The sequence below is a fragment of the Acomys minous genome, assembly GCF_964271855.1.
Source record: "Acomys minous genome assembly, chromosome: 14".
NCBI lineage: Eukaryota > Metazoa > Chordata > Mammalia > Rodentia > Muridae > Acomys > Acomys minous.
The window spans coordinates 22,737,958-22,960,786 of record NC_140496.1 but is presented as its reverse complement, the minus strand read 5'-3'; the positions used below and the strand labels follow the sequence as shown (position 1 = coordinate 22,960,786).

Sequence of the window (222,829 nt, the reverse complement as noted above, 5' to 3'; positions counted from 1 at the left end):
TCGAGGTCATCTTCAGCCACACAGAATTTGAGTCCAGCCTTGATGACATCAGATCCCATCTCAAAAATAACACAGCAGAAAGAAAAACGTGGCTTGTTTCTTCTCCATCTCCAGAGAGTCTGTCTTCTCCCCCCACAGATATCAGAGCACCACACCCCGCCCCATGCTTACATCTATCTAGGTCAGTCACATCCTTCCATCCTCCTCAGTCTCCTGAACACATCCCAACCCCCCACCTCTCTCTCTCTCTCTCTCTCTCTCTCTCTCTCTCTCTCTCTCTCTCTCTGTGTGTGTGTGTGTGTGTGTGTGTGTGTGTGTGTGTGTGTTACTGTGCCCATGTGAAAGTCAGAATACAACTTTCAACCCCCTCTGTGTGGGCTCCAGGAATCAACATAGGCCATCAGTCCTAGAAACACGCACCTCCATCCGCTGAGCTACTTCTTCAGTCTCCTACTTTCTTTTCTAAAATTTTGGCTTAATTTCCTATTTATGTGTACGTATATGTGTGTGGCCGTCCGTGGAAGGCAGAGGAAGATGTCAGGTCTCCTGGAGCCTGAGTTACAAGTGGTTGTGAGCCACCTGACTGGGGTGCTGGTACCTGAACTCAAGTCCTCTAGAAGAGCAGCAAGTGTTCATGTGGTCTATTAAGCCATCTCCCCAGTCCCCACACTTCCACTTTCTGTTTTCATGAACTTCACTCTCGTAGGCACCTTATAGTTATAGAAGAGACTCATGTTTTTGTTCTTTTATGCCTAGAATAATGCCTGTGAGTCCGTCCATATTGTTGAATATGACAACTTTGTTCTGTTTTATAGCTGAAAACTATGTGTGTGTGTGTGTGTGTGTGTGTGTTGGTTTTTTTAGACAGAGTCTCTCTGTGTAGCCTTGGCTGTCCTGGACTCGCTTTGTAGATCAGGCTGGCCTCGAACTCACAGCGATCCACCAGCCTCTGCCTCCCGATTACTGGGATTAAAGGAGTGCACCACTACGCCCAGCTAGTATTTTTTTTTTAAATCCATTATATACTTGAGTTGTTCAAAAGAGGAAAAAAGAGATGAGTTCTTTCCACCTCTTGGTTATTGTGACTAAGGCAGCCACACATCCTTCTGTAATGTGTGTGACACAAACTAGACTGACAGATTCTCTGAAGAAGGCTCCTTCATTGATTCAATTCAGACCCCCCCCCCACACACACACACACTTTTTTTTTTAAAAGGAAGCCAGACTTTTGAAGGTTCTGTGTTTATTTCAACTGTGTCCAATTTTAGCAAGAGCCCTGCCAAGTCAATTTAACCAGAGACCCACCCCGGACTCAATAGCTGATCACTCTCTATAACTAATGGAGTCCCTCGTCCTACACATCCTCCAGGTGATGTCTGAGCACCTGGGCCTGTCCTCTGCCAAACTCATTAGGTAAGTGGGGCTGGAGAGATGGCTCAGCCTTGAGAAGCACTGGCTGCTCTGCCGGAGCACCCAAGTGTGGTTCCCAGCAACCCATCTCCGCCTCTAGTTCCGGGGGATGTAATGCCCTCTTCTGGCCTCTCCAAGTAGTGCACAGACACATGCAGGCAATAACACCCATACACTTAAAATACACTAAAAAAATTTTTAAAGAATTATTAGATACCTTTAGCCAGAACCTCTAGTGCTTCTTGTTAGTAATTTGTTTCACCCACTGACCACACTGCTCTTTACTATAAATTCTCACTTACCTATGCTATATTGGGATTTGAGCCAAATTTCTCTTTGCCCCACTGCAAAATCCCATTGCAAAGGTCCTGTGTTTATTTCAATGACCTTGAATGAAGTCTGCCAGCCTTCCCTGGGCTTTATTATTTTTTTTATCTATTCTACTTTTAAAAGTTTTTTTTTTTAGCTTTTGTATGTGTATGAATGTTTTATTTGCATGTATGTACACCATGTGTGACTTCAGAGGTCAGAAGATGGCATTGGATCCCTGAAACTGGAATTACAGATGGTTGGAGCCACCATGTTGGTGCTGGGGATTGAACCTGGGTTCTCTGCAAGAGCAAAACTTGTTCTTAACCATTGAACCATCTCTTCAGCCCCTATTAGTTAGCCTGTTCTTTGGATAGGATCTCATATTGGAGTCCAAGTTAACCTAGAACTCACTAGGTAGCTGAGTTTCTCCTTGAAGTTTGTTTGTTTGTTTGTTTGTTTGTTTTAGATTTATTTATTTGCTATATATACAGTGTTTCCCCTGCCTGTACATCTGCATGCCAGAAGAGGGCACCAGATTTCATTATTGATGGTTGTAAGCCACCATGTGGTTTCTGGGAATTGAATTCAGGTCCTTTAAAAGGGCCGGGGCGGGGTGGTACATGCCTTTAATCCCAGCACTCACTGTGAGTTCGAGGCCAGCCTGGTCTACAAGGTGAGTCCGGGCCAGCCAAGGCTACACAGAAAGACCCTGTCTCGGAAAAAGAAAAAAAAAAGAAAAGAAAAAGAAAAAAGAAAGAAAGAAAAGAAAGAGCAGTCCGTGCTCTTAACCTCTGAGCCATCTCTCACGTTCTGGCCTTGAACTTTTAACAATCCTCCTACCTCCAATGTGCTGAGATCACTCACGTGAGTCACCACAAGCGACCTGATTTCCCTTTAACATCCCTCTTTAGGCATGTTCACCCATGCCTAAGGAAGGCTATTTATTTATCCTCCAAATTAGAGAAAGTACTACTAAGCAGAAATAAGAGCTCAGACTCCAGCACGGCCATGGCTGACAGAATAATAAAGGACTCCGGGAAACCCTAGGACCTTCGACCTCCCCTGGGTCCCACCATAGAATTCCAATGGGCAACCTGGAAGGGAGCCAGGTGGACGGCTGGCTCCATACCCTCTCTATCCATCCAAGAAAGTGCTATCTTCAGCCAGCTCCTTCCCAGACCGCAGACCCTGCCTTTGACCGCTTCCCATCCCTTTATCTTCGCCTGCCAACCCCGCAGTGACGGTGAACTCTTCACAGAGACAAAGCGCACTTGCACTTGTTCCCTAACGCCCACCTTGGGCCTGGAACCTGGCTTCTGGCTTCCGACTCCGGAAGCCGCGCCCCCTTCTTTTCCGACACTTCTACACCCGAAGCAGCAATAAATGGCTAAGAAGGCTGGGAAAGGGCCAATTACTGCCGGAGGACAAGGCTCTGCCACTGTTCCTGCTGACCACAGCTGACTCCACGCCCTAGGCTCCTGCTACCCGGAGCGGGTCTCAGGCCTCCCTTGCACACCGACAGCGCCAGCAGCCTGGGAGCTCCGGGGACCAGCCATCTGGCCTCATGCCAACTGCAGTGATGGATCTGGTTGCTGGCTCCTGTCCAGAGACCATGCGGACTCTGGGGCGCCTGGGCTTGGAACCCTGCAGCAGCTGGTGGCAGGGCAAGAGAGGATTGGAGCCCGCTGTGAGGAGTCCTGAGTCTCCCGGGCGTGTGCCTCGAAGCCAGTCATAAATTCACCCTGCAGCAACCAGAAGGTTGAGACGATACAACCCCAATCTTAGGACTGCCACTGAGGCACTTGGTGACTCTGGATTCTAGCTTTCTTGGGGACGCTCGTCATTTCTCTGGTTGTGGGTTAGCAGTGCCCAAAACAATGGGTTCTTGTTCTCGCCCCTGCTGCAGTCAAGTAGGCAGTATGGAGCTCAAGGCCCTCAACACTTCTATGCTCCCCTAGCTCCCTGCCCTGAACACAAAGCATGTACCTATATATAGGTTCCGGGAGAGTCCAACAGGATCAGACTTTGCCTCCAGGGAATGGCAGGGTGTATGGGCTGAGGCCCCAGGGGTTTTGGCTTCGACCTTAACCTTGGGGAAAGGCCTGAGATGGGGAGAGCATCAGGTGAAAAGGAGCTGGAAGGAGCAGCGGGGACCGATGGAGAGCACCAAACGCTCCACGGTCCTTCTAACACGATGTTCCCAGCTGCTGCTGGACACACTGGGGGCCCTAGAGCGATGGGCCTAGTGCCTAGGACGGACAACGGTTGGAGCTGAACGTTCCGAAAGAAGCAAGCGGAATGGATGTAGGAAGAGGGGCCAGTTGCGTTGGCTAGAAAGACTCTTGCTGTGCCATGCTTCTCTCTCCCTATCAGTGCTACAAGGGCCTGGCCTGGAGGAGTTGAGGCCTGGATGCCCCGGCCTTTTCTATGGCCACATTCCTCTCAGAGTGGCCCTCAGCGGGGGAAGATCCCAGTGCCTGTCCTGTGTTCAGTGATCTCTCTCAGGCCTAGTGGGTCCAGACGGAGTTTCTCTGGCTGCCCTGGAACTCTCTTTGTAGACCAGGCTGCCCTCTAACTCACAGTGATCCACCTGCCTCTGCCTCCAGAGTGCTGGGATTAAAAGCATGTGCCACCACCACACCTAGCAGGACAGCTCTTCCTGTGTATCCTATGTGCTGGTGCCATTACCTGCGTAGAGAAGGATCAATGCCTGTGAGAAACTGGGAGTGGAGACTGATGAGTGAAGGCGGGCAGTGACAGTGAGACCACCTGGGGCACTTAATCGAGCGAGAGCAAATTAACGGGTGGAAAATGAGCAAAGAAATGGACAGATAAAAGGACAATGAAATGATTGGCCAAGAATATCAGAGAGTGAAGGAAAGAAACAGACGTTGGTAAACACACAGCCACACAGGCAGATTGACAGAGAATCAGGGCAGTGCCGCGGACAACCCACGCTGGGAGAGAACAGTGCCTTGGCACGTGGAAGGTGGCAGCAGCAGATCGGATTCTTATCCTGGATGGCCACAGACAGCATCTGGATGTGGGGGAGGCCAGAATTGGTCATCTGGAAGGCTGTGGAAGCACAGAAGAAACCACCTGACTTGGGTGGGTTAAGGAGTCTAAGAGGGCTTTCGAGTTTAAAAGGATTAGTAAAGAAAAGTGGAGGAGCCGGACATGAGATAGGAGGGACGGGTGAAGGCACACTGACTTTCCAGAAAGATCTCGGAGGTTACATAACATGCAGAAGAACTGGACTAGGAGAGAGATGACCAGAGGAGGTTGGTACAGATGGTGAGTTAACTCTTCATAGACCGAAGCTAGTGAAGGGACACTGGCAAGCCCAGCCTGGCAAATGCGGCTCTGCCAGGCCCGGCCCTTCCCTCTGCCTTGCAAATCAAAAACAAAAACAAAAACAAAAACAAATACCTGTTAGATTACATTCCTAAAGCTGGCCCTCAAAGTCTAGTCCCTTATTTGGCCTCCTCCTCCTCCTCCTCCTCCTCCTCCTCCTCCTCCTCCTCCTACAACCGACTACCAAGGTCCAACTATCAAAGTATTGAAGTCCAGCACTCCAAAGCCCCCTTCAGCTCACCTAATTACCATCCTCAATTAAAATTAAACACCCCATCCTAACCCATCGTTTTCCCCTTTACTTTAATAAACTTCCCTCCATGCCAGATTGGTCTCCTCTCTACCCACAGGTAGTTCTTTGCCCTCTGGGACAAAAACCAATGTCTCCTTTCCCTTGTCTCCTTCCCCTTCTCCCTCGTCCTCTATCTCCCGTCTTTGTCTCTTATTCTCTGACCTCTGTCCTTCTGGGGCCAATAAATCTCCTTTGTGCTGAGAACTTGGTGTTGGGGGGTCCTAAGCCAAAAACCAATCTCCTAGAGCTGGCATATTCACAGAGTAGATGGCTAGACCTTGAGAACATTTGAGGGAAACAAGAGTTGAAGCCTCCTCTCAGGCTCACTACTTTCCCAAAGCATTGTGGGTAATGGCAAGGGGTCAGCTTTGACCAACTCCAAGCCCTCCATACAGGATGGCCCCTGAGGCACTGCATCCAGAGGTCTCTCAGACAGCCTAGCCTAGAAACCCTTATGACCCTCCTCTGGATTAGAAACTTCATCTCATACCCAGTAGGCCCAGGGAAGGGCCCCAGGAGAGAGTCCAGTCAGACCCATATGCTGCCTACCCTCCCCCAGGGAAAACTACCCAAAACTAGACTCTATCTCCTATACGAGCTTTGTGGTCAAAAGGACTTGAACTTGGCATTTGTTTGGGGAGCCATAAGGTTGGGGGTGTGGGTCTATTTAAGCCCTGAAAGCACTCTAAGTTTAGATGACTCGGTAGAGCATGATTCCCCATGACTCTTAGGCAGAATCTGGGAACACTGTGTTCTTGTCTGGGCCTGACCTTGATCCATCTTCAGGTAGGCCTCTTGCCTCACGCCCACAGTCTGCTTCTCCTCCTCTGTAAATGGGAACAGCCCCTGTGGTAGAACAAGACTCTGGCCTAAGCTTCTTCCGGCTAGTGTTACAGAGTGTTTTCACTCCCAGTCCTTCCAGTCATAAGACCTGGGAGATAAACATGATGGTGACCTCACCAAGTAGCTATGAGTATTATCGATCTTGCTCCTTTCGATGGGTGCCAGGGGTAGGGGGTGAGGGGGCTAATGGCGGGAGAAGGGCTTTCAGCAAATTAGTCCTAGCGGCAGGAGAATCTATCAACATGGCAGCGACGCACACGGTTGATTCATGGCCCCTGCCTAAGGAACAGCTCTGCTAGCCCTGGGGGAAAGGCTAATGCTGCCTCCAGAGCCTCCCAAAACATCAGGCTCAGGAGCCCAAAACCTTGTTGCAGGAGCTTTCAAAACCTGGTCGAGTCACCACCATGGATTTGCCCCTCCCAAGTCTCAGGGATCTCAAGCTGGGTTCAAACTCACTATGCACTCTCACCTTCTGAATGTTGGGATTACAGGGATGTGCAGCCATGCCCAGGCTCCAAGACAATCTTTGATTAAAAAAAAGAAAAGAAAAGAAAGAAAACAAGAGCCGGGTATAGTGGTACATACCTTTTTTTTTTTTTTTTTTGTGGTACATACCTTTAATCCCAGTACTTGGGAGGCAAAGGCAGGAGAATCTCCAAGTTCAAAGCCAACCTGGTCCCTAGAGTGAGTTCCAGGACAACCAGGGCTACACAGAGAAACTCTCTCAAAAAAAATCAAATTAATAATAATAATAATAATAATAATAATAATAATAATAATAATAATAATAAAGAATTTTTCTAGTGCCATGATAAGATCTTGAGGTGTATTTATGAAGTGGCTTCCCCACGGCATGTTCTTGGGAGGAGTCTAATGTAGACCACACTTGGGTGAAGGAGAAGAGAAAGCTCTAGACCGGGGGTTCTCAACCTTCCTAACACTGCGATGCTTTAACACAGTTCCTCATGTTGTGCTGACCTCCAATCATAAAAGTATTTTTGCTGCTACTTTATAATTGTCATTTTTCTGTTATGAATCATAATGTAAATGTTTTTAGAGATAGAGGCTTGTCAAAGGGTCATGGCCCACAGATTGAGAACTGCTGCACCAGATGAAGCTTTTTGGCTTTTCGAGACAAGGTTTCTCTGTGTAGCCTTGGTTGTCCTGGAACTCAACTCTGTAGACCAGGCTGGCCTCGAACTCACAGAGATCTGCCTGCCTCTGCCTCTCAAGTGCTTGGATTAAAGGTGTGCCCCACCACCGCCCGACTCAAATGAAGCTTTTTTGAGAATGAGCCCTTGTCACTGTCACAGTGTGCAGCGTCAAGAAACTCTCTCTTGCAGGATAGAATCAACACTTTCAGATGCTACAAGGCATGCTGGGAACTCCCCTGGGACAGAGGGTAGAGAGATGAAACTAGCATAAGGTGGAAGTAGAGAAGCTATTGAAGAAGAGGACGAATAAAGGGAAGAGAGGCCAAGCAGACAAGACACGAGGCAGGACAGAACAGAACAGAGCTCAGCTCCTTGGCTACTACACCCACAAAAGTCCCCTTGAAGAAGACAACTGGTATCTGCTTTATCCATTCCTCTTCTTTGTGTTCCTAAGAGGGTGTCAGGCTGCTGAGGGGGCTATGGCTTGGCAATTTCTTTCTATTTATAAGACAACATTACAGTATGATGGGAGCCACGGCTGCCTGATTGGTGCGGCTGGGAAACTTGGGAAAGAATCCAAGAAGAGGACAAAGTGTCAAGGTGTGGTCGTCAGACATATAAAAGAAAAGGAGGTAGAAAAAGGTGCATTTGGATTTCAGAGTCAATAATGAGCCAGAAGTGAGTGTTAAATTATTCAACCTCCTTTATTGATCCATTGATCTCTATTTGCAGGTCTTGGTTTATTCTTGGTTGGCATTTCCTGTGTCTGAAGACACTGAAAACAGAGGAGGGAATAGATTTTGAGACTCCAAAAGAGACAGCAGGGAAAAGACATGGTGGCACACACCTTATCACCCAGTACTTGGTGATGTGACGATAACATGTGAGGGTCATGCGTTTGAGGACAGCCTGAGCTACGTGTTTGTTTGTACAGTGTTAGTATGCTGTTGAGACAAGGTCTCACTACTTAGCACTGGCTGGCCTGTTAACTCATGGTTTCCGCCAGACTGGCCTCAAACTCACAGAGATCCTCCTGCCTCTGCCTTCCTCTCTCCCTCTACCTCCCGAGTGTTTGGATTAAAGGCTTGTGCCACCATGCCTGCCCAGTAATAGTGAGATCTTATCTGAAGCCGACGCAAAGGAGATGGGGATGAAGAAGTGGAAGAGGTAATGCCACAGAGCAATTTAGCTATGTAATATGCACCAGGAGTCCACGACACCTATATGTTTGCACCTAGTAGCTCTACCTCTGAAAACTGGTACCAAAAAAAAAAAAAAAAAAAACCCAAAAACAAAAACACTATCCAAAGCTGGGCGTCGTGACGCATGCTTTTAATCCCAGCACTCTGGAGGCAGAGGCAGGTGGATCCCTGTGAATAAGGGTCAGCCTTGTCTACAAAAAGAGTCCAGGACAGCCAGGGCTTGATATACAGAGAAGCCCTGTCTCTAAAAACAAAGCAAAGCAAAAAACAAAACAAAACAAAACAAAAAACATTATTCTAAACTTTTAGGAGAAAGTCCATGCATTACAAACTTCATAGCAGCCTTATCTGTAATAATGAGTAACAGGAAATGACCTAAATGTCCAACAATAAGGGCTTGGAACAGTGGATCAAGAAGATGCCACTAAGCCAGGAATGGTGGCGCACGCCTTTAATCCCAGCACTCGGGAGGCAGAGGCAGGCAGATCGCTGTGAGTTCGAGGCCAGCCTGGTGTACAAAGCAAGTCCAGGATAGCCAAGGCTACACAGAGAAACCCTGTCTCAAAAAACAAAAAAAAAAAGATGCCACTAAAAACATTAAGTGGGGCTGGAAAGATGGCTCAGCAATTAAGAGCACTAGGCTCTTCCAAAGGACCCAGATTCAATTCCCAGCACCCACATGGCAGCTCACAACTGTAATTCCAGCTCCAGAGATCCAGCCCCATCACACAGAAACACATGCAGGAAAAACAACAATGCCAATAAACTAATTTTTTAAAAAAGATTAATAAAAAAGAATATTAAGTGAGATCATAGAAAAATATTCATACTGTAGGCTTAGAGTGATGCCCCTAACAGAGTACTCCAAATTGCATATATAGAATGTCAGAGCTGTGTAGAAAAGTGTGTGGCTGGAACAAGGCCAAAGGAAATACAGTAAGAGATTAGCAATTGTTTGTTGTTATCGTGGTGCTGGTTTCTTGAGCTATTTTTGGTGGTGGTGGCTTTATGGGGTGGGGGTGAGGGTCTCACATTGTTGTCCACCCTGGCCTTGAACCTCTGGGACTACATTCGAGCACTCTCCCAACCTCAGTCTTTGGGGTATCTTGGTCTGTAGCAATGGTAAGTTGACAGGACACTTTTATTTCCTCTAACTCCTAATTATTATTTTTTTTTTTTTTTACAAAAAGAAGTGTACATTTTAAAATAATTTCCTTCAAAGTCTTAGCTCTGTATGGTAGTAGTATAAAAACAAATTAGCAGTGAGCCAAATTCTTACAGGGTCAGGAGAATTGCTGTGAATGGGGGGGTACGCCTAGGGATGTACCTTAGTAGAGTGTGTGCCTAGCATGGACAAGGCCCTGGGTTCAGTCCCCAGCATTGCAAAGATAAAAACAAAAACGAAACTGCCACAACGCCCTCATACCACAGCAAGCATGCTCCCCACTCACCCAAAATAAATAAAATGTAACGGAAGATTTTTAAAAAATAAAAATAAGAGGGTTGGGAGCGGGTGCTCAGTCACTTTGTAGGAGACAGAAGCCCCTAAACTCATATTTAAAGAAGGATGAGCTTTCCCTGCAGAGAAGAGGGAGGAAAGCCACGCCAGAGGCGTGTGGGAAACATGAGCAGGCCAGTGTGGATTGCAGGGTGCCATGGGGAGAAACAAGAGAAGGAGCTGGAAAGGAAAGGAAAGATTGCCTGGGGTCTGGAATGCTATGCTGAAGGCCTTTGTCTTTCTGCCAGAAGAAGTAGAAAAGAAAAAGAAAAAGAAAAAGAAACCAGGAGACTTGGGGGAGGGGTCTTAAGCAGGAGCATGGTGTGGTTCAAGTCCATGGCCCGTATTCCCTAGCCTCCTGTCTAGTCTGTTTCCCATCACTTGCTCCAAGTTGGTGGGGGAGGGGGAGGAGGCATCAATGCAGCCCCATAAGGTCAGCCAGGCCTTTTGACCCTAGCCAGGACCTATTCCCACCACATCAGGCTCCCTCTCCATCCTCAGGCAACCAGACAAACCCCTGCGCCCGCCTATGACAAAGAGGCTCATTTGGAGCCTGGGCAAGATTTGCAAACGTCAACCTTGTAATTACAAGGATGAAATCATCTGGTTCCTTTTAAGCAAAAGGGTTTATTGATCCCAACACTGAAGAAATGCTATTCTGGGTAAATTTGCTCCTCTTTCCTTTCCCTATGGCTGGGCTGAGCCAGTGGGGGAGGGTGGCAAAGAAAACTAAAAGGGGAGGACACCTCTGGGACAAAAGAGAAACTCTGTAGAGCCTAGGGGTGAATTTTATGGAATGTGAGTTCTACATTTAAAAAAAAAAAAGTGAAGGGCCCAGGAAACTGCTTTGTTCAGGCAGATGACACATTTGTCCTGGATACTGGGCCATCTCCTTCTAAAACCTAGAGCTAGGTGGAGCCAGGACATTAGGCATGGTGCCAGCTACCAACGTCCCTTCCTTCCCCTCAAGTCTCATTTGTTTCAGGACAGTACAATGTTTCCTCAGTAACTGAAGGGAAACTGTTTCCTTAGGGAAGAAGAAGACTAAAGGCTCAGAAACCGGGAAAGTCAGACTTGTGTGGCTCTGACACCAGACGCAGATAAGGCAGTCGCCTTCCTGCTGGAGTTGGGAGTCGGGGAGGCGAGATGGCTAGGCCTTGACTTCCCAAGACAGGGAAGGGCAAACAGCTGGGTCCAGGGGCAGGAATGAGTAACCCTCAAACACAAGAGCTGCACCCTCCTACAGAGGCCTACAACAGGACCCATTATTCAACAGTTAAGGAACCTCCAGGACATGGCGGGTACACCAATAAGAGAGGTACAACTACAGCTTCCTGCGAATTCGCAGCTCAGTAAGAGATACAGACAGGACTTTCGGGGTCTCTATCAACTCAATAATCAATACAGGCATTGCTACCAGCAGAGGACGGCTACGGCCATTTTGGAATTGGGGATTTGGCTCAGTGGTAGAGTGTTTGCCTAGCAAGTGCATGACCCTAAGTGTGGACTCCAGCAACAGTGTGGGGCATGCACACACACAACAAATCCTTTTAGGTGTAGTGGCACATACCTGCTTCACCCCTTTTTTAAAAAATGTGGGTTCTAAGGATCCTAGCCCAGGTCTTCATGCTTAGATGGCCTCTACTGATTAAGCTATCTCCCCAGGATCCCTAGTGTATATTTTATATTCACCCACTGAAGATCGGACTTGGGCAGGGAGGGGTCCCAGGAAATGACTACCCAGACAGACAGGTAGGTGAAACCCTCAGAGGAGGCCCTGGGCTAGTTGAATGCTTAGAACTGGACAGTTCTAGGTAACAAAACCTCAGAGAAATTGCTAGTATTTGGACAAAATAATGAGGAGAAAGGGGGGCTCTAAGCAGCGCAAAGACACTACCAAGTTGCCGCCCGTGGACCTTCTAGAACTGGGTCTGAGCAGACTTCACAGGGCTGACTCTGAATCAGTCTGTACCCAGCCAGACTGCTGCCCGAGCTGTTAGGAGTACAGGCCTAAATGTGCCTCATTTGGATGAAAATTGCCTTTATAAATTTCTTTTAATCCCATTTTAAAAATAAGCACACACACACACACACACACACACACACACACACACACACACACAAATTAAAACAACAACAACAAAAGGCATACAGAGGTCAGCTGAGGAGAGCTTCTCCAGTCAACAGCTTGTTCCCCAGGAGTGTTTTCCCGGCCAGGCCGCCCGGATGCCAGACCATGCTGGCTGTGGGTTACCCTGTGGCCTGGAGTTGCCGAAGGCTGCACTGATTCTGGGCAGGTTTTTTGCCATCTATTTCCCTAAGGACGCTGTTCCCCATGCCCACTCAGATGACAGTTAAAGTGCTCTGGCTTGTTCTGCATTGCCTGCACCAACACCAACTATCTAGGTCCAGATCCCTTGACCTTGGTACTATCTGTCGTCTCAGGGCACTACAAAGATCGATTTTTCTTCCTATTTTTTTCTTTTCTTCCTTTTTTTTTTTTTTCTGTTTTCCTGTGGAGCAGGCCAAGCTGGCCTGGGGCCTGACCTCCCTTGCCTTGGTCTTCTAAGTGCTAGTCTAGTATTACAGGACAGGATCATCCTTCCCAGTTTCAACTTTGATTACCAATAGAAGAAACAATTACTGCTAGAGACAGAAGCCAAGATGAGCTGCAAGTGAGTGGGCCCTCCCGAACTCATTGCAGAGCAACGGCGCTTTCATGAGGGTCACTTTTCAGAAGCTGACATGGAAAGCAATACAAACGTCTGCCTAAACAGAACGTGGTAGCGCTGACCGGTGTCATATGGGCTACAGTTATTCACCCTTCCACCTCCACCATGAGGGCCAGCGGCAAAGACGCCAGCAGTGAGCATCTCCACAACTCTGCAGACAATTCTCGTTGACTGGGAAACCTCGTCATCTCTTCTTGCTTAACAATGACTGCGCTGCTCTACGCACACAGATTCTCTCAGCTGGACTGGAAGTCTTGAGGGTGACGCAGCAGACACGATAAAGGAGCCTACTCCTGGGACTGATTTGGGTCTGTCTTGGGTGAAATGAAGGCTGCCCCACTCACCTTCTAACCTGTGTTACAGATATTTAAAGCTAATTTTGTCACTATTTTGCCTGTGGAAAATTTCTTATCAGTCTGACCAAAATATTTATGTATTAATAAAAGTGGGATATTTTGGGGCTAGAAAAGTGGCACTTGTTTGATAGAATGATTGCCTAGCATGCACAGTCCCTGCTAGGGTCAGATCCCGACAACAACATAAGCCAAGTGTAATGGCTCCTGCCTGCAGTCCCAGCATGGAGGAGATAGGATAGAAGCAGGAGAATGCGAGGTCTTTTTTTTCTTTTTTCTTTCTTTCTTTTTTTTTTTAAACTACATAATGAGTCTGGGGCCAGCCTGGGCTACATGAGAGGTCATCTTAAAAATAAATCAATAAGGGGCTGGAGAGATAGCTCAGTAGCTAAGAGCACTGGCTGATCGTCCAGAGGACCTGGGTTCAGTTCCCAGCACCCACATGGCAGCCCACAACTGTCTGTAACTCCAAGTGTAGGGGATCTGACACCTTCACACAGACATACATGCAGACAAAACACCAATGCACATAAATGAATAAATAAATATTGAGGCCTTTGCCAGATATAGTCGATACAGATTGTTCAATGGACCTCTAACACACTTCCATTCACTCCCTCTTTGAAGGAAAAATGGTTTTTCCTTTTCTTGCAATTCATCAGATTGTCTCTGATGCTGCCAATCCCAGGCCTTCAGCTCCTAATGTATGGGCATATAATGTAAACTGGGGGTGGGGACAGTAAACAGATAGATTATGTTAGCCCATCTATCTGGACATAATGAATTTAGAGAGGGGATGCTATGTGAATCCAGAACTAGCAATCAAAATCTTTCACTGAAACTTTCAAAAAGTTGAAGAATGGCTGATGCTGTCCTTTGCCAGGAAATGGATGCCACCTAAGAGAGCCTTTAAGAGTTAAGCAGTGAGCCAGGCATGGTGGCACACGCCTATAATCCCAGCACTTGGGAGGCAGAGGCAGACAGATTGCTGTGAGTTCGAGGCCAGCCTGGTGAGTTCCAGGACAGCCAAGGCTACACAGAGAAACCCTGTCTCAAAAACCCAAAAAAAAAGAAGAAAAAGAAAAAAGAGAAAAGAATTAAGCTGTGTAGAGAAAGGAGAAGCAGAAGTGAGAACTTACACGTCTGTGTGATGTTCATTTGTCCCTGTCTTTGATTTGATGACTGGAAATAAACGACCTCTTTTAGTTTTAAGGTCACTGGACTAGAGTGTCTGTGCCTTGCTGCCAAGAGCGCTTAGCAAGTTAAAAATCAGTTGCTTTGTGAAAGCCTGAGAACATGAGTTCGATTCCTAAAACCGAAGTAAAAGTGGTGAGAGAGAAGTGACCGACTCCACAAAGTTATTCCCTGAACTATACGCGGAAGCTACGGCACGTGTGCCCACATGTACATCATGTGCATGCGTGCGCATACAAACACTAAAAAAATGAGGCTGGGGGGGCGGGGCGGTGGCACACACCTTTGATCCCAATACTTGGGAGGCAGAGGTAGACAACTCTCTGAGTTCCAGGCCAGCCTGGTCTACAGAGTGAGTTCCAGGACAGCTAGAGCTACACAGAGCGACTCTGTCTTAAAAAAAAAAAAAAGGCAAAAATAAATAAACAAATAAATAGAGGCCTGAGTGGGAGATTGTAAAATAGCTGAAGACTCATCACTAGCAGTTGCTGACATGTCCAACTGTACCCTTTCTATTCGGGTACACATATCCGTTCTCCAGGCTTGGGGTGGGGTGGGGCCGTGCCTGTCCCAAGAAGGAGCTGATCCCCTATCTGCTAATGGAAGGTGTATGTCTTTCAAAAACTATCAACCTACAGGACCTCCTTCCTTTTTTGTTTTTTCTTTTCTTTTTTTTAGCACGGGTCCTGGGATCAAGAAATCTTCTTGCCTCAGTGGCTGAAGCGGCTGGGGCTATAGTACATGTGGTCTACAAATCTGACTGCTAAGAAAACTTTGACCATGAATTCTGGGAATACAGCTCGGTGGGAGAGCTCGTGCTGAGGTGAAGCCCTGAGTCTGACCTACTCAGAGACTGTGGTGGTTTGAATGAGAAACGTCCCCCCAATAGGCTTCGATGTTTGAATCCCCCCAGTGGGGGCCCTGCTTGGGTAGGTTTAGGAGGTGTAGCCTTGCTGGAGGAAGTATGCCCCTTGGGCTATCTTTGATGTTTCAAAGCTACTGGCATTCCTACATCTTATTCTGATTCATGTTTTGGTTTGGTTTGGTTTGGTTTTGGTTTTGGTTTTTCCGAGACAGAGTTTCTCTGTGTAGTCTTGGCTATCCTATCGGCTTTGTAGACTAGGCTGGCCTCGAACTCAGAGGCCCACCTGTCTCTGCCTCCAGAACGCCCAGATTACAGGCATATACTGCACCTGGCTTGCTTTTGATTTAGGATGTGAGCCCTCAGCTTCCTGGTCCTGACACCCTATCATCATGGATACACCCTCGGGTGTGATGAACTCAAATAAAATCTTCTATAACTTGCCTTGGACATGGTGTTTTATTACAGTAGTAGAAAAGTAACACACACACATGTAACAACGACGATGACGATGACAAGAAACTCTTGGCTTTGTGCAAGCAACTCTCCAGAGTTCAGTTAAGACGACCAATCCTCAGGTGGGTGTGGTGACGCAGGCCTTTAATCCCAGCATTTGGGAGGCAGAGGCATGTGGATCGCTGTGTGTTTGAGGCTAGCCTGGTCTACAAAGCCAGAACAGCCAAGGCTACACAGAAAAACCCTGTCTCAAAAAAATAAAAATAAAAAAAGACCAACCCTCCTAGTTTGTCAGGGACTACGCAGCTTCTAGGAGCTGGGGAAAGGACAGTCATTGCTAAAACAAGGACAGTCTCTGGCAAACTAGGACAGTTGCTTACCCAAGTTTAGCTGCTTATCTCTGAGACTGGGCTGGATTGGCAGCGAAATTCTGCCAAAATCTGTATTGAAGCAAGCATTGCCAAATGACCTCAGTGACTTTAGGTGTATCCTCACACTGCTTAGCATCTGGCTGGCTGCTCTCAGAGTTGGCACCTATCTGCCATCGTCGTCGAATTGAACTTTTAACAAACTGGGATTTTAAGGATGGGGATTTATCTAGGATCAGCTTTAGATGAAGCTCTGTTGCAAACTGGGAGTCGGATTTCCTTCTGCTCTGGCAAGTTCTCTAGAACTTGCAGGTCTTGGTTTGTTTTGTTTTTTTGTTTTTTTCCATATTTGATTGCACATTTGGGGAAAAATATGGGCTGGCAACGAGTTATATATAATTTAGATAGTTTTTCTTTAAGTGGTGTGCTAGGTCTACATAAACATTCTCCTACTAACGCTATGAATTTATGAGTGTGCATTTTGGAAATTACCAATCTGAGGCTCGCTGGTCTGGTACTTGTCTCAACCTTGTCTGCAGACAGAAAGCTATACGGACCGGGAGGGGATCCTAAGGCCCACCTGGCTGCAACAGTCACCACCTTTCCACCATGATTTGGCTAGATGTCCTCTTCCACCTTTCAGTGCACAATCCACACCCCTCCCTGTCAGTGCGGAGTATGCAAAGTCCTCAAGGGCTAAGGTTTCCTCGAATTCAAGTGGCCCAGCTGGGGTTACTCTGCGTGGCTGGCTGGGGAGCCACGAAGTTCTAGATAGCCCAGACTGAGCAGAGAAAAAGGTCTGCGGGGCCGCTCCTTGTTGCTAAGGGAGGGGCGGATCCCTTTCTTAGGCGGTAGTTCGCAGAGAAGTCTTGCGGACCAGCCGGGGGAAGGAGATCTGGCTGCGGAAGGAGCCTGGTTTCACTGCAACCCAGGCGCCCGGCATTTGCCGGCGGGTGGCGCATGCGCGGCGCAGGCCGTGGAGTTGTGAATGGTGCGTCTTGTTTGCTAGAGTTTGAGGCGGGCGGGCGCGCGAGAAGGAGGGGTGGGGCCGGCGGGAAGGGGGAGCAAGGGGGGGGGGAACGAGAGAGCCACGGGGGGGTGGACGGGCGGGCGGCGAGAGGAAGTGGCGGCAGCGGCCGGGGGAGGCTAGAGCTGTGTCTGCGCGGGCGGCAGGCAACGGCTGAGGCGGGCGGCGGCAGCGTGGGTTGGGCTCGGGCAGACGGCCGCACCTCAAGACTCCCCCGGAGCGGGAGCCCACGCGGGCGGGCTCCTGAAACAAAGAGAAGCGGGAGTCCGGACGCCGCGGGGTGGGCGGTCAGCCGGTCAGCACCAGAGCCCGCCAGCGGGTTGCCCGCGCTAGCCCGGAGCGCGGTCGGCCGGCGGGGCCTGAAGGGCGGGAAGATGCCGCGCGTCGTACCGGACCAGAGGAGCAAGTTCGAGAACGAGGAGTTCTTCAGGAAGCTGAGCCGCGAGTGTGAGGTGAGGCTGGGTGGGAGGCGCGGAGGCCTCGGCGCTCCCCCCCCCCACCCCCAGAGCGGGCCCGGGCGGCGGAGAAAAGTTTGAGCGGCTTGCTTCCCGGGAAGCCCGCGGCGGCGCGCCGGCGGAGGGGGCAATCTCGCCCCGGCCGGCCGCGGTCCGCCCGCAGACTCTGCTTGTCCTTATCGGAGCCGCGGGGGAGCGGGCGGGCCGGCGGGCGGGAGGGCGCCGCCGCGGATTTGACTCCTGATTTCGGGCCGCCTTCTGCCTTTGCAGATTAAGTACACGGGTTTCAGGGACCGGCCCCACGAGGAGCGCCAGACACGCTTCCAGAACGCCTGCCGCGACGGCCGCTCGGAGATCGTAAGTCGGCGGCGGGGGCCCCAGGGGGTGTGTGCGGGGAAGGCCGCGCGGTGCGGGGGGGGGGGGGCACCCGGGCGCGCGCCAGTCACTTGTTGCGCGCGGCCCCGGGCGGGTTCCGGACGGCGCCGCGGATGCTGCGGCTCCCGGAACTGAGCAGCGGGCGCAGTCTCACTTCCTAGTCCCGGATTCGAAAGGCACGGGGAGGGAAAAAAAAAAAAAAAAAAAAAAGGCAGACGCTTGGCGGACACACGCGCGTTCTCCTCGGTCGCCCGAGATGGTTTGTGTTTCCCAGTTGCCGGCTTGCCTCTCGGAGTGGAGGTCAAACCCGAGCCAGGCAACGGGTATGGTCTAGGATGTGACCTCCATCAGGGACCGGAGTGTTTGAAGGAGGAATACACCCCCTTTTGCGAAAAGAATCATTTAAGTGGTCAGCGATAGGTTTGTTTCTGAGAAGCGAGATTGGCAAATCTATAGGAGAAGCTATCTCCCAGCACAGCGGAGAGTAAATCTATTCCACTTATCTTTCGGGGGGGGGGGGGGGGGAGAGGGCCCCAAAGGATGGACCATTTTCTTTCCTTAGAATGTTAGGAATCTGAAAAGGTTCCTTTTTCTAACCTAAATACGGCTGTCTTTGTGTTGGAGTTCCTAAAGAATTGCCTGGTTCTCCATAAACTAAGCCCGTAGTTGATCTAGAGGCTCCTCTTTTATATTTGAAGCTTACTATTTACTCATCAAACCCTGAGTTGAAAAATATCAAAGTGACTTAGTTCCTCACTTGCCTGTTGACCTCTCAGAGGTGTTGGTAGGAAGCAACAAAGGGCAGACACTGTTGGAAAGAGGTGCATGTGTTTTAAGTGGAAGCACTATGCGATGGAATCCTAATAGCCATTTGTTCAGTGATAGCCCTGTTGCCTTAGCCCAAACTTGAAGCAAAGGTACAATTTTAAAACAGGTTAACAGTACAGGACTATTGAGTGTATTCCCTGCCCAGTCAAAAATTTTTTATTGAGATGTAATTCATATACCATGAACTCAACTCTTGTCACTGAAATTAGATTTTTAAAAAGTGTGTTTATTTTTATTTTATGTACATTGGTGTTTTGACTGAAAGTATGTCTGCGTGGGGTTATCAGATCCCCTGGAACAGGAGTTACAGACGGCCGTGAGCTGCCATATGAGGAATTAGATCCGGGTCCTCTGGAGGAGCAACCAGTGCTTTTAACCCCCAAGCCATCTCTCCAGTCCCACTTAATTTATTTTTAAATGTCATTTAATATTTAAAATTAAAGCGGTTGGAATTGAATTGATAGTGAAAAAACACTAATTAAATATATCAAGTGCTATAGGATATCTGACCATTAAGGTATTTCATGAAAGAGAGCCTACCACTTTTTCAACCCATATTTCAACTGGTTTCTTGAGTAATTGTGATAGTCACACAATTCAAAAAGCATGAGAAATGCTATTTAGTTTTAGCCTTGGATGGCAGAAGAAAATCCTTCAGGAGTTGGCCCAATGGCATCCTTTGCCTGCATTTCAGTAGCAAAGGGTGGATGGTACACTTGATAGCAGATTTCTTCTGTGTTATGTATGTTAAGTATAAAAGATGAGATACAATTTAAGTTACTGTTTTTTAAAGCTGAGTTGATTTTTTTTTCTTTTCCAGTTTTTCAGGGTTTCTCTGTGTAACAGCACTGGCTGTCCTCCTGGACTCACTTTGTAGACCAGGCTGGCCTTAAACTCATAGAGGTCCACCTGCCTCTGCCTCCTGAGTGCTGGGATTAAAGGTGTGTGACACCACGTCGGGGCAAGTTGATTTTTTTTTTTTAATGCAGTGATGCATAGTCAGTAGGATGGGTGGATTGATTTGTCTGTTTATTTATTTATTTATGCTATCAGAGTTTGGTGTGTGTAGTTACAGATTGCGCATATAATGCACAGTATGTCTAAACAGCTGTATTTAATATTTTTGTGATACAGCAGTATTATATAGCTTGCTGTATTTGTCATAAATTTTTTTTTAGAATGAATTAGACGTTCTGGGCCATCTTCTAAATATTTGATACTACAAATTTTATTTTTCTGTGGGTTTTTTGTTGTTGTTGTTTTTTGGTTTTTTTGTTTTTGTTTTTGTTTTTTTTTTGTTTTTGTTTTTTAAGAAAAGGTTGTATGTAACCTAGGATGAATTTACATTCCACCTGCTTGGGCCTCCCAAGTCTTAGGAATTACATGTGTTTGCCATACCTGGTACAGCATGCCTAACTCCTTACAAATTTTAATAAGCATTGTTTGTTTTCTGAACTTTTTCATAAGTTAAGAAAGGTTTATCGGGTCTGGACATGGTGGCCCACAACTTTAATCCCAGCATTCGGGAGGCAAAGGCAGTTGGATTTCTGTGAGTTCTAAGCCAGCCTGGTCTACAAAGTGAGTCCAGGACAGTCAGGTCTATCACACAGAGAAATCCTGTCTCAAAAAAACAAAACAAAAAAGCAAAAGAAAAGTTTTTTGAGTTGGGTATGGTGGCAAATGCCATTAATCCCAACATTCATAGGCAGCAGAGGCAGGTGAACAAGTTTGAGGCCAGCTTGGTCAGTATGTGAATTTCAGGACAGCCAAAGCTACACAGAGACTCTGTCTCAAAAAAAAAAAAAAAAAGAAAGAAAGAAAGAAAGAAAAGAAAAAAGATTTGCATTTATGATAGTATATATTTTTTATTTTTCCTTTTACTTTTTATTTATTGTGTGTGAGGGCACATATGATAGTTAGAGAACAGCAGTTCGCTCCTACCATGTAGATCCCAAGGATTGAACTCAAGTTGTCCATCTTGGCAGCAAGCATCTTCACCCATTGAACCACCTCACCAATCCTCCCCACACCCCATTTTCTTCTTCTCTTCCCAAACTGGCTTGGAAATGGGTGTCTTATTTTATTTTATTGAAACAATACTTTATAGCTAAGGCTGGCCTTGTATGTGCAGCAGTCCTCCTGTCTCAGTCTCCTGCGTGTTGAGATCACAGGTGTGAGCCACCATGCCTGGTCATGTGTCTTAGCCTTGGCTGTCTTGGACTCGCTTTGCAGACCAGGCTGGCCTCTAGTTTACAGAGATCCACCTGCCGCTGCCTCCCAAGTGCTGGGATTACAGGCCTGCGCCACCACACCTGGCTTAAAGAATGTGTTCTTACTCCATACTCTTAATCTTTTTTGAAATTATAGTTAGATTTCTTCCTTCCCTTTTTTCCCTCCAAGCCTTTCCACATGCCCCTCCCCACTCTACTCCAAATTTACAGCCTCTTTTTGTTTTCATTGTATTCATCTGTGTGTATACATATATATTTCTAAATACATAGGTGTTTCTAAATGTAACCTGTACAGTCCATATGGTGTTGCTTGTATATATGTTCTCAGGACTATTGGGCACTGGACAGTCAGTGTGCTTTTCTCTAGGGAAGACCACCTCTCCTACTCCCAGCTTACCTCAGTTTCCCTCAGTTCTTTGTATAGGGTTGAGTCCTACTGGGCTTTACCCCCTCCACTTAGGCATGTCCAGTTTATCCTTATTCAGTTCCTGTTTGGGTGGTGATTTGGTGAGAGTTTATGATGTTTGGCAGTCATGTTGGTGAGACTTGATGGGCGTGGCTTCCGATACTACTAGGGAGGAATCTCATAATAAAATTCCCTGATCCTCTGCTTCTTACAATCTTTCTACCCCTCTTCCTTAATGTTCCCTGAGCCTTTGGTGCAGGAGTGTTTTATAGTATTGGGGCTGGGCTCCACAATAAGTGGTTTTGGTTTTGGTTTTTAACATTTTTTTTATTTAGGAGGCAGTATGCATGCCGTGATGAGTGGGTCAGAGGATGGTAACTTAGAGAAATTGGTTCTTCCCTTCACCATGTAGGTCCCAGGGTTTGAATTTATGCTGTCAGGGCCGCTGTAAGTACCTTTTACCTTCTCATTGGCCCTTTGTTGAGTAATTTAACTATTTGTATTTGGGAAGGAATTTTACATTTCCTTCTCTTTCTGGTTTTTACCTTGTAATTGTTACCTATTCTCCCCACCTGGGTACTAAGAATTGAACACTAGGTCTTTAGCATACTAGTCAATATTGCATTTTAAACTTTGAGAGAGGGTCTTACTAAGTTGATTTGAACTTGTGATCTTTTTGCCCTTTTTTAGATTTTTTTTGTTTTGTTTTTAGAGGGAGGGTTTCTCTGCAGTCCTGTACTTGCTTTGTAGCCTAGGCTAGCCTTGAACTCAGAGGTCACCATGCCTGGTCATCAATTCTTAGAGTAAGAATGTTGAAAATATCTTTATTAATAATACAGCAAGAAATAATTTTGAAAAAAAATGACTTGTCCGAGTTATAATTCTGTGAGAAAGTATTTTAAGACAGGTTTTCACTTTGTAACAGGCTGGCCTCAAACTTCTAATGCTCCTATCTTTAATATACTACAATTTTTTTTAACTTTTTCATTTTCTCGCTAATATATACTTTTAATCCTGAAATTTGACTGATAAGTGTGTTGGGGTTCTAAAGCAGTATGTGCCTTTTTACTGCGTTCAGAGTTTTCCTAACCCTTTCATATGTGTAGCTATTCCGTTAGAGAGATGCCCTATCTGGTGTTTTGCCGGGTCTAACGATGAACATCTTTGATCCTAGATCTCAGGAGACAGGCAGGTCAATATAAATTTCAGGCCAGCCTGTTCTTCATGGTGAGTTCCAGGCTAACCAGGACTACATAGTGAGACCCTATCTCAAAAAAAACAAAAAGAAAAGAAAAGAAAGAAAAAGATGGGGTTGCAGTACTTGCTTATCAGTTTTGCCACTTTTTTTTCCTCATGAGAATAATTTTTAGATAGTTGGCATATAGAAACTTTCCTTTTTTAGATAATACATTTTTTGTATACATACACACACACACACACACACACACACACACACACACGGCAGGCGCACGTGCACATGGGCACTCTGATGGTGTGCTTCTGGGGCTCAGAGGACAATTTAGCTGCAGCCGGTTTTCTTACCACCGTGTGATACTGAAACCCAGTTGTCACGGTTGTGCAGCAGCACCTTCATCCCCCGAACCACCTCCCGGGCCCCTTTCTTGTGTTTTGAGACAGATCTTCTGCAACATGGGCTAACCTTGGAACTTGTGATTGCCCTGCCTCTGCTGTTGGAGTGCGGTAATTATAGGTGTAAGTAACACCCGCCTTAGGAACTGTCTGAGGTTGCCATTCAAACAGGATGTGAAGTAATAGGATCTGCAGTCTTGGTGCCGAGCTGAGAGATTGAAGGATTTACCTCTTCACAGCTGTCAACAAACATTCCTCATGGGCTGGACTTAACCTACTAACTCCCTGCTCTGAAAACATTGTTATCTAAGGCTAAACAAGTTGGCTCTCAGTAGTTTCTCTTCGGCTGCGTGTATAGGCTTTGTGCCTGTAGTCTCACTACTGGAGAAACTGAGTGAAAAAGATTACTTAGGCCCTGGAGTTTGAAGGCATTCTGTGCAAAATAGCCAGATATGGTCTGCGAAGACTAGCTTAGCATGACAGCTCATGCTTGTCTCAGGGCTTGGGTACGTGACACCGGAAGACTGCCTTGAGTTTGAACAGCCTGGCCACATTTTCTGTGTCAGAGGGATTATGTTTCTCTTACATTATTCAGCACACGTTTAGTGCTTATTGGTACTTTTCTAAATAGCTTAATAAATAAGGAAGCTGAGGTATGCCTTAGGTCATACAGCCTAGGCAGATTTCCTTTTGCAATTTTGGTTTTCATGGAGGATGGATTGGACAGGCCTCATGTACCGCGGTATGGTTTTAAACTTCATATGTAACCAAGTATGAGCTTGAATTCATGAGTCCCCCTTTCATTTGAACTTGCGCTGGTGGGGCTTTTAATAGGTAAAACTTACCCACTTGAGAAATTGAGCACTTAGACTGATGAATTTCACCTACAGAGTAAAAAATTGGAGGTAGTGGGAAAAGGGTTAGGTTAAGGCTAATTTGGGCTGAGTATTGAAACCCCCTTCTTTGAAGCTGTTAATCCTTGGAGGAGAGGCCGATGGGTAAATGTATCACCTAATGACTTTGAGTATCCCCTGATTTTGAGCCCCTTGCTTTCAAATGAAAATTATGTTTGAGCTGGGCGTGGTGGTGCATGCCTTTAATCCTAGCACTCGGGAGGCAGAGGCAGGAGGATCATTGTGAGTTCGAGGCTAGCCTGGTCTACAAAGTGAGTTCAGGATAGCCAAGGCTACACAGAGAAACCCTGTCTCAGAAGAAGAAGAAGAAGAAGAAGAAGAAGAAGAAGAAGAAGAAGAAGAAGAAGAAGAAGAAGAAGAAGAAGAAGAAGAAAAGAAAAAAAATTAGGTTTCAAAAGAGTTGCAATTTCATTAGCAAAGTAAAACTATGCTTCCAGCAAAGAGGAGTTCATACCTAGATGACTTTAAAACTTTCTTTAGGTATATGGGTATTTTGCCTTCATGTGTGTCTGTGCCTGTTTATGATCAGCCTGGTGCCCAGAGGCCAAAAAGGGGCATTGGACCACATAGAACTGAGGTTACAGATGATTGCGCGCCTCCACGTGGGTGTTGAGAATCGAACTCTGGTCCTCTGGACAAGTAGTCAATGTTCTTAAGAGCTGAGCTATCTCTCCAGCCCCTAGTATGTATTGGACTTTGTTTGTTTGATTCCCCTTGTTTTTTTCAAGACAGATCTCATCGTGTAGCTCTAGCTGTCCTGGAACTCATAGAAATCTGCCTGCTTCTGCCTCCCAAGTGCTGGGATTAAAGGCGTGTTCTACTACGCACACTGAAAATGTTTGTTGGTTTTCTTAAAATGCAATTTTTATTTATATCTTTGGAAATCTGTCTTGGAAAGGAGAATAATGGTATTTCTGATTTTTTTTTTTTAATGTGAAGAAGTAAGAGTTAAATTACTCAGAGGTGACATAAAATGACATTTTTGGAACTTACTTTAAATTGTCCTGTGTATTGAACTATACCAGCTAACTTTTTTTTTTTTTAAGTGAGACAAGTTCTTACTATGTAGCCCTATCTATCTTGGAACTTACTATATAGACCAAACTGGCCTTGAACTCATAGAGATGCCTCTGTCTCCTGAGTGCTAATCAAAGATGTATGATACCTGGCCTCAGAATATTTTTATCATGGGCTTTGGAACTCAGGCTTAAAAATGTATTTAAATACTGCATTGGTTTGTTTGTTTTAAGCACATCACACATTGTTACATGTTTTCTTGAGCCAGAGAATCAAGAAAAATTAAAATAGCTTACATATACAACTTTAAATTATATTATGCTTTAAAACTCAAAACCATGAGTGGTTTGCACATTTGAAAATAAAGTTTAAGCGCAAGGATAGTTTTTGTTAGACAAGAGCAATTTGAGTTCCTAACGTCAGCAAAAAAATGACCTGAAAGAAAGTATTGATTCCATGTCTGATTTTATATTTGAGCAGCCAATGGCAAATGTCCTTAAAATGGAATCAGATGTTTGTAACTTAATACTTAAGAAAAATGATGAGTGCATGGTTTTTACTTTTAAGTATTCTTGGTGCTGCCTGGCTTAAGACATAAACTGATGTAAAAATAAATGACTGCCTGCATAATTTATGTAATGTCCTGCTTCTGATCCTGTTTGTATTGATTTTTCTAAAAGGCTTTTGTGGCCACAGGAACCAATCTGTCTCTCCAGTTTTTTCCGGCCAGCTGGCAGGGAGAACAGCGACAAACACCTAGCCGGGAATATGTCGACTTAGAAAGAGAAGCAGGCAAGGTAGGAAATGTTTCCTGTTTTGTTTTTTGTTTTATTTCAAGTATTGTGTATTGCTTTGTTACTGTCTGATTATTTGCATTTTAATAAGGAGATTATTAGTCTGACTACCAGATTTGTTTTTATGTTAAAAGAATGTAAAATGATTTTAGTGATTTTTTTTTATAACATTTGATTCCTAATTTCATATATATATATATATAATTATCATGAGAAGTTCTAATTTATAGAAAGGTAAGCGCCTACATTTAACATTTAAAATCTAATTTCTTTAAAAGTTAGCAAGAAATTTTTTGTGTCTACTGAAATGGTATAGTCCTATGAAAATTAGGGGCGAGATGACTGTTTAAATTTTTTTTTAAGTTTCTAAATTTAAAAATAAATTATAGGTAGCTTGTTAATGTAGCAAATTTTGATTTTAAGAAAATTTCTACTTGAAAATAATATTTTCCATTTATTTTAAGGGAAAGTTTCTGGAAATTCAAATAAATGTCTTATAATTTTTATGTTAGAAGTTAAGGTTAAAGTTATGAAAATATAGGTAGAAATGTTTACACTGATAACTATTAAAAATCTGTGTGTTATATTACTTGATAAAAATGTAATGGTATTTTAGATTGATTGATCTTTGATCAAGGAGTCAGAGTGATGGCATGAGCATATATTATGTGACTGTATGAGGCTTTCAAAAAGTATTTTTTTTAAAAGTCCAGTTGATTTCATGAACAAAAATTGAAGAACTTTTATAACAGTTGTATACTCTACATATTTCTATTTCCTCCATAGATGGTTTTGTTGGAGTTTGGGGGTTTTTATTTGTTTGTTTTCCTGGGGTGTTTTTGTTTTTATTTTGAGACATGGTCTCTTGTAACCGTCACCAACCTAGAATTCTTAATCCTCCTGAAGCCACCTTGGACTGCTGGGTTACGGGTGTGTGTTACTACACCCAGCTTGTGATAGGTTACCATTTTTGTTTCTAGCAACTTGATAAATTATTTTTCTAAGTGTCATCATAGCTAGCATAAACTTTTTAGTTATTTGCCTTTGGGGTGGCAGATTTTGCCTCTTTAGTTTGTGGGGAGCTCCTGGACTGTTTAGTTCCAAGTCAGCCTGAGCTACAGTGAGACCCTATCTCAAAACGAACAGTGCTGGTGAGATGGCTCAGGAGGTAAGGATGTGTGCCTGGCAACCTTGACCTGAGTTCGACCTCAGAACCCATGTGAGAAACACAGTACTGTGGCTGTTGGCCACAGCTTCAGCGTTCCTACTACAAGGTGAGACGTAGAGCCCAGAGGATCTACCAGAAGCTAGTAAAGTATCCCAGTCGCAAAAATAGCAGGAGAGACCCTGGCACCTAAAGACGTTGTCTTCTAGTGTTCAGACACATCTGTACACCCTACCACACACAGATAATAAAATAACTCTTAAAAAAATTAAAAAACAGCAACCAAAAAGAAATAGCAGCATATATGCACTAATTAAAATGTATCTGTTTCGGGGCTTGTAGAGTTAGCTCAGTGGTTAAGAGCACTGGCTGCTCTTCCAGAGGACCCTGGTTCAATGCCCAATACCCACGTGGCAGCTCACAACTGTCTATATCTCCTGTTCCCTCACACAGATGTACATGCAGTTAAGTGACCAATGTACATAAGTTTAAAATAAATTATCTTTAATTTATTTAAGTACAATGAAGATTTTGTCTGTTTAGTTCTGTGACGTCGATCTTTTATAGGTAACCAGCTAGTCTTTAGGTTGAAAAGGAGAAAGGCTGCAGAGTTTTTAAAAAGTGAGTAATAGTTACATAATTTACTTTTTCAAATATTAATTTGTTTAATTGGAAAATGAAAAATAGTATTCATAATATATGTTTCAATTTCAGTAGCAAATAATAAAACTGATGCAAGATATCAGGAAATTTACATTGTATTAATATTGGTTTTAAAAGTTTGTTTTTTAAAAAGAGATGGAATTTTCAGTTTTTCAGGCTAACTTTCTCTGTTGCAGCTATTCACCTTTGTAGTTGTAGTGTCAAAAGAGCTACATACTGCAGATAAATAAGTGAGTGGTGCTATATTCCAAGAATCTGGTAATGCTAGCCAAAATGAGTATCTTTCTTTCATATGATGAAATTGTGTTTATGTAGAGATGACAGGTCATCAACCAAAAGAAATGAAGAAAACAAAGACATCCTCCTAGCATATTGCTACATGCTGCTAAGATAAAATACTCCAGCTGGTTTTTAAAAAAGAACACTAACCTAGGTTCTCTCATCCATCACACTTAGACTGTGGAGGTGTCTTTCTCCCTTTTTAGGCTTTGTTGTTGTTCTCCTTAGACTTTCTGTCTTCATAGGCCTTGGGTGGACTACCGAAAAAACAACTGGGCGAGCTTTTCCCAAATGCTAATTATTTGCCAGTGTTGATTCTTTTTTTTTTAATTTTTTTAAAGATTTATTTATTTATTATATATACAGTGCTCTGCCTGCATGTACCCCTGCAGGCCCAAGGGGGGCATCAGATCACATTACAGATGGCTGTGAGCCACCATGGGGTTGCTGGGAGTTGGACTCAGGTGCTCTTAACCTCTGCGCCATCTCTCTCTTCAAACCCCCCCCCCCCCCCCCCCCCCGTGTTAATTCTTTTGTTGTTGCTTATTTGTTTTGTTTTTCGAGACAGGGTTTCTCTGTGTAGCCTTGACTATCCTGGACTCGCTTTATAGACTAGGCTGGCCTCGAACTCATAGAGATCGGCCTGCCTCTGCCTCCCGAGTGCTGGGGTTCTTTTTATCAGATATCAAATGAGTATCATCGCATATTTTTTGCACCTTGTTTGAACTCCTGATCCTCCTGCCTGTACCACCCAAGTGCTGAGATTGTAGGTACGTGAATCGCATTGCTTCAACCTTGCTGTCTCCCAAGCATAAGTGACCAGGAAAATTTGTAATTTTAAATAGGTGGTTGGTAAAGAAGCTGATAATTTGAGCAGACACTTAGAGAAGATTAGGAAATGGTGTGCTGTGCAGGCATCTAGGTGGAAATGTTCTAGACAATGAAAAACCATTGTAAAGGATCCAGAGTCGGAGCAGGCGCTGCGTACTATACAAACAACAAACAGGCTGGTATGGCTAGATTAGCCCAAAACAGGAATAGAAGATGAGATAAGAGAAATAAAACAAAGAGCTGGTTATTGTGACCATGGTAGACTGTATGGTGTTTGTTTGTTTGTTTGTTTGAGACAAAGTTTCTCTGTAGCCCTGGTTGTCTTGGAACTCACTTTTTAGACCAGGCTGGCCTCAAACTCAGAGATCTGCCTGCCTCTGCCTCCTGCGTGAGGGGATTAAAGGGTGTGTGCATCACTGTAGTCTGGCTGGCTTTTTATTTGTGTATATACATGTATGTATATGCATATGGAGGTCAGAAGATAACTTGTGGGAATATGTTCTTCTCAGTGTCAGTCCTAGGAATTGAATTTTAGTTATCAAGTTTGGCAGTAAGTGTTTTTACCCACTGAGCCGTCTTACCTACTCAAAGAGGCTGTTCTTCTTTGGGAGCAAGCGAGGGTTATTGTTTTTTGGTTTTGTTTTTCAAGACGGTTTCTCTGTGTAGCCTTGGCTATCCTGGACTCACTTTGTATACTAGGCTGGCCTGAACTCAGAGATCTGCCTGTCTCTGAGTGCTGGGATTAAAAAGGTAGACCACTGTGCCCAGCTTTCTTATTTTTTTATTTCCCCTGGTTTATTTGTTCTAATTTTATTTTGTTTAGTTTTTAAAGTTAGGGTCTCACATAGCTCAGACTGATCTTGACATTGACATGTAGTTGAGTCTGGCCTTGAACTTGTGATATTCTTCCCTCACCTCCAGCATACTGGATAAAATGTGGGAGTCATTGCACCTGGCTTGGCATGGATTTTCACTCTGAGTGAGATGAAGAGTGGTTTCAGGATTCCTCACAGATGAATGATATGGTTTGTGTTAGGTTTTCACAGGCTCACTCTGCATTCTAGGTTGATAATATACTTCAAGGGCCAAAGTGAAGTAGGAAAACCAGTTTGGCCATTGAAGTAGCCTCAGCCAGGCAGCAGTGGTGTAGTGAGAGGCGAGTGTGCTCTGAAATAAAACCATCTGGATTTGTTTGTGGCTTGGATGTAGTGGGTGGGAGAGAGTACTAACACCAACTCCACCTCTTCGGCTAGAACAACTGGAAATATGGGTGCCATCATCTAAGATGGGAAAGGCTGTGGATGAGTAAGGAGCAGGTTTGCTCAGTTTAGGACATGTGGGTTCGTTGTGGTTGCTTGTTTTTGTAGCTTCTGTTTCCTTACTGCATACCCTGAACTAACAAACGGCTTTTTAAAATGACTCTTCATCTGTTTATCTCAAGAGTTCAATGACCTTTGAAAAAGATCGAATTTATTGAAATGTAGGTTAAATATAATAAAATGCACTTAGTTTAATGGCATAATTTCACTTTAACAAATGTATATGTACATATAAATGCCTTTATGGCTAAGGTAATGTTTTCATGTTCCTTTACACAAATCTGGGGTTGTTGTAGCTGTGTGGTTCTGGGTCAGGGTCCCTCTTGAGGTTACATTCCAACTGTTAGATAAGGCTGGACAGTCTGAAGACTTGTCTAAGCTCACATGACTTTTATTTCTAGGCACGTGTGCTTCTCTATACAGAGGAAATGAATGAAGTCGCCATGCTTTTTATTACCATTTCTCCTGGTCGTTTGTGTCTCATTTGGTTTATTAGCAGCTAGTCACTAAGTCTAGGCCACACGCAACAGAGAAGGGGATTATTACACTTGGGTATGAGTACTGGGATAATGGGGTCATTGGCCATGTTTGAGCCCAGCCACAATAATAATTCTTAAATTTAGTGAATTTATAACAACTTACAATGTTAATAAATAAGAAACAAATAATAAATATTTTATTCAAAACAGTAGTTTTGTGATTTCAGAAAAGAGGCTTTTTTATTCATTCTTTTGTTTATGTGGTAGCAGAGGTATTTTCACCTAGGCCTCTATTGGCGCAGGTCTATAATCCCACCTTCTCAGGAAGCTGAATGGGAGGATCAAAAAAAGTTCAAGGCTTTCTGTTCTATAGAGTGAGTTCAAGGCCAGCCTGGGCAACTTAGAGAGCCCTTGTCTCAAAATAAAAGGCTTAAGAGGGCTGGTTATGTAGATCAGTTGTCAGCAATCAGCTCTTGCCTTGTACTTGTGAGCCCTAGGTTCCAACCCCCCACTCAGTTTGTTCCTTAAACTGCGGCTCTTTTGTTTTCATGTGTCACTCCAAGTGTCTTTAATAAGGAAGGTCTTTTAGCAGACTATTACTAACAAATAGGTACTTTGTATAAGATGAAGTTTGAGCATAGTATTTTATAGTCTTGTTTTGAAGTACTTGAAACTTTTGAAGGAAGATAGGACTTATATAGCTCTGGCTGCCTGGAACTCATTATATGAACCAGGATGTTTTGACTGCTTATAGGTCTTTTCACCCTCTGTGTGCCTGGTGCCTGGGAAGGAGGCCAGAAGAGAGCATTGGAATCCTAGGGGCTAGAGTTACAGAAGATTATGAATTGTCACATGGGTGCTGGCAATTGAACCTGGTCCTCTGGAAGAACAGCCACTATTCTTAACTACTGACCCATTTCTCCAGCCCCACTTGAAACAGCTGTCTAGTTGGACTGTCTGCATTTGACATGTCCTTGTTTTTGTTTGTTTTAGATAGTACAGGCCATGGAATCCAGAGCCTGCCTCACACGGGTTACTCGAGTTGTCTACCACTGAGTTCTTGTGTTCCCAGCCTTTAAACTTGGCTCTTAGAGTCATAAGCATAGTGGGAAGGTCGAGTCAAAGCTGATCACAACTGTTGCTTATTCCTAAGTGGTAAGCAGAATATTCTCAATAGTGAGGATTAAATGAAGTGCCAGAATATATGAAGAGTATGTTTTGAAATTTGAATTATTTGTTGGTTTTGAGACTGGTCTCCTGTAGCACAGGCCAGCTTTGAACTGACGTTTCTTCGGCTTCTATCTCCTAAGTGTGTAACAGTATGCTCAACACTAAAAATGCATCTTCAGTTGTAAACCCCTATCCAAGGTTAGGCTATTGGGTGTTTTTGTCAGGTAAGATTGTAACTGAATCATAGAGTTAGTGCTGTAGCCTGGCTTGGGTAAGTTCATTTCAGGTAGGTGTACAGTGCTGTTGGAACACTTCATCTTTCCAAGTAGTCCATCCTGTGCTGGCAACAAAGATGTTTTTCATTCTTCTTTAAGCTGCTTTCTTGTATTTAGCTATCAGATGACAGCTAGGAAAATGCAACTTATCATAACTTAAATCATTCCTGAATTGAAATTTTATAGACTCAGCTTAATTCCTTTGCTCTTTCCTCTTAGGACCTATTTCTAATTATATTTTATTTTAGATGAATACAAGTGATTTTGGTTGACCATAATTAATAGTCTTGAGTGGTCACAGTTTTTTTTTCCATGTAATCTGTGTTTCATAAAGCTTCATTGGGATTTTGATTGAATGACTATATATGGTAATTGTATGGTCTAGTTAGTCTAAAGAGTATGAAAATGATTTCAAAAAATGAACTTTATTGTTTGCTATTCATTGGCCCCCTTTTCCTCCTAATAGAACTTGTATATTCTATTCCTGTCCTGGCCTCAGGAAGAAAGAGGTCAAACTCTTCTCTAAAAAAGTAATTTTAGGGCCAAGCATGGTCCTACTTTTTAAAATCAGGGTCTCGCTCTGTACCTCTAGCTGTCCTAGATCTCAGTAAGTAGACCAGGCTGGCCTCCAACTCACAGAGATCTGTCTGCCACTGCCTCCCAGGTGCCAGGATAAAAGGTATGCACCACCATGCCTGCTACAAAGTGTCTGTCTGTCTCACTGAGTGCAGTTTGTGGGCATAGGTTCTCTTTCTTCCACCGTTCTAGGGATTGTACTTAGATTGCCAGGCTTAGCAGCCATTGCTCTTACTGCTGAGTCATCTCTCCAGCCCTAGACTAATATTTTCAACTTAAAAAGACATGACTGTGGAAAAGGACTGTTGTTCTCAGATATCTTCTTAGAGGAGGGTGAGCTGGATGGAATCAAGGATGCATTCTGCGGCACGTGTTTAAGAGCCCTTAGGGCAGTGACTGATGGGTGACGTGTCTGCCATACAGCACTGCTGTGCCTGCCCACTTTTCTGAGTGGACATAACAAGCTTTTCACTTAGGAAAAATACAGTGAAATCAAGTAAAAAATAATTGTGTAGAAAGTACTAGTGACATGTTAGTACAATCTTTAATTCTGTAGAAAGGTATACATATCTCATGTTGGTGGTGGTGTGTGCGTGTTGTTTTGTTTTTTTGAACCACAGTCATTATGTAGCTCAGGCTGGTATTGTACTAGCCAAGAAGCACAGGATGACCCTTCTGATCTTTCTACCTTCTCCAAAGTGCTGGGATTTTAGGTGTGAGCCACTATGTCCAGCTCTCATGTAGTCGTAACAGAAATCTGAGGTTAGTTAAACTCTTTTTCCCCTTTTTTTGAGATAGGTTTTTACTGTGTGACTCAGGCTGATCTCAAACTCAATCCTATCTCAGTCTTAAGTCCTAAGATTACAGTTTTTTGCCCTGTGCCCAGCCACAGGCTAATTGATTGGCTATTTTTAAATGTATGTACATACAAGCTTCAAAATTATTTTCTAGTTTTCCATTTTATGATTTGTCATTTGAACTACGTGAAATGGGTTTATACATTGCATTAGATCACTGTGAGAAGCTGTTTTCTCCTACATACAACCCGGTTGTTACTCAGAGGCTAATGTGAATGAGTAACTGTAGTGATTATCTGACAGTGGCTGACACTGCACTTATGAACAGAGAGGACCATGTGCCTAAAGGAGGATGAATCAGAAGCCTTTTAATGGAATCTGTTAAGTAGTCTACAGAAATGGTTACAGCTGGGCACAAGGTACATATTTCATCAGTGGAATCTTTTTTTTTCCTGGGTGCTTCTGGCCAGCCTAGAATTACAGCTAGCTTGTCTGATGATTCACTAGTTTGTGGGTAGAACAACTGTTCATTGTCTGGGTGGGGGAGGGGGAGATAGCTCTTTGCCTTAGAAAAAAGTTGCCATGTAGAGCATTGCTGGAAATGTGCCTGCAAGCAGTGTTTCTTGGTGGTCTGGGTTCCATACACTTTACTTCCTTTAACTTGTCTAATTTTTACTACAGGAGATGTTTTCATCGATGGTTATAAAATGTGAGGAATCTGGTGCTAAGTGAAAAAAAGTAGTTTGAAGGACAGGCATTGTAAGTGGTACACACTTATTATCCTAGCATTTAGGAAATTAAAACAAGGAGACTTGTGAGTTTAAGGCAAAGCTGAACTACATAGTGAGAACCTATCTGAAAAACAAAAACCTCAAATAAACAACAGCATTTTTAAAAAAGTAAGTAGTTTGAAATGACTAGTACAAGAAAGCTAAGAACATTTTTTTCTTGCTCTTTTATTAATAAGTAAATATTTATTCTGGGGCCTAGAGAGATGACTGACTCGGTGGTTAAGAGTACCAGCAACTCTTCCAGAGGACCCTGGTTCAATTCCCAGCACCCACAGGGCAGCTCAGTACCATCCATAGCTCCAGTTTCAGCAGATCCAATGGATGTACTCTTCTGGCCTTTGGGTACCAGGAAAGATAAATGTAGTATATAGACATGTGTGGGCCAAACACCCATATACATAAAATAATTTCTTAAAAATGTAAGTATTCAGGCTAAGGGATAATGATTGTTTTCTTTTAATGTTTTCCTGGTATTTCAGTTTATAGACTAGACTGAAACATTTTGAATATTACCAGTTTATTTCTTTGTATGGTTGGTTGGTTTTTTAAAGGTAGAGTTTCTTTGTGTAGCCCTGACTGTCCTGGAACTCAAGTAGACCAGGCTGGCCTCAAACTCAGCCTCCAAGCACTTGGATTAAAGATGTGCACTGCCATTCCCTGCTTATCAGCTTATTATAGAGAAGTGAAATACTCTTTCCAATTAAAAGGGGTATTTTTGTTTGTTTTGTTTTGAAAAATGAACTCTTTCCTCTTGTCAGTAGCTTTGGTTTTTGTGCCTATTGATGCACTTATCTCAGAATTATCTTTAGAATAACTCAGAATAGCTAGAGTAGCATGGAAATTCAGTCATAACTTTCCTACTTTCAGTTTGTCTCACCTTAGCTCCCTCAGTCCTAGAAGTGCTCTTTCCTCAAATGGGATCATCATGAAAGAGGAAAGATGGCTGAGCTGTAAATGCCACTGCTGCTTCCATATCGATTACTCTTAGAATAGGCATCCTTAGAATAGACCCACAAAGAAGGAAATACTGTACAAGTTAATAAGTGAGAAATTTATGGGTTTTCCTCATACCCTTCTTCTGACACTTAAGTTTACTGATTTATTTTTATTAGCTATTTAAGAGGGCTGCAGTTAAGGGACTCGGCGATATGGTGCACACCTGTAATCCCAGCACTCTGGGAGGCAGAGGCAGGCGAATCACAGTGAGTTGGAGGCCCAGCCTGTCTACAAAGTGAGTCCAGGACAGCAGGAGTACACAGAGAAATCCTTTCCATTTCCCCACCCCCAAAAAGTTTGAGGTTAGGGATCTTGCATTGCAGTCATATTTACTTTCTCTCTCTCCTTCTCCCTTCATCCCTCCCCTCTCCCTCCCTCCCTACTCTCTGCCCATTTATTACAAAGACCTTGGAGTCTGTCTATGAAGGAGGATTAGCAGTTTTTACATTATATTGAATACTTTTTTTTTCTTCACATATCTCTTTAAGAATCTAATGAAAGGAATAATATTCTTTTGAGAAAAGCACCTGGATTCAAAAGTAAATTATTATTCAGATTTTTTTGGTTTTTTGTTTTTTGTTTTTTGTTTTTTTTTTGGTTTTTCGAGACAGGGTCTCTCTGTGTAGCCTTGGCCGTCCTGGACTCACTTTGTAGACCAGGCTGGCCTCGAACTCACAGCGATCCGCCTACCTCTGCCTCCCAAGTGCTGGGATTAAAAGAGTGCTATTATTCAGAATTTTACAAAGCTTCTAGCCTTACTAAAATGTACCTATAAATGCAAACCTCCTTAAGGGTTTTCTGAACCCTAATCCCTGAACTTGGGAGACAGACAGGTGGATCTCTGAGTTTGAGCCCAGCCTGATCTACATACAAGTTCCAGCCCAGCCAGGGGCTTCATAGTGAGACCCTGTCTCAGTAAAATAATCTTCTGTTATCTAGGTATGGTAGGTAGAAAGCTATGGTCTGTGAACTTTATATGCTGAGACAGGAAACTTGAATTTGAAGCTAGCCTGACCACTAGCAAGTAGTGTCGAGCCTGAATAATTAGACCTTGTCTGAAAAAAATCAAAGGGGCAATATTTATGACAAAAACTTTGTTGCTGTAAATAAAAGTATTACTAAAAACTTGAGTGACCTCAGGTCCTCTAACATTGAGATATATATTACAGTCAACAAAAGGGAGTGCCAACCTATGATAAAATGAGTTCTCATGTGCTTGGCTTACTGTTCATAGTCGGCTCTGCATTGTTTCCTTCTGCCCGCGTTGAAAAGTTGAACTTCTATCTGGACTACCTCCCATCCAAAATCCCAAAATACTTGCTAAGGATCTGGGCTTTTGTGTTTTGTTTTGTTTTGTTTTCCATGTGGAACTTCAGAGCTCCTCTGGGCCACATGGCTCTTTTCTATCCACAATGATCCTTCCTCCTTCCTCCTCCAGTATCTTCTGCTTCTTCCCAAGATCCTCTCTGTCCCAAAAGCCCTTGAACCTTTACTGCGCCTGCCTTCCTCCCGCCCTGCCTAGGGATCCAGGTGTCATATTTCTTGATTAGTCACACAGGGAGGCCAGGTTCAATGACAACACTTGGGACGCGTGACAGTCTGCAGCAAGAATCTCGTGGGGCAGGCAACCAACAAACGCAAAGCAGCAGACCATACCGCAACACTCCATTCCTCACTGCTCCCCATCTCCTATGTGTTCCTCAGGGATCACTCTTCTCTTTCTCCGCATTTGAACCCATAGCGTTAGTGGCCACCATATTTATTATATCAGCCCAGATCTTTTAGAAAACTGAAATCTTATATTTCCTTTCTATCTCTTTAGACTTGTTATGGGTAATTTAGTAATTTTGTCCTTTTCCTGGCTTATTTCCACTTTGTATGATTTTTGGGGTTCATCTGTGTTATAGGAACAGTACTCAAATTTTTATTTTGTTGTTTGAGTTTTTGTTTTGTTGGTGGTTGCAGTATTAAGGTTTTCTGTTTGGAGGCAGTCACCCTGTGTAGTGCAGGCTGACCCTGACTTCACACTGGCTCTTCTACTTGAGCCTTCTAAGTGCTGGCATTAGAGGCATTGCCATCACTATGTCCAGCACACATTCCTTCTAATGACCAAATAATATCCCCTTATACTAATAATGCAGTTGGATGATACAAGCATATTTTTATTGAACTTCTTTGCTGGCTTGAATGATGGGAAATTTGAAGCTATGGGTTGAAAATAAAGTGTTTTGTATAATTTGGATTAATTATGACACCAAAAATATTGGTGTTAGATCATGAGTTAAATTCTCTTAAAGCACTATCATCTGTTTTAAAAGGAGGCTTTAGTCACTTTTAAACCTGTGAGGTCTCATTCTGTAGTATTTAACTTTTAGAATGATAAACTGTTTGCTTCATGTGGTAGCTACATCTATTTACCAGTTTTTAAGGCTTTGTGGATTCCATTTTCTATAACATAATTTTTTCCAGGACAAATGACCTTCATTTTGAGACATATAATAACCTTTCTTTTCAAAATTTGAAATAAGGCATCATTTTCAGTGAAATAAATAAATGTCTTTGTGTTTAAATGACATTATTAAATTAACATTACAAAATACCAGCTGTTAAGAGACAACAGTATATTTTCTTCAGACTTTGAGGCCTGCTATTCATGAATATATAAAAGCACTAAATATTTACTTTGAAGATTACAAATAAAACTGTTTATTTCAGTGTGAACATTAAATAAATCACCAGGATCATCAGATGTTATTTTAAATTAGGAGTCCAGACATTATTCTTCATAATGAATGTATCCATTTTCTAAAGCCATTTAGGGATTTCCCAAAACAGATCAATGGTGGTCTGCTTTTCATGAAAGATTTATAAAGAAGTAAAAGACAAACTTAAAAAAATGAATTTCACAAAGAAAATATTTTTGCCTGTGGATGTTAGTATGAATAAGCTAAAAAATTATAGAATCTGCAATTTAAAAAGATATAAACCATTTGTGAAGAACACAAATATGATTTAAAAGTAGTGTGAGGTAGACCCTTTCTCAGCTTTTACATGAGAAAAGTTACCTATGATTTGTACCAGAATTTAATATAATTCAGGCTTTGATAGTGAATTGTTACACTCTGTACCATGTGCTATAAGGAGCAAAATCTTCATTGGAAGTTTGGTAAGTCAAGTTCTCTTGAATAAAGTGTAGAGGGATGTTGTTCTTAGGATTCTCTGGGGTGTGGAGCAGGTGGTCAGCATTGTCACTTGACTAAAGGTGCACATGGGTGGACTAAATGTGGCTGGACTTGATGGTACATAGGTGTGATTACCAGTACACAGAAGATAAAGTAGGATCAGGAGTTCAAGGCCACTCTCAGCTACATAGAGTTCGTGGCCAACCATATTTCATGAGACTTTGTCTTAAAAAGGGATAAACAAATAAATAATGAATTTATAATGTGGAAAGGAATGAGTACTTATCAGAACAAAAGGAAATATGTGGTTAAACGGTTTTGTAACTATAACTGTAGACTATTTCCCTTGTTCCAATGGGAGGAGAAATAGACCCTTATGTTTTAAGAGAGTTTTCTTTCTTTTATAAGTAGAAATTGGTTCAACATCTTTTATTGAAACCTTTCTTTAAAAAAAAAAAAAAGTAAGGGTTCTTAGCATAAGGAGAAAAACATACATATACATAATAAGTCCTGTAAATTTTGTTGCAGGTACCCAGGGATTAATTTTCCTATCTTTTTTTTTTTTTTTTTAGTTTTTTGTTTGTTTGTTTGTTTGTTATTTGAGGTAGGGTTTCTCTGTGTAGCCTTGGCTGTCCTGGACTTGCTTTGTAGACTAGGCTGGCCTTGAACTCACAGCAATCCACCTGCCTCTGCTTCTCAAGTGCTGGGATTAAAGGCGTGTACCACCACGGCCTGGCCTCCTATCTTTTATAAATAAACTGACAGTTTTTATTAAACAAGAATTCCAAACCGTTTCTTAGGAGACTGCTAAATTGAGTATGGGAGCAGGGGAGAATGATATTTCCAGCTTTTCTGTTAAAATGAGAAACTTTCCTACCACTTTTCTGTCATGAAAGTAATAAAATTGCCAATTTTAGCTCATAAAGCACTAGATTTGTCCAGTGACAACATATTTTGTGTTCACAGATAAAAATCTCACTTCTGAAGATCTGTTTGATTACTTGAGTTTCTAATATTCACTGAAGATCCACTTCTTCTGAATTTTAAATATTTTACTCATGGCAGTGAATGATTTAAATTTATGCTGACTTTTATTCAGAAGTGTTAAGTGAGGTAGAGAAGATATAAAGAAAAAAAATTATTACCAGCCAGGTATGGTGGACACAAGCCTACAATCCCAGTACTTGAGAGGCAGTGGCAGGAGGAGCATCAGTTCAAGACCAGACTGGGCCCCGTGAATTTCTGTCTCAGAAAGAGAGGAAGGAAGAGAGAAAGGGCAGGGACCAGCCAGCCTTTAATTAATTATTATTTTTATTTTAATTATTTAGCAGTTGACATATCAAGCACATCATTTTCCCATTCCCTTCTCCCTCCTTAGCCTGTTTGTTTGTTTGTTTGTTTTGGATTTTGTTGTTTTAGACTGGATTTCTCTGTAGCCCCAGGCTAGCCTGGAACTCGAGTAGACCCACCTACCTTTGCCTCCCAAGCTAGGACTAAAGACATGTGCCACCACACTTGGTGGGTATTGTGGCTCAGACTGGAAGCGTGGCATTGAAAGTGGAAGAACAATGATGTTGAGTTCAAAGCCATTTTGAGATCCATAGCAATTAGACATCAGAACCTACAAGATTGATACATTTCTCTCTTGGTTCATACCCATGCCATAATGCAAGATATCTGTCTTATGATAGCATTAGCAGCCATTCTTAACATTTGAATACTTATTCTGGAGAAAAGTCAGCCAACCTTAGGCTTTGGGTTTGTTGTTGTTGTTGTTGTTGTTGTTGTTGTTGTTGTTGTTGTTGTTGTTTTGGAGGGGGGTTGGTAGTTTGGTTGGTTGGTTGTGGTTGTTCAAGATAGGGTTTCTCTCGAGGCCAGTCTAGTCTCAAAGAAAAGAAGAAGGAGAAGAAGAAGAAGAAGAAGAAATAATCTCAGTTTGGAAATACAACCAAAGTGACTTTTGCTCTAATGTTATTTACTTGAAAATTATTAGTGACTGTATTGATTATCTTTAGAGAAGAAAATAGAAAACTAAAGTTCAAGTCACCTCAATGTGAAAGGAGATTGGAATTTTCTGATAGTGCTAAAGGTTTATAGGATAGTTTTTAGCTCAGCACATTTGAAATAAAATTTATTGATACCTTTTTAAACTTAAGGCATAAAGTATAGTACGTGTTTTACATTTTTCAGTGACTTACAATGCTACAGCTTCCCAGAGTATTCTTGTGGATATTTCTCCAACATACAACTGTTTATAACTGTAGTCCTATGGAATCTAATGCCCTCTTCTGTTGGGCAGATGAATATATAGGAAAAAAAAAAATCTGGGACTGGAGAGATGGCTCAGCAGTTAAGAGCACTGGCTGTTCTTCTAGAGGTCCTGAGTTCAATTCCCAACAACCACATGGTGGCTCACAACCATCTATACTGGGATCTGATGCCCTCTTCTGACATGCAGGTGCACATGTAGATAGAGCACTAATATGCATAACATAAATAAATCTTTTATTTTAAAGGTGTGTGTGTGTGTGTAATATCCTAAGGGGAAAATTCACCTCTGATTGCTTTTTATTGGTTTTCACCAGTCTATTTTGTTTTTTTAGGTGTACTTGAAGGCTCCCATGATTCTGAATGGAGTATGTGTTATTTGGAAGGGCTGGATTGATCTCCACAGATTGGATGGTATGGGTTGCCTGGAATTTGATGAGGAGCGAGCCCAGGTAGGGTGACTTCAGGCTTTGCTGGGGACAGTCCTTTTATTTTACCCCTCTATTCTTGTCTTTGAGGAACTATTACCTCATCTTTAGAGTAGTATGTTTAGGTTTGTGAGATGATTTAGCAAATAAAAGGCACCTGCTGCCATGCCTGGTGATCTGAGTTTGATTCCCAGGATCTACATGGTGGAGAGAACCAAGACCTATAAATTGTCCTTTGACTTCCACATACATGCTATATAACTGGTGTGTGCCCATACACATATACACACCCACAAAATAAACAACATGTAATGAAAACAAATTCCCACCTCAAAAAACAGAGGTTCTTTGAACCACCCTGGCTGTCCTAGAACTCTCTCTGTAGACCAGGCTAACCTGGAACTCAAGATCTATCTGCCTCTGCTGGGATCAAAGGCGTGTGCCACCACTGCCCAGCCTTAATATTTTAAGTTTATTGGTATTTGTGTGTGTGTGTGTGTGTGTGTGTGTGTGTGTGTGTGTGTGTGTGAGAGAGAGAGAGAGAGAGAGAGAGAGAGAGAGAGAGAGAGAGAGAGAGTGACAAAACCCCTGGAATTTGAGTTATAGACAGGTGTGAGTTTGTGTGTGGGTGCCAGCAACTGAACTGGGACCTCTAGAAGAGCAACCAGTGCTATTACACTGAGCCATCTCTCCAGATCCTTAATAAAATATTTTTAAAGAGTAAAGAGCAGTAGTTAGGCTTATTATTGCTGTGATGAAACACCATGACCCAAAATTGGGAAGAAAAGGATTTATTTGCCACCACCTACAGTGGGCTGGGCCCTCCACCAGCATCATAAAGTAGGGAAATGTCCTAAAGGTTTGCCTACAACCTGATCCTGTGGAGGCATTTTCTTAATCGAGGCACCCTCCTCCCTGATATTTTAGCTTATGTCAAGTTGACACAAAACCAGCCAGCACGAGGAGTACGCTCATATAATGAATGATCTTGAAAGTATTGAGGACTACATCCTGGTCCTAATTTTGGGAGTCTTTCCTTCAGTGGAAATCTGGTTAATCATTGGCTTACCCATGGTTGGCTAATGGTAAATCAAAAGTCCAGTAAATGATTCTGTTCAATATTTTTTCTCTTTTTTTTTAGAACCACTATAGGGGAGAGGGAAAGAAACAATAGAAAAAGCACACTATTTAAGCATGTCTTCATATAGACTCTGGAAAAACACATGACCAAGGAGACTAAAATTTTGCAAATTCCTGTAACCATTGCCTAAGGCTGGATAAAGTTATTTGTCCCTAGCCATTAGTCTCCTGTCATGGGTGAATAGGTAATGTTATAAGCAGGTAGTGCCCCCAGAAGGGAGATGCTAAAGGCCAGGATGGCATTGGTGATTGCCCATTACCTTTCCTATTTTACCAATTTGCCAGGAGTAAGAATTCTGTTCACCATATGTACATCTCACTTGTCACCAGAAAAGATCATGACAGAAACTGGAACTAGGAAATAGAACTACCAAGTCTTTCCTGACTCATTTTTCTATAGTAATTAGTATGCTTTTCAGTCGTTTCATGGGGAAAGTTTGTGCCTATTTCTTTGTACACAGTGTATCAGTAACTTTCTTAGGGAGTTAGGTCACAGCTCATGTACACTCTCATTTTTATCCTCGTAATTCCTCTGTTGTACATAATCACAGTTGATACCTTTTTAAAATACATTTTATTAATTTATTCCTATTACATCTCAATTGTTATCCTACACAATTGACAACCTTATGTTGGTTTGTTAATTAGGTTTATTTGCCACTGACCCCAGCAGCTATATGATTAAAAACAACAACAGCAAAACAATATTACCTCATGTTGTATTAATGGCACAAGCACAAAAGCCTGCCCATAATAAAGGCTAAGTAAATAGTTGTGAAATAAATGGAAAAGTGAGTAAGGACCAGCGAGATAGCATAGGGTAAAATCATTGTCACCAGCCTTTGACCTCAGTTTGAGCACAAGCCCCACAAAATGGGAGGAAAGAACCAACCCCTGCAGGTTGTTATTTCACCTTTACTTATAAGCTGCAATATGTGCACACACACTAAGTGTAATAAAAATTTCTGAGAAAAACAAAAGAGTAAGTAAGCTGGAGAGGTGGCTCAGTGGGTTAAGAGCACTGTCTGTCCTTCCAGAAGTCCTAAGTTCAATTCCCAGCAACCAAATCCTGACTCAAAACCATCTGTTATATGATCTGATACCCTCTTCTGGCATGCAGGTGTATATGCAGATGGAGCACGGGTATATATTAAATAAATAAATCTTTTTTAAAAAGGAATGAATAATGAGCAGAACGGATGGCTACCTCGTCATCAGCACCTTTGTCCCATTGATAATTCACTAGAAACAGAATGCTCTTAGGAATGGACAGCATTCTTTTCTAGGTAGCTCAGGCTTATATAGAATATTCTGAAAGTAGCCAGGTGTGGTGGCTCATGCCTTAATCCTAGCACTTGGGAGGCAGAGGCAGGTGGATCTTTGTGAGTTTGAGGCCAGCCTGGTCTACAGAGTGAGTCCAGGACAGCCAAGGCTACACAGAGAAACCCTGTCTCGAAAAAACAAGAAGGAGAAGAAGAAGATGATGATGATGATGATTCTGAAAGTATAGTAGATACCAGCAATTATGTTTAGTTAGGTGTCTGACTTATATGTCCATAAGTGCTTGTAAATTAATAGCACTTAATGTTAAGCATTTTTTGGTGTGTTGTCTTATTTAATTTTAACAAAGGTGTGAAATATTACTATGCCTATACTTTATATTAATTTACTGAGGTTTAGAGAAATTAAATATCTTGCCTTGGGTCCTAACACTAATTGGTACATCATAAAAATGTGTTTTGGAGGCTGGAGAGGTGGCTCAGCAGTTAAGAGGACTGGTACAACTGAGTATTACTATACCAGGGCAGTCTAGTGACCTCTTTTCCCTCTACAAGCACCAGGTGCTCAAGTAGTGCACAGATACACATGTTTCAAAAAAAACAAAAACAAAACCACCTCACACACACAAGACTTTAGGAAAGAAAAAAAAAATGTGCCTGCCTGTCCCTAGGTGCTAGAGATTGGACCTGGAGCCTTGTGTGTGCTAGGCAAATGCTCTGCCATCACGCTCCATCTCCAGCTCCAAGTGTGGGAATCTGATCATGTCTTTAAGTTACAGGCACGGCAAATAGAAATTATAAATGTTGATCTTTCTGCCATGTCTTCACGCTGTTACACCATGGTGCACGTGAATGTCCTGACAGATGCTGAGAAGAGATACGAGTGCCAGTTCCTCATTAGGCCATGTTCTAAGTCTTCATTGGTTCTTAACTTGATGTTAAAGTTTGTTTATATCGGATAACTTGAAACCATTGATAATCACAGAGCTGTGAGCCTCACAGCAGATTGAACAAGTGTAGAGTGATCAGTGCTAGATTCGATATGCAATCTTGATCTGCAAAAGAGCAAGGAAAATGGCAGAACAATCTGCTCCCATCCAGTCAGTTTGGCTTCATTGTACTGACCTCAGCTGGCATCATGGACCATGAAGAAGCAAGCTGAAAACACACAGGAGGGAAAATCTAGGGATTCTTTTTCTAGAGATGTAAAACACATAAATAGAAAGCCTCTGTGGATTGTGAAAAAATAAATATTAGTATTGTTAACAGTGTCATGATTTATTGCACACAGCAAGATATCTAGCATAGTCAGGCCTGGTATAACATTTATTATATTAGTAGAGGCCCAGTTCTTTTTCATGTTTCTGCTGCTGCTAGCCTATGGCTCTATTTAGTTGCCAGATGGCCGCTAAGTCTCTGATCATTGTGTCAGTTCCCAGAAGAATAAGAATAAAATTTCTGCCGGGCATGGTGCTGCACGCCTTTAATCCCAGCACTCGGGAGGCAGAGGCAGGCGGATCGCTGTGCGTTCGAGGCCAGCCTGGACTACAAAGTGAGTGCAGGACAGTCAAGGCTACACAGAGAAACCCTGTCTCAAAAAACCAAAACCAAAACAAACAAAAAAAAAAGAATGAAATTTCTCTTATATAGCCTTCTTGGAAACCTCATTAGGTGGCTTGTGCTATACCTCCTTGGCAAAAATAAGTTATATGGCCAACCTTTGTGCTGTTCTAGGGAAGTGAATATTGATGACTTTTTTGGTATTGTTATGGATCTTTTAGTTTCTGCAAATACACCATCAAATGTGTAAGCACATCCTAACGTTACGAGTCATGCAATCACATCTTATTTTAGACGCACATGGATGGCATAGAGGGCAATAACAGAATGGAACAGGAGCAGTCTTTGGGAGACTTACAGTAATCTGGCTAGGGGCTCTTTGGGTTCCAAATTAGAAAAATTTTTATGAAAACCTTCGTTTTCGATTCCAAAAATATAGGAAGCATATAGGTAGTATGCTGAAGTAGTTTGCGGAAGTAAGAAAGACGGTTACAAGTCAAAGGTAGTCATAGAGTCCTGTTAGAATGTGATGGCACATGTAGGTAATCCCAGCACTGGAGAGGCTAACGGAGGAGTATATTTCAGACCCCCCCAAAGTGTAATGAGACCCTAACTCCAAAATGAAATAAAAATACCTCTGAAATTAGTTAGGGGTGGGAGAATTAGTATTGATGTTTTAAGAATTACTCTTCAGTTAGTTTCCTTCCCCAGAATCCCCAATTTTAATTTTTTTACATAAGTCAAAATTAAAATAATTATTTCATGTACCCTGACAGCAGGAAGATGCTTTAGCACAGCAGGCCTTCGAAGAGGCTCGAAGAAGAACTCGTGAGTTTGAGGATAGAGACCGGTCTCACCGGGAGGAAATGGAGGTGAGAGTTTCACAGCTGCTGGCAGTAACTGGTTAGTACTTTCCCAAACTCTCAGGCTGTGTTTGCGATGTTTGTGCATGTTGTTCTTTTAATTGTTTGATTTTGGTTTTTTATTTTTAAAAATTGTATATTCATGCTTGAATTTATTGTATGAAATTGATGTTTTTTAAAACTAATGCTAATTTTAAGGTCGTGTGTGGATTTCTCATTTACTAAGTTTCACAAAAGAACCTTTTTTAAAATTTGTGATTCAAATATCTTTATTCTGCCTCTTATTGACTCCACTTTCTAGGTACTGGAATTGCAGGTGTATGCCATAACGTACTTACTTGTAAAATGTGCCTCTTGTTAATACAGAACATTGTTAAAACATTATTTAAAACACTACTAAAGGGCTGGAGAGATGGCTCAGTGTTGAAAGTTAGGCTTACAACCAAAAATATAAAACATTATTAAAATCCTTAGAGCCAAATACTGTTTTCTACTTTTCTATGAATATTTACCTTGATTTTGAAAGTTACAAAGGTGGGTTTCTTTGTTTAATTTTCTTGTGATGCTGGGTATTTAAACCAGCCTGAGGCCAGCTATACAAATGCCTTATCACATGTATAGCTCTGTGAATGATCATCTTGAAACAGGATAGTCTTTGTCATTTGTGTAATCCTTTAGAACATGGCTTAATATTTTCAAAATACCTTAAGAATGGAGTTATGAGGATTAATACATATTTAGGGACTGAACAGATAGCTTGGTGGTTAAGAGCACTTGCTGCTCTTGAAGACTATTCAGGTCTGAGTTCCAGCACCCACATGGCAGCTCGTGGCTGTCTGTAACTCTAGTTCTGGAGGGCCCAGTGCCCTTTCTAATCTTAGGCACACAAACATATGCACAGGCAAAGCATTCAGCTGATACATAAACATAAAATAATTTTTTACATTTATTATGAAGTAAAATACAGATATATCTATATAAAAGAATATGTAGTCTGATGAATTTCTGTAAATCAAATACCCTTATAACTACTTTCAAGATAACAAAATGAAACATTGATTTTTATGCTAATATCCTCTATATACATGACTATAACCTCACTCTCCTCAAAAGTAATCATTACCTCAATTTTTTCCCCCAAGACAGGGTTTCTCTGTGTAGCCTTGACTGTCCTGGACTCAGTTTGTAGACCAGGCTGGCCTCGAACTCACAGTGACCTGCCTACCTCTGCCTCCTGAGTGCTGGGATTAAAGGTGTGCGCCTCCATGCCCAGCTCATTACCTCAGTTTTTATAGTAACTACTTCCTTCTCTTTCTGTGTAGTATTAGTATCCATGAGTTTAGTCTGATTCCTCATTTAAATAGACTTAGTTGAAAAAGTTAGTAATTAACAAATATATTCTTGGAGGATACAAATTCTTTCTCCCTCTGCCTTCTCCCCACTCACTCTTCAAGTGCTGGAGCCCAAGCTCACAGCCTGTCCTTTGTGGTTCTGTGCCCCAGCCCAGGAAATGCAAACTTGACAAAAGCCAGTAAAGCTGACCCAGTGGTAATAGGTTATCAATGCGATCACACAAGGTTATCAGTTCATATCACTCAAGTTGTTCACGGCCCCCACTAACTACCAAATTTGACTGGCTTTGGGGGTTGGGAGAGGGAGGAGTGAGAGAAATGGCCTAGTCTTTAAGAACACTGGCTGTTCTGCAGAGGACCTGAGTTCAATTCCCAGAACCCACATGGCAGTTCACAACTGCCTGTACCTCCAGTTCTAGGGGGTCCAACACCCTTTTTCTGACCTCCGTGGATTTTTGCACACATGCGGTGCACAGGCACACACTCAGGTGTATACACACACGCGCGCACGCGTACACACACATATATATGTATATATAGTTTTTAAAAGAAAGAGTAAAGCAAATTGGGGTTACCAATAACTACCTAAATGTCTCAGGGGTCTTGGTGGCCCTCCTGTAATCCCAACAACTGAGGAACAGATGGGGTTTGGAGCAAGCTGGCTAGTTAGAAAAGCCAAATCAGTGAACTACAGGCTTGTCACCAGACTCAGCTTCAGAAATACGGAAAATCATCAAGAAAGATAACTGATGTCAACAACTGGTTTCCATATGTATGCATGTATATATGCCCATATAGCCTAACACACAAATGTGCACAGCATGTCTATGCACATGCACACACAAAGTATTAAAAATATAGTTATATCAACTAGAGTAATTTCTTGGCCTTGAAGATGAGTACTATGAAGCTGAGCTTATGATGCTGAGCATGATAGAACACACCTGTGGTCCCAGAGCTCCGGACCTGAAACAAGAAGATGGCTCCAATTCCAGACCAGTTAGGGCTGTATAGCAAAACTCTTGTTTCAAACGAGAAAGAGAAAGGGAGGGGAAGAAAGAGGGAAGGGAGAGAGGCAGGGAAAGAAGAAAGAAGGAAGGGGAGTAAAAGAGGGACTGGACAGTTGGTTCAGTGGTTAAAAGCACTGGCTGCTCTTCCCGAGGGCTTGGGTTCAGTTTCCATGACTCATGTGACAGCTACAGCCATCTGTAACCCTGAGACCATCAAGCACATACATGCATGCAAAACACCCATACACATAAAATAAAGTCAGCCTTGTTACTCATAGTAGTCAAATTTGTAAACACAAAGTGGAGTGATGGTTGCTAGGGAGATGGGAGAGCACCCTTTTTTTGGTTTGGTTTTGGTTTTTCAAGACAGTGTTTCTCTGTGTAGCTTGGCTGTCCTGGACTCGTTTTGTAGACCAGGCTGGCCTTGAACTCACATGGATCCGACTGCCTCTGCATGCACCACCACGCCACGCCCAGCTTGAGAGTAGCTGTTTTAATGGATATATAGTTTAAGTTTTGTAAAATAACAAGTTCTAGAGATTTGTTGCATGTCAATATAAATATACTTAGACACTGCTGATATTCATGAAAATGCTTAAGATACTGTACATTTTAACACAATTTAATTTTGTTCTTTTTTAACAAGCTATATGCTTTTTTATTATTTATTTAATTTTTTAATTTTATGTACATTGCTATGACAGTGTCCTTGGACGGTGATACCTTGGAACTGGAATTACAGATAGTTGTGAGCTGTCATGTGGATACTAGGAACTGACCTCGGGTCCTTTAGAGTAGCGACAGTATTCCTAATCACTAAGCTGTATGTTTTTTGTTTTTTTGTTTTTATTTTTGTTTTTGTTTTTGTTTTTTGTTTTGGTTTTGGTTTTTCGAGACAGGGTCTCTCTGTGTTAGCCTTGGCTGTCTTGGACTCACTTTGTAGACCAGGCTGGCCTCGAACTCACAGTGATCCGCCCGCCTCTGCCTCCCTAGTGCTGGGGTTAAAGGTGTGCGCCACCACGCCCGGCTGAGAAAGTGTATGTGTTGTCCACAAAAAGACAGTAGTAAAAGCGCAGGCTCTGACTCTGACTCTGCCGCCGGCTTGGTTACCTGAGATAATGTACTTCACCTTTATGATGAGTTTTCTCATCATGGTCATTGTGGGGACTAAATGGGCAAATTACATGCGAAAGAACTTGTAGAGCATGTGACATTGAGTAGATATCAACTGTTGTTATTTCCTTTTCTGTGGTATTGTGGTCAATCTATTTTAGAATAAATTTTAAAATCTAATATGAAGCCTATTCAGTGGTTACTCTGTGAGGTAAAGTAAGACTTGGATGTCTTTTAATGATTGATAGATTACTTTGTCAGTGGGTTAATTTACTTAAAGGACTGATTAAGTAAATGAGTCTATCCCTAGAAATTTTAGCTAGGAGAGTATAGAAGAACAAAGATAGGCATATACATATATTACATGCATACACACACACAAATATGTGTGTGTGTGTATCTTAATACCTTGCATCTTTTACCATTTTTCTTGTTGTACTCGGTGAAATGTACTTTGCTACCCATTCGACGGGGTGCAGCTTAAGTTATGTCAGGTCGTTCTCAGGCCTTTTTTTGTTTTGTTTTGTTTTTTGTTTTTTGTTTTAGTTTTTTGGGTTTTATTTTGGCTTTTGGGGGGATTTTGTTTGCTCATTTGGTGGTGATGGTGGTGGTGGTTTTTTGAGACAGAGTTTCTCTGTGTAATAGCCCTGGCTGTCCTGGAACTCTCTTTGCACATTGGGCTGGCCTTGAACTCACAGCGATCTGCCTGCCTCTGCCTCCCGAGTGCTGGGATTAAAGGCCACCACACCAGGCTTCTCAAGTATTCTTTGTTTGTTTTTTGTTTTTCAAGACAGGGTTTCTCTGTGTAGCCTCAGTTGTCCTGGGCTCACTTTGTAGACCAAGCTGGCCTCGAACTCACAGCGATCCACCTGCCTCTGCCTCCCAAGTGCTGGGATTAAAGGCGTGTGCCACCACGCCCGGCTCTTCTCAAGTATTCTTAATCACTTTCTGCTTTGTAGTTTCTATAGCCTTAATTTCTTCCTCCCTTCTTTTCTCTTTTTGTCTCCCTCTGACTTTTACCACTTTCCTCCTCCTGTGCCCCTCTACCCTTATTTTCCCTGTTTGTGGTTTGTTTGCTTTGGAGTTTTGTTTGTTTTTGAAACTAGGTCTCATCTAGCACAGGCTCACCAGGAACTCACTGTATAACTGGATTATTGATCCTCCTGACTCCGGCTTCCAAGTGCTGGGAGTAGAAGCATGAGCTGCCACTCCCAGCTACCGCTTTCTGCAACTGTATGTTGAAATGTCTATACATCTATCTGTCCTCCCCTTTCTTGAGATGCCATAAAATGAAACTCTTATTCTTTGTGTCCACTGAGTTATCTACCATGTTCTTACATGGTGTTTACTTGGTAAATGAGTATCTTCCAAACAACAGTTCTAACCTACCTGTCTGAGAGCTAGGAGTTTTTGTTTTTGTTTTGTTTTGTTTCAAGACAGGGTATCTCTGTAGTCCTAGCTGTCTTGGAATTTACTATGTAGACCAGGCTGACCTCAAACTCAAAGAGCTCCACCTGCCTCTGCCTCCCAAGTGCTGGGAGTATAGAAGGGCACCATCACTCCTGGCTTCTGCAAAGATTTTGTTGATTTGTGTTAATTGGCTAATTGTGTTGTACTGGACTCTTCAGTAGGTACTGGAGGCACATACCTTTGCACACTTCTCAGTCTGGCAGAAAGTGATATAAAAAAGGAAATTGCAATATCACTTACCTTACATAAAAGCAGTTCAAAGGAAAATGGTGGCAGTGTAGAAAGCAGAGCATTTAACTGAGCTCTGCTTGGGAACTTCACAGAACACACTTGGAAGGATTCAAAAGAAGACTGTGCTTGCCAAGTGGACAGACTTGGGGAGGTTTTCTTGTGCAAAGGAATGAACGAGTACTGGAGCTTGTCAGGCCAGAGAGCGTACGTGGTCAGTCTTTCTGCAGTAAATAAATATACTTGAAGAAATAGCTAAGAATTAGTGGAACAGTCATTCAAGAAGCTTTTATATATCTCTTGGGTTCAATTATTAGTTAAAATGTTTTATTTGTGACAGGCCTTACCGTGTTGCCCTGACTAGCCTAGACCCTCTTGCCAGAGAATCTCCTAGTGCTGAGATTAAATGTGTGCAGCTGTACCCAACACAGATTGTCTCTTTTAAATACTTAGATACTTTTTCTAATTTACAGTGTTGTCACTTGAAAACATTTGGCTGTGAACAAAAGTAGAACCTGTTGACAGAGGTGCCAAGTAATTTGTCAGATAGACTATTCCATTAGCCAGTCAGCGATTGAGAGCTTGGGCTTTGTAGTCAGGCCCAATTCACATTCTTGTTCAATTACTTGCCAGTCTCTCTGAAGCCCCAGTTTTATCACAGAAATTGTGAGAATTCAATGAGAAACACTTAGAAAGCACTTAAATAAGGTTCCCAGCCCATGTGTGCCAACAGAACTAACAACTCTAAAGTGCCTCCTTAGTGCTAATATCTCTGCCCGGTACTGGCTCCAGCTAATTGAATTGTTTGGCTAATGGAGCATCCTTTCAGTTCTCTAATGTACATTGGGCACTAAAGCATTACAACCTAGAAGATAGAGAAAATGATTAGATTTTCATCAATGATTTAAGATCCTCCAGTCCAGCAGTTCCTCAGTCTGTGGATCACAACCCCTTTGAGGGTCAAACGACCTTTCCACAGGGTCATATATCAGACATCCTGCACATCAGATATTTGCATTACAATTCATAACTGTAGCAAAATTACAGTAATGTAGCAACGAGAGTAATTTTATGGTTGAGGGTCACCACAACATGAGGAACTGTATTAAAAGATTCAGCATTAAGAACCACTGCTCTAGTCACTTATGTCAATAATTTGAAGTATTAGTTCTCTTAGTGAGCTGTCATCTAAAAATAACGGGCTGGAATCTGCCTCCAGAGTACACGCTGGCAACTGAAGAGGGCTTTGTGGTCGTGTGTTTTGTGTGCTTTGTGTGTATATATTCTGCCTTTGTCCCACATATTCTTGTCTTACAAGAGCACTTCCTAAAAGCTTGCTTTCTTGTTGTTTACCTCTTTTTAAAAAATAATGCTATAATTCCTATAATTTAAATATCTTTGGGTATGTGTGTGGTTGCCCATTCAGGAGGCAAAAGACAAGTAGATGGATCTCTGCAGTTTGAGACCAACTTAATCCGCATAGCAAGTTCCAGGGCTACATAATGTGGCCCTGTCTCAAAACACACATACACACAATCAAATATCTTCAGGATTTAAACATCATCTAATTCTTTATTATAACAATTTGTAAAAATAAAATTCCCAGAAAAATTAATTGGTGTGCTCTCTGAAATAGTTTGCTAGCAGAAGAAAGTGCAAGAAATTAAGCCATAGTTTTCCAACCAGGGCACTACACAAATACAGTCTAGTAGTAAGAAATACAGATGCTTAAGCTGAAAAGCAAAATCTGCCAGAGGACATTAGAAATCATTTTCCCTGGAATAGAACAGGCTGAGGCAGAAAAGAATAATATTGATTCTAGTGGGTGGTCCTGATGAATGACTGGAAATGAGGGCCAGGGAACAGTGGCAGCTCGTGGGTGGCACTGGGTAATAACTTCGGAAGCCTGAGATGTTTGGCAGCACTAAAGTTTAGGGATGTCCCCACTGTTTGAATAACCTCTGAAATCTCTAGCCTTGCCATACTAAAGTTGTAGTGATACTGCTCATGAACATTTCATATGTATGTAAAGTTCTGTAGTGGGAAGCAGAACTTCAAGTGGCTGGTGTCTTAAGGCTTTTCAGTTTTCACTGTCTTAATATGAAATTTTGTGCATGCAATTCCATATGTATGCTCCCTGCTTGCCATCTATAAGATGCTGAGTTTTCTTTTCTTTCTTTTTTTGGTTTTTTGTTTGTTTGGGGGTTTTTTTGGTCTTTCGAGACAGGGTCTCTCTGTGTTATCCTTGGCCGTCCCAGACTTGCTTTGTAGACCAGGCTGGCCTTGAACTCACAGAGATCCACCTGCTTCTGCCTCTCAAGTGCTGGGATTAAAGGCGAGCGCCACCATGCCCTGCAAGATGCTGAATTTTCTTATGGTTGGGTTTTGCATTTCTTTTTTCTGTCTTTTCAGGAAGAGGCTTTTCACTTGTACAGTATTTTGCCTACCTTTAAATTGATTTGACAGATGATAATGAACTGGTTAAAAAAAAAATGCTTATTTTAGCCAGGTGTGGTGGTCTATGCCTTTAATTTCAGCACTCAGTACGCAGAGGCAGTGGATCACTGTGAGTTTGAGGCCAGGTTGGTCTACAAAGAGAGTTCCAGGACTATACAGAGAAACTCTATGTCTAAAAAAAAAAAAGCAAAAGCTAATTTTAATAGCCTTAACCAGATATTGTTAAATTGTCTTAAAATAAAATGGGATACAAACTTATGTCTAATATCTTATCCTGTAGGTATTTAGCTGGGCATGGTGGTGCACACCTTTAAACCCAGCACTCAGGAGGCAGAGGCAGGTGTATCTCTGTGAGTTCAAGGCCAGCCTGGTCTACAAAGTGAGTCTTGGACAACCAAGGATACACAGAGAAACCTTGTCTCGAAAAAACCAAAAAATTAAAAATTAAAAAAAGTTAAATATATTTGTTTGAACATAGTTCTCTAGAAGGTTACATAGGAAACTGAAACTGGAAACTAGTAGAAACCAGATCTGGGGAATGGGTGCCAAAATAGAGAGCTATTGGGGCTGGAGAGATGGTTGAGCATTGAAGATCACAGACCAGTCGCTCTTGAAGAGCACTCAGATCCAGTTCCCGACAACCTCCAGGTCCAAGGTATCTGACATGTTCTTCTGGCCTCCATGGTACCTGCACATACATGCATACCCACACACATACACATCAGTAAGTCATAGAGAGCTTGAAAAAGATGGCACAGCAATTAAGAGTGCTAACTGTTCTGGTAGAGTTTGATTCTCAGCACCTACATTAGCTGCTCATGTGAACTGCCCCTAACTGCAGAGCCGTTGGGACCTGATGCCTCTGACCTTCCTGAACACCTGCATTAGTATACAAAGACACACAGATGCACATAATTTTAAATTAAATTTTTTTTCTAATTGGAGGGTTTATCTTTGACTGTATAGCTTTAGTATTTTATAAGTCTAGTAATACATGCATCTGTTCCATATTTAAGAAAGAAAATTTCATCTTAGCGGTCTGGAGAGATGACTCAGCAGTTAAGAATATTTACTGCTCTTGAAGAGGACTAGAGTTTTGGTTTGGTTTGGTTTTGGTTTTTCAAGACAGGGGCTCTCTGTGTAGCCGTGGCTGTCCTGGACTTGCTTAATAGAGCAAGCTAGTCTTGAACTCACAGCGATCCACCTGCCTCTTCCTCCCAAATGCTGGGATTAAAGGCATGCACCACCACCGCCCGGCTAACCTTTCTTTTTAAAATTTAAAAAAAAAAAAAAAAAAAAGTATTTCGAGAAACCCTGTCTCAAAAAAACAAAACAAAAGCAAAAGAAAAACAAAAAATAAAAAAGAAAGGTTATAGACCTTTTTTAAAAAAAGAAATAGAAAAATTATCCTAGTGTAAGACAGAATAATGAAATCAGAAGATTCTTTGATTTGTGTTTTATATGTGCTGGCATATAAACTTTGTTTTGCTGAGTTGGCGGTAGCACTATTGTTGTCCAAGCTGGTCTCAAACATTTGATCCTCCTACTTTAGCCTCCCAAACGCTGGCCTTCCAGGCACTGGCCACCACACTAGTAGCTCTAGTCAAAGCAAGAGTGGGAATTAATGGTCTCTCTCTGGGGTTCCTGGAGTATTTTTAATGGAACTTGGGTGTAGATTACGTAGGGACCTTGGGTATGTAGAATGAGCATACTTTGCAAGCAACTTAAAAAAGAAAGTGTTCAGTTGGCCTTAGGGTTTCAGAGCAAAGGCATAGTTGCAGGGACAGCTGAGAGCTTGATCAGAGAGTAGGAGGCAGAGAGGGCCAGCTCTAAATGGCAGGAACCTTAAAGCCTGTCCCCAGTGACATACTTTCTCCAGCAAGGCCACACCTCCTGATTCAAACAGTATTAACCTGATTTTAATGCTAGCTCTGTCTCTAGTTGCTGTTTCACTGACAGTTCAAAAGTTGCTTGTTCTTCTTGAGCCTTAGTGTCTGGCGCTTTGAATGGCTGTTAAATGGTATCTAGTATTTCATTTACAGTGTATCTGTAATGCCAGTTAAATGGGCTTGTTCTATTTTAGACAGAAACACAAAGATACTTTGCCAGACTGCTTTAGATGTTGGCCTTTTTGGTGGTAGTAATGGTGTGTCAGTTGCCAAACAACAACAACAAAATTTAACTTTGCCTGGTCCTCTAGCTGCAGCAGTAGCAGTTTCCTAGGCTGGCATGGTGCCTGGAAGTGTTTGATTTTGAGTTGGGGAAGTGCTTCTTGTCTATCTTGTCGCAGTTCAGGTACTGTGTATTGCTGCAGACTCCCTTAGTTTGTCCTCTTGACCTAAGCTAATAGAACACTGTTGGCACCTAATCTGGCAACAAATCACTACAACAGATTTTTCTCTAGCATTGACTTAAAAAAAGTCTCCGTCTGGTTAAGTTACAGAATACTTGCAAATAGCTATTTTTAATATCATGGAATGATTTAATTACTGATTAGTCTACCTTTTAAAGTTTAATTCTCAGCAAATCAGGAGAATTTCTATTAGAACTCACTCAGGAATAAAACAAGTAAAAATTTTATATGGTTTTGGACTTGTTATGCACAGTGTTGGAGCTTATATATTCTAAGCTAAAAGAATGACTCAGCCTCTATCTTAAATTCCCTAATAATTGCATTTTCAGCACATTTAGCTTTGTACAGAATACTCAATTTTTTGTGTAAGAAAAAAATTAGCATCTGTGTTTGTGTGTTTGTAATATGGCAGTCAGAGGATAACTTGAAGGAGTTCGTTCCCTATGTGTTCCATGTGGGCTCCAGAGGTTGAACTTAGGCTTGTTGACAAGCGCCTTTCTGGACTGAGCCGTCTCTCTGACCTACCTTTTAACCTTTTTAATGAGTTATGAGGGAAATGCATCAATTCAGGACTTAAAATTTTTGCTTTTTATCTCTGAGCCTTAGCAATACGAAGAAATAACATGGCTAGAAATACTGTGTTTTAATTTTTTCTACACTCACTTGCCCTGTGAGTGTCTAGGCATCACTAATCCTTGACTGTTGCAGACTTCTCATCTATATAATGAGAATTGATTATTACATACACAGTGCTCTGCCTGCATGTACACCTGCAGGCCAGAAGAGGGCACCAGACCACATTATAGATAGTTGTGAGCCACCATGCGGTTGCTGGGAATTGAACTCAGGACCTCTGGAAGAGCAGACAGTGCTCTTAATCTCTGAGCTCTCTCTCCAGCCCAAGCCAGATCTCTTAAATACTTACTGTTTGCCAGGTACCAAATATAAAGTGAATAAGAGAAGGCTACATCTTTATATGGTGTATACTCAGTGAAGTGCAGTTATTTTCAATGATTACAGCAGTTTTTCCATAAAGAGTTATCCCCATTTACTTTCTTTTGGTTAATAAAAATGGCAACCAACCAAAACCTTTGATTTATTTAACAAAGTCCTGGCTGGTGACTACTTGGTCACTCATTTACATTCATCTTGTGATGACCTCCTAGAAACTGGATTTGCTATATTTCTGAAAGATGTACCAAACAGGTAAGAAGAAAGGACATGTCTTGTCTGTAATGAAATGCCTAGTTTAAATAAAAACAACAAACTATAACCTTGATGTTTAGAGTGAATTCAGAGAGGCCTTCTTTGCCACTATCTAGTGTAGCTTACTATCTATAGAATTCCCTCTAAAACATCCAGCCTACATTAGGTATGGCCAAAATGCACTTGAGAGGTACAAGCAGGTGGATCTTGTGAGTTAGGGGCTAGCCAAGTGTACATAGTGAGACCCTATTTTTAAAAAAAGAAAGAGCCAAAATTGGTAGCATAGCTTCTCAAAGAAAGTCTTACTTGTAAAGCTAACAGGAGCTAGGTGTGTTTCTGCATATCCCTTCATAACCTGTCCCTCTTCCTTCCTTCTCTTATTCTCTGTTTCAGCTCCTTAGTTTTGGCCCTACGTTTTACTCCTGGATAGGGCCATTTATTGCATCTTTTTAAATCTTTTCCTCACAAGGTAAATAGAAACTCAACAGTATAGCATATATTAAGGTTACTTTTCTTTTAATCTTGCTTTCTATCAAAACATACAGTGTTTTAGACACGTGTCCCTCAGCTGTTTTAACACACATGGTACCAAATAAACAAACAAACAAAAAACCCTTCAGCTATTAGTGATTGTCACCCATTTGAAGTAAGTTCATTTATCATTTAATAAAATTTAAAAATAACTTATCAAAAATAAAGGCTATGCTGTTCACAGAGTACTGTGTTGGTAGGTTAGTGATTTATAAATATATAATTCAGATTGATTTTTCTTTAGTGTTTCTTCATTGCTCAGCCCCTTTCTAACCCTCATTGACTGAAACCAGATGCCTATATCACAGCCTCTGCCTCTGCAAAATTGACTGGTTTTTACAGCACACTTAGCATTGATTGTGTGGAACATAAGTAGGTTTTCTAGTGTATGAGCATTGAACCCTTTTACCTCAGCAGGCTGTACACTGTACTATTACCGTGAGCATTCTAACTGAAAAGGGCATGTTAAGCAAGTTGTGAGAAGTCTCCTGACAAAAATGGCTTAAATTCATTTGCTAAAGAAAGATTTACTATTGAATTTTATTTTGTTCAGAATTAAATAAGGCAAGCTGTTGTTTTGTTGTAGTTATTTGGCTTCTGGGTTGTTTTGTCTTTTCTTTTGGTTTTTTGAGCACAGGGTCTTCTGACTGGCCTGGACCTTGCTGTGTAGTCAGATTTGCCTCAGACTCATAAGATCTGCCTGCCTCAGCTTCTAGAGTGCCATTACATCAGGCAATTTGTACAAAAACCATAATGTTTTTAATGGATAATATTGCTCTGGACTGTCTAAGCAATTTCAACCTTAGGGCTGGCTATAAACATAGCCTTGGTGTGCTGGTTGTGCCACATTCGTAGAAGGCATTCTTAGTCTGCACAGGGTCCTGGCTTTGATGCCTAGTACAAAAAAAAATAAAATTTGACCTTAAAGTATAACTGAGACTTGAGCCCTTGTAGGAAGGTATTTCTCTAATCGCTTTTTTTTTCAAGTAAGATCTTATTTGCCCGGGTGACTGTCCTTACACACTTGATCTTCCTGCTTCAGCCTTGCAGGTGTTAGGATCTGTAACTCTGTGTGTCATTATGCTCAGCTTAATAAATTCCCAATGTATTGTTTTGTTTAATTTGTTTGGGGTTTTTGTTTGTTTGTTTGTTTTTAATGACGTAAAGCCAGTCATGGTGGTGCATGCCTTCAATCTCAGCACTCAGGGAGGCAGAGTTAGGCAAATCTCTTGAGTTCAAGGGCAGCCAATGCTACCTACACAGAGAAAACTCTGTCTCAGGAAAAAGGAGTTTTAAAAAAACGACATAGCTGATAGAAAAATTAGTTGATGTTTTAATACACAATTCTGGAAGTCTAGCTAAATAAATTAGTCCAAGCTGCTAGCATATAACAGATCAGCTAATAAGGACATGGAAATGTGAATTATGGTTGTGGGTTGGTCTAGAGAGAAAATGATAGCGGGAGTGAAATAGAAATGGTCAAATAAGATGGATACCTTTAAGATGAATCATCAGAATTTGTTGTTCAGTATGGGAAAAGAACATGTTAAAATCCAATGCTTTCTGCCTAAACAGTGGGCAAAGTGGAGTTGCCATTATCTAAAAATGGATAACTTGCGGGGGGAGGGGGGCTCTCCTGTAATCTCAGCACTCAGGGAGACAGGCAGGCAGATTGCTATGAGTTTGAGGCCAGCCTGGTCTACAAAGCAAGTCCAGGACAGCCAGGGCTACACAGAGAAACCCTGTCTCAAAAACCAACCAAACAAAAATGGATGACTTGTATTGGAGGAACCAGGTTCTAAATTAGATGTTTGTACTTAGCAAATATTTGGAAGGACTGCAGAAACTTTAAAATACATTAGAATTTGTGCAAGAAACTAAAATGAAAAGTTGCATGTAGGGGGCTAGTGAGGTATGTCAGTGAATAAGGCACCTTTTTTGTTTGTTGGTTGGTTTTTGTTTGGTTGGTTGGTTGGTTTTTTGTTGTTGTTGTTGTTGTTGTTGTTGTTGTTGTTGTTTTTGGTTTTTGGAGACAGGGTCTCTCTGTATAGCCTTGGCCGTCCTGGACTCACTTTGTAGACTAGGCTGGCCTCGAACTCACAGCAATCCGCCTACCTCTGCCTCCCGAGTGCTGGGATTAAAGGCGTGCATTACCACGCCCGGCTGTTTGTTTTGTTTTTGAGACAGGATTTCTCTGTGTAGCCCTGGCTGTACTGACTCACTTACTCCCTTTGTAGACCAGGCTGGCCTCAAATTCACAGAATCCAACTGCCTCTGCCTCAAGTGCTGGGATTAAAGGCGAGTTCCACCACGCCCAGCTTAATAAGGCACTTTCTGCCAAGCCTGACTACCTGAGTTTAGCGTTCAGTACTTACTGCTCTTCCAGATGATTGTGTTTAGTTAGGGCCTAGCACCCATCTCAGCCAACTCCCAACCGTCTGTAACTGTCTTCAGGGCATGTGACTCTCTTTCGGCTTACATATAGGCTCCTGCATGCACAACACATACAACACACACACACACACACACACACACACACACACACACACACACACACACACACACCTATTAAATATAATAAAAATAAATAAATCTTTTTTTAATTATTTAGATATTTATTTTATGTATGAGTGCTCTATCTGCGTGTACACCTGCAGGCCAGAAGAGGGCATCAGATCACATTATAGATGGTTGTGAGCCACCATGTGGTTGCTGGGTATTGAACTCAGGACCTCTGGAAGAGCAGACCTCTTAACCTCTGAGCCATCTCTCCAGCCCATAAATCTTTAATTTTAAAGTTTTATATAGACCAAAGGGTAATTTATCTTACACATTTTATATTGCCAGAGAGATGTTTCTAGTAAATAATTTGCCATAGGTAATTTAGTGTGTTCATTTGTCAGTGTACCTTGAAATGCTCAGTGCTTATAATTATTGTTTCTTAATTGTTAAATACTATTTAAAAGATACTTAAAGGTTATAAGTGCACTCTTTTTGTCTATAAAACTAAATATTCTGGATTTCATTTCTTTGGAGTTTTGTTTTGTTTTGTTTTGTTTTGTTTTGTGTTTTGGTTGGTTGGTTTTAGTTTTTCAAGATAGGACAGGGTTTCTCTTTGTAGCCTTGGCTGTCTTGGATCACAGTCTGTAGACCAGGCTGGCCTGGAACTCAGAGATCCACCAGCCTCTGCCTCCCAAGTGCTGGGATTAAAGGCATGTGCCACCACTGCCCAGTTTTAGATTTTATTTCTTGAGATTTCTAGTTAAAATTTATTTGGCACAGACTAAATTTATTATATTTTTCAGTTAATTAGTAGATTACACATGTATTAATATTTCCATGACTCAGTTTGCTTTTTTTATTGTTTTTTTGAGACAGGATTTTTCTTTGTAACAGCCTGGCTGTCTTCAAAAACTCTTTGGAGACCAGGCTGGCCTTGAACTCAGAAATATGCCCCCTGTCTCTTCTGAGTGCTGAGATTAAAGGCATGTGCCATCCTACATGGCCATTCAATTTCTTTATAAAATGAGGGGAAATAATAGTACCTGTGTAAGTTGTTGGGACCTATTTAGTTCATTCATTGAGAGTACTTAAGACAATGCCTAGCATATAGATGTTGCTTAATTAAATGTCAACTCTTATTAAGAGTAAAAGTTTGTTTCTAAGATGATTGACTGATTAGTGTGCTTAAAGTTAAACTTCTAATTCTAAAAATACAACCGTAGATTTTTTCTTTTATATGTAGTATTATGTTCATAATATCCTTTTGAATATGAAATAATTATTATTGAGTACTACAAAAATGTCATAGTTGTGAAAATATTGGTAGAAAAGTTTTTAGCTATGAACATTTTTATGTGATAATATATCTTGATGTAGTATATATGTTTCAAACCACAATCATGACTACATACTACAATTTTTTCATTTCAGGCAAGAAGACAGCAAGACCCTAGTCCTGGTTCCAACTTAGGTGGTGGTGATGATCTCAAGCTTCGTTAATATGAGACCAGCCCATGTGCCGCCCATCTCTACGTACACACTGCTTCTAGTTGGTCTAAATAACTCATTGTGCGACCAGAAACTGTGATGACTAGAGGCACTACAGTGTATGCCATGACCTGAGGCAGGAAAGACGACACATCAGCTGCCATGGTTTTGCACTATAATACCTGCATTTCTGATTTCTAGAACATGTAGCCAGTAATAATTTGAATTTTTTTCTATGCAAGCTTATCTTGTTGACATTGTTTTAGTTGGATTGAAAGTATCTACTTTCTTTATTTTAATTTAAAAGTTCATGTCATTTTAAAACAAGATAAGAAATTACATTTGTATCAGGGTTTTCTTTAGCCAGTTGCTTAAAATTCTCTTGTACTTTCAGACGAGTTGGTTATACAGCTTTCTTTCTTAGATAAGCGTTCTTGGTTTTGTTTCTTTTCTCTATATCATTTTATGTTTTTGTATTCTACACCGTTTTACAAATGAAGATGTGCTTATGTTTTTTACAAGCTAAAAACCTAGCATAGAGCTGTCTGTCACAGCCTCCTAAAACAAAAGTTTACAGTTGTTAAAGCCACAGTATCCTTTTAAATGCTAATAATAATTAATTACCCTTTCTGTCCCTTTTAAACATAAATTTTAAAATTAGCATTAATTTTTATTTGTCTCAGATCTGTTTCAAGTTATATTCTATAATTATGAGTTTGGATAGAGATATTCTCTATAGGTGATAATATTCTACAGAAATGCCTGAAGAAGTCACGGGCTGGCTTCTGTTTTATTCAGGGATTCTTTTTGTTTTTGTTTTAAATCAGTCAGAAAAGGGATACTGGAACTTCTTGTGTGTAACAGCATATTAAACTGGAGGCAGTGATGAGTCAGCTACAGAGGTAAATGGTATTAAAAATCATGTTTAAGATAGCTGCTTTCATTTGTATTTTGTATTGCATGCTTTTGTAGAAACAAACTTGGGTGGTGAAAATTATTAGTCTTAGAAAATGTTCATCTGTTCAGAAGATACATTTTCTTCCATTAATTCTGGGCAAAACATTGACAGTTATATATGGTGGTATTTTACAAAAGGACTATAAATAGCGCCTTTTGAGATGAATCAGTGTAACAATATTTTTAAAATAGGCTTAGTGTCAAATTGCAATTTTTTTAAATATAAAACTGGAAAAAAGTGCTAAGTCATTGGCACATGCTTACAGATACTTTTCATGGTCATTCATTAAATGTTACTACATTTCTGAATTTTTGCAAAAATGTATTTTATCATAAAATGGCATTATTTTAGAGAATTTTAAAAACTGACATGGTCAATTCAGAAAAGTCTGAATAAGGTCATTGCATTTAAAAAACATATAAAGATACTTGATTGTGGAGGTGTGTCTTTCATTGTATATAGGTCTTATAATTCATAAACAAATACCCTGTATCTCAAAATAAAAATATTTGTTATATATTTGAAGTCGTGCATGGTAAGAATTGTGTTTGAATTATTATAAACAATAATGTGTTACAAAAACCATGCTGACCCTGTATAACTAAGTGCTATGAATGGATTGGTATTTGGTGTTGTACAGCTCACATGTTTACACTCTCAGTGCCCTAATTCCCCTGGCGGAATTACCTTCTTAAAGTGACCCTTCATTTTTTAAAGTAACATGTTGGTGGTACATCTTTTCTGTTGCTTCTAGCCAAGAGCTTTCAGTCCAGCAGTAAACAAGATCACATGGTATTAATGTTGTTGCCATCCTTCTGTAAATAGTGAGTGTTCCTTATTAGCTCTGCACTGCTTCTGTCTGTCTTAATGCTGGCGTTAAGATCATAAACCTCTTCTCTCCGGTAGTGCAGGCTTTGAAAACTACTTTAAGTTATTGATGCAATTTCATATTTTTTCATACTCTATATTTAAAATTACATCTTTGCATCATTTTTTCTAAATTCCTTTTCATTAAAACTTGCCTTAAGCTACCAGATTGCTTTGCCGTTAGCTTTAATGTACATTTGTGTATGTTTGATTTAGTTTTGCATTAAAGTTCTGTGTAGTGAAAACAGTCTTGACTCTTTATTGATCATTTCTGTTCTAGCTTCAATGCTTTTATCCTTTTGTTAAGGACAGCAACAACAGTGCCATCTAGTGGCCATATCTTCTAATTGCAAAAAAGCCCTTTAAATCACAATGTACAATAATTTCTCTGTATATGATGAGATGAGTGAGAACATGGGCAGTGGGAGCAGGAGGATGAGCAATTCAAGGTCATCATGCCTGTGAGGTTAGGAGCCGTTGTTACTGCTAAAGGTTATGCTGTTTTACTAGTGAACAGTAACTTAATTCCCAGCATCTAGAGTAGTCAGCTCAGAATCACCTCAGTACCCAGGAATCGGTGCCCCTTTCTGGCTGTACATCCATGTAGACAATATCTGTAGACATAAATAAAATTTTAAGACAGAAGCAAAACTGGTCCATCTGTAATCCAGTTCTTAGGACGCTGAGAGAGGATCGCCGTGGATTTATACTACAGAGTGAGACCAGATCTTCAGCAGCTCCTTTCCCCCACCCCCAACAATCTCATGGGTTTATCCATATTTGGAGGCATGACCATAAAACAGTGACTTCTGGACACAAAAATAAAAATAAATATATATCCAAATTAGTATCATCTTTCAGACTAGTTTTAGAAATAATATTCATTATATGGGCATTAAACCCAACATCCCTAGAACAGGTCCTGGCATTTACCTACGTCAGAAAGTTACTTTAGAAATGAGTTACTTTTACTTTAGAAGCATTCTATAAGTTTGGCTGATAATTAACAGACTTACAAGTTTGCTTGCTCACCACCAAATTTCATGCAATTGATAAAAATACTTCAAATACTAAATTGAGACTATTAAGGAATTTTGAGCCAGCATCAGGAAGACTGAAGCAAGACCATCCTGGGCTACATAATAAGACCCTATTGGGGGGGGGGAGGCAGAAAGGAAATATAAAATAATTTTAAATGCTGACTTTAAGAGAGAGTGCAGTGAAAACTACTGAACCAAAGCAGTCCGTGGGTGGAAAGAGGTTTACTGGGGATCAAACTTCTAGAACAATCTCTTGGGGGTGGGCAGGATTTATTTATTTTGGTTTTTCCAAGACAGGATTTCTCTGTGTGGCCTTGGCTGTCCCTGGCCTGCTCCTAAACCAGGCTGGCCTTGAACTCACAGTGATCTGCCTGCTTCTGCCTCCAGAGTGTTCAAAGGCACGTGCCACCACACCCAGCTCAGCAAGCAGTTTTTATGTCAGTGGGGTGGGGGCTTTGAGCTACAGAACTACATGGCCCTTGCCTGAGGTAGTAGAACTTTGGGACAGGATAAAGTGGGGTTCCTGGTGGCTTAAAGGAGACTCCTGATAAACAGAAACCAAGGATCTAGGTGTTTGTTTATCCAATAACAACTCTTCTGTTTCAGACAATGTCAAGAGCCATTTTGAGGGGGTCCCTTTGGACCTAACACTATATATTAAAATGGCAATCTTTAATGTAGCTGCCCATAAATTTTATTTTGTTTTTTTCAAGGCAGGGTTTCTCTGTGTCGCTCGCTGCCCAGAAATTTTAAGTTACTTAGATTGCTGCCATAAATATTAAGATTATAAATAGGTAATAAATTATAAAATGGAAATAATTTAAAGAAAAATGTTGAAGCTATACTAATTTTAAAATTTTAAATTATTAGAGTATATCAGGCTGATGCACTGACGCCTGGTGGCGCACACCTGGAGGCAGAGGCAGGTGAATCTGAGTTCAAGGACAGCCTGGTCTACAAAGTAAGTCCAGGACAGCCAATGCTACACAGAGAAACCCTGTCTCTGTCTTGAAAAAACAAAAAATCAGGCTGGAGAGAGAGAATTCAGCAGTTAAAAGCACTTTCTGCTTTTGCAGGGACCCAAGGTTTGGTTCCCAGCATCCTTGTAGTGTCTCAGTTACTATCCCGAACTCCAGCTGCAGGGGATACAACACCCTTTTCTGAATTCCATGAGCACCAGGCATGCACATAGTACACATATATACGGATAAACAAGGCACTTACAGTAAATAAACTTTAATTTTAAAAAAAGTATATTGGGGCTGGAGAGGTGGCTCAGAGGTTAAGAGCACTGACTGCTCTTCCAAAGGTCATGAGTTCAATTCTCGGCAACCACATGGTGGCTCACAACCATCTCTTCTGGCCTGCAGGCAGAATGCTGTATACATAATAAATAAATAAATTTTTAAAAATAAAATAAAAATTTAAAAAGTATATTAGCCAGGCGCGATGGTGCATGCCTTTAATCTTGGTACTTGGGAGGAAGCAGAAGCGGGCAGATCTCTTAAATTCGAGGCCAGCTTGATCTACAAAGCCAGTCTAGGACAGGCAGGGCTACACAGACACCCTGTCTTTAAAAAAAAAAAAAAAGAAAGAAAGAAAAAAAAAACTTTAATCATTTATGATAATTTAGAGGAAATAATATAAATTAAATGCCCTAAGTAGACATTATCTCTGCCCTGAAGGAACCTAGTCTGTCCTGAAAATTGACCCAAAGCAGTAGCGACCTTTATACATAGGAAGCTAAAAAGAATATCAGATACGGCTTTGGAGAGGGCTGCAGAGGCTGTGGTGAGACACACAAGCAGCTCTGGGTTAGTCTTGTCACCCATGTGGGAGACACTTGGGCCTGCTACTTAGGAGAGGACAGGAAGTCAGCAAAAGAAGGGAAAGTTTGTGGGATGAGTTCTCAAGAAATTTTCTTCGTTGAAAAGGTCAAGGCCTGGGCAAGAGCCGCAAGGGGTTGGGGGAGGAAGGGGCAGATCTCTGTGAGTTTGAGGACAGCCTGCTCTACAAAGTGCCAAGGCTACGCAGAGAAACCCTGTCTTTAAAAAAGGTCAAGGCCAGAAACAGAAATGTGTTGTCTTTAATCATAGGGTAACCTTTTAGATGCAGTAGCCTGGTGGGTATGAAGACTCGGATAAAAGTGCAAACCCACTCGCTGGTCTGTGAGGTAAATATGGTTGTTTTACAGACAGAAAACAGGCTTGGAGCAATGAAACCATTTGCTTAAGATAAAAGGCTATGGTAAGTGGTAGGCTTAGAATTTATCAGTCCATGAGTGTTATATTAATAAAAGGAGAAAGTACAAGAACTGTAATTTAAAATTTTTGTACCAGTTTTATCTGTTAAAAACAGCCCATTGGGGCTAGAGAGATGGCTCAGAGGTTGAGAGCACTGTCTGTTCTTCCAAAGGTCCTGAGTTCAATTCCCAGCAACCACATGGTAGCTAATAACCATCTATAATGAGATCTGGTGCCCACTTCTGGCCCGCAGGTATACATGGGGGCAGAGTACTGTATAAATAATAAATAAAATCTTTAAAAAAAAACAAAAACAAAAAAACAGGCCATTGTAGCCAGGTGTGGTGGTGCACACCTTTAATCCCAGCACTCGGGAGGCAGAAGCAGGCAGATCACTGTGAGTTCCAGGTCAGCCTGGTCTACAAATCGAGTCCAGGATGGCCACGATAACATAGAGAAATCCTGTCTCCAAAAAAACAGTCCATTGTGAACTGGGTGTGGTGGCACATGCCTTTAATCCCAGCACTTAGGAGGCAGAGGCAGGCGGATCCCTGAGTTCAGCAGCCAGGGCTGTTACAAGAAGGACTGCGAACACCTGGAGCTGACTTGTGTCTTCTGTGTTTATTGAACCAAGCTATTCACACGGTTGTAGGGGCACCAACCGAAAGTCTCTTCCAGGTGGCTGCTGACCATACCTGTGCACTGAGAACCCAAGCCTTTCTCAAGGTCCATATTTAAGCAAGAAAACCACATCCTGGCTGGAAAGCCCCCAAGGTTCCCTTCCTGCAGCTGTAAACTAAGCCAAAATATTCGATTAGCAAAAATACCAAGGTCAGACAACCTTTCAAAGAGCCCTCATCCTTGAGTTTTTCTTCCCAGAATTGTTTTCCGTAAGTTCCTCCTTAGAGTTACTGGCATTTTACTTAGCAAGACAAAATTCATCTGGTACCAAAATAGAGTTACCACAGTTAACTTAACAGCACTTGTCACAGCTGCAACACTCACCTTTTTTTCTTTTTCTTTTTTTTTTTGGGGGGGGGGGCTGGTACACGTGAGGTCGGTTGGTTGGTTTGGTTTTTTCTTTTTTTGTTTTTCGAGACAGGGTCTCTCTGTGCAGCCTTGGCCATCCTGGACTCACTTTGTAGACCAGGCTGGCCTCGAACACACAGTGATCCGCCTATCTCTGCCTCCCGAGTGCTGGGATTAAAGGCGTGCGCCACCATGCCCGGCTGGTTTGGTTTTTTCAAGACAGGGTTTCTCTGTATCCCTGGCTGTCGTAGACTCGCTCTGTAGACCAGGCTGGCTTCAAACTCAGAGATCAGACTGCCTCTGTCCAAGTGCTGGGATTAAAGGAGTGCGCCAATTTGGACAGAGGCAGGCGGATCTCTGAGTTTGAGGCCAGCCTGTTCTACAAAGAGTTCCAAGATAGCCAGGGCTACACAGAGAAACCCTATTTTAAAAGAAAAAGAAAGAAAGGAAAGAAAGAAAGAAAGAAAGAAAGAAAGAAAGAAAGAAAGAAAGAAAGAAAGAAAGAAACTGCTCTTGGTCCATAACTGGCGTATCATTGGAAAGCCCGTTTGAGAAGACTCCTTTGTCTTTCAAGCTGCTTGGTATCTTGCTTTTCAAGATATCACATGATTTTTACCAGAATGAATGTCAGCTCCTCCATCCCCTTCCTAAATGACTATTCAGCCTTCTGCCTGAGCTGACATATTTCACATGTGTGTTTAAGTGTCACTTGTGCCTGAGAAGGCCAGAGAGGTCATCACATCTGGAGCTGGAGTTACAAGTGCTAGGGAGGGGCCTGGGAACCCTCTTGCTGGTTCCAGTCATGTAATTTTTTAACTTAGATTCAAAGTCTTTTCATATAAGCCAGACACAAAAGTGCAGACCCACTTACAGATCTGTGAGGGAGAGATGGTGGGTTTACAGACAGAAACCAGGCTTGGAGAAATGAAGCCATCTGCCCAAGAGACAAAGCTATGGTAAATGGTAGAAATGTGATTTATCAGTCCATGAGCTTTATTATTAATTAGCTGCTGTTCTCTGAGGCTACCTTCTAAATCTAATTTGTAGGATACCAGGATTGTCTTCTTGGACACACTCTTCATTAACTACATGGTTTTTTTGTTTTGTTTTGAGACAGGGCTTCTCCATGTATCCCTGGCTGGCCTGGCCTCACTTTGTAGACCAGGCTGGCCTCGAACTCACAGCAATCTGCCTGCATCTGCCTCCCAAGTGCTGGGAGGTGTGGGCCACCACACCATGCAACTATTTTTTTTAAAGATTTATTTATTATGTATACAGTGCTCTGCCTGCATGTACAACTACACAGCAGAAGAGGGCACCAGATCTCATTATAGATGGTTATGAGCCACCATATGGTTGCTGGGAATTGAACTCAGGACTTTTGGAAGAGCAGCCAGTGCTCTTAACCTATGAGCCATCTCTTGAGCCCTACATAATTTTTTAACTTTTGTTTTGTTTTGGTTTTGTTTTAGAGACAGGGTCTTTCTGTGTTAGCCTTGGCTGTCCTGTACTCGCTTTCTAGACCAGGCTGGCCTTGAACCCACAGTGAACCGCCTGCCTTTGCCTCCGGAGTGCTGAGATTAAAGGCATGTGCCACCACCACCAGCCTTTTTAAACATTTTTAAATTGTGTAGGCATTCTCTGGAGTTGAGCTATTTCCCTGATGTACCTTGAATATTATATTTGTTGGGTTTATTTCTTGGTTTTAGGTTTTTGTTTTGAGACAGGGACTCAAGGTAGCCTTGGATTGCCTTATTTTTCCTACAACTGACTTTGGACTTCTTGGACCTCACACTGTGTAGCCTGGAATTCACTTCTGCCAAGAGCTTTCCTGATATTCAAAGCTTCACTTATGACAAAACTTGAGTGTGTCACATTTAAATATGCAAAAATAACATCCCTTGTTCACAAGAATCACTACACCCTACCTCAACTGGGATTTCCTGGGAGTTGCTTCAGTATTCTACTGGTTTTATGGTTTATCCAAACTTAATCATTTCATGGGGCTAGAGAGATGGCTCAGTGGTTAAGAGCACTGGCTGCTCTTCCACAGGACCCAGGTTCAGTTCCTAGCACCCACGTGGCAGCTCTCACACAGACATACATGCAGACAAACCACCAACGGACATTAGTAGTAGTAGTAGTAGTAGTAGTAGTAGTAGTAGTAGTAGTAATAATAATTTTAAAGTGTTGCATGTGGTAGCCTATGCCTTTAATCCCAGCACTCAAGGAGGCAGAGGCAGGTGTATTGCTGTGAGTTTGAGGCCATCCTGGTCTATAAAGCGAGTCCAGGATAGCCAAGGCTACACAGAAAGCCCGTGTTTGGGGAGGGGAGGGGGAAATGCAAAATAACCATTTCATTTTGTATTTAGAAGCCTGGGGCTTTTGTCTTTGTCTTGCCTCTCCTAAGACCCAGCCTAGCCTGTTGCATTCCAATTCCTCCCTACACACCCTTTCCCCTTCCACCTTGGTTTTGTTTGTTTGTTGTTAGCATAACCAGTCCTACCTTTTTTTTTTTTGTTATTGTTGTTTTTTGTTTATTTTGAGACAAGGTTTCTCTGTGTAGCATCTGGCTGTACTGGAATTCACTCTGTAGACCAGGCTAGCCTCAAGATTTGCCTGCCTCTGCCTCCTGAGTGCTGGGATTAAAGGCTTGTGCCACCACCACCAGGCTCCCCCACTTCCCGGTTTTAATTAGAGTTCTATTTAGAAAGTTGGTTGGGGAGGGTCACCATTTTTGTGTGTGTGTGTTTGTTTTCTTTTTGAGATAAGTTTTCCTACATCTCTAGTTAACCTTGAACTCATTTTGTAGCCTAGCATGACCTTGAACTTCTTTACTGCCTCAGACTCCCAACTGCTGTAATTTCAGGCAGGCACAAATCAACACACCCAGCCTCTACACATAATTAACCACACACGTCAGTGTTTATTCGGCTACTTCCCCACTGGACATTCCAGTGACCCAGTTGTTGTTCTGGCATGCGGAGATGCTTCTCAAAGACATCCTACTATTTTTGTTTTGTTTTGTTTAATGCCCGTAGCAATGACATCAAATTTTGATGAAGCCTCCACTGTTGTGCTCCCTTGCAGCCGGCTTGAGCATTTAGTCCGTCCCTCCCTGCTGAATACCAGCCTTAGGGAACAATAATGGGCCGGGCAGAGGTGGGCACGCCTTTAATCTCAGAACTCGGGGGAGGCAGAGGCAAGCCGATCTCGTGAGTTCCAGGATAGCTAGGGCTATTACACAGAAACCCTGACTCGAAGGAACAAACAAACAAAAAGGTCTTGGCCCCAAGATCAAAGACAAGAGAAGGAAACAGTAGTGGAGGTTAAGTTCTGCTGCCTAGGATCAAAGAACCTTGGGCACCCACCGGAAACTAAGGCACAGAATGCCTAAAGGTTTAGTCAAGACCATAAAGCATTATAAAACAGCAAAGCGGAGCTGCTGGAAGCAGCCTGTCCTTAGCGTTGTCTCTAAGTTGAGCTTTGTGTATATGAGACTTGACCCGGATCCTTTTACCGGCTACTCAAGCCCCTTGCCCTAGACCCACACACACATCCTCAACTCTCAAGTGGACCCTGCTCAGAGACAACTAGGTCAGAGGAGAGTACATTTCTGCACAACTATAGGCAGTTGCAGCCAGCGTCAGTACAGTGACAAGCTAGATGATGGTGCGCCCCTGCCACCCCCCCACCCCGCACGCCGTTAAGTCTCTAGATGTGTCCTTCCTGTCTGTACCTTTTGGTCCTAGTGCACATTAGGGGGACAGGTGTGTAGAAAGCAGACAACTTTAATTTTGTGGGATGTGTTGTGCTCGTTGTGCCTTTCCTTGTGTAGGCATGTATGGATGATGGGTTGCTCTTCAGGTTGTAGCGCCAGAATGTGCTTCTAGAGCAGCGGTTGCATTATTGGGCTACCCTTCCCGGGTCAGGCCTCCGATCTAGGGCTTGCGCATGCGCGACTCCGCCTCAAGCTCCGCCCCCTACATTTGAGCTCCGCCTTTGCCACGCTTTACGGCCCGGCACGCCGCTTTTGCTGCAGTTGCTCCGGCTGCCTGTGTTGCTGCTTCAGACGCTCCTTCCGCGGCTGCTGCCCGGGAGGTGAAGGGAGGTGAACTGTGTTGTGTTGTTGTGTTCGTGCTGCGGTCGCCGCCCTGAACGGAGCGGAGAGCCGGACGTCCGCGGGCTGGCGAGAGCGGCGAGTCAGCAACTGCGTGGTCTCCTCAGGCCGGGTCCTGTCTGCGCTGCCGCAGGGAGGCCGCCCGGCCCAGCGAACCGAACCAATGCTGGACCTGGAGGTGGTGCCTGAACGCTCTCTGGGGAACGAGCAATGGGAATTCACTTTGGGTCAGTGTGGGATCCTTTCGAGACACTCTTCGCTGGCCCCTGCTTCTCTGGCCCTTTCCGCTCCTAGTTTCTGCCCCAGATACCCCCGCGCCCGCGCTTCTTCGCCTTTTCGTATCTTCTATCTGGTCTTTCGGCTCCAGGCTTTAGCTGCCCGCTCCTCCCATCTGTCATAGGATCAGCGACATTCTCGCCTAGGGTCTCAGCAGGGTCCTTCATAGGAGCTGTGGTACTACTAATCTTAATAATACCCGGTACACTGCAAATGCTTGGTGGGAAGGCCCTGATGTTTAGAATTTATCTCTCCTATCCCTCCCTGAAGTCTGGGGGGGTCAATACTAGTGATGCCTATTTAGCAGGCTATGCGATAGTTAAGAAATGGGTAGCACCCCTCATCAACACTCAGGTCTCAGACCTGCCTTCCTTTAGTTTTAGTGAGGGACACAGACAGGGAGTGAGGGGACGTAGGTTCCCCTTTTCGGAAGGGAAAAACCTAAGCTCATATCTCATAATCAGATGGTGGGGAAATTGAGCTTGCCTTTGTTAAAGGAACTTCTGACTTGTTTTCTTCTCTTTTGAAATGTAGACTTAATGTGTGATGTCGTAATACTCGATACCAGAGTTAAAGGTTGAAATTGAGGGGAGTGGAAATTACGGATGGGCTTTGTAGACAATTTAGTTTGTTCAGTTTTTGTTTTGTTTTGTTTTTGTTTTTTGTTTTTTGTTTTGGCTAGTTGGCCCTTTTATGTAAACAAGAATCTTTGCATTCAGTAAACTCCAGTGTGTTTACTTTATGCCAGCACTAAGGAAAAGGGGTGGGAAAGGTGTTCCTCCTGCTTGTCTGTGTGGGCCTGAGCCTCCGGTGTCAGCCCCTGGACTGAGCCAGCCGCTCCATTTGATTATGGCTTATCCTTGAACGTGGAAGACTGTCAATGCAGATGATGTTGTCTCTTGTCTAGAGACAGTGTATATTGGAATAACCTAGCTGGGTAGATTGCTCGAAAAAACTTGCTGGGACTCAGTGGCTGCCTGCCTCCTGCCCATTGTAGAAGCCAGTTTTCTAGGGGTCTTGGCTCTCTTCTCTCAGAACTTAGACTGCCTGTTCCCTATAGAGGTCTCAAATTTTAATCTGCTATGAAATGTTCCATTCAATCTCCTGTGAGGCACCAAGAGATTGGTTGAAAGCCAATGATGTTTGACTTCTGACTAACATTTTCCCCCACCCCTGGACAACTCCTACCTAACCTGGACCTCCCAAGACTGGTTAAGACCTCCACAGACAGACTACAGATCGTACATGTAGAGTTTGGATCTCCTTGTTTGACCTAGTGAATATAGGAGATTGCCTGGGGTCAAGAAATTTCCAGAACCCAGGCGTGGTGGCACACACCTTTATCCCAGCACTCAGGAGGCAGAGGCAGGTGGATCGCTGTGAGTTTGAGGCCAGCATGGTCTACAAAGCAAGTCTAGGACAGCCAAGGCTACACAGAGAAACCCTGTCTCAGAAAAAAAAATTTTAAATTTATTTAGAAGAGAAGTTGAGTAGTTAAGAGCATTGGCTGCCCCTTTGAAGGACCAGGGTTTGATTCTTGGCCTCCACAGGTTCTGCATGCACATTATGCACGTGCGGTGCATTGTAGGCAAAACACCCATACACACTAAGTGTGTGAGTGGGTCAAAAGAGAACACACAGGAGTTGATTCTCCCCAGGTTTGCCAACACGCACCCTTACTCACTGTCATTTTACCAGCCCTAAAATCTGCAAATTTTAGAGGATGTGAATCCAGGACTGGTGGGGTGACACACCCAGGACTCCACTGTTTGTTTGTTTGTTGGTTTGAGACAGTATCTCTACCTAAGCCTGGCTATCCTTGAATTCACACTGGTCACAGAAATCCACCTGCTCTGGAGTTCACCACCCCACCCAGCAAAAGACTACAATTCTTTTTTTTTTTAAGAATTATTTATTTTATTCATATGAGTGCTCTGTTTTGATGCACACCAAAAGAAGGAATCAAATTCCATTACAGATGGTTGTGAGCTGCTATGGTTGCTGGCATTTGAACTCAGTACCTCTTGAACAGCCTGTGCTCTTAAACACTGAGCCATCTCCAGCCCAAGATTATAATTCTTTATAACTGAAGGCTTATTTTAGGAATTACACAATGAGGTACTGAACCACTGATTTTTATTTTTTATTTATTTATTTATTTATTTATTTATTTATATTTTTGGTTTTTCGAGACAAGGTTTCTCTGTGTAGCCTTGGATGTCCTGGACTCACTTTGTAGACCAGGCTGGCCTCGAACTCACAGCGATCCGCCTGCCTCTGCCTCCCAAATGCTGGGATTAAAGGCATGTGCCACCACCGTCCGGCTGAACCACTGATTTTTAAAAATAAGATATTTAATTATGGTGACTCAGAAAGTTGATACGATACAGTAAGTGAACAAAGCAAAGTTTAAATAGTTCGATTGAAAGAACTTTTTGAGTGAATACAGAGAAGCATAAAGATCTTCTTCATGGGGGCTAGAGAGATGGCTCAGAGGTTAAGAGCACTGTCTGTTCTCCCAAAGGTCCTGAGTTCAATTCCTAGCAACCATATGGTGGCTCATAACCTTCTATAATGAGATCTGGTGCCCTCTTCTGGTTCACATACAGAATACTTTATAAATAATAAATAAATGAATCGTTTAAGAAAATCCTTTTCACAGAACACTCTTCTGTAGCGTGCAAGGGTTGTGTGTGCTTTATTATTTTAGTTTTTGGTTAACATACAAAGAAATGGGTTTCGCTGTGACATTTGCATACATATCTGACACTGCTTTGTTCTTACTTGCCCCTACCCTGTCCTCCACACTTCTCTATTTCCTTCCTGTCATCCCCGCACTTAAAGTCTACCTTTTCCTCTTACGGTAAAAAGGGTAAAGTCATATTTGTTGATGAATACAAAAGGAAAGACATACAAGATCTCATTGCTCTGGATCATGTGGGTTAAAGGTGTTTAACTCTAGGTTGGGTTTGGATTGTTTTTTAGATCATTATGGAGCACTTTTCAAGATTTTTGATTTTTCAAGACAGAGTTTCTCTATGTAGCATTGGCTGTCCTGGACTCACTTTGTAAGCCAGCCTGGCCTTGAACTCATAGAATCCCACCTGCCTCAGCCTCCCAAGTGCTGGCATTAAAGGCGTGGGCCACCATTCCCGCCTCTGGATTTGTTTGTTGGCACCTGCCTGCATGAGTGACTGCAGAGTAGAGAGAGTGTAGGATCTTCTGGAGCTGCAGTTAAAGACAGCTGTGAGCAGCAGGTGCTGGCAATGAAACTCAGGTCCTGTGGAAGAGCAGCAACTGTTCCTAAACTTGGAACCATCTCTCCAGCCTCTGGATTTTGATTTCCACACTAGCTAGCCGATCTTGGATCACCCTGGACCAGCAACCTTGGGGCCCTTAACTTCTACTATTCTTTTCTTTTTGAGTAATGAAGGGACTGCATTCTGCTGAGAGTGGTCACGTGGCTACTGTGCTAGGGAAGTTCTGTGTGGGGAGGAATGGCACAGGACTGCTATTGTCCCCAAGTCTACATACCATTTCAGGTGTGTTTCACAGTGACAGGCTTAGTTGTCACTGTGTAACAAGCAGGAGGCAGATGTTCCCTAGTATTTTGCCTATGGTAGTGGGACCAAGAAACATACTTAGTCTGTTTCTCAGGGCTCTAACCTTCAAATTTAAGGTGTAGCACCCTAACAGACTTTTATAATCCTCTAGAAACCAATCACTCATGAGTTTATATAAGCTTTTTTGGGTTTGTTTCGTCTTTTGAGGCTTGGTCTCAAAAGTTCAGATGGCCTGGAACTCCCTGTGTAGACCAGGCTGGCCTTGAACTCCGATCTGCCTGCCTCAAATCCTAGGATTAAAGGCATGTTCCAAGCAGCTGGTTTCCTGGGCTTCATCTTTAATCCCAGCACTCGTCATGAGGGTAGAGGTACTGCTGTAAATCAATTTTCCCCTCTCCTAATCCTAACCATCCAAAGTGCGGTTGTGGCTGTTAGGTGGAGATAAATAAGTATGGAAGATTAATCTGCTGTAGAAGTATGTTAGAACTGGGCAGCGCTTGCCTTGTCACCACAACACTGTAAGGTTCTCTTCGTTTGCAAGCTAAGTTTACCTTATAGAGCTAGGTAAAGATGATAAACACATAGCTAACCAAAGAAGGCTGTCCTGGGCTGCCCCAGGTTTCTTATTGTAGTCTGTGCAATGCAGATGTACCATTGCCTCTCATTATAATGGAGAACTGCATGCAGCCTCTTGGCTGCCTTCCTGGCCTTTGTATAGTGTTGGGAGATTAGGAAAATGCCAACAACGGACAGGAAAACCTAAGCAGAATCTTTGAGAAAACCACAGATCCTTTGACCATTGTGGAATAATTTTTAGTTCTTTGAGACAGAATCTTGTCCATACTAGTCTGGAACTCTGAGAAATCCTCCAGCCTTAGCATCCTCAGTGCCGGGATTACAGATCTGAGTCACTGTGTTTGGCTTGAATTTGCTTTTGAATTTCATCTTTAGAATCCTAAAGGCAGATTTAAAGGGCTACTTGAGAAAGCGATCTCCAGCATTGTTATGTTGTACAGATACAATGGCTTGCTGTGTCCAGGATAATATGTATGTCTGTTGTCTCTGCTCACAAACACTGGAAATTGAATGGGAAATTATCCTATCCCCTAAAGAACTTAGGTTAATGACACAGCAGGTGTACAGAAATAGTTGGTTTATTATAATAGATGTGTAGGATGTTGTAAAGAGAGAAGGGACTTGACCAAACCTAGGGTCCCAGAGAAGGGTTAGTATTAACCCACAGAGGACAAACAGTTTATGTACGCAGGAAAACATAGTCAGTTTGGATTTATAACTGGAGCATGGTGTACTGGCAAACAATAGCCAGGCATGGTGGTGCACCCCCACCCCACCCACACACACCCTTTTAATCCCAGGATGCAGGTGTATATCTGAGTTCCAGGCGAGCTAGGGATACAGTGAGACCCTGTCTCAAAAAAAAAATTGTTTTTCTCTGGAGTCCTAATTCTGTTTTGTTTCAGCTGTCTGGGACACTTTAAAGGCTCTGGGCTCGTGGGGCAGATGGTAAAGTCTGTTGTGGGCTTCCATTAGGAAGTACAGTTTATAAACTGGGTTCAGAGAGGCAGGGGAAAAGAAAGTTTAGAGATTTTGGTTTAAGATATACTCACTGGATATTAGAAGTAATAAGAGAGACCCAGAATCCAGAAGAAATACCTTTTGTCAAACATACACAGACTGAGACCGCTGGAGGAACAGCAGGAAAGTCCCGCGTGCTCTAGCGGATCGTTCTCATGGGTGTGTGTGGCGCACATGCCCTCCCGTTGCAGGAACGGCAAGCTGAATGATGATACTCAGACTGCTCATATTCTCAGCAGCTCTGTCTACCGTGTATTAGGTCCTAAGCTATAGAAGGCTGAGAGTGGTTTTTATTGATTATAATTCAGGACTGGGGGTTCAGCTTAGTAAGTTGCATGTCCAGCAAACATGAGATTCTGAGTTCAGTCCCCAGAATTCACATTAGAAATAAATTAAACAAAACCAAAAAATAGCCTGGAGGTAGTGGCACACTGCTATAATCGCAGCACTTGAGAGGCAGAGGCAGGCCTTGTCTACATAGGTCTACATACATACAGACCAGGACAGCCAGGGCTACACAGAGAAATCCTGGCTCAAAAAAACCAAAAATAAATAAAAAGACTCAGTGTGGTAGCGAGGACTTGAAATCTCAGCACTGGAAAGGTGGTGAGGTGCATCCCTGGGGCTTGCTGGCCAGCCAGCCACCCTAGTCTACTGGGGAGCTCTAGGCCAGTGAGAGATGCTGTCTCAAAAACCATGGTGAGCAGCTGCTGCAGAATGAGCCTGAGACTGTCCTTTGGCCTCCACGTGTGTGCATGTGCACATGTCCACATATAAAATTACATGTGGCCTTCTGATGGGTTGCTTTTACTTTTCTTAAAACTCAACATAAGCTCCTCAAATGAGAATGAAATAGAATTGTTGAGGTGACGTGGACCACAACTTCTAACTCTTCATCTGAAGGCTTGTTCTGCATTAACTCATTTTCTCAATCTAAGTATTCATTCATTCTAAAGCCACTAGATAAATAGATGGCCAGCTCTGAGCAGGGAGCTGGGTAGTCAGAGCAGAAAATAGTTCATGCTGTCTTTGCATTCATGAAACAGAGTTTTTAGATTCTCCAGAATTTGTCTCTTCCTGTTGAATGTTAGTGGACCCCCAAAACAAACTGTATCGTGGTGAATCCCTAGAGTGTTAGATAGAGGTGCCGGTTTGGATCACTTAAACTGGAAGCAAATATAAATCTGCTTGTAATGAGCCTTGCCTTCAACACTTAAGTGTTAAAGAGATATTTGTGGTTTATTAAGTAGAAATCAAATGAAATTCTTTGTAAAAATAGGTTGATTTTGATCAATCTGTGACTTTAATCTTTCATTTGTTTTTGAGACTTGCCTCAAATTCGCCATCCTCCTGCCTATATATTACCTTGCGAGAACAGAGATTTACAGGCATGTGCCACCATGCCCAGCGGCTTTAAACCTTGACTCTTTTTAAGTCACAAGTCTTAATACATTCTCTTTTGAGATACGGAGACAGATGCCAGAGAGGAAGAGAAGGGACCTGTGCTGGGTCATAGGAAGCTAACACAGAGTCAGGACTAGAGCGGTAAAGTCTGCTTTTCCCAGCCTTCTCTTGGCTCATGCTGACTTTGTCTTTGAGCTCTTCAATTGCTTAGGATCGGTTTGGCTGTCCTATCTCTAGGAAGCTTTTTCTGTGTTTACTTTCTCCCCTCAAGTGGTCCCTTGGAGTTTGCTTTTGCCTTTATCCTTACTGACTTCAGGGACTCCGCCCTGTGTGCTGGCTTCAGAGATCAATGCTTAGCACTGTGCAGGTGTCAGTAAGCGGATAGATGAGTAACCACACGGTGTCCTTCCTTTATTTCAGGGATGCCTCTGGCTCAGGCAGTAGCCATTCTTCAGAAGCACTGTCGCATCATCAAAAACGTCCAGGTTCTCTACAGTGAGCAGGTGAGTGGTGGCTGGCTTGTTTACTGGAGTAGACGTCTTGGTTAGTGAGGCACGCTGGGAGGAGCTGCTGTGTTCCCACAGGAGAGCGGGTCTCAGGTCAGTTTTTAGGTATGTCTTCTTGCTTGGGAAACTTCGCTCTTGATAATGTAGTGCTGCCAGGTGTAAATGGAAGAGCAGTAAAAACTACACCTGTTTTGTTTTGTTTTAAAGTGCTTGTCGCCTTCTTTTGTGCTTAAGTGTCTTTTCTGCTTTTGTCCAGAGTTGTTGCAGGAAAAATCTCTAGCTAGCAGAGCATGAGTTGAAAGGAAGCAGGGCCAGCTCACCCCTCTGTTCTTCTCCAACCATCTTTTCTCCACTGAGCTCTGAACCCTGCAGTTCTGTGACATTACAACATGTGCAGCTTTGTAAAATAGCCTTTATGTCGCAAAACTTTGAGAGCAGTTTGAAGCCTACAGAAGCCGAAGGCTGTCCCTGTGGCTTCGCTGAGACTCTTTGAATACTGGCTGGATTTTAATGAGTTTCAACTCTCAAAGCAGATTAGGTTATAAGTGGGTAAGATTTCTGGTAAGCTTCTGGTTTGGCTTAGAGCAGCCGCTGAATCAGGCCAGAGATGACGGGCTTCTGAAGTACCTAGCCCTTGGGTCCTCTGAAGGATCTGAGGATGCTTAGTCTCCAAGCAATGCTTAGACATTCAAGTGGCCTGCCACAAAATATAGAACTTGGCAGAAGGTAGAGGGGCTCCTGGAGGCATGGTGACAGTGGGTTCATGGGTGTTGAGATCTGAACTCCAGCAGCAAGTGCTCTTAATTTTACCAATATTTAGACATGAGTGGCTTTGGAATTTTAAAGCCAGGTTTTGTGTAGCCAGGGCTGGGCTTGAACACCCAAGCCTCCTGTCTCTACCTCCCAAGTGCTGGGATTAAAGACAGATGATACTATGCTCAACCAAAAATATGTGGATTTTTGAGTCTAGATCTACATTCTTCCTGCTTGTTAAGTTGTGTACCTTGTGAAAAGTTAATAACTAGTCTGTCAAATTCATATATTATTATAACAATCTTTGAGACAGGGTTTCACTGTATAGCCCTGGCTGGCCTGTAACTTGCTTCATAGACAGGCTGTCCTCAGACTCAAGCCGCTGTCTTCCTCCCCATTGCTGGGACTGAGGTTGTATGCCACCATCTCAGCTTTGAGCAGAGTTTGACAAGGATCTAAAGATGGAGTTGGCACTCCAGTGTAATGCTGTCTTTTAGACAGTATCTTACTGTGTACTCCAGACTGGTCTCTAGCTTGTAATCCTACTGTGTCAGCTTCCCAAATGCTGGGATCATGGGTGTGTGGCACCATACCATCTTTGTGGTGGTTTTAAATGTGAGTCTGTTCTCTTCTTACCTTTTTTTCCATAATATATTTCCTCTTTGCTTCCAAGTTCAGAAAACATTTTGCTCCTATTAAAAGTTCCAGGAAAAAAAATATTTTTTTCATCCTGTCCTCTTTGTTTTTCGAGACAGGGTTTCTCTGTAGTCTTGCCTGTCCTGGACTCACTTTGTAGACCAGGCTGGCCTAGAACTCACAACAATCTACCTGCCTTTGCCTTAAGCTGGGATTAAAGGTGTGCACCACCACACCCGGCTCTTTCTCCTCTTTTCTTTTCACTGTTCTTTCTCCTCTTTGGTGGTGCTGGAGGTGAAACCTGGGACCTCCAGTATACTAAGCAAGTACGCTACCACTAAGGTACACACCTACCATAGAAATGCCTTATCTGTGCAGATCACACAGAGGAACTTAAAGCGTGCATATCAAGCAGAAGCCATCGTTTTTAGAGGGCAGAGCATTGATGGTGCCACCTGGGTCCGCCGGGTGTTAGAGTCAGTGAGGGACTAAAATAGTTTGAACTAATTCCAGCAGGCTGTTGGGGAGGAATTTCCCTGTAAGGCCTTCCAGGGTGGCATCTGGCTTTCTAATTTGTCCTTGTCTCTTAAAACCACACCTCTGTTACTCACTGTTTACTTTAGTTAAAGCCTTTAAGCCTTTTGAATAGCTTTGTGCCCCATGGGAGTTTGAGATAGTGGTTGTTTGTTTGTTTTTTCCTTCAACTTGTAGCAATCTGGGTCAATTCTTTGGTCTTTAAACTATCTTTGAACTGTTTGCATTAGGCTAGAAGCAGGAATAGGAGGCAGACAGCTGTTCTTGATACTTTCTGACCTACCATCTTTGTCCTCAGAACAGCCTTGGAAGAAAGAGGGGACCTACTCCTCAGTAGGAACGAGAATCATGACACTTTTAGGAGATCTCAGGTCTTGAGGGCTCTGCCCGCAGCTGTGTGCAGCCGCTCCCCACAGCACTGAGGGGCAGCTGTGGAGTGTAACTCCTTAGATCTTAGACTTGGACTTTTCAGAAAGAAGCATTTATAGTATGGAATGAGGGAGAAGAAGAAAGAGTTCTATTTTTTGTAGAACAAGATCACAAGGTATTTTTTTATTCCAAGAATTTGACCCAAAATATTCAAAATAAAACATGTGATTGGTATGCATAGCACCAAGAGCCTGCCTGCAGACGTGGGTTCAGCTGACATCCATAGCCAGTACTTTGCTAAGTTTGGATCCTGAAGCTTTTCACATGACATGTACTACTAATAGACTTCCTAGTTTAATGGCTGTAAACTGTGAAGATAGACAATCACCCTGGGGCCCAAGAAAATGACCTGTTTACTCAGTGAATTCTGTCCGTTCCTCCCATGTATTTGTCCTAAAGTCTGAAAGGGAAAGGCTTTTTTGAGCCTCCCAGCACTCAGGGAGGCAGAGACCCACAAATCTCAGCAAGTTCAAGGCCAACCTGGTCTACAAAGTGAGTCCAGGACAGCCAAGGCTACACTGAGAAACCCTGTGTCAAAAACCAAACAATAAATAAATAATAAAGCAGGAGTTGCGGGCAGAAGAAAGAGATTCTGCATTTATGCAGCAGTTTTGTTCCTTTGTTTTTAAGCTTCCAGACTTTCTCAGTTGGGAGAAGGGGACTGTCTTTCATTTTGTTTTGTTTTTTGTTTTTTTGAGACAGGGCTTCTGTATAGCTTTGGCTGTCCTGGACTCAATATGTAGACCAGGCTAGCCTCAAACTCACAGCGATCCGCCTGCCTCTGCCTCCCAAGTGCTGGGATTAAAGGCGTGCGCCACCACGCCCGGCTGGGACTGTCTTACTACATATTCCCTGTGTTGCATTTTTGTTGTAAGGCTTTTTAGTAGATGCTGATGAATAAATCAGTTGCTCAAACTGTGTTTTATTTTTGTTTTGTAGTCTCCTCTAAGCCATGACCTCATCCTTAACCTGACTCAGGACGGGATCAAACTACTGTTTGATGCTTTCAATCAGAGACTTAAGGTAACCATAAATGACAACTGTAGTTCCGTATCTGGCTGGTCCAGTCTGTCTGAAGTTAATTAACATGTGCTATTGTGAGGTGTTCAGGAAACTTTTAAGTGAGTGTGTAGACTTCTTTGGTTCAAAGACCACAGTGTAGAAACTAAAGCTATGCATATTTCTCTAAAGGTGGGTTGAAAAGTAGGACTGAGCTGGTATGGTTGGAAGAGCTCTTGTTGCTCTCTGCTGAGGGCCTAAGAAGAGAGTGTCCCAGACTTAGGGGAGCATGCTGAGAGGAGAAGAAGTGCTGATAAAGATCCTAGAGGCCTTGACCCAAATCTTGTTTAAAAGGTTCTGAGAATGGAGCCTAACTACAGGATAGGATCCAGTGACTTTAGTCTGGTGTATGTGTGTTGTGTTTCTTCACTTTTATTCCAGACAGTGTGACCTGAAGATTGAAAAATGGAAAATTCTCTGGGATTTAGGGTTTGGTATTAATACTACCAGGAACAAGTTGATTCTTTAGCCCCATTGTGGAAATATAAACAACTTGCTGATGTATAGGGTATCTTAATTGGCATGGGCATAGGTATGCAGTCTGCCAGCACCTGTTCAGTCCAGGATGTTTATAATACACTCTGTTTTCAAATGCCTGGACTGCACAGGTTAGTCATGTGACACCAGACTCATGCCTCAGAGTCATGAGGTTAAATGGCACACCAGTGCTGTTTTCCTGCTTAGGTTATGAAGTAGCTCTTCCAAAAGATGACATGCTTCCCAGCTCCTGTCATCCAACCACAAGAGAGCTACTGAGAAGAGAAAATAGGACGCGGAAAGGATTCCCTTTGAGGGGATCCTTCTGGGAGGTCGTTGGCCAGCCATAGTTGTCAATGTGAGAGAGAAGGGGAGAGGGAGAGGGAGAGAGAGAGAGAGAGAGAGAGAGAGAGAGAGAGAGAGAGAGAGAGAACAAGAACGCTTGCATCTTCCACAAGCAGGACTTCCGGCTGACAGCAGACAGACAGTCGGCAGAAGGTCCTGACCTTAGTGAAACGGCAGCCAATTTGGCGTGGTGTACTGCCATGCCTAGGCACTCTGAGGGGGACCCTGGCTACCCTTGAAGCCACTGTTGTTCCTGTCTTCCTTTTCATGGCCTCCCTTAGCACCAGCTTCCACACTTACAAGCTTCATACTGCCCTTAAGTGGCTTCATAGGAGGTGGGCCTACCTAATAAGCTTTGCAGACCTTCCCTGTACAAAATAAACCATTACCCCATTAAGTGGCTTAATGGGACCAGTGAAGAGCCCACACAAGTTTGAAGAAAAGGATTCCTTTCTTTGCTATACAGCTCTCCTAGAACTCACTGTATAGGCCAAGCTGTCCTTGAACTCACAGAGGTCCACCTGCCTCTGCCTTCTGAGTACTAGGATTAAAGGTGTATGCAGCCACCGCCTGGCATGGAGAGGCTCCTAACTTGATTCAGTGTGTGTGCGCGTGCGTACTACATGCATGTGCCACAGCATACATGTAGAGGTTCGTTCTCTCCCGTGTAGGTCCTGGAGGTCAAATGCAGGTCCTCAGGTTTGGTGGCTTTACCCTCTGAGCTATCTCACAAGTCCCAGTGTTAATGTTCTCTGGAGGGGGAAAAAAAAAAAGGCCAGAGGATCAAGAATTAAAAATCATCCTTGACTACCTAGGGACTTGAGGGCCAGCCTGGATGACATAAAGGCCTGTCTCAAAAAAAAAAAGGAAAAAAGAAAGGAAAGAGGAGCTAGAGAGATGGCTCAGAGTTTAGTTGAGAGCACTGCCTGTTCTTCCAAGAGGCCTGAGTTCAATTTCCAGCAACCACGTGGTGGCTCACAATTATCTATAGTGAAATCTGGTGCCCTCTTCTGGTGTGCAGGTGTACATACAGGCAAAATTCTATATATAATAAATAAATAAATCTTTTTTAAAAAGATAAGAAAGAAAAAGAGCCAGGTTTGGTGGCACACGCCTTTAATCCCAGCACTCAGGGAGGCAGAGGCAGGTGGATCTCAGTGAGCTCAAGGCCAGCCTGGTCTGCAAAGCGAATCCAAGACAGCCAAGACTGCACAGAGAAACCCTGTCTTGAAAAAGCAAAAAACAAAAGAAGAAGAAAGCAAAGTTAGGCATAGTTGTCTTGTCAGAAGCTAGATACTTTTGAGTGTGTGTCCCAGTTTCTTCCACATCTGAGCTCAGAGTAGCATGACAAACAGGCACTGGGCCAGCTCTGCTTGTGCCATCCCCACTGCAGGATAATAAATGCTTCCCCAGCCCCCAGCCAACCCATGCTCTTGGCTGCCAAGCCATGACATCACAGTATCAAGGACTTTGTAGCACTTATTACTTGGTACCAGAGATGCCTAAGTGTTCAGTGCCTTTTCATTTGTCTCTACCCTGACTCCTGGCATTTCATCTGAGGCTGACCCTATTAAAGGGACAGTTTCACAAGGGCCCTCAGGATCTTCAGGTTCAACCAGATCCCTTTATTAGGGACATAATCTAATACTCTCACACTGGTTCTATACTAATGTAGTGCCTATTTCCAAGCAAGATGGACCTCTTCCTTCATCATTTTGTACTGTAAATAAAATAAGCTAATTTTATTGGAGAGTTGTTTTGTTTTGTTATTGTCATTGTTGTTGTTTTTATAATGTATCAAATATGGAATGGGGCTTGGTGCATGCCTTTAATTCCACCACTTGAGAGGCAGGAAGATCTCTGAGTTCAAAGTCAGCCTGGTCTGTATTGTGATTCCCATGCCATCCAGAGCTACATAGTGAGATCCTGTGGGGGGGGGGGAGTATGGTATGGAAGGGGGAAAGGTCTCAGTATTGAACACATAGCATCAGCAAGCTGAGTGGATATGTTTCCTGGAATGTGGCATTGTCTTGTAGAACCATATGTGTTCAGTGTGGCTCAGTGGTTAGATGTAAGGACCTTGATCCAAAGCATCTGCAGTCAGCACTTGAGCACTCTATTGGAAGACCAGAAGCTATGGCTGAGTGTAGTATCCTTGTAATCCCAGCACTTGGGAGGCAGGGGCAAAAGGCAAGTTGTAGGATAGCCAGCACTATGTAATGAGACCCTGTCCCAAAAAGAAAGTGAAGGAGGAAGGTTATGGGGTATGTTTTCTTCCCAGTTTTGTTCTTTGTCTTATTTGGAGATGGAATCCTACTGTTTGCTCAAGCTAGTGCCAGACACATAGCTCCATCCTCAGCCTCCTAAGGAGATGAGACCATAGGTGTGCAACACCACATGAGGCTTTTGTCCTCCCTAAATGTAAAATGAGCGCGGAAGATAACATGCACTTCTTCAGGAGAGACTTTTGCTGTGGGGGGCACGGGTGGTGAAGCTCAGATCATATTAAACATGTTATTGCTAAGCTGTGTCCCCGAGTTTGCTTTTGGGAATATGTTCGGAGGCAGGGTTTCAGATAGCTCCAGCTGAGCCTGAACTCAATCCTGGCCCAGCCGCTTACCTGTCTTTGTAACAACTTAAACATTTAGAACACCTAAACAATCTATTTTATTTTTTAGGTGATTGAAGTTTATGACTTGACAAAAGTAAAGTTAAAATATTGGTAAGTTTTCTCCCTTACTGGTATGTGTGCTGTTTGGTACAGACCAGCTCACCTACTGTCTTCATAAAGTGCTGAAGGATTTCACTTCCAGCAGTCCAGGAACTACAGCCTGGCATCATAGTGCCCTGAGGCAGCCTCCCAGTCTACTCAGATTCATGAAGAAGTAAGCCTCGTTAAGAAAATACTGGGTGTTTAACACATTGGATGCACATATAAAAATCTAACTCAGCTCTCCCAATAAAGTACAACTTCGGCTTAGGAATGCTATGACAGTCTCCTGAGTCATAATGGCCCTTTCCTGCATGGCCCTTTGTCACCTCTTTCAGGTTTTTCTGAATAACAGAAATGGAACAAGCTAGGTACTTCTGACTCCAAAACCAAAGCTAAAGAGACTATCACTGAGAGCAGAAGGTGGATTTCAGAACGAGAACAACATGGCCTGTACAAGCCTTAGGTACTTGAGCCAGTTGGCAGAGTGTCATGCTCACATTTAGAATGTCCAGGGGCTAGGAATACATTCAGCCCAGTGGTGGTGAACTTGCCCAGCATACGTGAGGCCGTGAGTTCCTTCCCCAGGACTGCAACAACAAAAAAGACTGCCTTTAGTAAGCCCTTTAGGACCAGTTCCTGGGGCAGTTCTGTCAGCATTTGCTGGTACAGGAATGGACAAACAAATATTTAGTGACACTAGATCCATTTGTCCTTTTAGTGTTATTTGCTAGAACATTCTTGGGTTAAGGTCTGATTTGTTTGTCTTCTCTGTCCTTTTTATTTAGAGCCAGTAATATATTGGGAGGCCCCAGAGAGTCAGTTCTATATATGGGCTTCCAAGAATTGACCTATTTTGTGCCTAATTAATTCCTCCTATTTAATTTTAAAATTACTTGTTTGGCTGGGCGTGGTAGTGCACATCTTTAATCCCAGCACTCAGGAGGCACAGGCAGGCGGATCGCTGTGAGTTGGAGGCCTGCCTGGTCTACAGTGAGTCTAGGACAGCTAAGGCTAACACAGAGAAACCCTGTCTTAAAAAACCAAACAAAAAACGAAAACAAAATTTTTATTTGTTTGTTTACTCACTTTGAGACAGGTCTCACTATGTGACTTTGCTAGCCTGGAACTCTGTGTGTAGACCAGGCTGGCCTTGAACTCACTGAGTTCTACCTCTCAAGTGCTAATGAAAGGTGTGGGCCACAATGCCTAGCCATTTTATTTTTGTATAACGTGTTTTAAGAATAGCTCTTACGCTGAATACAGTGGCACATACTGGTGATTCCTGTGGAGGCCAAGACAGGAGTGTTTTTAAGGCCAGCCAGGGATTCTGTCATCCCAGCCACCATTTCTCATGATCTAAGCCCATCTTGTTAAGCCTGGTATTTAAAACATACTTGTATTTTTCAGTGGAGTGCATTTTAACTCTCAGGCCATCGCTCCTACCATTGAGCAAATTGACCAGTCTTTTGGCGCAACTCATCCTGGAGGTAAGCCAAGTTCACCTGATTCCTCTGGTCAGTAGAGGTAGCCCCTAGCAATAAGCTTGTGGGTGGTGCCATCTCTCCTCCTCTTGGGTGCTTGGGTGGGTGTGCAGGACCCCATAGCCTTGTTTTCTTGCTAGTGGGTCAGTTCTGACACTAGACATGAGGAATTCCCCAGCTGGAGGCATTGCTTCCTGCCAAGCTGGTTTACATCAGAAAGCAGATACCAGTCAGCTGTGCTGTTGTTTCTTCCTCCACAGTGTACAACTCTGCCGAGCAGCTCTTCCACCTCAACTTCAGAGGACTGTCTTTCTCTTTTCAGTTAGACTCCTGGACCGAGGCTCCCAAGTATGAGGTCGGCACTTCCTGTGTTTTGTTTTGTTTTCTCCAGTGTTTATGGTGGATAAGGAGCTGAGCAGAACACCTGTCTTTGGCTACCTTGTCTTTGAGTTCTTTAAGGACCAGGAGAGATAGAATGGGTAGAACTGACAGGAAGGGCAAGCCTGGGCCGGGCGTTGCTAGCAGAGGGGATTTTGCACTGCCGAAGAGTTCATTCTCTGGATCTTCAGTTATTTGTTGCTTCAAAGAGGAACAAGCCAGAAGTGATGGCGTACACTTGGGTAATCCCAGTAGTTAGGAGGCTGAGGCAGAAGGGTCTCGGGTTCAAGGCCAGCCTGGATTAGTAAACCCTGTCTTAAAGGGAGGGAAAAGGCAATAAAACTCAAAGATGAAAGGTGCGTTTGCTTATCTAAAGTAGGTTAGCTGACTCCGTCAAGTGTGTGTGCTTTGACCAGACCAGTTCTTACAGGCCATGAGTGCCAGGGAGCACTAGACCCTTAATCATGTGGTCTACACAATGTTCTTAGTGTACTTTCTGTCTTGTTCGCAGCCCAATTTTGCCCATGGTCTAGCTTCTCTTCAGATACCCCATGGAGCAACTGTAAAGCGAATGTACATCTACAGTGGGAACAGCCTTCAGGATACCAAGTGAGTGTGAGGAGGAGCACGAGCTTCCTGCTGGGCCCACAGCCTCGGCACAGAGGGAGATCCATGCCTTGTTTATTCTGCGCCTCCTCCAGGGCTCCTGTGATGCCCCTAAGCTGTTTCCTGGGCAATGTATATGCTGAAAGTGTAGATGTTCTTCGAGATGGAACTGGACCCTCAGGGTTGCGACTTCGCTTGCTAGCTGCAGGTAAGTCCCTGGCTGTGAGCTTGCTGTAGGCTCCCTGTTCATCATCCTCATGTGTCGCCATCCACCTCTGAAGTGGCGGGTGATGGCTTTTCTGATTTGTTTTTTGTTGCTGTTGTTTAATTGGTTTTGGTTTTTTGAGACAGTTTCTCTGTGTGGCCTGGGCCTTCTTTTTTTTTTTTTTTTTTAAACTTGTTTTCTGATTTTGGTTTTTTGGGACGGGGTTTCTCTGTGTAGCCCTGACTGTCCTGGAATTTGCTGTGTAGACCATGCTGGCCTCTACTGGGATTAAAGGTGTGCATCACCACTTCCCAGCCACATCTGAACCTGTTAAGGTGATGGTTTTAGGAAGCTCTGCTTTGGGGAGGTAGAGATCTCACAGTTGGGATTAGTGTCCATACAAGGAAACCCCTGAGAGCTAGCGAACCCTTTCTAACACAGGAATATAACAATAAACACGTCTACAATCAGGAACAAAGCTGGAAGCAGTGGTGCACACCTGTAATCCTAGCACTCGGGGAAGCAGAGGCAGGCTGATCTCCATGAGTTCGAGGCCAGCCTGGTCTACAAAGCAAGTCCAGGACAGCCAGGGCTGTTACACAGAGTAACCCTGTGGGGGTGGGAGAAAGAGAAGAAAAGAATTTCATACAAGTTTTAGGATGATATAAGCACTTAATCCATTACTAGATAGTTAATAGAGAACAATAGAGATGTGGTTAATTGTTTCATTAGATAACAATCTAGTGCAGCTTTAATTTAATCAGGGGACAAAACATAGTTTTACTTTCGTGTGTGATGCGAGCATTTGACTGTGCTAATGTGTGTACCCAAAGGTGTGCCTGCAGAGGCTAGAACAGAATATGGCGTATCTTCTCTCCACCTTATTGCTTCAAGGCAGACTCTCTGGCTGAACCAGAAGCCCATGGCAATTCAAGACAGGGTTTCTCTGTGTAGCCCTGGTTGTCCTTGAAAGAACTCGCTCTGCAGAACAAGCTGGCCTTGAACTCAGAGGTCTACCTGCTTCTGCCTCCTGAGTGCTGGGTTAAAAGGCCACCACCGCTACCTGGTGGCCTTATTTTAAACATAGGTGCTGGGAGTTCAGATTTAACTAGGAGTCTCTCCAGCCTCACAACTTTGTCTTCAGTAAGTGTGTTTTGGGAGTTTTGTTTTGCTTTCAGAGACAGGGTCTCATAATGTAGTCCAGACTGGCCAGGAACTTGAAGCCATCCTTCTGTTTCAGCCTCCTGAGTAATTTGGATTAGGGACGAATGCCACCACTTGTCTGTCTTAACAGCAGCACTACCAGGCTTGCACATAAGTCCACTACAAAGACATGTGCCTTTGTGGTGATTTCCGGAGTGTTCCTGGATAGAGACCATGCCTTCTTGGAGTTCATAATCCAACCTGCATATATCCTCACCCACTAGGATCTTGTATCAGTCCCTGGGTGTGGTGGCTCAAGTCTGTAATTCCAGCACTTAAAAGATTGGGGCAAAAGGATCTAACCTGGGGCTATACTTTAAGCCCCTCCCTTTAAAAAAGGAGGAGGAGGAAAGAATAATTTTAGTACTTACTGAATTAACTCTGAACCATTAGCAGTTAGTCTTGTGTTGTTGATGATGACTGGTGGGGGTGTGGGTAACAGTATGTTTTTTCTGTGCCCTCCTTGATCTGAATAGTGATGTGGAGACCTGTTACATTTATTAAAAGCTTCAGGCCCTTTAGCTGGGTAAGTACTCAGCTATTCCAACCTGATAGTGCTGGCCTGGCCGACTTGCAGCCATGTGGCCTATTACCTGCCATCTTAGTCTGGCACCTCCTTCTTTATCCAATCTATGTGTTCAGATGGGGATGCCTCCTTTCTCTGGTCCCCCCTCTCACCCCACCCCCACCCCCAGGAAACCCTCTCTGGGATCAGAAGTCCCACCTTAACTCTCCAACCCAGCTGTTGGCCATTCAGCTCTTTATTTAACCAATCCGAAGGTGATAGGAACAATGTTTATAAGACAGAAGATGCTTCATAATAATGACAGTACCAACGTGTACCTGTAATCAGATCTCTGCCTGAACTGAAATCAGCCTTTGAAGATAATCTTCACACAGCACACAAAAAGATTATCCCTACAGGAGTAGGGGTGGAGGACATATGTCCACAACATAGAAGGGCAACTTTTCAATTTTTTCTTTTTTTCTCTGTGTAGCCTTGGCTGTCCTGGACTCACTTTGTAGATCAGACTGGCCTCAAACTCACAGCGATCAATCTGCCTGCCTCTGCCTCCCCAGTGCTGGGATTAATTAAAGGTGTGCGCCATCACCATCCTGCTTAGAAATTTGGAGTTGATTGTCTCCTTTCATTTTTATGTGAGTTTGTCAGATTTCAGATTGAGTTGAGTGCTGGCTCTAAAATGTGTTTTAATATAATTACATCAGAACAGCTTCTTAAAGGAATATTGCACTTGAGCCATCATTTGAGAAAATTGACATAGAGCAGACAACAAAATCGAGTTTTGCTGTCTCTCTTCTCAGGAGGGTCACCCCTGAAATAACAGCGTCTCAATCTAGAACAGTGGTGATCATAGTGACAAGAGAAACAACCCACCGAGTGTGAAGATTTCGGCCAGTACTGGCTACCTGTCTCCCAAGACCTCTCACTGCTTAAACTGCTAGTGGGGGGAAAACATTTTCTGCTCTTCTCCAGAGAAGTGTCCAATCCAGTTTCCGCTGGCAAACACAAGGGTTTTCTCCAACCCATCCAGCACATCTGTTCCTTAGGTAGTGTGGCTCTGGTGATATGTTAAGCAAGAAGTCAGTTCAATTTTTATACACACTAATTTATAAAAAGTTACTTAAGAGCCAGGCATGGCAGTGTGCACCTGTATCTCAGCACTCAGCAGAGGCAGGCGGATCTCTGAGTTTGAGGCTAGTGTGGTCTAAAGTAAGTCCAGCACAGCCAAGGCTACACAGAGGTTTAAAAAAAAAAAAAAAAAAGATAGTTATGGAAATCACAGTCTAAGCTGATTTACCCAGATGGTCTTCTGTGGCCTGTTAGCTCATTAAAGATAACCTCGGAATACAAAATGTGTCCATGTCAAATTAGGAAACAGAAACACAGACGTCTCTTGATTAATTTGACCAAAAATGAGCGCCCAGATTTGAATTCTCCACTTCTCTCCTTGTGTGTTGTGCTGTATATTTTGTAGTTACCAGCCTGTCTCTAGCCTGTCGATCATATGTGTCTGAATTTGTGCCTCTTCCTATATCTGTCTGTCCCTCCCAAAAGGCTTTGTTCTGTTTGTTTATGAGAATTTGTTTATTTATATAGTATATGAGTACCCTATCTGCATGTACACCTGCAGGCCAGAAGAGGGCACCAGATCTCATTACAGATGGTTGTGAGCCATCATGTGGTTGTTAGGAATTGAACTCAGGACCTCTGGAAGAGCAGACAGTGATCTTAACCTCTGAGCCATCTCTCCAGCCCCACTCTGTATGCATTGACCAGTACAAAAAGCATCAAATGGGATAGGAACGAGGGATATTTTAGCAGAGTTCTTGTAGGGGTGAGATAACTCTGACAACAGCAAACATAACTGCAAATAAATGTTTTGGTTTTGGTTTTGGTTTTTCAAGACAAGGTTTCCCTGTTTATCCTTGGCTGTCCTGGACTCGCTTTGTAAACCAAGCTGTCCTTGAACTCACAGCAACCCACCAGCCTCTGCCTCCTGAGTGCTGGGATTAAAGGCATGCGCCACCTCCACCTGGCCAGATGCTTGTTTTTTATAAGGTTGTTTCTAGCCAGGGTTAGGCTGCTTTCAACAAACGATCACTACAACAGCCACAAACACACATATACTACTAGGTATCGGGCATGGAAGAATATGTAATTTAAGATGAAAACTGTGCATTAGCTAGGATGTAAAGGCTGATTGCATGGGAAATCCAAGGCATAGTAAGGTTGACACATTTTTTTTCTTCTTAAAGACCAGTTAAACAGACTGAGAGTATAGTAGGATTAAGTACATAGTCTTAAGTGATCTCAAGGGGTATTATTAACTTTGCTGTGAGGTCTGGAAAAAATTGAGTCATTTGAGGGTCAAGAGATATTTTCGTATCTGGGCAGTGGTGGCACTTTAATCCCAGCACTCCAGAGGCAGAGGCAAGCTGATCTCTGTGACTTAGAGGCCAGTCTGGTTTACAGAGTGAGTGCCAGGACACCCAGGGCTACCCAGAGAAAGCCTGTCATAGAAATAAATATGTAAGATAATTGGAGACTCTGGGTGTGTTCTGTAGGTCACCCCCCTAGGCTTGCCTAAACGGCAGTATTTATGGACAAATTATGCATTCCTAGGACCTGGTTAATTTAAACACCCATTGTTTGCCATTCAGAGTATGTGTGCTGCACTTGGGAGGCTTGGGCAAGGGAATCATAAGTTTTGAGGGCAACCTGTCCTGCATAGTGAGGCCCTATCTGAAAAAGAATAGATATATACTGAGAACAGAATTGAGTTAGTTGGAGAATTCAGTGCCTAGTTATTTCAGATTTGGGTTCTCTGAAGTTGTTCAAAGAAAGCAAGTTGGTTGCTATACATGAAAAGGTTTGGACAGATGTAATGCCCTATGTAGAGTAAAGTGATATCTTGTTTACATGACACCAGAAATTGAGGCCTTTCTCTGACTTTTTGCTACTTTTAAAATTTTGGTAATTTTAAAGACACATTAATCATCTGTGCCCCAACCACCCACAGAATGTAGGGAATTTTTACTGCCTGCCACTTATACTACAAGCGCGTCTCCATTTGTATGGGTATATCATTAAAATATAAAAACTCTCGTCACATCTAAAGGCTTTTGTTGTTGTTTTATTTATCTTCCTAGTCTGCAGCTTGAAGTGATTGTATTCACCCCTAGGTTGGAAGGCACTGCTGGACGTTCTGTCGGGTTAGGGAATGAACTGTATGTGTGTCACTGTGGCTTCTCTGATGCAGTGCTCTTGTAGGTACAGTCTCGGGGTGGTGCTGCTAAAAAGCACCTCCTGCCGTGCGTGGTAGTGCACGCCTTATCCCAGCACTCAGGCGATAGAAGGATCACAAGTGTGAGGCTTTTTAATACTCAACCCACGACTGCTGCTCATTTTACTAAAGCTTATGAACTCTAACATTAGACCTTTCTGGGAGAGAGTTTCAGCCCGTGGTAGGTAATAAAGAAATGCTTGGGTACCCTGAGCGTGTTATCACACTGCCTGTATAGTCTTCACTGTGATAATAAGGCAGGGAGATCAGAATTTCAAGGTTATCCTTCCAAGTTTGAGGTTGTTTTGGGTTATGTGAGATCTTGTCTCAAATAGAGGAAAACCGGGCGTGGTGGCGCACGCCTTTAATCCCAGCACTCAGGAGGCAGAGGCAGGCGGATCGCTGTGAGTTTAAGGCCAGCCTGGTCTACAAAGTGAGTCCAGGATGGCCAAGGCTACACAGAGAAACCTTGTCTGGAAAAAACAAAACAAAACAAACAAACAAAAAAAGAATGCTGGCCCATGTGGCCCCTGCCTTTAATTTCAGCACTTGGGAGACATAGATGGGTGGATTCTTGAATTCAAGGCCAGCCTGGTTTCCAGAGTGAGTTCCAGGACAGCCAGGGCTACACAGAGAACCCCTCGTTAATGCTGGGATTAAAGGCGGGCACCACCACACCCTCCCTGCAAGAAATACATGTTAAAGATAAAGAAGAAAGTAAGTACTTAAGGGTTTGGTGAATACATTAGTTCTCCAGGATCCCTGGCATTGTTTTCAAGTAGGTAGTGATTAAAAGCCGCTTTTAATTAAGCCCTGTTGACTTGGTATTTATAGTTGAATGCAGTCTTGCCCTTTGGCTAGGCCTGATTAGTCAGGAGGAGGTAGCTGTTGGCTTCTTTGGAGCCCCCATGACTTTGAGTACCAGTGTCTCTAGTCCTGACCAGAACCATCTTCCCCTTGTCTGTAGGTTGTGGACCCGGAGTATTAGCAGATGCCAAAATGCGAGTCTTTGAGCGCGCAGTGTATTTTGGTGATTCTTGCCAAGATGTTCTTAGTATGCTTGGCTCTCCACACAAGGTCTTCTATAAATCTGAAGACAAGGTAGGGGAAAGACATCTCCATGTGACTAGGCAGTGTCTCTCTTTATTCACCAGGTCTTTTAATGTGCATAAATCTGTTTCCCCATAGAATCTGTTCTACTTGAAGTAAAAGCTTTGGCCTGTCTTGGTCTAATGGCTCTGTCTCTTGTCTGTCTACTCTGCCCTCTTGGAGATCTGTCCACATCAGCAGATCTGCTTCCCTGCTCATCAACAGCTTAACGTTACATATGGAGCATGCTGTGCAGACATACTTTAGCTAGAAACTGTCTCAAAGGGATTTTGATGTGTTGTTCTTTTCCCCTACAGATGAAAATCCACTCCCCTTCCCCTCATAAACAAGTTCCATCCAAGTGCAACGACTACTTTTTTAACTATTTCACTCTTGGAGTGGTAAGTATTATGACTTAAGGGCTTCACTTCTATTGGCACAGGCAGAGCACCCTTGGATGCATGGGTGACACATGCAGCCATGACCTTCTGAGGAACTGTGGCTCCTCGTGCTTGTGCCAGGTTCTGGTATCACAGTGTGAATAGTCTTGTGACCAAGAACACTGAAGAACATTGGGGTGGGTGCACTTCCTGGTTCGCCGTGCCTTCTTTTCTGGGGACAGCATGTTTCACATGTGGGAACTGTGGAGATCACACATTACTGTTTGGGGAATTATCCTGTAATACATAAGGCGCTCTACTGGAGTCACAGAAAGAAAGGCCCAGGTGGTAAGAGTGCACTTTGTACTCCTAGAGGACCACTCCAGAGACACTAGATGGAGTTGGTGGCTCCCATCAGGGTTGGCAGTCCAGCTGGTAGATATGATGCATGTTAAAGAAACAATTGTATAAATGTGCCTGAAGTGGCCAGGAAAGATGGCTCAGAGGTTAAGAGCCCTGGCTGCTCTTCCAGGGGTCCTAAGTTCAATTCCTAGAAACCTCATGGTGGCTCACAACCATCTGCAATGAAATCTGGTGCCCTCTTCTGGCGGGCAGGCAGAACACTGAATACATAATAAATAAATACATCTTTTTTTCTTTTCTTCCTTTCTTTCTTTTTCTTTTTCTTTCTTTCTTTCTTTCTTTTTTTTTTTTTTTTTTTTTTTTAATGTGTCAGAAAGAACCATTTCAGGGCAAAGTTGACCTGTGCTGTGGGTCATCATTGTTTTGTTTCTAACTTTTGTTTGAAACAGGGTCTTACTATGTAGCCAAGGCTGGCCTCAGACTCACAGTCATCTCCTATCTGCAGTTACAGGCATGTGTTACTGTACTAAATTGGACCATGAGTCTTCAAAATTAGCTTTGAGCTGTCCATGGTCTGAAGTACAAAGGCAGAAAAGAGTAGATTACAGAGAGGGAGGAAAAGAGACTGGGGACACCTACATGGAAAAGGCCGTACATGAGTCAGGAAGCCTTGGGGAGTTTTGGGGACAGACTTCTGAGGGGAGGATAGTAGCAGCAGGGAACAGAGCTGCTGTGATTGGACCTCTGAGTTCAAGAACCAATGATGATAGTGAGGAAGATGGCCAGAGCGGATTGGTTGGATTTTGTTGGCTTTTGGTAAGGGAGAAGAGTAAGAAATAACCCTGAGGTCCCTGACCCTAACACCTCCCAAGAGCTGGGAAAGTTGGTATTTACAGGTGGAAGTGCTCAATGGGTGGCATCAAATTCACGGTGAGTCCTGTTAAGAGGTTAGGTTGAATAGCAGTTCCGTTAGTCGTCAGTTTCTATAGAAGCTGGAGGTCTGCTTGGTTATTGTGTCTACATAGCCAGGTGTCGGAGTCTTTCCAGAGTGAAGCATCCTAAATCTTCTTTTGAACTGAAATCTGCATTTAATAAAAATTCTAGGAGCCAATAGGGAAAAAGATTTCCCTTGGCTGTTTATGTTGCCTAGCAGTGGAACTGTAGTGCCTGTGCCTGCCAGGCCCCCTCCACCAAAGATGCCTAGTTAAGTCTGCTGTGAATATGTGGCAGGAAGCTGCTAGTGTTCATGATTGAAGACTCCAAGTTGGAATTCTGTTGGAAAGGCCCCTGACCTGCCTTGGAACCTTAACATCTTGGTTTTCTTCTTTCGGGTCAGGATATCCTCTTTGATGCAAATACACACAAAGTGAAGAAGTTTGTCCTGCACACCAACTACCCTGGGCACTACAACTTTAATATGTGAGTATGCCGTAGGTGTGCAAGAGGAGCTGAACTTGGGGCTGGGTATTAGATGTACCTCTACCGGATTTCTTCCCCTCTGGTGTGCTGGCGCTTCAACCCAGGGCCTTGAGTGGGCCATGTAAGTTCGTCACCTCTACCTGACCCTTCTGTTTTGAGGGGAAATAAATACATGCTAAGTGCCTACCGTGTTCCTGCCCCAGTCAGTATTCAGTGCTTTATGTTTGTGTGTACTCAGTTTACAAATAGGGAGATGCAGCCGGAAAACTCTTCTTTTTGAGGCAGGGTCTTCATAACTCTAGCTGGCCTGGGGCCCACTCTGCAGTGCAGCCTGACCTCAGGCTCAAAGCAGTCCTCATGGCTCTGCTTCCCGGTGCTGAGATTACAAGGATGAGCCACCATGCCCAACTACAAACCTTTACAGCTTACTTAGTTAGTAGTCATTTTAGACCTGAGAGCCATGTTCTTTTCTGTTTGGCTTCAGTGCCTGAGTTGGGCCTCCCCCAGTGAATGTTGTCCAAGACCCCAAGCCAGGGCTTTGGGCAGGTACGTAGGGTTCTGACTTTTCTGGGATGTAGAATAGAGATGTTAGAGCCACTCAGCCTCCCAAGAAACAGCTTTTACGTTTATCTGTCTTCTTTCTAGTTATCACCGCTGTGAGTTCAAGATCCCGCTAGCCATAAAGAAAGGTGAGTGTGAAGTGCTGTCATGTTAAAGGGGATGTGCAGTAACGCCTGTATTAAGGGGACGAGGCCAGCAGAGAGTAGTGGTTGGCCCGGTAGTCTCTACTCACTGTCTTCTCCCCAGAGCCTCAGCTTCTGGAGTCACAAAAAGAGAGAGCCCCAAGGGCTGGGCAGTAAGAGTGTTCTTCTGTATTTTTAGAGGACCACCCCAGAGACACTCGATGGAGGTCCTTTGTTCTGGAGGCCGTGAGGCCTTCTCCTGGGACTGGGACTCTCGGCTAGTGGACAGAGGGGTCCTGTCTGCAGATTATCACCCAGTGCTCCTTACACATCCTTTGTGCCCACGGCTGACTAGTGCAGCTTACACCACATTCTTCCAAACAACCCGCCTTTGCTCCCTGCGGGCTCCAGGCACAGCACAAAGTGTGGCTAGGTCTGGATTCTGCCTATAGATAACCAAGGCCAGCCCCACCCAGCCTGTACCATCTTCTCTTTCCAGAAAACGAAGGTGGTCAGACTGAAGTGTGCACGACCTACAGCAAGGTAAGCTCTTACTTCGCTGTCTAGGAGTCTGAGAGTGAGGTGGGCATGAGGTCTGGGGCCTGGACATCTAGGTCTAGATGTCGTCTTGGGAATCTATGAGTCACAGGTGTGTATCTCCCCATCCCTTCTGCAGTGGGACAGCATCCAGGAGCTTCTGGGCCATCCTGTGGAGAAGCCTGTTGTCTTGCACAGGTAAATACGGATGCTGTGTCTGCTCAGGAAAGCCTAGCAGTGGCTGTCCTACACATTGTTTACAGTTCTGGATTAGAGATGCAGGTCAGAGTGGTGTATTAGCCCAGCACATACATGCTAGCCCTGCATGTCAGGGTTAAACATGTTTACTACGGGTGCCGAGGTGTATCTCCCCGGGCCCATCTCTCGGGGTCCCCTGGCCCCTTATTCAGAACATGCAGTTGTTTTGACTCACTGTCTTCAGCTTTCCTTTCCCATCAAATCTGTGCTAACTGCGGTGCCCTCTCACTTGAAGGGGACTTCCTAACTTCACCATTCCATTCAGTTCTGTAGTAACTGTCCTAGGCTGATCTCTGGTGCTGTGGGGAGAAAAGGGTTTGTTTGGCTTGCAATCTGATTAAAATCCATCACTGAGGGTAGTCGAGGCAGGAACCTCGGAGGAAAACCACGTAGGGCTTGCTTCCTCTGGCTTATTCAGTTCTCTGTTTTGGGGAGTGAGTGGGTACAGTGGTTGGGTAAAGAAGATCTCTACCCTGGCTGGCCTTGAACTCTGACATCCACCTGCTCCTGCCTCCTGGGTGTATTAAAGGGCTACACCACCATTCCCCATATAGCTTGCTTTCTTATACAGCTCAGCACCTCTTGCCTGGGAGAGGCACCACACATAGTGGGCTAGGTCCACATCAGTCACTAAGAATGCCCACAGACATGCCCTCATGCCCATCTGATGAGGCAATGCCTAAACCAGGATGTCCTCTTCCCAAGTGGCTCCAGTCAGCCAGCACATTAACTGTCTTTGAGGGCCTGTGTTGGAGACATACTGTCATGAGAGACCACACCCTAGAAGGGACTGGACCCTCTGCTGCTTGGCCCTTGTTTCTCTAATTTTGGATTCTCTGTCCTCAGGTCCTCATCCCCAAACAACACCAACCCATTTGGCTCCACGTTCTGCTTTGGTCTTCAGCGGATGATCTTTGAGGTAAGTCTTGGAGACCAAATAAGCTGCTAAGGGCTTTGTGGTTGTAGTAAGACCAAGCAAGTGATTGAGGAAAAGTGTAGGTGGGTTAACAGCCATGCTGGAGAGATGCCTCTTCCTCATCTCCACTGTCTGAATGTTCAGACACGATAAGAGAGCCTGTGAAGTAGCTCAGTAGGTAAAGGCGATCACTGCCAGGCCTGAGGACATGAGTTCAATCCCTGGTACCTACACGGTGAGAGAGCCATGGCTTAAAAGTTGTTCTAACCTCTACATGCATCCTGTGGCAAGTGCACGCCTCTAGACACATACAAAATTAATCATGTAAAAAAGGAAAAAAAATGGGTTGAAGAAATCTGGGTTCACAGAACCTGAAGAAGTCTGTGTCTAACAGGAGGAGCCTGTCAGTGAGGGGGAAACCTCCAAGGCAGGAATGGCCAAATTTGAGTGTCATGTGCATGAGTGGCCATGGAGACGCCACTGGTTTGAGAGAAGACTGGGGAGCCCATATTTTCAATCTAGACGCCATACTTCAGCAGACCTTTAAAGTGGGTTTATTAGGTATGCATCCTGTGAGGAATGGCAGAACCCAGGCCTGTGTGAAGGCTGCCATGGGCACACCCTCTCACCCACCCAATGCTGGGGACCTGATCAGCCTCTGTCCTTCCCTCTTCTCACACCAGGTCATGCAGAACAACCATATTGCCTCAGTGACCCTGTATGGCCCCCCTAGGCCTGGTGCCCACCTGAGAACAGCAGCAGAGCTGCCCTAAGGACATCACTACCCATCCCCGCCCCCGTCCATGGGACTGTGCATCACATCCAGCTCAGTGGGTCTCTGTGCCGCGCTGTGTGTTTTCTTGGGCACCTTGGCAGTGTTGAAGGGCTCTGGGACTCCGAAGGGTTCAGAAGTGGGATTCGGGCTGAGTCCTCCACCTTGGGACAGAGGACCCAGATATGCTCTGTCCTAAGCCTGCTGTCGCCAGCAGAGAACCGTCTGCAAAGAGAAGCACAAACTTTGAGCCTTGATGCCAGGGCCTCTCGGCTGACATGTAACGAAGGACACATCAACCTCTGCCTGCCCGCACAGGGAAGATGGGGCTCTTTCTCTAGCTAAGGAAACGCAACTAGGGTGAGAACAGGGTCCTGCTTTTGGCCTGACGTTGCCATGTGGCAGAGCAGAAGCATGTCCATAGTACTTGGTTGCAATATTTGCACTACATCCACTTTAGTTACTGGATGAGCTGGCTGTGGCTGGTGTGGCCCACGTGCCCTTGTGTTTCTTGTATGTGAGTGCTCCCTGCCATGCCCCGGCGGCACACCCAGGTGGTGAAGTAGTTTTCTACCGGGTATCTGCCCAGGCCTGGTTCCCACTGCTCATCTGGGAGCCAGCCTTCAAGGTCACCTGTGTCTCTTGGTCCAGTCTGGCTGACAGGGCTGCATGTCTCCATCTTGTTTGCCTCTTTTATTTAATGCCAAAGTGTTAGCCAAAGACACCTTCCTCCTTTTGTTACATCACAGCATTCTGTTATGCACTGTGGGCCAGCTCCCTGCCTGAGTTCTGGGCACTGGCCTGGCCCCTTAGCTTAAAGGCCTAGGGGCTCAAGGAACACTGGGCTGCTTGGTTTCTTACATGGGTCTTGCTAATGGAGAGTAGCATATATGTGCTTTAAAATAGTAATCCTTTTGAAAAGAATTGAGAAGAGAAAATGTATAATTTTATCCCATTTTTAATATTTTGGTCTAGCAACTTGTGATACATAGATGACAATTTTGTGAGTTTTTCAAATGTGTGTACAGATTTTTGTAAATAATGACTTTTGTAATTAACTCATGTACAGCCTCATCTTGTATAGTTCATGATGAATGTGCAGGGGATCTGCCCCAGCTGTCTGTATGGTTCCTGGGCCTACAGCCAGGCCTGTGTGGCATTCCCATGGCTGATTGACAGGTGTCTTCCCATTTGGACCTTGGTCTGGCCAGAGACCCTGCAAATGTCACTGTCAGGGTAGCCAGGACTGTTCCTATCCTCTTGAACAGAGGAAACTTCCTCTTCCCCTTTCCAATAAAGCACCTATGCCCTCAGTGACAGCTTGCCATGTGCTGCTGCTGGGCTGTTTGTACTAAAATGTGAAGTGTTGGTTTCCTTGAAGGTGTGTTGAAGAATATGAGATATTTTATAGTGGGGGAATCTTAGGGCTCCTGGGAAGGGGATGGGGCACCTCTCAAGTGCACCGGCATAGGTGTGTGCCTGTGCATAATGGGCAAGGCAATGACAGCTCATGGCCCCAGCCCTCACAGGCAAACCTGGACCTGAAGGGATAGTTAGCTCCAACACAGCAGACCTCAAAGGCAACAGATAAGATATGGCCACTGGGAGTCCAGTGTGGAGAAGGAAGGAAGCAGGTATCTTACAGCAAAGTGCCTGCCAGGTCCATGAGGGCTGAGGCCTGGCCATACATGTGTTTGTATCCTAAGCTTTAGGGAAAGTGAGGCTATCTTAAATGAGTCAGTGATCTGAGGAAAAGCCTTGTGCTCCACTAATCCACATGGGAAAACCCCTTTGGGTTCTGTCCTGTAGCTGGGTGAGAAAGGCTTGCTACCAAGACAGATCGCTAGGAGTTCCATTGGAAGGGACCTGTTGCTCCAGGCTGTGGGTGTGCGCAGACTGGATCCTGAGGCCCATGCAGCAGGCGCCACATAAGCCAGATGTCAGCAGCTGACAGCCCATGCACTACCACCAGTTCTCGGTAGAAACAGGGGTCGAAGGTGCGAAGATGAGGTGCAGCTGAAGGCTGGGAGATGCCAAAGGTGCGAAACGCTGGATGAGGCTCAGGTGTGAGCCTCAGGCGCTGCAAACACATGCCCAGAAAGACATCGTCTATGGGAAAGAGCTCAACTTGTGAGCAGGCCTCTGCTAGGCGTCGGAGCGTGGCTCCAGAAAGAACAAAGCCACCACCCCCTGCGTAGGCTGGGTATTCTGGCAGCCCATACACAGCTTCGGGGATGAAGTACTTGCTGGCTCTCGCCCGGATTGGCCTTGCCTGAACAATCACATCACCCGCAAGAAGGTCCCGCGCTGGATCCCGCGGCTCCAGGAACTGCAGGAGGTTCCTTACGTGCACAAACACGTCCGCATCGCCCTTAAAAACAAAGCGTACATTTGGACAGAATGCTGAGGCCCAGGCTAGAAAGTGAATCTCCTTGAGCGTTAGATTGAAAAAGGTGTCTTCGAAAGCCCAGAGCAGGATGTCTGCGTAAGCTCGGCTCTCAGCCTCCAGCAGGGCGCGCCAATGCGTCCCCGTGCCGGCCCCGCTGGAGCCAGCGCCCCTGGGCACACCCAGCAAGAACACTCGGCGCACCAGTGCCCCCTGCACGCGACCCTCGGCGCCCCAAGTCTGGCGTACGGCTTCCCGCCGTTCGAAGTCGGCGGCCACAGACTTGACAGCAATGAGCAGGTCGGGCGAGCCGCCAGGCGCAGGGGCGCTGCGGCATTTGCGCGGCTGATTAATGAGCAGCGGGAAGCGCCGTTGGTCCTTGGCGCGCAGGTACCTGGCGAAATCAAAGGGGCCCGTAGGTGTGGGCGGCGCCGGGGTGTCGTCCTCGTAGGCCGGCGGGGGCGCGCGGGCAGTGATGGGGAGCTGTCGTCCTCGGGGTGTTCGGAGGCCAGGTGGGGGCTGTCGTCCTCGCGCTGGTGGTGCTCTGGTCGTGGGGGCTGCCCCGTCGCGCTGCGCGTAAAGCAGGAGGCCGAGGGCGGCGCTCAGCAGCAGCGTGAGCCACGCGTCCCGGCCAAGGCGCGGCCTCCTCCTCATGTCCGGCCCCGCCCTTCCCTAGGTCCTCTATCTTGCATCCACTCTGTCAGCCTCTGCCCGGGGCCCTGACACACCGCAGCAGCCTAAGGGACAAGAAGTTCAGCCTCCAGCCCCAGACCAAGAAGGGTCCACAACACTGGGCAGGGAAACACAGGCCTCGCCCCTACCGCTCCTCACCCGGTGCTCCTAGGCCCCTTCTACATTTCCACCTCCAGGCCACTGACTTTGGCCCTTAGGACCCCAACACTCACGCTTGACCGCGGGGATGGGGGGTGGGGTCGCAGCTCCCGAATTCAGGGCCCTCCAACTGTCAGCTCAGGGTCCCAAGGGCAGCCATGACCCGGGCTTGAGCCAAATGCAGCGTTGGCAGGAAGGGGGCTGGGGCCGTGTCACGTGACCCTCCAGCTGTGTATGCCAAGACATCTGGAGCTCAGCTCCGCCCCAGTGCAGGGAACACCATCTCTTGAGTACAGATTGATCTCGAGAAAATTTCTCACTGGGAAAGCCTGGTCTTTTTGTGCTGTCTCAGATGCCGGAATTCCATGTTTTTTGAGGCTTGAGATACCCTCATCCCAACTTCTGCGGAAGGCTCTAAGAGGCTTCATCTGTCTGATGGTTCTCAAATCCTTAGACCCGAGTGCCTTAACTTTCAGCTCTTTTTCTGGTCACCATCCTAGGCCATCTTTCAGAAAACTTCTCTTCAGCAGCCCTGGCCCACCAAGCAGGAGCTATAGGCTGCCCACCCCCCACCCCCACCACCCATCACCCACCCCCGTGATATAGAACTGTCTCCTTACTCCTAGCTCTGCCATGTTTGCCACTGGTAAACTTAAGCACACGGACCCCAACAAGCAAGACAGCAGACTCTGTTCTTGCAGGCTTGCCAGCAACTCTTTACCCAAAGAACACTGCTTAGTGAGTTACCTTCCCAGGGTGATGCAGGCAGAAAGTATTGCCCCCAGAAATTCAGGAATCCAGTGCTTCCTTGCTCTCCTCATCCAGAGGGATACAGGAAATGGAACCACTTTTGCTTACATTAACTTTGCAGGGAAGCACTTCAGTCCTGTCTCTCCATGCTCAGGTCCAGTGTTGAGTTTCCTGCTCCCCAACATAGCATCCTTAATGGAAGAGTTGGCCGTGCTGTTGCCTCTGCAGTCTAGATTGGGCTGTCAGGGATTGGCATTGTTTGGGGGGGGGGGCAGAGGCACTTCTAGAAGTGGCCATTGAGCCATGGAGGCTGTCCCTGTTTTCTAGATCCTCTTGTTTTCCTACCTCTTTGTTGCTCAGGCCACACTAGCCACTTTCACCTGACAAGTCTTTTTGTTGTTGTTGGTTTTTTTTTTTTTCTAGACAGGGTTTCTCTGTGTATCCTTGGCTGTCCTGGACTCACTTTGTAGACCAGGCTGGCCTCGAACTCACAGCGATCCGCCTGCCTCTGCCTCCCAAGTGCTGGGATTAAAGGCGTGCGCCACCCCCTGCCCAGCTCTGTCTGACAGTCTTACAGTTGTTTGTTTTGTTTTTTTGTTTGTTATTTTGGTTTGGTGTTTTGAGGACAGATCATGTTGTGCACCCCCACCCCCACCCTGCATACCTTGAGCTGATAACCTGTCTCCCTCAACCTCCAAGGTGTTGGGGTGACTGTTTTCCTGAATTTGAAACTACAGACACAGCTGAGCTCCAGCTCAGCAGAAGGTCCTGCAGGGTAGTCTTTCCCTGCAGACAAAGCAATCAGAGCCTCCCCAGGCCTCATCCCACTGGCAAATAAACCTGGTCTTCACCTACCTGTTCCTCACCCAAGGTCACAGGCCTGTTAACGTCCGACCTCCCAAACAGCTGTTGGTATTTATTCATCCTGTTTTCTATCTCTCCTGTCACTGCCTTGGCCTCTCTGTCTCTCTCCAGTCTCCCAGTCTTCCTTCCCAAAATCCCTTCAAAGGAGCTGGGCAAGGTGGGGCGGACACCTGTAATATTACACCAGCACTTGTGGAGGCAGAGGCAGGCGGTGAGTTCGAGGCCAGCCTGAACTACAAAGCAAGTCCAGGACAGCCAAGCTACACAAAGAAACTGTGTGTGTGTGTGTGTGTGTGTTGCCTTCAAAGGTGTCTTCACTGCCTTATTATAAGATCCAAACTCTGGGAGGTTGGGGATGTAGCTCAGTTGACAGATCTTTAAAATGTCATGGTGGTGAGTGCCTGTAATCCCAGCACTCAGGAGGATCAGAAATTCAAGGTCATCCTTGGTTTCCTAGGGAATATGATGCCAACCTGTGCTGCGAAAGACATTGTCACAAGCAAGAGTCAGGAGCTAAACCCAAACACTGGAGTCTCTGAGCAGCTACTGAAGGAGGAACTTCAGGATAGCTGTGCGCACATGCACACACAGGCATGCAAGGGCATGTGTAGATGATTTGCTTGCTTGTACACAGTGTACCGGGCACGTGCCTGGTGTCAGAAAAAGGCATTAGATGGCTGTGAACTGCCATGTGGTATCTGAGACTCAAACCTTGATCGGGAAGAAACGCCAAGCCATCTCTCACCCCTGAAGATGTTTAAATTATGTATACGCAAGCGTCCAGGTGTGTGCCAGTAAATGCAAGTGCCTGAGGCCAGAACCCTAACAGGGCTGACCTGGAATTCCTGATCTAGGTCAGGCTGCCCTCAATCAAACTCACAGGGACCCATTTGCCTTTGACTACCATGCCCAAGTCCCCGGATGATATTAAAAAACAAAAACAAAAAAGTTTTCTTGCACATTTGGTTTCGCACATCTGTAATCTCAGCACTCAGGAGTTGGATGCATCTGGAGAATCCTGAGTTCAAGGCCAGCCTGAGCTACATGAGTGTCTCAAAAACAAAACAAGAGCCAGTGTAGCTCGGTGGTAGAACTTTCCTCAGAGTTTGGGTTCCATCACTACCACCACAAAAAGTCGAATAACTAGAGTTTCTGAGTATGTGTAATTCAGAGTTAAGTTCACTAGCCCGCCTCCAAGCTTAAAGAAGCACTGAAGGTTGAACTTATTAGCAATATAAGTTATATTGGACTTATTGGCCAAAAAAAAAAAAGGCCAGATTTTTTTTGTTTGGTTTTGTTTTGTTTCTTAGGGGGGGGGGGTGTGTCTCAATATGTAACACATGCTAGCTTCCAAATTGAAGCAATCCTGCCTCAACATACTGAATGTCACAGGCCATGTAAAATGTCTGAAATCTTGTATGTTTCGGTCTAGTGGAAACAAGGGAAAAGACCTCAGTAGAAAACAGAAAAAAAAAATATTTAAAACTTAGTCTTGATTTTGTTGTTGTTTTGTTTTGCTTACCAGACAAGGTTTCTCTGTGTAGTCCTGGCTGTCTTGGAACTCACTCTGTACACCAGGCTGGCTTGTAACAAACAAGAGATGTGCCTGCCTCTGCTTCCCAGTGCTGGGATTAAAGATGTGCTCCGCCACTGCCTGGCTGTAGTTTTAATTGCTCCAATTCCGGCTCACTGAAATAAGTCTGTAAAAGGGTTACATTTTTATTATCGCTGCAAAGTGCTTACGTCCCACGCTGAGTATGAGCCAAGGGTAAGGAGAATTGAGCATCCCGCTCACAAACAGTGTTTGTAACACCTTGAATGGTATCTAGGCTTCAGAAGGTACTTAGTGAGTTTTTGCAGGAAGTTCTTTTAGAATGGGAGGATAATGACACCTACGCTGTCACCATCCAAGAATCTGGGGCACAATCCTCGGTGATGTACCCCGAGGCTCCGCGGGTGCTTGGCTGGCTCCTGGGGAGGGCAGTCAGTTCCACTCCAGCACGTTAGCAAAGTGGGGGAGTGAGTGTGTATGCTCTTAAGTCCAGTGGGTGGGAAGTGGTCAGCAGTGACAACAGCAGTAAGACGACTCCAACACCCACCAGTGGGTTCCAGACACTGGCTGCACTGCTGGTTGACTGCCCTTCCCACAGTACTAGACCTAGGCCAGGCCGCCACCCGGCTCCGCCGGGCCCACCAAATCCTCTGCTATACTTGTGAGCTCGTTCTCCTCCAGTGCCTCCACCAAGCGCTGCAGCGTGGCACGGCGGCCCTCGGCTTGCATGAAGCGGCGCAGCAGCTGGAAGGCCTGCTCGTACAGCCCATCGCGCTCATACTCGTAGGCCAGCGAGTCGAGGGCAGGGTCCCTCAGTGCTCGACAGCTGCGCTGCAGCGAGCGCCCCACCCTGCGCCACTTGAGGCCCACAGAGCGCGCGAAAGTCTGCTGGTCTTGCAGATTCAGTGGCCGGTTCTCTGCGCAGGAAGTGAGGAGAGGTGGGTGAGCCCGGTTCCCTGGAGCCCCGCACCCTCCCTTGCCTGCCTGGGAATGCCCTGCACCATCCCAGACCAACCTCCTGGGGACCCCTCTTCTGCTAGAGAACCTCACCTACGGCCTGACCATGAAACAGGAAAGTCTGGCAGGCCGCCGGCAGTGCCTTCTCCTCAGTAGGAGAGCGGACCCGGGACTTCGAAGCATCTGGAGCCAGCTGTATGGATCCATCCTGGCCTGTGCAGTCACACGTCAGTTTGCAGAGCTTATCCTCCAGCTCCGCTAGTTCCTCGTCCCGGAGCCGATCGGGCTGCGCGAAGGGGTGCACAGTAAGTGCGGCTTTGGGCCGCAAATCCCCGCCCATCCCATCCTAACTTCAGATGGCAGCACCTTCTGGGCTAAGATGTAATTCAAACAGCGATCTTCATCGGCCAGCCAAGTGTCCAGCTGCTCCGCGCCAGCACGCAACTCCAGCTGCAGCCGCACGGCTTCCTGGGCCAGCGCCGAGGCCATGCACCTCTGCAGTGCGGTACGCAGCGCCCCCTCGCGGTACGCTTGGAGGAAGCGGCCGCACAGCAGGCGCCCGCAGAAACGCAATTGCACGACAAGCTGTGGGTCGCTGCAGTGGATCTTGAGTATCTGCAGTACGTCGGGGCCGTCCGCACTCTCTGCAGAGGTGAGCAGTCAGGCCACCCGCTGTCCCCAAACAGGACTATTCTCCAAGCAGCCAGAGTCATACTACTCTCCCAACCCACAGAACTATACAGCCTCTTGTGGTCTCTACCCAGAGATGGGAAAGGGGAATGGAACAGGTGGTTGGGTGCTGGGGAAGGAGTTTGGGCAAGGTATGCTGCAGTGAGAGAGGAAAAGATGACAGAAAAGTGCAATTAGCAGCAAGGAGTGAACTGGCTACCAATCCTTCCTCAGAAGTGGGGACAGATGTACAATAGGGTGACATTAGAAGAGAAACAGGTGCCGGGAGCGGTGGCACATGCCTTTAATCCCAGCACTCGGGAGGCAGAGGCAGGTGGATCTCTGTGAGTTCAAGTCCAGCCTGGTCTACAAAGCAAGTCCGGGACAGCCAAGGCTACACAGAGAAATCCTGTCTCAAAAAACCAAAAAAAAAAAAAAAAGAGGAGGAGAAACAGGTAGATATAGATAAGGCACAGACAAGTGTGCAAATGCCTACACTCAAGGATACGCGTGCAATAAGCAAAGGCTGCAGACCCCACACAGCCAAGGGTCCTCGCTCTTTCCTCATCCCTCTTCCAACCCCTCACCCAAATCATCTTTTTCCTAAAGGTGTCTGAGCCTAAATCAACAAAGGCAAAGAAGTGGGGGCCTCACTCCTGGTCCCTCCCACAAAGTCCCAGAGTCACTTGCACACCCGCCCAGCCACACACCTGACAGTGCAGTCTGTAGCGCCTTGTATATTGCCACCTTCTTCTTGGGATCTGTGTAGGCTTCAGACAGGACCACCTTGTCCATCGAAGACTCCAAAAACAGGTAGGCGCTGCCCACCCACTCCTCATGCCCATTTTGCCCAGCTGCCATCTTGCCTCCTAGGGGTGCAAAGAGATCATCTCCAGACTTGGAAACAACTATCCAGTCTCAAGTGGCCCAGCTGTCCTTCCACAGTTTCCCAACTTTGGCTCTGCTCAAAAACCAGACCGGCCCACCAAACCCAGACTTGAACCCAGGATTGCCCCTCCACTGCTTTTAACAACAAGTGTAATGTCACAGTAACAATGGGACAGAGGCGGGCCCTGAAGTGGGTCCCACACCAGTATGTACCTCTTACCAAAGCTAACAAAAGACATCTTCCTTCTGGAGGGAGCTCATGCTTCAAAGCCAACCAGATCCATGTCTTCACTTTGCCTTCAGCATAATCTTAAATTCCCAAAGCATTGCAGGCCAAAAGTACCACCTACGCTCCACTGTCCCTGCCCACGCTCCACTGTACTTCCTGCCCACGCTCCACTGTCCCTGCCCACGCTCCACTGTCCCTGCCCACGCTCCACTGTCCCTGCCCACGCTCCACTGTCCCTGCCCACGCTCCACTGTCCCTGCCCACGCTCCACTGTCCCTGCCCACGCTCCACTGTACCTGCCCGCCCTCCACTGTCCCTGCCCACGCTCCACTGTCCCTGCCTGCGCTCCACTGTCCCTGCCCACGCTCCACTGTCCCTGCCCACGCTCCACTGTACTTCCTGCCCACGCTCCACTGTCCCTGCCCACGCTCCACTGTCCCTGCCCACGCTCACTGTCCCTGCCCACGCTCCACTGTACTTCCTGCCCACGCTCCACTGTACCTGCCCACGCTCCACTGTCCCTGCCCACGCTCACTGTCCCTGCCCACGCTCCACTGTCCCTGCCCACGCTCCACTGTCCCTGCCCACGCTCCACTGTCCCTGCCCACGCTCCACTGTCCCTGCCCACGCTCCACTGTCCCTGCCCACGCTCCACTGTCCCTGCCCACGCTCCACTGTCCCTGCCCACGCTCCACTGTCCCTGCCCACGCTCCACTGTGCCTGCGCACGCTCCACTGTGCCACCCTGCTCCACCCTCCCCACATTTGTTCTACTATACCTAGCTCAGCCTAATTGTCACTGCCTAGATCCAAGGTTGGATATGAAAAGCAAGGCTAAGTAAGACTTGACTAATGAAACTCAACCCTGCACCGCTGGGTGGACCACAAAGAAGAGGCACTAATTTCCCCATGCTTGGTGTGAATTAGAGGCAAAGAATAGTTCTATTTGGATGCTGCTTAGAAAGAACCCGTCTGAAGGAAGGAGGAAGGCTAGACGGAAGGAAACAAGGTCTCTCTATGTAGCCCTGCCTGACTTGAAACTCACTATGTAGACTAGGTTGTGTGCCTCTGGCTCCCAAGTGCTGGAATTAGAGACATGAACTACCATACCTGGCAGGACTCTTATTTCTTTTACTTTTCCTTTTTTTTTTTTTTTTTTTTTTTTTTTTTTTTTTTTTTGGTGTGCCTGCATGTATGTCTGTGTACCACATACAGGTCTGGTGCCCATGCCCAAAAAGGGCGCTTGGTGGCGCACACCTTTAGTCCCAGCACTCGGGAGGCAGAGACAGGCGGATCACTGTGAGTTCGAGGCCAGCCTGGTCTACAGAGTGAGTCCAGGACAGCCAAGGCTAACACAGAGAAACCCTGACTCGAAAAACCAAAAAAAAAAAAAAAAAAAAAAGGGGGGGGGGCAGCAGGGGCATCAGATCTCCTGAGACTGGAGTTACAGGTGGTTGTGGGCCACTGCTCGGGTGCTGGGTATCTAACCTGCTTCCTCTGGAAGAGCTGCCAGTGCTCTTCCATGTTACGTATTCCACCTTGAGACATACACTGTCTACCTGGGGTCCAGCCATCTCTGAGCCATCCTTGACTGCGCAATCCTTCTTTGTTATTAGGCTCTTGTTTTCCTCACCTGTCCCTAAACAAATTCCCTAATTGTCCACACAAGAACAGAGCCCCTCAATGCTAGAACCTCTTCCACCCATCTCCTGTCAAAATCCTGCTTGTATACCTCTAGTGGAGGGTCAAGGTTAAGGAAGCACCTGGGCAGGGCATCATACAGACCTTCCCGAAAGCAATGATGAATTGTTCATGGCCTTACTGGGGTCTAAGCATAGAGGACACAGGTTTGTTTTTATTCTTGTTTGTTTGTTTGGCTGGTTGGTTGGTTGTGTTTTTCTGTTTGTGTCATTGTTTCAGTTGTTTGTTTGTTTTTTGAGACAGGGTTTCTCTGTGTAGCCCAAGATATCCTGGAACTAGCTCTGTACATCAGGCTGTCCTCAAATTCAGAGATCCACCTGGCTCAAAAAGAAAAGAAGAAAAAAAAAAAAGAAGAAGAAAGAAGGAGGGGGGCGTCTGGAGACATAATTCAGTGCTAGAGTGTTTGCCTAGCATGTGCAAGACCCAGGACCAAAAAGAAAACTACAAGAAAAGAGCTTGACAGGGTGGCATCCGACCTGTAATCTCAACACTCAGAGGCAAGAAGCCAGCCTGCACTACAAAGCAACACCCCAGGCTCTTCCGTACTTGGGACTGAATGAACCCTGGGCCATATGTATTCTACCTAAGTTCTCAGCCACTGGAGCCCCACTCCAGCCCATAGATGTCTGTCTTAAAAAGCAAAGCAATGGCCTGATGTGGAGGCGCAAGCCTTTAATCCCAGCACTCGGGAGGCAGAGGCGGGCGGATCGCTGTGAGTTCGAGGCCAGCCTGGTCTACAAAGTGAGTCCAGGACAGCCAAGGATACACAGAGAAATCCTGTCTTGAAAAACCAAAAAACAAACAATCAAAAAAAGTAAAGCAATGAATGAGGGAGTGGGGGTGGGGCAAGGTGAACAAATAAATAAAAATAAAGCAGTAAATCAGGATGAAACTCTGCCGTGATAGCTAAGGAGGGAAAACAAATGAGGGACCCTAAGAATTAATGTGGTGATTCCTGAAACATCTGGTTCACTTCCCTATGCTTCTGGTTTGCAATAGCTGATCTGACGGGTGCCGCCTCAAGCCAAAGGGTGGAATGAAATTTGGAACCATAATCGGGTGGGGATGGGGGTGGGGTGGAGGGGTCAGGGGGCAGGAGGAGGGTTGGAATGCTACCCATCAGGCCTGTCAGGCACAAGTACTGGAGAAGTGGAGATGGGAGAGCGATCGATAAGGTAAATTCACTAGTACTGGGTACTGGGCAAAGAGGGGAAGTGGCCTGACTGAAGTCCACTGGAGTTGGAGAAGTGAGGCAATAGGACAGACAAGAAGGAGGGAAATGGTCTCTCACCGTCCCCTCAAGTGTTCTTCCAGAAGCCGGGTGGTAGTGGAACACCCCTTTAATCCCAGGACTCAGGACCCAGAGACAGGAGGATCTCTATGAGTTCGAGGCCAGCCTGGTGTACAGAATAAGTTCCAGGACAGCTAGGGTTACACAGAAAGGAACCCTGTCTCGGAAAACCAAAATAAAAAAATAAAAAAACTGTCGTCGTCGTCATCATCATCATCATCATCATCATCATCATCTTTTCCAGATGTCCTTCCATCTAAAGCCCCACCACCCACCTGGAGGCTTCTAGGCTGCGTCCTGGGACACCAATACTAACTTAAACACAAATGCCCCTACCCAGCAGGCCCACTTCTGACTGAAAAGGCATGGGTCCCAACTCAGGGACTGAAAGTTTGAGATTCCCGGACCAGAACACGCCCCCTGCTTGGCTGCGCAGTACGCGACCTGCCAGAGGGAGGTTCCCAGTCGGCCCACTACCCCGCCTTCAAACTAAGGGTTCGCACACGACAGGGGTCAGACAGGAAGAGCGCTCTCAGCACCGTTCCGGCTAGTCCTGCAACTACATCCTCTCGCCCGCAGGGCCCTGACACCCACCAGAAACCCTTAGTTGGGACAAGAAACCAATGAAGGTGGAGGTTCAAAGCCCCTCGCACCGCCCACGGAAGCAGCCCAACAGGGCGCCGCCAATAGCTGGCCAGCAACCACGTGTCACCACCACGCGGTGCTCACCCTCGGGAGCCAGATCGATCTCTCTCTCTCTCTCTCTCTCTCTTTGTTCTGGCTGCACCAAGGGAGCCCATCAGAGCCCACCCAGCCTCCGCACTAACCTGGCCGCCACACACTTGCCGGGCTCCGCTGCGCGCGGCTTCCGGGTGTGCGCGGAGGAGACGCAGGGGCGGTGCCCCAGCCCGGGTCCGCCCGGCGCGCCCCGCCTTCTCCGCTAAGGGCCTCTCCTTTCTGCCCCCACGCTGTCCTCCGTGGCCAGTCCCCTGCCTCCGGGCAAAGCCTACCTAGTCCGCGGAGCAGGTAAGGTAACGACACTCAAGGTTAGATGACAGGACGAACTGCCCACTGATCAGACGTTAGCGGCTTGAGATTTTTGAGGCCGAAGGGCCCCAGGATGAGAGCTGCCAAACTTAAATCAGTTCCTTAAGTTCAATCAGAGGGCATCTCCTGGGGACGAGAATTTTCTGGCGACCCCTAGGAATCTGGTTTGATCTCTGCTACTCTTTAGCACTGAAAAATGGGGTGACTGTGATTCCAGGACAAGCCTGGATCGGGGTAACCGAAACTCAGAGTGTACTTGGGGTAAGTTCTATGAGAGACACGCCTGGAAGACAGAGGGACATTAAATGGCAAGTGGTGTGATCCTTTACAAAACCGTCCAGCGTCTTGAACAAAACTGGCAGCGTCAAAGAGAACGCACAGCTTTCAGCAAACCCCACCCTCCTCTAAAAGCGGGGCTCTGGAGTGGGTCTGCGGAGTTCCAACCGAACCTTAATTAGCTAGCGAGAACCAAGGCTGCGTAAAGAGTCTGGGTCCTAACTTGAACAACAGCCCCTCAAGGTGCCAGAGCCGCAAGCCTTTTCCCCACAGACCTGTCACAGAAAGCACGCAGGAAGTCAGTTTCTGGGGATGGAGGCAGCGCGAAGGAACCTCCCCTTCTGGGCTGCGTAAGTGCACCATCACTTCCTGATTGGCTTGTGATCTCAGACAAAAACAAACAAACAAACAAACAAAATCTTCACTAAGATTCACGCTTGATTAACCAAGCAGTCACTTTCTAGTGGGAGGGCTGGGACAGGATTCTTCAACTTGAAACCTATGGAGTAAAGCTTTTTCAACAAATAAGAAAGTAGTTTGAAGAACCCCTAAGGACCAGGCTTGGTGACACACACCTTTAGTCACAGCACTCCCAGGCAGAGGCAGGTGCATCTCTGTGAGCTCAAAGCCAGCCTGGTCTACATAGTGAGTTCTACGCCAGCCAAAGACCCTGTCTTTAAAAAAGAAAGAAAAAACTGGCTGCAGAGATGGCTCAGACTAATGTTTAAGAGCACTGGCTGCTCTTCCAAAGGACCTGAGTTCAATTCCCAGCAACCACATGGTGGCTCACAACCATCTATACTGGGATCTGGTGCCCTCTTCTGTCATATGTATGTGTGTGTATGTATGTATGTATATATATAATGAAACCACTGAGGCAGGAGTATCTCAAGTTCAACACCAGCCAGGGCTAGAGAGGAGAGACCATGAGAAGTATGTGTGTGTATGTGTGTGTGTGTGTGTGTGTGTGTGAAAACACAACCACTGGAGCTTAACCCTTAACCCTTTGGGGAAAACCAATGTTCTGACTGTTTCCCTTTTTTAATTAACTGATTTATTTAAAGTGTATGTGTTTGCATGTATATCTGTGTAACATGAGCAAGCAGTGCCGTGGAGGCTGGGAGGGGCGACAGATCTTCTAGAACTGTAGTTATAGACAGCTATGACTAGCTCTGTAGGGACAAAATCCCCACCTTCTTTGAGAGCAACAAATATCTTACAAAGTCAGTTCTTAGGTTTACATGTTTTATATGTATGAGTGTTTGCCTGCATTGTGTATGTGCACTATGTGTGTGCCTGGTGCACACAGAGGCTAGAAAAGGGTCTCAGATTCCCTGGAGCTGGAGTCAGGGACAGTTGTAAGCCACCATGTGAGGTGCCAGCCGCTGAACCTGGGTTCTCTGCACAAGCAGCCAGTTTTCTTAGCTGATGAGCCATCTCTCCAGCACCATACTTTAGGGTGGTTTTTACATTTTAATCTACTTTTTCTTCTTTTGGTGTTTCAAGACAGGTTTTCTCTGTGTAGCCTTGGCTGTCCTGGACTCACTTTGTAGACCAGGCTGGCCTCGAACTCACAGCGATCCGCCTGCCTCTGCCTTCCAAGTGCTGGGATTAAAGGCGTGCGCCACTACACCTGACAAATCTACCATCTATTTATCTATTCATGTGTGTACATATATGGAAGTGCTCCAGCTAGAGTGGGCATGCTCGCCTGTGGAGGCCAGAGGACAACTTTTGGAAGTCAGTTTCATCCCCTGGAGCCCAGGGATAGGACTTAGGTCAGTGTTGGGGACTGGTGCTTTTATCTGCCAAGCCATCTCACAGGCTGGGATCTCTGCATCTCCTACAAATTGCACAGTGTCTCCTAGGCTTTAAGCGTTACTGTGCCCAAGCAGGCATTTTGGAAATGCCTGGCCACTCCCTCTTTCACTCTAGGCACAGCTGCCGGGAGGGACAGACCCTCTCCCCCAAGCCACACCATGAAGGAGCTGGTAGAAAAACTACCAGAGGAAGTGTTAGCACTCATCTTCCGTGACCTGCCTCTCAGGGACCGTGCTGTAGCTGCCAGAGTCTGCAAGGCCTGGGCTGCCGCAGCCACCAGCAGTGCCGTGTGGCATGATACAAGCATCAGGTGAGTTGCTGCCTGCCACCCGCTCCTCTTCACTGCCTGACTACTATATACCAATAAGTATTGTTTTGTTTGTTTTGTTTTGTTTTGTTTTGTTTTGGATACAGGGGATTGAACCTAGGGTCTCACACTTGCTAGGGAAAGATTCCACCACTGAGCTCTGTCCCAGGCCCTATACTAGCTCCTAGCATTATAAGTGCCTTACATAAATTAACTCTTTCAATCCTCACAAGAAGTTCACATAGCAGGTAGGTAGCTAATATTTCCTTTGCGTGGACTGGAAAGTGAGGCTTAGAGCCTTAATCGCTTGGGCCTGGAAGTTTCATCAGCAAACAAGCAACAAGAGGCAGAATTTGAACCTGGCAGTGTGGAGGCTCCGCTCCATCTCCACAGACTGCTGAGCAAGCCTAGTTCCTTAAGTCCCACTGGCTTTCCACGGGGATATGGAGGTCCGTGGGGGGTGGGGGTGGGGCTCAACCTCCCGCAGAGACCTCTGAAGACTTCTAAAAAAAAAAAAAAAGAAGAATATAGAGAGGATGGCAATGGCTCCACAGTTATGAGCACTAGCTGCTCTTCCAGAAGGCCTAGGTTCAATTCCCAGCTCCCACACAGCAGCTTATAGCCAGCTGTAATTCCAGTCCTAAGGGATCCAACACCTTCTTGCCCCTTCAGACACCAGGCACAGCTGTGGTGCACCTACATACCTGCAGGCCAAACAACTATCCTGGACTCACTTTGTAGACCAGGCTGGCCTTGAACTCACAGCGATCTGCCTGCCTCTGGGGTTACGGGAGTGTGCTGGGGTTACGGGAGTGTGCCCAGCGCACCATGCCAACACATTAATTTTTTTTTTTAAGTTTCATCCCCCAGTTCATGGTGACACCGCTAATACTAATTCCTTTCTGTGTTGCTCTAACACAAGCTGTGACTGTGAGCTGGAAGACTTGTTGCCACCACATCTGTCTGCCTGCCTGGACCACATTCACAACCTAAGGCTGGACTGTGAACCCTCAAAGAAGCCCAGCCGCCGAGCTGCCACCGAGCTGCTGACTGCTCTGGCCGCCCGAGCCCCACGGCTTCGAGGTCTAAGCTTGGAATGCCGCGGTGAGAAGCCGCTTTTTGATGCCGGCCGCGACATCCTAGGCGCCGTGCACACCGTCTGTGGAGCAGCGCACCAACTGCGTCACCTCGACCTGCGCCACTTGCCCTACACACTGGACGACACTCTGGTGCTTAGGGCTGCACGTGGCTGCCCGGAGCTCCGCAGTCTTTTCCTGAACAACCCTACACTTGTGAACAGCGTGCAGCCCAGCTCTGTGCTCGAGCTACTGAAGGCCTGCCCGCACCTGCGCGCCCTCGGACTGCACCTTGCCAGTCTGTCGTGCACCGCGCTGGAATGTCTAGCCGCTCCACGCCGCGCCCCTTTTGCACTCCTGGCACTCCGGTGCGCGTGCCCCGAAGATGTTCGCGCGTCCCCTCTGCCTGATGAAGTCTGGAAGTCACTGTGTTGCCGCCACCCTGGCCTGGAGGTGGAGCTGGAGCTAGAGCCTGTGCTTCCAGACGAGGCTGTGACGCGCATCCTGCAACCATCAGTGCCCGTGGCTGTGCTGCGTCTCAACCTCTCGGGTGATACTGTAGGGCCCGTGCGCTTCGCAGCTCGCCACTACGCTGAAACTTTGCGCGTCCTCGAGGTGCGCGCGTCCGCTTCCGCCGAGCTGCACACTGCGCTGCAGGAGGTGGCGGCGCGCTGCGCGGGCTTGAGGGAGATACACTGCTTCTGCGTGGTGAGACCCTCTGTGCTGGACGCCTTCCGCGCGCACTGTCCGCGCCTGCGCAGCTATACGCTCAAACTAAAGCGTGAGCCGCATCCCTGGCGGCCCACACTGGTGCGGTGTTTGGGCAATGTCACCACTTCAGGACCGCGCGGACCCGAAGCCTCAGAAAAGACCTGAGCAAGTAGCGCGGGCACGCCCCAGCTGCTAGCCCCTTCCTTTAGAACTCCGTGGACAACAGTGCTTCTCTGGGATTGGGGCCTGTGAGGGCATCCACACTAGTCCCAGGCGCCATAAGTTCACGGGGTCCCTCTACCTAAGTTTCCCTGCCGGTTCTGGGTTCTCCCTCCCCTCCGTGCACTCTGCGACTGCTCTGAGGCCCAGAGCTGGGGGGAGGGCAGATACAAGTAAGAGCCAAGAGTCAAGGGTGAGTGTGAAGTAAATAAATCCTTTAGTATTCCTGCGTCCTGTGATACCGAGTCAGCTCTAAAGGGGAGGGCAGGAAACACACAAAGGCTGGAAGAGCAATCGGGCCAGACCCGCAAAGAGACCTCAAGGGCCACTGTACCGTAACTGTGGGGAGTCGCGATCCAGGCTCTCTATACACCGGGAAGGACCAGTTTCCTAGCAGACAGAAGTGGGGCTTCACCCACCACCCTATCTGCCCCCTCTTACCTAGGCTCCACTTAGTCCACAGATGAACTAGGACTTTCCAAGCCCACAAATGATTTCTCCCAAACAACACAGAAAGAGAGGAACTTGAGGATGAGGCTCGAACCTGGGTTCCCCTCCCCTCGTACCTACGTTTCAGCCAGCTTTATTCTCTCCGCTGGTGGCTGGGCCGCTGTCCGAGCCCCGCCTCTTGGGTTCGCACGCGGCCCCCGCCTGACCCGGCGCCCAGGGGCGGAGTAGGGCGGAGCGGGCGGCAAACGCAGCACTTTCGCGGCTTTGACAAGCCCGCAGCGGCCGGGCTGGAACGCTGAGCCCGGCCGAGACTGCGCCATGCAGGAAGCGCCAGCTGCGCTGCCCACGGAGCCAGGCCCCAGCCCGGTACCTGCCTTCCTCGGCAAGCTATGGGCGCTGGTGGGCGACCCAGGCACCGACCACCTCATCCGCTGGAGCCCGGTGAGGGCTGGGGGCCCCTCAACTCCCTCAGTGGTCCCCGGGGGTCCCTCCAATGTCTGTGAACACTCATGTTCACCCAGCCCCCGCCTGGGACTGGGCTGTGAGTACCTCGATTCTGCTATCCAGAGTGGATCATGGCGGAAGGGGTGTGTGAGATAAGGAGGAGGAGGAAGGAGGAAGGGTCCTAGAGCCCAAAAGGACCTAGGTAATTCTCACTTTACTTCATGGACTGACTGATGAGAAAACCGGCCCAGAAAAGGGAAGGGCCAGCTTTACCTTGGCTCAGGGTCACATAATGAGTCTGAGAGCAATCTGAGGTGGACCCTGGGTTGGTACGCGCTAATTCTTTCTGAGACCCTAGTCTAGGCTAGTTAGGGGTAGGGATTCTTTGTGGCTATGGCCGGATAGATAGGCCTTATATGATTCTGTCCTGGACAAGTCCTTCCTCCCAATGAAGTGCAAACCTGGACCCCAGAATGAGTGAGTATGTCTCAGCCGTGAGTGGGTACCACTCAACGAGCCTGGTCTCCACCCGCTTGAGGGTGGGCGTCGTTCGTTCTCGGTAGAGTGGGACCAGCTTCCTCGTAAGTGATCAGAGCCGCTTCGCCAAGGAAGTACTGCCCCAGTATTTCAAGCACAGCAACATGGCGAGCTTTGTTCGCCAACTCAACATGTGTGAGTCCCTCGGCCAGGCGGGGAGCGGGTTGGGGGTCATTTAGTGCAGAGGACGGAGCGATTCACGCTCACGCCCCCACTCCTATCCCCACACCCCGCGCATCGTTCCCCAGACGGTTTTCGGAAGGTGGTGAGCATTGAGCAAGGTGGCCTGCTCAGACCGGAGCGCGACCACGTTGAGTTCCAGCATCCAAGCTTTCTGCGAGGCCGTGAACAGCTACTGGAGCGCGTGCGCCGCAAGGTGAGACAAACTGGGGGGGGGGGGGCGGCGGGGAGGGACAAAACAAAACAAACAAAACAGGAAAACACCAAATGCTAGTACTTCTGACTTTGTTTTACGTACGTGTCCCTGTCCCGGATGGTGCCTCCTGCTTACAGGTACCTGCGCTGCGAGGCGAGGACAGTCGATGGCGTCCTGAAGACCTGGGCCGACTGCTGGGAGAAGTGCAAGCTCTGAGGGGAGTGCAGGAGAGCACCGAGGCGCGGCTGCAGGAACTCAGGCAGTGAGGAACAGGGAAGGAAGGGTGGAGTTGTGGGTGAAAGGGTTTCGGGGCAGCTCTTTCCAGTCTTAGATTAGAGCCTCCATCCAGACAATGGGTCCAGCTCTGGAACTTTAGTTGTGTTTGTTTGTTTGTGTTTTCGAGACAGGGTTTCTCTGTGTTAGACTTAGCTCTCCTGGACTCACTTTGTAGACCAGGCTGGCCTCGAACTTACAATGATCCTCCTGCCTCTGCCTCCCGAGTGCAGGGATTAAAGGTGTGTGCCACCATGCAGGGTTTTATAAGATGCATCTCCCCTCTGCTGGCAACGGAGTCTGGACATCTCCGTCCTGTGGGGCACTGGCGCCTGGGCAAACTCAGTTGCCTCAGCATCCTTCCACCCCGGTTCCCACAGGCAGAACGAGATCTTGTGGCGAGAGGTGGTGACCCTGCGGCAGAGCCACAGTCAGCAGCATCGGGTCATCGGCAAGGTATTTCTCTGTCTCTTCTTACCCCTTAGCCCTCCCCTCCCCCCCCCCATCTGTCCCTCACTCCTGGGCACCCCATACCTTTACCCCTTTCCCTCAGTCCAGGAATTTTCCCTCAGTCAGGAATTGCCTTTCTAGGCTGAAGGGCCTGGCCTGAAGTATGAATTAACCCATTCTTTTCAGCTAATCCAGTGCCTGTTCGGACCACTTCAGACAGGGCCTGGCAGTACAGGAACCAAGAGAAAGCTGTGAGTACAAAAGCCTGTAGAGTTCGCTCTTGCTGATCTTTCAGCTGCCAGGACTCTCTTCTCTTTCAGGGACCCCCACCCCCCACACACAGATCCTCCTCCAGGAATCTAACTTCCTTCCTCCTACCATCCGGGAATCTCCCCCCTCCCCCCCCACCCCCCACCCTTCCCCCTCCCCCCCCACCCTTCCCCCTCCCCCCCCCTGCCTTCCTACCCCAAACTCTTACCATCTATTACCCTCCACTCCACATCCCTTCCCCTCTTCCACTCTCTGGGACCTCAAATTCCTAGGCCCAAAGTTAGGCATTCCTGGCTTGGGACTCCAACTAAGTTACCCCCACCCACCCACCCCACCCCACCCCACCCCACCCCACCCCACCCCACCTCACCCACCCCCACCTCTCCTCTCAACCCCAAAGGGCCCCCATCTCTCAGGGAGCCCCTTCCACTCCAGCATGTGACTGATGCCCTGGCAACAGGCCTCATCTCTGCTGACTTGGCTGCTGGGGCCTGAGGGAGGGAGAGAGAGAGGGAGGGAGGGAGGGAGGTGCGGGCTGAGGGGCATGGAGGCTAACCTGCCTGCCCTGCACAGGTCCCTAATGCTAGATGAGGGAAGCTCTTGCGCAGCATCTGCCAAATTCAATGCCTGCTCCCTGTCGGGTGCTCTCCTCCAGGACCCCTACTTTATCCAGTCGGTAGGTGTTATCTCCTCCTCCTTTTCCTGGGGTGAGATAGGATTGTAAGGAAGCTGTCTCTTCTCCCTAGTCCCCTCCAAAAGATGGAAGCCAAACACTCTACCAACCAGACAGAGACTCTCCAGCTTAGATTCATTTTCAAACCTTGACCCTTAGACCTGGTTCCAGTGGGTGCTGGTTGGGCTCTTCCTATAGCTAGAAGCCAAGGGCTAGGCCTAGCCTTCTAATTGCAGCCCCTCCCAGAGGCTACCTTGGGCCTCGGCCCTCACAGGGCTAGAGGGCCCATCATCTCTGACATCCCAGAAGACTCCCCGTCTCCTGAAGGGCACAGACTTTCTCCCTCCAGTGGAAATAGGAGGTAAGGAGGGCAGGGGCTGCCTTCTGGGGACCCTCTGGGAAAGGACCTACAGCCCAGAGGCCCATGGGGGTTGGGGGAGAGGTCAGTGTGGGGGATCTGGTTGAAGCTTTTCTCTGGTGCAGGGTGAAGGGCCTGGCACTGCTCAAAGAAGAGCCGGCCAGTCCAGGGGGGGATGGCGAGGCCGGGCTGGCCCTGGCCCCAAACGAGTGTGACTTCTGCGTGACAGCACCCCCGCCGCTGCCTGTGGCTGTGGTGCAGGCCATCCTGGAAGGGAAGGGGAGCCTCAGCCCTGAGGGGCCCAGGAGTGTACAACAGCCTGAACCAAGGGGGCCCAGGGAGGTACCTGACAGGTAAGCAGAGCCAGATCCACACGCTGGCCAGAGAATAATCACCACTTTATCTGTCCAGTGACAGCTAAGGGAGTACACTGGGCATCAGACTCTCATGACCCTGACCTGATTTCTCAGAGTTTGATCCACAAAGTATCAAAATCACTTAGAAAATTGAAAGTCACTAAGCACCCTGTGGTAGGACTCTGGAATTTACATCTGAGAATAGTTCACTGGGATATACATACATACTACATACATATATACATACATATGTATGTATGTATACATATATAGAGGGGGTATATAGATATAAATATATAGATATGTAAGCTTAAGAAACAATGGTAGCTGGTCTTAGTGGCTCAGAGCTGTCAACCCAACTACTTGAGAGACTGAGGCAGGAGTATCACAAGTTCAAGGCCTGCCTAGGCGACAGTGCTGGTAACTTAGTAAGACCCTGTCTAAATAGACAAGGGAGCTCTGGCAGGGAGGTTCAGCCTCTGAAGCTCTTACCACAAAAGCCTCCTCACCTGAGTTCAACGCCTAAAACTCAAATAAACAGCAGAGAACCAACTGTCCTCTACACATGCCCCACCCCAAGACACATAATACACACACATAACAAATATAAATAAATTAAAAATCTGGGCCGTGGTGGTACACGCCTTTAATCCCAACACTTAGGAGTCAGAAGCAGATTTCTGAGTTCACGGCCAGCATGGTCTACAGGGTGAGTTCCAGGACAGCCAGGGTTACACAGAGAAACTCTGTCTCAAAATGCCAAAAAATTTAATAATAATAAAAATAATAAAAAAAATAATAGCAGCAGCCAGGTGGTGTTGGTGCATGCCTTTAATCCCAGCACTTGGGAGGCAGGGCAGATGGACCTTTATGAGTTCAAGACCAGCCTGGTCTACAGAGTGAGTTCCAGGAGCCTGGCATGGTGGCACATACCTTCGATCCTAACACTCAGGAGGCAGAGGCAGGCAGATGGCTGTGAGTTTGAGGCCAGCCTGGTCTACAAAGCAAGTCCAGGACAGCCAGGGCTACACGGAGAAACCCTGTCTCAAAAAACAAAACAAAACAAACAAACAAAACAGAGTGAGTTCCAGAAATCAGAGCTATACAGAGAATCCCTGTCTTGGAAAAAACAAACAAACTTAATAATAATAATAATTAGTTAAAAATAAAAGGGAAAATGTGGCTGAGCTGGGGATATAACTTAGTGGTAAAGCTCCACATGCCTAGCATCATCAAGATCTAAATTCAAATTCCAAACTGAAACACAAATGCACAAACAAGCCAGGCCGTGGTGGCACACGCCTTTAATGCCAGCACTTGGGAGGCAGAAGCAGGAGGATCTCTGAGTTCAAGGCCAGCACAGAGAAACCCCATCACAAAAAAACCAAAACAAAACAAAATTTAAAGAACCCTCAAGCCGGGCGTGGTGGCGCACGCCTTTAATCCCAGCACTCGGGAGGCAGAGGCAGGTGGATCGATGTGTGTTCGAGGCCAGCCTAGTCTACAAAGTGAGTCTAGGATGGCCAAGGCTACACAGAGAAACTCTGTCTCAAAAAACCAAAAAAAAAAAAAAAAACAAAAAACAAAAAAAAAAAAACCAAAAAAAAAAAAAAAAGATAAAGAACCCTCTACTAGTATTTACACTTACATAGGAAGGGGATATCTCCCAAGACCTCAGGTCTCAGCTAGGAAGCAAAGGCAAACTCAAGGCAACCTCTTAGAAGCTGGGCACGGTGACATACCCTTACTATAATACCAGCTCTGGGAAGAGAGTGGTGGCAGAAGAGCCAGGAGTGTAAGGCCAGACTTAGTAAAGCTTTGTGCTTGACCTAAGCTATGCAAGGTCCTATGTCAAACAACAGTAAAGATTCCTCCTTTAGGGGCTGGAGAAATAGCTCAGAGGTGAGAGGAGCACTGCCTGCTCTTCCAAAGGTCCTGAGTTCAATTCCCAGCAACCACATGGTGGCTCACAACCATCTATAATGTGATCTGATGCCCTCTTCTGGCCTGCAGGTTTACATGCAGGCAGAGCACTGTATACATAATAATAAATATATAAATATTTTGAAGAAAAAAAAAAAAGATACCCCCTTTAGCACCCAGGAGACTGGGCAAGAGGATTGCTATAAGTTTGAGGCCAGCCAGGTCTATGTACGTGTCAAGACATTGTCTCACTCCTTCCACAGTGAAATTTAAAAAAATAAAAAATAGGGCTGGAGAGATGGCTCAGTGGTTAAGAGCCCTGTCTGCTCTTCCAAAGGTCCTGAGTTCAATTCCCAGCAACCACATGGTGCCTCACAACCACCTATACTGAGATCTGGTGCCCTCTACTGGCATGCAAGCTAATATGCAGGCAGAACACTGTATAAATAATAAATAAATAAATCTTAAAAATAAATTAGAAACCCTCCCTTATGAGTTAGGGGATTGAAGGAAAGTATTGTCTCCTAGCATGTTTAAGTTTGGGAAGGCAATTTAAACTGGATGAGGCTTAAGCTCCTTAGGAACTAATAGGAAGTGTGCATTATAGACCATGGCAGTTCTTTCCGCACAGGGGAACTCTGGGCCTGGATCAGGGTAACCGGAGCCCAGAGAGTGTGCTGCCCCCGATGCTGCTTCGGCCTCCCCCTGAAACTGTGGAGCCCATGGCATCCATGGATGTGAGTGTCTCTTTGCTCCCCCCCCCCCAGGGTGAAGGTGGGGGGGCGGGGGATGACATGAGACACATAGAGTTGAGCTGTCTTGTGCAGCCTTTGAAGGCACCATTTACCTGAGCTCTTCCCAGGTGCTGGGCCCTAGCCTGCCAGGGCGAGAATGGACCTTGATGGATTTGGACATGGAGCTGTCTCTAGTAAGAAAGGAGTGGGTTCATGCCTGAAGGGTTGCCCTAGTGATTCCTTCCCCCCCCCCCCCCAGCTCTCTTCCTCGGTGGCTTCTTCTATTCGGGGCTCCCTTCTCAGCTGCTCCCTGGGGTTCTTCCCATGCAGATGCAGCCCTTGGCTCCAGAGAGGGGCGACGCAGAGCTGACGGTCAAGGAGTTGAATTCGTCTGGTGTAGGTAACTGGTGGTGGTAGGGACTCCTGGGCAGATGGCGGCCTCGGGTCTGTGAATTAGCATGATTTGGTGAGCTGGGCAGCTTAGGTCGGGGGAGGGGGGCAACCCTGAATCCAGGCTGCCCTGAAGAGCCTTCTAGAGTCATCCATGCCATCATCGTTGTGTGACAGGTCAAGAATGATGTCTTAAGCTAGATAGGGTAGTGCATGCTGGTAATCCCAGCACTTGGGAGTCTGATTAAGTAGACCACAAACTGGAGGCTAGCCTGCGCTATGGAGCAAGATCCTGCCTTTAAAAGGGATGTGTGTGTGGATAACATTACACTCTAACTGAAGGGAACTGTTCTCCTCAAGAAAGAGTGTAGGACCCTTCGCCTAAGCACAGCCTACTTCTCCTAGGGAAAGACCACACGCTGGGACCCCCACTCCTGCTGGATGTCCAGGATGATTTGGAGGGTGCAGCCCTGTCTGTGCCTGGGGCTTTAGCCCTTTACAATGCCCCTGAGAGCAATGTCACCTACTTGGATCCTGGAGCCAGTCCCTCCTCCCGCTGAGACCCACACCCCTCTGACGAAGCCTGCCTAAGGAACCAGCAAGCGGCAGCACACTCTTTTGGGCTTCCTGGCGCCTCCTCCCCGGGCAGTGAGCGAAGCCCTCTGTATGCAGCAGCCCCTCTCCACTACCCCCTGTGAGCCCTGCAACATAAACTGCATTCTCTCGCTCTGTTTCTGGTCTCCCTCTCTCCTTTCTTTCTTTCTTTCTTTCTTTTTTTCCTATCAATCAATGATCACTAGCATCGTGGGTGGGTGACGACTTCGCGTTCATACAAGTGTCCCAATGTTCAGACTTAGAAAGGTCCATACTCCGGACATTCATGGAAGAATGTGACCCCCGCACACACACCCCTAAAAGATGGTGGTACTTAGAGAGCCAGTGCCTAACTCTGCCGCTTGCAGTGAGATGCCGGTCTAGCGTCAGCCACTATAACCTCTAAGAAGCAGGCGTTTCTGTGCCATATTCATATGCAGCGGCTCAATACACATGTCTCTAATTCTGGGCAAGTCAATTCCCTTTAAACTTCTCTGTGACAGGCGGAGGGAGGAGTCGTGGAAGGGTAAATTAAAAGGACCTAGCAATTAGAAGGCCCGGAGTGGGCTGGACAAGTGGTACTCTGAGCTGTATTGGACCCCTGACTCAATTTTGGAGCAGGAAAGGATAGCAGGCTGCGTGTCCCGCCCCTGACAGCGCGTGGCCTCCCTGTCCAGCGTTCGAGTTCACAGGACCAGTGAGGCCCTCCCCCACCCCATCCCATTCCCGGCAGCCCTGGACGCCCCGCCCCTGTGGCAGCTGCTGTTCGCGTCCCCACCCCACTTGCTCAACCCTTTCTGCACTGTCATCTGCCCCAGCGAGGCTCAACTCCGGAGTGGGGCAGTCCGAAACTCTCCGGGCTACAAGCACGACTCCACCCAGCAGGGAGGGAAAGGAAACAGATTGGGCAGAATCCCGCGCCTCACCACCAGCAGCGAAGCTCGAAGGTCTGTGGGCCCCGCCCTTCCGCAGAACTGAAGCTCTAGGACTGAGTGGAGGGCTAATGAAGGTACCCTTGCGGTTGCGCATGCGCGACCGGCTCCGGCTCCTAGTCCTCCGCCCCCCCATCTCCGCCGCCTCCCCCCCCCCCCCATTACAATCACAGCCAACCACCAAGCTGGGGATCCCAGACCAGACCAGGTCACATGCTTCTCCACCTGGAGCTCAGGGTAACATTTAGGGTTATCTTTTGATGTACTGACCGGGGCATAACCAGCGTTCACCTTAGAGCTCTGATAATCTCAAAGGAAGGTGCGGCTAACATAAAAATAATGTAGCGTACAGAGATGGGGGGGGGTGTGAGGGGAGCGTGTGCTGGCCTCACCCCCTTCCCTGTAACCAGTGGTGGGAGACAGTCTTTGGAAGCTGCATTGAGGAGAGCTGAGGTCCTGAGCACACAGTGTAGTGTAGGACCAAGGCACACAAAACTCTCGGGAATTGGGGTTGACATGCATCTCGAGGGCTGGGTCGATAGAGTAGAGGGGAGAGAAGGGTATCCCAGGCCTAGGGAACAGCTTTGGCAAAGGCTAAGGCGGCAAAACCATAGTTAGTTCTGAAAGGACTGAATGGGGTGGGGGTGAGGTAATGGCAAAGAATATGACTGTCCAGGGGGGTGAGAGGGGATTAAAATAGCGCGACCAGGTAGCTTAGATTCTTTGGTGGGTAATGAGGCAGAGGGTAGTGGGTGGCTAGGCCTGGCGTTAGCTAGACAAGAGATACAATTCAGTCTAGAGCAAGTCAGATTGCAGTTGTACTGGGTTTCTCTGAACCTGTCTCTTTGTCCATAAAACGCTCCTACGTGGAGGGGAGGGGAGGGAGGCGTGGGAGTACTTAGGGGCGATCATCGTCGGGGGGGGGGGGGCAAGCTCCTGCTGGTGGGTTTAAGGGGCAGAAGCTCATAGCGATGGACTGCAAGGCGTCTGTGATGGGAGGCAGAGAGGGAGGAAATGCCCCTGGTCTGTGCTTGGTGGCCTTGGGGAAAGGACTGATACTTAGATGTGAGCGAATCCGCTGCGAAGAAGGAAAAACAGGGACATTTAGGGCAGAGGAGACTTCGAAGGTTGCTGTAGAAATAAAACAAAGGCGGGGGGGAAAAATGGCTGGGTTTCTTTTTTTTTTCCTTGCTTTCTGGGTCAGGCTACCCAACCCTGTGGGCAGAGTAGACTAATTTGTACCTGATTCCTACAGTTTGATACAGGCAGCATCTCCAAATGGATAATCCATGGGGAGAAAGCTAAAGGTTGGTAAACATTCCTTAATGGCTTCTAAGAGCTGGGCCTTGGCAGCTGGGCTTTCAAGGTCAAGTAAGAGATGGTTGGTGAGTCACTGCCAAGCCATCAGGGAACCGGGTGCCCCCCCACCCCACCTCACCCCCTACCCCCCCCCCATGCCAGGAAGTCTGTCCAAATTAAAATTCAGGAGAACTCAGTTCTCTGGCTTAGATAACCTGGAAGAGTCACAAGACTATGTTGAAGCTGCAGCGTGCTGGTGAGGGAAGGGGTAAGGTTCTGGACCGCTGGGACCTCAGGGTTAGGCGAATGGAACATGGGTGCCTCAGCACTTCGGGTGCAGACCTGATTGTATGAGAGATCAGGCAGGCTACCATGATCCAAGGTTTGGGGGTTCAGGAAGGAGGTATGAATCAATCCTAGGATTTTCTACCTGTTTTGGTAAAGAATTGGGTTTAGAAAAAAGAACTCAGGTAAACTGGCTCATAACTGGTGGCCAGCTCTGCAAGTGACTGAGGCTAAGGTGGGAGGTCCTAGTTAGGGGGAGCACTCGGCAGGCAGGTTGGGGCTGGAAGAGGAACCTGCCGAGTCAGGACAGAAGCAGCCAAGGGGTTGGAGGGTGAGTTCTGTGCCCCCCCCCCCCCCGCCCTCCAAGTCTTGTAATGAGGAGCCATTCAGACTCTGTCGTCAAGGTGAACTTAGATAACTCTTGGGAGAGAGGTCAGTGTGGGGGATCGCCAGCTCCCCCAAGTCCCGTCCCCATTCCAATCCTCCTCCTTGATACAGCCCAAACATGGGCAACGCACAGGAGAGGCCATCGGAGACCATTGACCGGGAACGGAAACGGCTGGTAGAGACTTTGCAGGCTGACTCTGGGCTGCTGCTGGACGCGCTGGTGGCCCGGGGTGTCCTCACCGGGCCGGAGTATGAAGCCTTGGATGCGCTGCCGGATGCAGAGCGCAGGGTGCGCCGCCTGCTGTTGTTGGTGCAGAGCAAGGGCGAGGCAGCCTGCCAGGAGCTACTGCGCTGTGCCCAACATACTGTGCGCATGCCAGACCCCGCCTGGGATTGGCAGCACGTGGGGCCTGGTAAGCACCAGGAGGGTGGAGCCTTGGTGAAATCGGGAAAGGGGGTGTGGTGAGGTGGGGGGGAGGGGCAGACGTGGATTGGGGGCGGGGCGAAGCTAAGGGTAAGTGGAGGGCAGAGAATGTGGAGATGACTAACCACAGAGGGGTGAATTGAGCTTCGAGCACACCACTTCCTCCCCTAGGCTACCGGGACCGCAGCTATGACCCTCCATGTCCGGGCCACTGGACGCCCGAGGCACCCAGTTCGGGGACCACATGTCCTGGGCTGCCCAGAGCTTCAGAGCAAGAGGAGGTTGGAGGTCCTGAGGGCTCTGAGGCAGTGCAGTCTGGAACTCCAGAGGAGCCAGAACTAGAAGCTGAAGCCTCTGAAGGGGATGAGCCGGACCTGGAACAACAAATGGATCCAGAACCAGAGCCGGGGGTAGAACCAGAGCCGGAGCCGGAGCCGGAGCCGGAGCCGGAGCCGGAGCCGGAGCCGGAGCCGGAGCCGGAGCCGGAGCCGGAGCCGGAGCCGGAGCCGGAGCCTGACTTCCAAGAAGCGGATGATGAGTCTGAAGGTTGTGAGAGCACCTAAACCCTTGCTTACAGACTTGTTAGTGGTCGTGGACTGGGAAGTGGGGCCTGGTCCCCATCCCACTGACCCCCTTCCTCTTCCTCTCTAGATTCCTGAAGGCCAGCCTGACCTGTCCAAATCCTACCCAAGCTGCATAAGACCTGGGAACCTGCCAGAGCCTGCCCGACCCAATGCACCAAGACTCCATTTACAGCAAAATGAATAAACTCCAGAGGTTGAGCCTGGACCTGACTCTCCACAACTCTGGCTCTTTGCTCAGGAACTGAGGGTGGGCGTGGGTCTGAATCCCACTGAGCTGAGCAGACTTGTAAGAAATGACCCCCCCACCCCACCCCCTCAAACACATTCCACTCCCAAAATAGCCCAAGCTGCATTTCTGGAGATCTCAAACCCAGGCCCCTAATGGAATCTGACACCTGCCCCATTGCTTTCTACACCCGACCCCCAACCCCCACCTTCAGGAGCCACTTGGGAGCCTGTGTAGGCAGCAGTTGTAGTCCATAGAAATCACTAATTAGGCTTGGCGTACTGAGCAAGCCGACTTAAGGGGAGAAATCTGGGAGCTCACAGTATTGAAGGAGGGATCTGAGAGGGAACTTGAACAGACAGAGGCCACACACATCATTGTAACTGCTGTTTAATTATCTGGCTTCCCCCCTAAACTGGGAGCTGGGGCCGTGGGGGTGGGGCTGGGGGGCCTAACCAGCCGCAGACATACACAAGGAGCTCTGTACATATCTGTTAAGTAAATGAATTAAGAACTTCCCGGCTGTGTTTCCAAGCTTCGCAGATAGGAAAATAAAAGGCCAGGGTAGAGGACAGTACTGGCTCAGTCTCTCACAGCTGAACCGGAAGTTAAAATGAAAGCATCAACCAGCTTGGAACGTCTGGCCTGAACAGGAGATGACGAATCCTAGAGGCCCGCCCTGCAGGTTTGATTGTAGTTGTGCCTGTCGTAACCACTGCCAGAGACCAGCTGCGAGGCTGTGGTTAAAGGCAGGCTCCACCAACACTACTGTGGGGACTGAGGGTGGGGCCAGGTGCTGGACCCTCAAGACCTGAAGTCCAGTGTGTCTGTCTGTGTGTGTGTGTGTGTGTGTGTGTATTAAAAGGGGGGACTAGGAACAAAGGTACCTTGTCAAAGGATCCTGTCCCTGCACTGGACTGCTAGGATCTGTTGCTCCTCAGCCCCAGCTGGAGGCATGGATTAAATACACGGAGGCAAACATGGAATAATGCATGACCGGTGAGAGAACAAAAAAAATACTGAAAAGCAAACCCCAGCCCCGCTGGGCCTCTGAATCCCAAGTGAAAGCCAGGACCCTATGCTCAGGCACGTCACCTCAGAGGGGACCCCAACTCCCACCAGCCCCAGTGAGAGGTAGACAGTACGAATGCTGAGGAAGCACCAGTAGGCCAGTGGGGGTGGGGGTGGGGGAAAGACTGGTACCAGACACCCAAAGCCAGCTCATGCAGGAACAAGTTTCTATTCTCAAACCAACCCAACATTCCGGTTCGCTCAGCTCCCCTCCTATTCCCCAGGTCCCCCCACGTCCAAGAGTTTATGTGACAATGCCGCCACTAGTTCACAGGCCGCACAGGAAGGCTAGCAAGGACAAAAGGCTTCTGGCATTGTCTCTCATCTTCCCGAGATGCTCCTGGCCTCCCAAACGCCCCCAAGAAACACCTAGGCTATGCAACCATAAAGAGCTTCGTATTCTGATCTGAGACCTCTGTCAAGAACTTCTGACTGTGTAACCCTTAACCAACGTCAGTCGGGCAGCAGGCGGCCGAGCTCCGCTTCATCCAGCCGGTTGGTAGCCATGATGTGTTCCAGCTGCTGCCGATAGCGTCTCAAGTCCTTCATGAAGTGGGGCACTCTCGTATGGTCCAGTACTCCATGGGGCCGCAGTTGGTCCACATCTTCATAGGAGACCTATAGGGAGGAAACTGAACCTCAGGCCTAATCAAAGCCCCCCCTGCCCGCCCCACCCCTACCCCACCCCACCTCACCCCTACCCCACCCCACCCCACCCCTACCCCACCCCACCCCACCCCTACCCCACCCCACCTCACCCCTACCCCCACCCCACCCCACCCCTACCCCACCCCACCTCACCCCTACCCCACCCCACCCCTACCCCACCCCACCTCACCCCTACCCCACCCCACCCCTCCTCACCCCTACCCCACCCCACCCCACCCCACCCCACCTCACCCCTACCCCACCCTACCCCACCCCTACCCCACCCCACCTCACCCCCACCCCACCCCACCCCACCCCCAGCTTTCAAGCCGCTAGTCCCAGATCTACTGATAGCTTCAGAGCCATTTTCTCCTGAGATGACGCCTCTGTTCCTCATCTATTCCTGCAACAGATACCTTCAGGCTAGGCTCCTCCCTGGGCCTTTTCTCTTTTCTCTCTCCATCTTTTATCTCTGTTCTGCAACCCATTTTTCTCCAGCCTGGTTTATCCCCTCACCTCTATAAATAGTATCCAACTGACGCCCGGGTATCTCTCAGGTTATCTCCCACATTCAACACGAGACTGCTGAACGTCAGCTGTCTGTGCTCCCCCCTCCCCCCGCTGCCCCACCCCCAGCCTTCATAGTCCCCCACAATCAGGACCAACAAATGGCAACTGGGATTGCCATCTTCCCATTCGGGGAGTCAAAGAGATAAAGAGTTCTACCATCTGTAGTTCATCCCTTTGCAACTGTGGCCACTCCCTGGTTAGTGTTAGGACTCTGCTTGGTTAGGATAGACCATTATTGATTCTGTGAAAGTGATGGAATGCCTCCTCCTCTTGCCTCTCTAGGCTCTTCTTTTCCACGCACTTCCCACAGGACACCCAGTAGGAGCCTCCTAAAGCACAGCCTGTGCCACATTTTTCAAAAAAGACATATTTATTTATTTATTATTATGTACACAGTTTTCTGCCTGCATGTACCCCTGCAGGGCAGAAGAGGGCATCAGATCACATTATAGATAGGTGTGAGCCACCATGTGGTTGCTGGGAATTGAACTCAGGACGTCTGGAAAAGCAGCCAGTGCTCTTAACCTCTGAGCCATCTCTCCAGCCCCCTGTGCTACATTTTTACTATAGCCTCTCCAGCTCCCTTTTGCTTCTGATGGCGTTGGCATTCCTCAGCCTAGTACAGACAAGATACTCAAGACTTTGGCCCGTGGCCATTTCTCTTCCCAAGAACTTCCTGACTGCTCCCAGTCTTGGAATACTCACCTCCTTTGAAAGGCATGCACGTGCCTGCAGGCAAGGTCACACCTCACCTGGGTTACCAAGATTTTCTTTTTTTCTTTTTTTTTTTTTGAGACAGGGTTTCTCTATGTATCCTAGGCTGTCCTGGACTCACTTTTGTAGACCAGGCTGGCCTCGAACTCACAGCGATCTGCCTGCCTCTGCCTCCCGAGTGCTGGGATTAAAGGCGTGCGCCACCACGCCCGGCCATTTTTGTCTTCTTACTTCCACCTAAGTTCCAAGAGAGGCCCGGTGTCCAGGCCTTCATTGAGCATGCCTCAGAGGTGCAAGGAGGAAGAGCTAGCTGCGGCCTCGGGGTACGCGGCCACTTACCTTGCCCAGCAAGGTCAGCATCGGAAAATCGATGGTCTCTCGGTGCCTCAGGATACGCAGAATGCCGTCCAGGTACACCTGGTCCTTGCTGAAGCAGCCTGCGAGAAGGAGAACCAACGGATCCTTACCCGCCACCCTTCACCTTCGCCCAAGCCCCGGCATTCCTCTGACTCCGCCCCGCGGCGCCCACCTGGCTGGGAGGTATCCGTCTGGCCTCGCTTGGCGCGGACGCAGTACTCCCAGCGGACGTCCTCATCCTGCACGTACTGCGCCAGATCCTGGAAGAGCTGGCGGAAGGACATGCGCGCAGCCCGGTGAATGGTGTAGTAGAGCAAGGCTGCGCGCCACAGGAAGGGCTGCTTTCGAAACAGCACGCTGTGCAGGCTGGCCAGGCCCTCCTCAGTGGGGTTGGCAGGCCGAAGCCCATACTGCAGTCTGCCTTCAGTGCTGTGCCAAGGCTGTCGAGAGTTATTCACACCGCGCAGGTAGTGGGTGCCTGTGGGAAGGGTGAGGTGGTGGCTGAACTCACTCCTAGGGCCTCTCTAGTGGAGACTCTTAGATCTTCACGCCCCCCCCCCCCAAATTCACCTCATACACGTCATGCCAAGCCCTACCTAAATTCACTCTCACCCAACTCCAGATACGGACACTTCTTGGTCCAGGGCAGGCTTCTTTCTACCTGTACCCCCCAACTCCTACTGTGCCCTACCTAACCCTCCTTGAGACCAAGCACACGCCACTCCACCCCAACATCCTTGTGCCCATGCCAATCCTCTTGACAGCTGTGCAAAAGCTCCAAACCAAACCACTTCTTGCCCAGAGCAACAAGAGTCCTGCCTGGTGAGGGCAGAGAGTGACTGCTGCTCCACTTCCTAGCTTGGTTTACCGTCTCCTTAACTCCTCTCCACACGTCTTCAAAGGAGCCCCATTCCTAGGATCTAGCCTGCCACCCGCCCTGGTGGGCCCCTATGTTAGCTGGTCTTGTGGGACCCTCAGGATTCTTGCTGGCCTGTTAGAACCTCAGAAACCTTCCCTTCACTATCAAAGGAAATCAGAAAGGAATTGGAGAGATAACCCCCCCCCCAAAAGAGAAAAAATACAAGGTCAGCACAGAGAGTGCGCACATATCCCTGGCCTGCCTCTGTGATTGCAAAGGAGTGAACAGGCAAGTCTTCTCCCAGAGGGAGGGGGGACAAAAGTAGGGGACTACTGAGGCCCCACACTGCCCTGTCCCCATCTCTCAGTCCTTTCCAGTCCTACCCACCCACACAAATGCCCCCCACAGCCTGACCTATCTCATGCCGCAGCATGCCCTCCAACCAGTACTGGCGAGCTCCAGTCAAGTTGATGGCCAGTGTGGGTCGGCTGTTCTCCACCATCATCACTGCCTGGGACAGCAGGTCCTCACTCAGCTGTACCACAACCTGCAGGGTGACAGGGCTCTGAGACATGGTTTATAAACCCTGCCAGCCAGCGTGCAGACAGGCCCCTGATGCTACAAAGCAGCCAGTCTGGACAGTGGCCAGGATACCCACCCTTCAAAGCCAGCGTTTACTTCCCTAGGGGTGGGGCAGGGATACGTCTGGGGATTACAGCTGGCCAGGTGGGTAGCTGGACCGGTCAGCCACACAGATGGGTCTTGTAAACACAGCAAACTTACCTCCCCAACGCAGCCTTCCTTCTGCATGTATTTGCGCACAATGGACCAAATTTGGCACTTGGTAAGTAGCTGGCCCCCTGTGGCAGCCTCAAAGTGTTCGTAAGTGCCAAACTTCTCCAGGACGGCCTCAATGATGCCAACTGCCTGTACATAGGGCCACAGTCACTAGTCAGGCTAGGTCCCTTGGGTAGTCAGGGCCAGGGAGAAATGGGCAGGCGGAACTAACCTGATGGATGAACTGCCCAGAGGCCTCCTGGTACTTCTCCAACACACTCATTGGCATCGGTTCCTGATATTCGAACTGTGGATTGTAGGTGTAACGAGACTGGAAAAACTTCTCCCGTTCCTGGTTCATGTTGGTTGGCCTCAGGGCCACCAGCATACAGGGGCTCTTGTTGCTACCCTTGCCTCCGTCCTTTCGGGTCTTAGCAATGTGAGGTAAGGAGGCTGCAGGCCGGAGGGTCCCTCCACCTGGATCGCATTCCCGTCCGAGTGGGGCTTTGCCTCGCGCCCGGCGGCCAGTACTATTTACGCTGTAGGTGCTCTCACTGCGACGCATGTGGCTACTCTGTCCCAAGTGCAGCTTTGAGAAGGCCTGCCACGTAGGCTTGGGCTGCGGTGCTGAGGGAACTGCCAGAGCCAGGGGCATAGCCAGGGACCGAGGCCAGGGGTACAAGGGTGGCCCATTTTGATTTGAGGGCTTCAGGTCATGGTGCTGAGATGGGGGACTAGCAGGTAGGCTGGGGGGTGCCTGCTCATACACCTGAGCCCCAGAATCCAGCACCATTCTCTCCTGAGGGTCACATCCAGCTCCGCCGTGCCAACTTTCCACACTGTTGACCTCTGGGGACACAGAAGGGCACATAGAGACCAGCCTGAGTGGCTGTGGTCAGAGGAGAAAGCCCTGTGTCCCAGGTAATCCTTGTTGGGTCCAGGGTCTGCTGCCAGGAACCCAGGAAACTGTCCACCCTCCCCAGTGTCCATTGCTTCCACCAGGTTTACCCAAATAGTCTGAGGTGGGGCAAAGCAAGAGACAGAATTTTACACATTTCCCTACTTACTAGAACTGTCTCAGCTGGCTGGACCTAGAGCTAAAACCAAGACTCTCAACATGGTTCCAGCTTCGGTCTTTCCCACTCATCCAGGCTATTGGAGTAACCCAGGAGGTGGCAGAATACAAGCCTCAGATCCCTAGATGGACCATAGGTAAGGGAAGCCCCCTGGACTCCTTTGTACAGACAGGGGTATCTCAGTCTCACCTTGACCCCTGCCCTCTCCCCTTCTTTCCCCCTTCTCCCCTCCCCCTACATCCCGCTGCCTGTTTGTAATCAGACAGTTTGAATGAGTGCCCCTTGCTCATGACAATCCCCACGTGAAATTCTCTCTCTTTCTCTCTCTCTCTCTGTGCCCCCCCCCCCCCGCCCCCGTCCTGTAGGTCATCTGTTCAGAACTGAATTGGAACCCGTATGTTGGAAGCAGAGGAAAAACACTACTTTCAAAGCAGCCCCTGGCCTGTCTCCTATCTGAGGACTCTTTCCCAGTGGCCATCCAAGGCCACCGTCAGAGTACTCACCCCTGACTCTGTGCCAGGGCTTAGTGCAATCCAGTCTCTCCCCCAGAGACTGGCAGAAGGCCCCAGCCTCTGAACCCCCTTGCCTGCTCAGGGAACCAATCCAAGCATCTCTCCTTGATCCTACGTCACACGTCTTCCTCTCCAGGAGTCCTCCCATCAGACAGAACACACGCCATTACTCCTCCGTCCTAAAAAACAAGACAAAAGCCTTTCCACGCATCCCCGCACAGCTCCCTCCCGCTGCTCTTGGTTGCGGCACACTACCGGAGCCATATACGCCATCTCCCTTTTCTTCGTTCCTGTTCCCTCCTAAGTTCACTGCCATTATTAAGCATGAGTGCATCCCGCTCTCCATCAAACTGGCTGAGCAAGGCCACTAAGGATCATCACATCGATCTGTAGCACCGGGTGCAGTTGAACACAATGCCTGCTTCATTTTCCAAACACCCTAGAACTTAGTTTTCCTCCCACATCCCTGGCTTGTCAGTCATCCTATCCCTGTCTCCCAACCTCTTCACACTACAACACCCCAAGACTCGTTTATGGTAACTCATCCTTTCCACTTATACTCACGACCCAGAAGCCTGCAATCCTGATTTTGTGGGTTTTTTTTTTTTTTTTTTTTTTTTTTTTTTTTGGTTTTTCAAGACAGGGTCTCTCTGTGTAGCCTTAGCTGTCCTGGACTCACTTTGTAGGCCAGGCTGGCCTCGAACTCACAGCAATCTGCCCGCCTCTGCCTCCCGAGTGCTGGGATTAAAGGCATGCACCACCACGCCCGGCTTGGTTTTGTGGGGTTTTTTGTTTTGTTTTGATGCAGGCAATCAAACCCAGGGCCATGTACACAATAAGCATGTCCTCTCCCACTGGCTTTAATCCCTGGCCCTCACTCTCATGGTTTTAAATATATCAGTTCAAGCCGGGCACGGTGGCGCATGCATTTAATCCCAGCACTCGGGAGGCAGAGGCAGGCAGATTGCTGTGAGTTCAAAACCAGCCTGGTCTACCAAGCGAGTCCAGGACAGCCAAAGCTACACAGAGAAACCTTGTCTCAAAAAAACTAAATAAATAAATAAATAAATACATCAGTTCAGACTCTCCTCCCACGAACTTTAGATCAGCATCGACACTTTGCATACATTATCTAACGTTTAAGACAAGAGTGTCCTATGTAGCCTTATGCTGGTCTTTCTGTCTCAATCTCTCTGGTCCCAGGCCAGTAATGAGCCAACATACCTGACCTCCAAGATAACTTTACTATTTACTAGGTACCTTAAAGTGACTGTGCCTGTTGTATAAAATGGCACCTCCCCCCATAGAATAGAATGGGTCTCTTTCTTAGTATCCTAAAAACTGCCTAACTACCATACTATTAGGAAAGATGCCCCAGGTACACAGACACATTAGAGACAGAGAGAGACAGATACAGAGAGACAGAGAGCAGGAAGGAGGGAGAATTCGGGTGCTGAGTGAGTAGGGAGGTGGAGACGGTCTGGGGAGAGTTGGGCAAGGATAAAAATATGATCAAAATACAAGAAAATGTTTTAATAAAGTTTAAAAGCAGAAGAAAAGCTTCCCTTGGTGAGATGTAGTGGTACATGACATGGTAATCCCAGGACTCTTGGGGCTGAAACAGGAAAACTGGGAAGCCCAGGCAAGCTTAGGCTACATAGCAATACCTGTCTTAAAAAGTTTCGAAAAGAGAGAATGAGGGCTGGAGAGATGGCTCAGCGGTTAAGGGCACTGGCTGCTCATCCAGAGGTCCTGAGTTCAATTCCCAGCAACCACATGGTGGCTCACAACCACCTATAATGAAATGTGATGCCCTCTTCTGTCATGCAGTCATACATGCAAATAGAGTGCTTATATAAACAAATACGAAAATAAATAAATCTTTTAAGACAGAGAGAGAGAATGAATGAATGAATGAATGAATGAATGAAAGAAAATCAGCTCTAGCAAATCTCTACAAAAGAGCAAGCCTCCTCTCTCTCTCTCGGGGAACTATGGTTTTTCTGTAACATCTAAAGTGTACTGCAGTTAACTTCATGTTTGTACGCTGTATCTAATGGCTTTATCTGCTTTTTTCCTTCCCAGGATTGGCAGCTATGCTCCCGGAACAGTTCCTGATCCAGCACTGTAATCAATGAAGCAAAGAACCCGAGTCCTTGTAAAAACCGAATCATAAGGCTGGAGAGATGATGGCTCCACACTTAGGAGCACTTGCTGCTCTCTCTCGGAGGACCCAAATCCAGTTCCTGGCGTCCACAATGCCCTATAACTCCAGCTGCAGGGGGCCAACACCCTCTTCAGGACTCCATAGGAACATGCATATGTCCATACCCATAAATAAAAATGAAAAACAATGAATGAAAAGTCATCCAAAACAAATGGCTGAAAACAAAACTAAATAAATAAACAGATAAATAACCGTTAAAGACAAGACCTAGAATTATTCCTTCCTCAAGTTTAAATCCCCATCTAGAATCGATCTTCCTCCTCGGAGCCCTCACCCACTTTGGCTAGGGGACGGCTGCTTGAACAAAAAAAGATTTGTAGTCTCAGATCTTTTTTTTTTTTTTTTTCCTAGTCTCAAATCTTATTCACCTTCTTCAAACTATACTTTCCTGGACACCTACTGACCACTGCATGGGTCAGTTCTTTCATTTCCCTTCGTTCACTCCACCTACCTCTCCGTAATTACCAGAATGCACCTGTGTCTTTCACGTGTCAGGTTCTTCTGCCAAGAATTCTTTGGCCAGTGTGTCACTGGAGCAACCTCTTAAACCATTTTTCAGGGCTCGGTCTAGGCCTCACTTTCTCTGGGAAGCCTTCCCGGTGTGTAAAGGGTCCCAGGGTCTTGATGGCTTCTTGACAGCTCTAGGCTGTCACGGTTTGAGGCTAGGTCCATGTTTCCCCACTGTGCCCTGAACTCCCCGAGGTCAGGGAGGGTCTGATTCACCCTCACGCCCTAAGTACTCACTAGACACAGAATGAATGAAGGCAAGGGTAAGGCTAAAGTCCCTGGCTGCTGAAGGCGGGGTCTGGTGACAAATGAGAGGGTGTGGTCCACACCAATAAGAACCCCTGGAAAGAGGTTAACATGGGAGAAGAGCCAATGGGAATCGAGAGGTCTTGGGGAGGGGGCGTGCCCCGAAAGCCAATAAGAGGTGGGACAGGGTGAAGGGCGTGCCCAATGGAGGGCGGGGCTAGAAGACAATGGACTAGGGAAATTTTCCGAAATCAAGAGGGGTCAAGTCGCATGCTTAGTCTCGGTCTTTGGAGTGGGATGGGGGTTCGGTCCGCGTGCCGCGCCCGCACCTGATCGCGCCTCTTTTGCTGTCCGCAATTCCTGCTCTTCAAAGCCGATCGCTAGCCGCTGAGACCATGGAAGCCCGCGCCAAAGGCTCACGCACTCGGGCGCGCGCACGCTCACACGAAGATGCGCAAACTCACGTCACTCTCAGTCTCGCCGTAGGGCGTTCTTAAGCCCATTGTGGGCGGAACCGAGCGTGGAAGAGGGAGGAATTCACTGACACGCTACGCCCCTGGGCGGGGTGTCGTCCTAGACTTCCCCTTCCCCAAGTTTCCGGGCTTCTAAAGAGACTAGTGAGGGTGGTGGAGGCACTGCTGCCAGCCGATACGTGGGTACTGAGAACTCCACAGGAACCAAGGGTTCGGGGGACGCAGTCCACAAAAAGAACAGCTGTCCTCATAGGCGAGATGCTGACAGAATACTAGGACTGCAGTCAGGATTAGGTGTGCCTGCCACTATACATGGACCCTTAATTTTACCGCTGCTTTCAACACCCGCGTGCCCCAACACAGATTCAGACGTGCCGTTAACGTGGCTTTATTACGCAGACAAAGAGGTGTCAGGAGCAGGGACTCGAAGGGAGGCAGGAGGACAGAGAAGGCGTAGGCGTCGGTACTAGGCTGAAGAGTGCCCGGCGGCCAGTGGAAGGTGAGGGCGGTGGGCCGGCCTGCAGCGAGCTGAGTGCTGCCTGGCGATGCTCTCGGGACACGTCCCCGCGCAGGTCCAAGAGGGCGGAGACATGATCCTCGCTGCAAGAATACCACCAGTTGCGTGAGTCCGGTCCTTGTTCTCCTGGGCCCCTCCTCCCCTGTTTCCCCCCACTTTTCCTCCCCCCGCACCTCACGTCGGGAAATTGCTGTCTCAGGCCTGCCACCTCCAGGCCAAGCAGCGTGGGGTCGTGAAGGTTGAGCAGTTCACTCAGCGCAAGCAGTACCGGCGCGCAATGAGCGCTCTCCTCCAAGCCCTGAACACGTTAGAACAAGGTTTTCCAGCCAGTCCTGAGCTCCAACCGAGATTCTCGGCTGTCTGCCCTCCCAATGAACTCTCACCAAACCAAGGAAAAGCTCCTTAAGCTGGGCAGCATCATGCCTAAGGCGCTCAGCCACCTGGGTCCGCTCGTCCGCACCTCGGCACACGAGGCGGCCCTGCATCAGCGCGCGTAGGTATTGCAACACCACGGTTCGTTCCGCCTCTGCCAGCAGCAGCTACAGGACAGTAACCAATTTGAGTACAGATTGCCATCATCACTGCCCCTCCCCCAGCTTTCCGCTCCCCGCCCCACCTGGACAGCAGGCTTCCGCACGCGCCCGAAGTCCTGGCAGAAGTGCGAAGTCTGTTCACACACGCCGTCCAGCAGCTCAGAACTCAGTAGCCACTGGCGCGAGGGCAGAGCGGCGAACAGGGGCTAAGGAAAGCATAGCAGAGCCGGGGCTCGAGAAATGATCCGGATCCCGTAGAGACCACCATAAATACACCGTGTTTCCCTTCATATTACCATCCCCACCTGGAGCTCAACCTGCAGTGCTTCCAATACCAGGCGACAGACCCTCCTCAGTACGTCGTCCAGCGCGGCCTCTACTGGAGCTAAGATCCCTGAAGCTTCCCGGTCAGGCAGCAGGACTGATACCGAAGACCTGAACCAACCGTAAGTACTACTTCAGGACCAAGGCCAAGGCTCTCATGGCCCCTCCTGTAGTCATCCATTCTGGCGCCACCTTGTGGTCTAAAGTGTCCGGTAGGAGCCGAGACGGGAAGGGCGGCTCTGAATTTATGGTCTCAGGTACTCTGAAAGGCTAGGACAGGAATGCCCAGAGCTCTGTCTTGCCCTTTCCTGTTACTTTGTTTTTCGGAGGGGAGCTAATCTTAGTCAAGAGGGAGTAAAACTCCTCAGCTTGTATGTCTGTCCTCCCTGTACCAACTACAAATAGCATAATACTCAAGGAGCTAGCCAGTTTGAGGTCAGCCTGCACTACGGACTGCCGCTCGTCTCAGAGCAGGAGGAAGAGTGGAAGGAAATTTTTCTTATTCATAACTGCAATCTCAGACATTATCTGATATAGACTAGAGCCTTGATAAGTAGTTGCCGAAAGAATGTGGTAGTTATTTGACATCTTTATCTCATACAATTCTCTGACTATTTTATTGTTACCCAAATAATACGAATAAGAAAAGTTCCTGGGCTTGGTGGCGCACTCCTTTAATCCCAGCACTCGGGAGGCAGACGCAGGCGGATGGCTGTGTGTTCGAGGTCTGCCTGGTCTACAAAGTGAGTCCAGGACTGCCAAGGCTAACACAGAGAAACCCTGTCTCAAAAAAACAAAACAAAACAAAAAAGACAAGTGACAAGTACCTTGCTGTACAACTAGCAATTGGCAGAACTAGGATTGGAACCCCCATCTTTGTGGGCCCAAAGTGGTTCTAATGTGGGTGGCATCCATGTGACACAGATACTCAGAAGGGTGTTAGTGAAAGTGTAGTACCTCAGTTCGGACTGGTGGTTAAGGGCAGCCAGTAGGTAGGGCACGTAGTGAGGGGCCACAGCTTCTCCCCTGAGGTGGCCTCGAGAGAAGCGGATCAGAGCGTCACTGAAACTGGAGATGGGCGGGGGGGGGGGGAGTTTGCTTGGGTTTGCTGTTACTCTGGCACACACACCCCCCCCCCAGAACTTTTGTCCCACGTTCAAGTCCTTGTTTAAAGGAACCCTTCCCCACTGGCCTGTCCTATTCACTCAGAGCCCTTTTGGCTGTCTGGGGAGCACAGCCGGAGATTGTAAATGTGCCACCACCACCACCACCACCCCCCCCCCACCACCCCACCCCCCCACCCCACCCCAACCCCCCACCCCACCCCACCCCCCCGCCGCTTGGCAAACCTCCTCAAGAATGCGCCCAGCTCTGACAGAGCCATGTCGCACACCCGGCGATGCAGCGAGTCGCTGACCATGCTGGTCACTTGGATGTTTTCAGCGAGGATCTACAGACAGGGAGGAGCAGCCTTTAGAAATCCCCAGGGCAGGCCCATCATCTCCCCTTTCCTTTGTGGGAGCCACCCACATACCTGGGTACTTTCACCCACCTGCAGGACAATGGCTGGCATTGGTGAGTGGTAGAAACCGGCTGGGTCTGCGCTGGGCTCCTGCTCCCTGCTCCACTCTGCTACCTCTCCAACCAGTGCCTTCTTCAGCCACTGAGCCACACTTACCTGGCAAGAAAGGATAAGGCATCAGAGTACCGACGACAAGACATTCAACTAGCCGGGCGCACGCCTGTAATCCCAGCACTCAGGGAGGCGGAGGCAGACAGATCGCTGTGAGTTCGAGGCCGGCCTGGTCTACAAAGTGAGTCCAGGACAGCTAAGGCTACACAGAGAAACCCTGCCTCGAAAAACAAAAAAAAAACAAAACAAAAAAAAAAAAACCCAGAAACAACAACAACCACTCAACTAAGACAGCAGTCACTAGTCACCTGGACCTGGGCCACAAATGCTGCCTCCAGCTGCTCAATGTCCTCCGAGGTCAGGAGGGGTTCTAGCTGTGACACGTCAGCCTCAGGCCCCAGTTCCAAGTGTCCCATCATTTCCTTCCTGGAAATAGATAGCAGGATGCCATACCGAGCCTCCAATCTCCCCACTTCCCGCTTCTCCAAGAACACTCACCCCATGTATACGTGCAGTGCCCAGTGCAGCAAGGCAAAGGTGTCAGCAGCTCCCAGCTCAGGCCCTGAAAGGAGTTGCCGCACACTTCTGCGCAGGCCGTTGTGCAGGGTGTGGGCCCACAGCTGAACCACGTGGTAGTTTGGTGGGCAGCAGGGTGCCACTAGTGCCTCCGCCGTTGCCAGCTCAGCAGGCAAGGCTACCTGCAGAGCCTCGAGCCACCCTGCCAGGGCTCCTGGCTCAGGTAGCACAGGCGATGAGAAGTGGACCCGCTCCAGGCCCTCCTGTAGGGCCCGAAGACATCGCTGCCTCCAGTCTCGGGGTGTCTGCTCCAGGATTGTACGCTCAGTCTCCACCTCTGCCACACGAACAGCAGCTACCAGCAGGGCTGGATCCTCACGTGCCAGTCGTCCTGCAGCCCCTGCGGCGGCCTCCACAGCTTGGCCCAGCGCCTCAGCCAGAAGGCCCAGGCCCTGGAAGATGGGCAACTCCTGCCCTCCGAGGGGTGTCCATGTCTCCCCTTGCAGCTGCTCTAGCTCCCGCAGGCTCACATATGCCTCCAAGAATCGCTGAGCATCTATCAGGGTCTGCGTGTGGGCCACGGCAGCCGGCACTAATGAAGAAAGAAGGTGGCTTGAGGCCTCAGCCGTCCTACCTGTGCCATTGGGACAGCAAGGGATACTGAGGTCTTGAGACTGCTGTGGTGTGTTAAATATTTACTAATAAGCACTGCAAAGCATTGGTTAATCTGAATATCCAGACTAAGGCCTACAGTTGGGCCATATGTCAACCCCTGAGCCAATAGAACATGAAATCAAGAGTGCTGGGGAGGTGGGTGGCCGAGGAGAGAGATGGCTCAGTGGTTAGCGCTTGCTGCTGCTCTTTCGCAGAGGCCCCGGGTTTGATTCATGGCACCGAGGTGGCAGCTCACAGCTGCCTATAACTCCAAGGGGGATCTAAGCCCTTTTCTGACCCCTGCATGTACCAGGCACTCAAACATTCCCTTAAAATACAAGTCTTAAAAAAAGAATGCTGGAGGCAGACAAAATTAACAAAAGAAATGGGAAGCCACTGTAATTGCTATTCACCCACCTTTTTAGGGAAATATTTACAAACATAGCTACATTTATACTGGTATTTATGTGCATATATATTGATGCATATATATGTGTGTGTATATATACATATATGGATGCAAGAATGTATTGTACTTTGTATATATGTGTAATTTGGGGGGGGGGTGTCTGGGATTGAATTTAGGGCCCTGCACATACTAAGAACATGATCTACCAGAGCTACAGCCAAAGCCCTCCCAGTATGGAAGTCATGGTGCTCCCAGCCACATAATGGATTTTCCACGCTGACTTTAACAGGCCCAGCTGTTAAACCCCAGGATGAGCTGATCGTGCCTTTTTCATATACTCTTTGAAGCCGATTCCTCTCTGGGATGTCTCTGGTGGGGCACCTCTGTACACAATCCCTTTCCTAGCGTCCCAGACGTTGATCAGTAAGTAGGGGTGTTTGTGGACTATTAGAAGGGCCCCCCTGCACGCCACACACCTGCTTGTAGTCTTGGCAGCAACCGAGTCAGGACCTGAAGTTGCTTGTGCTGGATAACACATTCCCTTAGGGGCTTCAGCGTTTGTGAGGTCTGAGACAAACCCTGGAGTAAGTGATGGGCCTGGCTCAGGGCTTCCCTCGTTCCCCGCACAGCCTCGAGGGCTCGGGCCAGTTGCCACACGCCGGTCTGAACACCTTCCAGGTATGACTGCACCACTGACTGTAGAGAGAGTTAGCTAGCAAGGCCTGGCCAGCGCTGCAGCCCACTACCACACTACCACTCCCCTGTCCTATACCCACCTTGATCCGTGCCTCCAAGGAGTAGTTTCGCTGTACTTCACGGCTGCGGTACTGGGCCAGCCTGGCCAGCTGCTCTGGCCGGTAGAAGATGCCTGAAGCCCATTTGAGTGCTGCACCCCGAGCCAGCTGTTCTGCCCTCTCTTGCTCTGGCCACTCAGACCCCGGGCAGGAAGAGCCTGGGCAGTCGTGTCAGTCAGGGAGGGCCTGTGGCTAACAAACTGGCTGCCCATCTGTTTCCTCGGCCTATCCCCAGGACAGTTCACTCTTAACTATCCTACAGAGCTCTAGCCGGACCTGGCAGGAAAACCCAACCCCACTTTTACCATTTTTTTTTTCTTCCCATCATCCTTCCCCCCAAGCCCAGATAGCACGGCTCTCATACCAGGACAAAGTGTGGGCTGTATTTCATCTTTGGCTGCTGAGTCCATGGTGTGCCCTGGGGAGCGGGAGTTTCAGTAGGAGTTGGAGTGAGAGCCTGGAAAAGATCAGGCACAGTGGATGTCCCTTTGGCCCCTCTGGGGAGGGAGCAAGGTCCCTGCCTAGTAGCCTCTTCAGGAAATAAGAGAGAAGGCAGGACAATAGAAATGGGATACCTGGGAGGCCTTGGCCCTACAGGGTTCTGAGTTGTGCCTCTGCCGATGCCAAGTGTGAGAGCACGCATAAAGGGCCTACCGCGCTAGCTGCACGGCCCCTTTTCTGCTCCGTAATGCCCAGGACAGTTTGGTACAGAGCTTACCGGATCTGACTGGTGTCCAATTCTCCCTCCTCTGCAAATGGCCTTGGCCTTGAGAACAGCCGCCTCTCTCCTGCAGAGCTGGGCACACCCTCACTATTCCCAGGACCTGAGTGCCTCCAGCTTCTCTGGCACCGGCAACCAAATTCCTCTCCCCAAGGAAGCCTCTCTCCCCCACTTCCCAGCCCAGAAGCCCCTTCTCCCTCCAGTTCCCTCCCTCTCCAAAGCAGAAAGAAAGGAAGGAAGTCGAGTCTCTGGAACTTTATTCCCAACAGGAAAAGCATCTGCACCGTGGTGGGGAGAGCTGGGCGCCACTTCCTGTGGGGTGGGGGCAGGGGTGAACTCCTTGTGATCACCAAGTCTTGACCAGCCTACCTCGGACTTCTTAGTGATCAAGGAACACGCATGAACATATAAAAGCTGATTTGGCCTCAAGCTGGTGTGAAGGATGACCCTTCCATGTGTTGTTGATGTGGCTGTAAGCATGACAGTATGAGGACTCAGTATGAGGGCCCAGCAGAAAAGGGTATGCCCGTCTGTAACGTGAAGACCGCTGTCGTGAGAACGTCCCGTGGGAGATGGCAGGCAGTGATCAGAAAGGTTATGTTGTTCCTGACAGTGATAAGGAGCCACAGAGGACACTAAATGATAACAACGTGATAACCACTTAGTGAACAACCCAAACCCATCCCTCAGAAGGGACCCATGTTTCCTAGCTGCCAGAAGCCTAGGCTGCTGAGGGCTTGCAGCTGAAGTTCCGAGTCAGTATTGACGCACAAGTAAGTACCCTTGCTGAACATGAACGCCTCAGAAAGACTGCCCCAATTTCAGAGCTCACACCATGGACCCTATTATAGCTAGGTCCTCTGAACTCTGCTGTTTTACACTCTTGCAAGTGTGAATCTTCAGTAGACTTGCTGAAGGCAGTTTGACCAACATAAACAAGCAATAAGTGATGTTAATAAGACTTGCGGCCTGGCACGGTGGCACACACCTTTACTCCCAATGCTTGGGGAGGCAGAGGCAGGTGGATCACTAAGTTTGAGGTCAGCCTGGTCTACAAAGTGAGTCCAGGACAGCCAAGGCTACACAGAGAAACCCTGTCTTGAAACACCAAAATAAATAAATAAATAAATAAATAAATAAATAAATAAATAAAAAGACTTTCCCATTGGCAAGATGGTTCAGAGGTTGAGTATTTGCTGCTTTTGCAGAGGATAAGGGTTCAATTCCCAGCACCGATATGGCAGCTAATAGCTGCCTGTTAACTCCAGCTCCCAGAGATCTGACACCCTTTTCTAAACCTCCCTGAGTACTTGCACACATGTGCACAAACACACACAATAATAATAGGAATAAAGCCTTTTAAAAATCAAAAAGTAGCTGGGCGTGGTGGCGCACACCTTTAATCGCAGCACTCTGCCAGGCAGAGACAGGCGGATCAACCTGAGTTTGAGGCCAGCCTGGTCTACAAAGGTAGTCCAAGATAGCCAAGGCTACACAGAGAAAACCCTGTCTTAAAAAAACAAAACAAAACAAAAAAGTAAATGAGATTTGCACAGAGTCCTTCCTATATGTTAGGAGCTGCCTTAAAGGCTTTACTTAATAGTCACACATAGGCAAATCCCTTTGCATGGTCTAAGTGGTGGTTGTAAATAAGACTCTCGGCCTTTTTGAGCTGTATAGTAGCACCGAGGCCAGAGAAAAATGATGCTGGAACTAAATAAGAGAAGTAGAGATGGACGAAGTGGGCAAGCTAGATAAAGTTCTTGCTGGCTTATCAGGAAGTAAAGAACAGCAATAGCAGAAATGATCTCAAAACAGCGGGGAAGCCTTTAGGATCAGTTTTAATAGGCTAAGCTAATTAGGCAGTATGGCTTCCCTTTCCCTAGATGGGGTGTTCCAGCAGTTAGCAGTGTGGAGGCAAGATAGCAAGGAATAATCGGGTGGTTTCCTCTTCTCTACTGCCAGGACTGCTCACTGACCTCCTTCACTTTCTGCTATACAATTAGTTTGTCCAATTAATTAAATTCTCCTAGCTGTCCTAAAGAGTTGCTTTCGTTTTCTTTGGTAATGTTATATTTGCTGATGGTCCCCGAAGTTTTACGTCCGTATCTGCAGACAAGAATTGTACCAGATACCCTGGGAGGGCGCGGAGCGGAAGCGGAAGTAGCCGTGATCGCTCCGGTGGCTGGGCGACTAGAAACGGAAGCGGAAGTGGCGCCGCCGCCGGCCTGGCCTGGCCTGGCTGTGGGGAGGCGGGCGGGCGGGCGCGATGGCGGAGGCCGGGCCACAGGCGCCGCCGCCCCCGGGTACTCCAAGCCGGCACGAGAAGAGTCTGGGACTTCTCACCACCAAGTTCGTGTCGCTTCTGCAAGAAGCCAAGGACGGCGTTCTTGACCTCAAGCTGGTGCGGCCCGGCCTCAGGGGCGATAGGGGGAGATGGTGGGGCCCAGGCCTGGACCAGGAGCGGGGAACCGCCGGGAAGGCCCCCTCTGAGTCCTCCGGCAGCTGGCCGCCACCAGTGTGCTTTCTCGCGAGAGAGGCGGAAGGTGGTTTTCATTCGCTCAAGGCATTGCGCCTCGGCTCTGTCTGGGTCGCGGCTGCAGGTGCTTGCCCTCGTGGCCTTCCGTGCCTAGCACAGGGAAACGAGCATCGGAGTGGCAGAGCACAGCCAAGCCGAGACTCTCTGCAGCACACCGCGGGAGTGATGGGAGGGAACTCCGAGGGTGGGACACGAGGACCCCCACTGCAGACTAAAGGTATGGGGGGGGGGCACGCTGTTGAGAGTCGGCCTAGCTAGCGTTCATTGTCTTCTACCTGCCAGGCAGCCGACACTCTAGCTGTGCGCCAGAAACGGCGGATTTATGACATCACCAACGTGTTGGAAGGTATTGGTCTGATCGAGAAAAAATCCAAGAACAGCATCCAGTGGAAGTGAGTAGGGATGTTTGGGAGGGCAGTGTGTCAAGGGGGTTGTTGGGGTGACGGTTGTAGGAGAGAGCGGAGGTCTTGGGGGCTCAGGAGGTCTTAGCAGTCCCTGTCCGCATCTCTCATTGCTGTGCTCCAGGGGTGTCGGGCCAGGTTGCAATACCCGGGAGATTGCCGACAAGCTGATTGAGCTCAAGGCGGAGATCGAGGAGCTGCAGCAACGGGAGCAAGAACTTGACCAGCACAAGGTGTGGGTGCAGCAGAGCATCCGGAATGTCACGGAAGACGTCCAGAACAGCTGATATCCTCTGGCAGTCCCTGCCCTGGGGCGTGGGCAAGGGGCCTTCAGCTGGTTTTGCTCTGTGGAGCTCTGGGCCCAGTCCCTCTTGGAAGAGATATCGTGGAATCCCTGGTCAGATGGCAGATGTGAGGTTCCCTTCTCTTCCAATCTTACCCCATGATCCTCACCTACTTGGACCCCAGGTTCCAGAACTTTCTCTGAGGGCTTGTCTGTCAGATATCTCCTAAAACCCTGGGTCTCTTCTGTGGTCTGCCATCTGGCACAGTAAGAACGGCACCAGCTGTTCTCCTTAACCCCCACACCTTGGCCTACGTGACTCATGAAGACATCTGCAGATGCTTTGCTGGTGAGCAGAGCCTGGGTAGGGGGATCTAGGGGTGGGACTGAGCTACACCACTGAGTCCTGAGCATCAGGGTCAATGCTCAAGGAGAAGTTCTCTCTCTTAAGAGGGTTCCTGTTGCTCACTTAAAGATAAACCAGTAATGGTAAGCCTCAGTTTGAAAGTCACTGGGACTCCATAGAGACCGATAATACTGAGAGGGTAGAGGGTCCCCACAGGTGTGCTCTCATCAGCAGTGTTCACTGGGTTTTCTTCTTGGACATGATAGTGGCCCAGAGGGGGAAAAGAGGATGTGTACATGTGTATTTGTGTGCACAGTCTTACAGGAGTCAGTGGTGTCCATTTCTAATATGTAGTTAGTTCCATTGCATGCTCAGAACATCTGCTGCTAGGGACAAGCATCATTTGAGGAGTGAGGTGGTACCTGTGGCCAGTGACCTCACTCCAGAATGTGATTGTATGTTTAATTCCAGCACTTAGGAGGCAGCGGAGGTCAGATCTTTTGAGTTTGAGGGTAGCCTGGTCTACATTTCAAGTTCTGGGACAGGCAAGACTTCATAAAAATACCGTGTCTCAAAATGAAGTGTGTTTACACTTGTATTTTCTGGTTATTGAGCACAAGGTTTTGAAGAGAGAAGAATTGTAGCTCTACCCATTGCTCTGGATTGGTAGAGGCTTAATGTTGAGTCTCTTAAACTTGCTCCAATGAATAGACACTTCTCTCCTAGCTCAGATTGAGCTCATGAGCCCTGACCCATTGTCCTTGTCATTCTAGGAGACACCCTCCTTGCCATCAGGGCCCCGTCAGGCACCAGCCTAGAGGTGCCCATCCCAGAGGTAGGCGCTCATCCCTGGCGGGCGGTATCAACTGAGGGCGGCTCCTGGCTGTGAGGTGTGATAAGCTGTGGGTGGGGCAGGTGGGCAGCCTGGAGTTTGGGTTATCGGGTGGACTGGCAGATGAGGAGTGGGAAGACAGAGGCAGGAGCCATGCCTGCTGCAAGGCTGTTTGCTCCCCATCTTCTGCCACTCACCTCCAGGGTCTTAATGGTCAGAAGAAGTACCAGATTCACCTGAAGAGCGTGAGCGGCCCCATCGAGGTGCTGCTGGTGAACAAGGAGGCCTGGAGCTCGCCACCTGTGGCTGTGCCTGTTCCCCCCCCTGACGATCTGCTCCAGAGTCCACCTGCTGTTTCTACACCTCCACCTCTACCCAAGCCTGCCTTAGCTCAACCCCAAGAAACCTCTCGTCCAAGCAGTCCCCAGCTAACTACCCCAGCTCCTGTCCTTGGCAGCACTGAAGTCTCAGAGGTAGCAGACCAGACAGCTGAGATTGCAGGTGAGACGCTCTAGTAGGATGTGGCAGGATATTTTTTTGGAGCCCACAAGAAGGTGTCTGTGTCATGGAGTGCTGTACTGAGATAGAAGAGGCTCCTGGGGTCCCCGCCTAGCTTTTCTTGGTGTCACAGTTACTCTTTTCTTCTTTTTTGTTACTCCATTTATTTATTTGTGAGGGGGAGACATGGCACAGCATACATGTGGAAGTCAGAAGAGGTCAGATGACAACTTGGCCACCAGTGTTTTTATTCACTAGGCCATCTCACTTGCCCTGAATATGACCTTTCCAACAAGGAAGCTTTGGCTATATATGAGGCATCAATAGGGAAGTTTATCTAATGGATCCTGGTAACCTCATGATCTCCCTCCTCCAGGACTTGTGCTCTATCTCAGTTGCCTTTTCTAGGTTGTTTCTTGGTAGCAAGTGATGGCTAAGTCTTCTTGGGTTTTGGGTACCAGCAGTATGGTCATCCTGGCCATAGGATCCATTTCCTGACTCCATGTGATTGGGTCTGGGGATGTGGTTGCAGTGAGTGGTAGCCCTGGAACTGAAAACAAGGACAGTGGTGAACTCAGCTCACTCCCACTGGGCCTGACAGCACTGGACACTCGACCTCTGCAGTCCTCTGCTCTACTAGACAGCAGCAGCAGCAGCAGCAGCAGCAGCAGTAGCAGCAGCAGCAGTTCATCTGGACCCAACCCGTCTACCTCCTTTGAGCCCATCAAGGCAGACCCCACAGGTGGTAAGTACTTAACTGAGGGGGAGAAGAGCAGCAGGAAGAGTCCAGCCTTAGCCTAGTGTTACATCAAATACACAGCTGGAGCTGGCAGTTCTTTCCTGCTAAGCCCTGCTCTCTGTCTGCCAGCCAGACAAGGGTGCCTAGTCTCAGGGTCGGTGCTGGTGCCTCTTGGCCCTTCCTGGAACTCCATTCCCCACCTGCCAACACTTGGAACATCAGTGAGCCTCACTCACTCTTTCTTCCTACTCTTTGTACTCACCCCACCATTGGTGCCTTTAAAAAGTAACCCATGTTGTACTTGTGTCTGTCTCCTAATCCCCCAGCCCAGTGCTGCAGCTGTGCTGCCCTTGGTATACTGCCTAGCCCAGCAGGTTTCCGCAGGGTACAGGTCTGGTGCGTTCTTGGTTTCTGCTGATGCTCTTTCCTCCTTTGTCTTTTCTGTTAGCTCTTGGCTTTTCTACTTCACTGGCAATTCCTTCCCATTTTGCACCTGGAGAGGGCCTCAGCTCTAGGGAGCTGATAATGGGTTTCAGTCTAGATCTTTTAGTCAATCTCTATGTCTGCCATCCGTCTTTTGCATCTCTGGTGGACACCTCATTCCTACATGTCTTCAACTGAACTTATCCACCCTGTTCTTAGTTTGCCTTTCAAGTTCTGTGTGCACTTTATAATTGGCTCCAGTCACCAGGCTTGAGACACCTCTGTTCTCAATCCTTTTGCTACCTACCTTACATTGGCTAAGTAAAGTCTGTGAGGCATCTCCTCTCATCCCTCTTGCATCCTCAGCATCCAGATAAGTGCAGGTCATCTTAAGTCTAGGTTTATAGTCATCCTTTCCCTTAGAACATTCTACCATCTGCCTACCTACCTACCTATCAGTAATTTCATGCATGTATACAATGTGATTTCTTGTTTGTTTTGAGACAGGGTCTCTATGTAGCTGGGGTCATCTCGGAACTTGCTATGTAGGTCAGGCTGGCCTCTGCCTCTTGTGTGCTAGGATGTGTGCCACTACACCCAGCTCTAAACAATATGTTTTGATCATTTATAAAATGACAACTCCCTCTCCCAAATGGGGGTTGGAGAGATGGCTCAAAGGTTAAGAGCACCGGCTGCTCTTCCAAAAGTCCTGCGCTTAATTCCCAGCAACCACATGACCATCTATGGTGTGATCTGATGCGCTCTTCTGGCCTGCAGGTGTACAGGCAGAGCACTGTATACATGATAATAAATAAATCTTCAAAATAAATAAAATGATACCCCCCCTTTGCCATACACCTACCTCTGCCTCACAAGTGCTGGGGTTGAAGGTGTGTGCCACCATGCCCAGCTCCATGTTCTCTTCTTTATAACCCATTCATTCTAATTAGTGCTACATGGCATACACAGATTTAAAAAAAAAAAGATTCCCCCTTTCCCAGCTAGTTAGAAGGCCTGATCTTATGTAGGTAGCCATAGCTGCTTGTGAGTTCAAGGACATGTTATATCCAAACCATAACACTTCCCCATCCTATGGCTTGTACATTCTTTCTATACCTCTTCACCAGTGTTCCCTGAACCTTGGGCTGAGCATTCAGCCTAATCTCAACACTTTGATCAGCTATGAGTTTTGCATTGACTCCTATCCATTTTCTCTGGTCAACAGATAAGCATAAAAATTAGGCAGTTTGATGATACGCCCATTTAGCAAAGCAACAGTAGTAAGGTCCCCCCATTGAGTCTATGGTCTCCCCTAGCCATGGGCTTTTGACAAGGTTTACAGTATCAGTCATGAATTCCTGTGGAGGGGAGGGAGTTGGTTATCTCCATAACAGCTGTGCCACTATTGCACCAAGTAGGCACATCTTGTCTGGTAGGTTAGTATAATGCCATGCAAAGTCTATTGCTTGTTAAAAATCATCCTTTTATTTACTTTCAGTAATGGAATGATCTACAATGTAACCCTGACTACTGAGACTTCTCAGTTTTAAATATGGCTGGGGATACAGCTCAGTGGTATAGTGTTTTCTGAACATGAGGAAAGGTGTTCAGTCACCAGCAGCAGCAGCAGCAAAAAGTACTGGAGGATGGAGAGATTGTGCATATGTACTCCTCCACAGAGTTAGTTCTTCCACCTTATTGTGGGTTCCAGGGATTGGATTTAGGATATAATATTTCAAGACAAGCACTTTTGTCTGCTGAGCTATCTCACTGCCCCGCTGCCCAAACCTGAAACTAAAAAGTTGCTGTGCATATGTGTGTGAATGCTGTATGTGAGTGCCTTCAGAGGCCAGAAGGGGGCATTGGATCCCCTGGAGCTGGAATTAGTGGTAGTTGTGAGCTCCTTGATGTGAGTGCAGGGAACCAAACTCAGGTCCTCTGCAAGGGCAGGAAACACTCTTAACCACTAAGCTGCCTCTCCAGCCCTAGACCTGAATGAGCTTCTGAGCCCTGCGTACAACATGCATCATGGTCTGTTCAGGTTTCTTTTGTTTTTTGGGACAGGGTTTCTGTGTGTAGCCCTGGCTGTCCTGGACTCACTTTGTAGACCAGGCTGGCCTCGAACTCACAGAGATCCACCTGCCTCTGCCTCCCAAGTGTTGGGATTAAAGGCGTGCGCCACCACCCTCCAGCTTCTGCTCAGGTTTCTTCTGTTTTTATTTCCTATATGTGCCCTCCCAGTCAGAGGTCTATCCTCTGTCAAAATGTTTTCTTTCACCTGTTAGGTACCTGGCCCAGAGCAGGTACCCAGCAAAAGTTGGAGTGGAAAAGGCATCTTCTGTTAGAGAAGGTGTGCAGCCCAGTTCAGAAAGGGAGTTCTGCAGTGTCTCTGAGTTAGAACAGCTGTATTTGTCACCTGCACTGGGCCTTTGGTAACCTTGGCTCAGCACAGAATAACTTAGGTCAGCCAACATTTCCTCAGCTGTGTGGGACCCTGAGGCTTAATGGTGTATGATCTGAAGAAGGCTGCACTGCAGTGGACCAGCTGGACCTCCTTTGAGCTTGGCTTTCTTCTCTTTCAGTTTTGGATCTCCCCAAAGAGCTGTCAGAAATCTTTGACCCCACACGAGGTAGGCTGTGTTTCTCTTTTGGAATGGATGTAGGGAGTGAGGAACATAATTTTGAGTTCCCTTCTGAGGATATGTGGTGGGTATCCCAGAAAAAGGGTGAGGCTCCTAACAGGTGTGCACGTGTGTGTCATTCTTGGGCTTTGGTGGGAGGAGAGGGGAGAGCCAGAATCTGAGTGAATTGTGTTCATTCCCAGAGTGCATGAGCTCCGAGCTGCTGGAAGAATTGATGTCTTCAGAAGGTGGGTAGCCCAGGAATACGGGGGAAGCTTTGAGCAAAGGGTTGGGTGACTGCTGGGGGTCAGGGCCTAAGACCTCGGTGTAATGTTCTCTGCAGTGTTTGCCCCCCTCCTCCGACTTTCTCCACCTCCTGGAGACCACGATTACATCTACAACCTGGACGAGAGTGAAGGTGTCTGTGATCTCTTTGATGTTCCTGTTCTCAACCTCTGACTAACAGGGACATGTCCTGTGCAGCGGCAACCCAGACTCTCCCCCATCTTCACCCCCAGCTTGAGAGCCCCTGACGTAGCTTCCTCAGTTGCTCAGTTCTGGCCATGCTCCCCTGTCTTGCACTGGCACCTGTGACTGTGCTGGCAGAGCAGGGAAGAGAGCTTAGCGCTCTCTACATGGAGCCAAGTGTTTGCCTTCTTTTCTGGAGCCTTCTCCAGCTAGGCTCAGCTGCCACTCAGTGGCACATCTGCCATTTCTACCAGCCACTCTTCTAAGGAGGGTTGGAAAGGAGGTGGAGCTGAGTGGCTGCCAGCCATCACTCTAATTTCCTTTCTGCGTGCTCACCCTGCGGCTTCTGGACCTCTCACATGTCCCCTTTCTGCTCCGCCCTAAGTCCTCAGAAGTCCGGGATAGCCATGGTGGAGGGGGTTAATAAGAAGGAATTGATGTGTCTAGCTAGGAATCTGGGTGGGTTGGTACTTGACGAGTGGCCCAACCTACTGATACCCCATACTCCCTTCACTTCCATTTATTCACTTATCCTAACTTAGAGCCATTTGCAGAGATTTAGAAAGATTTACAGTAACGAATGGATTCCTATATAAAGATTATTTTTATACTTTTTTCAGCAAAAGGAAATGTAATATTTGTACAGCATTCAAGTGAATAAAGACATGCCTAAGGCTATCTCTGATCTGGTTCTTTGGGGCCTCCTGGGATTGTTGGACTGTAGCTGGGACTGGGTGGGTCCCCTTTACTGGAATGGGAGGTGTGGCCGCCACTGCATAGGAAGCCTGACTTCCCAGTCTCCACCTGCTGCACCTTGGCGTGGGGCGGGGCCAGGCCTCCTCCGCGGGGCGGAGCAGGGCAGGACAGGCCGGCTTCTACCCTCCTACCCTTGAGATTAACCCGGAACTAGCAGAGGCTCCTTTGGGAAGGCCTCGGAGCCAGATCAGGAGTGGGAGCCTTAACTGTGAGTGCAGACCACTGAAGCCAGGCTTTAGACAGGCGGGCCTCACAGCTCCCAGCCTAGGTGCACCCCGGGTGGCACGTGGCACATTAGTGCAGAGTGCTGGCGGCCTCAGCGGCTGGAGTATGGCGCCCCCGCGGAACGTGGTGAAGATTGCCGTCCAGATGTCTGACGCCATCCCACAGCTTATCCAGCTAGACCAGGTCAATGGGGCTGTCAGAACTCTGCCTCCCACTTCTGGATTGTCTCTTTTCCCTCGGGCCAGCCCAGACCAACCCTCCCAGAAGTCCCTCACCCCAACTCCTTACTCTAATGACTTGAGTGACAACTCCACTTGCAGGCAAAGCCCCTGGCCACTGTGCTGAAGGAGGTGTGTGACGCGTAAGTGCTGCAGGCCTGGGCAAGTGGGGGAGGGGCAGGCGGGAAAGGAGGAGCCCTGGACTTCCCTGGCTGAGCTTCCTGCCCCGCAGGTGGAGCCTGACTCACCCGGAGCACTATGCCCTACAGTTTGCTGATGGGCACAAGAGATACATCACAGAGAATGTGAGCCCCTTCCCAGCCCCGCATTCCTCAGGTCCCTTTAACCGCCCTATATTCCTTCTCCCTGCTCTGAATGTGAGCTCTTTTACGACCCCACCAATTCATGATCCAGCTGACCGTTTCCCAGAGCACTCCTTAATGTCACTCCTTTCTGCTGTTTCCTTCAGAACCGCACGGAGATCAAGAATGGAAGCATCCTGTGCCTCAGCACCGCCCCAGTAATGCCCCTTTCAGCCCTCCCCTTCCTACCCCTCTGCTGGGCAGCTACTGCCTAGTACCCTCTGCAGCTGGTCTGGACACCCCAGCTCCTTAAGTACCCCACCTAGTGGACACTCAGGCGATCACAATTCCAGTTCTTGGGGTAACATTCTTGTCTAACCACTTCATCTTTCCTTACACTGCTCCCGGCAGGACCTGGAGGCCCGGCAGCTACTGGGTAGGCTGCAGAGTACAAGTCGTGAAGGGTGCTGTGAAGCCCTGAGAAGCCTGGTCCTGCTGGCCTCAGACATGACCTTTGCCCAGGAGGTCATCAGCCGTGACGGTCTTCAGAGACTAAGCACCATCATTGAAAATGGGGATGAGTGAGCACAGGGCCCAGGTGGACTGGGGGACATGGTAGGGCTTAGGGCTCTTGCTGTGCTCCTACTCATCCCCAGATGTTCTCTGTAGCCTAGGGGAGATGCTGGCCCTTGGTCTGAGGGCTTTCTTGGAGCTCATGGAACATGGTGTGGTGTCCTGGGAGACACTCAGCATCTCTTTTGTCAGGAAGGTGTGTATCCTTTTCCAGGGCTGTGGAGCAGTGCCAGCACCTAGCCCTCATGACTGGTAATGACACCCTCTACCCCAAACAGGTGGTGTCTTACGTGAACATGAACCTGATGGATGCCTCTGTGCAGCCCTTAGCCCTCAGGCTTCTCGAGAGTGTGACCTTGAGCAGCCCTGCCCTGGGCCAGCTGGTGAAGAGTGAGGTGCCACTGGATAGGCTGCTGGTGCACCTGCAGGTGTAAGCCTCCAGGGTGCAGTATGCATAGGGGAAGCAGTGCTGGGCTCTGGATGTAGACTTGAGCCTGCTCTCCTCTTGCCACAGAATGAACCAGCAGCTGCAAACCAAGGCTATGGCATTGCTGACAGCCCTTCTGCAGGGGGCTAACCCCGCTGAGCGTAAGGTGAGTGTTCTGTCCAGGGTGACCAAAGGAAGAGCAACAGCTGCTGGGTGCTGTGCTCCAGCTTAGGGCAAAGTCATCTAACCCTCTTGTCACCTCTCGCAGAACATGCTTGACTACCTATGGCAGAGGAATCTTCGCCAGTTCATCTACAAGGTAGGATGAACCAGGTCAGGGAGACCCTCTTCCCAGTCATCCCTCCCCAGTGAGTCTCACGCAAGCCTGGCTGTCTTCCAGAACATCATCCACAGTGCAGCACCCATGGGCGACGAGATGGCTCACCACTTGTATGTGCTGCAGGCTCTTACCCTGGGGCTGCTGGAGCCACGTATGCGGACACCACTTGACCCCTACAGCCAGGTGCAAAGGGCACAAAGGCTGGAGGGTTACCCAGAATTTTGCTTTCACTCTATGATACTGACATGCCCCTTCCCAATGACTTCAGGAACAGCGGGAACAACTGCAGGCCCTACGTCAGGCAGCCTTTGAACCAGAGGGGGAGTCCTTGGGGACAGGACTGAGTGCTGACCGCCGCCGGTCTCTCTATGTCCGAGAGTTCCGCAAGCTAGGCTTTTCTGTGAGTTACCTTGAACTTAGTTCTCTCCCAAACCTCCACCCTGACTAGTTATTCTAGAACTGTGGCCCTTCCTGAGCTATCTGCACTCTTATCTCTAGAACAGCAACCCAGCCCAGGACCTGGAGCGTGTGCCCCCTGGCCTGCTAGCCCTGGACAACATGCTTTACTTCTCCAGACATGCCCCTAGTGCATACAGCCGGGTTAGTAACAGAGTGGGAGGGGGGGGGGCAGGGAGGATGGCAGCCACACAACTGCATCGGGGTCTCCATGGAGGCCCTGTTCCCATTTCCTAACCCATGGCCTTAGTTTGTGCTGGAGAACAGCAGTCGAGAGGACAAGCACGAGTGCCCCTTTGCCCGGAGCAGCATCCAGCTGACGGTGTTGCTGTGTGAGCTGCTTCGTGTTGGGGAGCCTTGTGAGTTGGTCTGGATCCAGTGTATTTGGGGACGGGGGACGGAAGGGCAGAGAGGGCCAGGGGCTGCAGACACTTTCTCCCTGAGCCCCTCCTGCCCCCCCGCTCCAGGCTCCGAGACGGCCCAGGACTTCTCACCCATGTTCTTCAGCCAGGACCACAGTTTCCACGAGCTCTTCTGTGTGGCCATCCAGCTGCTGAATAAGACCTGGAAGGAAATGAGGGCAACACAGGAGGATTTTGATAAGGTGGGTGGGGTGGAAACGGCAAGGCCAGGGGGCTCTTCTGGGAAGGGGTCCAGAACACTGGTCCTACACTGAGCTTGGCTGGTCCTAGGTAATGCAGGTGGTTCGGGAGCAGCTAGCCCGCACCCTGGCTCTGAAGCCCACCTCCCTGGAGCTCTTTCGAACTAAAGTGAACGCCCTCACCTATGGGGAAGTGTTGAGGCTGCGGCAGACAGAGCGGCTGCACCAGGAGGGCACCTTGGCCCCTCCAATACTGTGAGTTGGTAGAGTGCTCCCGTCTCAGCCCCGACTTGCCCCAGTGCCCTGTGAGCCATGCTCCAAGTCAGCCCTGGTTAATGACCCGCACTCTCCATCCAGGGAGTTGCGGGAAAAGCTGAAGCCAGAGCTCATGGGTCTAATTCGCCAGCAGCGTTTACTCCGACTCTGTGAGGGAATGCTCTTCCGCAAGATCAGCAGCCGGAGACGCCAGGGTCTCTTGAATGGGCTGAACTGGGGGGGGGGGGTAGGGGGGTGGACATTGGGGTCAGAGCCCCTGTTATCACCCCTCTCTTCGCTTTTCTGCAGACAAGCTGTGGTTCTGCTGTTTATCCCCCAACCACAAAGTGCTGCAGTATGGGGATGTGGAGGAAGGTGCCCACCCACCCACCCTAGAGAGCCTACCTGAGCAGCGTAAGGAGGGAAGGGCTAGGGCTCCCACACCTCTCCTCCCTAGCCCTAGATGCTCCGTATCTTGGGTCAGCCTTGGGTTACAGTGATCAGCAAGTCTTCTGTCTACAGTCCCTGTGGCAGACATCAGGGCACTCCTAATGGGCAAGGACTGCCCCCATGTCCGGGAGAAAGGCTCTGGGAAGCAGAACAAGGTGACTGCAGTAGGGTGGGAGGCTCTGCCTCACCCACGCCCCTCTGCTGCCTGCTCCCCACTCAGTGTCCTTGCTCCCACTTTCCTAGGACCTCTATGAGTTGGCCTTCTCTGTCAGCTATGACCATGGGGAGGAAGAGGCATACCTCAATTTCATTGCTCCCTCCAAACGCGATGTAAGTGTCTGGGCCAGGCTGCTGGGCAGATGGGCAGGGGCACAGATGGGCAGGCCCTCACAGAGTTGGCCCTGTCCATCCCTAGTTCTACCTGTGGACAGATGGGCTGAGTGCCCTGCTGGGCAGCACCATGAGCAGTGAGCTGACTCGGCTAGACCTGGAGCAGCTGCTCACTATGGAGACCAAGTTGCGGTTGTTGGAACTGGAGAATGTACCCATTCCTGAGCAGCCTCCCCCAGTGCCCCCACCCCCTACCAACTTTAACTTCTGCTATGACTACAGCATCTCTGAGCCTTGACTGAAGTTGGCTTGTAGGTATGTGTCAAATCAGCTCTGAACCTGTGGGTTAATTAAGCCTGTTAATAAAGATGGACATGTCTTCAAACTTAGTGACATAGGGTACCAGGTGAGGCCAGAAAGTTAAACAGCTAGCTGCTTTTGGAAGGCTGGTGTTCGGGGAGAGTAGGCAGAGAATATTGCCCTTCCTGAAGTGAGTCCTTAGCCTCCCTCAGCTCGGGACGTGAAGGATGACCTGTCATCTGAACAGCAGAGAGGAGACTGGAATGTCGGCCAGACGACAAGAGAAGTAGCAGGGCCGGTGCACTGCCCCAAGTGGGTGCCTTCCTGGGCACCAGCAACAGTGGTCTGCCTGGCAGACAAGCTTTCAGAACGCTCCTCATAGTCTGCCCTCATTCCTCAACCCTACTTGGCCCTGTCCCTTGGCCTCTGTGCTGTGCAGAAACCTTTGGTGAGAGGCATGAGGGAGGCATACAAAGCTGAAGAGAAGGCTGTCAAATCCAAAGAGAGAATTAAGATCTTACTCCTGATCCTATGTGAGGTGGTGATCACAGACAAGCCAGAGTCTGTGGGGCAGGAGTGCTGAGACGTGGTGGGTCCAGCTAACTCCAAGCCCCTAAGACAAATACTTGCCACCCAGGGGCCCCACATGGTAGGCTGAAAGCTACAACTACCCTGAGTAACTTCTTTTTTTTTTTTTTTTAAGATTGATTTATTTATTATGTATACAGTATCTGCCTGCAAGCCAGAAGAGGGCACCAGATCTCAGTATAGATGGTTGTGAGCCACCATGTGGTTGCTGGGAATTGAACTCAGGACCTTTGGAAGAGCAGACAGTGCTCTTAACCACTGAGCCACCTCTCCAGCCCCTACCCTGAGTAACTTCTATATGCCACTTATTACTCCTCAAATAGTGCATTTAGCATGCTAGTCATTAATGCTGTCCCTTAGAAATTGATTAAATGGCATTTCCTTTGGAGAAAGTGCTAGCAAAACACTTAGCCTCACTAAAAATAATAACAAACCCCAACATTTCCAATCTTTAGTGTCCATGCCTGGGCACAGAGCAGATTTTTTAGTTCAAAATGACAACAGACAGCAGGAGTCCCAGTTACTCTCAGAGTCCCCACACAGTCGATTCTTCTCAGTGTCTTCAATTACTTGGCCACGACACCACCATTTTGGTAATAACCCCTGACTTCTGGGTTCTAGTCTTGCTCCTCTGAGCATCTCAATAGCTGCCACTCCAACACTGCAAATTGGAATGTGATTATATGCTCATATATACTCCCTGGGATGGTTTGAATGAGAAAGGCAACCATAAACCCATATATTGAATGCTAAGACCCCAGTTAGAGGAACTGTTTGGCAAAGATTAGGAGGTGTACACCCGGCCCAGTGTAGCGTGCTCTTCTTGCTCACGGTCTCACATTCTCTCAGCTCGTGCGCTCTCGCCTGCCCCCCCACCCCCCACCCCCACCCCGCCTGATGCTATAGATCAGGATGCTTACATCTTAGCTACTGTTCCAGCACCATGCCTGCATCTCACCATACTCCCCGCCACGTTCGTGGACTAACCCTCTGAAACTATAACCAAGCCCCCATTAAATACCTTCCTTTTTAAGTACCTTGGTCATAGTATCTCACCGCAGCAATTTCTATTTCTAAGACACATCTTGTATTATATTAATCAGTACCTCACTGCTGTTCTATTGCCATGGTTACCATGACTGAGTACTGAATTGAGCTTGTGAGTTGCACAGACATGTGTTTTAGTTCCTCCATGTGGTTTTCAGGGTCCTTGTTGCCAAGCTAGCATCCTCCATGTACCCACCAGGGTCTATACATACCCTCCATATCAGAACCAGCTCCAGTCTGTCCATCTGGCCTCTATGCCCACTTCTGCCATTTTCATTGCTTTGATGCCTTCCTTGACCCTCTAGGTTCAGTGCTGCCCTAGGTTTCTTACGCACAGTGCTATTTCTCTGCTCATGCATGCCCCTGGCTGCTGGCTTATTTGTCTCCCTATTGGGTTTCTTGATTGAGAGAACAATGGCACTTCTGAATCCCAACATGAAGCACCGGCCAGCTACTTATAGAACTGATAAAAGATAGACAAAGTATTGGGACACAGAGGAGCAATTGGATAGACTACCTCAGAGCTACTACTGAGAAGTCATGGCACTGTTACTAGGGTTTGGACTGTATGACCACATTTGACCCTCCTACTCCCAGTGCTGTCCTATTTCCTACCCTACCGCAAGACAGCCCATGAATCTGGTAAGTAGTTACTCCCAGGTCTAGTTAGGACCAGTGTCTCTGTGACCAGGCATGCTGGGGGTGGGGAGGGGTGCTGGGAAAGGCCTCCAAAGGAAGCTGGGGACCGAACTGAGGCAGGTATCTACAGTAAGTGCTCTCTGGGTTAACTGAGATAAAGAAAGGAGGGCTCCATTAGTCTGAGAACATCAAAGGAAGACATAAGATCTGGAATTTTTAATCTTGTTTGGGTTTAAAATGAAGTTGGTGGATTAACTGTAAGCTCAGGAAGGTTGGAAAAGACACATCCCCTCCCCGCCCCCCACTGGGGGGGAGCAAGCAGAACAAAGGCTTTAGGTCTGAGTAGTTGGCTGGCAGGAGGTATGGCCTTCCCTAGCACCAGGCCCAGCTCACCTGTGGGACTGACCTTTAGAAGGCCCATGGCAGCAAGTATAGCTGGAAAGAGGTTGCCACCGTTTGTGGGGTATACTGGTGATGCATGTATCCTGGATTGGTTCCATCCTGAGACTGAGAAAAGGCTCGAGAGCAGGGGAAGGGAGGAGGCACGGGAGCAAACTCGGGTCAGAGGCCGGGGCTAGGGCTATTCTGGTGAAGGAAGATGAGCTTCAGGGATAGTTACTGATCTGGCCTCAAAGCGTTAGGGTCAGGTCAGCCCCTCCCACGAAGCGAGACTGGATGCAGGTCACCTGAGGCAGCTGTGCTTGAAATTGCTTGACAGCTGCCATGTTGATACCAGGACACATAGCCACGTCCAACACTCGAAGCTGCTTGCATGCCTGCCCAATGGTATCCAGAGTTCTGCGAGGAGGCCACAGGATGAGTGCCTGACCCAGCGTGAGGCCCAAGCCCAGCCCATGCACCATGGCACCATCTGCTTAATGCAGTGCCATCAAACACTCACTGCTCTGTGAGCTGACTGCAGCTGGACAGGTTGAGGTGTTGCAGCCTTGGCCAGAACCTGGCTGCCTGGGCCCACCCCTCATCACTGAGGTGGCTGCAGTGACTCAATGCCACGCGCTCCAGGCTGGGACAGCCCCTAGACACAGCTATCAAGCCCTTGTCTGTGAACGCTGGCAACAGGCTCAATGACAACTGCCTCAGCTGAGGGAACTGGAGCACCTGCAAGGACAGGGACATAGAGTGGTACGGGGACCCACAGCCTAGCCCCCTTCCAGGTTCCTTGCTTCTACCAGAAACCAAACAGAAAGGACTCCAAGCACACAGTGGGTTAGCCCAATCCCTTAGCATCAGCCCTAATGTCCTCAGTTTAGTCACACCTTGGCCAAACTGGCATCAGTCAGTTTGCTGCAGGCTGTGAGGTCCAACTCGTGCAGGGCCTGAAGCATGAGCAAGGAGGGGCCCTGTGGATCTGGGGCTTGATTTTCCACCTCTTGGCGTAGCTGTGGGAAGAAACCCCTCTGGTTTTTCATAAGCTTTGCCAAAGATTCAAGAAGCACAGAAGGGCAGCTGAGGCCAAGGTCGCCTCACCCTCCCTACCTTTAAGGACCTCATTCATACCTGGGGACTTAGCGCAGGCTCATCACTTGGCTCCTTCAGCCCCAGAAGCCCCCAGTCTTGGAGCTCCTTGCACCAAGCCAGGCGCAGGACTGACAGGTGGGTAAGGTATGTGCAGATGGCCTGCATGGTCTGGTTGGTGAGGCCCACGCAGGAGGACAGGTCTAGCACCTTGAGGCCTGGGCCCAGTGCCGGGACCATGGAGAGCACCGAGGCATCCTAGGACAGAAGAGGAGCGGAGGCAGCTGGTGCCTCCAGGCTTGGCAGAGGTCACCAGTAAGGGTCTGAATGAGGTTCCTCAGCCAGCGGGCCAAAGCAGGAAGCAAGCAACATGCTCCCTGTGCTGGTTGTCAGTTTGGAGTGCATGGGGCAGGCTATGAGGGGGGAGGCCTAAAGGAGATTGCTGAATGGCAAAGGCTAAGACAATGGGTGGCACAAGGAAGAATGCAGATGGATAGTTCTAAGGCTGGAAGGCTATGCCTGGGCTCTCAGCCCTGCTGGAAGGATGCAGTGCCAAGGCAGCACTCTGCTCACAGCCCACTGCACCAGGAGTGGACAGGTGAACTAACCAGAGGTACTTCTTCCAGAATTTGAGCCTGAAGTGTTAGGGCTGCCACCACCATGAGAAGCTGGGGGTAGCAGGAGCTAAAAGCAGAGCAGAGAATCTACGTGTAGATTCCGAGGGAGCCGTGGAGGACTGGTAGAACAGCTAAGATACTGGTGGCCAGGGAGTGCTTAGCAAGAAGAGTGCCTGCCGTGAGCTGAGGTTAAGACAGGTTCTAAGTTCGGAATACTCTTGTCATAGTAACAGGTTAAAGGGATACCCCACCCAAGAGGGAGGGACCACCTGACATCCTCAGGAATGCCACCCCTAGAGTAATGCTAAGCCCTATGAAGAATTTGACTTCAGCCAAAAGGTGACATTACCCTCCCCAAAGCCCTACCTACTAACCACCTTCTTTGGTGCAATACAATAGAACACCTTCTCTTTGCTGGGCAGGGTCTTGTGTGTAGCTCTGGCTGACTCAGAACTCAGAGATCAGCCTACTTCTGCCTCCTTTGCTGGGATCAAGGGTGTGGGCCACCACTCCCAGAATTTTCCATCACTCTAGAAGTCACACCCGGTGTAGGATCACCTCGTGAGCCTGGCCAGTGAGGACTGTAAAGGTATGTGCCACTATTATATTATCATCGAGAACCCTGGCCCCAAATTCATTTCTGACTACTATGCCTGGGACACAAACGCAGGCCCAGCTCCCCCAGGTGCCCTTGACAGATGGGAGACAGAGTAGCTCACCTTTAGTGAAGAGCAGTAAGCCAGCCTGAGGGAAGTCAGTGCAGGTGGAGTTCTGCGAACTGAGCCTAGGACCTGGGCCAGCTCCCGGCCGCTCACCAGACAGCACTCAGCCATGTCTAGGCTCTGTAATTCATGCAGGGCCCCCAGGGCCGTAAAACCTGCATCAGTCAGTCTCTGCAGTTTCCTCAGACTCAAGTGCCGTAGGTGTCGTAGGCCTCGGCTCACAGCCAAGAGCGCTCCGTCAGTCAGATCTGAACAGCCACTAAGGTCCAGGGAAGTAAGGCCGGGCTGCTGGCGGCACAGGGTGGCCACAGCCTCTGAGGAGAGGTCTCTACAGCTGTGCACATTCAGCTCCTCCAACTGCAATCCAGTCACTTGGCCCAGAGCTTGTAGGGCCTCAGGGGGCAAGCCCGTGCCACTGAGGTCTAGGGCGCGCAGCCTACCAGCTCGTTCCTTGACAAACCGTAGCAAGTTGTGGAAAGAAAGCTTGGAGGGAGAGGAAACCTGGGGTCCTATAGAGCCCCGGGTTGGGCCTAATTCAAAGGTAAGATGACAGTAGGCCAAGGAGAGGCGTTCTAGACTGGGAAAACAACCACTGAGATGGTTGAAGCTGAGGTCAGTCAGGTCACGCAGGCCAGCCAGGTTAAGATCACGGAGGCCACTCAATGCCTTTCGGACACACTGTGCTGTCTCAGGCTGAGCCAGCAGAGTGCCTGATGTGAAGAGACTGTTGCAGCCACTGAGATCAAGAGTACGAAGGGCTGGGCATCCCAGGATCAGGGCCAAGAAGGATGCCTCCGTGGGGCTGCCCCCACCCAGGCATAAGCTCTCCAGGCGTGGCCCTAAGTGGTAAGCAACAGACTGTAGTACCTGGTGTGAAGCTGGCGAGCCATCCAGATTGGTCAAACTGATGCATGAAATGCCCCTGAGGCCCAAACTCTTGATGGCCGAGAGTGAGGCAGAGGACACAGGAATGTTGTAGCGCACATTCGTCTACAGGGTAGCAGCAGGCCTGAGGTTAGATTTCTCAAAGGCTCAACAGTCAAGAAAGGCCCTTCTACAATGAGCTCCCCTCCCTGGTGTGTATCATGTGTAGCTGAGGATGGTACAGGCAGGAAGTGGGACTGGGAAGAGGAAGGAGGAAGTAGAAAGATAAATCATGCTGGGATTTGGAGGGAAATGACTATTGGACCAGCAGGAAGGTAAGTGAAGGACAACACTAGATGCCCACAGAGGGGCAAGGATAGAGTGGAGAGGTCGCAAGCTGAGCACAGGAGGACTGTGACCTATAGGACACCCACCGATGCCTTCATGGGGTGGGAAGACAGAATGCTGGATCACAATCTTTTGGAGTCTTGGATCTTGAGATCCATGGACCCAGCCAGGATCTTGGCATTAGCTAAGCTACCAGCATCCCCAACTTTCTAGAAAGGATGTAAACAGTACTGAGAGGACTGGAAGGCAGAAGTGCAACAAACGTCACTAACTTCTTATGATTTAAGTAGCAGAGCACTGGATCACTCTGGAATAGCGGGGAAATAAGCAATGAGGCCTAGTGCCCTGCTGGCCGGAATGCCTCAAGCACATGAGTATTTGCAACAATGGTTGTGTAAGCAGAAGTGTGCAAGTGTATTCTACCGTGTGGGGCTGCCTGGAACACCCCTATCACATCTCTGCAGGGGACAGGACCTAGGATAAAGCCCAGACATGTGGGGCTGCCTGGAACACCCCATATCACATCTCTGCAGCAGACAGGACCTAGGATAAAGCCCAGAGAAGCCAAGGGAGGTTGTAGAAAGAAAAGTGAAAGCAGACTGCAGCCACTGAGAAAGAAGCCCTGTACAGCATGTGATTTCAGTCTAATGCTGACTAAGCCAGAGCTGGAGGAGCTATGAACAGCTCAGTTGCCCAGGCAGCACCAACCCCGACCACTCATGCAGCTTAGGGGCTGAAGAGCCACTGTGCTAACAGCTACAAGCACAAAGGAGCTCGGCTTTCTTCCCTTCCTGGGAGCTAAAGCAGTCAGGAATGTTCTGCCATTTTCCACTACCTTTCTGTGAACAAGGTGGACAAACAGCCAAGAAAGGGCACTGGCAATCACCCTGGGGTGCAGCCAATAGTTGGTAGTCACAAGAAAAATAGGCAGGGTCTGGGCCAAAGGATTTCCAGCTCCTGGGGAAGAGAAGAGACTTGAGACCATACCTGGCCCCTGCTGGCTGTTTTGTTTTGTTTTGAGATAAGGTCTCACATAGCTCAGGCTATCCTTGAACTTGTTATGAAGCAGACAACCTTGAACTTATTAGTTTCTACCTTCCAAGGGCTAGGGTTACAGGCATGCCTCACTACTCTTAGCTTTATGTAATTAATGGGAAATCAATCCCAGGGCATTGCACATACTAGGCAAGTACCAACCAACTGAGCCACATCCTCAGTGACCCCCCAACCATTTTTATTCTTACATGCCAGACAGCCTAGAGCCCCTTATACAATGGTCAGCCTGTTCCTGAGATCAGCTTGATGGATTTACAGGAGCCACAGGGACATCATTTTGCTTGTTTGTGTTTTGAGACAGGGTTTCTTTATGTTATTTTGGCTGTCCTGGACTCGCTTTGTAGACCAGGCCGGCCTTGAACTCACAGCGATCTGCCTGCCTCTGCCTCCCAAGTGCTGGGATTAAAGGCGTATGCCAACACGCTCGGCTTAAAGGGCAGTCTTTTAAGAATCTTTTTATTTTTTTTTGAGGGCAGGTGCAAGGAGGGCTCCTGGATTTGGGGTTTGGCCTTTTCTGGGGCCTAAGAAACTGCTTTTGGAGGCTTGAGGGAGAACCGGTAGGGTACCCGCTCTAGCTTTGGCCACTTCACCGACAGGTGACAAGTAAGTTACTGCCACCTTTCTCCATGTTGGCATCTTATGAACAACTGCAGTTGCTTTGGAAATGTCTCTTGATTGTAGGAGGGCAGGACATAGTACCCAGGGAAGCCTCACAGTAAGACTACAGGCTTGGAAAGCCCTCCGATAGAGAAATGCTTCCATCTGCTTAGTACAGGGATCCAAAAGCTAAGGTACCATTTTCCTTCCAGAAAACTGCAGTGAATTACTACAGCACTGGTGCACAGAGGTGTGGTCTCTAGACAGGAATCAAATACTCTGGACAGGAGGACAGTAAGAAGAATCTGAACGGCTCCATAGTGACAAAGGCAATGGTGGCCACCCAGGATGTCCAGGGCACTAAGACTGCCTTTCCCTGATTATTACTTGGGGAACACCTAGGATTAAGTGAACAAGATGGAGAGGACAGAGGGAATCAGAAGTCACATAGTCCAGGTATCCTAGCCTGGCTTGGCAAGATTTAGTCCCAGCTCTGCCTCAGCTGGCCACTCTCTTCCACAGTACCAATGGCTGGAGGCACTGCCTCCTGCTCCACCTGCCTACATCTGGGCTTTAGAGGACAGGCTCTGCTCTCTGGGATATAATAATGGTTATGTACGGGCAAGGCCCTAGATGCCTGTGTACCTTGCTTGACCTTCCACTGTTCTCAGCCTAGCAGGGTCTTTGTCAACATGGCCTGGAGCTGCCACTTAGCTGCAGCAGTGCCAGTTCTATAACAGTGGCCATTGAGACCTCAGCCACAGACCCCAGCCTTTACTTTCTTCCCTCCCCTGCTCCTCCTATACCCAGAACCCTGGTTACTCCCTCCATCCTCTTCTTCCCTGCTGGTCTTTCTTTCTTAGGAGACTTCTTTCTCCTAAGTGTTGGGGTTTAGTCCTGTGCACTGTGTATTCAGATGCTGATTTCTATGCTCAGAGATCTGTGGGCACTGTCATTTCTATGTCTTCCCTATCAATGTTGTATAAAGAATGCTCCAAAAGGGCTGGAGAGGTGGCTCAGAGGTTAGGAGCACTGGCTGCTCTTCCAGAGGTCCTGAGTTCAATTCCCAGCAACCACATGGTGGCTCACAACCACCTATAATGAGATCTTGTTCTCTCTTCTGACCTACAGGCACACATGCAGGCAGAACACTGTATAAGTAATATATAAATCTTTTTTTAATATATACATCTTAAAAAAAAAAAAGAATGCTTCAAAAGCTGGGAGGTGGTGGCACTTTAATCCCAGCACTTGGGAGGCAGAGGCAAGAGGATCTCTGTGAGTCTGAGGCCAGCCTGGTGTAGGACAGCCAAGGCTACACAGAGAAACCCTATCTCAAAAGACTAAAACTAAGCCGGGCCTGGTGGTGCACACCTTTAATCCCAGCACCTGGGAGGCAGAGGAAGGCGGATCTCTGTGAGTTCAAGGCCAGCCTGGTCTACAAAAGTGAGTCCAGAACAGCCAGGACTGTTACACAGAGCAACCTTGTTTTGAGAAACCAAAACCAACCAACCAAACAAACCTAAAACCAAACCAAACCAAAACAACCCCTCAAAAAACAACAAACCAGACCCTCCTAAAAATGCTAAATCAGCTGATTAGCCAGTAGTTGGGTAGAGAAAAGATGAGGTGGGACTTCCGTTGCCAGTCAGAGAGTCTCAGGTAGGGACCAGAAGAGAGGGGAGAGAAGAGGGTGAAGGTCACTATAGGGACAAGGATAGAGCAGGAGATGGCAGGGTGAGACTAGAAAGCTGATAAAGGGGCCTATGGCTGGGAAATAGTCCAGACCAGTGCAGACGGGCTAGAATAAGTAAGCATCTGCCCAGCTATGGTGCTCTGAGCCTTACCAATAAATGCAAGGTCTCTGTGTTGCTATTTGGGAGCTAGGGTGGGCATTAGAAAAAGGCCCCTAATGCCGTAATTCTACATGGAGGGCTTGTAATCCTTCTTTGTGTTGCTGTGCCCACTCTTCTTGCCTAGCCTTAGATGACAAAACCAGCTGCCTATTTGCAGTCCCCGCTGGAGATAACACTGTGCCTGAGGAAGCCGCCTTCCCTAATCCCACTTCCTCCGGGTCTTCCTTCTCAGAAGTCCACCGTTTTCTCCTGCTCTGAGCTGGCTGCATAGGCTTCTCTGCGCCTGGCCTTCTTAGGAACAGCCTGCTCTGCTTCAAAAACACCCAAGGCTATCAGGAAGTCCCTCCTGTCTGCTAGCTGGCTGGCTCCTGGCAGGGCCCTGCCTCCAGCTCCTAGTCTTTGGGTTCAGACACTTCTTTCTTCTGGCTGGCTGAGCTGTTCCCACATCATCTCTGAGAACTCTGCCGATTTTTTTTTTTTAAATCTTTCTATTGTGGACTTTCCAGAGTCCACAAACAACAGTTTTGGGGTTTGTTTTGGGGGGACAAGGACTGACTATGCAGCTCAAGCTGACCTTGAATTCACTACTTAGCCCGAGATGCCCCGGTACAAGAATCCCCCTGCCTTAGTCTCCTGAGTACTAAAGCACTTTTTGTCATCTCTCTAAATGTCTCTTTCCAGTTTCTCCCTGAGAAGCACAGGGAGGCACACACAGCCACTGTCTGGGCTCTTGGTTTCCCTTTAACTCCTTCCTGCTAGAATCCTTATTCCTGCTCACAGCTTCCCCCTCCCCTGCAAGTCACTACCATGTAGGAGCCTCTCTGCAACCTCACAGCTTCCTCTTTACCATGCCACCTGCTATAGCCATTAACCTTGTCATTACTCCAGTGTGCCACCCTCTGCTCTGCTCTTGCCTTTTAACTTGTTTTTCATCGGTCTCTGGAGTCATCAAGACTCAGACTATGCCAGACATGGTGGCGCATGCCTTTAATCCCAATGCAGAGGCAGGTGGATCACTGTGAGTTCGAGGCCAGCCTGGAGTACAAAGTGAGTCCAGGACAGCTAAGGCTACACAGAGAGACCCTGTCTTGAAAAACAAAAAACAAAACAAAAGACCCAGACCACAGGTGAGTAGGTTCTACCTGACAAAAAACCTGTATAGCCCTTGGCCTCTTCCATGTGATCTGTCACACTGCATTTCTTCCTATGGGACAGTATTTCTTTCTCTTTCTGTGGTGTATGGTCTAAGTGCAGAGTGAATGAGGTGCATGTGGAAGCCGGGGGCCATCACATGTCCCACTCCATCACTTTCTGCCCTATCCCCTCGAGACAGGGCCTCTCACTGAGCCTGAAGCTAAGCGGGCAGCCAGCAAGCATTCTCACCCACTCTACAGAACCTCCTCTCTAGTCCTGTCTTCCATTCTTTTTCTTTCCTTCTTGTTGTTTTGTGAAACAGAATCTTGCCCAGGTTAAACTCTAACTTGCAATCTTTCTGCCTGAGTCTCCCAAGTCCTGAGATTATAGATATGTGCCTTCATGCCTGGCCCCAGCTACTTTCTGATCTATCTTATTTTCCTCAACCAGACATTAGAGATCAACTGCTTCATAGAGCTCTCTAGAAACCCTGATACAAAAAAGTCTAATTCTGAATCTACCATCTATGCCCAAATGTGCTTTTCCCCCTAAGCTCTTATCACCCTGATTCAAGTCACCCTCACTCTTCTTGTTTGGGTTGATTTTGGTTTTTGAGACAGGGTTTCTCTGTGCCTGGACCTGCTTTGTAGACCAGTCTGGCCTTGAACTCACAGCAATCCACCTGCCTCTGCCTCCCTGAGTGCTGGGATTACAGGCATGTGCCACCATACTTGACCTAAATTACCCTCACTCTTAAAACTCAGTGTCCCTTTTGCTCCATTTCTGGGTGTGGTGGCCCATGCCTGCAATCTCAGGATTTAGAAGGCTGGAACTGGTAGATTGCTGAGTTCATGGCTAACCTGGGCTACATTGTCAGACACTGTCCAAAAAAATTAAATTAAAAAAGAAAGCAAAATATGAAAAACATAAAACAGAAATTCTATTTTTGTTGAGCCAGTCACTACTCTAAAAATAAAGTTTTGTTTGTGTTGTTTTTTCTTTTTAGTTTTTGTTTTTTGAGACAGGGTTTCTCTGTATAGTCTTGGCTCTCCTAGACCAGGGTGTCCTCAAACTTACAGAGATCTGCCTGCCTCTGCCTTCTGAATGCTGGATCTAAAGGCATGTGCTACAATTGCCCAGCTAAAGAATTAATCTTTAATGTATAAAAAGTTCATACAAGCCAGGCGTGGTGGCGCACGCCTTTAATCCCAGCACTCGGGAGGCAGAGGCAGGCGGATCGCTGTGAGTTCGAGGCCAGCCTGGTCTACAAAGCGAGTCCAGGACAGCCAAGGCTAACACAGAGAGACCCTGTCTTGAAAAACAAAAAAACAAAAACAAACAAACAAACAAAAAAGTTCATACAAACAGGCAAGTAAATTACTAAGACCCTACCAGTTAAGTGAATAAAGAATACAAATAGCTAATGAGCAAAAAAAAAAAAAAAAATTAGCTGGGCAGTGGTGGCGCACACCTTTAATCCCAGCACTCGGGAAGCAGAGGCAGGCGAATCTCTGTAAGTTCAAGGCCAGACTGGTCTACAAAGTGAGTCCAGGACAGCCAAGGCTACACAGAGAAACCCTATCTCAAAAAAAACAAAACAAAACAACAACAACAAAAAAGTTAGGGCTGGAAAAATGGCTCAGAGGTTAAGAGCACTGGCTGCTCTTCAAAAGATCCTGAGTTCAATTCCCAGAAACCACATGGTGGCTCACAACCATCTATAGCGAGATCTGGTGCCCTCTTTTGGCTTGCAGGCAGAATAATAAATAAATAAATTTTTAAAAAAAAATTAAACTCAGCAGCCTGGTCTACAAAGCGAGTCCAGGACGGCCAAGGCTACACAGAGAAACCCTGTCTTAAAAAAACCAAAAAAAAAAAAAAAATTTTTTTTAAAACTCAGTGATAATTAAATCAAAATTAACACAAGAGCATTGTTGTCTTTCAGGTAACACATATGTCTGCATTCCCTTCCTGGCTGGCCTGCCGCCCCAAACCCAGTCTCACTCGTCTAGTCCATTCTGCACAGTGGAGTTTTAAGACACGGACCACACTGTCCCTTGCCTGCCTTACCATTTCTTAAAGGCTGCACAGGTAACTGGAAGAAAGCCCAAGCCCTGCTGCCCAGCACATCTGCCACCCAGCAGTCTTGACCACATTCTAGTCTCTCTCCTACCACATCCCACCACAAAACTCAATCCAATTCTGTGGAACTTGTGTGACTGTTTTCAGAACTTCCATACCCTCGATGTCAGTTCTAGAAAGACCAACATGTACTCTCATCTTATTCTCTCAGGCCTTTCTTGATCCTACTGGATGGTCTCGTTTTGGTGCCCTTATCTTCGTTTTACCCTTTCATTGACTGCTATGGTACTGAACACACAGTATCACACTTACTCATGCTAACTGTTTTTTCCCTTACTGGATGATGTGCTCCTTAAGGGGACTAGGCTTTATTCACCTGTACACTCCAAGCTCTATGCCCCAGACTAGTATGTATCAGTGTATGAGTATATATGGATGGATGGACAGATGATGCATAAACATGGCCATGAACAAGGTGAAGTAAGGGACAACTCAGAATGGACCAAGTGAGGTGGGTACCTTACCTCCCGAAGGGCATTCTGGGCTGCACAGTACCAAGCCCGACTCACGAGGGAGGCCTCTTTCTGATCTGACAGAGGAAGGAAGCTCAGGATATAAGTGAGCATCTGGGGGGAAAAGATAAGGTGTTTGAGAGACGTTGGAACCGGAAGCCTTTAGAAGCTATCCCTCTGGGTCTGAGGGCATCAGAGCACAAGTCAGTCCTGGATTCAGAACTTCATGAGGTATTTACTTCCCTTCTCCAGCCTTGAAGCACGCCTCCTGACAATCAACCGAACATGAGCCACTTCTGAATCCAGGCTTGTACCAAGCAATAATCAAATTCCATGCCCAGTTTGGTAGAAAGAGCTTGGGCACTGGGGCCAGACAAACTTAGTCGAAGTTCCCACTTGCCTAGCTGACTTCTGTGAGCCTTGTTTTTCTTATCTATGAAATGGCAACTGTAGTGAGATTTAAATAGGTTCCTGTGAGAAGTTACAAACAGTGCTTTCCACAGATCTAGGACATAAGTTAAATGCTACTCTTTTTTTTCCCCATTCAGACAGGGTTTCACTCTGTAGTCTAGGCTGTCCTGGAACTCACTACACCCTCAGACTTGCTTCCATCTGGCACAGCCATTCTCCTTAGCTAGAACTATATCTCATAGGATGACTTGTGAGTGTGAGCCATGATCCCCAGCTTTGGGACCCCTATTCTTTTCCCATCTTCTCCTTTCTCAGCTTGCTTTCTCAGCTTGCTGTTAAGGTAGGGAGACCCAGAAAGTTAGGAGACCCAGCTCTTCCCTAAGCACTATGAGTCTATTGTGGTGAGGTTGGTGGCTCTATCTGGGACTGAGAAAGGGGACACTTGGGAGGCCAGGAACAACTTCCTATTAACTGTCCTTTTCTTCTAGATTCTTCTCTCATCAAGCCCTATGGCAATGTCTTCTAGGCCTTTACTATGCTAATTGCTCTATTTCTAGATTCTCCATGACTCCCAAGGTTTAATCTTTTGTTTGTTTTTGTTTTTTTGTTTTTCGAGACAGGGTTTCTCTGTGTATTCTTAGCTGTCCTGGACTCACTTTGTAGACCAGGCTGGCCTCGAACTCACAGCGATCCGCCTGCCTCTGCCTCCCGAGTGCTGGGATTAAAGGCGTGCACCACTATGCCCAGCTAAGGTTTAATCTTTTGATTATCTATTTATTTGTCTAAGAATAGCCAACAATTTAATAGGTTTTTTGTTTGTTTGTTTTTTCGAGACAGGGTTTCTCTGTGTAGCATTGGCTGTCCTGGACTTGTTTTGTCAACCAGGCTGGCCTCGACCTCACAGTGATCTGCCTGCCTCTGGGTCCCGAGTGCTGCAATTTAATAGTTTTATGTTGTCTTATTAGCCAAGCATTAATCTAGTACTGCCAATTGTCCACAGGGTCCTATACTTAAATAGTTCTCAACCTTAATCTCAACCATTTTGGTATTTGGCCCTCAGTCCAACTTTACTCTTGAATGCCAACTGCACGCCCAATCTGAGGTTCCTGGTATACTTGGACTCGTGTTCTTCCATTCTTTACTCACAAAACTCAAGTTTTAGGCAAGGCTAACCCAGACTCATCAAATCCTAGATCTACTACTTTCCAACTGAGTAATCTCAAAGCATGTGACTTCTCTGTGCTTCAGTTTCCGTGTGTATGAGATGAAGATATTTTGAAGCACTCCAGCTCCGTTTTATAGGGATTAGATGGTTGTTACTGACATTTCCACCTTTGCAACATCACTATATTACTAACTCCAAATGTTATCCCCCCAGACCTAGATTCCGTTCACTGCCTCCTTTGTTTCTATGTTCATCCTTGTTAATCCATTCTATATAGTCACATTATTAATTTTCCAACAAGTTTCCAATTTCACTGCCTCTCATGAAAACCTTCCGGGTGCCCCGATACTCTCAGACCAATATCTCTGCTCTTGGGTCAACACTGCCAGACCTCCATGCCTGGTTGGGCCTGCTGCTCCCAGAATATCCCCAGTCCATCCTCTCTACCAGCACAGCATGTCTAATCCTTTTTTCATACGTGGGGCTCTTTCTGGGAAACCCCTCTGTAGTGACGTCACTAGCCCGCTGCGTTTTCTCTCTCTCTTCTCAGATGCTAAGTACATAGGCAGTATTCAGCCAGTATTTACTGGATTAAAGCTGGAAAGTCCAAGCTGGGTGCGGTGGTAGAACATGCCTATAATCCCAGCAATCAAGCTGACAGAGGCAGGGGGATCGCTGTGAGTTCGAGGCCATTCTGGTCTACAAAGTGAGTCCAGAACAGCCAAGACTACACAGAGAAACCCTATCTCGAAAAACAAACCAAAAAAAAAAAAAAAAAGCGAGTTCTTTACCTCTATTTTCACCACAGGTTTGCTCTGGGAAGGAGTGAGAGACAAAGCTGGAATGACTAGGACCAGAGAGGAAGAGTGTTGATGGGACTGGACTGGCCAAGCCCCCGTCCTTAGGGGGAGCTTGGTTGACCTATCTTCTTAAATATCAACGCTGGGGGCAAAGTTAAAGAGAAACACCATGTCTCCACGGGAAGGATCATAACTCACTAAGCTGAGACTGGGGAAGGGGTGGAATGGTCATTCCATGAAACCACCCAGGGGACTACTGGTCACCCGTGGGATTTACACGGATGAATGGATAGCCTATGGGGCTAAAATACAGACTAGGATGTCAGTGCAGGCTCTGTTTATGCTAAGGAGAGGGTGTGTTACAGGACTCTGAGGGAAAAGGGCTTGACTTCCTTTGGCAATGAGAGGGGGCTGCCAACCTTCAGGGCAAAACAAGCAGAAAAGCCATTTCAAAAAACACACCACAGGACACAAAGCCTGTATCTGCATCTCTTTGCCCATGAGGGCAGAGTGGTCTTGCTCCTGGCTAAAGGAACAAACATCCCATGGGATGAATATTACAGGGGCAACCATCACTAGGGGTCTAGGATGAGGCGCAGGCCTGTTTTAGATTAAGGGCCTCGGGTACTGTCTCCAGAACTGATAGGGAGGGAGCAGTATATTTCCAACTGCGAGGACATTGGGGGAGGGGCGGAGGGAACGGAGCGACCATTCCAAGGGGCCAGTGGGGATAAAATTGATTGCCCTTCAGGGACGGTGGAGCGGACATCTTCTAGGACTGAGGGGGAGGGAATGGCCATCTCAAGGAAAGGAGATGGGCAGAGAGTCTGTCCTCGTTGAGGTGACCGAGCAGCCATCTTCTGGGGCCAGTGGGGAAGGAGAGGATGGCATCCCAACCGAAAGGGTCGAAGTGGCCCCAAAGCGTGCCGTTACCCAGAGTTTGCAGGTCCTGGGATTCGCCGGGCGGTTGGTTTCCGCCTAACGGGAGGTGCCGGGAGAGCTGTCAGATAGCCCTTCCCCAAAGCTCAGGACCCCGAAGGCGGGGCCTGTCCCCGACCCAAGCCTGAGGACCGCTTCCTCTCACCTCCAGGGGCAGTGAGTCCGCCATCGCATCTCTGCCGTCTCCGCCCCCACGCAAAGCTTTCTGGGAAGTGTAGTCCCACCGTCTTAAGGGCGGGGCCTGGGAAGGAAATGGAATCCACTTCCGTTCAGAATCCTGACGATTTCGGTCTGTACCGGAAGTGCATGGGCTGCCGATGTGGTGTCTACTGACTGCAGTTCCAGTTACTCGCCCTTGTTTCCTTGGTTGGGTATTTGCTTCGCACCATGGCGGTAAGGGGTAGGGCAGGGTCCGCACCGGCAAAGCTTCTGGGTGTTGGGGAAGTGAAAATACGAAGGGCATGAAGGCATAAGGCTCTTGGCCTGGCCAGAGAGGGGCGCCGTCCAATGTTCTGTGCTAGAGCGGCCAGGATGAGGGGAGAGTGGCAGTGTAGGGCTATACAGAACTAGTGTTGGAGGCGGGGGACGGGTATCAGTTCCAGATTTGAACTACTCCTCCAGAGGTTGGAGGGGGACGCCATTAAGTTCCACTGGACTTCCCCCGGAGAGGTTCTCAGCCTAAAGCTAAACCTTACCAGGGACCAAATAAGATACTAACGTAGTTTGGATTGTTTCGGGGCGAGCATTAGGCGATCAAAACTGGGGTACTGTAAAGATGGTGTAACTATAGGGGGAAGATGGACTTAGAAGAGTGGAAGGCATCTCAGGAATTGTTAGGGTGTTTTGTTTTTTTCGAGACTGGGTCTCTCTGTGTATCCTTGGCTGTCCTGGATTCACTTTGTAGACCAGGCTGGCCTGGAACTCACTAGGATCCGCCTGCCTCTGCCTCTCTGAGTACCAGGATTACAGGTGTGTACCACCACGCCCAGCTGCAGATAAAGTTCAGTAGGTAACCAGGCTGAGGATCGAGGCAAAAAACAAAACAAAACAAAACAAAAAAAAAAAACACCGAAAAACAAAAAAGCTCTGACAGCATCTCATTATACCTCTGCAGCCCAAAGGCAAAGTTGGTACAAGAGGGAAGAAGCAGATATTTGAAGAGAACAAAGAAACTCTGAAGTTTTACCTTCGGATCATACTGGGAGCCAACGTAAGTTGCCTGTCTAGTGTTTTCTGTGCCCTCTCATACCTATCTGATTAGGAGCGCTGGTCACTGACAGCCAGAGAACACTGTAAAGAAATGAGAAGCCAGGCATGGAATCATCCTGCACTAGGGAGGCTGAGAAATTTGAGGGTTGCTTTGGGCCACATGAAAATCCTATCTTAAAAAAAGAGAGAGAGAGAGAGAGAGAGAGAGAGAGAGAGAGAGAGAGAGAAGAAGGACAGGGGAATGAGAGCAGCCCACCATAGTAGTTCATAACTATGCTTCTAGCTACTTGGAAGACTGAGGTCCATGTGTTCAAGGATAACCTGAGCAACACACCAAGACCCAAGTCTCAAGCAAAGAGGGCTCAGAGCGGACAGTATAGCTCAGTGCTGGAGCCCCAGCCTAGGTTTGGTCACCTACATCACCAGCAACCCCCCACCCCCACCCCCAAACTATCCAGGGCCTGAGTGGTGAAGAGCACTTGTAGCTCTTGCAGGGGACCCCGGTTCCACTCCCAGCAGCACCATCTGTCCCTGGGGAACCAATGCCCTCTTCTGACCTCTGTGGTACCAGGCACAGACTCAGGTGGACACGTGGTATACATATAGGCAGAACACTCCTACACATAAAATATATTTTAAAATAGTTTTTAAGGGGCTGGAGAGATGGCTCAGGGGTTAAGAGCACTGGCTGTTCTTCCTCCAAAGGTCCTGAGTTCAATTCCCAGCAACCACATGGTGGCTCACAACCATCTATAATAAGATCTGGTGCCCTCTTCTGGCCTGCAGGCATACATGCAGACAAAACACTGTATACATAATAAATAAATCTCTAAAAATAATTAAATTAAATAGTTTTTAAAAAGCAGCCAGGTACAGAGATAGTATGGACTAGAAGTAGAAGCAAAACAAGGAAAGAAACGAAGAGGAAACAAAATGAAGCAATGAGTCCCAGCTTAGTTTGACCATCCTCGCATTACACCGAAGGCTGCTTTTCCTTGGACCGACATGGATTTGAGAGTTGTCTGACTCAGGAAGCAGAGCCCTTTTGCCACTTGGTTTGTTCCTCAGAGTTGAGGAAAGCCCATGATTTGGGGGGTAGCCTGATCTTATGTTTGCTTGCAGGCCATATATTGCCTTGTGACCTTGGTTTTCTTCTATTCGTCTGCCTCGTTTTGGGCCTGGGTAAGTAGCCCCGTCGTGGACAGTGAGTTGAGTGCACAGGGTCAGTGCCTGGCTTTTGATACACGCATTCTCGTTCTACAGATGGCCCTGGGCTTTAGTTTGGCAGTGTGTGGGGCTAGCTACCACTCGATGAGCTCCATGGCTCGGGCATCCTTCTCTGAGGATGGGTCCTTGATGGATGGTGGCATGGACCTCAACATGGAGCAGGGCATGGCAGAGTGAGTGTCCCCCATCGCCAGCCCAGGTGAGCGGCCCCAGGGCTGGGGCGCTGGGGCCCATACAGCCCAAGACTCACAGCTACTTTCAACATGAACAGTGTGGAGGGGGCAGAACTAGGGCCAGTCTACTGTCCCTGGCAGCCTTCCCTCTATCCACAGGCACCTTAAGGATGTGATCCTACTGACAGCCATCGTTCAGGTGCTCAGCTGCTTCTCCCTCTACATCTGGTCCTTCTGGCTTCTGGTGCGTGGGCTGGAGGGTTGGTTGGGCCTCCTAAGGAAAAAAAAATCTTAAAACTATCCCCATCTTGTTGCCAGTCTTGGCAAATGTCTTAAGTTGCCCTCTCTCTCCTAGGCTCCAGGCCGGGCCCTTTACCTCTTGTGGGTAAACGTGCTGGGCCCCTGGTTTACAGCAGACAGTGGAGCCCCAGCACCAGAGGTCAATGAAAAGCGACAGCGCCGACAGGAGCGGCGGCAGATGAAGCGGTTATAGCCACCGTTACTGTGGCCTAGGCTGCTGGGCGCTGGCTGGCTTTTAGGCTGCGTGGCCCTGTGCCTGGAGCAGCGAGGGCCTAGTTTAAGGGCCAAAAGCAGCCAGAAATATAGGATTACTAAATAAATTGTTTTGAATGTGACTACTGGCCGTGTGGATGGTAATGCACAAAGAAGGAAGGGTTAGGCCTAGGATAACGGGGATCTTGAAAGAGGACGAAGGCTCTTGGATTGGCTAGGTAAACTTTATTTTGTTCCAAATAAGGAACTCACACACACAGAATACACGTGCATGTATACATGCTAAACAAACACACACATGTGCATGTACACAGACACATATACACACGCACGCACGCACAATACTGATCACAATACTGGTTCCTGGGCTCAGGCTTGTGAACACAGGTTTCTGCTGCAGGCCCTCTTTGCACTCAGGCCCTAGCGCTGGATCCAGCTGTGGTAGCTAGCACCCTCACACCTCCAGGCCGGGGGCTTTGCTTAGTCCCAGTGCCTGCACCAGATCATCTCCAAGCCCGCTCTTCAGGGTCCGTCTCACTGCAGGGACAGAGCAGGGTTACTGGTTGCAGGGGTGGGGGTGGGGCCATCGTTAAGGGGACTGAGGGAAACAATCAGTGGGCTGCTAAGGGGACACTCACAGGACTTGCGGTTGCCACGAGAGCGCTTCCTTTCCCGAGCAGCGAGGGCCCTAGGACTGCTCTTGGTAACTGACTGCACCAGCAGGTCCATGATCTCATCTGAAGTGTCACTGGGTAAACTGGAGCCCGAAGTCTCCTCAGGGGATGCAGTGGAGGGCCCCACTGTTGTGTGTGTGACAGGGGAGCTGCTCTGGACCATGCCTAAGGGAGACCAGAGAGGGACATGAGGCTAAGGTGGCCTTAGAACACCCCCTAGCAGCAGCTACAAGCCCTACCTACCTCTGCTCCGTCGGCTGTGTACGGTGTCTTCTGGCCTGCTGGTAAGTAGGCTCTTCATGCTGGCGTGACTGTCGGCGTCACCCCGACCTGGCCCACTACTCACAGCCACTGGGACAGACAGGTTACTGGGGGCCTCCCCAGCCACACCCGAGAACTTCTCTGTCTAAACAGGGAAAGAAGGATGGTTAGGAGCAAGGAAAAGGAATGGGGTGGCAGGCAAGATCCGGAAGGGGGCACGTACTTCAGTGATCATGCGCCCGCGGGTCTTGTTGCGCTCACGGTACGTCGCCCGCTTCTGCTGCTGCTGCAGCACTCGTTCCCGACAAGTCCGATACTCCAGCGCAAACTCTCGCAGTGTGTGACAGAACTGCATGATGCGTACCTCCCGGGCGGCCTGCGCACTGTAGCCCAGGTAGAGCAGGAAGGCGTGGAACCTAGGTAGGTTGGAAGGTGAGAAAGATTGGATAGGGAGCCCTGCCTGGTGTTTAAAAGATGGCGGCAATCCCCGCCCCCCCCCCCCCCCCTGGCTCAAGGCCCTACCTGTTGCAGACTCGGCGGTGCACCACTCTCAGCATGGCTACCCGGCGGGTACACTGTGCCAGGAAGTGGGTGAGGCGGGCACGCAGAGCGGGGGCTAACTCATGCTTTGCCAAGCTCCGAAGGCTGTCCTCAGCCGCCCGGCTCCGGCACTCCAGCTGCCCCAGGCTCTCGGTCAGCTGCTCAAAGTCTACCTATAAAGCAAGAGGGTACGCAGCTGCCCGAGCTATCCGACACTGCCTGGGGCCCGAATGTTAAGTCGGCACTGCCACGCCTGGCCTGTGACTGTCAGCACAGGTCTCAGCTGGATAGTTTGGGCTACGGTGTTTGTTTAATGTATGCCGGGGCAACTTAGCTCCTGTCTCAGAAAGTAAAAAGTGGGCAGGGAGTAGAGCCCAGTGGTAGAACGGTCGCTGCTTTCATTGCACAAGACCCTGGATTCAGGCCCCTGCATCACCAAACAAACCAACCAGAAAGTTTAGAGTTTCATACAAGAGGCACACCAGTCCAATCGCTCCAAGCAAGAACAGAAAAGGCTTCGTGGAGGGAGTGGCAGCTAAATAGGCCCAAAGAACTAAGTGGGTGTGGCTAAGCCATTGGCAGAGTGATAATAGCTCACCTACCTACAGCCTCAGGAAGCCCTGGCCCAGGAGTCCAGGTAGGTTAGAGGAGTCACCCCAAGAAGCAGTGCCCCTTTGTACACCAGCCAGTCTCAGTGGAATCTGCCTGGTACTAACCTTGGCACAGCGGGTGAGGGCAGGGATTTCTGAGTAGAGGTCAGAGGACTCAGGCCGGGTCTGGAGCACCAGGGAACAGAGATGATAGAGCAGTGACTGCCGGCGCACGGTGTCCTTCACTTCCGACACTTTCTCCAGGTAGCTCAGCTCAAAGCCACTGCTCTGAAAGGACCCTCTCTCAGTCTGGTCGTAGCTGGTTCCAGAGCCCAAACCTCCAGTCCCCAGGTGTTTTTTCACTTACCTGGGAGCCATTGAGGAAGTTGCCCACAGCCAAAAGGGTAGCCAGAATGCAACGGAAGGTGGCATTGTGCACCAGCTGTTCCATGCCCACTTTCAGATCAAACAGCGGCTCTGCAATCTCCTGTGTGAGGGACAAGCAGCCTTCAGGCTACATGGTCATCACTCGCCTGTCCGTACCACCCTATCCCGCTCCATGACCCAGGTACCCGCTCCATGCTGTCATAGTCCAGCTTGAAAGCCCAGAGCTGCAGGCGTGCGGCCAGGCCTCCAATGGAAGCAAGAGTCATCAGAAAATTCTCGGCTGGGCCCAGGGGTACATCAGGGTTGGCCAGCTGGGCTTCCTCTATCTTCTGTCGCTCTTCCTCCGTGGGCATCATGGTCAGCAGTTTCTGAAGATGCAGTCACCGCCCCACACAGGAATTCAGTACTGACCTGAGGCCTAAGACATCGTCTCTTACCCCTCCCTTGGCCTTCTAGGGGAGCCCCAGGCTGGGAAGAATGCTCTACAGAAATGGCAGGCCTATACCCACCACCAGGACTGGAAAGTCCTGCTGACCAAAGGAAAGAGCCAGCACGTCTCCTTCCCCCTGTCACCCTTAGGGTAGGTCCCACCTCAATGCCATCCTTGCTGACAGCAAATTCGTCAAAGTTGAGCAGGGCAGCCTTGATGACATGCACAGGTGGCAGAATGGTGAGGCCAATGTTGATGGCATTGCTGCGCTTGGGGTCCAGCACTGTGGTCATTGTCCGGCGGCCCTCACCGGCTTTCTGCAAGGTTGGGAGAATGGCAGTTTTAAGAAGAGGAAGAGGAAGAAGCCAGGTGGTGGCGGCGCACGCCTTCAATCCCAGCACTTGGGAGGCAGAGGCAAGCGGATCTCTTGAGTTCAAGGCCGGCCATCTACAGTGAGTTTCAGAACAGCCAGGGCTATTACACAGAGAAACCCTGTCTCAAAAATAAAATAAAATGAAGAAGATGAGGAGGAGCTGGCGGGGGGGGGGGGGGGGGAGGAACTGGCTGGTGTAGGAACCTTTAAAGGGTACTTTAAGCCTGCATGGTGGCGCACGCCTTTAATCCCAGCACTGAGAAGGCAGAGGCAGGAGAATCAGAGTTTGAGGCCAGCCTGATCTAATGAGAGCTCAAAGCCACTGCTCCAGGCAGCTAAGGCTACACAACGAAACCCTGTCTTGAAACCCCTCCCCCCACAAAAGAGGGCATTTGAAAGTCTCCTCTGAATGACCTAATGAGCCCACATGTGGAGCACATAAACATAAGGCCTGGGGATGAACTCCTCCTCCTCCTCATGAGGGCTCTTCTCATCCCCAGAGAGCCTCATCGGTTTCCTTTCCTTGCCACTTCCCTATGTGGTAAATGAGTTACCAGCTCGGACAGCTCTGCCCCCCCGAACTCCCAGTTCCTGCCCATCAAACCCATTTACCTTGGTGGGTAGCACGTCCTTGGCTCGGGACTCAAATAGGTGTTCCAGCCGGGCTGTGTCCACCGAGACAGGTTCCAGAGAGGCCCAAAGGGTAGGACAAGGCCCAAAATGGCTTCTAGAGCACCCAGGGCCCCCAGGCAGCTTTAGTTCCCGCCAGAAAAGTTTGACTGTCTTCCTTTTGGTGGGGAGGTGTGGGCCGTCAAGTGCTGAGTGGGGAGCAGCCAGGGGTGGGGGAGGTGGGCAGGAGCCTACCATGGGTGGGGGAGGTGGGGGTGGAGGCGGTGGGCAGGAGCCTACCATGGGTGGGGGAGGTGGCGGTGGAGGCGGTGGGCAGGAGCCTACCATGGGTGGGGGGGGTGGGGGACCCCCAGAGAGTGGGGATGATGAAGGTGAAAGGAAGGCGAATGCTTTTCCAGCCTCCACAGATTCCACATTTAATGTGTCCTGGTCTTCATCCTCCCCCAGATCTGAGAAGTCCAAGTCCCCAATGCAGAGCTTGGGTACGCGGGCAGGAAGACCCTGGATAGGCTCAGCCCTGGGACTTGGTGGAGACATTGGTTCCTTAGGCTCTGGCTCAAGACTCCGCTGGGTCCGGAGCAGGATTCGGGGAACAGGGCTCTGAGGTGTCCTGGGAGCAGAGGCTGGTTCTGGGGAGCCCCATAGTTCCCTGGTGCCTAGCGAAAGGTAAGTAACTGTCAGCCACATTTCCTCTATGGGGCAAGAAAGCAACATGATGGCGGAAGTTAGCTGAATGCGGGAGAGATGGGTGGCTCAGCACCGAAGACCCTGAGTTTAGTTCCCAGGACTTAACAACCAAGCACCCACAACTCCAGTTTCAGGCCTCTGATGCTCTCTTCTGCCCACCATGGCTGGTGACACACACCTTTAATCCCAGCACCCAGGAGGCAGAGGCAGGCAGATCTGTGACTGTGAGGCCAGCCTGGTCTACAGAGCCAGTTTCGGGACAGCCAAGGGCTACACAGAGAAACCATGTTTCAAAAAAAAATTCTATGTGTATAAGTGATTTTCCTGTGTATATGTATGTGCTACAAGTGCATGTCTGGTACCCATGGAGATAAGAGTAAGGAACAACAGTTTAAAAAATTAAAAAAGCCAGGCGTGGTGGCACACACCGTTAATCCCAGCACTCAGGAGGCAGAGGCAGGCAGATCTGTGATTGTGAGGCCAGCCTGGTCTACAGAGCCAGTTTCAGGACAGCCAAGGGCTACACAGAGAAACCCTGTCTTGAAAAATAAGACAAACTAAGAAGGCAGCATAGGATTTCCCAAAACTAGAGCTACAGATGGTCATGAACTACCATTTGAGTGCTGGGAACCAAATGCAGGACCTCTACAAGAGCAACAAGCTCTCTTAACTGCTGACTGAGCCATCTCTGCAGGCCCCAGGGTTGGTGTGTTTATCTTAAAAAGAAAGCAGCGGGCAGTGGTGGTGCACGCCTTTAATCCCAGCACTCAGGGAGGCAGAGGCAGGCAGATCCCTGTAAGTTCCTGGCCAGTCTGGTCTACAAAGCAAGTCTAGGACATCCAAGGCTACACAGAGAAACCCTGTCTCGGAAAAAAACCAAAAAATAAAAAATAAAAAAGGCAGTATGAGTGGATTCTGCTGCCTGACCATCTACCCACCTGATGATCCATCAGTGTCATCCGCCGTGGCCCCAGCCAGCGCCTCCGCCCGGCCCTGGGCCAGAGCAGCCTGCTTCTCTGTCTCTGCTGCTGCCACATTCTCCAGGAACCGGGCTCTGAGGAGAGGTTCTTGTCAGTGACGGTGTCGGACCCAAGTCCAGCCCAGGGCAGTCCACATGCCTGGCTGAGCTATCGGGCATTGTCCTCAGTTGCAAGCACACACGGGCACAGGGAACAGTCCATGCACTAGGCGTAACTCTGCCACCCCACCAAGGCCCCGCCCTGTTCAGTGCTCCTCATCCAGGGAGTTAGAATCAAGGCAGCATTCTTGGTCCAAGTTACAGAAGTTCTACTGGGCATCTAACCTGCAAGCTTGCTGGCATCTACGTTCATCTTCCTGATTCTAGATAAGGCCCTTAGAGTAAAGGAAGGGGACGGTTGTCCCTACAAGCACAACAGACTTCTTGCGTGCTTGTCTGCTTTTGAGAGTTACAATTAAGAAAAGGTCTGTTAAACAGTGTGCGCTCAGTTTGTGTTGACATAAGGAAATGCTGTCTATTGCTGTCTTCTCTTCCTTTCCTCCCCGTCCCTTTCTTCTTTTCCTTCTTCTCTTCAATCCGCCCCCCCCTTTTTCTTAAGACAGAGTTTCATGTAGTCCAGCCTAGCCCCAAGTTCATTACGTAGCTGAAGATGACCCTGAACTACCGATCCTCCTTAGCTCCAGCTCCAAGTGCTAGCTCCAAGGTGTGTGCCACCACACCTGTCGGCAGCGTTTCCCTTGCAGTCGCTCCAGCCAGTTAGTTCAGTCCCTGTCCTGCCTTTAGTTTTAGGGTCCTCTACCACCCACACCTCACTTTTAACACCTCTCCAAACTCATCCGCAAGCTCTTGGTCCACATGCCCCTCTCTGGTCTTAGCTACTCAGGTATCGCGACGGAAGCATAGGGACCGCTCTGATCCCAGTGAACCGCTCCCTTAAAGTGCTTTGGTCCTTCCAGTTACTAAGGAGGCTTAAGTCTGAGAGAAGGGATTCTTGAGAATCCTAGTGGGGCTACATGAATGGCTGCTGGGCAAGCGATGCTGAAGCCCCGAGCACACGACAGGCCTGGCAGACTGGACTCTGTACTTACTCTAGCCTGGCCTGTCCAGTAAGGGACTGGGGGACAGGTGGGCTCTCAGGGGCGCTGGGTAGGGGGATGAGAGGAAGACATGGTAACTATGGTGCCAGCTCCATTCCGAGGCCCACTTGCTGCAGCCATACAGAGCCGGACAGTAGTGTCCCCTCTGGATAGTCCCCTCCCATCCACAGTGGTAGGAAGAGGGCTAGGGGTGGCAGGCCATGGGGGTGAATCGGAAGTGGAAATGGACAGGAAGTTGGCCAGGGTGCAGTAATAACAAAGACAGAACAGAAAAGGAGTGACGGAAACGGAAGGGCAGAAAGTGAACAGGGAGACATGACACGAGGCCAAGGCAGGTGAGGTGGAACACAGGAAAGAACTAGAGAAGCCGCAGGAGGACGAGGTCCAGCCAGAGCCAGTCCTCACCCTCCAGCACTCACTTACCAAACGGGAGCAGTTTGGCGGAGTCTGAAAAGAAAGAGAAAGCACGCGTTTGGGCAGAGGAGGCTGAGAGCCCATGGAGGGGCGCAAAGTGGAGGGACAGTTGGAGATAGGACTTGGGGGAGGGGGGGGGGCTCTAGTTCCCCACTTACTTGTAGATGCTTCTCTCACAGGAACTGTCCACTGAGGGCCCCACAGAAACGGTAGGAAAGAGGTTCACTGAGGTACGGAGGCTAGAGGCTTGGCCAGTGGGGCTGAGGGCCGGATGTGTCAGCGGCGTGGGGCCAGTGAAAGAGGTGGAGCCTACTGGTGAGGCTGGGCCTGTAGAGCTAGAAGCAGGGCTTGTTAAGAGACAGCGGCAAGCCAGGCCGATTCACCCCTGCACATGGACCCAGGCATATACTTACCTAGGTTCTGGGGCACGCCCAGGACAGCCTCCACCTTCTAGTGATCTTCGGCTCCTTTTGCCCTCCTCTGAGGACGGCTTCCGTCGCTCCCGTCGGCCACCTGCAGCTGCCGCCGCTGCCGCCTCTTCCATATCTCCGTCCTCTAAACGAAGGGCGCTCTAACAGAAAGTGGGCAAGATGTGAGTTAAGCAGCCAAAGCCCAACAAACGGGACTAGTACTCGGGAACCGCACCTCTTCCCTGCCCACCCCCGGGGAGCGGGGGCACACCTCATAGAGCATTAGCTGTGTGCGCAGGTCAACATCAGTGCCAGCAGTACCCAAGAGGCGCTGGACCAGAGCTTCCATGCCCTGCTGCTCCAGGGCATCTGTCACATCATAGAAAGAGTCCTGGTCTGGCAGTGCCGCCAGCGTCTGGAAGGAAGAGATAGGAAACCAAGGCTGAGGTTGATGTGTGGGGATCATGGGTGACGGCTCCAGAGTTGGCACCCGGTCCCAGGCTCACACCTTGTTAATGAGAGTGACCGTGTACACCAACAGCTCTGGATCCGATCCATTCTTCTCTTCCAGGATGGACACCAAGTTGGCCCAGGGAAGAGTGCCTGCCACACGGAAAGGGAAGTAATCACTGGGGTGGGAGCAACAGGACAGAGGGGCTGAGTGGCGGAGAAAGGAAAAGACAGGCTCTGACCGGTGGTGCTGGCTACAGAGTTGACTGCCTGAACGAACAGCGGCGCGTTGTTCTCAGAGTACTCCACAAACACCAGCAGCAGCTTCAGGGCTGTCTTTACCACCAAGCGGGACTGGGGGAGAAGTCAATCCACATGAGTGGGGCTTGGACCAGACTGTTAGTTCCTGGAGGAGGGGGAAGGGGCCCCTGGGGCTGGACCCAAAGAGAAGGGTCTAGATAGAAAGACCCTGGTCCTGGGCCGGAGCTTGCAAATGCTGTTTCGTTTTCAAGGGGCCTCAGGCTTTTTACCCCCAACCACTTTGCAGAAGAGCGGGAACTGAGGCTCAGAGGGAGCCAGTGGGGAAAGGGTACACACGTTTGGGTTAGAGCCACTTACCAGGCTAGCACACAATGTATACAGCCACTGCACGGTCTCACTGTGAGCCACCACCCCCAGCATCCCATCCACAAAGAGCATCAGCTGGCCCAGGGCTAGAGACATAGAAATGGGAAGAGGTTAGTTGGGGGAAGGGGGGGCGGGGCACATGGGAACAGAGGTCAAAGGGGAAAGGTGTGGAGCTGACCTCGGAGGATGTAACTCTGGTAGTTATGGTCAGCAGCAGCGCCCACGCGGATCAGGCAACTCAGCCCCTCCGAGTGCACGAATTCAGGCACCAGGTCCTTGTCTTCCTGGAGGTGTCATGGGGGTAGTTTAAGGGGGCTTGGGCTGGACACCAACCCTCCGCCCACCTCCCGATCTTACCTGGAATATCTGTTTTAATGAGAAGAGAGACCGGCGCAGCTCTGGGCCACTGGAGCCATACAACTTTTCTGCAAGGGGTTGAGTGGTCATGAACAAGGCAAGGGAACACAGACAGAGCGTCTTCTTCCACGGGCACATGGCCACAACCTCCTACCAAGGAAGATTCTAGTATTTTCAAACCTCCCCTCTATTCTCTGACTCTGGGTACCCAGCCTCCTCTATCACCAATACTGTATGTAGTCCAGCTGCGGCATCGGTCTTGACCCCAGAAGGAAAAGGCAGGACAGGGAGAGAAGAGGCCATACCGGATAGACAATCCACTCAATGCAAGGCCCAGAATACGCCTGAAGGAAGCTAGGTCAACTAGGCTATGGAGGAAAAGCAGCGGAAGACTGCTGGACCCCCCCCAAAGATGCCACACACTTACCCAAGATAGCATTGACCCTCACGGAGAGCTGGGTCCTCAGCAGCAATGTAGGCTTCCTCCCTTTGCTAAAAATCAAGCAGCCATGTTAGTGGCTCCCAGCTGATTCCTCAGGGTCCCACCCTCAAAACAAAGACATCCACATGCGAACCCTGGCCCACTCCTGCCCTCCCGACTGTTATTCTAGGGCCCAGGTATTAGCCAAGCAGGAGTTCTGTTTTGTTTCTTTTATAAATACGGGTAACGCAGGTATGCGAGAGTGCTCCCACTTCTAGGGAACAGTGGGGATATATAATGGTTTAGTCTAGGCAATAGCATTGTCCCCTGAATTTACCCAACGCCCAGGCTACAGACTGAAGTGTCTCAGCTGCTGATACCTGAGCTTGGGCCCTGGTAGGGACTAGGTTGGGAGCTTGGGCCAGACTCAATGAAGCCCCTAAAAAGTGGGAAGAGCTCCCTAGGCCCCCTCACCCCTTCAGCTCTGACCTGATCTCTTCATAGAAGGCTTCCAGCATCTCCCGCTGCTCTTCTAGGGACAGCTCCGGGTCCAGGTAGTATCCAGAGGGAGACACTTGCAGTGCGCAGTCCTCCAGCTGGAAGCAAAGCAATGCGGCTATTAGGGCTAGTGCCGCAGTTCAGGTTTTGTTGTCTGTCGTCTTCGCTATTAGGAATCAAGGCCAGGATTTCCCACATGTGAAACCGACGAGCTACAGCCTTGGATTTTTTGGGTTTTTTGTTTGTTTGTTTGGTTTGGTTTGTTTGGTTGGCTAGTTTTTGCTGTTTATTCTGCACTCGCAAACACAAATGAGGAAGGGACAGGGAGGAGGAGGAGGAGGGCAGGAAGTTGCAGCCTTCAAGGAAGTTCACAGCCTTGTGGGGGTGATAAGTTTCAGCCACAAAAAGCATTCAAGCTCAGAGAGAAAGTGTTAAGCATTCAAGGAGGTGCAAAACCCAGCTGGGAGTTTCTTCCAGTAAAATATGACCCAGGAGCTAATCCAGAATCCCTAGTCCCCCCCCCCCCCCCCCGGATCAGGGGCTCTTGGTCCTTGCCACAAGGGAGTGACAGTCACAACCATTCAGGGGAAGCTTCAGAGTGTTGAACATGACTCCATCAGACCCTAAATGGGAAGGAACTGTCCATCTCTCATTTCCCTCCTTCAGCCCTGGCTCGACATTGTAATCCCAGCCCTCGGGAGGCAGAAGCAGGCGATCTCTCTGTGAGTTCGAGGCCAGCCTGGTCTACAAAGCGAGTCCAGAACAGCCAGGGCTAACACAGAGAAACCCTGTCTCAAAAAACCAAAAAGGACTCCAGGTTCAGCTTTGTGCCTTCCCCAACTAGCACAGTGCTGATATGCAGAGCTAAACAAAATCCACCCCCACCTCTAGCAATTCTGCTCTTGAGATGCTATGTCATAGGGTGAAAATACCTCTGGGGAGGAGGGGGGGGTATTCTGGTGGCTCTCATTAGGCAAGTCACGTCTGACATCTTCCCTGAGATTTCCCCTGCTCTGAACCCCACCTCAAGGCTTTGAGCTAGTCTTGGTCCCTGGGATGGCGGTGGGTGTGGGTCTGGGTGTGGGGCTAGCTCCTGCTCCTGCCGTTAGCACCCTTTGCTTGCTCCTGCCTCAGAGCCTGACCTGGCTCCTTCCTTACAGTTTAGCCTGTCGAGCCCTTGGGTGACCCCTCCCCACCCCTTTGCTTGGGACATGGGACACAGGACAAACACTCCAGCCTGTTCTCTGTCCCACTTCCTGTCTGGCTGCCTGCCCTTCCTTGGGCGCCTTGGGCGGGCCTGGCCTCTCTCCTTCCAGGGAGCAGAGTCATCTCCTGGGTCTACTGGGGAACAGGTCTGAGAGGAAGCTATAAGGTCCCCAGGCTGGGTTATCTTGTCAGGGCCAGCTCAACATTCTTCCTGATCTCTCTCTCCCACAGACTCATCAGCCCTGCCCGAACCCCGACCCCATTCCAGCCCAGCGCCAAGCACTGCTTGGACTAGGGGATCTGGGGACTTTAAACGTATCTCCCCCGAAGGGTTACCCTCCTAATCACACATAAACTAGCTTACTCAATGGAACATCCATGAACCTGAGACTGCTTTTAGATCTGCAGGAAACATCTCAGCCACCTCTGCCTCTTCCCTTCCAGCCCAGCCGGGGAGACAAGCCAGCCTTGACTCAGAAAAATCACTCACTAGTAAATGTGGATTCACAACTTCCACGAGTTCTAAGAAGGAGGAGGTACCAAACTGCCGTAAGTACCTGACAACCCACTTGCATACCCAGGTGTTTGGCCAGGAATGGCTGAGCATAGTCCAAAGTAGCACAGAGATGTCTAGGCCTATCGCTCGGTTCTTCCTTCCTCCATGTACCTTGTTTCATGCTAAGTAGACAGAGAATGGTCCTCCCCCTTCAGGATGAGATTAGGGGCGATGGCAGCGCAGTCCTGAAGGCTAAGTGGCCACCACGCCAGCATCCTCAGCTCAACAGTTTTAAGCCTTTGTCATGGATGTAGACGTGGCCTCTCCAACCACTTCACCAGTCCAATCGCGCCTAGGGTCCATTATAGGGAAAGATCTAGAGACAGCATTCAGCCTGCCACCTCCAAGTCAGCTTTCTGCTCTCACATATCTGTCCTGAGTGGAAGTGGGAGGTCGGTTAGACACCAGGACCAGGCCAAAAGCAAGGGAAGACTTCCTGCCAGCAATATGGAACTTCTCCTCCACACCCTCTGGCCCCTTCCTGGGAGCACCACTCTGAGAGGCAAACTTCTGGGACTCTTTTCTCACACCCTGGGGCTGGGCCAGGCTTGAGCAAGACCTAGTGTCTGATGATATTGCTCCAGGCCAGCACAATGTATGTGGGCCTACAGCTCCACCCTGGCTTTTGTCTTCCTCACTTCTGGCCTCGGTCTTTAGGTAGTCCCTCCTTCATTCTTCCCAGGCATCCCTCCTTTTGGCTTCTGGCCATGTATCTCCTTAGTCTACCATTTTAGGCTTTTCGGGCCTCTCCAAACCCGTGCGCATCTTGGTCCTTTGCAAGAGTAGTAAAGGCTCTTAACCACAGGGCAATCTCTCAAGCCTGTTTTTTGTTGTTTGGTTGGTTGGTTTAGTGTTTTGAGACAGAGCCACACTATGTAGTGCTGACTATCCTGGAACTCACTTTATTTTATTTTATTTATTTTTTACAGTGTTCTGCCTACATGTAGGCCTGCATGCCAGAGGCACCAGATCTCCTTACAGATATCACGTGGCTGTTGAGAATTGAACTCAGGACCTGTGGAAGAGCAGCCAGTACTCTTAACCCCTGAGCCATCTCTCCAGCCCTTGGAACTCACTTTATAAACTGTGCTGGCCCAGGTGTGGTGATGCACTCACTCCTTTAGTCCCAGCACTCAGGAGGCAGAGGCAGGCGGATCTCTGTGAGTTGAGGGCAGCCTGGTCTACAAAATGAGTCCAGGATAGTCACAGCTACAAAGAGAAACCCTGTCTCAGAAAACAAAAACCAGAAATAAATAACCAGGCTGGCCTTGATCTCACAGAGATCTTCCTGCCTCTATGCTGGTATGCACCACTGGGTGTGGTATGGATCTTTGTGAGTTCAAGGCCAGCCTGGTCTACAAAGCTCAGAGCAGCCAAGGCTACATAGAAAAACCCTGTCTTGAAAAACAAAACAAACGCCAGGAACAGTGGCGCATGTCTTTAATCCCAGCATTTGGGAGGCAGAGGCAGGTGGATCGCTGTGAGTTGGAGGCCAGCCTGGTCTACAAAGTGAGTCCAGGACAGCTAAGGCTACATAGAAAGACCCTGTCTTGGAAAAGAAAGAAAGAAAGAAAGAAAGAAAGAAAGAAAGAAAGAAAGAAAGAAAGACAAAACGAACAAACAAAAAATTAAAGGCATGCACGTCTACACCTGGCTCCTGTTTCTTTCTTTCCTTTTTTTTATTTATTTATTTAATTTATTTATTTTTGGGTTTTCTTTTCTTTCTTTTATTTTTATTTTAAATTTTCATTATTTTTGGTTTTTTGAGACAGGATTTCTCTATGTAGCCTTGACTGTCCTGGACTCACTTGTAGAGCAGGCTGGCCTCGAACTCACAGAGATCCATCTGCCTCTGCCTGGGCCACCACATCCTGCCCTCTGTTTTTAAGAAATAAGTGAATTTGTTTATTGAGCTGGGTGTTGGGATTCAGATCAGCAGCTAAGGTGCCTATTTAGCATACTAAAGCAGACCTGGCCTCCAGGCTCTCCCGGCATCCCTCAGTCCCTATCTGAACTTTCTAGCCCAGAGGCTGGGCTTCCTTTCTTCCTTTCCCCCAGAGGCTCTTCACTATGAGCCGGACATTTTGGTTTTCTTTCTCATATCTCCTTCTGCCTCTTCCCTCTTTTTTGTCTTCCTCTCTAAGGCAACTTCTCTGTCCCTGTTCCTTTGGGACCAGTGAATCTACCCAAGAGTTGTCCCCAGTAAACCTGATTTTATATACTTTAATTTGGCTTGGATTGGCTCATTTGATCAGTGGAGAATACCTACCACTAAGAATCAAAACCACAACCTTTTTCATACCAGGCAAGTGCTGTATCAGTGGGCCATATCCATACTTTATTATACACTCCTGACTTTACTATTTGTTGTATGTCATCTGTTATTATATCATACATTGATTTAATTTATTTATTTTTAGGCAGGGTTTCATGTAGTCCAGGCTGGCTTCAAACTCACTATAGCTGAGGATGACGCCCAATCCCTCTGCCTCTCTGTCTTTTTGCTGCGGTTACAGGTATAGGCTACTGCTCTGGTCTGGCATAGGGTTTTTTGGTTTTTTTTGCTTGTTTGTTTGTTTGGTTGGTTGGTCGGTCTTTAGAGACAGGGTTTCTCTATGGAGCTCTGGCTGTCCTGGACTCACTTTGTAGGCCAGGATGGCCTTGAACTCGCAAAGATCTGCCTGCCTCTGCCTCCACAGTGCTGGGATTAAAGGTGTGCGCCACCACGCCCGGCCTTGTTTTGTTTTTTTAGTTTAATATTTTTGTGAATTTTAAACATGTACATAATGTATTTGACCAAATCCACCACTCAATATATGGTTTCATATGCAGGTCAAGCTGAGTAGACCAGGAGATTACTCCCTATTTAAAAAAAAAAAAAAAAAAAAAAAAATATATATATATATATACACACACACACACACACACACACACACATATATATATATATATATTTGTTTATTTGTTGTCAGGCATAGTAACATATGCCTTCAATCCCAGTACTCAGGAGGCAGAGGCAGTTCAAAACCACCCTTGTCTACAAAATGAGTTTCAAGACAGCCAGAGCTATTACACATATAAACTTGTCTCAACAACAACAACAAAACCCAAAAAGCGAAAGAATTATGTGTTTACTTCTGTGTGTATGAGTATGGTTGCGTGCATCCCATGATGTTCACAGAGGACAGAGGAAGACAGCCTCCTTCACCAGCAAGTACAGGTAAGGCATCCTAACCCGTAGCTTTATCAGCAGTCCCCTATTGTTTTTGGTAAGTGTAATCACGTAAGAATAGATAGGGCATTCCTAGCTATGAAGATGGAGGGGAGGATAGAATTCATGCTGAAGGACTCTTGGTTTAGAGAGTAATTGGACCACTGAACACAGGACCCTTTGCTCTGAATAGCAAGACTTCCTGTTATCTGAGTCTCCAGCTACACTGTGACCTCCTGGATGAGCTAACAAGGATGTACCTTAGGCAAAGAAACCTGCCTTTGTTATGCACCTCTTCAGTGCTAGATAACAGACTGGCTGCTAAAGGGAGGGGGAAAAAAGATAAAAAGATTAGGCATCCTGTAACCCAGGTTGGCCTAGAACTCGCTATACAGCTGAAGCTAACTCCGGATCTTCCTGCCTCCACCTCCCAAGTGTTGGTTGGTACTGTAGACTTATGCTACCACGCCTGGCATACGAAGCCTAGTTTTCTCTTCTTTTTCTCCTTTTACCTCTCCTACTCCCTTTCCTCTCCTCTTCCTTTCTGGATAGGGTCTCTTACTGTGGTCCAGGCCAGCTTCAAACTCATGCCAAGCTTCCTGACTTAGCTATCCAAATGCTGGGATTGTAGATGCAAGCCAGCGTACCTTACTTTAGGCTGCCTGTTTCATCATTTCCCATTAAAAAAAAAAAAAGATTATTTATTTATTATTACATACACAGTGCTCTGCCTGCATGTATACCTGCAGGCCAGAAGAGGGCATCAGATCACATTACAGATGGTTGTGAGCCACCATGTGGTTGCTGGGAATTGAACACAGGACCTCTGGAAGAACAGTCAGTGCTCTTAACCTCTGAGCCATCTCTCCAGTCCTGATTCCCCATTTTTAACAAGCAGAGCTCAGAAATGCAGTGAATTTGTCAGGTATGGTGGTGCACACCTATAATTGCATCACCCAGGAGGCAGAGGCAGGATCTTCACAAGTTTAAGCCAGCCTGATGCATGATACCCATAGTGAGTTCTATGCAAGCCCGGGATGACCCAACCTCTAAAGAACACAGTAATAGGGCCTCTAACCCCAGCACTGGGGGCTGAGCAGGTGGATCTGTATGCGTTTCAGGCCACGTAGGCCAGTGAGATCCTGTCTCAAAAAAAAAAAAATTTAGTGAACTGCCATAGGCAAATACAGCCCCGATTGAAGCCAGGGTTAACTGACCCATCTCTTAGATGCATGGGTCTTGGAAGTGTTCCAGAAAACCTTGAAGAAGTGGAGAGAGAGCACTGAGGCCCACAACATTGCTACTCAATTCCTCGGACTCTGCAAATACCCCAAACTGGTCTTCCCAGTTCTAGTGAGAGAACACAAACACACACACACACACACACACACACACACACACACACACACACACGAGAAAACTGTTTCTGCCTATCTACTGCTCCCAGGACCTAGGCTGTGGGGTCCTCACCAAGCTGTAGCCCAACTTCTTTAGCTTAGAAGAGCCAGCGTGTGGGACACGCAGACTACAGACAGGCTGGGGAACTGTAACTCAAGCTGGTACTCTTAACTTTCTAGTCACCCTTAGACTCTCGTAGCAGAGGACTAAACGGCTCAGTTGACCAAAAGATAAACCCCGACAGGCCTCCTAATCCTTCAGGGAGTGGACATGGTGGCATAGGCCTATAACGCTAGCGTTTGTGAGCCTGGATTTGAGGACGGTCTGAAACCCGTCTGGGAAAAAAAAAAAAACAAATAAATAAAAACTCTAAGGTGGGGGGAATAGGGTGAGCTGGGATGCTGCTCAGTTGTGCAGTGCTTCACTTGTGAGGGCCTGGGCTTTATCCTCAGCACTGAAAAACAACAACAACAACAACAACAACAACCAAAACTCTCTTCGGGGGACTCCCTCAGTTAGCATCTATCCCTGAAGGTCAGGTTCACACTTGAGCTCTCTTGCCACAAGGGTTCTGAGGGGGTAGACTGCAGCGGGAGTGTAGTCAGGACATACTGTGGCACCTTTGTCCACCTTTGTCCTCTTTTAGTCACTTCCATCTGAGGAAATTGTGGGCAATGACCAAACACCTAAAGGCGATCCTTGCTGTCGCCAAGAGGGAACTCTCTAGCCTTTACTGCAAGGTCAAGAATCTGTCCAGGTCCCTTTGCCCGGAGCCCAGGGAAATGTCAGTGGTACACCAGATGCGGCAGGGCCTTTGCTCTCAGGAAAAGCTTCTAAGGCCCTTCCCAGAAAAAAAAGATAGGATTTATGGGTTGGAATTATGGTTTAGGACATCAAAGGTCAACCCTCCCCGGGGGGGCAGGACAAGTCCTTAGGGTGGAAAAGCCCAAGCTTAACTGGGAGGAAGACTCTGGAGTTCCCCTAGGGACACTAGGCTGAGCCTAGAGCCTCCGGTCTTGCCAGGCTCCCCTGCCCCCAACCAGGACAGAAGATGAGTCAGTGGCTGTGGCCAGGAGCTTCCTCCTAGACTGGGAGGAAATGAGCAAAGTTTCTCAGACTGGCAAAGCTCTGAATGGCTTAAAAAGGAGCTCCCTGGAGAATTGGAGTCCAACAGGGGCTGGGGAAGTGGGGTGGGGTGGGGTGGGGGAGGGGAACCCCAGGGAGGGTCTGCAAGGATGACAGCACCCAGAATGGGAGGGCAGAGGTCTCCTGATTGTGGTCCCCCTTCTGCCAGACAACTGCACATAGAACGCAGCAGCAGTGGATACAGAGAACACATCCCTGCCCTACACCACGGATGCCTGGCTCTGCAGCCCATCACTGCCTTCTGGAAGGCAAGCAAGGCAGACTTAACGAAATGCCTCTGGGGAGCCCACTTAGGGGACTTGCAGAGGAACCAGCTGCTGGAGTTTCCTGCAAAGGAGCACTACTCTGTGCTCCTCCCTCCGTTCTCTGGTGTCCCTGCCCCCTGCCCTATTCTGGGTCCCTCTTCCTCCAGCCTTCTATTTTGAGTCTGTGGTCACAGTTTATATTTGGGACAAGCACATCACAGTGCATCTGACCGTCCCTGGCAGAGCTGTCAACCCCAGAGAGTTCTGGCTCTAAATGGTGTGGTAACTTTATGCCTTTCCCAAAGCCTCCCAGAAAGGGGGTTGGGGGAGGGGAGGCAGTTCTCCCGTGCTGCAGGTAAGACATCCTGAAGGCGGGCAGAGTAGGGAATACGGAGCTGCGGTGGGAAACACATCTTTCCCGGGGCTCAGTAGGGTCCTTGGCGAAGGAGGACAAGACACAACAGCCCGGGTTGGGAAGATAGTCTTACAGCGACTTGTATTTACACACACACACACACACACCCCAAACCCAGGGGCCGTGTTTGCATGCAATGACTTTTCTAAATGACGAGGAGTTTCTGAATCCCATTTTTGAACATCCTAGGCCCTGCTCCCAACTGTTGAAGAGAGATGTCCTGGAGTGAGACAATGAGAGAACTGTTGTCCTCTCTCTTACCTTATGCACGGATGTATCTGTGGTACAGGGGATGGTACCCAGGGCCCCATGCACATAGTAAGCAAACAGCACGGCCTCAGGCCCCGCCTTACTTCAGGCCAAGGCTTTTCATTAGTTTAGAAGCTAACCAGCCTTAGTTCACCACCCCTTCCTCTCTAGTCTGTCTAAACAGTTGTGGCTCAGCATCCTTTTCTCTGTCGTTCTAATACTAATAGAGTGCTCGGTGACCTCAGGCTGCACATGCTTCCTCCAGACCCCTCTGACCAGAGCAGTAGGGGAGCAGACTGAACCACAACCCTGGAGATACGCAGTATGCGTGTCCTGCCAGCTGTGGTCTTAAAGCTAGGGCTCTGCCTGGACACCCTGCCACTTCCCAGGCCAAGTTTTCCCGACCCCTCCTGCCTGCACTTGGAGGCGGGGCTGGCTACAACGCAAGGAATGCAGTCTGGGGGCCTAGAGCCCAGGGCACATTCCAGGGGAGACCCCGGGCCTAAGGGCAATGTTTGCGCAACTCCGCGCCCAGTTGATGTACCCCACCGACTCCCTCCCTCCCTTCTTCCTCATGGCTCCCAGCTAACCCGCAGGTCGGGAACCCTGCCGGGTGGTTGTATGTAAGCCTCCAGGAGTCCTGGCCCGGAAAAAGCAAGCCGGAAAGGGATGCCTGCGGGGGGTTGGAGGGAGGCAAGCGGGAGGGGGAGGGAGGGGTAGTACCCCTAGCCTTGTGGAAAAAAGCCTCTCGAACTGTGCAAAACCATCCAAGGAACGTCAGCAAACTGGGGCAGCCCAGAGTTTTAAAATTAGACTGGTCCGCCCCCTCCCTTCCAGGCGTAGGCCACCAGCGGTGGGCCTAAGGGACCATGGGGGCGGTGACTCAAAGGGCTTTTCCACTCGTGCAGCCTCCCATGAGCCCTTGGCCGCTTCCAAGGGACTCGTCTCATCATGACCCGCACTCCCTGTCTCTACCAACCCAAAGACCCATCCCAGCCTCTAGCCTTGGCCACTACACCAAGTCCTCTCTAAGCCCGCCCCTCTTTGTAGCTCCGCCCCCCAACCTACCTGAAGCAGGTGGAAACCGGTCCCTCCCCAAACTCTACTTCCCTGATCCGCTACAACCCGAAGGGCTACCGACCCCTCTGTCCACTCCAGCCGCCCTGGCAAACAGGCAGCAAGGGGACTCCAAGCACCTCTCCAGGAGGGCCTAACTTTCAAGGGGAGCCTGGGTGGAACAAATCACAAACTCTCATTTTCCTTCTATAATGCCTCTTCAACTTGAGAGACTCCTCCTAACAGGTAAAGTAGCGTAGACCGTGGGACCCCGGCCGGAGACTTTGCCGGAGGCGAGCACCGGCTATAGTCTCTCTTCCAGAAGCACGGCCCACCGCCCACTTCAACCTCCGAGCGCAAACTTCTCCGCAGCACCCCCTCACCTTGAGAGGCGCCCCCAGGAGGCGGTGCAGCGCAGGGATCTGCGCACTCAGGGGCAGAGCCCCATCCAGGCTGCAGGTGGGGGCCCGGCGTGGTTCCGGGAAGTTGGCACATGCGAAAGGATCGGTGTCTTCCAGGTACTGCACTCTCACAGTTACCACTGATACTGGGTCGCCATCCCCGCGCTCTTCCTCGCCCGCCATGGCTCTGCCACCGGCTACTACTGGACGCCCCTGTGTCCCTGCACTGCTGCAACTTCAACTGGACTAACTTTGCAGTTAGGGCCGGGCCCCGGACGCTTGCAGCTCGAGGGGCGGAGCCAGACGGGGGTGGGGCTGAGGAGGGGGGTGGGGCCAAGACTAGGCCGACCGCGCGCCTTGAACCACCGCCAGAGGCGGCGCTTGGGTCAGCCAGTCAGAGAGCCGGTGATCCCGTTAGTTCCACGGCTAGGAGGGCGGGAAAACCCGAGCTCCCGCTCCGCCTCAGAGCAGAGGGCGGGGAGACTTTAGGTTTGATATGGGCGAGGCTGCCCTGGGTCTTTGTGGGGATTTTAGGGCAGATTGGGCGAAAATCTCTTCGGTTAATCTGGATAGCTGGGCCACTCTCAGTTAAGGGACGAGCGGGGACTTAGTTACTAGCCTGCAAGATAAGTGAAAACATTTCTCTCATTTGAGGAAAGCAGTGAGAAGGATCTCTTTCAGTTTGGAACAAGAAATGGAAATAGATTTTATATTCGAAGGAAGAGGTGGATTCAGTCCCCTTAAACTGGGGGGGTTGGGGGGCGCGGAGGATGGGTGCTCTTTCTCGAAAAAGAATGGAATGAGTCAGCGTGAGGAGGCAGGTAGCACATGTTCCTTCAGTTTGGGTGATGAATGGAAAGTGGAGACAGTCTTTGGGTTGGGGCGAGATGAGTCAAATGCCCCAAGTTCCTAGTTTAAAGGGAGCTCCATAAGATCTTCACAGATTCCATGGAATAAGAGAATAGTGCCCCGTAGTTTGAAGGACAGGCAAGGCGGTGCCTCTCAGCTCCGGAGACAAGAAGAATAGCCTCCTTTGCAAACTGGAACGAACTGGGATCAGTCCCGGCCTTGAGGTTTCTGGGTACGTGGAGGGCAGCGTTGTCCGTCAAGGCTTTCTGGGTGTGCCCAGTGCGCGTGCGCAGCTCTGGTCTGGGCATGGGCCGGCAGGGGTCCCAGGTTTTGGAGATTTGGGCAGCAGCGCACTGCCCCCTGCGGTTTGCTCAGCGAGGCGCCGGGACCCGCAGCCTAGGCACCTGGGGCCGGTGGCCTGCAATTGGGCGGCATTCTCCGGTAGCCGCGCTCGTGTCTGTTCCCCGAGACCCCTGTCCTTCCCACTGTCCCGGGACGCTGTGGCTGATCACCTCTCTCAATCCGGGTGAGAGGCGATTTAGGGGAGCATACCGAGGGAGTGGGTTTCAGGATTTGGGAAAGAGGGCTACACTGTGGAATTTCCGGAGCTTAGACTAACCGAGAAGAAATGGAGGAGGGGATCCCAACTGCTAGAGTCCAAGGCAGGGTCTCGGGGTCCGAACCTGGTGCGGGGGTATCAGAGCCCGGATTGGGGGGAGTGAACCCCACGTGCCTGTGACGCGGGGGCGCTGGGTAGGCGGCGGCGGCGGCTGCGACGCGGGGCCGGCCGCCGTGCAGTGCCGAGAGCACGGCGAGGCAAGGCTGCAGGATGCTGCGCGCCGCACTGCTTCTCCTGCTCCCGCTGCCCCTAGCTGGGGCGGGGGCCACAGAAGAACCCACCCAGGAGTCCCGGCCGTTGGATGAGCCTCCTCCAGGCTTGGCGCTTTTCCGCTGGCAGTGGCACGAGGTGGAGGCGCCCTACCTGGTGGCCCTATGGATCCTGGTGGCCAGCCTGGCCAAAATCGGTGAGTGTGTGTGTGTGTGTGTGTGTGTGTGTGTGTGTGTGTGTGTGTGTGTGTGTGTGTATGTGTGTTCGAGCTCCCCGCACGCCGGGCCAGCGGCCCTCAGTGGACCCGCCCCCAAACCCCTTAGTCTCCAGATCCAGTCCTGTGTCTTGCACTGTGCTGGGACTTAGGTTGCAATTCCACAAATCTGGGTTCTCTCCCATTTCCTGCACCTCTCGTGGGTCTCCCGCCTCCTCTCCTTTCTAAAGGGGTCCTCTCTTCAGCTCCATCTTTAGACTCTTTTCCCCACTGTTTCCCTCTTCCCCTTTCAGTTAGCTCTTCTCTCAGTTAACGTTGTCTGTAAGGCCTCTCCTCCAGACGTGCAGCTTCTCAGAAACCTGTCAGCAATGAGGACGCACAGGGACATTGACGAGATGGTATTCTCCTGGGAACCTAGGCATTCGGGTTCTGAGCAGTTTTCCTGCCCTGGAGACACGGCTAAGAGTCTGATATTTAATATCCCCTGAGACACTAAACTGCCACTTTTCCTGTAGCTTATCTATTCTTCTTTTAAAAAAAAACCTTTGCCACCTTCTTGCACCCGGATGCAACCCCGCCCTCCAGTTCACAGTCCTCTCTTCACGGTTTAAGAAACTTCCCGTTTATTGGGTCTTCCGTGTGTGCTGACTCCCCTAGGTGCATATATATATATTCATATATTCCACATCTTTCAACCCTTGCATTGAGGGCTGTGCTTCAGATTCCCACATTCCCCATTAGAGATGCCTTTCCTTGCCTCTTGCCACTTTCTGACAGCCAGCGGCCCCTCCTCCCAACGGAGACCCCCTCCTCCTTTCTCTCCGTTGTTCAAGCTCTACTGTGGGGGTGACTAATTATAGCTGAGCGTTGCTACTCACTCTCCATCCACGCTGGCACAGCTTGTACTCCAGTCTCACCAATGTAGGAGTCCCACAGCCTAAAGTTTGCCCCCTTCTCCTCCAGGGATATCGCTAGGGTACGGGGTGGGGAAATGGGTCTGGAATAGACCTCTCCACTCCACCAGAGTTAACCATGGAAAATGGAGCTCTAAGTATCTTCAGAGAATCTGACTTTTTTTGATAGGTTTGCAGGGCTGAGGGGAGAAGGAAAGCGGGGGAGGGGGGGGGCTGAAGGTAGGACCATCTGTGCCTGAACTCACCCTGGTGGCCGGCCCAGCAGCAGCGACAGCAAAGCTGGAGGAAGCAGCTTCAGACTTGCAGTAAGGGCCGCCGGGTTTGCTGAGAATCCCACTGGTTGTAGAAGCGTTGCTGTTTTACTTAAGGTTCACAGCACCCACACCATAGATGAACAGTGCCTTTTCTAGTTTCGATAACACCTCCTGTAGAGGAAGAAGAATCCTCCGCGGCAGCTAAAAAAGGTCCTCAGAGAGGAGGGGAAAGATGAACAGAGTATTCTGGAACACTTTCCACATTCACAGGCTAGAGTGCCCTCCCTCCTTTCATTCAATACATATACACGTAGAGTCCACTGTGTGCTAGGTAGTCTAAGCCCTTGGATGCATTTTCCAAAGGGCATTGCTTTGGCACAGGGGCTCAGGTTAATAAGGACCCTTTTGCCAGTGCCTGAGGGACGGTATGGGGGCAGGTCCAACGTGCTAGAGCCCAGAGGAGAACCAGGGTATAGGGACAAAGGTAGGAGAAGCGATAATGTTAGAAATCCTTTTTAAAATTACTCTCCTCTTTTCTTAAAGGCAGATATCGCAAATGTGACTTTTCTCCCAAGTCAAATTTAATTATTGTTTGTGTCTTGTACTTCATCAGCTAATTTGCCCATTTCATGTATTTTATATTTACCCTTTGTGACGGATATTTTTCTTATACTAAAAGAGAAGAAACTGGCTGGCGGTGGTGGCGCACGCCTTTAATCCCAGCGCTCAGGAGGCAGAGGCAGGCAGACCGCTGGGAGTTCGAGGCCAGCCTGGTCATCAAAGTGAGTCTAGGACAGCCAAGGCTACACAGAGAAACCCTCTCAAAAAAAGCCAAAGAGAGTGGGAGGAGGAGAGGGAGAGAAGAAACTGGTAGCCTGGAGATGGGCTAGTGGTTAAAAGCACCTCTTGTAGAGGACCCAGGTTCAGTTCCCAGGACCCACCTGGCAGCTTACAACTGTCTGTAACTCAATTTCCAGAGGATCTGACTCCTGCTTCTGGCCTCTGTGGGCTCCTGTGATCATATGGTACACAAATACACATAAAAATATAAATAAATAAATAAATATTTAAAAAAATTTCCTGAGATCACAGCATTGGAAAGTAATATGGTCAGAAAGCGTTGAAATCTAACTCTTACATACAAGGCTATTTATTTGTTTATGTACCTATCTACTTATTTATTTAGGCAGACTACTATGTAGCCCTGGCTAGGTTGGGACTCACACAGAGATATACCTGCCTCTGCTTTCTGAGTGAGGGAGTTAAAGGCATGTGCCATGGTACCCTAGCCACACAAAGATTTTTTTTTTAAACTGAGCCAGTATAATGAAATATGTACATTAGGGTGAGAAGCCTACGGTGCCTAAAAAGAGCTATGTGAGCATATGTATAGATATGCACAACTATAGTGAGAGATTAACATAGATCTTGTTATATTGATAGCAAACATTTATTGCTTACTATAAAAATCAGTGTGCTAAGTGTTTTGTTTTGTTTTTCCTTTTAGAGAGGTGAGAAAAAGTCTTTCTACATAGCCCAAGCTAGCCTTGAACTCACTGTATAAACCAGGTCAAGGAGCTGGAGAGATGGCTCAGTGCTTACAGAAAAAGCACTGAGGACTCCAGTTTGGGTCCCAGTTCACACTTGGCAGTTCACACCTGCCTGTAACAGCTGTTCTAGGGGATCTGACACCTTCCTCTGACCTCCTCAGACACCAGGCATACACATGATGCACTTACATACATGCAAGCAAATACTCACACACCATTTGTTTTAAAAGAATCTTTTAAAAATACCCTAAGGCCTGGAGAGATGGCTCAGAGGTTAAGAGCACTGGCTGTAATTCCAGAGGACCTGAGTTCAATTCCCAGCAGCTGTATGGTGGCTCACAAGCATCTGTAATGAGAACTGGTGCCCTCTTCTGGTGTGAAGTTGTACATGCAGACACAACAGTATATACATAATACACAAATAAATCTTAAAAATAAAAATAAACCCACCCTAAGCCAGGTTTACCTTGAACACACAGCAGTCCGCTTACCTCAGCCTTCCAAGTGCTAGGAGGACAGGTGTTTGCCATCGTACCTGACTTTTCTGCCTCACTCCCAGTTACTGGACGTTGAATCTGGAACCTCATAAATGGTAGGGTATGCCTTGCCAGTTAGTGTTCCATCACTGAGTTGTATCTGTGCTTCATTTTGAGTCAGGCTTACTAAATTGATCATAGGTCTGTCCTGCTAGGCCCAGCTCTAAATGCTCGTGGGTAGGTTGTTTTATTTAAATCTTCACAACCATCCTACCCGATCGTTGTTGCTTTTGTTACCATTTTGCAATTGGGGAAATTGAGAGTCGAAGAATGGGTAAATAGAGGACCGAGTCTTCCAAGCCAAGCAGCTTGATTTTAGAGTCTTTCCCCAGCAACTGTATACACGATATAGAGAGACTGGTTAGCATTTGCTTAACATCAGGTGATTGCTATGGATAAAGGAGATCAGAGAAAGATGGCGGCACTCCCTGGGGATGGCAGTACAGAGGAGGAGGCATTTTCTTTTTATCTTTTTTTTTTTTTTTAAGGTTTTTTTGAGACAGGGTTTCTCTGTGTAGCCTTGGCTGTCCTGGACCCACTTTGTAGACCAGGCTGGCCTCAAACTCACAGAGTGCTGGAGTAAAGGTGTGCGCCACCACGCCCGGCGGAGGCATTTTCATAAAGGAAAAAAAAAAAAAAAAAGACAAGCAATAGCCTTGAAGCCATGGAGAGTTTGTAGGGTGGGAGGCTGGAGATTCTATATCTCTTCTTCCACTGGCCCCAGGGACAGGGGTTCTAACTTTGGGTAAACTGGTAACCACAATAGGCCAGGGTGTGGGTGGATAGTGGATGGCTTCATACCTGCTGCCTTCTCCTTGCCTTGCAGTGTTTCACCTGTCTCGGAAGGTGACGTCTCTGGTCCCTGAGAGCTGCCTGCTGATTTTGCTGGGCCTGGCGCTGGGGGGCATTGTCTTAGCTGTGGCCAAGAAAGCTGAGTACCAGCTGGAGCCAGGGACCTTCTTCCTTTTCCTGCTCCCTCCCATCGTGCTAGACTCAGGCTATTTCATGCCGAGCCGGCTCTTTTTTGACAACTTGGGTGCCATCCTCACCTACGCTGTGGTGGGCACACTCTGGAATACCTTCACAACAGGTGTTGCCCTTTGGGGCCTGCAGCAGGCTGGACTTGTAGGTGAGTAGCCCTAAGACCTTGGTTGTTTAAAAAAAAAAAAGTCGCTAGCTAGCTCATTCCCCTGACTACCTTCTCCACTTCTGAAGGTCAGGTGCTGGCGAGTCGCAGGTCCGACCCACCTGGGGTATATGGCAATACTCCAGATAGGCTTCGGTCCTAATTTGGGACCCTGCCAGTTGGATCTGAGTTTCTGCAGCGTGACAGCTGAGCAGGGCCTGGCTCCCAGCTGTGTGTGGGCTGCTGGAGCTCCGGAGCCTGCACCAGCACTGTGGTACCTCCTGCCCTCTGTCAGCGCACTGCCACTTGCCAGCCCTGCTTCCTCACCATTTCTGCGAGGATCAACAGCCGTGGCTATGCTCAAGCCATGCCAAGTGGCTTCTAGTTTTTAATTTCTAATAAAATTTATTTCTAATAAATAACGTACTTTACATCCACAAAAAGCTAACTGCTATGCTGGGCGTTCTTTTCTAAAGCGTCTGCCCAATTATTCTGTCAAAGTGTTATTTACCGCAGTCAACGGAAGAGAAAGTAAAGCCGCTCGATGCTCATTTGGTACCTGAGCCTGTGTTTACCATCCATTTTATTGAGGCCCTCTTCCAATCACTTCTTAAGAAATCCATTCAGTCCTGATATTGAAAATTCCGACATCTTCTAAGGTAGAAAGGAAAGGCTTTCAATTCCCGGCCGGGCCCCCGGCCTCGTGTTCTCAATAAAAAGTGAACTATTTGGGGCAGGAAGGAAAAGGAGGACCTCAGATTCTAATCATAGTTGTCATTCTAATAATAAGTGACACTGGCTCCTTATCATTTATTAGGTGCTATCTAAATAAAGAACTTTCTGGAGTTGATATTATTATTTCCATTTTGTATATGGGGAAACTGAGGCACACCGGGGTTATTTGACATACTCAAGTCCCAGCTATGGTACCTTCTATACTGTGTTCAGACCTTCCTTTCCTGTTGAGAAGTGCGTCTATGTCATATCCTGTTGGCTGAGAACCACAGGTGTGGGAGAAATTGTTTGCTGTTATCCTGGATAATAAAGCCAGTCAGTGGCCAGTTCTACCCGCTGGGAACTTCTTTGACTGTTGCTGCAGCTTTTATTACCAGCACCACCTGAATGGTTTCGAAGTCATCTTGTGAGTTAGGCAGATAGGGAGGCAGGGCTAATAGAAGCCATGTTACAGTGACAAGAGCCCACGTCACAGCAGCTGGGGATTACAAAGCCAGGTCTTAAACACGGGCAGCTCAAGCCTCCAGGATACAGGCGGCTCTCCTCGCCTTTCCAAAGATTCCCTTTGGGTTTATTTCTGTCCAGCAGGAAAGCCTATTGGGCTTGTCCCAGGGAGTGCTATGGGAGGCAGAGTCATGTTCACCAATCAGGCCTGTCTTGTGTCTCTCCCTGGTAGCCCCTAAGGTACAGGCTGGCCTGCTGGACTTCTTACTGTTTGGAAGCCTCATCTCGGCGGTGGACCCCGTGGCTGTGTTGGCTGTCTTTGAGGAGGTGCACGTCAACGAGACTCTCTTTATCATCGTCTTTGGGGAGTCCCTGCTCAATGATGCAGTTACCGTGGTGAGAATGTACAGCCGACTGCAAACCCCTGACCTTGGGCTGCCAACTGGGTATCTGACCAGGCTTAGACGGTTCCTCCCAGCTCCCTGGGGAGGAAATAGAATCTGAGCTCTTGCGCCTTTTCCAGCTCACTTCCCCCCTCCGTGGCCCCTCCTCCTCCTACTTCCTGCCTCTCTTCTTGTCACTCAGGTGCTGTACAAGGTCTGCAACTCCTTTGTGGAGATGGGCTCTGCCAACGTGCAGGCCACTGACTACCTAAAGGGAGTCGGTCAGTATTTCCCTCAACCTGGCCAGCATTCAGTGTCTTCCTTCCCTGGGTTGGCGAGCCCCACCCACCCAGCACTGGGACGCAGGAGCCTGTTCTGATGGAGAAATGGGGTCTGGGAGGAGCTTGCCCTGGGCTCCTGAGCCCCAGGGAGTGTAGTAGGGTGCCCTCCTCTCTTTCTCACTAGGCAGCGGTCTTGTCAGCCCAACTTGGGGAGGGTGTGGGTCAGGGGTCATTCTGACCACCCACTCTTCCCCACCAGCCTCCCTGTTTGTGGTCAGTCTGGGCGGGGCAGCCGTGGGTTTGGTCTTTGCCTTCCTCCTGGCCCTGACCACGCGCTTCACCAAGCGGGTCCGCATCATCGAGCCGTTGCTGGTCTTCCTCCTCGCCTACGCAGCCTACCTCACTGCTGAAATGGCCTCACTGTCTGCCATTCTTGCGTGAGTCCTGGCCGGGGGTCGGGGGGTCAGGTGCACTACAGGCAAGTGACTGGGAAAGGGCTTTGGGAATAGTCACACGTCACACGGCCAAAAGCAAGTCCTTAAAGACCCTGTAGGCACCACCGAGCCCTTGTGGTAGTGGACAGCCTGTCCTCTCCTCAGAGGATAACTGTCCGCGCACCTGAAGTGCAGACTAAGCTGCCCAGTACACTCGAGGGCCCGAAGCCACTGGTTACTATGGATATAGCACCTCAAAGGATGCCTCGGAGGGTTTGCTAGTCAGAGCAAGAGGCACTAAGTGGGAGACCCGCAGATGTGTGCACATCCTAGGACTAACTACCACTAACCAGCAATCTCCACAAGCCCCTGAGCTTTGGCTTGGAGAATCTCATACCCTGTGATGGTGGCACCCCTGTCTGCTGCATGCTCAGGCCCAAGAGAAACTGAGATTTTGGAGATCCTTCCTCACGCCCAGATTTGTTCTTCTCCCAGGGTGACCATGTGTGGCCTGGGATGTAAGAAATATGTGGAGGCCAACATCTCCCATAAGTCACGCACAGCCGTCAAATACACAATGAAAACCCTCGCCAGCTGCGCTGAGACCGTCATCTTTATGCTGCTTGGCATCTCAGCCGTGGACTCGTCCAAATGGGCCTGGGACTCTGGGCTGGTGCTGGGCACCCTCTTCTTCATCCTGTTCTTCCGAGCCCTCGGTATTGCTGCCACCCCCATGCCACCCTGCTCTTGTCCCTGTCCCCTTTCTTTCCCCTCTCACCCCACCACTCACCCCTCAATCCAAGTCCACGCCCTTGTTAATTCCTAGGCCTCCCCTCAGTGCTCACCTGTCCCAACCCCGCCCCAGACCTCAGCCCAGACGCTTGGCGCCATCCACTCCTCCCGCCATCCTCCACTCCCAACTCCTTGCTCCCGCTGGCCTCCCTCCTGCTGTAGGCGTAGTCCTGCAGACCTGGGTGCTGAATCAGTTCCGGCTGGTCCCTCTGGACAAGATTGACCAGGTGGTGATGTCCTATGGGGGCCTTCGGGGGGCTGTGGCCTTTGCTCTCGTCATCCTGCTGGACAGGACCAAGGTCCCAGCCAAGGACTACTTTGTGGCCACCACCATTGTGGTGGTCTTCTTCACCGTCATTGTGCAGGTGGGAGTGCCCGGGAGGCTGCGTGGGGAGAGAGGTTCAGCAGACCCTTGGAACACTTTGGGACTACTTTCCTTTCCGTTGTGTGGGAGGGAGGCAGGGACTTGACTTTCCCAGACCTTGAGTGTAATGGGTGGAGGTAGAGCTGAGGCCTAGTTATTGGCAAAAGGGCAGCAGGGAACTGAGCAGGCCACCTGTTCCATAGGGCTTGACCATCAAGCCACTGGTCAAGTGGCTGAGGGTGAAGAGGAGCGATCACCATAAACCCACCTTGAACCAGGAGCTACATGAGCACGTGGGTACCAGAACCCCATCCCTCCACCTGCCCCTCTCTCCCTGCTCCTGTTGGCAGAGTCCTGATCCAGTCCCCCTACCCACCCCCATTCTAGACTTTTGACCACATTCTGGCTGCAGTGGAGGACGTTGTGGGGCACCATGGCTACCACTACTGGAGGGACAGGTGACGGAGCTGCCCCGAGGCTCCTTCAGCAACAGTGGCCCTACCAGCCAGGCCAGCATGGGGGATATGCCACCCTTCTCAGAAGGGTCACAGCCAGGTTCAGGCTAGTGACCTTTGCCTGAAGCCTTTCAGTGGCACCCCAGTGTTCTCAGGATAAGACAGAGAGCTCTTCCCCAGGGTGGCCTGCCAGACCCTGCATGGTCTGGCATTTGCCAGATTCCCACCCCGCTGTGCTCTGTTCTGTTTTTGATGGGCTACCTGATAATTACGTGCACCCTATTTAGAGCCTCAGAGCCCATCATGAGGCCCAAGCATGGCCGCTGAGACCATTGTATGTGTTCTGTCTACTAGAACACTGCCTCACCTCCTTATTTAGCTTTGAATCATCCATCAGGTCTAACCGCAGACATAGATTCCTTAGAGACTTCTGGTCTCCCTGACAAGGACAAATCCCCATTATAATTATCCGTGGTAGTTTTTGTCATGGTTATAATTTTTACAGTTATTTGAATTAGCTTTAACTAATGACAGACTCTCTCCTAAAACTGTAAAGGCTAGCCTTGAGATTCTCCTTGGCTGGACTCACACCAAGAAAGCCAGGCAAGTGCTGGCAGTGTCCCTGTCCTGACTGAGGAAGGGCCAGCCAGCCACACCATGAGGATGGTACTCAGGGCTGGGCCTGGCATCCTCTGTAGGTGGGAACAGTTTGACAAGAAGTACCTGAGCCAGCTGTTGATGCGGCGGTCAGCCTATCGTATCCGAGACCAGATCTGGGATGTGTACTACCGGCTCAACATCCGAGATGCCATCAGTTTTGTGGACCAGGTAGGCCAGCACTTACCAGGTAGGCCGGTGGTGGGTAGACAGATGGTCGGCAGAGCAGTAAGGGCTGACAGGCAGGCGGGCTTGTTAGCAAGGGGCAGGGAGTTAGAACTCGCAGCTGCCTCGTCACAGCTGCAGGAGCCAGCCTGGTGTTGGCAGAGTCTGGCAGGCAGTGCAGAAAGGTGGGAAACAGCTGGACTCTGGAGTCAACAAAGGTACACAGTCCAGCTGTTAATCACGTATAGGCCGATGCATGGGAAAGTTCCTTATATTGCCCAAGCTTCAGTTTCCTCTCAGGGAGAAGAAAGTAGCAATAAGAATAGTACTACCCAGGTCAGATTTGGAGAATTCAGCATGGGAAGTGTTTCAGTATCTGGTATAACAAAGGCCAGAACGATGCCTGGGGGTGTAGCTCAGTGGTTCAGCACCTGGACCTGGGTAATCCCCAGCACTGGCTCAAAACAAAACAGAAGACTTGTTAACGCATGCTGTTCTTCTTAGTACCCCTCTGTCTGTCTGCTCCTCATCTGCTCCTTGTCTGACCTCAGTCTTGACTCCTGCAGGGAGGCCACGTCTTGTCCTCCGCAGGACTCACACTGCCCACTATGCCTAGCAGAAATTCCGTGGCAGAGACCTCTGTCACCAACCTGTTGTGAGTCCACAAGGCCCCTTTCCCTTCCTCAAGCTCCGCTCCCCGCCCCCCCCCCTCTTGCCCTTCCCCTCACCTGTGCAACCCACTCCCCAGCACTCTCTGTGCCCCTGTCTGCTGCAGGAGGGAGAGCGGCAGTGGCGCGTGTCTGGATCTGCAGGTGATCGACACTGTCCGCAGCGGCCGAGACCGGGAGGATGCTGTGATGCACCACCTGCTCTGTGGAGGCCTCTACAAGCCAAGGCGTCGCAGGGTGAGAGTTCCCAGGGTGGTGGGGAGTGGTCTGCAGAGGCCTTGACCTGCAGGCATTTGGTACCAGCTTGTGTCCAGCTGTGAACGCCCAGTTGAAGGCCGTGGGTTTCATACTTTGCTGGGTTTTTGGTGGTGGTGGTGGTGGTGGTGGTGGTGATTTGGAAGAAGTGCTGCAGGGTGAATAGCAGATTAACCGAGGCATGAATTGAGAGATGGACCAGTTGGGACTCTAGAAGGAAGCACACTGGGTTAGAAGCTGGGTTTTAGGAAGGACAGGAGCACACGGGACATAGATAGTGATTGTCCCTGAGGGGAGAGGAAGAGAAAGAGGACAAGGAGCTTTGGGGAGCAGGTCAAAGATGGAAGCAGGAACCCGAGAAGTCCTTTGGAACCAGTTTAACAAGAGAGGTGGATTAGCCCAGTGCAAATTGGGTAGTTTTGGCGCTTTTGGTAAGGAAAGGCCCGTCCCATCCAGGAGAGGATCTTCCGTAACCCCACAAGGGGGCAGCAGGCCGTTATCCTGGGCCTTTTGAAATGTGACTCTGTTCCTGATGGCAGCTCCACAGGCAAGGCTTTTAGAACACTGAGACAGAATTGGCTTAATGTACACGCACCTCTCTTTAAACATTCCCAGTTCTACAGAACAGGCCACAGAGGTTTCCGGGCAGCTGTACTCAGGCTCTCTTACTCCGGTAGCCTCTCCTGCCGCTGGTGTGTCTTTGGCCGTGAGAAGCCCCCTCCCACATCCCAGGGCGAGCAATAGGGGCTCTCCTGCTTTCTTCTTCTAGACTTGCTATTTCTGCTGCCCAGGGTCCCCGATTCAGTTCACCCAATTTAGGGCTTCATATTGTCTTCACACTCCGCCAAACCCTCATGTTTTCCTCAGTTAATGGCAGTCGAGCCCACCTCATCCAACGGTCCCTTTTAATGCATTTCTTATGCAAAATTTTAGTAGTGAGAATGAAATAGCTCTCATTTGTGTATTACCCAACTCTAATAATGGTTAAAATTTTATGCTGTGTAACCCACCACGCCCTGCCCACATTTCATCTTGCAAAACACTCCAGATACCATCTCTCATCATCTGTAAATATCTCAGTATATGGCAAGAGCTCTTTGTTTAGTTTAGTTTATTAAAAAAATTTTTTTTGTCTCCTCTGAGACACAGTCTTAGCTAGCTGCCCTAGGACTGGCTTCAAATTGGGAATCCTCTTGCCTCACCCTCCCAAGTGCTGGGATGACAAGTGTGAACCATCAGCCTAGCTGATAAGATCTTTTAAAAATACTGTCAGACTGAGCAGATGGGACAGTAGTGGATCATATGCTTAGCACCTATGAGGACCTGGGTGTGGTTTCATCAGCACTGAAAAAAGTCAAGTCAAATCAAACCCAGTACTGTTATTGTTATGATTGTTATAATAATTCCTTATATTAAGTGCCCAGTGTTCGATAAATATCTTTTTCCTGCTTTATAATATTTGTTTTTTTCCTAGCTGGTTTACATAGGTCAGGATTTAAAAGAAGTTCACAACTTATATCTGGGATGTATACCCTTCATTAAGAAAAACTGTAACAAACAGTTTCTTCTTCTTTTCCTCCTTGCTATTTATTGAAGAAACTACTTTATATTGGCAAATTTACCATTTTTTTCTAGATCTTGATGTTTGTATCTCAGTGTTATTTAGCATGTTGCTCCATTTCTTATATTTTCTCGTTATTAAGTCTGGACCCTGATCAGATTCAGGAATTCAGGAGCTTTCAAGTATGTTATACACTTCTTTGTTTGTTTTGTTTTGTTTTGTTTGAGACACGGTTTCTCTGTGTAGCCTTGGCTGTCCTAGACTTGCTTTGTAGGCCAGGCTGGCCTCGAACTCACAGAGATCTGTCTGCTTTTGTCTTTGGAGTGCTGAGATTATGGGGTTGCACCTCTGGGCCTGGCTTGCTATATACTTCTTATTGTGTTATTTCAGAGAGAGTACATGGTTGTGTGTGTGTGTGTGTGTGTGTGTGTGTGTGTGTGTGTGTGTTTGGCCAATGGGTTGCATTCAGCTTTTGTGCAGTCATTTTAAAAAGAACTAGACTAAGTTTGTGCTTATTTGTCAAATGTCATCTTATTTAATTTAGCCATCATTCCATCACTTGGATCCCATGGCTACCACCAGATGTCTCTTTCTCAGATTCATATCATCTGAAAATTTGCTAAGCCTGTTAACTTTATGTTCATCTAAAGCATCATAAATACTGAACAGGATAGAGCTGAGGACAGAGCCCTGTGGCATGCTACTAAAGACTTCCTCCACACTGACATGGATGGAGCATTTTTGGGGTACGGTTATTCGACTGGTTCTGAATCCATTTAGCTGCAGCATGACACAGACCCTAATTCCTTATGTTCTTTCCGGAATAGCATTAGAGATAATATGCAGTTAATTAAGATTATAGCTTAAGAGAGAAGGGGAGGGGACTAGAGAGAAAGGTTTGGAGGAACTTACAGCTGAGGGCTCCTCACTTGACTCCCCGGGGGTTCCCTGAGAAGCTTGATGGAGTGAGTATTCTTGGCTTCACTTCCTAGAGATGTAGATCCTGTAATACAAGCCCACTGATGACTCAAATGCAGCTGGTCTGACGCCTGGTGTTTTGAAACTGCAGATCATGTCACTGGGTCAGTGGAAGTGGAGAGAATGCATAAAGTCTCTAGGGAGAGTGTTTAGAGAAAAGAGAACAGGGCCAAGAATAATACAGAGGGATATCTGTGAAAGAAAGGGACAGAGAGCCAGCAAAGGAGAGAGAGGAACCCTTGGAGAAGGAATAGCAGACAGCATGTCTGCCCGGGACAGCGGGGCTAACTGCTGTACAGAGGTCAGGCTGGAACCTACAGGGGTTTCAGGACTGGTGACCAAAGAGAAGGTGGCATTATGGACTTATGGAACTTGAATAGCATTTTTTTTTTTTGGTATTTAGGGAAGTACTAGACAGGAGGGAAAGTGTCCAAATTAATTTTTAAGAGCTTGGCCTCAAAAGGGAGATAGTAGTGTCAGTGGAAGCACTCTAGAAACAAACAAAAACCAAGGTAGGAGCTTGTCTTACAGCAGAGAGAAAGGGGTAAGAAAAGCAACGAAGGCAGGAGAAAAGAGAGCTCAGAACTGAGGGGTGCAGGAGGAGTGAGGTGAGCAAAGCTGAGACAGGGGCACTTTGCCCCAGAGGGGGGTTGGCGGTTTCAGATACATAGATAAAGAAGAAAGGTAGATGGGAGACTTCAAGGACTTCTCAGAAGTGGTTTAGAGAAACAGAAAATAGGAGGAGTACGAAAGGAGCCAAAGAGAATGTGAGGCAAGATAAAGCGACCAGGAATGTTGTAAGTAGTACTTTGCTGGTTTCCTTCCACTAAATAGGAAAAGGTGGCTAAGTTGCCATGGGCAGAAATAGGCAGGCTCAGGAGTGTGTGGAGGGCTTGGCCTTTATGAGAAAGGGTTCAAAGAAGCAGATCAAGTGTTAGCGCTACATTAAGTGGGCAGTCGCTGGGACCAAGAGGATCTAGGGTGCCAGGGCAGACGGTTGGAGAAGTCCAAAGCACAGACCTGGCGTCCTGGTAGCTGTAGAGATGGTTAGAAGGAAGTCAGCTGGCAAGAGGATCCTGTGGAGCTACCTGGGGATAGGCACACAGAGATGAATGGAACTGCAAAGGATATGGCCCTATGGTTTTATAGTAGGCCCCAGGGAACAAAACACAGGGCCTTGCCTCTTATCACTTCAAGTTGTAGAGAACTGAGGAATGGGTGACAGAGGGTAAGGAAAGCCAGGTTTGGAGGAATAATTTTGGGGAGAGGGGAAATTTTCCCTTAGTGAACTTAGTACAGAGTCTCTGGCTCTAATCCTTTTTTTTTTTTTTTTTTTTTTTTTTTTAAAGATTTATTAAGTATACAGCGTTTTGCATGCATATACACCGGTACGCCAGAAGAGGGCACCAGATCTCATTATAGATGGTTGTGAGCCACCATGAGGTTGCTGGCAATAGAACTCAATCAGTGCTCTTAACCTTTGAGCCATCTCTCCAGCCCCTTTCCTGTGTTTGAATTTTATTTTATTTTTTAACCAATGGCGAATTCTGGAAATGCTGGGCTGGTAGGACATGTGATGAACATGTTGGGGTTGTGGCCTGGGGTTCCTGTGGGAGGGCCAAGACACCCAGCCTCATGGCAAGGTTGGGCTGTCGTTGCCAGTACAAAGCTAGTTGCGGCCGCCACTTCATCTCCGAGGATGCACAGGAGCGACAGGACAAGGAGATCTTCCAGCAGAACATGAAGCGACGGCTCGAGTCCTTTAAGTCCACCAAGCATAACATCTGCCTCACCAAGAGCAAACCTCGACCCCGCAAAGCCGGCCACAAGAAGGTGCGACTTTCCTTTGGGATACTTCCTCTGGGGCTGTAGGGTGCTACATACTGGAACTCAGCCTGAGGGGGTGCCCTGTTTAATCACCATCAGGGGTTGGGTGTCTATGGTGGTCGGGCTTTCCTTTTAGGACTGTCTGGGCTTCAGAGGGAGGGCAGCCTTTGCTACCTGAGAAAACAGGAAAGGGCGGAGTCTAGGAGCCCTCAGCCAATCCAGGCCCGTGGAGCCAGAGCCTATGATAGAAAGTGGGTCACTTTGAACGCCACAGTTCCTGCCAGGCTGACCAAGGAACAGGGAGATGGTGGGACCATCGCGCTAAATCCCTGCCCTCCGCCTTCTAGCTTAGGAAGGCTTGTTCCGTTGACTCTGCCATTTCACAGGGCTTGGGGTTGGGTGGTAGGACCAAGGCCAGAGTCTTAGGTTTGCTTTCTGGTCCTCAGAAGGATGGTGTGGCTAATCCCGAAGCTACAAATGGGAAGCCTCCTCGAGACCTGGGCTTTCAGGACACAGGCAAGCAGGGAGCTGCGGGCGTGGGAGGGGGGAGGGGAAGGGAAGGAGAAGGTCTGTCATCCAGATCCTACAGGCTCTCCTCTGGAAACACTTAGCACCACGAGCCAGTCCCTCAGGGGCTAGACGGGCGCATTTGAGTGTTGAACTAGTTCAAATCAGTGTACCAGGTATGAAAGAATTGCTGACTCTGACTTTGGACTATTAAGGACTTGGAAAAGGTCATGGAGATGGGTAGACTATCCAAAGCCTTAAAGGATAGGTGGGGAAAGGCCTAATGTCCCATCATCAAAACCTAGTTCCAAGCCAGGTGCATGGGCACACTCCTGTAATCCCAGCACTTGGGGAGGTAGAGACAGGCAGATCTCTGTGAGTTCGAGGCCAGCCAAGAAATCCTGTCTGAAAAGAAAAAAAAAAAAAAACCCAACAAAATAAAAACTCCAGTTCCGTGTGAACCGAATGTTAACGGACCTTCCAGTCTTGTGGGTGCTGATATCACCAGTTGACCTGGGGCTGACAACAGAAAGAGCTGGAAGGTACAGCCCTCATGGCTTCCTCTGAGGACTTACCACCATTTGATTGCCTCCTTGGGTTGTGCAATTTCCTTTCCCCCTTAAGCCCAACACTCTAGGCCAGTGCCCCAAAAGACTGAATGCAGGTGCCTCTGCCGACATGGGCTTCACCTGGGTAGCAGCGGATGGAGGGGGCTGGGGGGGAGCAGGAGCTCGCTGGAGGTTGTTCAGTACCGAGAGGCAGCCACTGCGTGACGCAGCGTTCGCCCTTGTCCAGCTGCGGTGATTCTAACCATGGAGTCTGAGGAGGAGGAGGAGGAAAGTGACAGCTCAGAGACAGAGAAAGAGGACGATGAAGGGATCATCTTCGTGGCTCGAGCGACCAGTGAAGTTCTCCAAGAAGGCAAGCTCTCAGGTAATGGCCTCCTTGTAATCATGACCTCCTCCTGTGCAGCTGTCTCCCCTGTCCGTTCTCCTGGCCGCTGCTTCAGGGAACTCTCCCTTCCCGGCCGCTAGTTTATTCACCGCCAGCATTTACTAAGAATGTTGACGCTGCCAGAAATCTCCCAAAGTGATCTGCCTCAAGCCATTACAGAACCCAAGGTGGGGAAACAGAGTCATAAAGCCTTAGAGGTTCATCCTAATGAAATACTTGTGAATAAAAGGCAGTTTACATGTTCCTGCATGTAGGGACCTCCCGCCTATCGCTAGGTTTTAATGGTAGTTGGCACAAATGCTCAGGGGACGTTAGAGAAGTTTATTATAGAACATTTCAAAATGTTCTATTTTGAAATGAGAGAATAGTGAAGCAAACTCACACCTGCCCATTTCTTAGCTTCAGTACTCACCAGCTAATACTTCATCTTACTTAGACCTTCACCTACGACACTTGCTCCTCAGGGTTCTTATGAAGAAAATCCTAAATATCTCATTTTTAGTAACCAATACTTCAATATATCCCAGCACTCGGGGGGGGGCGGGGGGCAGAGGCAGGCAGATCTCTGTGAGTTCGAGGCCAGCCTGGTCTACAGAGTGATTTCAGGACAGCCAAGGATACACAGAGAAACTCTATCTCGAAAAACTAAAAAACAAAAAAACCCAAGATAAGTATTTTTTAAAATGCAACCACAATATCATCACCATATACAAAATCTTTGTCATAAGAGAAGCTAGTTGGGAGTCAGTTTTCCTTGGTTTTTATTTTTGTTTATTATTTATTATGAGACAGGGTCTCACTATGTAACCCAGGTTTGCCTTGCATTCACCAGGCAGTCCAGCCAGCCTCTAACTCACGATCTCACTGACACTGTGTGCTACCACATCCAGCCCTTTTACTACAGTTTTGTGCAAGTAAAAAAATCCGGCTATGGCCATACATTGCATTAGTTAATAAGTCCACTTTAGCCTACTACAGAATGGTTAAGAAGGCAGAGACACACACCTTTAATCCCAGCACTCGGGGAGGCAGAGGCAGGTCCCAGGCTAGCCTGGTTTATAGAGCGAGTTCCAGGACAACCAAAGCTACACAGAGAAACCCTGTTTTGAAAAACAAAACAACAAGGCCAGGCGTGGTGGCACACGCCTTTAATCCCAGCACTCGGGAGGCAGAGGCAGGTGGATTGATGTGAGTTCGAGGCCAGCCTGGTCTATAAAGTGAGTCCAGGACAGCCAAGGCTACACAGAGAAACCCTGTCTCCAAAAAAAGAAAAAAAAAAAAAAAACAACAAAAAGGTGACAGTATAGACATTTTGCTCCAAAGGGGACTTCAGTAACATCTGGAGACTTTTAAAAGATTTATTTTATTTGTACAAGTGCGTGTGTGTGTGTATCTCATGTTTGTGGGGTTGCCCTCACAGGCTACAAAGGGGCATGGGATACCTTGGAGCTGGGGTTACAAGCAGGTTGCAAGCTGCCTGGTGTGGCTCTGGGAACTGAATTGAGTCTTCTGCAAGAAGAGCAAGTGTTCTCTCTCTCTTTAAAAAGATATTTATTTACTTATTATGTATATGAGTACTGTCTTCATGTACACCAGAAGAGGGCATCGGATCATAATACAGATGGTTATGAGCCACCATGTGGGTGCTGGGAATTGAACTCAGGACCTCTGGAAGAGCAGCCAGTGCTCTTAACCACTGAGCCATCTCTCTAGCCCAAGCAAGTGCTCTTAACCTGTGCCGCCACCTCTCCAGCCCAATCTGGAGAATGCTTTGTTGTCACAACTGGGTAGGGCTCTTCTCCCTTGTTACCACTGTCTCAGTGCTTGGTCAGGATGAGGCTTAGCAGGATACACAGTGTCCAAGCTGGTGCTGATGAGGGTAATCAGGGATAAGACATCCTTCCTGTTTTCTTAAGCTGTACTTAATTGCCATTTGTTCAGCATGTACCTCAGGAACAGATGTTCTGTGTGCGCCCCTGTGCTGGTGCTAGGACACAAGACAAAGCAAAGCCATCTGAAGCTTCCTTCCAGGAAGACATTTATGGTGTACAGCACAGATGAGTGTAATATGGTGACCTTGAGTGCATTTGAGGATCCCCGTGCATCGGCAGTGAGCTCATGTGTACTCACTCTCTGTGTTTCCAGGAAGCCATGAGGTGTGTCCGAGCCCTCGGATCATTCCCCCCTCCCCAACCTGTGCGGAGAAGGAGTTACCCTGGAAGAGTGGGCAGGGAGACCTGGCTGTGTATGTGTCTTCGGAAACAACCAAGATCGTGCCTGTGGACATGCAGACAGGCTGGAACCAAAGCATCTCCTCCCTGGAGAGCCTGGCATCCCCTCCCTGCACCCAGCCCCCCACCCTAGCCCGCTTGCCTCCCCACCCTCTGGGCATGGAAGAGACGCAGGTTCCTCTTGACCTGTCTTCTGACCCCCGCTCAAGCTTTGCCTTTCCCCCAAGCCTGGCCAAAGCTGGCCGTTCTCGTAGCGAGAGCAGTGCTGACCTCCCCCAGCAGCAGGAGCTGCAACCCCTCATGGGCCACAAGGGCCATACGCATCTTAGTCCGGGCACTGCCAACTCCCACTGGTGCATCCAGTTCAACAGAGGAGGCCGGCTGTAGCCCAGGGCCTCGGGGAGTGTGGGGAGTGTGTGCCTCAGGCAGTGGGCAGAGGCGCCTACTCAGCCTGGTATGTGTGGCCAGGGCGGGCCTGGGCCGAGGTGGCAGCTGGACCTCCCTGGGACTGGTCAGAAGGGTTTCCTGGGCGGGTCCTCACAGAGACGCTTCTTGCCGCTTCTCCCTGCTCTTAACCCTTTCGAAAAATGGCTCAGGATCCAGTCCAGAGTTCTAGGGGATGGGCCCACAAGCTGATGTCCCTTCCCTAGGGCGTCTTCCTGGACTTAATGTTGGCAGCTGTTCCTCCCCAACCCCCATCCCCCACCCCCGCCCCAAAACATCATTCTTCAGTAGACACTGGTCTTCCCTGTCCTTCTCCCCCTCCTCTCCAGCACCAGGTCACGGTCAGTGTGCTGGCAATGAGGCTTTATGAGGGGCTGGTCCTCAGAGTGACTGCGCTCGGGTATAGGGCAGGCCTCAGTCTTTGGCTCAGCTACAGGAGTAGCGGGAGTCTGCCTCCACATCTTGTTTTAGCCCTATTCCTTTGCTGCCAGGGATTGAGGTAATGCTGACTTCTTTTCTAGGGCCCGGGCACTGGGCCAGGCTTCAGTTCAGAGTTGCTTCGTAGCCAGTTTGCTGCTCTAGGTCTAAGTCTGGAACTTTCTGAGGCTTGGATCTGAGGTTTCCGAATAGGAGACAGAGGCCTCTGGGCTCCTGCTCCTGTGTCACCACCTCAAATTTTTCCCAAAGGGAGAAGACACCAGGTGTCCCAGGGCCACTGCACTATGACTGTAGGGGCTGGGATGCCTGGCTGCCGTGTTTGGGGCCAGCAGACTGAGTAACTGGGCTTTCCTGGGGTTAGCCCTTGCCTTGTGTTTTGTACCTTATGTCCAAGATACATTAAACATCTCTCAGATGGATGAGTGTCCTCTGTCCATTTGTCTCAGGCTTTCAAGGGTGGGGACAAGAAGAGATCTGCTGGTTTCAAGATTTTTCAGGAGTAGAGAACAGTAGGGAAGATCTTAGGCAGAAGTATTAGCCCGTCTGGTCCACATAACGATTTTTCCATCCTCCTCCTCCTAGCAGGAGGCATGGGTGGCCGTCTAGGGGACCACTGTATGGGCTGAGGAAGAAGGTCTCTCAATGGGAAAGGGCAGCAAGGAGAGAGCCGTGGATGTCAGGGTCTAAGCTGTCCAAGGACAAAGCCTCTCTATGTATTGCTACAGAGACATTGCCCAGAAAATAGAAGGACATGTGTGAGCCAAATGAACAAGTGTCTCTCTGCCTATGACAGGTAGGAAGTTAAGTTCCCAGGGAGTTGGCTACCCTGAGAATTTATGATACATATCAAAGCAGTATGGGCCGTGGAACCCTTCGATAACAGTGCAGTCCCTACTGTGGTCTGAAGACTTTGTTTTTGTTTGTTTGTTATTCTGTATACAGTGTTCTGCCTGCATGTACACCTGCATGCCAGAAGAAGGCGTCATTTCACATTATAGATGGTTGTGAACCACCATGTGGTTGCTGGGAATTGAACTCAGGACCTCTGGAAGAGCAGTCAGTGCTCTTATCTCTGAGCCATCTCTCCAGCCCTTTGTTTGTTTGTTTGTTGTTTTTTTCGAGACAGAGTTTCTCTGTGTAACAACCCTGGCTGTCCTGGAACTCCCTTTGTAGGCCAGGCTAACCTTGATCCCACAGCAATCCCCGTGCCTCTGCCTTCCAAGTGCTAGGATTTAAAGGCGTGCGCCACCACACCCGACAAGAATTTTTTTTAAAAAGCACCTTTGAGAATAAAATGGCAAAATGTACAGTTAGGGTTTGTTTTTTGTCACATCCCCTCACCTGGTATGGTGGTGCATGCCTTTAATCCCAGCTTTCAGGAGGCAAAGCACTCAGGCCTGGCTCTGTGAGTTCAAGGCCATTGTGGGCCATGTGGCAAGTTCAAAGCCAGCTAGGGCTACGTAGAGAGCTACCGTCTCAAAACAAGATTTTATTTTTATTTTTAACTGTGTGTGGGTATGTGTGTCTGCATGTAAGTATGTACATAAATGCAGGTGCCCTGAGACGCCCCAGAGGCACTGGATCACCTGGAGCTAGGAGGCCATGTGAACCTCCTGGAAGCAAACTTCAGTCCTCTGAAAGGGCAGCAAGTGCTTTAACCACTGAGCTTTCCGTCCAGCCCCAGTTTTTAGTATGTTCACATAGCTGGTTTGTTTTTGTTTTTCGAGACAGGGTTTCTCTGTGTAGCCTTGGCTGTCCTAGACTTGCTTTGTAGACCAGGCTGGCCTCAAACAGCGATATGCCTGCTTCTGAGTGCTGGGATTAAAAGCGTGTGCCACTACTCCCAGCTATGTTCACATAGTTGTACAAACCTTCTCATGTTATAAGAGTGGAACATTTTCAGCATCATCCCCCTTGCCCCCTTTGCTGCCCTGAACTCAAGAGAAGTCATTTTTTTATTTTTATTTATTTATTATGTATACAGTGTACATTAGATCACATTATAGATGGTTGTGAGCCACCATGTGGTTGCTGGGAATTGAACTCAGGACCTGTGGAAGAGCAGACAGTGCTCTTAACCACTGAGCCATCTCTCCAGCCCCAAGAGAAGTCATTTTTCCATCCCACTCACACCACACAGCTGTAGGCAGTCACTGGC

The 222,829-nt window shown here is 48.1% G+C and overlaps 15 protein-coding genes across 54 annotated transcripts; 9 read left to right on the top strand and 6 right to left on the bottom strand.

Moving 5' to 3' along the window:
* Positions 1 to 17,115: 17,115 nt before the first annotated feature.
* Positions 17,116 to 63,509, top strand: CBFB (core-binding factor subunit beta). 2 transcript variants are annotated; one of them, XM_084756315.1, is made up of 6 exons: positions 17,116 to 17,509; positions 17,783 to 17,869; positions 25,554 to 25,670; positions 40,794 to 40,910; positions 45,643 to 45,738; positions 61,383 to 63,509. In XM_084756315.1, the coding sequence occupies exons 1-6, from the start codon at positions 17,432 to 17,434 to the stop codon at positions 61,449 to 61,451; spliced, it is 564 nt and encodes a 187-aa protein (XP_084612441.1). In that variant the 5' UTR covers positions 17,116 to 17,431; the 3' UTR covers positions 61,452 to 63,509. The 2 variants fall into 2 exon arrangements, with proteins under 2 accessions (XP_084612441.1, XP_084612442.1); XM_084756316.1 differs by having other exon boundaries at positions 17,117 to 17,509; positions 45,643 to 45,769.
* An 8,084-nt stretch (positions 63,510 to 71,593) lies between these two features.
* PHAF1 (phagophore assembly factor 1) lies at positions 71,594 to 101,440 on the top strand. Of its 2 annotated transcripts, none has more exons than XM_084756744.1 (16): positions 71,594 to 71,874; positions 78,956 to 79,038; positions 82,333 to 82,416; positions 85,953 to 85,996; positions 87,395 to 87,474; positions 87,729 to 87,823; positions 88,358 to 88,455; positions 88,548 to 88,660; positions 94,634 to 94,767; positions 95,073 to 95,156; positions 96,835 to 96,917; positions 97,563 to 97,606; positions 98,100 to 98,143; positions 98,277 to 98,335; positions 99,242 to 99,314; positions 99,995 to 101,440. In XM_084756744.1, the coding sequence occupies exons 2-16, from the start codon at positions 78,958 to 78,960 to the stop codon at positions 100,082 to 100,084; spliced, it is 1,206 nt and encodes a 401-aa protein (XP_084612870.1). In that variant the 5' UTR covers positions 71,594 to 71,874; positions 78,956 to 78,957; the 3' UTR covers positions 100,085 to 101,440. The 2 variants fall into 2 exon arrangements, with proteins under 2 accessions (XP_084612870.1, XP_084612869.1); XM_084756743.1 differs by having other exon boundaries at positions 71,594 to 71,923.
* B3GNT9 (UDP-GlcNAc:betaGal beta-1,3-N-acetylglucosaminyltransferase 9) lies at positions 101,026 to 103,512 on the bottom strand. Of its 2 annotated transcripts, none has more exons than XM_084756745.1 (2): positions 103,375 to 103,512; positions 101,026 to 103,206 (listed from the first exon to the last, which is right to left on the bottom strand). In XM_084756745.1, exon 2 carries the CDS (start codon positions 103,121 to 103,123, stop codon positions 101,927 to 101,929), a length of 1,197 nt encoding a protein of 398 aa, XP_084612871.1. In that variant the 5' UTR covers positions 103,124 to 103,206; positions 103,375 to 103,512; the 3' UTR covers positions 101,026 to 101,926. The 2 variants fall into 2 exon arrangements, with proteins under 2 accessions (XP_084612871.1, XP_084612872.1); XM_084756746.1 differs by having other exon boundaries at positions 103,301 to 103,440.
* Positions 103,513 to 106,609: 3,097 nt separating this feature from the next.
* TRADD (TNFRSF1A associated via death domain) lies at positions 106,610 to 118,283 on the bottom strand. 8 transcript variants are annotated; one of them, XM_084756754.1, is made up of 7 exons: positions 113,028 to 113,115; positions 112,201 to 112,357; positions 111,031 to 111,226; positions 108,803 to 108,961; positions 107,790 to 108,067; positions 107,517 to 107,709; positions 106,610 to 107,383 (listed from the first exon to the last, which is right to left on the bottom strand). In XM_084756754.1, exons 4-7 carry the CDS (start codon positions 108,951 to 108,953, stop codon positions 107,073 to 107,075), a joined length of 933 nt encoding a protein of 310 aa, XP_084612880.1. In that variant the 5' UTR covers positions 108,954 to 108,961; positions 111,031 to 111,226; positions 112,201 to 112,357; positions 113,028 to 113,115; the 3' UTR covers positions 106,610 to 107,072. The 8 variants fall into 8 exon arrangements, with proteins under 8 accessions (XP_084612880.1, XP_084612879.1, XP_084612875.1 ...); XM_084756753.1 differs by having other exon boundaries at positions 112,201 to 112,306; positions 113,028 to 113,095; XM_084756749.1 differs by lacking the exon at positions 111,031 to 111,226.
* On the top strand, positions 113,103 to 118,092 carry FBXL8 (F-box and leucine rich repeat protein 8). 2 transcript variants are annotated; one of them, XM_084756747.1, is made up of 3 exons: positions 113,103 to 113,226; positions 115,459 to 115,654; positions 116,574 to 118,092. In XM_084756747.1, the coding sequence occupies exons 2-3, from the start codon at positions 115,503 to 115,505 to the stop codon at positions 117,601 to 117,603; spliced, it is 1,182 nt and encodes a 393-aa protein (XP_084612873.1). In that variant the 5' UTR covers positions 113,103 to 113,226; positions 115,459 to 115,502; the 3' UTR covers positions 117,604 to 118,092. The 2 variants fall into 2 exon arrangements, with proteins under 2 accessions (XP_084612873.1, XP_084612874.1); XM_084756748.1 differs by having other exon boundaries at positions 113,125 to 113,226; positions 115,419 to 115,654.
* Positions 118,284 to 118,309: 26 nt separating the features above from the next.
* Positions 118,310 to 125,622, top strand: HSF4 (heat shock transcription factor 4). Of its 5 annotated transcripts, none has more exons than XM_084756737.1 (13): positions 118,310 to 118,548; positions 119,115 to 119,223; positions 119,337 to 119,464; positions 119,602 to 119,726; positions 120,118 to 120,193; positions 120,374 to 120,438; positions 121,031 to 121,133; positions 121,367 to 121,491; positions 121,614 to 121,841; positions 124,399 to 124,504; positions 124,630 to 124,695; positions 124,832 to 124,897; positions 125,297 to 125,622. In XM_084756737.1, exons 1-13 carry the CDS (start codon positions 118,426 to 118,428, stop codon positions 125,381 to 125,383), a joined length of 1,407 nt encoding a protein of 468 aa, XP_084612863.1. In that variant the 5' UTR covers positions 118,310 to 118,425; the 3' UTR covers positions 125,384 to 125,622. The 5 variants fall into 5 exon arrangements, with proteins under 5 accessions (XP_084612863.1, XP_084612862.1, XP_084612866.1 ...); XM_084756736.1 differs by having other exon boundaries at positions 124,832 to 124,901; XM_084756740.1 differs by having other exon boundaries at positions 121,353 to 121,491; positions 121,718 to 121,841; positions 124,832 to 124,901.
* Positions 125,623 to 126,246: 624 nt separating this feature from the next.
* NOL3 (nucleolar protein 3) lies at positions 126,247 to 129,718 on the top strand. 11 transcript variants are annotated; one of them, XM_084756759.1, is made up of 5 exons: positions 126,247 to 126,432; positions 128,500 to 128,801; positions 128,984 to 129,222; positions 129,259 to 129,358; positions 129,464 to 129,718. In XM_084756759.1, the coding sequence occupies exons 2-5, from the start codon at positions 128,507 to 128,509 to the stop codon at positions 129,469 to 129,471; spliced, it is 642 nt and encodes a 213-aa protein (XP_084612885.1). In that variant the 5' UTR covers positions 126,247 to 126,432; positions 128,500 to 128,506; the 3' UTR covers positions 129,472 to 129,718. The 11 variants fall into 11 exon arrangements, with proteins under 11 accessions (XP_084612885.1, XP_084612889.1, XP_084612888.1 ...); XM_084756763.1 differs by adding an exon at positions 127,673 to 127,724 and having other exon boundaries at positions 128,984 to 129,358; XM_084756762.1 differs by adding an exon at positions 127,673 to 127,724 and having other exon boundaries at positions 126,247 to 126,494; positions 128,984 to 129,358.
* A 278-nt stretch (positions 129,719 to 129,996) lies between these two features.
* On the bottom strand, positions 129,997 to 139,890 carry MATCAP1 (microtubule associated tyrosine carboxypeptidase 1). 6 transcript variants are annotated; one of them, XM_084756730.1, is made up of 8 exons: positions 139,516 to 139,890; positions 136,198 to 136,385; positions 134,851 to 135,467; positions 134,625 to 134,768; positions 134,256 to 134,388; positions 133,155 to 133,460; positions 132,965 to 133,062; positions 129,997 to 131,311 (listed from the first exon to the last, which is right to left on the bottom strand). In XM_084756730.1, exons 2-8 carry the CDS (start codon positions 136,352 to 136,354, stop codon positions 131,147 to 131,149), a joined length of 1,620 nt encoding a protein of 539 aa, XP_084612856.1. In that variant the 5' UTR covers positions 136,355 to 136,385; positions 139,516 to 139,890; the 3' UTR covers positions 129,997 to 131,146. The 6 variants fall into 6 exon arrangements, with proteins under 6 accessions (XP_084612856.1, XP_084612859.1, XP_084612861.1 ...); XM_084756733.1 differs by having other exon boundaries at positions 136,281 to 136,385; XM_084756735.1 differs by having other exon boundaries at positions 136,322 to 136,385.
* Positions 139,891 to 140,031: 141 nt separating this feature from the next.
* EXOC3L1 (exocyst complex component 3 like 1) lies at positions 140,032 to 147,926 on the bottom strand. Its single transcript, XM_084756721.1, is given in 15 exon segments — positions 140,032 to 140,259; positions 140,350 to 140,474; positions 140,560 to 140,715; positions 140,793 to 140,915; positions 141,015 to 141,144; positions 141,991 to 142,101; positions 142,383 to 142,483; positions 142,586 to 142,711; positions 142,975 to 143,092; positions 143,165 to 143,774; positions 144,722 to 144,941; positions 145,022 to 145,197; positions 145,404 to 145,451; positions 145,454 to 145,536; positions 145,758 to 147,926. Coding segments are annotated over 15 exon segments (2,598 nt in total). The 5' UTR covers positions 146,039 to 147,926; the 3' UTR covers positions 140,032 to 140,069.
* A 22-nt stretch (positions 147,927 to 147,948) lies between these two features.
* Positions 147,949 to 155,588, top strand: E2F4 (E2F transcription factor 4). 2 transcript variants are annotated; one of them, XM_084756742.1, is made up of 10 exons: positions 147,949 to 148,164; positions 148,582 to 148,691; positions 148,825 to 148,986; positions 149,289 to 149,332; positions 150,103 to 150,164; positions 150,365 to 150,662; positions 151,261 to 151,404; positions 154,404 to 154,451; positions 154,646 to 154,690; positions 154,786 to 155,588. In XM_084756742.1, the coding sequence occupies exons 1-10, from the start codon at positions 148,030 to 148,032 to the stop codon at positions 154,899 to 154,901; spliced, it is 1,164 nt and encodes a 387-aa protein (XP_084612868.1). In that variant the 5' UTR covers positions 147,949 to 148,029; the 3' UTR covers positions 154,902 to 155,588. The 2 variants fall into 2 exon arrangements, with proteins under 2 accessions (XP_084612868.1, XP_084612867.1); XM_084756741.1 differs by having other exon boundaries at positions 148,003 to 148,164; positions 151,192 to 151,404.
* Positions 155,589 to 155,864: 276 nt separating this feature from the next.
* ELMO3 (engulfment and cell motility 3) lies at positions 155,865 to 160,228 on the top strand. The gene is made up of 20 exons (XM_084756722.1): positions 155,865 to 156,074; positions 156,212 to 156,252; positions 156,342 to 156,414; positions 156,579 to 156,629; positions 156,823 to 156,992; positions 157,081 to 157,180; positions 157,263 to 157,414; positions 157,499 to 157,577; positions 157,680 to 157,730; positions 157,812 to 157,934; positions 158,020 to 158,151; positions 158,250 to 158,351; positions 158,458 to 158,566; positions 158,675 to 158,811; positions 158,900 to 159,063; positions 159,166 to 159,278; positions 159,373 to 159,477; positions 159,586 to 159,668; positions 159,757 to 159,843; positions 159,929 to 160,228. Exons 1-20 carry the CDS (start codon positions 155,997 to 155,999, stop codon positions 160,139 to 160,141), a joined length of 2,163 nt encoding a protein of 720 aa, XP_084612848.1. The 5' UTR covers positions 155,865 to 155,996; the 3' UTR covers positions 160,142 to 160,228.
* A 2,206-nt stretch (positions 160,229 to 162,434) lies between these two features.
* Positions 162,435 to 177,226, bottom strand: LOC311583299 (F-box and leucine-rich repeat protein 13-like). 5 transcript variants are annotated; one of them, XM_084756723.1, is made up of 8 exons: positions 177,142 to 177,181; positions 176,991 to 177,035; positions 173,694 to 173,795; positions 165,230 to 166,222; positions 163,936 to 164,151; positions 163,695 to 163,817; positions 163,319 to 163,536; positions 162,435 to 163,215 (listed from the first exon to the last, which is right to left on the bottom strand). In XM_084756723.1, the coding sequence occupies exons 1-8, from the start codon at positions 177,163 to 177,165 to the stop codon at positions 163,047 to 163,049; spliced, it is 1,890 nt and encodes a 629-aa protein (XP_084612849.1). In that variant the 5' UTR covers positions 177,166 to 177,181; the 3' UTR covers positions 162,435 to 163,046. The 5 variants fall into 5 exon arrangements, with proteins under 5 accessions (XP_084612849.1, XP_084612850.1, XP_084612852.1 ...); XM_084756724.1 differs by lacking the exon at positions 176,991 to 177,035 and having other exon boundaries at positions 163,695 to 163,835; positions 177,142 to 177,226; XM_084756725.1 differs by lacking the exon at positions 176,991 to 177,035 and having other exon boundaries at positions 162,436 to 163,215; positions 177,142 to 177,226.
* Positions 177,227 to 177,238: 12 nt separating this feature from the next.
* Positions 177,239 to 180,240, top strand: TMEM208 (transmembrane protein 208). 2 transcript variants are annotated; one of them, XM_084756771.1, is made up of 6 exons: positions 177,240 to 177,389; positions 178,111 to 178,206; positions 179,328 to 179,387; positions 179,469 to 179,605; positions 179,765 to 179,849; positions 179,961 to 180,240. In XM_084756771.1, the coding sequence occupies exons 1-6, from the start codon at positions 177,384 to 177,386 to the stop codon at positions 180,096 to 180,098; spliced, it is 522 nt and encodes a 173-aa protein (XP_084612897.1). In that variant the 5' UTR covers positions 177,240 to 177,383; the 3' UTR covers positions 180,099 to 180,240. The 2 variants fall into 2 exon arrangements, with proteins under 2 accessions (XP_084612898.1, XP_084612897.1); XM_084756772.1 differs by lacking the exon at positions 179,961 to 180,240 and having other exon boundaries at positions 177,239 to 177,389; positions 179,469 to 179,631.
* An 88-nt stretch (positions 180,241 to 180,328) lies between these two features.
* FHOD1 (formin homology 2 domain containing 1) lies at positions 180,329 to 200,119 on the bottom strand. Of its 2 annotated transcripts, XM_084756720.1 has the most exons (24): positions 199,809 to 200,119; positions 189,935 to 190,041; positions 189,452 to 189,516; positions 189,025 to 189,092; positions 188,846 to 188,951; positions 188,659 to 188,753; positions 188,283 to 188,394; positions 188,099 to 188,193; positions 187,862 to 188,005; positions 187,594 to 187,751; positions 187,339 to 187,515; positions 187,190 to 187,213; positions 186,758 to 186,811; positions 185,629 to 185,744; positions 183,986 to 184,659; positions 183,162 to 183,317; positions 182,756 to 182,938; positions 182,551 to 182,670; positions 182,310 to 182,471; positions 181,576 to 181,766; positions 181,277 to 181,469; positions 181,036 to 181,198; positions 180,757 to 180,957; positions 180,329 to 180,655 (listed from the first exon to the last, which is right to left on the bottom strand). In XM_084756720.1, exons 1-24 carry the CDS (start codon positions 200,007 to 200,009, stop codon positions 180,573 to 180,575), a joined length of 3,648 nt encoding a protein of 1,215 aa, XP_084612846.1. In that variant the 5' UTR covers positions 200,010 to 200,119; the 3' UTR covers positions 180,329 to 180,572. The 2 variants fall into 2 exon arrangements, with proteins under 2 accessions (XP_084612846.1, XP_084612845.1); XM_084756719.1 differs by lacking the exons at positions 186,758 to 186,811; positions 187,190 to 187,213.
* A 123-nt stretch (positions 200,120 to 200,242) lies between these two features.
* SLC9A5 (solute carrier family 9 member A5) lies at positions 200,243 to 221,090 on the top strand. 3 transcript variants are annotated; one of them, XM_084757715.1, is made up of 16 exons: positions 200,250 to 201,700; positions 205,799 to 206,101; positions 207,510 to 207,673; positions 207,863 to 207,941; positions 208,201 to 208,378; positions 208,871 to 209,091; positions 209,330 to 209,532; positions 209,735 to 209,824; positions 209,919 to 209,989; positions 210,685 to 210,814; positions 211,375 to 211,463; positions 211,584 to 211,713; positions 215,933 to 216,103; positions 216,547 to 216,613; positions 217,400 to 217,537; positions 219,704 to 221,090. In XM_084757715.1, exons 1-16 carry the CDS (start codon positions 201,505 to 201,507, stop codon positions 220,174 to 220,176), a joined length of 2,703 nt encoding a protein of 900 aa, XP_084613841.1. In that variant the 5' UTR covers positions 200,250 to 201,504; the 3' UTR covers positions 220,177 to 221,090. The 3 variants fall into 3 exon arrangements, with proteins under 3 accessions (XP_084613842.1, XP_084613841.1, XP_084613840.1); XM_084757714.1 differs by having other exon boundaries at positions 200,251 to 201,700; positions 216,544 to 216,613; XM_084757716.1 differs by lacking the exons at positions 215,933 to 216,103; positions 216,547 to 216,613; positions 217,400 to 217,537 and having other exon boundaries at positions 200,243 to 201,700; positions 219,704 to 220,060.
* The last annotated feature ends 1,739 nt before the right edge of the window (positions 221,091 to 222,829 follow it).

Bases quoted from the DNA above. Each gene is read 5' to 3' on its own strand.
- TMEM208 (XM_084756771.1), top strand. The intron at 179,388-179,468 runs GTAAGTAGCCCC...CTCGTTCTACAG, and splicing joins CTGCCTCGTTTTGGGCCTGG to ATGGCCCTGGGCTTTAGTTT. The intron at 179,850-179,960 runs GTGCGTGGGCTG...TCTCTCTCCTAG, and splicing joins TCTGGTCCTTCTGGCTTCTG to GCTCCAGGCCGGGCCCTTTA.
- ELMO3 (XM_084756722.1), top strand. From the start codon at position 155,997: ATGGCGCCCCCGCGGAACGTGGTGAAGATTGCCGTCCAGATGTCTGAC. The intron at 156,993-157,080 runs GTGAGCACAGGG...TGTTCTCTGTAG, and splicing joins ATCATTGAAAATGGGGATGA to CCTAGGGGAGATGCTGGCCC. The intron at 159,478-159,585 runs GTAAGGAGGGAA...TTCTGTCTACAG, and splicing joins AGAGAGCCTACCTGAGCAGC to TCCCTGTGGCAGACATCAGG.
- CBFB (XM_084756315.1), top strand. From the start codon at position 17,432: ATGCCGCGCGTCGTACCGGACCAGAGGAGCAAGTTCGAGAACGAGGAG. The intron at 17,510-17,782 runs GTGAGGCTGGGT...CTGCCTTTGCAG, and splicing joins AGCTGAGCCGCGAGTGTGAG to ATTAAGTACACGGGTTTCAG. The intron at 45,739-61,382 runs GTGAGAGTTTCA...TTTTCATTTCAG, and splicing joins CTCACCGGGAGGAAATGGAG to GCAAGAAGACAGCAAGACCC.
- TRADD (XM_084756756.1), bottom strand. From the start codon at position 108,953: ATGGCAGCTGGGCAAAATGGGCATGAGGAGTGGGTGGGCAGCGCCTAC. The intron at 108,068-108,802 runs GTGTGTGGCTGG...TCACCTCTGCAG, and splicing joins GCTACAGACTGCACTGTCAG to AGAGTGCGGACGGCCCCGAC. The intron at 107,710-107,789 runs GTGCTGCCATCT...CCCTTCGCGCAG, and splicing joins ATTACATCTTAGCCCAGAAG to CCCGATCGGCTCCGGGACGA.
- LOC311583299 (XM_084756723.1), bottom strand. From the start codon at position 177,165: ATGGCGGACTCACTGCCCCTGGAG. The intron at 166,223-173,693 runs GTAAGGTACCCA...GCTACCCTGTAG, and splicing joins CCCAGAATGCCCTTCGGGAG to ACGAATGTGCGCTACAACAT. The intron at 164,152-165,229 runs GTGAGCTACTCT...CTTCTGTCCTAG, and splicing joins CTTACTGCTCTTCACTAAAG to GATGCCTCGGTGCTCTCCAT.
- FBXL8 (XM_084756747.1), top strand. From the start codon at position 115,503: ATGAAGGAGCTGGTAGAAAAACTACCAGAGGAAGTGTTAGCACTCATC. The intron at 115,655-116,573 runs GTGAGTTGCTGC...CTCTAACACAAG, and splicing joins TGGCATGATACAAGCATCAG to CTGTGACTGTGAGCTGGAAG.
- E2F4 (XM_084756741.1), top strand. From the start codon at position 148,030: ATGGCGGAGGCCGGGCCACAGGCGCCGCCGCCCCCGGGTACTCCAAGC. The intron at 149,333-150,102 runs GTGAGCAGAGCC...TTGTCATTCTAG, and splicing joins CATCTGCAGATGCTTTGCTG to GAGACACCCTCCTTGCCATC. The intron at 150,663-151,191 runs GTGAGACGCTCT...ATGTGGTTGCAG, and splicing joins CCAGACAGCTGAGATTGCAG to TGAGTGGTAGCCCTGGAACT.
- B3GNT9 (XM_084756745.1), bottom strand. From the start codon at position 103,123: ATGAGGAGGAGGCCGCGCCTTGGCCGGGACGCGTGGCTCACGCTGCTG.
- NOL3 (XM_084756763.1), top strand. From the start codon at position 128,507: ATGGGCAACGCACAGGAGAGGCCATCGGAGACCATTGACCGGGAACGG. The intron at 128,802-128,983 runs GTAAGCACCAGG...TTCCTCCCCTAG, and splicing joins TTGGCAGCACGTGGGGCCTG to GCTACCGGGACCGCAGCTAT.
- FHOD1 (XM_084756720.1), bottom strand. From the start codon at position 200,009: ATGGCGGGCGAGGAAGAGCGCGGGGATGGCGACCCAGTATCAGTGGTA. The intron at 189,093-189,451 runs GTAAGTGTGTGG...AACCCCTTGCAG, and splicing joins GAGGGTCAATGCTATCTTGG to AAAAGTTGTATGGCTCCAGT. The intron at 181,199-181,276 runs GTACGTGCCCCC...TTCCCTGTTTAG, and splicing joins GCGGGCGCATGATCACTGAA to ACAGAGAAGTTCTCGGGTGT.
- SLC9A5 (XM_084757714.1), top strand. From the start codon at position 201,505: ATGCTGCGCGCCGCACTGCTTCTCCTGCTCCCGCTGCCCCTAGCTGGG. The intron at 210,815-211,374 runs GTAGGCCAGCAC...TGACTCCTGCAG, and splicing joins CCATCAGTTTTGTGGACCAG to GGAGGCCACGTCTTGTCCTC. The intron at 217,538-219,703 runs GTAATGGCCTCC...CTGTGTTTCCAG, and splicing joins CCAAGAAGGCAAGCTCTCAG to GAAGCCATGAGGTGTGTCCG.
- MATCAP1 (XM_084756730.1), bottom strand. From the start codon at position 136,354: ATGGGAGGACTCCTGGAGAGGAAGACGTGTGACGTAGGATCAAGGAGA. The intron at 133,063-133,154 runs GTGGGCGCCGCG...TCCTTCTCGCAG, and splicing joins GACGGATACCTCCCAGCCAG to GCTGCTTCAGCAAGGACCAG. The intron at 131,312-132,964 runs GTAAGTGGCCGC...TCCTCCCTATAG, and splicing joins TGCTGACCTTGCTGGGCAAG to GTCTCCTATGAAGATGTGGA.
- HSF4 (XM_084756736.1), top strand. From the start codon at position 118,426: ATGCAGGAAGCGCCAGCTGCGCTGCCCACGGAGCCAGGCCCCAGCCCG. The intron at 118,549-119,114 runs GTGAGGGCTGGG...CGTTCTCGGTAG, and splicing joins ACCTCATCCGCTGGAGCCCG to AGTGGGACCAGCTTCCTCGT. The intron at 124,696-124,831 runs GTAAGAAAGGAG...CTTCCCATGCAG, and splicing joins TGGACATGGAGCTGTCTCTA to ATGCAGCCCTTGGCTCCAGA.
- PHAF1 (XM_084756743.1), top strand. From the start codon at position 71,860: ATGCTGGACCTGGAGGTGGTGCCTGAACGCTCTCTGGGGAACGAGCAA. The intron at 82,417-85,952 runs GTAACCATAAAT...TTTATTTTTTAG, and splicing joins CTTTCAATCAGAGACTTAAG to GTGATTGAAGTTTATGACTT. The intron at 94,768-95,072 runs GTAGGGGAAAGA...TTTCCCCTACAG, and splicing joins TCTATAAATCTGAAGACAAG to ATGAAAATCCACTCCCCTTC.